Consider the following 288,358-nt stretch of genomic DNA (forward strand, 5'->3'; position numbering starts at 1 on the left):
GTGTTTCTTTTTTCAAAAACAAGACCAAACAAAAAAACTTATAAGATTTATAAGACTTCAAAAGGTTAACAAAATGCTGACTTTCCAAGGATGTACAGTAGGAAATTATTGCTTAGGGTCCAGTACCTAAAATAATGCTTCTGAGTTGGATGCAGTGGTCATGCACTTGTAATCTCAGCTACTTGGGAGGCTGAGGCAAGTTCGAGGCCAACCTGGGCCACTTACTGAGACCCTGACTGACTCCTCTCTCTCTCTCAAAACAAAACAACTTTGTCCTGAAAGCTCAACACATTTACATCTTATAGAATATATATCTACGTATTTTTTCATGTAAACTCTACTCTCCTAGACCTAGGTTAGTTAATGGAAACATTTGCTAAGCTTTTATTTTGTTGTAAATGTAAGCATTTCCAAGTATAAAGCTGTATGAACATTAAAAACCAGTTGCAGTCTAAATTGGACACAAAGATTGGGTACAGAAAAATGGGGGGGCATGGTGGCATACACTTGTAATCCCAGCATTCTGGGACACTGAGGCAGGAGGACTGCAAACTCAAACCCAGCCTGGGCAATTTAGCAAGACTCTGTCTCAAAATAAAAAAAGATTAGGGCCGGAGATTTACCTCAGTGGTTTCGCCGCCTGCTGCGCAAGCACAAGGACCCGAGTTTGATCCCTGGTACCAAAAAAACCAACAAAATAAAAAAAGATTAAAAAGAAATGGGCAGGGGATGTAACTCAAAGCAAAGACCCTGAGTTCAATTCCCAGCACCTCAAAATAAGAAGAAAGGCAAAGAATGAGCAAGTACTGGTCATGCTTAGAATCTAATGCAATACACTTTGGTACCCAGAGTTCGTAAGGAACAACTGCAAAGCCAGGGGCGAGTGGAGAGACTACAGCACCTCAGAAACCACACCCTGGGAAATAAACTTGGTTGCCATTTCCACCAAGAATGCCAAGGAATATGGACTCAAGGAATGAAAATGTTTACCCTTGTTCTCCTACAAACAAAAAACTTTGTTGCCCAGGATGAAAAAGTCACCAGTAGTTGTTTTAATAACTCATGTATATGTAAAATGTTTTATTAATTAATGATGTTGGTGCCAGGGATGGAACCCAGGGCCTTGTGCATGCTAAACACGTGCTCTACGATGAAGCTGCACCCCAGCCAATATGTTTCATTGAAATGCAATGAATATAAACTGTCTAGATGCCCATCTAAATATCTAATTTCAATGTCCTCTCCTGGCCTGCACACATGGCTTACCAGTTACTTTATACTTTTTAGGCTATAACTAAAGCAAGATTCTCAAAAGAAATAGTTTTCTAACAGAAATGACTGATAGCATTGTGGAAAGAGACATTATTCAGGGCATTATCTATTTCATTCTTCAGTCAAGGTAACTCATCTACTTTTTTAGACTTAAACTTCTAAAGAAAACTGCTATGATCTGGAGAGATTGGCCATAAAACTATTTGTATTGAAAACTTAGCCAGTGTGTCTTTAGTGAACTTCATTCATTAGCATTCTCAGTGGGAAGGTTTCCATATCTCCGTGTTCATTTTATACTTTAATTTGGTTAGTAGGTCTTTGTTTAACTGTCCTATTGAAAGGAGAACAAAGGCGGTTTGGGTGACACAGTGGAGTACTGCACTATATTTTATCTCTGAAAAAAGCCCGACAAAGTCAGAATACTCTGATACTCTCTGATTTTCTTTAGGACGTTTGGAACCACAAATCAGCTGGAGGATACAGGTCCTCGCTATAGTTAACAGCAGACATCTTCAGAAGAGAAACATCTTGTTGGCCATACAAATTATGCTTTGCCAACTACCCCTGACCCCAAAGGCTGATTATCGTACCAGAAGAGCAGCTCAGTTTCCTGCGAGTGTCTCTTTCTTAAATACCACTCCTCCAGTGAAATCACAGGCCAGGATAAGTTCTTTTTCTGACTACTTCTCTTTATAAAGCATTGATGCTATTCAAATGATAGTGCCGGGTAAATGAAAACAGGACAGGATTTTATTTACACTGGAAAACTTCTCTCCAAAGGGAAATACTTTTCATTCCTTTGCATCTAATTCTCAGTTACAGAAGCTCCTCACATTCCTGCTGCTGGTGATTTCTTTCCCCCTCAAAAGTCAAGCCTCATTTTTCCTTACAGTTTGGGCTCCCTACAGCTTTCTCCCAATATCAGGTTTTGCTTTTCCTGTTTTGTTTGACTTCATTTAAGGCAAGTAAGTTAATTTCCATCTCTTTGTAACATCTGCAGTATTTATATGTTGCTCCTTTTCTATTACTTTCTGGAGAATGACTATGACCAACTTTCTAACTTCGTTTTGCAACATAGATATTTTATTTTCTAATCCACATTTCTTTTTGTAGTTTCTTGAACTTGTTTGGTTGGTGTCACAGCCAGCCAGCCAGTAGAGGCAGAGACCACCAGTTCATTTTACACAGGCCACTGAGCAGTCGTAAGATGGTGACAACTTTGGGTCTCTGGTGACCTGGACTAGATTCGACTCACTGACCTAGAGGTGAAGGCTCTGTATTCCATTACTAATCCCTTGAGCCATCCAGCCCCCTGAAAATGATTCTTTGGTTTTATTATTGCAAAGACCATTTATAAAATCATGAACTGGATTTAGGAAAGCAACCATGAAATAGCAAGGGACAACAAACTGATTGAAATTCCTTAAATGTAGTATGGGCTGAAGTCTCTCGGTGGGATTGGGGGAAAAGTTATATATAGGCACCTCCATTCTTATTTCAGGAGCATGACCTGCTCACTTAAACGTGGCAACTTTAGATCCACTGACCATGCCTCGAGGAACTAAATCCTAAAGAAAGAAAATGGAAAAGCAAACTATGAAATAGCCAATAATCTTTATTTCATACTTCCCCCACCCCTCATCCCTCTCCAAAAAGCACTAATGGGTATATCTGTGATTGTGAAAATACTGCATAAAGTATTTGAATGATCTCAAGTTAATAAAACAAAAGAACACATATCTCAACATACTTTTTGTTTGTGCAGGGATAGAAAAGTTCTGGCCTCTAGAACAAGGAGGGCAATGATATCCTGCACTTTTAAAAAGGTCTATTCCATTTCTACCCATTTGCAATTTAACATTCATGGCAGAAAACCACATTTCTGTAACCACATAGTAAGTTTTAAAATATGGCTGATTCACACACCAATATCAATTGACTTGGCAGTAAAAAAAATCACATTTTCTATTAATATATTTGTATTAGATTCAAAGCCCATATTCTAGCATTCCAGATCTCCATTACATGGGCCCAAACTGGGATTATTTCAAAATCAAGTAAAAGTCTATATTTATTCCCAAGTCGCTAAAATATGCTAATAAAGTTAAATTTGATGTTTTTACATTAAAAATAAAATATTTTGTTTACTTTCAGATACCTGTAACATATAATAAATATCGGGCAGTATAGCAATATAATAAAGTTTTGTGATACCCTGAAATTTGATGTTTTCTTAAAAAAACTCAATATATTTCATTTCAGCCTTAAAGTACAATATCAATGAACAAATCCGTAGAAATAAAATAATATAACACCAAATGCTACAGTTATGGTTTTATGTTGTTGTTTTTTCTTTTGTGGAAACCATATGTCCTTTTAATAAAAGTAAATAAATTTACAGAAACAAAATAGATAACAAAGGAAACAATTCCAAATCATAAGATCTAGATTTAAATTGCCTTGTTTTCCTTCCAACTGCTAGGGTCCTTTTCCCCACCAAGTCCTGGCACTGTGCAGGTTCACTCAGCTCAAGGTAAACCAATCTGCACTGTGGCTCTTTTTCTCTAGTCTTCTTTGCTTATGTACAGCCGTAATTACAGACATGGCTGAAATCACAGTGGATTTCAGAGAAAGCCAGAATTAAACACGATAAAAATTTTAAAAATAACTACTTCATAAATATTTATTATTTACATTAGGGGAAATTTTTTAGTATGAAGTTTTTATACAAGTTGATGAAATGTACAAGCAGTGAGAAGAGACTCCAGCAGTTTAAAGAAGGGCAAAATTAGAATGTAACAAAGGTATGAAATACATTAAACAAAAATAATTTGCACAGAAGCAAACAGGACATGATAGAAACCTTTTTCTTAAAAAATATAAGGTATTTCACAAAAGCCTGAACATTTTACATGTTAGTACTAAAAACAGGGCGAGGGTGGAGGGGAAGCTTCATATATTCTCATCACAAAAATATTTACCAATACTCCTCCAACTGGAGTTTTCTTTTATGTTATTATGATTATCTTACTATAGAGGGAAAGGAGTTGAAAACTGTATACAGACTAATGATATCATCCTTAAATTACAATCAAGGCAGTTTACATTATCTTCTCACCTAACACCTTAATGAAAAGGCCCTGCAGAGAATAAAGGGAATCAAAAGGGAAGATGTATGGTCTTTATTACTAATACTTGTCACTGGTAATAGAAAATTGGAGGTGAGCAGCCCTTAGGCCACACCCCTGCTGGAGTTCTTCACTCACACGGCCTTGGAACCACAGGCCAGCGTGTTCCAGAAGGGACAATCCAGAGTTCCAGAGCAGGCGGCTGTGCTGTCCTCCGTCTTCCCGGGCTCCTCATCCTGGGGCCTGGGAGGCAGGGCCCACTGGCTCCTGCCCCGGAGGAAGGAAGGGAGGGAGGCACAGGAAAGGAAGAGCTGACATGCGGCCCACCCTCAGGAGATGTCAGTGCGCTCGGTGCTTCCTCTTCTTGTGCTTTTTATCTTTCTTCTTGTTGGCACACTTCGGGCAGAACCACTGCATCTCTTCTGGTGGTGCAGCCATTATCCCAACGCAGGGCCTGCACATCAAATACAGAGAGGAGTTTTCTTTATGTTTATTCTTTCCCATACCCCATGCTATACTGGGGGTTTAATCTAGGGCCTTCACACTCAGCTACATCCCCAGATCTTTTTACTTTTAAATTTTGGGCCATGGTTTTGCTAAATTGCTAAATTGCCCAGGCTGGGCTTGAACTTGAAATCCTTCTGCCTTAAACTCCGAGTCCTGGGATTATAGGTGTGAGCCACCATGCCTGGCCTATTTTCTTCCTTCCTATATTTTTAAGACATTCTTAAAGTCACGTATATTTATGCCTATCTTTCCCTTTCTATATTTTCAAATCATTTAAAAGTCTGATCTATTTACCATAAGTCAAATGGCTCTAGGGCCAGGGATTTAGCTCAGTGGTGCTGCATTTGCCTTGCAAGTGCAAGGTCCTGAGTTCGACGCCCGGTACTAGAAAAAAAAAAAGTCAAGTGGCTCTAATTGATTTATCACTGTTTATTATTAGGCATGTGGATTATTAGAGAGATTAATTTCTCCTTCTTATTTGCCAGAAATATTGTAATTCTGAACAATGGCTTTGTTTTTTCTCCTGTAGATATCATACCATAACTGAACAGCTAGCTATCTTCTTACAATGGGTATTTTAAAAACAAAGTAAGAGGGGCCAGGGATTTAGCTCAGTGGTTCCGGCACCTGCCTCGCAAGCGCAAGGTCTTGAGTTTGATCCCAGGTACCAAAAAAAAGTAATAAGGGGCTGGGGATTTAGCTCAGTGGCGCCACACCTGCCTTGCAAGCGCAAGGTCCTGAGTTCAATCCCCAGTACTGGAAAAAAACCAACAAAAAACCCCCCAAACAAACCAAAAATAAAGTAAGAAGGCTGCATATATTTTGGTTGAGCTTTTTCAGTTGAGGAACTGCAGAAGAAGTTTAAAACAGATGAAGGTGGGCATGGTGGTGCATGCATGTAATCTCGGCAGTAGGGAGGTCGAAGCAGGAGGATCATGAGTTCCAGGCCAGCCTGGGTTCCAAAGCAAGACCTTGTCTTAAAAACAAAAAATAAAACCACCAAACCAACCAACCAACCCCAAACCCCTGCAGACAATCTCTTTGTCTCTGCAGTTTGTGTTAAGATTACAAGGGGTCACCTCGTAATGACACTGTCAAGCTCTGAAGCTCTTACAGAACATCAGTGGAGAAGGAAAGGACAATCCCTGTGTCTCCTCTTATTTATAAGCTAAACAAAACAGTCATAATTTAGGCTGAATACCAATAGTACAAAGACTTGGTTTTTTCAACCGATCTCAATTTACAGGCCTGTGTTCTTGGGAGTAGCTGGACTGGTCCAAAAGCACTAATCTGCAGGACACCCCTCCCCACCCAGCACTTCGCTGTCCCAAGTAGGCAGCAGCCACCCGCTGCGGATGGCAGTGCTCTGGGACACTCACCAGTGATACCAGTCGTCACAATCATCACAGCCGATCATCGGACTTCCGTCGTCAGGTTTGTTACACCCAGGACAGATCCAGATCTGATTGCCCCACTCATCTCGGATCTTACGTTTTCACAGGGGAATGGGCAAAACCAAAGATGGAATGGGGAAAAAGCAGCACAAAGTAGACAGGTAAGAATTATTGCTCCATACTATACGTCACAGACTAACAAATTAAGCTTAAAAAATAGGACAGTAACACTTTAATGCTACGATCATGGTCATCACTGAGTTAGACTTACATGAAAAGGAAAACAGCTACTAAGTACCCCACGATAAAACATTTCTAGTGAATATTCTAAACTCTCATTTTTAAGTCATAAAAAACCCAAGCATTTAATAATCCTCTCTGAACAAAATGATCTAAAAATTCTTAATGATCAAGGGCTTCATGGCAGTAATAATTGATATTTTTGAAAGCTGTGGAGCTCAATGAACTATGGTTTCCTAAACCACATTCACAGGCAAGGGATTAATATATACAGCCAAATGTGCATGTGTCCCCTTATTACTTATTAGCCAAACCCTTTTCTTGAACCAGCTGATAAGATCAAGGGTATAAAAGAGTTGTTACTAAGTAACTTTCCATTCCCTTTATGACATTTTTAGAAAAGTACAATCAACTAAAGGGCAAACGAAATAAGGGGCTCGGGAGACCAGAGAGCTACATATTTAAACATTATTTTGCTACAAGTACTGTATGTCCCCAGTTTACTTTATTAATTTAGCAGTTCTAAGTAGGAAGCATCCCTAATTTACCATTTCTTCAAGCTTTGCATTATCAAAACCAATCTGGAAGAAACAATTCTATGATGTGAGCTCTGGAAAACAGTACTAAGTAAAAACTAAATTTTAGCCTTCATAGTAAGAATTTCATTTCACTTATTTTGCAAGGTGTGGATTCTTCTCATATACTTTTAAATATAATATTGACTAGATATGCAAAAAAAGAAATGGGTTTCTTTGTGTGTGAGGAGGGTATTGGGGGCACAGCTCTTTCACTCCACTGACAGGCTTACTTTAAGGCCTACTACTTTTGGAAACTCTACAAAGGCAAACTACACTGAAGAAGATTTCCTAGAGGAATCTTAAGCAGGAGCATCTCTGTGCCCTCTGGTTTCAGGGCAGTTGTGTCACAAGGAGAACCAGCAGTCACAGGAGCTGGCTGTCCAGCAGCCACGGCAAGGTCAGCACCCTGGGCCTGAAGCTCTCACACATGGCCAGAGCTGCTGCTGGTTGGCCTTTCTGGAAATCAGCAGTGTGCGACTGCACTACATGAAACATGTGCCACAGCGTCTGTGACAACACCGAGTACTTCACAGTTTACCAAGTTCTTTCAAACGTACTCTTTCATTTAGGCATCGTAAAACAAGCTTTGGACAGGTTAAGAATGGGGAACCTGGAGCTCCAACATCACATAGGTAGTGACAAAATCAGCCTTTTTTGCCTAATCACACTCTGTCCTCTATCCAAAGTGTCCCTTTAGGAATTAGAAAGTTTTCAACTCCACTGTCTATTACAATTGGACCTGTGGAGTTAGCACAAAAATCTACTGCAGAGTCAATGTTTTTGAGCTAGACGACAGCGCATGATAGCGGCTCCGTACAGATAAACAAATGGAAGCTGAGAGAATGAGGTAGAAAAGCTTTCCAGATCAACTTACCTCAGTGAGGGTGCTGTTCCTTGATTAAACACATAGCAATTGGCCCTTAAATCACCAATGTGATGATCACAGCTTTTTTATAAGTCACAGCTTTTATTTTGTCTCTGTCAATTTAATATTTTCCTTTAATTTTTCATATCTATATCCTCTGAGTACATATAAGATTTTCTTTTATACTTAGTGGTATTATCACAGTCTCATAATATTTAATGTTCACATAAATTTCCTTCTAAACTCCTTTAAGCAACATGATACACAGTTTAGAATAACAAACACCATGAGTCCCAGCCTGCTATGTTCCAGTCATTGTCTACTTCCAAAGGCCAACTTCATCACTAGCCAAGGGCATCATCGTAGGCAGAGCTGGAGCCACAGTGATGTCAACGCCTCCATGCACTCAAAACATTTTGTTAGCCAGGTGTGGTGGGGCACCCCTTTAATCCAAGCCCTTGGGAGGCTGAGGCAGGAGGATCGCCAAGAGTTTGAAGCCAGCCTGGGCTCCACAGTGAGTTCAAGGGCAGCCTGGAATACATACTGAGACCCTGCCTCAAAAAACAAAACAAAAAAATCTGTTGTCTGTTCATGTGTCGTTCTTTAGTGCTCACAGAACATAGCTTTAGAAGCACTTCATGACTAGATTGAATTCAAGATTTGAACAGATCTGATATTATTTGTTTTTTGGTACTGGAGATCGAACTCGGGACCTTGCGCTTATGAAGCAGGTGCCAGAACCACTGAGCTAAATCCCCGGCCCTAGATCTGATATTATTAAGTATGGGGGAAACACCTAAATCCAGTCCCTGGACAGTGTGGACTCATTTATCATGGTGGGTTTTACAATCGAAAGTCACACTTGGATATTCAGGAAACTCTGTGGCCTAAAAGTTCATTTCCATTTAACATGCAAGTCCTGGTACAGTCTGAATCTTGGCCAGTAAAATATTATAAATAGTGCTGTAATTCAATGACACCAGCTCACTCTTAAAATCTGTGTATATTACGTAAATTATACTTTGAAAGGAATAAATTACTTAAGAAATTCAATATAGGATTTAAGTATTACTATTTGTATAGTCACCTATATTTCTGTATGTAGGTACATGGTCATATTCCAAAATAATATAAAGTAATGAAACATAATGTTTTGACATATTTATGGAGAATGAATATGTGAATACTGTAATATAATATTTTTAAGCCAAGTCTCCAAATGCAATGAAAATACTTTTCCAATCACAACGACTTGCACCTAAGTTTCAATAATGATATACAGGATCTTCTTTGTAATTGACAATACTTCTCCAACTGGCTCCTGAGCAACGTTCCAGTAGCAACTGTGCAAACACAGAGCACCTACCACATAAGTGCTGACGGTCTCGGTCACTACGCTCCGCACAGGCGCCTTGGAGCTCCCTGCTGCCGTGAGGGCAGGGGCCAGGGATGGCAGCAGAGTCGGGCACGCTGCTGCGGCCTGTGGCAGGAGTGGCAGCGGCAGTGGGGTGGGGTTCACATGCACAGAGACCGCGGCTGGGGTAGGAGGTGGTGTCTTGGGTCTATTCAGAGAAGGCGCTGGCTTAGCCTCCGGGGCTGACACCACTTTGCTGATGACACTGTCAATAGGAGAGAGAAAAATAAAAGTCAAAATAGCATAACTGAGCCAAATCACATGTTTGAAAAAAGATATCACAAAAGAGCAAAATGTTTTCGTTTTCTAGCACTTTGGGAAGCTGAGGCAGGAAGATTGCATGTTCAAGCACAGCTTGGGCAACTTAGTGAGATCTTGTCTCAAAATTAAAAATGGGCTGGGGATATAACTAAGCAAGAAGGCCTTGGATTCAATCCCCAGACACTGAAAAAAATAACCCAAAAAACTGTACCAGGGTTGGGGATGTAGCTCAGTGGCAGAACATCTGCCTAGCTAGCATGTGCCAGGGCCAGAGTTTCACACCTAGTACGGAGAGAGAGGAGACACACACACACACACACACACAGAATACTTCACTACTTTCTCTTTACTATTCCACACTTTCTAAGTCTTCCTTTTCTGATAAAGTGGAAATAAAAAGAGCTGTATCAGAGCGTTGTAGTGAGAACCTCAAAAAAAACCACTTTAAAAAGTATGTACAGATGTAAAGGGTTAAGGCAGGCATTATATCCATGGCTACTGCTTGTGACAACACCTGGTGTCAATTGTTGCCAGCCTGTATAATACCACTTTTTCAATGTCCTAGTATGGAAACCACTGTCACCAAAAAGTATTGACTTGCCAGGTGTGGTGGCACATGTCTACAATTTCAGCACTCAGGAGGCCGAGGCAGGAGGATCATTACAAATTCAAGGCCAGCCTGGACTATATAACATAGCGAGACCCTGGCAAAAAAACTCCACAATAAACAAAAACAAAGCATTGATTCTGAATTCTCACTGAAATCTATAAAACATTAAATTATTTCAAGAGACCACCATTAAAGTAAATTAACTCAATTATGGGAGCTGTGGATGGAGCTCAGTGGTACAGTACATACTTAGCATGCATAAGGCCTTAGGTTTGATCTACTTGCTGTCTACTTTCTTTCTGTAAGTGTGATTACTTAACTTCAATATAGCCAAAGACTAAGGGGACTTAAAAGAGTCTGTAGGATACACTTGATGAATGCTTAACATAATTAATGGTGTTTCCTGAGCATTTACTATGGGTACTGGAAACACTTGAAAGCAAATTATGGACCAGACACTGTGCGAAGTGCTTACTTGCCTTATCTCATAACAACCAAATAAGATAAGTGGTTATTTTATTTATTTTTCAATTTTATTTTATCTGTGCTTGCTTCCACAGCACATATACTAAATTTTATTTTATCTGAGGTAGGGTCTTGCTAAGTTGTCCAGACTAGCATTCAACTTGTAATCCTCTTGCTCAGCCTCCTGAGGATTACAGCCTAGGATTACAGGAACAACTGGGTGAAGTAAGATGTTATTATTTTCCTTTTGCAGATGGTAAACTAAGGCACAAAGAGAACTCTGCATAAATTCATAGAAATGACTATGTAATGCATCCAGGACTTAAAGCACAATTTGATTTTAGAAGCCACAACCTTAAAACTACTCTGTCTCTCAAAGCTTTCTATCTAGGTTCATCTACAAGGTTTATCTACAAGGTGGGAGATCAAAATCACTCCTGTGCCTCCAGAGAGTGAGAATTTTCTATTTTTATTTTAGGCTAAAAATTAAAAACACACTATTTCTGAAGGGTGTTTCCCACAATGATTTAACAGATGGGTATCAGCATCAAAACTGAATGAGAAAGCAGGAACCCAGACCGTAAGAATGGATGATTTTGTCCTGAGGGCATTTATACATAAGGGAAATCTGATCTTTGGTTTTAATGAAGAAGACAGATATGAACACCCAAGGCCTGTCCAAAGTACAGAGTCCAGTAGAACTTCTTCCCTATGTTAAGGGTTTGCAAAGGAGAAAAGATGTGAACAGCAGCCAGAGGAGAAAAGAACAATTACTTTCATAGAAACACATGCCAGCCAACTTCTCAACCAGCCTTGATGAAATCTAGAAGACAGTGGGACAGCATCTTTATGTGCTAAAGAAAAATAAACTTTGTCTTTGTCTTAGTTACTTTTCTTGTTGCTGAGACAAAATACCCAACACCAAAAGTTAAAGGAGGAAAGGTTTATTTTGCTCAGTTTGTAGAGGCAGGATGGCAAGACAGAGGGATATCGCAGAGGAGAAACAGTTCATGGCAGTTAGAAGAAAGAAGGCACCAAGCAAGCGAGCTACAAGCAACAAGCCACAACCACAGCTCTTTATGTTTCATATTTTACCCAGGCTACAGGTGGGCAGCACTCACACCCTCAATCCCAGCACCATGTCTTTGATCCCAGCAAACACAAACCCTAGATCTAGCCACCTCTGAAAAGCCCCACCTATGACTGCATTAAGCTCTGGAGGGACATCTAGATACAAGCTGTAACAGTCTTTAAAACAGCTTTCAGAAATAAGGGTGAAGGAGACATTTTCAGGGAAATAAAAGCCAAGACTGTGCTATTGGCAGGCCCTTATGAAAAGAAATGGTAAACAATTCTCAAAGTTTTGGTGTTAGTTCCTTTTTACATAAAAATTACTATGAACCTTTTAAAACATGCACTGTGTTTGTCAAAATTAACCAATTAAAATTTAAACTGAGAAATTAAAAATATTTAATAATTCATTTAAAAGCAGTATGGCTCAGAGTAGAGCTCAGTGGTAAAGCACTGGTCCAGCATGTGTGAGGCCTGGGTTTAATTCCCAACATTATCAAAAAACAAAAAAAGATTTGGGTGTGGTGTTGCATACCTGTAATCCTATTACTCTGGGAGGCTGAGGCAGGAGGATGGCAAATTTAAGTTCAGCCCGGACAGCTTAATAAGTTAGTGAGACCATGCCTCAAAATAAAAAATAGGAAAGGGATGTAGTTCAGTGAGAAGACCCTGAGTTCAATCCCCAGCACCCCCAAAAAAGGTGGCTACCATGTGCAATCATATAAATGAGTTTTTCATATGCTGTCACACTCAAATCTATACACCTGCCTAGCACTTTGAATACACGATTTGCCCATGCATGATTTTATAACATGCATTGGGCATCTGAAAATATTGGTTCATTGAGTTATATACACAATTTGTTAGACAATATGGTAAAAAACAAAAAATCACAGTAGGCTGGTATTACTATACATCTTATCAAAAACAACTTCATTACCCAGGGGGCATAACACACTTTTTATCATAAAGGTGCATAAAAGTACATGGGTGTGTCAAACTTAAATTTATTCTTTAGAATATCTCTGCTGAGGAATTCTTAATTTGAATTTTATGAGTTTTATAATATTAATGAGTGCTTAACAGGAAAAAAATCACAAAAATAAAGTATTGCATTTTTAATATTTATCAAAATTTTCAACATTGACTGGTCTTTGGTGTACGAAGTCCAAATAAGAACATCAGAAATAAAAACCTATGTGAACTACAATGAAAATACCAACAGAACTCTACAACAAAAATCATCTTTGGTTCAACTGAAGCAAAGGCAGTGTTCACACATGAAAATTGCATATTCCACATAGTTATCGCTTACACTGATAACAGTGTTTTGTTTTTCTGTCCTTTCTTGTAGGCCACAGTTGATATCTTTGTGGTTTTCCTGTTATCATAGTAGGTCTTTAGGATGCTGTGCCTGCCTGTTCACCTGTCAGGTCAACGGTGTATTACACAGTTTTTTTGCATAGTTCACCTGGCAGAAACATTTTTTTTCCCCTACTGTAAATGATCTCTCATGAGTTCCAGTCCCAAACCTCCAAGAAAATTTCTCCATGGTATTTTGCACTTGTTATTTTCTTTGTAAACTATCAAACTTTTTATATCACACATGTTTAGGATCAGGTAAAACACAAATATTGACCAACAGTTTGTGTTTTGAGTGACATCATAGTTGCTGCATAACTCATCAACATCTACTCCATCTTTGGTTTTGTTGTAGAAAGTTTCCATCTTAGGCTTGTTTTGTTGAGATTTCCCTATCAATATTTCTATCATGGTGCAATGTGACATCAGCAGTACCATTTTGTTTTTCTTTACCATACACGAGGGCAGTGTAAATCTTTCTGAAATCCAAAGACTGTACTATACAATTCTGTTTAGAAATTGCAATATTTCATTTGGAATTTCTGCTTTGTTACTGTGTACAGTTCCTATGCTGGTCAACTTGTGCTCTGTCAGCAAATATAACATTGATTGGAAACTGGTAAACCAACTGTCAAATGTCACATTTTGAATAGCTTGGGGGATGGGAGCAACAAATCTGTTCACAGCATCATTCAATTTATTACTATACGAATAAGGACTTGGCGGCTGAGTTCTAGGATAAATTTCTAAGTTGAAAGCAATAGTCTTTGTCTCTATAAGGCCCTTAATTTTTATGCCATATTTTTAAAGTAATGTATTCCCTGAAGTTACACTGGCCATGAAATGGTGCAAGATGTTCACCAATAGTCGTGTATTCAGGTGGTGTGTAAACTGCTTGGCCATTACTCACAAATCTGTAAAACAGTGACTGGATAGCAGCCAGATTATCAGTTCTTTTTCTTTCTTGGGGGTGGTTTTGTCATTAAACCTCGGGCAATTTTGAAGGAAACCAAATCTCTTCAGTGTCCCCGATATTCTACAAACCTCCAGCCCACACCCATCACTTTTCCATAAGTCATTTACATTCTTGCGATTACCATGAGAAAGCCCTGCTAAGTACAGCAGACCTATGAATGCTTTCAGTTCAGCTAGTGAGGTGTCATAATAAATACATTTCTGAGTATAGCTATTGGTGCATACAGAACGTTTTACTTGTATTTCGGCCTTTGTGTATTTCACAACATCTTGTAGCATTTCATCTCTTACAATTTCCAATACTGAATGGTAGTGCTGGCATTCTGTCCAATAAGTTTCAACCCTGCCAAGGTCCTCACTATATTTTCGGACCTAGTTCTAACACTGGGTCATTCTATTTGGTTGCATGATCATTTTGCAACACTTCAACTAGTCAAATATGCACTCACATTGCTGTTTTCTTCGTCATCTGAATCAAGAAGTTCTGCATTCCCTGTGTCCGTGTCACTCAATTCTTGCTCCATTTCACTGATATGAATAATTTGTGTACATATTTGTTAATCCTGCTACATGAGTAATTTTGTGAAAGAATGGAAAGCTCTTTTTAATCACTGTATCCCCACCATCTAACATGGTAATTATTTAGTAGGCACCTGATAAATCTGAACTTAAATCAAACACAGAAACAAAATCTTGCCCTGAAAGTAGTGACAGCCTGAATAAAACAACACATTTACTTTATTTTTCTAGCTAGTCAAAATCACAGCAAAAAAATAAAAATAAGGTTTATGGTGTGAGAAAGCGTGGGAAATACAGAATATGAATGAAAGGAAGCGAAGGAGTTAAACATTTAGTGTAGGCTAGGATACCAGGAGGCAACCCAGGCATTTTCAGTTGTAAGCTTAATGGAGTTAATTTGGGATGAGGGAGAGAGCAACAAAAGGAGGACAAAAAGGAGGAAACAGCACTATGACCTATATGACTATAGTCAGAAATAAGCCTGAAAATTTAAATTAAGAAGACGCATTTAAAGGAAAACAATAGGACTGATGAATGAGGGACTCAGAAAGCTACTTACAAAGAATTTATCATTGTGTTTCAGTTTTACTATTTGTTAGCTATCTTGGTGGAAAGTGTTTCTTGGAGGGAAAGACTGAAACTATTATCTAAAATAATAACAGATATATTCATGGGTTCTAATACACAATGATCATCTGAAAATGAAAATTAGCTCAATTGCGAGTTGTAAAATGGTATAATTTAGTTTGTCTTTTTTTGTTGTTTTGAGACAAGGTCTGGATATGTTTCAAGCTAGCCTCAAACTTGCTCTATAGCCTAGGCGGTCCTTGAACTCTCAATACTCCTGCCTCAGATTCCCCAGTGCCAGGATTACAGGTGTGTGCTACCACGCCAAGCAAAGATGGTATAATTTGGGGTATATCACAAACCATAAATCCTATAGTGCTTTAAGATTGGTAAAGCAAGACAAAATAATGTACCCCAGATTTTCTAAGCATTTTCCCAAAGCAAAAACCACAAAGGGAAACAGTGATTTGATTGCACAACGATTTTGTACGGCACAAATATCATAAGCAAAGTTAAAAGACAAAAGACAAAATGAAGAAAATTATTTGCAATGTGCAAAGACATATAAAGTATTCACTTAAAAGAAAACTAACACTCTTATTTAAACATGATCAAAGAACAGAAGCAAGTAAAACAGTAACAGGTGGGAAAAAATATTGTCTTTACAGTAATCAAAGATACCAACATATCGATAAAGCCCCCCCCCCTTTGGGTACCTGGTATCAAACTCAGGAGCTTTCGAGGCAGGGGACTCCCCCCCACCCCTTTGGTACTGGGGATTGAATCCAGGGCCTTGGCACTGAGCCACACTCCCTCTTTTCATTTTGAAATAGCATCTTGTTAAGTTGCCCAGGCTGAGCTGGAACTTGTGATCCTCCTACCTCAGCCCCTAGAGTGTTGGGATTACAAGCATGTCCCACCACAGCCAGCTAAAAAGATGCCTTTTTAAAAGTAAAGATGAAAAAGACCAACATCAATTGTCAAGATGGGGAATGGGAGGGGTGGTTGGTACAGTTTTCTGAATGTCTATCAAACCTTTAAAAATGTACCAACTCTTGACCAGCAACTCTATTTCTAGAGATTTGCCCTGAGGAAACAGATAACTATGCAAGGGTATGGGGTGAAAAGCATTATTTGCAACTCAGTTTACTATTGTAAAAAAAATTTTTTTTAATAGGACTGTAATTTAAAATACCCCAGGGCTGGGGATTTAGCTCAGTGGTGCTGCACCTGCCTTGCAAGTGCAAGGTCCTGAGTTCGATCCTCAGTACTGAGAAAAAAAGAAAGAAAGAAAAATATCCCCAAACAGAGGATTGGTCAAATAAATGATGACCAAAATACCACGTTCTGGGGCCGGGGATTTGGCACAGTGGTTTCGCCGCCTGCTGCGCAAGCACAAGGACCCGAGTTCAATCCCCGGTACCGAAAAAAAAAAAAAAAATACCATGTTCTTCTTAGAAGTGGTGACACACACACACGCACGCACACACACACACACTCTCTCCCCTATATGTACTTATTTTTTATTTTTAATTTTTTGGTATCGGAGATCGAACTCGGGTCCTTGCGCTTGCGCAGCAGGCGGTGAAATCACTGAGCTAAATCCCCAGCCCAATATACTTATTTTTAAAAAGTTGTATTTGGTGACCTTTAAAAAAAAAGCTGTAGGTAATATGCATAAGAGAACCCAACTTTTATAAGAAATAAGAAAGCAGACAGGAATGTGTGTACTTTGAAAGAAATTCAAAGGAATATATACCAAAATATCTAGAAATTGCCTCTGTATATAGTACAATTACAGATGACTTTCAAATTTTTGCTTATCTATAATTAACATATATAACCTGTATAATGAAAACAAGGAAAAAAGTAAAAAATACTTGTCACAATGTACACATTTAAAATGTCATTGGGAATTTTAAAATGATGCTTTGAGTTGTACACATAATTTGTTTACCTTTATTATATATAAATCGTACTTTATTAGAAAAAAGTGGTATCTTGAGTAAAGCCTTTTAGACAAATTACCATAGTCTATTCCTAAATTGATGGACTAAAGCCCCAGCTAAATCAAAGAGCTATACAATCTAGTGTATCTAAACTGCCAACATAACCATTAACAGAGATCAACAACAAAAAAGCCGAGGGAGGAGAAAAGAATCTCATGTAACTATGTTCAAACCTCATAAAAAAATAGTAAAAATAATACATAGTTACATAAACATAGTTAAAATAATAGATTTGAATAGCCTTTAGATATTGCAAGGTAATTTATTTATACACACATATATGTACATACATATGTATATATACACAGTATAGTTCTCACTCAAGTTGGTTGTATGTATGTATCTAGTAGCACTAGGAATTGAACCCAGGGGTTCACACATGCTAGGCAAGTGCTATACCACTGGGCTACATACATCCCCAGCATGAACCCCCCCACACCCTTTTTTGAGAAAGGGTCTTGCTGAGTTGCCCAGGCTAACCTTGAACTTGCAATATTCCTGGCTCAGCCTCCTGAATAGCTGGGATTAAACAAGCACACCACCATGACCAGCCTCAATTTTTTTTTTTTTTTTTAGAAATAAAAGGAAAAATGATTGAAGTGGGCACTTTGTAGATGAGGAAAACTATCCTAATTTTTTGTTTTCAAAGGATTAGGTTGGTATTATAGAGGCACTAAAATGATCCATTTTTCCAAATCTTTGGAAGTTCCACAGAATAACTAGAGTTTGAGTAATTTTGATTTTAGCTTTTAAGTGACTTGTGGTAACTGAATACATGGTTTTAAAAGCAATCATTTAATTTAATTTTAGCATTAAAGAAAAATATATAACAGTATGACATAATACCGTTTCTCATCCCAAGTGGGATAAACTATCAACACTTAATCTAATTTGATCATTGTAAAAGTAATTTTGGATTCCAAGAGGTTATCTCATTGCTACTCTTTTTGGTTCTACACCTGCAGACAGTGCTTTGCTTCCCGAAGTACTCTCCCAAAGTACCACTTTTCCCCTCCTACTTGATTGCATAGTCCCTTCTTCTCCAGAGCTGTAAGCTGAATGCAGCATCTGGGGAGAAAGCAATACTGCCTACAGCTGTGTCCCATGATGGCTCCGTGCTGCTAACATTACAGCTTTGGGAAGATTTGGTCACAGTGCCCTAACTGCTGTGAACACTGGTGTTATTCATACAAATGTGCAGGAAGAGGGACTTTCAGTAGGATTTCTTTACCTGTTTCCCCACCACAAAACAGTGAAGTAAACAGAATGGGTCATGAGCAGTTTGGCCTGTAATGCAAACTCACAGCCTGACAAGTCAATAAAGAGCCAGCCCTGCCTGCACAGCCCCAGAGCCTCTAAGGTTAGCAGCAAACGCAGTTTGGATATGTTCTGCACAGGGGTTTTAATGCTTCTCATTACTCAGCTATTGTGTGCAAACACTACGAAACCAGTAATCTAAATTATCAAGTCCAAATAACTGGCTACTAAACTGCATGTAAAGTTCAAAAGTTCCCCACAATGGCTTACTTATTTACCTGTAAGAGTGAATGGCCATTTTTAAGTGGTCACAAAATGATACCATAGGTAAAAACTACTGCAATCATTTCCATGAATTTTACACAATCTTTTGGAAAGGCAAATTCTTCAATGGAGAAAAATTGCTCTGATGAAAAAATATGTTCCTTACACAATTCATTTTTCTTTTTCAGATCTAAATTTCTAATCAATGTCAGAAACACCACACACCTTTAAAAACTGATTCCTTTATTTTAAACTAACCCCTCCTCACAAGACATTAAAAAAGTAACATTAATATATATATTAATATATATTAATATATATATATTTGGGTCAGTAATATTTGGGCCAGTCTTCATATTTTTACTTTGTCAGTGTTGCTGAAAGTCCCTGAAATAGCTGGGTATGGGGGCCACATGCTTGTAATCCCAGCTATTCAGGAAGCTGAAGCAGGAGGATGGCAAGTTTGAGGCTAGCCTGAGCAATTTAAAAAGACTCTGCCTAAAATAAGTTTCTGGGTTAATCTCAGTAACACCACCACAACCACCACCAGAAAAAAAAAAGCCCTTCAAGACTGGGCCATAAAACACCCTGCAGTTTCTACCTTGCTCTCTCTTGGAGCACTCACTGGGACAATGCACTGCCAGGTCCAGAGCCAGCTGACTCCACTTACGCAGGAGCCCCAGGGCCTCTCCTCACAACCCCAGGTGTGAGCTTGGTGCAGATTCATCAGCCTCGGCCTCCCGGAGGCCTTAGGATGATGGCAGTCCTGGTCTTCGGCTTGATGAGAACCAAGCCTCAAACTCTTGAAGAAACTATGAATAAATTACCAAGTTTGGGATCATTTGTTGGGTGGAAATAAAAAACTCATACATCAAATATTCAATTTCTCTCCCATAGGTATATGAATAAATATTCAGAATTTGGGAGAAATTATATTTTAGAGAATCAGCACTTAAGGTGCCAACTGTATCACAGTCATTTCCATATTTTACATTGATCAAATACCCAAAGACAATTATGAGAATCAGTTTTATGTTGATTCTTCAAATCAATCATTATACCTTATTCTTCTTGATCCTCACAGCACAAATTTTAACATTCATATGATTATAAAACAACTATAAATGGATTTAATTCCTCAAGCTCATGGCTTGCCTCTTGAATATTTACATCATCTCATAAAACGGGTATTATATCTTGTCATAGCCCAAGTACATATCAAGTAGCAAACATTTTATCTTTTAATGCAGCCATGACCTAATTGCATGAAGTAATTAGAGAAAACATAGCCATTATAGAATCCACAAAAATGAAACAAATTGCATGAAGAAATTAGAGAAAAACATAGCCATTACAGAATCTACATTTCCAAGGGAGAGCCCCAAATGATTATAGTTCTATTGTCAAATGTTCAAAATCTGTAAAATACCTTAAGAAGGGTATTTTTACTTAGATACTTAGATAAGCAATGAATAATGCACATTTCCTCATATTCGCAAGAAGATATACTAGAATGATAATAATAATAACAGAAACCAAAATGTTAACCTACAGGGTAAGGAATAGAAAGGGCAAAAGGAAAGGGCTGGAAGCAAGACCTCTCTGAATACACCTGGTCATACAGCTTTAACTTCAGTCAGGTAAATGATCTACATATTCAGAAAATTAAATTTAAAAATTTCCCTTTGAAGTGAAAATAAACAGAAATGAATGAACCTTGATGTATATCATGTTGGAAAAAAATCATTTCAGGTGACTTTAGAAGGACACCATTTTGTTCACACATCATAGCAGAATTTAAGAGCAAACACTGAAAAAAAATCTTTAACCTCATCTAACGGTCTTTTATTAGCAGTAGCTACTAAAATAGTAATACTAAAGTATTACTACTTTCAGACTACTTTATACAGTCCCCGTAAAATAAAGCAAATAACTAATTATGATGCCATTATTACTCAAGATTTCTAATATAAAAAATACAGAAATAAATTCAAAGAAGTAACAGTAATGTTAGGCCTGAATTGGATATAAACTTATAAGTATAAACTTGTAAACTGGTTTCACATATTCCTATTTGCTAGTTCTGTCCTTTGTAAAGGTCTAGAAGTAATGAATGATATCCCAGCAGCAATGGGCACCTCTAGTGGTAGATTATGATTCCTAAAAAACATTCCCCACTAAAAGGAATCAATGTTTCTTGCAGGAATAGCTAAATCCAAGACTGTGCAAATACACAAGTATATAGAGAAAATGTTCTAAAAGATAAACTTAGAATCTTCTGTAGTAGAAGTAAAAAAGTTATCAAATACAATGGGGTTGTGGCAAAATCTGCAGGTAACATGGAGTTACGGTTGGTCAAGATGGGACAATTTGAACATGAAAAAGAATAATGCAGAAAGGAAGAGAATGAGAGGGAGACTAGAGAAGAGGAGAAGGAAGAGAGACCAACTCCTTACTAATAGCTTAATAATATCACTCGATACAGTTATCTATGGTATCAACCCCATCAATTCCTCTCTCTCAAGAATGGCAAGAAAAATGAAAGAATTAAGCATTATCTTGTCTCTCCTGAATGATGTATATTTTAGGGCAAGCAAAATGGGGAGATAAACAGGAAACTCTGAATATAGACCAGATAAAAGCAAGCAAATGTTCATATATTTTATGTGTAATAGCATTATGATTATATAAGAAAACAGCCATGTTTTAGAGGTGAAAGGCTATTCAGCCTAGATTTGCTTGGAAATGCTAGATGACAAGAAAAGAACAAAATAGATCAAGCAGGTATAACAAAATTTTGGTAACTATTAAATCTATCAAGGTGATGAATATATGAAAGGAAACTGTTTTGTTTTACATTTGAAAATAATTTTTTAAATGTATAAAGTTTTAAAGAACTGTCAATATGCATTCTGTCCAAAATGATTTAGGATTATAAAATATATTAAAGTTAAGGTACATATTTACCACTATTATCAATAGAATACTATGGAAATTTCATTTCCCTTTTCCAAATTTTACTCACCCTGCAGGGCTCTACTAAAATTCTACTTTAAGGCTTGCCAGAATGTAAGCTTTATGTACAGCAAACATGTATAAATGAATGAATGAATGAATAAATAAATAAATAAATAAATAAATAAAGCAAGAAAGCAAGCAAGTAGGCAGGCAGGCAAGCTTTCTAACCCTACTTGGAAGTAATCACCTTGAACTTCTATATAATTTAGAGGCACCTCTTTTACTCTTCAACATGTACAGCCTTCCACTATGATGTTTAAAAATTATGTTTCTGAAAATGGACATGTGTTTCAAATTTTCCATTTTCATATCTATCTCTTTGGATACATTTTATGCTATGTATATAATTAAAATTAATATTTTAAATTGCAGATCTTTTTAAAAATGTGGACCATGAGGTTGCTGTCTAGGGCACTTTCAAGGGTCTTTTCAAAAACCAAATTCTCTGGAGTCATAACTTCTAAAACACATTGTGGTTTCAGAATTGCTTTTGCTTTTCTACAACCAATAAATGGGTGTTAGTAAGAAAAAGTAAAGCCAAATGAAACTGAACATTCAATGTGGATGTAAAGTTATTTTCAATAGTGCCAGAGTCTACAGTCTGTGGAAGAGGATACTTTTATATAAAAACATGTTAAAGTTGCAAGTTAACCATAAGATATACCTTTCTATTTTTTAAAGAATCAAATAATATACCAAGTTATTTGAAAACATTAAAAGCAATAAGATAATATTCAGTGAACTTGAAAAACGAAAAAGACTGTGAATACGATTTGTATCTCACTAGAGTGCTATAAAAAATTCAGTCATTACTGAAGTCATGCTTGGAAAATCCAACATTAACACTTCAAAATATATTAAAAATTTAAAACAGCTGCTGTTGGGCTTGGGATTTAGCTCAGTAGTTCTACTGCCTGCCTCGCAAGCGCAAGGTCTCAAGTTCAATCCCCGGTACCAAAAAAACCCAACCAAACAAACAAAAAAACCCAAAACCAGCTGCTGTTTTCACCAAAGATTCTACATGAATTCTTACCTTCCTTTGTAAATACCATGGAACAAAATATATTACACATACAATACAAAATATATACATATTTAAGATAAACACATATATATTCATCTGTGTGGCTAAAATAAGTAGAAAATGTATATAGGTGTTATATTCCTGTGACCCTTTCAGTGTCAGTGTCAGTAGACTGTTTAATATTATACATTGGATAAGAAAAAGTGATCTTCCAAAATGAAAGTGAAGAGGATTTCAATAATTGGTTTGGAAAAAGACATGTGCAATGGTTAAACTGTAACATATGAGACAAAAGTATATAATTTCATACCACAAAGAAAGAAATTTGTTACAAGAAACATTAATAAAATATTTAATGAAAAATAATTTTGTTTCTTTGGGATGGAAGGAACTTTTATGAACAGGAATATTCATTAAAAAAGTGAGCTGGGCATGGTAGTGTACCCCTGTAATCCCAGCACACAGGAGTCTGAGGCAGGGGGGTCACCACGAGTTCCAGGCCAGCCTTGGGAACATAATAAGTTCAAAGTCAGCTTGAAATATATATAGTGAGATCTTGTGTCAAAAAAAAGTATCCATAAAACTTTGAAGATACATATACCTGTATAAAAAATTTTCTGAGTCAAGACAAGACTTTAAATTATTCCACTGACTTAAGATTCATACTAAAAGTCATTCTAAAAGAGACAGGATAAGAAGAGAAGCGAATAGATGACCATAGCTCTTAAATCACATAAGGACCAAAATAAAGGATTTATTCAACAAGTCAACTGCAAATCAAAGAATTTAGTTGTGAGTTTTAGAGAGCTGCTTGAGATTTTGGTCCTCTCATCTCCTTTTTTCCTAGCTTCCTCTGATTTCCAGGATGAACTGGAAGGGCAAGATGGGTTTGCAGCTTAGTCACAGGGACAGTGAAGACAGAGCGGAAGCCAGTTGCACTTTTCCCTTTGTGAGGATCTGTGTGGAAGTGCTCAGCACTTTCTGACTGTACCAGTGCCAGGGTCCCGCAGTGTCACACAATCCTGAACCCATTGGTAATCTCTGCATTGTTTCAAGTTAGATGTTTACTACAGGGTCCACCAATAAGCTGAATAGCCAGATGCTGGGCAATCTAAAAAAGTTATCTTTCTTCTTATAGCTTCTTTCTAGTTATATAACAACAATACTTTAAAGCACATGTACTAATGGACAGCTGTATGCATGCATAAAGTAAAAAAGTTCGTAGTAGAAAGGCCAAAAAAAAAGCAGCAGAGGCAATTCAAGATTTACCTGGTCTACTCTGAAAATGGCCTGAATTTATAAGCTGAAAGTGAAATTCCTTGTATTTCTTATTAGCCAAATGACAAAACAATGAAAGCAAACAAACAAAAAAAGTAGTAAGACATTCTCCCATACATGCCTGGCATGGTTTGATTAGAAAAACAACCCCCAAAAAACCCAGAACGTGGCCATTTACCATTACAACTGTGACTTAATCATTTTGTTCATCTTAGCTCAAAGCAAACGAGTCTAATAGCATTCATTACTCTCAGTATATATACAGATTAATCAGTATTTCCTAACTAGCTCACAACGCACATTACAGCTATGTTCAGAAACAGGTTAAAGTTCAAAATTAGTCAGAAGTACTCAACAGTTTTCTAAAATCACAAAGAAAGTAATTATTTGTAATATTAAATTTTACATGAGCAATGCACTCAATGAAAAATTCATCTGAGATGGAGACATTGTCAAGCACTGATAGATTTCAATAAGCATCCAGGAATAGCCTGAGTAAGAATGTGAAGTACAATATTTTAAAACCAAAGGCTTCCCGCAAAGGAAGGTTTCTATAAAATGCGCACAAAGGTCTATGAGGAGAATGGATCTAGCTTTTCATATAAAATTATTAGTTAGTTGCCCAAAGTCTTGCTGAATTTTATCTTTTTTTTTTGATACCAGGGATCAAACTTGGGTCCTTGCGCTTGCACGGCAGGCAGCGGAACCACTGAGCTAAATCCCTGGCCCCTTGCTGAATTTTACAACCATCAGATTTCATGAATTCTTCTTATATGTAGGGTCATTTCATTTATTAATGGAGGGAATTTTAATTGCTACAATCTTTGGATGATATTTGGCACAATCTTTAAAATTTTAAATGTCCACATTCTTTGATTTAGCAACATTTGAACAAAGATATCTTTATCTGGTATTGCAAAATCTGGAACAACTCAAATGATCAAAAACAAGGGAATGACAGGACATCTAAATTATCATACAACAGTAAAATTTAATACCATGTCATAGGCAGAGGAAAATACCCATGGTTTATTATTATGGGGATAGGGTAGGGAACAAAACACAAGCTGCAGAATAGTATATGTAAGATATTCCTAAAAAAATTTTTTTTTTTTGGTACCGGGGATCAAACTTGGGTCCTTGCGCTTGCGAGGCAGGCGACGGAACCACTGGGCTAAATCCCCAGCCCATATTCCTAAAATTAAAAAATATATATACAAAGAATAGTTAGCAGTGGTTATCTGAGAAAGGATGGGGCTTGGGGAAAACATTTCCTTTCTAAGTTACACATTTCTAAACAATTATCATTATTTTTTAAAGATAAAACATTGTACATTATTTTTTTAAACAGAACAAAAAGACATACAAATCCAAATACTTCCATATTTAGTAGCACTTGTTAAAAATGTTTTCTTAAAAGTTCCTTTCCTTATTATACCTGAATTTATCTAAAATACACAAAAGAATACAGGTAACACCTTAATGAGAAGCATTTATCTTTAAAGTAAATGTTCACAGCATTAAAAAGAGGAAAATATATAGCTAACATTTATTGAAGGTCTGTTACGTCCTAACCAGGAGTTTAACTGTTTTGTTTCCTAGATACTCTTACATAATTCTCATATATGAAAATCCTAGCTGTAGGTGGTATGGTGGTACACAGTTGCAGTTACTTCAGGAGCCTGAGGCAGGAAGATCACAAGTTTCAAGCTAGTCTGGGCAATATACCAAGACCTTGTCTCTTATTTAAAAACAAAACAAACAAGAAAACCTAGCTCCATACATCCTGCCCCCCATGCTAACAGTATCTTTGTCTGTGGTGAGTTATGGAAGCCTGTGAATAAGGCTATGGGGCATCTTTTCCTTCTTGGTACTACTGACCACTTGTGTCTAAAAAAAGAAAAGTTATCCCAGTTTGAAGATGTGAAATCAAAATTATAAGATGTTGAGATTTCAAGTGAAGATCAAAGGACAGGAGGGCCGGGGATTTAGCTCAGTGGTGCTGCCACCTGCCTCGAAAGAGCAAGGTCCTGAGTTCAACCCCTGGTACCAAAAAAAAAAGGACCGGGTCCTTCTCTTTCCACTGTTTAGTTCAGTCTGGGAAACTAGGGAGGCATTCATATCTTATTTTTCAGGCTGTCTAGTCTGGTATGACAACAGAAATAAAATCTCCCAATTATGCTAGATAGTCTTTGGCTTCTTTCAAGTTACCCTAAGGCCTGTAATGGCTTGAAAGTGGAGGCTCTGGTCTCATCATCAACATATAAGACATATAAGAAAAACCAGCTTGGGGAACATAATAGTGTTTTGGAAATTTGGAAATGATATGTTTGAAGCTACTGGTCCACCCAAGCAAAACTTTCCAGAAGGTAAGTGGGCAGACTCGTATGAATCATGGGGGAACAATTTCAGCTGGAAATAAAGATTTGGGAATCATCATGCATAATTGAGACCTAAAGGATGAATAAGTACATTTAGGAAGAAAAAACACAGTGCCTAGGAGTAAGGAAAAAAAAACACGCAAAGAAAAATAAAAAGGCATAGTAGGAAAAATGTCTCAGATGAGTGTAGAATCAGTAATAAAAAAGTTTCAAAAAGGGCTCAAGGGAAACAGGGTCCAAAACAGCAGAAAGGATTAATATAAGGGCTACAGCATGTTCTCTGGATTTGGGAATTGGAAAACATTTAATGATTTTAGTGAAAAAATGCAAAAAAGTTTCTGGGGGAAAATACCAAAATACAGTCAGTTTAGGAGTGAACAGCTGGAAGGTACATCTAATGAGTAAGTTTTGAGAAGCCAGAATGGGAAGAAGAAGTTATACAGCCTCTTTCTCATGTAGAGGGAAGGCCTAGTGAATAAAAGTGAGAAAGTTTAGCATTGGAGAGTATAAGGCTGAAGGAAAAATGTGCAAAAGGGGAAGAGAGGAGCTAACAGAGGCAGGAAAAATGTGCAGAAGGGGAAGAGAAGAGCCAACAGAGGCAAGCAGGGAGTGAAGGAGTGTACCTTAAGGCCTTAGGAAGAGGGGCCACAATGCCACAGTCTCTTGGAGCCTGCAGGATGAGCTGGGCAGACACCAGTAATCTTGGAGCCCAAATCGCAAATCCAACCAGTCAGGAGGTAATGTAGCTAGTCAATTCCACATGCTCAGACTACAACCAAAATCCTAAGAAAATGGTCTCCAAAATTCTAAATCACACAAGTCCCACAGTGAAATGCTACAAAGGTGGATGTGTGAAAAGAGAAAAACAATTGCTACTCCATGCATCTAAACCCTTTATGTAAGTATATGAATCTACTACAGGCCTAAAAAGTGACAGGAAATAAGAGACTGGGAAGATTTAAAATTTTTTATGTTGTTGTAATACTAAGAGTGTTTAAGTGTTTTCATCAGTAGGTACATATTCTTTTTAAATGCTACAAATTTGAGTAGTTTGATCTTTAGGGGAAATTATAATCAGATAGTATCCAAAAGGTTATCATGATACAGCTAAATTATCTCTGCCTGTCACAGGTTAAAGAACATTTAAATTCTGGAAGTTCACATCAGCTTTTTCTAGATAACAAATCTTAAGTATCCTCCGATATTCATTCAATTAGTGATCTTGGGCCTTGATAACACCACAGAGAGAAACTTTCCAACTATCATTCAAATCATATCTAAAAAGGTGGTCATAAATATTTTAAAACCCAAGTGAACTAATAAGACCTAGACCCATTAAGGATAAGATCTTTTACAACAAATTAAATAAAACAATTTATTGAAGTCTGGACTCAAGATAAGCTAGATTTATTAGCTGACCTTTTATTCATTTAAAGAACAAAATTAGCTCTAATTGCATTAGAATGGAATCCAGTAAATTTTCCTAAGTCTCCTAATGTGGCATCCATGTAAGAACTGCTGTAATTGTTTACAAGTAAGATGGAAATGCTTTGATTATAATCTTTCCACTTGTTTTACTGTGAGGTAAAAGCATTTCCCAAAACCTTAAGCTAGTTTTTCTGACAGTATATTAATTTTTCTCTTACACATATTGCATCTTTGGTGTTAATGAACAAACTACAACATGGCAGGGGAAAAATTAAATTTGGACTTGATTATAATTCTAGGTCAGTAAAAATAAGAGTAATATAAGCAAGTTAAGAACTACTCTCAAAAAACTGGAAAATGGCTGAAGATCTGAATATGAAAAATTTTCATTATTTGTCTCCTCTTGAAGGTGGCTCAGAACTATCCTGAGACATATGGATACGGGAACATTGAATTTATATGTATAATAATACAGCAAAACTAAAAAGTCCAACAAAGATGATGCTCTGAAATGTTTCTCAACTTTTATCTCCAAAGGCTCATGTTTTAAACCAACAAAATTCTTTGCTCTGCTCCTTGGGTTTCATTTATAAAAATACAAAATCTGACAGCCTTTCTCTAACTAAAATAAAATAAATCTATTATTTCTGTGCCCTCTCCCCCTGTATTCTGACTAGAGTCCTCCTTCCCCTGAGGCCCACCAAGTCTCTGTCTGACAGGACTTCTGCCAGAGGAGCTGTCAGGCTGAAGTTCCTGATGACGAGGCTTCACCAAGGACTGGAGAGACCTGGGCCACCTCTTCCATCACAAAGAGGCAGGATACAGAAAAGGAAAGTGAGCAGAGTCCTAACAACACTTTAGGAACCCTGCACAATGCCTACTTAAAGTCAAACCCCCAGCTCCATCCCCATTTCCCTTCTCTAAGCTAGCTTGACTTGGGTTTCTTTACGTATAGCAAGATTTTTTGGGTTTTTTTGTTGTTTTTTTGGTACCAGGTATCGAACCCGGGTCCTTGAGCTTGCACAGCAGGTGGCGAAACCACTGAGCTAAATCCCCAGCCCCAACATATAGCAAGATTTTGGACTAACCGATACCCAAAAGAAAACAAGAGCACTGCAACCAGAGGGAACTCAGCCTCTTAAAGAGGATCTTCACTGAGCTGTGCTCTTATACTTGCCCTTGGGTTATGAGTTGGTTTGAAAAAGTCAATAAAAAAATGCCCCAGTGTCAAGTGTAAAATTAGCTACAGAGGACACTGTCTTGAGATCTGGTTCCACATGGAAATTAAGTTTTAAATTTAGAGACTTGAAAAACTTTACCTCTCCCAAGATATAGGGAGGCACTTTCTTAAAAACTGTTACATGGGCCCAGGGGTATAGCTCAATGATAGAGCATGTGCTTAGCATGCGCAAAGCCCTTGTTTAATCTCTAGCACGTGCCTGCGCACACACATGAAAAGCAAAAACCCTAGTGCTAGGAAGCTATAATCATATTTGACATAGAATCATTTGTCTCTTTTTCCTCTCCTTGATCTTAGTTTCCTATTTCTACTTCCTGCTTTGCTACGCATTCTCATTTAGTTATCTTAAATTCATTTAGACTGGAAAAAACATTTCAAATATAGAAAGGAAAGCAGAAAGTGGGAGAAAAACTATTTGCTATTATTCCTTTAAAGAATTTATTACTGAAATACCATTACACATTTTTTTTCACTTCATTAAATGCTTTTTGGCTAAATCTAGCTACATTTTAAAATATATTTTCTATTTTCTTTGAAAATATTTTAAATGACTAGTTTTGCAAGTGCTCATGATTATTTTCTTTTCTGTCAAAAAGTTTAGATCTCACAAAGACAAAAATATCCATATATATTTTGTTTTAAAAGATTAAACCTTTTAGGGGGTCAGGGATATAGCTGCATCTGCCTGGCAGGCATAAGGTCCTGAGTTCAATCCCTGGTACCGAAAAAAAATTCTGAAGATTAAACCTTTTATATTTTTCAAGGTTAATACAAAAAGTGTTACAGATGTGTAAATACCGAATAGTTTCTCTGGTGTGAGAAACTGAAAGTGTAAATAAGGACTAAATGTATAATAGGTCATGTGAAATAGGAAGAAAAGGGGCAAAGGGGAAGGAAGTGGGAGGGCTAAGGGAAAGGATAGAAGGAAATGGGATTAATATGAGAAAATGGAAAAATAGGAACAAAATCTTTGTAAATAGGGAGGGCTGGAGGGGTTGAAGGGAGGGCTGGGCAAAGGTGAAAAACAAGAACCAAGAGAGACTATGTAAAGGTGCAAATTTTCAATGATGAATGTCATTATATTGTATACCTAAAATGTACCAATGATTAGAATGAATAATCGATAATGTAAAATAGGAAGAAAAGGTCCAAAGGGGTAGGGGTAGTGGGAGGCACAGGGGAAAGGAAAGAAGGGAAAGGAAAAAATGATGAGAAATGGAAAAAATGGAAATAAAGTCTTTGTAAATAGGGAAGGGTGGAGGGCGTGAAGGGAGGGCTAGGAATGGGGAAAAAACAAGAACCAAGATGCATTATATAAAGGTACAATTCCCAATGAGAAATGTAATTGTGTTGTATACCTACAATGTACCAATAAAAGAATTTAATACAAAAAAAAAACAACAAAAAGTGTTAGCTCCTATTTTCACAATGTATAGAAATAATTTAGAAATTCCAATTATTACATATCCCCCACCAGATATAAGCTAAACTTTGTGAACTACAGCGAAAAAAAAAAAAAAAAAAAGAATGACACAAAAGGGGTATACAAAATTTTAGCACCTCTGTTGTATTTGTTTGGTTGTGGGTTTTTCTTTTCTTTTCTTTTTTTTTTTGGAGACAGGGTCTCACTATATTGTTCAGGTTGGCCTTGAACTCACTATGTAGTCCAGGCTGGCCTCAAACTTGTGGCAAACCTCCTGCCTCAGTCTCCCGAGTGCTGGGATTACAGATGTGCGACATCATGCTCAGCAGCACCTCTGCTATGAAAGAACTGGAGAATAAGAAAATTTCCTGGGTTTAAGAAAGCAATCTAGTTGCCACTGGAAATCAAAACATTAGCAAAAAGAAAACTATAACCACCACCAATAAGGTCATCTTTGAAAAAAATCACAACATAATTTGAGTGGTTCGAAAGCAGAGTTAAATTTGAACTCTCAGTCAAAGGAAATTTAGTTATCATTGATAGCAATATTGCCCTCTGAAAGGCATATATGGTTTCTGTATCATCTGATCAAATGACATCTGATCAATCACTGTTAGATATTGATTAGAAAATACAATCAAGCATTTTGGGTTGTCAGGAGGGGTTTAGTTCGCCCTCCCTTCTCCGGTGAGCTCATGGAATTCAGCCAGGAATGTCCTGAGAGCAGAGGAGGGCAGTTTAGTTTCCCTACCACAGTGTTCTGGCCACCAACAGCGAGTCAGCAGGCAGCAGTGCTTCTCTGCCCCAGGGACAGAAAAAGCAGCAACCCCTGTCTAGGACCTGTGTGAGAAAGGTGTGCAAGGAGACCTCTTAAAAATGTGAGCAGAAGAAAGCTTCTTTCCATACCCATCATTCAACACTAAAGCTTTATACAAATTTACATTGTTTTTCTAATACTTTACCAATATGTAAAATCAAATCTTTTTTTTTTGGGTACCAGGGATCGAACTTGGGTCCTTGTGCTTGTGAGGCAGGCAGCGCAACCACTGAGCTAAATCCCTGGCAAAATCAAATATTTTTACATAACACTCCTTTAATAGAACTTTGAGCTTTATAAATATAGTCACACATTTAAAAGTTAGAAAAGCCGCAGGTCCTATTCTGTCAATCTTTCTTGACCAATCGCTCAACAGTCCCTGTCCCTAAGAAATTCCATCACATATTTTCTTCACAGAAATGAGTAAAAGAATGAATAAGTTAGCCAATAATCCCAACACTTACTCAAAATAAACTAACTCAGCAGATAATAAGGTGGGGATGTCAAAACACCTGACAACTGTGCTGCCACTTGCCCCGCCCGGCACAGCAGACATTCTATTTACTACATGGTGCCACAAGGCCCCAGTGGGACCCAGAATCCTGATCAGCAGGATTCCAGGGATCCTGGGTGAACTGAAACCCTTTTGCTTTCCTGGCATCAAGGCCAGACTTGATTGTTGAGCTAGAGTCAGATCTCCCAGCAGTGAACCTGAAAGTGCTAGGTCCCTCCCTATTCATACTTCATGGGTATAGAGACTGTAATTTCAGGGTTAGGATTTTTTTTTTCTCTTGAGACAGTGTTTTGCTATGTAGTTCAGGTTGGTCTTGAACTCACTATATAGCCCAGTCTGGCCTTGAACTCACAGCGATCCTCCTGCGTCAGCTTCTGGAGTGTCGGGATTACAGGCATGGTTAGGATTTTAATTTCATACTCAATTAGACCACAGCGAACTCTGGATATCCATTATGGGAAGACATATTAAAGGAATTTGAGGTCTTTGGAAAGTTACTTAACTCCAGTCAGGAAGAGGTACTGGCCTCACCATATGCTCCCTTCAGAACAGTTTCCAAGAATGTGAAATCAAGGAAAAAAGGTTACCTCCATCTTACTTCAAGTAAAAAATACACAACAGAGGAAACAATCTAACCTCAAAGTACTTTTCTGGATCAAGGGCAGAAGATATAACTTCTTTATTTAAGAAATTAAATATTATCTTACAGATCTTCCAACAAGAGGGTATAATTTAAACCTTGTAAAGAGTTTTTTTCCCCATAATTTCAAGACTCTATATTCTCTGCCTGTCTTTCAGCAATAAATATTCCTCCTTACCCCTAGACACTTCAACCCCCTTCATTTTTGAATCCTAGTCTGCCTATCAATTTCAGTTTAAAAGAGGATTAGTTCACCCCCAAGTGTGTACAAATTAAGTAACTAAAGGCATATTTACATGGATCTTTTACCTCTTTTCCATTATTGTAGCCATGTATCCTTATGCTACAATCATAAAAGATTATAAAAATTTAAATGCCATATAATTTTCATGGATCATTGTTATGTTCCCGAATGGCAGCAGCCTAGGGAAGCTGTTCCTTGGGATTTGGTTCATAGGTATTTGACCCCTACAGCCAAGAGAAAAGGAAGCCTGGCTACTGTTGCACGTGGTGGCAGACCTTGGCATCATCCATGTGGTACTGGTTTTAGGTGCATGTAGAATGCAAGAATTGTGGGGCCAGGAAGGTTTCCACCCATATTTCTGAAGAAGGCCTGGGAGGTCAGACAGTGTATCCCTGAGAGGGCATTGTCTGAAGCTGTGTGAAGCCGAAGGTGCAATGGAGACCCCAGAAGTTTGGAGAAGCCAGGACTATGGATCGTCTGAGGAAAATTGTGAGGCAGGAGCAGAGCTGGCCCAAGAAAGAAGCCTAGGGAACTACAACCACTGGAAATGCCATAGGGGCAGTCACTAAGCCCTTTGAAGTGCATGTCTTTTTTTTTTTGGTACCAGGGATAGAACTTGGGTCCTTGTGCTTGTGAGGCAGGCTTTGGAAGAACTGAGCTAAATCTCCGGCCCTGAAGTTCATGTCTTGCCACAGATTGTCATGGATGCTGGACATGGAACTATAGGTCTTTAATGTCTGTCCTGCTGGATTTTGGACTTGCTTTGATCCCATTCCTTTGTATTCCCCTATTTGCACCTTTTGGAGTGGGAGTGTCTATCCTGTGTCATTAAATGTTGAAAGTATTTAACTTTCTTTTCATTTGTACAGGGGCTTGCAGCTAAGAGTAAGCCTTAAATCTCAGAGGATACTTTGGACTTAAGACTTTTCAGCAATGCTGTAACTGTTAGGACTTTGGCAACTCTTGGAGATGGACTAAATTCCTTTTTCATAAAGGGATGTGCATGAGCCTTTGAGGGGTCAGGGGCAGAATGTTATGGCTTGTGACTAAACGTTCCCCAAAACCTCATGCAGTCATAGGTGGGGCTTTTTCAGAGGTGGCTGGATCTAGAGTGTGTGATTGATACATAGTGCAATGCTGGGATTAAAGGTGCTAGGATTAAGGATGGGTGATTACTACATCAGTCCACTGATTGGTTTGGCACCACCCTAACCTTGGTAACCTGGATATAATATAAGGGACAGAAAGGGGCTTGTCTTGTCCCTTGTTTGTTTTGCTACCTTCTGTCCACCATGAACTGTTTTTCTTCTGCAATGCCCCTCTGACACACCACCCTGCCTTGGAGCCAACCAATTATACACTGAAACCTCTATAAACTGTGAGCCAAATAAACCTTTCCCCCTTTAACTTTGGGTGTTGGGGATTTTGTCTCAGCAATGAGAGAGAAGTAACTAAGAAAGCCATGAAGTATTCCTCTTTTAATTTTTTCAGCTACTTAAAATTGTAAAAACCATTCTTAGTTTGTGGGCCATACAAAAGACAAGCAGTAGGCTAAATTTGACCTAAAGCCTGTAGTTTATTGACCCTTGACACTATGAAAAGTACTTTACCGAATAAGTTCTATTTTACATAAAATTCTATTATTATTTGCCTTGGACTTCTCTTTCTCTCTCTTACTTTAATTAAAAAATATAATGTATTTCAATTAATCTCTTTGTTCCATTGGAAGGATTTTCTTGCATCTGCCTTGGTCAAACGATTAATCCTTTATATAATATGGGGGTTATTTACCTAAATATCTGAAAGTTTACATGTTATATAATATTGTCCTTTCAAAGACAATTTGTCTAGAATCTCTGCTTATTATAATTTCCTCAAATTGGATATGTTTTTCCAAAGTAATAAGATCTATTTCTCACATCTTCCAATATCTTAGGTGTATGAATGATTTATTGAAAGGAAAAAATAGAATAAACAGTCAAAAGAATTAGCCAAAAATGCCGAAGGGCAGAGAGATGAATGTAATTATCAATGCCTTTTTATGAACTTTTTATCTATAAAGGGAGTAAGGAAGCCAAGCTTCAGTGTGGAAGTTGAGATTAAATCCTGGTTAGTCACTGAGAAAATAGGAATTAAATATGAATGGGTAGGAGAAAAAAACCTTTTAAAAAATGAATAGTAAGAATGTCTCCAGAGCCAGATGATACACAGAATTCCCACTGGGGTGGTATGAAGAGTTACTTGGTGGTCTCCCCTATCCCCTACCAGCTGAGAGATGAGGACACTACTCAAACGTCTCTAGGTAAGACTGAGTATACTGTGTACACTAGATACTGTACCTGAAGATACCTGATATAAAAAGAGATGAGTCCATGGTGTTTTTGCTAACATTTTTGAAGCTTGTCATCAGTACTACTATCAATGGTGTAGGTCTCTCTACTGGTGCAGTAAACTAATTATGTGGAAACTGTACAGAGAATATAGGTAAAAAATATGATGGACTATCTGGATTTTCTTCTTTACATCTTAAGAGAAGTGTACACCACTGTTAAAGGCACATCTGTGTCTCTTTCTACCACTTGTCATAATCATTCTGGGCTTTTACATGCCACTACCACTGGGCTTGACAGGGCAGTGGCGTAAGATACACACAAACTTTAAGATGAAATGATCCACTGAGAAAACAGAGCACATTTTTTTTTCTTTTTTGGTTCCAAGGATCAAACTCAGGACCTTGTGCTTGCAAGGCAGGCACAGTGCCACTAAGCTAAATCCCCAGCCCTCGAAATACATTTTTGATCCTCACCTACTTACACAAACTTACAGGTCCTACTCTCATTTTTATGACTAAAATTGAATGGAAATGCAAGCTTATTTTTAATATATTTGCTTACAATGCAAACTACTCCATTTTCAGACTTACTGGGAAAATAGTTGTAAGCTTGTACTTTTAGCTTGTGAATTCCATGTAGATGAAATACAGTACAGCGTTTAGAAAAATTGTTTTCAACATGATTTACAAAATCAATACTTCATACCTTATTAAGATCATGTTAAGAGTACTACAGACCTTAAAACTTCATCAAAAGGTGAATAAAGGATAAACTCCTTTAAAGTATATGAGTCTGTGAAAATTAAGGCAAACAAATGTGAGATTTATGGTTCTAGTTTTAAAACAAACAAAGAAAAGTGGACAACTACAACTTCATTTGTTTCACCAACCCTCTGGCAGTATCTTTGTTTTATAGGTACAGAATAAAACTATGTTCCATCAGTATCTTTGTTCTGTATCAGTGATAGATAATGTGTGCTTAGAAAGGTATAACATCACATCTATGTGGTTTGATGGTTAATCTTGGTTGTCAACTTGACTGAACTGAGAAACACCTAATAAATTAGTAAAACACATTTCTGCGTGTGTCTGTGAGGGTGTTTAAAGAGATGATTGGCATGGAGGACAGTAAACTGAGGAGAGAGAGTCACCTTGAAAGTGGACAGCTCCTCCCAAGAGGCTAGAGGCCTGGATAAAACAAAAGTGGAGGGAAGAGGAAGCCCACCAGCCTGGGCTGTTTCTCTCTTTACTTCCTGGCTCCCGTGAGGTGAGCAGCTTTCCTCTACCACACCCTACAGCCATAACATCTCTCTGCCTCACCTCAGGCCTAAAAGCAATGGAGCCACCCGGCCACAGACTGAAACTTCTGAAACCATGAGCCAAAATAAACCTTTCCTCCTTTAAGTTGTTTTCCTGTTATTTTTCACAGCAAAAGAAAGTTGACTACTATACTAGGTGAAATATGGCAGTTAGTCTATCCAATAAACAGTTTCTTATTTACTAAGACCTTAAAACACTATGCAGAAACAATGTTATGTGCTTGCCTTTATAAAAGATAAAAACAACAAGAAAACAATGGTCCTATATGTTGAAGCAAAAAGTATTTGGTGGAAGAAACCAATAAAAACTTGAAAAGCTCTCAAAACAAAGCTTTACCTTACATGTTCATACTGGAAAGAACTGTAAATCTATTAGGAGAGGATAGAAAAGGTTAAGTTTCACTTGTTTCACGCTGATTTAAAACATTTGTACTTACATCTTGTCTTGGCCAGCACCAACTCGCAGAGTCAATCTGGGGATAACTGGACTTGGGGCTGGAACAACTGGTTCCACTTTTATCTGTGGAAGTTAGTACATTACAAGTCAATATTATTTTTTCCCCTCTATAAAAGTGCCTGCTAGTGAGTCTATTTCCCAACCCCTACAAACTTAATAAACAAATTTAAGTCACAAATATGCCTAAAATGCTAGACATAAAGACAATCTGGCCTATTCTGTATTTTGTTTTGTTCTCAATAACTGAAGGCTATCTTGCAGCATGAGAAAGTCTATGAACTTTAATCATAATATGTAAATAGGGCAGTTATTTCTGTTTTATTACTTTGGGTTAATTTCTTGAGTTCTATTATACTGTTTTAAACAAAAATTGATATTTAGAGCATTTGGTGGAATATTTACATAATTGCCAGATTCAGCATAAATAGAAAACCTACAGTGATATTTTCCTTTTAAGATGAAATGCACATGTTTATGAGACTTGACAAACATTAAACTCGTTATTAAGTTTACTTTATCACATGTGAAAGCTGAAATGCCAACTGTAACTACAGCATTACACTATTCCATTTTTGGCTAGCAGTAAAAAGATCTGAAATGCTGTAAAATAAAAAAACTGTATTTTTTCTTAGAAAGGATTTATAGTGATTCCTGAAAAAGATGAAAAATTCAAATATTTGAGCTATTAGTTAGAAAGAAAACATAGAATTAAGTATCACATTAAAGGGTCTCCACAATTTTTTTGTTTGAAGGTTTTATGGTATAATAAATATTTTGAATAAGCTAAACAAAAACTCTGTGGCTCCAAATTATTATTTACATCAAAAGAAATTTTTTTTTTGTACAGGGGATCGAACTCGGGTCCTTGAGCTTGCGAGGCAGGCGGTGGAACCACTGAGCTAAATCCCCAGCCCTACATCAATTTTCAATGGGGACTTGACTGGCATTTTCAGTGGGATAATTCTTTGTTGTATGGGACTATGTCAGGCACTGACAGATGTTCAACGTCTATGGTCTTGGAATACTTTGTGCCAGCAGTTTACTGCCAGTCAATGACAACTAGCTGCCAACCACTGATTATGTATTTTAAGAATTAAATCATAATAGAAGGGTATTGATTCTAATACTACTCAGTACATTAAGTCACATTAGTGATTTGAACATGGGTCAATCTACAACTTTCTCTTACATATTTACCTGTCTCCTCCAAGAGTTTTGTTTAATCCACCATCATATCAAGATCTGCTTTGATCATTCTCTTGCACAGTGCCTGGCATGCAGGAGGTGCTCAGTAAACATCCCTGAATCAACACTATCTCAAATGTCCTCTCATCTCTCATGTCTCTTGGTTATTCCATTGTTCATCCATGACCAACCTGAAACTATCCTCCAGAGCACTAACTGATACCAGAGAAAAATTTATGTCTTCCACTATCAGTTTATTTGGATTTCCAGTTCACTCATTTTTTTTTTTTTGGTACTGGGGATCGAACTCGGGACCTTGTGCTTGGGAGGCAGGTGCCAGAACCACTGAGCTAAATCCCCGGCCCTCCAGTTCACTCAGATATGGGGTGACACCACGTCTGCTTTGTTTATTGCTATTGGCCAGAGTTTATTAAGTGCTTAAGACATATTTAAAGCATGAATATGAAGCAATGAATCTAAAACTTTAACAAGACCACTGCCTTTTTGCTCAGCAAACTCCACAGGAAAAAGTATCAAGGCCACTAGGCAAGAGAACTCCTTCAGCTTCCTACACAGACTTTTCTGCACCCCTCCATTATAACTAGAGCCCATTTCTTCTGGTTTTTAAAGAATATTATTCATTAGCTTAATTATCTACAGTATCCTCAACCTACCTGGGCAATTAATTATTTTTATCTACCCTTTGAATGTGTTCAACTCTATTTTTTAAAAAAACTACCTTCCCCTCAACCTCTGGCTAGCAGTCCCTCACATTTTTGTCTTCATTATTTCTTTATTTACTTCATTGTCTCTGTTTCTTTGCTCCTTATTCATTCCTCAACCCGCTCCAATCTAGTTTCTTCCCCCTCCAATCTAGTTTCTAGTTTCTCACATTTTTCAGTCTTCATTAATTCTTTATTCACTTCATTGTCTGTTTCTTTGCTCCTTATTCATTCCTCAACCCACTCCAATCTAATTTCTTCCCCAATCCTGACTTGTAGGCACTAATTACTTCCTGATGACCCAGTATGTTTTCCATTATAGGTCTCCTATGCTTCTTCCTTTTCTTTACAAAGTCCCCGACTTTTGCCTGATCTTATTTGGTCCTCTCATCATTCTAGCTTCTTTTGGGATCTCATCCATTTCCATGGTTTCAACTGGGGATTTTAAATATGTTATTTCTTTAAAATTTCCCTTTCTTGACTAGCACTGATTGAACATAGGACCAAAATGTAAGGCTGTCTATTGAACATTTTCAAGTAGATATCCTGTAGGTATTTCATCTCATAACATCCTTTTTTTTTTTTTGGAGTTCTATAGATTGAACTGTGGGCCTCCTGCATTCCAGCCAAGCACATTACAGCCCAAATCTTAATTTATTAACGTCCCTACAAAAACCTGTCCATTCAATACTCTCACTTTTGGATGAGGTCTCTCTCATTTGCTCAGTCCCACAATATAGTACAGTAGATTTTCCTCCAGGCCCCAGAGGGTCAAAAGTCACTAGGTGGGGTAGAGCAAGACCCATGTGTAACTATCTAGGTTTTTTTGTTGTGTTCACTTTCTCCTTTTGGGAGGGAGGGATGACACAACATTCCATATTTAAACAAATCTGAGAACCAAGGGTCCAGTCTCTTTATTTTGTAAACTGTTGAGACTTCTATATTTTTGTCACCTTTTATGTTATCTGTAGGAGAACAAACAAATATAACCAAAATTAATAAATATTTATAACCCACTCACAATCTGCCAGGCATTATACTTGGTTATTTTCCAGGTGTTTTCATTTAGATCTTTTAACAAACATGTGAGGGAGATATTATGGGTTTCATTTTACAGGTAAACTGATCATATATGGAGTAACCATTTTTCTTTTTTTCATTTTGTTTTCCTATTTCACTTGAAGGTTATGCAAACAACAAAACTGGGATTGAATATGGTCTTTTTGACTTAGAGAATCAAAAATTATATAAATTTATATAAGTTAAAAAATAAATTTATATAAATTACATAAATTTCTTATATTTGTTCAATTTAAAAATTTTAGGTTTCATAATGAAGTATTATGAATATTCCTTTTAAAATTAATTTTAAACTGATAAATAAAAACATAAAAATTGTACAAACATGGGGTTATATGTGCTATTTCAATACATGCATCCACTGGATAGTATTTACATCAAGTTAAACATATCTCTATTCAAATATTTATATTTTTTATTTTTATTTTTTGCAGTATGGGGGAATCGAACACAGGGCCTCATGCATGGTAGGAAAGCACTGTAACACTAAGCTATACCCCAGCACCATTTATCATTTCTTTATAGTGAAATCTTTCAAAATTCTTTTGTTTAGCTTTTTGAAACACACATTATCATATTCTATAGCCACCCTATTGTGCAGTAGACCAGAACTTCTTGCTCAGTAATACTTATTCCTTTAACTGATAATACTAATGTTTAAACACTTAACATTTTGTAAAGCTTTTTTATTTAAATAAAGCTGTTTCCCCTGTGTTTAAAAATTCTGCATTACTATTAATTTGCTTTGCAGTGTGTGTTTGGCCCATTTCTTTACCGCACTACAGAGTAACTGTAACTTACACTTGTATACTATTTCATCAAATATGTCCCACAGCCCATGTACATTATCCAACTTGATCTTTGCAACTCTATAAGGTAGATGTGGAAGGTATTATTATTCCCAAATAATGATGGGCTCAGGAAGATTAAGTGGTCTGTCCAGAGTTACAAAGTTAATAAATAAATGGCCTAAATCTAGGCCTCCTAACACCAAATTCATTTCCTTTTCCACCATATGGCTTCTTGATTCTCTGACATGGAACTGTTTACTTTCTTTGCAAAGGTCTCTTATGATAAATGACATATTCTTTGACATGGTTAGGGTTAGTTGTATTTTCTTCTCTATAGAAGGTTAATTTATGTGGAAATTGAGATAAATTTTGGGCATTCAACTAAACTAGTGGGGTATTTGATACTGTCTTAAATGACTTGGCAAGGCAAATGAATCAAGTCATGCCTATTTATGACCTATTACTTAAAAAGTGAAATGATATGAGATAAGCAAACAAAAATGTTGATATACTTTATTCACTAAAGATGGTATAAATGTGCCCTGCAAACAACAGGTATTCACTCAACTGGATGAATTAATGAATAATTCTGCTACCTCAGCTCAAAATTTTATCTGTAATTACAGTGATCATGTCATCCAAATAGAGATACCTCTGTGAAGAAAGAAGGAGCTATTAATTATGCCATAATACAGATGTAAACTAAGATTGCTTCAGGCAAAGTAGGACAAATGGTAACCCTACCTACAAACTACTTAAGCACTTTGATTTTATTCTTGAGGAAATTAAATTTAACTTGAAAAAATTCAAAGATTGGGCCGGGGATTTAGCTCAGTGGTATTGAGCCTGCCTTGCAAGCCCAAGGTCCTGAGTTCAATCCCTGGTACCAAAAAAAAAAAAAAGGAAAAAGAAAAGAAAAAAAAGATTAATTAGGATGCTAATACTATAGATATAGAACATATAATTTCTGAATAAAAATTTCTTCCCAGATTTTAATGTTAACTTTATCTGACTACTCGTAGAAATAGACAGAGAAACTTTCTACAAATACAGTATAAAATAATTTCTTGGCGGGGGATTTAGCTCAGTGGTTACGCTGCCTACCTCACAAGTGCAAGGACCCAAGTCCAAAAAAAATATTTCTTATGTTATTTCCCAGGAAACAACAAACTAAATGACAGTTACCTTGATTACTTAAATAATATGACATATGTCACCTTTTAATGGCATGAAGCCAAAATCTAGGGACAACCTGAGTTTGTAAGGGTTAAAATAAAAGAACAGCACTTTGGAGTAATGCTGAGAATTGGGGCGAGCAGAAGAGCATTTACAGTGGATTACTAAGCTTCCCAATTCACCAAAGAGGTAAAGTCCAGCAATATAAGACTCCTTTGTAGCTAACTAAAAATACATTGTCAGTGGATTTGTCCAGTTTTATGTATAAGCAATACTTCTTTCACCTGAACTAATACTAGTAGTCATATAAGCCCCTTATTGCCATGTGCTGCATTTTTTTTGCTAATCTTCAAGGATTTAGCTTCTTTGCCACATACCTCAGGGCACCAACTGATAAAGCTCTAACTCTCCATTTTTCCAGGACACCAACAGTGCGGCCTTGCAAAAAATGAAAATCGCTCAAGAGATTTAAAGGGGAAATTTATTTTTAAAATCCTGACTTGAAGCAAAGAGGTGGATTTTTAAAAAGCTTATCTATAAAGAATCAGTTTAAATTTAAATTCTATCTTGGAACTCTTTCATGCATTCCAGCTTTAAAGTTTATCTTTTGACAGGGACTTTCTACAAAGGTAATGGGCAGCTTTGTCAATATAATCTGTGCAAGGATTTAAAAAAAAATTTTTTTTAATGTTAAAGTCTTTTCATTAAAAAAAACACCATATATATGTATTAGCTTGGGTAGTAGCAAGTTCAGCAAGCGCTAGTTCAGACTTCCATCTATGGTGATATGTCAGAAAAATAACCCATAGATACTACTGATGAAAAGTCCATTTTAATCACCTAACATTTTGGATGCTAAGCTATGACTGGTAAACTTTTTTGCTGTCTTTCTTCGCAATTAAGGTCCTCACATTAATTCCTTTTAGAAACCATCTCACAAAACACTGATAAGCTGTTTAAAATATTAACAAGCCAGAATGTGCCTGGTTGTGGTTAATGATAACAAGTGGTGTCCAGCATGGACACTTAAATACACGGCTGTTGGCCAGTGCTTGCCATGCATTCATGTGAACCCAAGCTTTCAATTCACAGTATTTGAAGAAAAATTAAGTTACTTGTTTCCTCTTAGAAGAGACAGGAGAAACAGGAAAGGAGTATTTCTCCCTTTTACTGTGTTATTTTACTGAGAACACTTCATTTCAATAGTTATGACAGCTGATGAGAAAAGACTAGAGATGAGACTATATTCCTTTAAATAAAAGGGAAGAAAGAGGAGCAACTTTTATTAATGGGACAAACCAGTGAAGGTATTTATCATTCTCTAAACTGTTTAAATTCAATACAAGATTATTTAGGAGTAAATCTTAAAGGATTTGGGGATAGATTAAAGAAACACTAAAATTTTTAACTCTTCTAATTACTAATGTCATTAAGGCTTTGAGGACATTCCTTTTGTATTCTTTAAAACATGGCTGGTAACAGGGACACGCTAAGGTTTCTTCAAAGACTAAAATTTGAGCAAGTTGTGCTGTCACCTTAGTCCCGAATGCTCTCTTCTTACCCATCTCAGTAGCACGCTGTGCTTAGACATGCGGAACAGAAGGTGGCTGGCCTGGGAGGGCTTCCTGGGGTGGGAAAGAACCAGGCTTCACGTGGACAGACCTGGCCAAGTCACAGCTCTTCCACTCACTGCTGCCGGAAGCCACTCAACCTTTGGGTGCAGTGTTTTCAGTTGTAAAACAGGAACAGCAATACCAAGTCCCCAGAGCTGCTTGGAGGGGTTCTGGCCAGGCCTGACACTTGAATGCATTCAGTAAGTGATAATGGCTAAAATAATTTATCATCCAGGTGAGTTAATTCAACAGCCCATGTTGGCTCAAGTGAAAGAATTCATCAGTCAGTAGTATACACTTTTGGGAATCCTTTATAAAGTATATGGGCTTTCCATTATAAACACCTTTAATTATTCATGAGTAGATTATCAACATCATTAGGTATTTGTAAAAATTTTTGAATTGTCAGTCACCTACTCATCTTAGATGACACAAACTAGTCTCAATTAGTGTTTTCTACGAGAAGGCCTTTTATGCCAACATATTCTCAGAGAAGATATGAAACAGGGGCGGGGGATTTAGCTCAGTGGTTCTGCCACCTGCCTCACAAGTGCAAGGTCCCAAGTTCGATCCCTGGTACCCCCAAAAAAGAAGATATGAAACAATAAAAAGGTAAACTATATAATGATACTGGTATTGAACAAGAGGCAAAGTTGGAGGGAAGAAAGCAAAGGTCTGAGAAGTTAAGAGACTTTCATGAATAGTTCTCAAGTGGTAGGGCTGGAATTTCCACCTGTCACTGTGAATGCCAAAGCATATACCTACTGTGGGCTACTGCTGGGCCTATTTATCTACAGATGCTAATGGCATGATTTGGAGGTAAAACTCTACTGTGGCATGCAGATCATATTCAAATAAGAAATACATTCAAATATAAAAACACAAATCCTGATAAGCACAGTGGCACATGCTTATAATCTCAGCTTCTTGGGAGGCTGAGGCAGGAGGATAACAAATTTGAGGCCAGCTTGGGAACTTAGCCAGATCCTATCTTAAAATTTTAAAACAAACAAACAAACAAACAAAAAGGGGTGGGGGATGTAGCTCAGAGGTAGTAGAATGCTTGCCTAGCAAGTTTGAGCCCCTGGGTTTGCTCTTCAGCACCACAAAAACAAATTGCATTCGTCTGTTTGACACATGGGTTGTGGCTTATTTTCTATTTAAGATTATAGACACAAAGAGCCAGGGATTTAGTCAGTGGTTCCACTGCCTGCCTCACAAGCACAAGGACCCAAGTTCAATCCCCGGTACCCCCCCAAAAAAAAAAAAGATTATAGACACAGATGGGGGTATAGCTCCATGGCAGAATGCTTGCTCAGCATGTGATGGGGCCCTGATTTGATCCCTAACACCACAAAAAATATCAAACAAGACAAACAACAGATTATAGGTACAAAGGTCCAATTCCAATAACATAAATAACAAGATGTTTTCTTATTTTTTTCATAATGATCCTTCATGCAAAATGTACTTAAAATACAAAGAGTAATTTTTAATTAAAATAATCTGTACATTCATCTGAACTCAAAGATCCATGGTTTGAAATAAATGATTATAGAATATATACACTGACATGCACAGAAACAAAATTTTAAGGAAAATTTTAAACTGCTCTGAAATGTACCATTAGATTGATCACTGCTAAAGCTACTATGGTACATAGTAGCATAACTGCTCTTAACATAGTTTTCTTTAAAAGCTAGTTTGGTGCCATTTTAAGTGACAGATCAGACTCCTAACCCTGATAAATGTGTATTACTCATCACAAAGGGGAACTTAAAGGATGCATACATTATTTCACTTAGCCCTTTTTTTGTCTGTTTTTTAAGACAGGGTCTCGGGTTGGCCTCAAACTCACAATATTCCTATCTCAGCCTCCCAAGTGCTGGGACTACAAATGTGAGCCACCATGGCTGGCTTCACTTACCCCCCGCCCCCTGCCCCATGCTGGGATTACAGGCATGTGCCACCCAGCACACCTGGCTCCCATTTTTAACTTAATGTAGGAAAGCACAGTGGCTGGAAACATTAATTACAGCATCTTGCTGGCCTGGACTGAAATTCTGGCTCCTGTTCAATTACTTACTATGTATGTTATCTTGGTCAAGTGTTTTCCTCTAAGCCTCAACTGTTCATCTTAAAGTGATAGTCATTAATTATAGTGCCCACCTCAGAGGGTCTCAGGAAGGACTAGTTCTCAACACATAGCAATTACTACAGTAATTAGTATAGCAATTACTATAGCAATGTTAACTACAGTATTACTACTTTGCTATCATTATCTCTAAAGATGAAATATCTAAGGGTTAAAGAAGCTAAAACATAGTTTTGGGATCTTATCCCAGGTGTGCTGCACTCCAAAGCCCAAAGCTCCCTTCACTCACCAGGCAAACACTTGTTTAATTAGTGGAATCTTCACTTATCCCTAGTACTGAGGGACCAGTGTGTAGGGCAAAATAAACATGGGAAGATATTTAAATTTAACTTTGTTGTGGATATCTAAAAAAACTCAGAGGCCATAGATTAAGCATACCTACGTATACTCCAATTTGGGCATACTTTCAATAACTCATTTTGCTTGATATCTGGGGGAGCCTAGTGGGGCTGCAAACAGAAATCTAATGTGCACGCTAATATCCACTTCCTGTCAATGGCACTGCCATGAGCTGTACTACCCTTTATTATTTCTTCTCCATATAAAGAACAAAACTTTTAAAAATACTAAGAAAACAGAAACTTCTTAAAAGGGTGTAACAACAGCTGCTTCACCTGTACTGCCAGACTGGCTACTATGGTCCAAAGAAGTGGCAAACTCTCACTTTCTACAACTTTATAGGTTGATTCAAAATGGAATAATAACCCCACCATCATCACCACCATCAATGGTACCTCCCAAGACGGTGTCTGCTTATGTGCCAGCTGTGGCCGTGTGCACATTTGGTATGTTATCTCACCCGATCCTCCTATAAGCAACATGCCCAGTTTCACAAAAGTTAGGATTTGAATTCATGTCTAATTCGACAGGCAGAATTATTATGTTAAATTCTGATAAGGTATCTGACAACACGGGTAGACTTTTGTCATTTCTCTGATCCATAACCCATCAAAACTGATGCTGGGTCTTGTATCCTCTGTAAGGTGAAATCCGTGCTACTAGTAACCAAAGCTTTGCTTCCCATAGAGACGGACTGAGACACTTTTCCTTCTCAAAGTCACAGACTGCTATTAAATCGTAATCTGATGAGCTTTACTACTGTCTTTCCAAAGGTAAGATGGTGATGAAAGCAACAGTACCATGTTTGATTTACTGAGCGCTCAGCTGCCAAGTTACTAGGTACATGATGGATAAATAACTAATTGTCAGACAACATCTCTAACAATAAACATTTCAAAATGTGAAGTATCTGTGGTATAAGTGACTTGGCCTTTGCTAGGTGTGACCATGATCTTGAGCAAGTCATTCTCAGGGTCAATTTCTCAATTCAAAAATACTGATGCCAGTACCTGCTGGATCTATGTCATAGGTATTTTTTTTTTTTTTTTGGTACGGGGATTGAACTTGGGACCTTGCGCTTGTGAGGCAGGTGTTGGAACCACTGAGCTAAATCCCTGGCCCTGTCATAGGTATGTTAGAAGAAAATAAAATGTGTGAGAGTGCTTTAAAACCCGAGGAGTTGTATATAAAAATAACATAATATGATAATGAAAATTATTTTAAAAAATGGAAATAAAAGTTGGGTTTCTGTGTTTTGTTAGCTTGCTCATGTTCAGTTATTTGACATCAAAGTTTCCATTCTACCTCTGTATTTCAGAAAAGCCAAGGAAGAAAAAGACAGAATACAGTTAGGCAGAAAAATGTGAGAGGTACCATCACTGTTGTCACCCAAACTAATTTTTCGAGGTAAGTCTGAAGGTAAAAATATTGCAAAACTACTGGTAATAAATCTGCTGTAGGTCCACTGGATCATATTAAGTACGGAAAAAAATTACTGGATATTATCTTTGTTGTGAAGCTTTAACAAAGAGGACTGCTTCTAGAGGCTAGGGAAAGAAATCGCTGAGGGGCACTATCACTTTTTTAGAAAGTTTAAAGGAAAATCTTAAATCAACCAACCAACTGCTACAATAATCTCAAGTCAGAAAGGAAGAGCAAAGTTACAGCAGCAGAGGCCATATACTATGCCCACAGGATCTAAGTCTTGGTTCCTACAAAAACCACAGGATTTGACCAATTTCTCTGGGAGGACTCAATGAAAGTGTGATTTCTATTGACATGGTAAAACATCTCTACTATGTGGAATTAATTCTGCTCACTAAACAGACTGCTAGGTCAGCCAAGATGCTTGGGCTAGATACTCCAAAATAAGATTTAATCTTCTTAAAGCAAAACATGGAAAGAAGAAGGCATGAACGGCACGTAGCCCCATAACCCTAGATAAATGACAGAACAGCTCTCCAGAAAGAAAGTTGATTCAATAGTCCTTCCCTGGACCTTGCTATTCTCTTAAAGGAGGAATATAGTTTCACAAGCTCAGAAAAATGGGTACTTTTTCTGGTATCTAATAGTAAGTAAAACATAGTATGTAGTAGACTTGATAATTAACAAAAACATCTTTCACAGGTTAACATTACAGATTTAAAGAACTTCCAGAGATTAATATAGTTAATGGTTTGCAGTACGTGATTAGATTCCTCTTAAACTATGCATTTTTAGTATCTTTTTGTGCATGTGGGCTTGATTACAAGTTTATGGGATTTAGAATTAAGATGAAACTTTGTAACCTCATTACAAGCATATTTCCACAGGTGATTTACATCCAGAATACAGATATAATTGCTGGCATTGTTTCCCTGTATTTTTCACTAGGACTTTTTTGTTCAGCTAGTGTCGAAAATAATAAACTGCTTACTTTTTCATGCTTGTGTTTCTCCTTTTCTTTTTCTCTCTTCTCTCTCTCCTTCTTCTCCTTCTCTCTTTCCTTCTCTTTCTTCTCCTTTTCCTTTTCTTTCTTTTTCTTCTTCTCCTTTTTGTCTTTTTTCCTTTCTTTCTCCTTAGGTTTCTCTTTTTCCTCAAACAGTTTTTCTGGGAGCATGGGTGACAAGGCAGGCAGCAGGGAGGGGACCCTCACTGCCGCAGCAGGACTGAACAGGGGCAGAGCCATTTCCTTTGGGGGCAATACCAGTGGTGTTGATGGCGCCTTCACCTTATCTTCTCGACTTTTTTCTTTAACCCTTTCTTTTTCTCTCTTATCTTTATCTTTTTTACCTTTTTCTCTATCTTTCTTCTTATCTTTATGCTTCTCCTTCTCTTTCCTCACAACTCCATCTTTCAATCTCACTTTTGGATCAACATCTTCAAATTCTTTTATTTTAAACTTATAGGGATCCGAATCTTCATCTTTAAGAAATTCTTTCCATGGGTACTTTGTTTCCTTGCCAGCTTCCTTTTCTTTCTCTTTCACTTTATCCTTCTCTCTTTTTTCTTTACTTTTGTCTTTTTCCCTCTCCTTATCTCTCTGCCTTTCTTTCTTTTTCAATTTAGTCTTTAGCTCTTTTTTCAACTTTTTCCTTACCTCCACAGAGGAAGGCAGCTTGGTTTTCTCCTCATATACTTTGTGGAGAGGCTCAGGAGTGGGAGGAGAAACTGATGGCGAAGAGATGTAAGGAAAGTTGGCAGGCATATTGGAAGGTGTTGCCAGTTTTGCCTTCCGTACGACCTCATCAATTGAGGCATCCATTGTCCATGAGTTATCAGAACTTGAAGTTCCACCTGAAAGAGGGAGAGGAGTGGACCCTGATTTCGTGAAATTGTTTGAGGAAGTGGAAGCTTTTGGAGTGGTACACTCTGAACCTGAAATTCTCTTAGGGCTGGTAAAAATGTCTCCTTCCGACTCTGACCCAGAAGAAAACTCAAAAGGATCTGGCTCCCGTTCAGCACAGGCTCGTGCAATTACAGCATCAATAGAGTCGTCAATTGTTTTATCTGTTACAACAGCCTTTTTCGGCTGAGTTTCATTATTCAGTTTCCCAGCATCAGGGGGAGTCTGTGTTTGTTTCACTGGGATGGTCTCTTTACTAATTTTTTCACTTACTGTAGCTGAAGGAGTTCTATTTGGTGTTTCAGGTCTCATAGGTAGTTGGGGAATATGAGTCATAATCTTGGGGCTCTTGGGACTTTTGGGGCTCTTGGAACGTCCAGGTGATTTCTTTTCTTTGGATACAGTTTTTGGTGACCGAATAGGACTTCCAACTATTGCTGGTGATGGGGTAGTAGTTTTAGGTGATTTAGTTTTCTGTCCCGGAGAACTAGTTTTGGTCTTTGTTTTAGGTGTAAATGCCTTTGTTTCTAATGGTTTTGCAGTTGGAATTTGTGATTTTGCTACTGGAGCCAACATTGGCGGCTCGGGTGATGGAGGTGCTAGGTCAGTGCTGTCCTGCACATGGACTGGAGAAAGCATTGGTGGAATCTTCTGTGTATTTATTGAGCTGAGTGGTTCTCGAGCTTCCAATAATACTACATCAAGGGTGTCTCCTTTAGTGCTTAAAAGCCGTGGTCGTTTCATGGCAGGCATCTCTTCAGCTTCGGGACTGTCCAATGGTCTCTTACCCAGAAAATTCTCATCATTAATAATTTCCTCTTCCTCAAATTCATCATCTTCTTCCAGGGGAACCTGCATGGCTTCTGCTGATGTGCCCCCATCAGTGGGCACCTGCTCCTCTTCTTCCTCTGGTAAAGAGAGAAAAAAGGATTATTAGAATGTAACAAAACCTTAGATATAAAAATAATTTCTAGAAAGGAAATTACTGAATATGCAGACAGTAAAGCAGTTAAGTTTTCAAGGATCTTCCCAACCTGTGTGCCATCATGCTTTAAGACTGGAAATCACTGACAGCACATGTACAAAAGGACTGGAGTCAAGTGGTCTGGTCCTAACCTCAGGGTCTGGACTTTGTGAAGCATCTCCAATTGTCTTCTCCTCTTTAATTAATTCTTTCCCTAACTTGAGAAAATACTGTTTCCATGTTACTCTTGTGTTCTCTCTGTCTCTCCCCTTCTCTGCCTCCCTCTCCCTCCCTCCCTCCCTGTCTTCTAAAAATCAAGCGATGAGTTACTATGTGACTACTATCCTCAAAAATGACAGAAAGGTATACTCTTTAAGGGCTTTTCTAAAATTTTAGTCCTCTGGACAATTCATATCCTACTTACATGTCTTATCTTGCTTGATGTCAACTGCTGGAGAAGCAGTACTGTACAATGCAACACATTTGGTTTCAATGTTTGAAAAACCACATGTAACTATGTTTCAGCTAGAATTTGGGTACTATAGAGCAATAGGCCTTAGGCAATCTCTCAATCTCTTTGAGTTTTTTCCTGACATTCAAAAGGGACTGTTACTTGCCCTGCTTACTTGACTGAGTTGCTATAAGATATTATTTACTTTTATATAAATTAATCACATAATGCAAAACAAGAAAGGCTGAGGAATAATTCATGACCTAAAAGAGCTCACAGTTTATTAGGGGAAAAGAATGTACGTGTGTAGAATATAGAGAGTGACTAGGGCCAGAGACAGATAAAGTGCTACAGGAGTTCAAAAGAGAAGCACGTTACTGCAATGTCAAGCATATGGGAAGGACTTTAGCAATCATGCAGTGTTTGGAATATATGGAGCTGGGAGTAGTGAAGCTCTGGATAAAGCACTGGAAGTGGGTCATAGGAAGTATGTAAGCATCATGGATAATTGTCTGGAAAGTGAGGTGTAAGATGGGGCATAGTAGTAAGAAACTTTAGTAAAATTGTGTCCGATCCTATGACTGAATTCCAGAAGAAGGAAATGACCTCTATGCCACTGGTAGTTTGGGCCTAGTGAAGCTTTTAGGCAATGGAGGAAAAAAAAGGGTACATGTTAGAAAGATCACATGGGCAGGAACAGATCCTAAAGGAAAGGGACAGGTGAAGAGGTACTGAGATGATTTAGGTAAGAGGTAGTAAGAATCTAAACTTGAACAGTGGTAACAAATAGAAAGCAATAGAGGTAAATGACGTTCTGAAAATTGAACACAAAGAACTTGATAAACAATCAGGTTTGAGTGAAGGAAACATTCAAATACAAGTTAACGCTCTGAGGTCTAGATAGTGATAAAGGCAGTCGTTAATAGAGACAGAAACAGAAATGGAGGACAATGCCTAGACCCAGACAAAGTTTGATGAACTTTTAGTTATTGTTGTCAAGTAGGCAGCTAGAAACATAATACTGAAGTTCAGAAAACAGGACAGGGTGTGTGAGAGAAAAATCTTTGTTGAGATCATTGAAATCACAAGAATGGGTGTATACACAAGAATAAGAGATAGGTTCAGACAGTTGAGGAATACCTATATGTAAAGATAGGAGGATGAAGAACTAGAGAAAAATATGGAGGATCAGGTGTCCAAGAGATCAAAGGAGTAAGAGCTTTTAAAAGGAAGCCTAGTGAACAAAGTCAATGCTTTCTAGGTCCACGAGAATGGAGGCCAAGAGCAAAAGTGACACTATAAAAGCATTAAGAGGTGACTGACAGTGAACGGACACAGAGATGCATGTTAAAGGATTCTGTAAGCTAGCACAATGCAAGTTCAATACATGATTATTACTGCCATTACTTGATAATGACACTATCCTCACCCAGCACCCAAGGCAGAAAGGTGAGCATCACTCCAGACTACTTCTTTTCCCACTTCCCCTCCGACTTTGAATTGTACACGTTTTCTTTAATGTGCTTTCCTCCTTACTACTGTCTTCTTATTTCCAGGATAATCCTCAGCACCTCTAATCTGTACAGCTGCAAGAATCTTCTAACTAGTTTCTGCTCCCAGGCGTCTTCCTCAGAACCCTTTCACCTTGTGTGATCTAAATAAAAAAGCAGAATATGGGCCAGGGATTTAGCTCAGCGGTTTCACTGCCTGCAGTGCAAGTGCAAGGACCCGAGTTCAATCCCTGGTACCAAAAAAAAAAAAAAAGCAGAATGTGTGACTTCCTATCTTAAAACTCTTCATTGTCCCATCAGAAGTGATTTGCAAAGGGTATCACCTTGGAGCCTGAGGGTTTTATGGATCTCCTTCTGAGGTTACTGCACAGTAGGGACATGGTCTCTTGTTTTCTACTAAGTGGAAGAGTTACCTTTTAGGTTATTTACCTCTAAAGTTATGTTTAATATGCTGAGCTTCCACTAAAGCTTTGTTGTGAGGCTAAAATATGTTTGAAAATCACTGTTGTAAACTACAGAAGTCCAACTTCCCTGGCATGACTGATAAAGGCACCCCATGATCCAGTTGGGTAAGTAACCTCATCATTCACAGCGTGTCCCCAATGCACCACTCACTCCAGCCAGATATACACAGGGCTGTCAGGGAACTCCCTCTGCCTGGATTGTCTCTGCCCCCTGACACCTGGTGACTATTTCTGCTAAGACTCTCACCAAATGTTGTTATTCTTTTAACACTTTTTTTAAACAACTAGAAATGGCCACTCACACCTATGTACTCTATATGCAATAAACAAAGCCTAGAACGGTGATGGTGAACCCTTTAGAGACGACTGCCAAACTGCAACCTGAAACCCACTCATTTATCGCAAAGTGTCAACACTGCAATTAAACCTGAATACAGAGTTTTAGTTTAGAAAAAACAACTCTTGCTGGGAGTGGTGGTGCAGGCCTGTAATCCCAGCACTTGGAGGCTGAGGCAGGAGGATCACTGTGAGTTTGAGGCCAGGCTGGGCTCCATAATGAGTTCAAGGCCAGCCTGAACTACATAGTGAGACCCTGTCTCAAAAAACCAAAACAAAAGAAAGAAGAAAACAACAACAACAACAACTCTATATTAATATCTTTTGTCTTAAAAAGAAAACAGTAACAGAGGTGCCATAGGGTCACCACTACAGGCTTAGAGTATTTACTGTTTACCCCTTCCCTTTCCTATCCTAGACACACCATGTTCAGATCATTTGACTTCTTCCCTCCTCACTCTTAGAATGACAGGATGGACTTAAATGTGCTCCATTGTTAACAGGTAAACATACAAAAATCAGAAAGAAGAGAGCTTTAGGGTATTCACCAAGTGACTGAAAGTTTTCTAACACTTATTAGTATCATATTTTTAAATTTGAAAGGGACTTTTCTTATAAAGAGGATCATAAATCCCAAATGATGCCAAAGCAGAAAAGGTTTTGGCCCAAAGAATGTAATAGGCCTTTAGAAAATGTCAACATGTGTTTTGTTTCCTAAATCTGGAGGGTAATTTGGATGTGGATTAGTTCTGAGAGTCAGTCCCTTTGAGAGTGCTTTAGTAAGGCTGTGGGAGAGCAGAGGGAAACTGCTCTAACATGGGCAGTTCCTGGAGAGAGGAGACCCTGGATTAGTAAGATAGTTCTAGTTCCTCCAGACCTCCAGACTAGAGGAACCTCTAGTTCCTCCAGGAGTAAGGCCTGTTATAAAATAAATCAGAACAATTTGAAAATTAATATTTTCCACATTGTATTGTGTAAAACTGAGTTATTTTACTACTGTGCAGATTGGAACTGGTAAGATGGCCACTAGCCAGGTAACTCAACTAAATATGTAAAAATAAATAAATATTTTAAAAGTCTATCATTTGCATTTTCTATTTTAGTTTATTACATTTGTAGGTGGTTTGCTTGTTTTTGAGCTCAACATAAATGACATTGTACTATAATATTTTGTGGCTTCTTTGACCCAACATTATGTTTTCTGAGATTCATCCAAGTTGATGCATTTTTCACTATTGTCGAAATGTCCAACACTTATTAATCCATTCTCTGAGAAGGGAAGTTTCCCAGTTGAGTGAATATATTTTATTTTAGAAATATTACCAATTTAAAACAAATAAATACAGCTGATCTAGTTTATGTCTGCTTAAATGGAAACTCAGTGGATGGTTATGCATGAGTTTCTGGCTTTTTATTGTGTGGATGATTTTAATTCTATGTTCTAAGATTTTGCAATAAGATAAATACATGATAGGTATTGGATAGCTTGCCCTTTACTTTGGATAAAGGTTAACTTCAGATTGATAACAGTGGGTTACAATAAAGTATTCTTTGCAAGAGTGTGTATAAGGAGCACCATTTACTAATAATCTATAAAATATCCTGTGTTTTAATATTTTCCCATAGTCTTCTGTGGGAACAGTTTTATTATAAAATTGCACAATTTTCAACAGAAGCTAAGTATTACCCAATATTTGATATAATTTCTATTGTTTCTGTGTTTTGAAATCAGAACGGAACCTTTTGTATATATGTGATAAACAAGTACTGGAGAAAATATCAGTCCAAGGAAAACTGATTTTTAGTTCTGAGATATTTAAGCCAGTTCTTCAACTTCTTAAAGTTTTGTCTCTTGACCCAGCAAATGTGGATATTCACATCATTCATGGTAAGAACATAGTGAAAATTAATCATAGAAATTCTGAAATTTCAAAATAGTAGTAATGGTCAATAATAGAGCTATCTCATAAAGTTAACCTTACAATCTTTTTTTGAGAAGATTAAAAAACAAACAAAAATCTCTTCTCCCTATAACACTGTAAAACCATATAACAAAAGCACAAGTTCAGTAAGTTAGCACCTACTGGTCAAAACAGATACTACCTCAGCCATGTGCTCTAGTAACTCTAACCCTATTCTGCAATGAAGGTGGTCAAAAGTTGTTGAGGAGACTTTACTTTTTTTTTTTTTGCAGTATAGAATTGAACCCAGGGCCTTTCTACTAAGCCACATTCCCAGACCCTTTTTAAACTTTTTTAAAACCCGAGACATAAAAAATTTAAAAAGGGTCTGGGGATGTCTCGGGTCTTGCCAATCATTAAATTCCTCATGCTGGCCTTGAACTTGCCATCTTCCTGCCTCAGCGTCCCTGAGTGTTTGGATTCCAACCACGAGCCACCAATTCCAGCCAGATTTTTTAAAGATACTGGATATTTTAGTAGGAGGAAACCAGATCTGGATAAGTAGCAATACTAGTGTTAAAGGTGGAGCCAGGAATTATAAAATCAGTGTCTTCTTTTCTGCTTGTGTTAAAATGTGGCTAAAGTTAAGTGATATTGACCTTTGTTTTTCCTTTCTGTGATAATTTATTCAAAATTATGATATTCATTATGATTACTAGTACTGTCATTCATCAAAGAATACCAAGGGAGAAAAAAAGACATTTAACAGCTGTCACAGTAAGAGATTTTTCTTTCTGCCAAACATCTCTGCATATAGGGTGTTAGGTTTGGACCTCAGGTGTCTGCCAAAGGACCATGAGTTAAGGACCTGGTCCCCAGCTTGGTGCTATGGGGAACGGGTGGAAATTGTAAGCAGTAAGCCTAGTGGTAGGTTTTCAAGTCACTGGGGTTGAAGTGGATTGTGGAGCTCTAGTCTCTTCTACTTTTCTTCCTCAGAGGTGAGCTGTTTTGGTCTACCATGTGCTCCCACCATGATGTGCTGCTTTGCCACAGCCCAAGGTAACAGGGCCAATCAACCATTAACAGAAACCTCTGAAACTAGGAGCCAAATAGCCTTCTCCTCTTTATTTTATTTTATTTTTTGGTACTGGGGATCAAACTTGGGACCTTGTGCTTGCGAGGCAGGCTCTGGAACCACTGAGCTAAATCCCCAGCCTGCCTTCTCTTTAGAAGATGCTTTTCTCATGGATTTGTTAAAGTGATGAAAAGGTGCCTACAAACATGGCATGCTTTTCACTAGTCAAAAAACGAAAAAATGTGAAATAATGAGTGACTCAGTACAAAGTCATTACCACAATTAAAAATACAATTTAAAATAGATATTTATTTGGTAGCAGGGTATCTTATGTTTTTTAAGGTACTCATTTAAACAGTCAATGCTTCTAAATAAAAAATTGATTGTAAAATTAATTTCTAAATTTAAAATAATTTTCAAATTTGTAGAAAAGTTGTAAGAATACTATAAAGAACTCATAAATAACTGTCACCCAGATCCATCTATTATTTACATTTGTCTTACAATTACATAATCATATATTAATTATACACACTTATGTAATTTTACTGCAATTTTCTGGGAACTGTTTGAGAATAAGTTATAGATATAGTCTGCTATCCTAAATATGTCAGTGTGTGTGACTGGAGAACAACAGTCAAATTCTCTTTAAATCACAAAAAATAAACAAAATATATTCATATTAATGTCTATCTTAAGAAATTTCATAAATGCTGATGAGGACAAGATACCATAAAGTCCATCCCAATTTTCCTTCATTAATGACACAAATAATCCACACTCCCTACTTCCCTGAGGAATAATGAGAAAAACATGCTTCTTAACCAAACTTCTCAAACAAAAACAAAACAAAGCAATGAGGTCTGAACATACCACAAGGATTTGGGGGAGGTTAATTCTAAACTACTATAAATATTGACTCAGAGCAAAAGATCTTTTTAACTAGAATGGTAAAGGCCTTTAAAGAAACACTATAATCTAAAAAGCTTATAGACATTAGGAAAAAAGGAAATTATTTGCACATGGCATGAAAGCTTTCTATTTCATTAACTACACACATACATGCTGCTTCGCAATTCAGTGGCATGTTCTCCAACTAAGGATAAGATACACTTCCATTAAAAAATTTTAAATAAAGACAATAAAATGCTATCTCCATATATTTCACTCAAATCAAGTGTACTTAAAGCTAGATTTATAAGGATTTTTTAAAAAGTACACACAGGCAGAAACGAATTCCTATAATGACACAAACTTTATCATCTTCCCATCGGTCTATGCATTTGTTTTTTTTTTTTATAACAGATGCCTCTATTCTGAAAAAGTTATGCAAAGATGCATATTTTCCTCAAAAAACACCTATACATTTGTCTTGATATTAGATTATATTTACTGTAATCAGTTCCTTGAAGTGACTCAATGCTACTGGTTCACATTCACTCACTCATTCACCCACTGTGAATAGACTCTAGGGATACAAAGGCAAACAAGATACAAATTCCTGCCAACCATATTTTGTGGCCATTGGTTCAAGTAGGAGGGTAGGGATCTGCACAAAATACACGTATGCTCTCCTCAAGGAATATGAGAAATGGAAATGCTGAGCAGAAAGGGAGCTGGAGTGAAGTTACTCCCAGGATCTGCTCCAGTCTTAATCTACTTAGCACTGCCATCTCCTGAGGCCTAAGATTTCTCATCTACAAAATCTAAGTATTGACATCTCCTTCTGATTTTTACATGTAATAGACCATATATGTGGAATGATCTAATGGGCAGGACAGAATTATTTTTGCCCCTAAATGTCCCACTGAAAAACATGCAAGTGCTTGAAATTCTGACCCACATAATCTGTGTCTTTTGATAATGGCAGTATCTTTAAGATGTTATTTCAAAATATATTTAAGACAGTGAAGCTAATGAAGCTATTTCACGTTTGGGGAGAAGGCTGAGCAAAATGAAATGTAAGTGAAATAATTTCATGGAATGTTGAGAGTTAAAAGTAGGTTTGGTGTACAGGACGTTGGCAGGAAGGTCAGGGTCAGGTGTGGGTGGGATATGCTGTGGGAAGCAGAGGAAGCCAGGCAAGGCTTGCATCAGGTAGATAGACAGTGGGTGCCTGGTTAGCAAGGGAGAAGGAGTGAAATAAAAGACAACTGTCATTCACTTCAACATTTTATCTTTTAGTTCTAAATGAAGCTAAAAAATTTAATTCCATCAACAATGCCTTATGAAATATTTTTTAAAGCATCCTGTCTGTAATAGAAATCAGACTCAACCACATGGCACATGTGTAAGTGGGTATATATTAATAAACTTACTTACTTAAAAAATTAAAATTCCTAGCAAAGATAAGACAATTAGGTAATGACAACTCATATAGTACAATCAATGAATAACACAATAAATTAATAGTAAAGTGAAGATGATATGTTAAAATACCTATACACACACTGATCTGTAAAAAAGCACTGTCTCACTAACATTCTGCACAATAAAAAACTAAAGTGCTATATAAGCAAGCCAACCTGAAATGACACCTAGTATTATAAATGGTCTAATCTATATGTTAATACTGTTGTATCACATAACTGCAGCAAGACTAAGATAACAATATGACTTTGGGGTTTCTATGGCTACATCCTGGGCTAACGTGCTGGAAAGGGCTGGCTGCTGACACCACACAAGCATTCTGAGTGCTTCGTTTTGGTTATTTATGATATGATTTATGATAACGACAACATCTCCTATTTTCTCTCCTCCTCAGATACAATAAATTGCTATCGTTAATCACCCTTCTCAGTTCAACTATGATTACAATAGTATAATAGAGCTTAGCTATGGTAATACTGTGGATTTTTTTTTTCAAGAATAAATACAAGTAAAAAAAAAAAAAAAAGAATAAATACAAGTAGATCTCTCTGACAATGCCAATATCTCGAATATTTTAATCATCTTTCTTTAAGTCCTTCAGAACAAATTCTGTTACAACTGTAAGCCCTTGGTACAAATCAAATTTATAATCAAGCAACACACATTCACAAATCACTACTATCATGATTTCTTAAACTTACTACAATACTAACACCGTGCATAGAACACACTTTCTTGTCCAAGGCAAACAATAGTGGCTGTTTTTTCCTGTATTGATAAACTAACTTTGTTATTTCCTTTGCCCCATAGTAAGAAAAATCGGCTATTCATCTATTAGAAGGAAAAATAATAGAGAAAGAACAAAAGCCTTGTAATCATACAGGCATACATGATGAGCCTCTGCCAACTACTAGCTATATAGTTGCTTAATCATTTTGAATTTCAATTTCTTTTTATGCCAATTTGGGTTAACAGAAAGTACTATCTCTTTGGTTTGGGAATAACACTAAGACAAAGTATGTAAAGAACTCAGCAAAATGTTTAAGACATGAGTTAGATTGTAAAAAAGAAATTACTTTTCTCTCCACATCTATATCCTTTCAATGGGCTAGTACAGCTCTGATCAAGAGGTAGAGCCTCCTTGAATGTGGGTAGCTTGCTTTGCGAGGGGTCTGAAATCGGCATGTGATATAAGCAGAGGTTTGAAAGCACTTGCACACTGCCTCTTACCTTCTTCCTGATCTGGGAAACTTGCAACCACAGATCTAGGAATGAGTCCAAGTCAGCCTGCTGGAGGATAAGAAGTGTGCAGGCCAGAGTCTGTTCAAAGCATCAGGCATGTAAGCGGGGCCACCTACCACCAGCTGGTGGCAGATACGTGAGTGAGCCCAACCATGTCCAGCAGAAGAAACGCATAGCTAAGCCACCCAAAATGTCAACTCGCAGAACTGTGAGCTAACAAATAACTGCTGTTTTAAATCACTAAATTTGTAAGTGGCTTGCTATATAGCAATAGGTTACATATTCACATATATATGCACAACTAGTTTTTGTTATTTGTAGTAGTTATATATAAAGTGGCTGCGAACATGGAGTTGTGAATATTGAACTTAGGGGAAATACAGGATTAGGTTCCCGTGAGCCTCTGGTCACAACATTTTTATCAAATGATCAACAAATAAGCTTGTTTTATGTATTATTATATTTAAAGATACCTTATTTAATATCTGTTGTTGATTCATTAATTTGGAACTACCAGCTAACAGTAATACAACTCATGCCTGAAGGAAGCTTATGTTACATACATGTTTTCTTTGTTAAGTACATCACAGTCTCTTGTGCTTCAGAACAGTAGACGGCATTGGTGCCATTTTAAAGGTAAAACCATGTGCAAAACTGTAAAAAGTATACAGCCCTGCACAGACCATGAAAACGACCCTTGTTTACCATAAGTGGGATGGAACAAAGGCAGAGAGCATTGCCTTGCTCAGCTTCATGTCTGGGAACATGAACGCTAAGTGGCTCCATTTTTTGGCATTCTTCACAGGTACTCAAATGACTGTGGGAGTGTCCGAGCATCCAGGGGTGACAAGTACCCATCAGTGAGCAGGCAAGTTCACAAAAACAGAATTTGCACATAAAGAAGATCAAATGTATATAGTTTTGTGGATATAAACTCATTGAGTACTTTTATGAACTATAAATTTAAAATAAAAGATTTAAAATAAAAATTTTACTTGAAAGTAATTCCAGTTCTCGAAAATATTTCATGAAAAGTATAAATATGCTTCATGAATTAAAACACTGTGACTATATCTGGTGAGACATTTTTCCCATATCCAAACTGAGACATGTTTTAGTTTAAAGAACAAGCCTTGTGCACAGCATTCTGCTCAAACCATATGCCCTTTCCTTGAGTTTCTGGAACACGCCACGGTCTCTCCCTCCCTAGGGTCTCTATGCTCACACACCCTGGTCTCCTTCCACAGAACACACCTCCCTCAAGTGTGCTTGTGCCCACCTCCCTCATTCTATACAGGTCAAGCTTAACATTCTTTTCAAAGAAGCAGTCTCTGGTCATTCATTCTCTATCCCAAAAATAAAGACTCACAATTTGTAACTTGCATCATTAATGCCCTAATCTCTTTCCTTTACCAAACCTCGCTGAGACAGAACTAGGTTTACCTGTAGCTGTGAACTATTACAGGTTGGTGATAATTAAAGATAGTCCTGATTTATGATGGTTTGACTTGTTTTTCAATCTTACGATAGTGTGAAAGTGATGTAGCAATAGGACTTTGAATTTTAAAGTTTCATCTTTCCCAGGCTAGTGATATGCAGTAAGATACTCTCTAGAAAACTCTGGGGTAAGTAAATGAAAGATTTCTGTTTTGATGAATTTAACTAGTGGAGCATATGGGCAACAAATAAATACAAAGGATAATTCATGGTGATTTAGTGCTAGGAAGACAAAAACGGATAACTTGTGTGCAGAGGGAAAGGGCTACTTGAGATAGTTACTAAGACCTGACATGAGGCCTGGTCTGTGAAAAAGATAGTAGCCATGTGATAATGCTTAGAACAAGCATCTCAGGGAGAAGGGACCAAGGACAAAGGCTGTGCTAGAGAATCATCTCTGCTGTTGGGTGGAGACAGGAGCAGCTGCAGTGGGCCATGTATACAGGGCAGAAAAGCCTACAGGTGACCTGAGGCCTGGCCTCTGCCTGGGGCACTGTGAGAGAGTCTGAGGCTAGCGTCAGCAGGGAAGTCTGACTGGAAGAGAGAAGACCCAGGAACTCAGAGAAAGGTTTGGAGAGGTCCTCAGATACACACCCTGCAGATAAACAAGACAAACAAAAGAATAGGAAAATAACAGCTCTTTATTTTACAAATGGAAAAAGGTCAGTAATACGAAGCTTAAGATGACTGGGTCAGACTTAAAACAACCATACCAATAGGAAATCAATGATTACATGAAAAGACATACTCACAAAAACTCACTAAGCAAGCATGATGAGCATTACTATCCAACTCTCACAATATGAGGCAAACAGACTTTACAAAAACTTAAACACAGTCCTCTAATGCTGCAGATGCCTCAGGCCAATGCACTTAAGAATGCACATTGAGATAGGCTGTTCATCTTTGGGACTAAGCCTAATTCTATTTTGTATATTTCCACAAAAATAAAATAAAATTACATCTACATTTATGATGTTTGATGCTATATTTTTATATTGCACATACTTGTAGTAGGTATAGAGTAATACCTAGGCTCTTAACCAAACTTTTATTCTAATTTAAGACTGTCCCAGTGCTCTAAATGACCTTGACAAAATTCTGGAGAAAAAAAAAAATCTCAAGACCTGGGGCTCTAAAGCTATTTTAGAATTAACTCTGAATAATTGTCCCACAATATGAGTTTCTTGATTAATTGCTTAAGATAAGGTCTCCTTTTCCTTGTGGCCTCCAGTGGCTCCCTCTAGTTCCCATAATCACTTTTGTCTTATTCTTCAAACCCTGGAAGGCTAAGAGAAAAATCAGAGATATACCAATTCCATTACTTGAGGATTAGCTAAGAGATAACCCTTTGTATTCCATTACTGACCATTATTTGAGTAATTATTCAATAACTAGAGTACATTTGAAAGATGCACTAATTGTTTTCTGAGGTTCACTCTGGCTTTATATCAAAAAAAAGTTATAACTGTTATATCCTTTAACACTGCAAATCTACATTTGGGTTACATAAGAAAACACAGTAACTTTTACCATATTTTGTTTTTCTTTGATTTTTTTTTCCTAAGGAAAAGTAAAAGCTAAAAAAAATAGTCTGCTAAAGATCTTACAAACTATGGGGCCAGGGATTTAGCTCAGTGGTTCCGCCGCCTCCTGCGCAAGCACAAGGACCTGAGTTCGATCCCTGGTACCAAAAAAAAGATCTTACTAACTAGAAAATTAGGGCTCTATTTTTGACCAGATTGTGTCTTCTAAGAGTCAAATTTCTGCATAATTTAGATAGAAAACTGGCAGGGGTGGCTGCTCCATCTAATTTCAGTAAAATTAGTATTCAGCCACCTAAATTTTTGGCAGTATTCCAGCATGTTTATCCAAGACAATAAGTAGCGAGGAAATAAAAGAAAATTGACAATCATGCCTAAACAAGTTAGATTCTCTGTCTACCTCTACTCCCACTTCCTGCCACCCCCCCCACACTTGTGTACAAACATTTTAAGAAATGAATTTCAAGAGTACACTTCATAAATGAATTTATGGTTTTGCTTTCTTCCTCTTATGCATATCAACTGCAGATAGAACAAGAAAAATCCCTTCCTTTTCAATGTATATAGAACCCTATGATAATAGGGTGTCTGAAATTTGGTTTAATAAGGAGTAATGATTTTTTAAAAAACTCATTTATCCTCCAAATAAAGCAAAGCAGTTAAATCAATTATTGACTATCCGTGCTAGCAAATGGAAACTTCTAAATTTACTCATAATTGCTTCAGAATATCCTCTTTGAAAAGCTGAAAATACACATAACAAATATTTTCTTATTTTGGCTAGAACTATCTTTAGTTGGCACCAAATGAAAACCCAATAGGCACAGACCATGTATTTAATGTTTACCGATCAACTATTACTTGTATATCTTAAGTTCAGAGAAAACCAAAAAGGATTTATTCTTCAAGCTCATATTAGCTTTGTATCTAGCAGTGTCCAGATTTGGTAGTTTTCAGACACTCCTGAGAGCTAGGATGGAAAAAGCAAGGACTGTAAATCATAGTATAAGATTTGGAAGCCAGGAAAAGAGAGGCAAAAGAGAGCAAAAAGAGAGGCTTCTATTCAGTAACGTTTGCTATATACATCCATGTGCTGGGTGCTAGGTGCTAAGAACTCACATATGAAAAGACCTTCAAAATGTTTATCCAAAAGAAATTTACAAACCAGAAATAAATGTACCATTTAAAATGTGACTGTTTGCAATAATGAGTAAGCAGAATAGAAAGGTATCTTAGAAATAAATTTCAAAAGCAGCTCCACCCAATAGAAATATGAACTTCACAATGTAATTTTAGATTATCCAGTAGCCACATTGAAATATTAAAAAGAAACAGGTGAAACTTATTTCAATAATATATTTAACTCAATACACCAACAATATTATTTCAACACATAATCAATATAAAAATAATTACTGAGATATTTTACTTTCTTTTCATACTAAGCTTTTGAAATCTGAGGTGTGTTTATACTTACAGTACATGCCAAATTCAGATGCTAAGTTTTGGAAATACTTGATTTATATGTAGGTTTCATAAAATTTATAGTTGAGATAAGTAATTCACATACCCAAGATATTGCAAATATACTTTAAAGTTTTTCTGCAATGAGTAAATTGTTAGTTTTAAAATTTACATTTAAAATATAAGTAAAAAGAAATAATATGAAAATCTCAGTGGCTCAGATGAGCACTTTTCAAGCACACCATATGCATTGTGGTTCCTGGCTGTCATGCTGGATGCGCAGGTCTGGAGCTCTATTAGGACAACTTAGGCTAGAGCCTTGAAGAAGATCTAGAAGTGTGGATCAAGAGGTACTGGAGAAGCAAAATGGAGAAGCAGACTGAATATGCGGTTGACTAGATGCAACTGAGAGAGAACCAGAGCAGCAACAGCAGCAGAATTAGGTGCAGAAAAAGCATATAAAGGGGAGAAGGCCAAGAAATAATGATCACGTATTAACTGTCTATAATCTACTGAGCACTTGGAACAAAATGCTAGGGCCATGGTGATTCAGAAATGTGGTGCTCTAGAACCAGAATCTATGATTCTCTAAATAGCAGTGTCTTAGGCTTCAAGCAGGAGTCAGTTTTAAATCCTCTCTGCTCGTGTGCTCACTTCTCAGATGAGCTAACTGTGATGTATTATCCTTTCTGGTTTATAGAAAGCAGTGGGTAAGTATGTTCCTTGGGAGTCAGATGGCGTGACTTCATTCAAATCATGCCTTCACCACATAACAGCTGTGTGAACTTGGGGCGCTCTCTAAACCTTACCTATAAAAATGGGTGCTATGGTTTAGATGTAGAATGTCCCTCCAAGTCTCCTATGTTCTGAGGTGAGCCTTTTAAAGATGATTGGATCATGAGTGGATTGTTCCACCTGAGTTCACGGCTAAATGTGCTGTGAGGGGTGGGGACTGGCGGGAAGAGGTGTGAGCCTTTGGACGGTGTCTCCTTCCTGGCTCCACCCTTCTCTCTTTGCTTCCTGGCTGCCACCAGTGGAACAAATTTCCTCTTCCAACATGACATTTCCACCTTGGAGCCCACTGCAATTGCAAAGGCGGCAAAGAGTGCTCAGTAGTCTCACGGGGCCTCAAGGAATGACAAGATCTGGCTCATTTGAACTGAGTAGGATCATAATAGCTGTTGGGTTCAGAAGTGGCTTTTGGGGAGCAAATAAAAAAACACGAAGAGCCAGGTGTGGTGGCGCATGCCTTTAATTCCAGTACCCATAAAGCTGAGGCAGGATTATTCCCCAGCTACACAGTGAGTTCAAGGGCAACCTGAAATACATAGTGAGAGCCTGTCTCAAAAAAAAAAAAAAGAGAAAGACAGAGGCTGAGAGGTCAATAGCTGATGAAAGAGAGTGACCATGCCTGAACCTCACAGTACAAGTGGTCAAGTGATAGGTGGTCAAATTCTCATTAAGAGGCTATGATCCAAACAGGCAACCCAAGGTTGATTCTATCATTCTTTTTTGTTTGTTTTTTATTTTTGTTTTGAGGCAGGGTCTCATTATGTAGTTCAGGCTGGCCTTGAACTCATTATGTAATCCAGGCTGGCCTCGAACTCCTGGCAAGCCTCCTGCTTCAGTCTCCTGAATGTTGAGATTACAGGTGTGTGCCACCATGCCCGGCGACCCAAGGCTGATTCTGTCTGCAAATGTGATTTCTTTTTTCCTTTGCCTATATGATGTTCTTAAACATTTTGAATTAGCTACCAAAATTTAAGAATACAGATTCTATTAAAAAACTAAAAAAATCTAAATCTGTATTAAAACATTAGATCTACCACCCTATGCCTACATTCCCACGAGGTTCTGATGAACTTGAGCAGAGTAAGGCTGTTCACATGCACTTCACTCTCACCTTATCCCTGAACTCTTCCTGGGACATGTGTTTGTAATCCCTACAGGAAAAGTGGGAAATGGGCCCACCCAGGGTACTCCCCTAGTCAGCAAAGACCTGGTTGGATTCACCAATTTTCTTTGGGAAACCCCAGCAACTTTACTGTTAGGAAAGCAAAAAAGCTTAAGGTTTTACAGGGACATCAGCAAGAATGTGTTATATACTGTTGCTACATGAGGCAATATCATACAAATCTGTAAAATATCTTGGCCAAAAAAAAAAATTTTTTCAGCTGGGAAAAATCCCCCTGGAACTACAAGAGATAAGTCCTATAAATATGCCCATGAAATGTAATTAAAGCAGATGGGTTAAAATTATTTGATAAAATATTTACCTTAAGTATCTTTTCAGAGAAGTAATATTTTTATACTCATTCTATATGGGAAGCCCACTAAAAACCACAAAGAGAATTTACACATTGTCACAGAGGACTGCTAGATTGGCTCTCATAGAGATATTTCTTCTAAATCACAGTTATAAGTTACAAGAACATAACTAACATTATAAAACTTAATAAAAACGTCAACCTGTCAGCTCTTGAAATATAACGGAAGTAGAACCATGTGATATTCCATTTGTGAAGCAAGAAACTGACCTCAGAACAAATATTCCTGACTCCTTGAAGTTGTATTAAATTTGACACTTTGGGGGAAAATGACAAGTAATTGAAATGGACCTATTAAAATGTTCCAAAGTAATATTTTACTTAATTTAAGAAAGTAGGAATATAGTGCCAGGTTCAACACTTGGCTGTCTTTCCCCTCCACTGCTTACACATGTGTTCAATATTTCCATAATGTCCATGACTGTAAAAACCCAACTACTTCATTCAACCATTTGCCTTCCCGCAACACTGTGAGCCAGCTCAAGTAAATACTTCCTTGTGTCTAGTGACTGCTTCAGAACTTGCTGTTTTCCAGACCTAATAGAAACAAATCAGTAGGAAAGATATTTTGCAGTACTTTGAACATCAGTGCAGTGAGAAGGATATCAAGGACAGCTAGAATACAATGAGACAATGGTGGCATCAAATCAGCTGAAAGGGACTCTTCAGCCTTTGTCAAGTTGCTCCAAAGAGCAACTTAACCTGACACTCAATTCACTGATTCTTTAATGCTTTACTATCTGACTCGGCCCAGCATTCACCTGAAATGTTTTTCCCCGTGGTTCCTTATAATGTCCCCATTACTAATTATAAACAGCCACCCGCCAGCTTGCCCTCTGTTTAGCAATGACTGATCACCTTTTCTCTTTCTTGAAATTCTCTCCTATTATTTCATTCAAAGTTCAATTCAACAAATACTTATTGTATGTTTACTCAATGCCAAACAGTAAAGAAAGTAAGAGACAGAGAGAAAAGAAAGAAATTTCACTGGTCACTGAGTTCTGTCCAGCAGGTAAAACTTGAGTGGATCTGCAAGATCAGTACTCCTCAAGAACAGCTCTCTGATATGACTCCTACTCTGCCTAATGAAGTAAGTAAGGATTTCTCACTGCCAGTATGGTATCTATAGCTCTCCGTACTTTTCTTTCCCAGCCTTACCCTCATTCTAGCAGCACTGGACCATTTACTTCAACAGCTCATGAGCTGTATATTTCTGATTCTAGTTATATTATTTCTTGACTGGAATGCTTTTCTATCCATGCCTCCTTATCGAACTCTGATTTATTTTATAATAGGTATCCCAAATAATAGTCCCTTCATGAAATTCTGAACTCAATCAGTTTTGAACTCCCCAGTTCCCAAATCCCCACAGCAGTTCCTAACTTTATGAGAATACTTGGGCTATATTTCATACATAGTTATTTGACTTATTCATGATTAGTAAACTGCAAGCTTGTCAAAAGCATGGACTGAGTCTTAAAATCATTTTTGTTTTCTGAACCTTTCAATTAACACCTATAAATATTCATGGAACAGTGACTATATGCATGACATCATGCTAAAAATATAGTGGGTGCTCAAATATCTTTTAGACTTAACTGAATTTTGGCCAAATCAGCTGTAAAGTTTCCTGATAAGGGATGAATGAGAAGCAGATGTTTCCAGACATCTACAGTGTCTGTATTCTATGCTATGACCTGAGAGTCTACCTGAATGCAGAGTTTAGGGCTGAAATGATGTCATTCAAGATTCTGATGGTATGTGCCATTGTCTCCTTTCACTATTGTTCTTTCCTTCTGACTCCATTATGAACTGCAATCCTTTGTGTGTGACCCTGAAGCACGTATAATTTTCTCTTAATCTCTGATGTCCTCTAATTTCACAATAATGTGCCCTGGTGTGCATCTGTATTAATTATAAGAAATTTTTAGCCTCTTTTAATATGGAGATGTATACCCTTCAGTACTGGCAAATTTTCTTGTATTACTTCTTTGGTAATTTCATTTCCTTTGGTTTCATTGTACTCTTTTCCTGGAAATCCTTTTAAGTGGGCATAGGACCTGATGAATTAACTCTGTATCATTCACCTCCACTTTTCTATTGTCTTTCTTCTTCTAACTTCAGATTAGCTTACCTTACCTGAAAATTCCTTTACAAAACTTTTTTCTTTGGTTATTATACCTTTAATTTTCAACAACTTGTTCTTGTTCTTTGACTGCTTCTTCCTTTCACAATTTTTGTCCTTATCTCTCTGAAGGCGTGTGTGTGTGTGTGTGTGTGTGTGTGTGTGTGTGTGTGTTGTTTTCTTCTATTCTTTATATTTCTCTATCTGAAGTTTTGGCTTTTGCTTTTACGATTGGACACTTTTCATTTCTGGTATTTACTGGCTATTCAAGAGGAAGTCACTGGAAGCTCTTTGTGGGATGATTCAGTCTTTGCTGACTAATGGACTTCACTGTAAGATAATCTAGCTCTCAAATGTTATCATCAAATAGTATTTTCCTTGAGACAGCTCAGTTTCCAGAGAAGAATCATCCAATTTCCTGCACAGTGGGAGCATGATGGAGAAGGGGAAGGCAAAATTCCACCTCTCAGTATGCAGACTTTCACCTCAACTCCATTTTTTGTACTGAGCCCGGATTGGGCTTCAGTTCTTGAATTCTGCCAATAAGCAAACACAAGCATACTTCTGCACTGCCTTCTGGGGTTCCTGATGCCTTCAACTCAGTAAGCTTAGTACTCTCCTATTCAGCTAGCAGATTTCAGCATCTTTTACTCTGCGCTAAGGCTGTCACTGCTTTCTATCTCTTCTTTTACTGTCTAGTTCTTATGGCTTTATACGTCTTTTTTGTACTATGGATTGAACACAGGGTGTGCGTGCGCCCCTCCCCCCTCTCTATATAGTATTTATCTATCTATCTATCTATCTATCTATCTATCTATCTATCTATATTTATTTAGGACAGGGTCTTTCTCACTTGCTAAACTGCCCAGGCTGGGCTCAAACTTGCAAGCCTACTGACTCAGCCTCCCAGAATGCTATATTACAGGGGTGCGCCACCACATGCAGCTATACATTTTAAATTACTTTCTTCTATTATAGTGGCATTTAGGAAGGTGCACAAATAAGTGTATGGGGTCAGCCCACTATGTTTAACCAGAAATCTCAGCTCCTTCAGGATTTAACTCCACCGTTCCTGAGGGTTGGTTACTCATCAACCAACCGGCAGCCTCTTTCACCACTTAGCATTTGGCAGTTTTGTTCCTTCTCTTGAAGTTAGCTTTCACTTTAATGTTGCTGCTTCTAAATCTTTATCTTCACTTCTTTCCTCCTCTTAGGCTCATGTTCTTTGATTTCCTATGAAGCAACCTGATTTGAATATTTCCTCATCATTTCCCCATCAAAGGAAGGTCACACTCAGTTTTCTTGTCTGGCTTGCATGCGCCCTCAGTCATTTAGAGGTTTGTTTTCATTCTTTCCCATTCACCATCCATATCCAGCCACTAGCAACTGTCATTAGTTTTCCTTTTAAGAAAATCTCCTGTAAATATAATTTTCTCTTTTATTTCCATTTGCTACCTTATGCTAAGCTCTCATAATCAAATTACCCTTTAACTATAACAGTCTGATAACTGTCTTGTGTGCAATGGACCCCACATCCTGTTAACACTCTCCTTAATCACAACATCCCTCTTCCTCCATAGCCACACAAAACTCCCCAGTGCTCTCCAATGCTTGTAGTTAGTGATTTGTAAACCCCAGGAATCTACAGTAAGAGTTTCACAGATGATTTAACTTTCTTAGGAAACTTGTTTATTGTTTTAAACCATAGGTCTCTTAATCTTGTTTTGTTGAGAAAATGTTTTACCACTAAAAACATTTATATTTAATATCTAAACACCTTGTCCTGGAAGTTAAAGCACTGAACAAATTCACTACCACCTACCAAATGATCTCTAACTTACTCTACTTTTCAAACAGGTGAGTCTACTACCGGCACTGTGGCCCCAGTCAGACTAATTAGGGTTAAATGTGGATTATGTCCTTCTAAGCTATACAACCTTGAGTGAGCTACCTGGTCTTGTCATACGTAAGCTGGCCCATCTATAAAGCAGATAAAAAAACCCCACCTTTTTCTTAGCTAAGAGCAAGTTAATGCATAGAAAAGTGGAAAGCAGCACCCAGCTAAAACCATGGTGTCTGACCCACGCTATTCTTTCCTGTGCCAAGATAGAGCTCAATCAAAAGAATGAGAAGACAAGCCACAGACTGGGGAAAAAATTGCAAAAGACATATATGATAAAGAAGTGCTCCTCAAAATAGACATAGAACTTTAAAAACTCAACAATAAGAAAATAATCCAATTTTTAAAATGAGGAAAAGACTTAAACAGACACCTCACCAAAGAAGATACTATATACAGACAGAAAATAAGCATTTGAAAAGATCCTCTGCATCATATGCCATTAGAAAACTGCAAACCAAAACAATGGACTACATCACATGTGTCAGAGTACTAACACTAAAAGAAGGAGGATGTAGAGGAACGTTTCATCTGTTGCTGGTGAGAATGTGAAATGGCACAGACACTTTAGAAAACAGTTTAGCAGTTCCTAAGAAAACTGAACATACTCTCAGCACAGATTCCAGTAATTATATTTCCTGGAATTTACCCAATTGAGGTGAAAACTTATGCCCATGCAAAGACCTGTTTATAGATTTATACCTGTTATATGGATATTTATAGCAGTTCTACTTATGATTGCCACATCTCAGGATCAACATGTCCTTCAACAGTGAAGGGATAAATTGTGGTACATTCAGGAAGTAGAATATTATTCAGCATTGAAAATAAGTGAGCTAGGGCTGGGGTGTTTCAGTGGTAGAGTACTTGCATCGTCTAATTTAAATAAATTAATACATAAGTGACCTTTCAAGACATAAGAGTATGGAGGAACCATAAACACCTATTGGTAAGTGAAACAAGCCAATGTGAAAACTGTCATACTGTATGATTCTAATTATGTGACATTCTGGAAAAGGTACAACTATGAAAACTTTTTTTCTTTTTTAATTTAGTGGTTGCCAGGGGCTGGAGGGAGGTGGGGATGATAAGGAAGTGCAAAGATTTTTAGGGCAATGAAATTAACTGTGTATGCTCGATCCTGTAAGGGTAGACACATGCCATTAAGTGTTTGATAAACTCATGGATCTTTTGCAATAGCAAAGTGGTCTGTTATGGCTTCTGTCTAGATGTCCCCCCAAAGCCTCATGAGGTCATAGGTGGCTTTTTCAGAGGTGGCTGAATATAGAGTGTGGGATGCTGGGATTAAGGGCATGTGATTACTAAATCAGTACACTGATTGGTTTGGGCAGAAAAACACTGTTAAGGTCCCTTGTTGCTTTTGTTACCGTGTGGGAGCCATGAACTGTTTCTCTTCTGTGACGCTCCTCTGCCATGTGCCACTGTACCTTGGAGTCAGCCAATTATGGACTGAAACCACTATGAACTGTGAGCTAAATAAACCTTTCCCCTTTAACTTTGGTTGGGTATTTTGTCTCAGGAATGAGAGAAAAATAACTAACACATGGTCCAAGGGGAAAAGAATGAAAGGTGAGGAGAAGGGGAAGGGGAAATAAGTAGAATAAAGATATGCCACGTACAGGAACCTAATAACCTCAATTAAAGTAAACATTATATGCCATAACATGAGCCAAGATTAATAATATCAACAAGAATAAAAAATTGGATAGGCGAATTGGAAGAGGAGGGAGTGAGGGGGAGGGAAAGGAATTGAAAAAAAAAAAGAAAGAAACAAGCTGTGGTATGTACATGTAACCACTCCCCAAGATGACTGTAAGCTGCATGAACTGCAAACATGTATTAATAAAATAAAGAGAAAAATATATATATACAGCACTAAGAGTGCACCCTAATGTAAAGCATGGACTTTGGATGACAATGATGTGTCATTGTAGAGTCCCTGATTGTTTTACTCATGTCAGTTTTTGCTGTGAATCTAAAACTGCTCTAAAAAATGCAGCTCAAGTCTTTTCTGTGAAGCTTTACCCAATATGCCAATCCACAGTAATCTCTACTTTTTTTCTTTTCTAAAAGAACTTACTGACATTTCCTCCTTAATCATATAATGCTTTAAACTGTTACCAAAATTCTGACTTCTCTCCCCAACTAGAAACTCCCAGAGATGACATTTTATCACTTTTGATAGATGCCACAATGCCTATTAAATTATGGAAGGATGGTAGGAAGGCGGGAAGGGAGGGTAGGAAAGACTAGAGGGAGGGAGGAAGGGAAGAAATTTTTAATTAAACCAGACTTTTTTTTTTTAGTTTTTTGAGAGTGGGTCTCACTTTGTAAGTACAGGCTGGCCTTGAACTCACTATGTAGCCCATGCTGCCCTTGAACTCATGGCGATCCTCCTGCCTCAGCCTTCTGAGTGCTAGGATTACAGGCATTAGCCACCATGCCCAGACTTGTTTACTTGAGGAAAATACTGTTACTTTGTAGTGTTTCATTTCCAAAGTCTTCAAAGAAGCAGGTATGTAATTAACACTACGTTTCTGAATCCAATTTACTCTATTGGTCTTTGTCTGGATGTGTTTATTATTCCAACAGAATCATATCATTCCTTTTTGATACACAACTAGACATTACCATCTCTCTTCTAGATGATTCCCATAGCTCTTACTGGGTCTTGCTGCTTCTATGCTTGTGACCTTTACAGGTCAACATCATGTTTGTCCTCCAGAGCAGAGCTTCCTAAGGCTTTCCACCTCACAATACTATCTCCTGCCATTGTCACAGTCTACCATTTCTACCCCCCCCCTTTTTTTGAAGACAAGATCGATGTAGTTCAGGTTGACCCTGAATTCACTATGTATCCCACATGGGCCTTGAACTTGCTGTGATCCTCCTGCCTCAGCCTCCCAAGAGCTGGGATTATAGTCTCTTTTTAAATCTTACTCTCCTTTCATTGGTTCAGGTCCAGACACACTTGCCTCCTCCTTGTTGCATAAGTCAAGGAAATGCATTCTAGCCTCAAGACCATTGGTTTTGTCCTTCCCCTACTGTATGGCCCCTCCTTTAGCTCCTTTTAAGTCCCTATTAATTCTCACTTATCAGAGATACCCTCCCTGAACATCTAACTTAAGATGGTAACCCCTATCGTTCTCTGGCCTTGTATCTATGTTTAGGTTTATATATCTTTTCGGTCACCTGTCACCTGGCATTAATATTTACTGTCTTCTCCTCAGAACATAGGGTTTTGTTTTTTTTTTTTTGGTACCAGGGATCAAACTCTGGTCCTTGCGCTTAGGCAGCAGGCAGCGAAACCACTGAGCTAAATCCCCAGCCCCAGAACATAGGGTTTGTAACAGTAGAGACTTTGGTTCTGTTTTGTTCACTGATGTACTTCCAACTTCTAGAACAGTGCCTGCCTCACAGTAGACACTCAGTGACATGAACAAATAGGCTAGTTAGTAAACTGCTAGTACTTGTGTTTTACAGCAATGATTACTTCTCAAAAAATATATAGAGTGAATGACGATTGCATTTCCTTGAATCAAAAAATGTCATCTATTACAAGACACATTTACTTTATGTACTATTAAGGAACAACAACCCTGTTAATCAAATTAAGACAATGAATTTCTATTAGGAGTTTCATTTTAGAGCAAGCTGTTCTAGACTTACTGAGATTTTAATATATCACTCAACCTTACCTTAAAAAGTCAGGGCCGGGGATTTAGCTCAGTGGTTTTGCCGCCTGCTGCGCAAGCGCAAGGACCCAAGTTCGATCCCCGGTACCAAAAAAAAAAAAAGTGAAGTACACTGGATAAGGCAGATCTAGAACTTCTTTTCTTTCAGTATCTGATACCTTTGAATGATTTTTCAACCCTTAGTTATTGGAATACATGTTTTACCACATAGTATCCACCTCCATACTATCAAGAATGTTAGAAAGACAGCGTTTTGTGCTCAATGGGTATCTCTGGGATTTTCTCAAGCCACTGACACTCATTCTGCAAGTTTTGGTGCATGTGTGCAGGCGATGACAACTGTGTCATGACAGCTGCCAGGCAGTAACCACAAGATCCATCTGGATTTCAAAAATGTGAAGATAGGAAAAATCATGCATGTAAGAGCCCATAAACCACCCCTCCTCATATACACTGCTCAAAGAACTGGCTTAAGATGTTTTCCATAATTTTATAGTTTGGGCTGAATATTCATTTTACGCATGATTTCCCTCCTCCCTTTAAGAATTATAGCAGGAAGAATAACCTCGAGAGACCTATAAAAGATAGCATTGATGTGCACACGCACATGTGTGTAAACGCTGAGATTTTTACTATTACTTTATCACTGTGAGTAGTGTCCTACTTTTCTTTCTATTTGGATTTAAGATGGAGGGAAAAAGGAAGGGCACAAGATGGAGGAGAAAAAGGGAACCTGACGCAAAAATTCCCTTGGAGATATTATCATTACTGGAAAAGTCACTTTTAGTCACAGGCTGCTCTCCAGTGGCCCAAGTGAGGTTTCATCAAAGGTTGCATCAGAGCTTGCAGCGCAGCCCTTGGCTCTCCACAGGGTATTTCCACTCCTTAGGCAGGTGCCATAAAGCTGCTGCGCTGGGGAGATGTATACATGAGCCTGGTGAGACAGACTCTTTCCATTGTGTGCTTTGAGATGGAATTTATTTCATGTAACCACTTGCACTGCCAGTGAACTGACATTTTATAAAACAAAATGTCATAGTGTTTGTGCTTTCAGAGTAAGGAAGAGTGTTTCAATAACATAAAATATGCATGAAATGAAGGTAATCTTGAAGAAAATTCATACAATAAATTATTTTAGAGTAACCAGTTACTTTTAGTTTGTTTTGTACTAACTCCCTCACCTTTTAAGGCAGTAAGGCTATCAAATTCAAACTATAAGGCTTTAAGCAGAATCAGGTTTCTTTCTAGCCTTGTTCATTTAATGTTAAGTGGAACACAAATCAACATCAGGTAAACATTTGTATTTTGGGTGTAGAATGAGGTTAACACAATGGTCTTTAGATTTGGGATTACTCTATGCTAGAGAACATAGAAATGTTTTCATTTTATTGGTGATTCTGGATTCATACTTAAAACACATAAACCCAGACTCATAATTCATCTTTCCCCTCCCTCCTTCTCCATTTGCCCTCTCTCTGTCTCTCAACTTTTGGATGTCGATGCAGAAAACTCTTATGTTTGTGCTATTTGAAGGAATTCTGACTAGTGCAGGTGCCAGTCTCTCTGGTGGACCCGATCCAAGTGTGGTCTGTGCATTCAATATTCAGTGAAGGGCCAGGGATTGAGCTCAGTGGTTCCGGTGCCCGCCTTGCAAGCGTAAGGTCCAGAGTTCAAACCCCGGTACCAAAAAAAAAAAAATTCAGTGAGGTTTGTTTGTATATTTTCTAAAAGGGGGAAAGAAAATTATCAGCCTGGGTGAAAACTGAGCAGTTTTGGTGTGGCTCTGTGGCAGAGCACTTGCCTAGTGCTAGGCCTGGAGTTCAGTGGGGGAGGGGAGGCACAGACAGATAAGGAAAACAAGTAAAAACTAGGTAAATAATGCAGTTAACTGCAAGTTGGTTTCATTTTACTTCTTTAAAAAAAAAATCTAGTATTCACTTAGTATTAAATATGTTCCTAATTAAATTTCTAAGACTATTTTTTTCCAAATAATAATTAAAATATAAATCCATAGGGGATCTATCTTTCCATTGTTACATCTCCATACAGAGTAGTATAATAATTTTCTTGAACTACAATAATTTATATAGAAAGTATATTCTGTAGCACCTTGCACTTCTCAAAGACCTTTTTATTATTTCATCTACCATACTGATTTATAAATATCCACTATGGTTTTTTTTTTTGTCTTATCCTTGAGGCTAAAGACAATGCAACAGTGCTACAGTACTTTGAGAAGGTAGGAACTATTATAATCATTTCTGCAGAGCCAATACCTAATATACAGTAACTACCCATAAACATTTGGGGAACAAATAAGATAAGCACTCAATGTTTATACTTGTTGCCTGACTGCCTAGAACTAATTTACATAATCAAATTACAGAACATGCAATGCTATCATAATGTAAGATTTGGCAACATGGGCCTTTTATCTAAGATATTCATTTTGAAATAATCAAGAAATAATTGTCATCTTTTTAGAGTTTTCATAAAAACCTGTGTTCCATTTATTTATAAAGTCTTACTGTGTAAGAAATGTAGAATAACTGATGGCCTGTTCTTGTGGTCTACCGAATTCAAACTGTAGGCTTAAATTTCCTGTGAGCCAAGCCCACAGTTAATAAAAAGTTTAAAGATCCATGGAAAATCTACCCTAGAATGAAAAAGTAAGAGATCTCCATCTGAAATGACCTTCAAGATCAACAGGAATATAAATATTGTGTAGTGGTTAGGAACAGAGCTCCTTGGGGCTCAAAGTTTGCCACTGATCAGCAGCAGCACAGGGAAAAGTGACTTGAGTTCTCCATGCTTCGTTCATCATCAGGAAAATGAGGACAGTAACAAAACTGACTCTGAGTTACAGCAAGAAGTGAATTCAATGAGACAACACATGCTACATATTAAACACTCAATACATTCCAACTGTTATGTAGGTTATTAGGTGGATGAATCAAGTATAACATCTAAATAAAACCAAAACCAAAAACCAGAAAAACTAGGCAATGCTACTATTACTACTATTATAAGATGCTGTTACTAGCAACAAATGGCAATAAACAGACTTAACTGGTTCAGTCAGTTCAAATTAAGTTTTTGTTTTATTTGTAGTGTATACCACCAATTAGTATAGATACAATTCTGTAACGAGAAAGTTGGCGGCTGCATAAAATAAGCTGACTATCACAGAATCCCCTTAATATTATACAGTTAAACTGTGGCACATTGTCTCTTTAAGATGCTGCTGAAATTTTACAGAATGTAGCTAAAATAATAATGATGGCAGTTAAAAAAAAGTTAGGGATTTACAAATTTCCTTTTTCCCTTCAAATATATTAATACAGTATTTACATGCTACAAAAATACAAATCCTTATATGTTCTTATGCTAATTTTGTAGAATTAACAGGGGAAAAATGGATATAGTATCAAACAGTTCTATAATACTGCTGCCTATAAAAATTAGTTATTGAAAATTATTTTCTCAGATGAATTGTTTCTTATCTGATCTTTTCAAGTGTGGTGCTTTAAAAAAGTGACTATATTCAGGTACTTTTTGCTTTTTTCCCTTTGTGTTCTAGTATAAAATAAATCTAACTACAAAACTATGATATAGAATTAAGTGCGGAAACTTGTACTGCAGACTATTTAGTACACTACTCAGGACTTTAGAAATACACTGAACATACGCTTATACCTTTTGTTCAGGTGATTGTGTTACGTGAGCAGAAAAATCAATTTGTACTCGCTAATCTAGGAACAGAGCTGGAAAAGTGTGACCTAGCATTTAACGTTATCCATTAATAACTTATTCATGGGTGATCAAGAATCATATATATAATTCAAGTAAGTACAGTCAGCTCTGTGGGTTCCATATCTGTGGGCTCAACATGTAATAAATAGAAAATATTTGGGAAAAAATTACAACTGTACTAAGTATGTACAGACTTTTCCCACCTGTCATCATCCTTAGGCAAGACAGTACAACAATATTTATATGGCATTTACACTATATGAGTATCATGTCATCTAGAGATAATTTAACCTATATGGGAGGATGTATGCAGGTTATATACAAATAATACACCATTTCCTATAAGGGACTTGAGCACCTGGGAATTTTGGTATTTATGAAGGAGGAAAAATCCTGGAACCCATACCGGATGTGTGTGTGTGTTTTGTGTGTGTAATTACTTTTTTTTTTTTTTTCCTGGGGATCGAACTCAGGACCTTGTGCTTGCAAGGCAGGTGCGGTGCAGCTGAGCTAAATCCCTAGCCCTAATCACTCTTTTTAAACTGTTATTGTTTATAAAACCATATATAAAATCATATATATATATATATATATGTACATACATACATATCCTTTTTCCCCCTTTTTATCTGCCTACCTCATACCTAAACATTATCTCGCCTATGTAATTTCTGTTCTTACACTTGATCTTAGCCAAAAGGCAGAGGAGTGATATATTTTCTATTCTTTCAGGATTCTCTTTGACTGGATCTTTACTATTTATACAAACATGATTTCTTACTTGGGCTTGTTCTGAACTCATTGGTTCCTCCTCCTGTCACATGTGGGCTTTTATTTATTTTTTTTGGTGCACTACGGATCAAACAAACTCAAAGTGTTGTGCATATTAAACAAATACTTTAGTGAGTTAAATCCAGTCATGTCTGGATCTTTTTTTGCATCTTACTACTTTGGAATCACTGTAAATTTAGACTAAAATCTAACTCCTTAATGAATACAAACAACTTTTTTATTTATTGGTAACACACTGACTGAATGGCATAAGTTTGTTTTTAAAAAGTAGGAAATAAAGACAAGCAATGTGAACTTAAAAAAAATACATTAGTCCTAACATCCAGAGGTATTACTTCCTTGTGGTTATTCATTCACACAATTATTCCTTCACTGCAAAAATGGAATTGAATTGGTAAAAGTAGGGCCGAGGATTGAGCTCAGTGGTTTCACTGCCTGATGTGCAAGCGCAAGGACCTGAGTTCGATCCCCGGTACCAAAAAAAAAGAAAAAAAGAAAAAAAAAGAAAAAAAGAATTGGTGAAAGTAATATAGATTTTGGAAGTCTTATCAAAAACAGAAAAAAAATTTACTTCTCACAATACTCACCAAGGGATTGTGATTCCACAATATTTAAAAACCAGGTATTGAGGATCTGAGATCTTAGTGGAAAGAAACAAGACATTCAGGGAATGGGGATACAGGAGAAACACAGGCAGAGTTGAGAAATAATCTTTTATGTTTTCATGTGTAGGTTTCTGATCTAACAATTCTTCAAAATTTAAAGACAACTAGCAAGGGCTATTCAAGTGACTTCCAATTATCAACATGTTGGAAGGTGTTCAGAAGATGTGGAAAAAGGAAATACAGCTGGAGAATGGAGAGGAGACTGACAATGACAGAAGTTTCATGGGCACCACAGATACACACAGGCAAGACAATTTGTCCTCATTCCCCTCCCCTTTTTACACAAACTGTTCAAAATGATTGGAAATTAACTTTAACCCCAATGGATTAGAAAGGTGAATACTAAACATTCTCCGAGCTTTCAAACCGAATGCACCCCCTTCTCAGTATTTAGGTATGACCAGAGGCCATCACATCCCCACCACTTAGTAAGCCACAGTTCCGCACTATAAACACTTTTTTTTCCTGTGTTGATCCCTGTCCTCATCTATATAATAATTTCAATGGTAGGCCATTTTATCTTTGTATCCTCAACATGTAGAATATCACCACTGACAACATCTATGCATATCTTAAACCCAACAGAAAAATACCCTAATTTTTGATGTTAACATTAAAATCCTGCAATAAGCTAACATGATAAAATCAATTTATCCATAATTAAAAAGTGGTAAATTTTTAAAAATACTTCTTACTATTCTTGAACATGTCAAAATTGAAATTTTAATTTTAGATACATTGAACTCAAATGCAGATTATAAAAAGGAATAATAGTGAAGTAACTGTACTAGTGAATAAATTTAAGACTTAACATATTTAATTTTGCAACTGACCAGAATAAGTATTCAAATTTTAAAAGACTTATCAAATAGATGTAATGCTGAACCTATTTAATAAACAGAAAATAACTCATGTATAATAAGCAATGACAGCTCACACATAAAACACTAAATCATAAAGCCTTCTAACAGTTTGGTGTTTTAATTGCTAAAATACAAGCATTCTGCAGTTCTGTTTATAATATACCTAGAAAACTTTTTCCTCATTAGGATGGTGAAAGAGGGATTTTCATCCAACTAAATCACCAAAATTCTGAATTAACAAGCTTAACTTTTACTCACTCATGTGTGGCAAGTTACTGAACATTCACAAAATGTACAACATTACAGTAGCCAATCCACTTTTTCCTTGACTTAATAAAAAGGTCTGATAGATTTAAAGATAAGCCAATGAACAAATGATGGCATTAGTAAAGACAGAGAAATATCATGAAATTATTTGGACCTCTCAAAGAATACTTACAAATTAATTCACCTTTCTCAAATCAGTAAAATCTGTAATTAATTTGACTGGTTTATTTAAAATATTATTTTCAGGGGACAACCAATATCTTGCTAAATAAAAAGGGTGCCTATATTTGCTGTTTCTTTCTGTGTATGTGGTGTGTTTTTGGGACAAGGTCTTACTATGTAGTTCAGACTGGTCTTCAACTCACTATGTAGCCCAGGCTAGCCTCAAACTCATGGTGATCCTCCTGCCTCAGCCTCCCAAGTTCTGGGATTACAGGCCTGTGTCACCACACTCAGCTAGTGTTTCTTTGTATTATTTCAGATTAGTGATTTTCAGTATTTATAAACAACAAAATTCTTTTTATTTTATTTTTATTTATTTATTTTTTTGGTACTGGGGATCAAACTCGGGACCTTGCGCTTTCGAGGTAGGTGCTGGAACCACTGAGCTAAATCCTCGGCCCACAACAAAATTCTTTTTAAAGCAAAGTTTCATACATAACTTAAGCTTAACAGCTTACTTTGCAATTTCAGGATATTCTTTAGTTAAACAAATCAAGGTACTAAAATAGTAAGAAACTTAGTTTTCAAAGATAACTGCTTATATTCATTATCATAAATATCTAGTCAGACAAGAAGCATTCCATATTTATAAAAGAACCTAAAACCTCCAAACACCAATGTCATCAAGACAAAACAAATTCACATGCATTTACTGGTTACTTCATGGCTAAGCCAAGCCGCAAACTCAATGTTCAGCTCATGGGTAAGTCTCCTGCTCAGCTGGTACCTGAGGGGTGCACGTACCCGTGCTGCAAACGCAGACTTCCTTGTTTGAGTTTCATGAGGGTAAAAGTATAAGGAACATAATTCTTTAAAAATCAGTAAAGAATCACAATTCTAGTCACTGACACATTTAGGAAGTTTAAAAATAGAGCTTTATGACAAAGTTGGCAAGAAACATGCTAGGCTGACAGTGTTAGTTATTAACTTGGTGGCCTCCTTAGGTTAAAGGGGTTAAAAAGTTTGGTACCCTACACATTTGAACAAGCAAATTTAAAACAAGTACTTAAATAGTTTGACTGTTATGCTTCCAGGGTATTCTCACTTTTAAAAGCATAAAATAGTAGGAAAATAAAGTATCAGGAAACAAACAGCACAATTACCCAAAAAAAATCTTTAGCAACAAATGACAGTTTAGCTTTTAAATGGGATATAAATGTATTGGTTAAGTCTTTCAGGAAGATACCTTGGAGGGGAACATCTGGGTCAAATACAACCTCTAGTTTTAGTTTTTTCTGAGGAATCTCCACACTTATTTTCACAGTGCTTGTAACATCATACCACAGTGATACATGCATACCCATGTTTATAGCAGCACAACTTCTAACAGTTAAATCTTGGAAACAGCCCATATGTCCATCAAAAAATGAATGGATAAAGAAAATGTGATATTTATATACAATAGAGTACTACTCTGCTATAAAAAAAAGATAAACTTGAATCATATGTAGGTAAATGGATGCACCTTGAGACCATAATCTCAAGTGAAATAAATCAGACACAAAAATTTAAATATCACATTGTTTTCTTGTGTGACAAACCAAAGAGTAAATAAGGAGCATAATGGAGGATAGATATTGGGAAGCAGGAAGAACACATTCAATTAGGAAGGGGAAAAAGGGAGGGGGAGGGGGAAAGGAAAGAAGGAAAAAACGGAAACAAAACTTGTGTAAATGGGGAGGGGAAGAAGGGTTGAAGTGAGGGGGAATGGGAAAAAAAGAATTAAGATATATTATGTACTGGTACAAATTCCCTACAATGAACGTGATCAATACACATAACAAGTATGTACCAATTAAAAAAATAAAGCTAGAAAAAGAAAAAAAAAGAATAAAGACAACCTACAAAAAATTTGTGTGCTATGACAAAGTAAAACTAACATGTTAACTAGACAAGAAGGGATTTCCTCTTTTAAAGTAGGTCTTCCTGCACAAAAGAAAAAAGAGAAAAAATGTTTTAATGGGGTGAAGTTAGAGTGTTTTTATTTCTACTTTTTAATTTTTCTGTAATATGTATATTTTAAAAATATTTTTAAACATTAGATTTTCAAAGAATGTTTGCTCACTTACAGAGTTCCTACTGTTTTTTTTTTTTTTTTTTTGGTACCAGGGATCGAACTCAGGTCCTTGTGCTTGCTCAGCAGGCAGCGAAACCACTGAGCTAAATCCCCGGCCCTATTTATAGAGTTACTACTGAAATAGTGAACTCAACTTTTATCAGAAGAAATGAGTTTAGTTGAGAAGGGATAAAGAAAAAAATGGTAGACATATTCATTAAAGATGTTTAAATGACCTATACACTTGACTTCTCTGTTTGTTACTGTCTGATAGGCAGATCATTGGACTCCACAAGCAAAGCTCACAGGGAATTTCAAACTCCTAAATGAAAAAGAAGCACAGATATTCACTAAGTCACACCAACTACATTATAGAACAAAAAATCCATACTACTCAGACATTCTCTTAAAATCAAAACATGCCAAGAGAAGATTGGTGCTTCTGTACCAATATACTTTCCTGTCAGTTTAGCACAAAATAACCAAATTTGGCATGCTCTATCAAAAAATAGCTTTAGCTTTCTATTTCTTCTCACACTTTCCCAACTATCCCAGCACCAAGTATAGAACACTAAATAGCAAACACCGTCTCAAATGATATCCAAAATTATTCATATTGATATAAAAGACATTGAATATTTCTTTTTAATGGCATTGTTTTTATAAAATGATAGTCTAAACACTATCAACTTCATAGTTCAAGTGGCCAATTTCTTTGGTTTCTATCAAATACTCTAAAATTCAAGTGTGAGCCATCCATGGTGCCACACATCTGTAGTCCCAGTACTCTGAGAGGCTGAGGCAGAAGGATCACCAAGTTTGAGCCCAGCCTGGACAAGTAAGCAACCTATTGAGACCTGTCTCAAAATAAAAAATTTAAAAAGGGCTGGGGATGTAGCTTAGTATAAAGGCTCCGGGTTCAATCCTTGGTACTGGGGGAAAAAAAATCAAATATGAAATGTTCTTTATACCTTGAAATGCTCCATTATTTTCAAAATGAAAATAAGCAATTTCATTATTACTTCATATCAAATGTTAACCTTACACAAATTTCTTATTCAAGATACCTAGCCTTGAGTTTTGTATAAGAAGTTAATCGGGTATGCAAAAATTCAATTCTTTCCCCCATTTATTCCAATACAATGGATGATCAGCTATATCAATATTTGTGTAGCGAGTCAAAATTACTGGGGAATGGAGTCAATATTTTGTTTGTATTTCAAGTATACTTTGTGTTTATCATCATGCATCAACTATTCTATTTAATTCTGAATGAGCACCAAAGCAACTAGGAGTGGTGGGGAGGGGCTATATAGCAAACATAATAATACTAACTTTAAAAATAAAATGAAGCCAGAAAAATTGATTAAGCTCATTCTGAAACATTTTACATGGAACAATGTGGCAATACTGTGAGACTAAAAATTTAGTATTAGTTTTCATGCAAGCAATATTACAGAATACAGATATCATACAAAGCTTCATTCCCATCCCAAAATACATAAGAGTATTTGCACGACAGAAACACACAATCTACAACACAATAAACACACACGAATGCTACTTATATTAAGATGTGACACAAAGCAATTTAAAATAATATCTGATACTTCTTCCTAGCATGAGTCAATTTTTGTTTATACACTATGAATCAAGGATAAAGAATGTCATTGTTCATCTTGAATTGAAATTTCTGTCATAATCATATTAGTATGTAAATACAGTTGCTCATATTTTGATAACTTTTATTTATCCATATGTTACATAAAAATTTAATAAAGACAGCTTGAGAAAACTGGAAGGTAGTATATATACAAGTGATTCATATACATTAAGAACAACTAATGTTACAAAAAAAAAAGAACAACTAATGTTATTAAGTGGGTTAAATGTATAAGCTGGGAGATGCAAACCAATAGGTACTCCAATTATGCATTTTAAGCTGCTTTTGTTATCTCTAAAGTGATACAGTTGAGAGAAAATGAAATCCAAGTGGTTTCTGAATGTTTCAAGGAGCAGTATAATTACTGTGTAACTTTTTCTATGTGGATGTGACACTGGCATTTGATAGTCAAAACACCAATAACTAATAAAGTATGATCAAGGAATTGCTAGCCATCCGCCTTATAAACCTATTATTTAACGGAGAGCAGAGTACATCATTGTTTTGAATCAACAATCAAATTTCAATCACCAGGCAGAAGTTTCCGTATCTTTCACTTTTATTCTGATTGTACTTAACATAAGAACATTTGCCCAACATTATTAATCAGTATGTTATGCTTTGCCTATGTCTTGGGGATATAAAAGGATATTGAAGCATCTGTTTGATACGTGGACTATGACTTGATTATCATCTATGTTTTACAGAAGAGAAAGAACTTTGGAGAAATCAAAGGATAGGAGTATGATGGTACAAATTTCATAATGGAAAAATCTCACAAGTGAAATTGGTCCTCCCTGATCCCAGAAAGAGCAATGAAGATATCTATCATATCAGGACCCCAATATAAAACTAGTGCAGAATGTTTTAAAAGTTAACAATAGTCCAGGGTTGGGCTGGGGATTTAGCTAAATGGTTCCACTGCCTGCCTCACAAGTGCAAGGACCCGAGTTCGATCCCCAGTACCGAAAAAAAAAAACCACCACCAACAACAAAAGTCCAGTGATAGTTTCTCTAATGAGTAGAAAAAAATCCAAGTAGGAAGAAGTACTTACTCATTTATAAGCTTAAGAAATCTGACAACATTCATAGGGCACAAGGCAAATTATTTGCTTTAAAAATTTCTTTGAGTTTGAACACAGAATGAACAGGCCACTATTTTTGAGGAGATAAAGTAAAATAAATACAAACATGATGTATTCCAACACAAGGTGGCTAAAATTTGACTGAGATTTCTTGGGGAGAGAGTTGTACCTTATAATTTTCAATACCTATTAATGAGTATGTTATTCTTAAATGTTTCTTGAGAAGATAAGCATGATTTTTACTTAGCTCAAGTAGTTCAGCTTTTGATCATGGGACAAAATTAGAAAAGAAAAATCACATTTGAAACAACATAGTTGCATTAAAAATACAGTCTTCTAAACTTTTTCTGAAGTATTTCAACTAATGATATCAGTTATAGAGCTAAAAGTTCAAGATTTTAAATATACAAATACTTATTTAAAAGGGCTGTAAAACCTTTACCTAAAGCATTCTCTGTAGTAAGTTTACAATCTTTGATGATGAAACAGTAAAAATTTAATTTCCCACAGATAAATTTAGATTCACACAGATGTATCTGTAGAAGTGCAACAAAAGTATCATGAAACAATACTTTTACTATAAAAATACAATCTATTTAATTTTTTAAAAATGCTGACTGTAGCCCACTCACTTGATTTAACAACCTCTTAATGGGCCCTGACCTGAAGTTTGAAAAACACTGCTCAGAACATCTCAAAAAGTTTAAAATGCGGGGAGGGGGTCACAGGGAGTTAAGAGAGTAACATAGCTTACCTTTGAACAAATATATTTTGAATAAGTAATAGATGACTAAAAAGGAAGAATTTTTAAATGCACTATAGCAACAATCTCAGCCCTGTAGTTTGAATGCTATATATTATATACTGAGCAACTAGCACTGAAAGGACAGAAAAACTACCAAATAAAACAAAGCTTACCTTCTACTTCAAAGTAAAGTTAATTATGCCTTCTACTAATTAGATTTCCAAGAGACATAGTAGCCATTATTAACAAAACCAAGGAAGAATTAAGAAGTATGTGATGTCTACGACAGCTTCTGACCTAGAAAGAGTGCCTGACAATTATCCAGGGATTCCAACTTTCCTGGAAGAGAACACCACTAATATCCTCCAGATTGGCAGCCAACCCCTAAGCATCTCAAAAAATTGTTTACATTACAGCTGGGTTCAAATGGAAGGTCAGGGAGCTTTCAGATTTGGGAAATGACCAACAGCTTTCCAGCTACAGTATAAATAACTTTAAAAAAATGTATTAACTTTCTAAATTGTCAAAAAATCTTACTTGATTTCAATGCTACCGAGTTTCCTTGAAATACTTGGTAAGAAGAAGGTTGTATTTCAACAATGTTTTAACTGCAAATAAAAAGGCTTTTCAGGTTTTGCCATATTGGGAATGAAAACAATTATCTGTGATTTTTATCTCCATTCTGACTTTAAAAATAAGGTGTTTATATTACACAAATTCAGACTTGTCCTTTAGAAATTGTTTCTGTGAATAACATAGGATAGACGAGATTATTCTCTATTTTATTATATGTTACACAAAAATGACTAGGATAAGATGGAAAGAAATACATCCTATCATTTATATATCAGAATGAAATGCACAGCATGAAAAACTCAGCATTATAAACAAAGATTGTAATCACAGAAATTTGCCCATAGCATTCATCTAACCCAACAAATGAACCAAACATTCATATACAAATGTTTTTAAATTTTAAAATTTTCTTGACATTAATATCAACAACTGAATAAACCATTACAAAATATGAGTGGGGACTGGAAATGTATAAATATTATTCTGTGTACATACAAGGAAAAGACATCATTAAGAATATACTATAACCTATTCCTTTTTTGGGTTCTGTGTAGTTATTGTTCCTATATCTTAAATACTTGCAAGACTAGAATTATCTCCATTTTATAGGTGAAAACACCAAGGCTTGGGAAGGCCATGTGATTTCTGACATTGTACAAGTATCACACAACAGCACGACAGCATATTCTGCAGGACTTAAGCATGGATTCTTAGTATGCCCACTCCTCCACTGGGCTCAGCTCTCTTTACTTGACTATCAGAAATTGCTTTAGAGGCCAAGCTCTGGAAAGGGCCTATATAAAACAGATTATCATTTCCCCCTATGAGCAAAGCAAGGCTAATATATCTTATGTCCCCTATTATTTTAGCCTCCAAGGACACCGTTTTATCACCACTTGCATTCTGATCCCACGTGGTCTTCCAGCCTGGTCTGACTCAAGCTCCCAATTTTCCCAGACTCTGTGCCTGCTAAAATTCCCAGTCTATCATTAGCAAAATCCACATGCCCAAAGTCTTCTCTAAGTGCTCCCTTCAGCTTCCTGTTAAAATGATGAGGGCACTGCTTCTTCCACTGTAACCTCTGGGCTGGTAGTGATTCTTACTTCCTTATGTCACACACCCAACTGTTAGGAGGCGAGGTAAGCTCCTTTCGCCTCATTTTGCTTTTCAATTACACCACTTTCCTTCCTTTCCTCCACATTTCCTTCAAAGCAGAAGCGATCAATCAAGCAACACTACCTGCTACTCTTCTTCTAGCAGCCATCTTTGGGGCTGTGGAGTCACTCTTCCTATCTGAGGATTTTAATGCCTGCTTTACTGTTCTCTCCTCCACTATTCAAGGGACCCTAGGCAACAGAACGTAGATGCAGTCTATGAATATACCATAGTGTAACTCGACTTCAGAGGACAGTGCCCAGATCTGAATTCTCAGTTCACCCTTCCCTGACTGGCACACTGTTCCACCTCTTTGTGCTTCTGCCTGGACATCCATACCAAGGACAATTGTAGTTTGAGCCCTCTACACACTCAGCACCTATAGTTCCCTTGTGCTTAATCTTCTGCTCTCAGCTAGAATCCACAGGTCAACCCTAATCACCCCTTCACCTGGCCCTTTCGACACCTTTGTTCCTCTTTCCCATTATCACATGCACCTGCTAAATCTCAGCCGTGGTTAAATGAAGTCTAGGCCTGTACCCAGCCAGCTAAATTTGGCTGAAGGAGACACTTGAGGGTCTTACTGCAGCCTCTGCAAACACAGAAGGGTGGATTTCAAATAGGGCCAAGCACTGCACAGTCATCCTCCATTTCTCTACATAATTCTTTCTCCCAACCTTCATGAAGAATATTTCATATTTTTTCCTCTCTCTTCAAGCCTTCAACAACTCCCTTCTCTCATTTTCGGTCATTAACTGTTTCTTTGGTCACTCATTTTACCTGTAGAAGCAACTAGAACTGCTATTTCTTTTCAAATTGGTGAACTGATTCAAGCCCTGTGCTCTTCTACTTATTCCCATCTTAGCCATTAACTGCCTCCTCCCAACCAGATCTTTCCCATCAGCATATAAGCATGCTGTAATATCTGAAATCCTAAAAATAAAATAAAACAAATAAACAATAAATCTCCTGGGTCCAGACACATTCCCATTTGTCTGTTCTTTGTTATGTCTAAACACGTGGACACTGTCTACATGTACTTCATTTCTACTTCCCAATATTCCCTTCCATCTTCAGTCTCCTCCAATGTGACTTTCACGCCGCCCCCCCCAACTCTCTAAAACTGTGAGCATCTGGTCATCAATGTTCTTTATCTTGCTCAATGGCCCACTTTCATCCTTTATTTTACATAACTTTTCAAAGGTATTTCCTTGATAGCTTCCCAATCTTCCCTTCTCAAACCCCATGTCCATCCCAGTAGCAAGTCCACTTAACTGCCACGCCAGAGCTGTGCCACCACCTGATGACCACCTCCAATCCCAACCCCTATCTCTGTCTTCCACATAACAGCCAAGTGAGCTTGTTTTTAAAACATAAATTAGATCACATCACTCCCCTGACCAAAACTCCAGTTAGATTAGTAAAATATCCAAACTCCTTTCCATACTCTGTCCCACAAGGCCCTCTAGGATCTGGTCCCTGCCTCCCGCTAAGCCCAGCTACCTCCCCATAGTTGTCTATGACATTCTCTCTAGCCTCTATTCTGCCAGAGACCACCCCGTCATTCCTAGAAATGCACAGCTGGCTTCTGTGAGAAGGCAGCTGCACTTGCTGCACCCCCTGCCTGGACCTCAGGAACCTCAGAGATCCACAAGGCTTTCCCTTCCCAGAGCTGCCCGAAGGCCACACTGACACTGTTCCGAAGCAGCCCCTTTCCCAGATCGAAATCCTCACACTCTTTCCCCACCTTGTTTTATTTTCTTCACAGCACTTATTACTACCTGAATTTTTATCCTTTGTTTAATTATTTTTATATTCTTTGTCTCCCCAAGTAAAACGTAAGCATCACTGGACAAAGAATATTGTTTGGTTCACTAAAGTATCTGCCATGTCAAAAAATATGCTTATATTGGTGAGCACACAGGAAGTGCTCAAGAAATACGGGTTGACTGAATGAACCCTGTGAGCAGAGGGGAGGATTCGAACCCAGGTCCCCATGATTCCTAAGTCTATGCTTCACAACACACTGTCAGTATTTCTGAAGAAAATGTGGTACATGCATATGAGTCTAGTTAAATTTCTTTTTGTCAATTATCTTCAAAAATATTTATTATACATTAAGGTAATGAATATGCCTCAGTAAATAAAACAGAAAATCACTATTGTTGAAAAAAGAAAATTATGTACACTTCCGTGCTGTTTAAGGCAAAAACATATGAAAGCCCAAATTTATAAACACAAAAATAAAACTGATATTTAATGACTTCTTTAAATATCAAAATGCACTTGATTTGATGTGCAAATTAAATATATCTACTTTAATTTAAAAACCCCATCTATTATGAGAAAAATGCCTTTGAAAAGTTTAGCTATCTTGAAAGTTCCATTAAATAGAAAATTATGCGTTAGATATGGTGATTTTTATAAATAAAGTACACTAAAATTGGGGCATATGTAGGCATATTAAAAACTGACATGTTTTTAAAATTCAGTTCTTATAAACTGAGTTCCTCTATTTATTACACTTCACAGCTAAGGTACTATATATCATGATGAATTAAATGTGGGTGATAGGTACATTATGTTAATTACACTATTCTACTTCTGTATATAGTAGTTTCTATGTATGCATGCAACTATAAAATGTGGTAAACAAAGGAATACATCCATTTATAACTTGAAGAAGATTAAGACATAGACATAACAGAGTAACCAATTAACAAAGGGAAATGTCCAGTGACTGAAAAGGTTTCTGCTCTGAAGAGAGCCTTCCTAAGTAGGGGAGCCTCTAGGCCAAGTCCTGTGGGTAAGGTGGAGGAATTATGCTGAAACAATGTACCGTCCGTTCACTCATTTTGACATAATGGATGCAGAAGACTGTTAGACTCTTAACAAGGCTTGGCTTTAAAAGCTCTGTGGTATTAATAAACTTAGGCTGACACAGTTCCTTAGCAGCCTAAAAAGACCTCGCTCTACACTCCAAGAGAAACTCGCTCTCCTAAAGAAGAGCAAAGGAAAGAGAAATAGGGTTTTTTCACAAAGATGTTGGTGCAGTAGGAAAACCAGCTTGTGCTAAGCACAAAGGGTGAGAGGTACCTGTTGTAAAACACATCTATTTATTTAATGAAAAGCTCAAAGGGTCAATGATTTAGTAATAAAGTTTTTATTCTACCTTAAACACAAGAACCAACTATTAAATTACTATGTAGAATGTTTCATATTTGAATTCTCAAGTACAAAAGCATAGGCAGCACCTAATGTTCCTCCCCTCAAAAAACAGCTAAGCAATAGCTGAACACACAGTGATGCACCCCTGAATCTCAGCTAATAAGGAGGCTGAGGCAGGAGGATCATCAAGTTTGACTCAACTGTCTGGGTAATTGAGAAACTTAATGAGAACTTGACTCAAAAAATGAAAAAGAGCTGAGGATATAGTTGAGTGTGAAGGCGTGGGTCCAATCCAGAGCATGAAAATAAAAGCATAGACGTTTACAATAAATTTAACAATTGACAACAAAAGTCCAAATTAGGAAACATTAAGATGCAGACATTATATGAAATTTCATTACATGAAACCAAATTCTTTCTTATTCTTTTTTTTTTTCCAGTACCGGGGATCGGACTGAGGACCTTGCGCTTGCCAGGCAGATGCAGCACCACTGAGCTACATCCCCGGCTCTCATTTATTCTCTTGATATGTATTAACTGAAAGCTCACCACGTGCTACACACTCAGTGTACCAAACTCTTGAGTATCAAACAGCCAACCAGAGTGACCCCTGTCCTCCTGCAGTTTATACAGCCTGGCATAAGAAACACAGTAAATAAACTGGCATTCAATTCTTACCCACAGCTTAAGATAAATGCTAGAAACCAACCAACCAGTGAAGTGATCAAAATTAATGGGATGGGAAAACACATGCTTTGAAGCCTCCTTCCCTGCCAAGAAGGTACTGTAAGGAAAGATCTGAAGGAAGAATGACTTTTTCCCTTTCTTATCTCTGGTATATTTTAACAGAAATCTTAGACATTATATGATTTTTACCCATAAATACTTCCATATGTACGAGTATCTCTAACAGGAAAGACATTTTATGCATGTGATAACCACAATGCCATTATCACATCTAGTAAAATTAGTAACAATTTAGAACCCACTGAGTTTTTTTTTTCCCCAGTATTGGGGATTGAACTCAGGACCTTGTGCTTACAAAGCAGGCATGGTGCTACTGAGCTAAATCCCCGGCCAATTAAGAAAACCAACTCTATATACAAAGTTCCTCAAACATTGCCCCCCGAAAGCAGACATTTTAGTCAAATTCCCACAGTCAATATCTAAAGTAGAACCATACATTGCCGCCGTGCTTAGTGGCACACTCCTGTAATCCCAGCACTTGGGAGGCTGAGGCCGGAGGATTGTCTTGAGTTTGAGGCCAGCCTGAGCTACATACTGAGTTCAAAACCAGCCTGAACTGCATAGTGAGACCCTGTCTTAGATAGATAGAAAGACAGATAAATAGACAGATAGATAAATAAATAGACAGATAGATAGATACAGACAGATAGACAGATAGAACCATACATTGCTATTGGTAGTTATGTAACAGAAATCTTACTTCAGCAATGTACAGTTCCCTTTCCTCTTTTCATTCCATGCCATTTATTTGCTGAAGAAATTGTATATCACATTCTGGATTTAGTTGCTTCCCTCCTCGTGGTAGTACTTGACCATTATATCGTTTGTATTTCCTGTAAGCATGTAGCTGACCCGAAGCTTTATTTACACTCAGGTTAAAGTTATTTGGCAAGAACACTTTATAGATGATGAAGTGTACTTTGTAAAATGTCACACCAGTGGTACAAATGTCTGGCTGTGCCACTTTTAGTGAGATCAAGATTCATTAATGGACTGAAAAAGAGAGGATGGAAGAGTGTCCCTGGTGCAGGGGACAACTGTGCATATTCTGAGACAAGGACTATTCCGGAGATAAAGGGTTACCAATGAAGCTGAAGCACACAGGTTTATACAGATAAGTTTGTAAACTGGGTGGAAAGTTCCTCATCTAAAAATTTAAAAATTCATCTTAAAACACAGTGCCAAACTAAGTAGGATGGCAACCTTTTAGACACATGATCAAGCTTCTGATTCCTGTATTTCTATTATTTGTGAGATAAAGGAGTAGAAAAGGGATATAAAATATTACCTGGAGAGAGATATGAAATACAGTAAGTCCCCGGCTTAATGAACATACAAGTTTCAAACTTTCACCACTGTACTGTATAAGATCCACAAGTGTACTCTGGGAATGGAACTTGATTGTAAGTCAGGGACTTACTGTAGCTGCTGTGTGACACTGAGTTCCTTTTCATGTCCAACCTGCACGTAAAAGAAACCTGTTACTTCTTTCCTCATTTCCATTTGTCATGGCCTGAACTGAACCCTCCCTCCAAGTTCCAGCCCTAACCCCCAGTGTGACTATCTGTAGAGATATGGCCTTTACAGGACTGATCAAGGCGGCAGGAGGAAGGAAGTGTGGACTGGTATCCATTAAGGAAGAGGAAAAGACACCAGGGGCATGTGTACAGAGACAGAGTTGTGTAAGGATACTGAGTGTTATGGCTTGTGCATAGATGTCCCCCCAATCAGAAACTGAATCTGGAATGTGTGATGCTGGGATTAGGACGTGTGATTACTAAACCATGACAGGAGTGATTGGTTTGGCACTGCCCTAATCCCGGTAGTCTGGATGGGATAAAAGGGGAAGAAAGACACTGTTAAGGTTCCCTTGTTACTTTTGCTGTCTTCTGCTGCCATGAACCCGTGCCCCTGTCACCCTGCCTTGGGGCCAGCCAATTATGGACTGAACCTCTACAAACTGTGAGCCAAATAAACCTTTCCCCCTTTAACTTTGGATGTTGGGTATTTTGTCTCAGGAACGACAGAAAAGTAACTAACACACCAGGAAAAATGTGGCCATCTGCAAGCCAATGATACCTCAGGGAAAGCCAAAGCTGCTGACACCTTGATGTTGACCTTCTAGCTTCTGGCAGTTATGAGAAACAAATTTCTGCTGTTAAGCAGCCACTTGGTGACATTTTGTTTTAAAAGCCCAAGCAAACTAATATACCATCTAAAACTTAATACGTGAAAGTACTTGTAGAGGGGATTCTGGAATCCAAGTCAGAAAGAAAAAGAAAAAAAGCACCGAGGATGCAGTACACTCCCCAAATAGGGCTTCTGTAGCTACAGAGGACCTGGACCAACAGATTAAGCTGTTGTCAACTAAGCACTGGACTGGATCTAGATTTTGGGGAAACTATGAAATGCATTTCTATTAACTACTGTCTGCTAAAGTTTCTGAATAGTATACCTGCAAATTCTCAAAAATTTTTACTTTTAGATTTACCACCTAGTTTCAGAAATGAAAACTACAGTTTTTCATACCTGGAGAGGTTAGACCATCCACTTATGTGGATGAAACCAAGATTTACCAAAGTTACTGAGACTATAAAACCTGTCCCAGGACAAAAGCATCTTAAATTATTGTTAGTTCCACTATACCATATTGTTTTTCTATTTATTTATTTATTTGGGTTTTTTGAGACAGGGTCTCACTGTGTAGTTCAGGCTGTCCTCGAACTCACTATGTAGCCCGGGCTGGCCTTTGAACTTGTGGCAATTCTTCTGCCTCAGCCTCTGGAGTGCTGGGATTGCAGGCATGCATCACCACACCCAGCCATCATGTTATCTTCAACTCATAAAAACTAGCATTTTAAGAAATTTCTTTCTGAATGGCTGCTATCATGAAATCAACCAATAACAAATGCTGGCGGGGCTGTGTGGAAAAAGGAACCCTGCTCTACTGCTGGTGGGAGTGTAGACTGGTGCAACCACTGTGGAAATCAGTATGGAGATACCTCAAAGAACTAAGACTGGAAGTCCCATTTGACTCTGCTATTCCACTGCTGGGGATCTTCCCCAAAGAATTAAAAGAATCATACCACAGTGATATATGTGCGCCCATGTTCACAGCAGCACAATTTGTAATGGCTAAAACTTGGAAGCAGCTCTCCATCAACTGGAGACTGGATAAAGAAAATGTGGGGTTTTTTTTATAAAATGGAGTGGTACTCAGCCATAAAAAATGAGAAATTAGAGACATTTATAGCTAAGTGGATGCACATTGAGGCAATGCTCAAGTGAAATAAATACGACACACGTATAAATACGAAATAGTTTCTCTAGTGTGAGAAACTGAAAGTGTAAATAAGGACTAAAAGGTATAATAGATAATGTGAAATAGGAAGAAAAGGGGCAAAGGGAAAGGGGAAGTGGGAGGGGTAGGGGATAGAAAAGAAGGGAATGGAAGTAATATGAGAAAATGAAAAAATGGAAACAAAGTCTTTGTAAATAGGGAGGGATGGAGGGCTTGAAGGGAGAGCAGGGGAAGAGGGAAAAAGAAGAACCAAGAGAGACTGTGTAAAGGTGCAAATTTCCAGTGATGAATGTCATTACATTGTATACCTAAAATGTACCAATAAAATAAAATTTTAAAAAAAGAATTTCTAATTATATACTTAATTTAATTACCACAGACTGATTTCATTATCTTATTGTATCTATAACTCTATTTTTCTATTTCAATTCCTCAAGAAACATGTTTCCTGAATGACAAAATAATCAGTATAATACCTTTCTTATTTTAAATAAGGAATCTCTTCAGACATATGAACATAAAAAAAATAAATTATGTATAATCATTATGATTTCAGAATTCTGGACGATATGATTACTTGGGTTTTGAGGGAGTGTTTGTGACAGGGTGTAGTTCAGGTTGGCCTTGAACTCACTATGTAGCCCAGGATGGCCTAAAACTCACAGCAATCCTTGTCTCAGCCTCCCAAGCACTGGGAAGACAAGCGTGTGCCACCACACCTATCTTCTGGATGATAAAATTTTAAACATGAATATGACCCCTTGTGATAGTCTATGCATTTTTAAAATGTAAGGGTCCCAAATCCATATGCCCTAAGGACTAGAAAAATGTAGTAAAGAAATAAAGTACGCTGGAAATGATAGAGAAAGGAGGCCAGGGCACTGTGGCAAACTTGAGGGCGAGTCTCAGTTCCAGGCAATTCTGGTTGTAACAGGAACAAAAACTTAATGTTCTCAAGTCTTTCAGTTTTAAAGAAAAACCCAGAAATTGGTTATTATCTGTGTAAAATTTATTCAATTTTAAAATGCTGGCAATAAAATAAAAACTTTATTTTTAAGGCACCTACAAGGATGCATTGTGCCCCACACTCTACCTCATTTGCAGACTCTGGTAAATGTCCCGCTGCAACCAGCCACTACAATCTACAAAACCAAGGGAAGACTGTATTTTCTAAATATTCTCATAAAACTACTAGATCTGTACCATCACGCTAAGTACAACATCACCTGCTAAAATGCATTATATATTTTATTAACCTTGAATCTACTACCCTGCCACACAGCAGAGGACTTGTGATCTGTGAAATTCATGAGCAAATGTTTGTTTTTCATATATTTTGGTAACTTATTATCTCTTAAATATCTAAATTTTTTTTAAACAATTACTATGCCAGACTAGCATAGATTTCATTTACCATCTAAATATTATCAAATTACCAGTTTATAGTATATATGTTTAGAAATAGTGAATATAGGGAAGGGATTTTAATAATCATTAACACAGGGTAGCAAGAGTAAAGACTTTTTTTTTTTTTTTTTTTTTTTGGGGTACTGGGGAATCGAATTTGGGTCCTTGCGCTTGCACAGCAGGCGGCGAAACCACTCAGCTAAATCCCCGGCCCCTAAGAGTAAAGATTTTAATGACATATAGACGTGGGTTCAAATCCTGGCTCTGCCAATTCCTAGTTGATTTTTTTTGAGAAAGGGTCTCATCGTGTAGTTCAGGCTGGTCTTGAACTCACTATGTAGCCTAGGCTGGCCGAGATCCTCCTGGCTCAGCCTCCCAAGTGCTGGAATTATAAGGATGTGTCTCATGCTCAGCTCCTAGTTGATTCTTATTCTGAAAATGAAGATATCTTTACCTACTTTGCAGGTGGTAATTCTCCACATTTCTAAGAGAATCAAATGGGACCTAGGAAAGTATCTGACATATACTAGACTATTAAACAATGTCAGTTTCTTTTTCTCCTGGATTTAGTGCTATTAAGCACAAATAATCTCTGAAATTCATTATCCTTTCTACATAAGTGATTTATTCTCCCATGTTTTCATTTTCTGTACCTTGTACAACTCTTTTGAAATGTTAAGTGATGCAGCAGTTCATCTATTGATACCAGTACAGCGGAAGCCAGGGAAATTTCTGGTCAAATTCAGGCCTCTTCTTTGGTAAAAATGCTGTCATGTGGGAAGAGAGTGGTGGAGGCCACCCCTGATAGTGGTGAACAGAATCCTATCCATCGGAATTTTCTCAAGTTAGCCCCTTTCTTTCTGCCTAGCATATGCGCAGGCCAGCAGTTCTCAAATGTCCATAGGTATAAAAACAACTAGGAGATGGGCACAATGGTGCCTGTCAGAACTGGGAGGGCTGAGGTGAGTCCAAGAGTTCAAGATCAACCTGGACAACACAGCAGAACTCTATCCAAACAAAGCAGAGCAAAGCAAAGCAAAACCAAAGCACACTACAGATCCTGGGCCCCAGATATTGTCATTCAACAGATCTAGAATGGGGCCCATCAACTTGCATTTAGCTGCAGCTGATGCTGTGGGTCAGCAGGCCATGCTTAGCCAGGCTCCCAAAGTATCCCAGACAAGGGGCTCCAGGGAAAAGAAACAGTCATAGGGATGGTTGGTATGTAAAATGTTTTCTGCAATTCTTTGGCTTTCAAATTAAATCTCCTGAAATATAAAACAGTTAACCAGTAGCATGAGAGTTCTGGACTGTGGTTCTCCCCAGCCCCAAGGCCCCACTCTGCCCCTAGCAGCACCAGGTCACCAGGGAACATCAGAAATGTAAATTTAGAGGGCTCCATCTGAGACCTACTGACTCAGAATTGCTGGGGTTGGGCCCAGAAATCCTTGCTTTAATAAGCCTCCTAAATGATTCTGATGTAAGCTTAATTTTGAGAACCACTGCTCTAGGAGAGATTCAACTACCCATAACCACTTCAAACAGGGCAGATCCAACTTAATCTCTCTTACATATCAGGTTTCCATGTAATGTTTGTTGAAGAAAAGGGTTCTGTGGCTTGAAAAATGTTTGATATCAGCTTCTGTCTCATTATGTGTTTTGTGGCTCTGGCAGCATGAACTAAGGGTGTCTGATATAAAAACGTCCTGTTTCTTTTCTTCAGAAGCCTCTGTGACTCAGATTTAGAAGGAGAAAAGGGGGATATAAGGATGGGGATGAAGACGATGATGATGTATAATGACAGATGATGGTTACAGGTGTTAGGTACTCGAATAAGATCTTTGCATTTATTAACATTTAATCTTCATAGCTACCCTATGAAATAGCTGATAAGACTTTCAGATAAAGTGTCCAAAAACGGAAAGATTTCAACGAATAATTTGAATTTTTCGTCTCTTTTTACAACTGAAAAATAGAATGTGGACTCCTGAATGGGAAAAGGCAGCTGGGCCAAGCTCCCACTCCACACAGAAAAAGGACTCTCCAGTTCGAAGATCCCCACCCCTGGTCCACCAAATGGTTACATTTGCCTAACAACAACTGTTCCTGGAAGACACCTGGGTTTCTGATGGGTGCTTTGGGGGAGGGGGACGACAGGTATCTATGTATGGACAAGAAGGGATGGCAATGGAGAAGAAAGGGAAGAGTGGGATTAAATGCAAGTTAGAAAAGTAGAATAAAGACTTCGATAAGGAATTACCTATAGCTGTGGTCACAGGTCAACTTCTACAGGTTGCTTTGTAAATGAGTACTAGTTCTAAGTATCTCTCAAATGGATCCCTTTATTTCTATTCCTGACACCACTGCTGTAGTTTTGGTCCTCACCAACTTCTGCTGATTATTACCTCTCCACTGCTTCAGACTGAACTTTCTGAAATACCAATCTAATTATTTTGCCTACTTTTAAATAACTTTTCATAGTTCCACATTTTTGTAATAGTGGCTTTCAAACTAAGACACACAACCCTCTTTCTAAAGAAAAGTGCTATATTAAAGTGCCCGAGGCGATGGATAAAGTACTGTGTAGCTCTGCTACAAATCACCTATTTAAGTTTGGGTAAGCCATTTCTGTCTGGGTTCAACTAAAAAGAATTTCCCAAACTTCTGGCATTTTTGTATTATCTTTGTAATTTTTGCAATATCAGAGTAACATTTGAATTATTCCTTTTCTCTTAAATTGGCTTAGTTTTATTTACATATCCTTTCCCCTCTTATTCTAAGCAATATACTGTACACAGGATCCTGGTATTAATTTCATTTTTGTAATATACATTGAAATAGAAAAAAATACATCTAAATGTTCATTTTTTACCTAAAATGGCCTCATTTGCCAGCAAGGATATGTGTATTGAACTTTGGGAAATAATGGAATCCAATGACCTCATCAAGCATTCAATTGTAAGATCTGAGTCCAGACTCAAAGACAAAGCTCCTGAAGGTTGATTCTACAAGGGTTCTGAAGCGCTGGGGCACAAGACACCAAGCAGAGACGTGGATCGATATGCCGAGGCTTTAACTCTTGAGGAATTCAATGTGCACTAATGTTATTCCCTGGGTTTGAATTCTACAAAAATTGTTAAGCATTGTTCAAACTACTCAGGCCTACAGGAAGCTAAGCTTCGTGGCCCAAGGAAAACTGTTCATCCAGTGACATTAACTTAATGTCAGTCCAAAATGAATGGCAGAATGTAAAGAATCATGAAAAGGCTTCAGATGCAAAGCTCTTGGATAAAAACATGCTATTGGCAGCTGGGTGTGACAATGCCTGCCTGTAATTCTAGCACTTTGGGAGGCAGAGACAGGACTGCAAGTTCAAGCCCAGCCTGGGCAACTTATGGACTTAGCAAGACCCCACCTCAAAAATAAAAATAAGGGGGGGGTGCAGGTTGAGACTATGGCTCATGGTAAAGGCCCTGGGTTCAATCCCCAAAATAAATAAATAATAAAAATAAACATGCTATTGTGTTAGGGGTGTCAAGAGGCTACAAGATAAATAAATAAAAATTTCCTTTTTATTGCATAAAGCAAGGTAACAGCAACTTAGCAGAAACCTCTACGGTTTCATAAAATAGTCACCTTTCTAAATCTTTCTATATTTTTTTGGTTTTTCTCCTCTGAAAAGAGAAGACAGCTTTAGAATAACAATCTTAATCAGCAACCTGCCTCTCCAATCAAATACAGGGTTTTTCTTTGAATAAGAATGTAGCTGTAGTTACTACATGTTTCTGACAGCTTTTGTCACTAAGCAATGGATCCTGAATAACCTAGTCCTGCTTCACCTAAATCTGGCCATTATCAGGTATCTTGCTTGTTTTATCTCTTGGTTAGGAACATGTGCCAGTAACTGAGAATAATGTTCTTAGCCAATATTAAAATTAAAGATAAGCTACTATGAAACTAAAATTTCAGGAGGAAAAAAAATTAAAGGAACATTGGAGATAGAAATTAGACAAGAGCTGAAATGCTATGGATATATTCTAAAGTACTCAAACAAAAGAAAAACCTTTTCAAGTACCATCCTGGGGGCATTTTTAATTCCCCCTGACACAATTCACTAAAGTACATTCTATTAAATTTTCTTTTGCCTGATAGCAGTTGCCAAAAAATTTCCTGCCTAAAATTGGTGCGTTTACCACATATTTTTAAAAGTACAGAGTATATAAAGCAGAATCTTTGCCTAATTTTAAGTTTTTAAAGGAATCTTATTCCCTTGTACTACTCTTGCCCCTTGACTTGTAAATTTCACCAAAAATAAACTATTAAAAGCTATGTCTACTATCTGAACTCTGGTTAACCAAACTCAACAAGTGAATGAGTTTGGATAGCAAGGATTAACTTATATTTTCATCGTGCATAAAAATAAATGGATTCTATCTAAAAGAAAGAAAACACTGAATAACTTATTTGAATTAAAATTAGGAAAAAACGCTAATGTTAAAATCACTGTCTCCCCCTAGACAGTGTAGGCAAGGCAGCGAGAAAAAAGGCAGCGAACTGCAGTGTGTTCCACCCACAGGGGGCGCAGCGGGTGTGCCTAGCTTCTGCCAATGAGGACCGTCCAGTGTCGTGAGACCTTCGTATTTTTCAGGTAAACCCAGAAAAAACCTAGGTTTTAAATGCTGACAGCTATTTAAAATCAATCTTAAATACCACAGAGATTAACACTGTGTGCAGACTCCACAGGTCCAGCCCACAACTGCCTAGGGGCAACCTCTGCTTGGCCTTGTTCTCCTTATTCCAATTCTGCTGTCAAGATTATCCACATGTAGGGTTCATCGGTCTAGTCCTTTACGTATTCTTTCCTTTGTTCTTTTTACAGATTTACTTACTCCCTTTCTGATTTACTTAATTATTCAACAAGTATGCAATAAATAATATGCATCCGGTTTTACTAGGTACAGAAAATATAATTAGGACAAGACAGGCAGGGTTTTTCCTCAAGGCATTTACAATGTAATGGGGAAACAAATTTTATTTTATTTTGAGATAGGGTCTCATCACATAGTTCAGGCTGTTCTTGAACTCACTGTGTAGCCCGGGCTGGTCTCAAACTTTCCATGATCCTCCTGCCTCACTCAGCCTTCTCAGTGCTGGGATTACGAGCATGCACACCATGCCCAGTGGGGAGACAGATTTTTAAAGCAACAGCACATCAAGGATTATTTTGTTATTTATATTGGGGCAATAAAACATTACGTAAACCACAGACCAGTCTTCCCTGTTTCGGGAGGGCTCATCACAGAAGCATCACCATGTCCCCTGTAAAGACCTCTACCACGTCATCCAGGTAGGCTCCATTTCAGATTCTTCCCACCACTTCTGAAGAACATGTTCAAATGTCATGGCTAAGAAATAAACAGGCCTTCATTGTCCACTGAATTTGAAATAAACTTAGCCTGAAATTTAAGGCCTTTCTACTGGTTCCCTCATTGTGGCCCTGTTTCCAGGTAGACAGGTCTAACTCAAACATACCATTAAACTTCTGATATCCTGAACTAGATTTGATCTCTATTTTCTGAATCCCTACAAAATCTTAGAAGATTTTGTAATGCTCTTTGTAGTTTATCTCACATTATAGATATCTGAGTACTTGATTTCAATTTTTATACATTATGTAGTGCCAAGCATCATCTAAGCAATTTCAAAGTTTGCTTTATAGATAAACATTATTTCCTAAGATAAAAACATACTAAATTGTAGGCTGTGATATAGTTAAATACCCATGTCCTTTTAGACATCATAAACTTAGGGAAGAGAGAGAGAAGGAAGTCAGATAACAGGAACCAAAATATAGCTAGGAGAACAAAGTCCTAGTATTCTACAACATAGTAGGGAGACTACAGTTTGCAACAACTTATTAAAGAGCTAGAAGAGTTCGAGATAATATATAAAATTTTAAAACTCAAACTTTTTGCTAAAAACCATTTTCCCACTAAAAAGAGTAAGGCTGTTTCTCAGGCTGAGACAAGACAAGGAAGTATACAGCGAGCCTGGAGCCTCTAGTTCCAGAAAGGTTAAAAAGTAAAAAAGGCCAAAAAAAATGGATGGGGCATTTGTCAAAGGACACCAGATGGAGCTGTCATTTGTCAAATTTGGGACAATTTGAATAGCAATACATAATGATAGAAGTGGATTATTACCTGAGTAAAAACAGAATTCTAAACTCAGTCTAATAACTAAAAAAAGGGCACAGAAGTGGGAGAAAGGCAACCTTTTATTTCATAGAATAATTTCAATGTAGAAGTAAATCAAATCATCAGAAAATCCACATTTTACAATCACTATTACATATAACTACTTAAACAAAAAAATCAATGAATATTAAATGAATGTTGAAGAATAAAATATTATCAAAATATCACTATCCTTCATTAATTATTAAAGGAAAAGGCTACCTTTACAAGGAAAACTATCTGGTATACAGCACATAAAGTGATCATCACCCCCCAAAACTGGTAAACTGACGTTATATACCCGACATACTGCACCGAAATGCAAATGAACATCACCTACAAAACAACCTTGTAAGTTTTTCACCTGATTTTTTAATGAAGAGGAAACAAGCACACATCTATATTCACTTGTACTCATCAATGTCACTGTAAGAAGAAATTTTAAAATGGAGACTAGAGAGGTAGGACAATATAAATGCAGAATATGACCTTTGACTAGATACTGAAAGGAGGGATAAAAAGAAAGCTGCAAATAGCATTACTGGGAAAGTGGGGAGTGCTGGACATTAATTTCTCAGTGATGTTAAATTCACTAATCTGTGGTTATGTAGAACTGTCCTTGCTCTTAGGAAATACATGTTGAAGTGTGCAGGGGTGAAAGGTCACAGGGTCAGCAACAGTGCTCAAGTGGTTCAGAAAACACAGTTTGAGTGGATGTATGTGTATGCATACAGGTGTGTATGTCCAAAAAGAGAGAAGCCAATGGGGAAAATTTTGGAACAAAGATACAGTATTCCTCCTTTAACGACTATTCGGATTTACTACTGAAAGTCCTTACTGAGGACTTACTGAGGTGTCTTTATTTGTTTGTACAGTTCTGTACATCTTGTTTATATGGCCTCAATGTCTTTATTTTGGTACAGTATGCCTTGTTTATGTAACACTGTAATTTTTACTTATTGTACTTTACAGTACAGTACTGTAGTTTTATGTTGTTACATATTACAGTACCACATATAAGAGTTATGTGAATAAAACCAAAGTCATCAAGCTGGAGTTTCCTTTGACAATTTCTTTGTTCTGAATATTGTTATGTACATACTGTATATAACTCTCAATTTAGCGACCAATTCAGTTAACGACCTAGTTGCAAGAACCAAACTCAGTCATTGAACGAGGAATGTCTGTATATCTTCCTGTTAAAATATCAGAAAGACATACATACACCCATCTCCTGAAAAATAAAATTTAAATGTGACTGTCATAGGCCGTAGTCAATCAAGTATAAAAGTTTTTAAATCCCATTACTTTTTTGAAGTGTTTTAATATGAAATACTAATTTAAAGAATTTTTCCAATTCCCAACAGATCTGAGGTAAACTCTCTTAACACTAAATACACAAAACAAGTGTTGCTCAAGGCATACCTCTCAGTAAGTCTAAAATATAATGAGCCACTGAATTCAAAAATCATGGGAAAAAGCTGATGACCAAAAACTGACCATCTAAACAGCCACACACACAATGTTTTCTACTCTAGCCCAATTTCAAAGGAAAGTAGTTTTCAATGGTTGGGTGGTCAAAAACAACATTAAATAGCAAGCACTAGAAAGTTAATTGAATGTTTGCCAGAAAGAGTGGAATCATTTTCATACTGGATAATTAATTTCTTTGTTTTTATAAGAATTTTAACGAGTGACCAACATGCACCCTGTGGGTAATTAACTTCATTCAAGAAAGACTTCTGACTTTTGCGGCATGGACTATGCTGAGGTTTGGAAACACTCCAACAATATATTTATTTGTTTTAAATATTTTCTTCCTATAGTATTTTTTTACCTGAAAAATATACAATATAATGTTATAGTATTTAAACTCAATTACAAATAGCTTTAATAATATCAATGACAGCACAAACCTAGAGAAATTTCCATAAAAGTACATGTACATAATATTTTTCTAAATTAATGATAATCAAATGCAATGGACCTAACTTTAACTATGTAACCTAAAAGTTAGTTTTTAGATCATTGCCCTACATTTAAATAAAAATCTAAATATCTGAAAAGCTGCCATAAGCATGCTGAAAGAAATCAGAAATATCTGCAAACACAACTACTTCAGGAAGCATCACTTTGAAAAATAACTTATGTACACGTACCAACTCCCTATGATGAATGTAATCATTATGTATGCAAACATGTACTAAAAGTTAAAAAATAAAATAAGTAATTTAAAAAGCATGACATCCTAAATGTGAAATGTTTTGTAATGAAGCTATTAAGATTTTTTAAAAAATGATCTGCTGGGCCGGGGATTTAGCTCAGTGACGCTGTGCCTGCCTAGCAAGCACAGGGTCCTGAGTTTGATCCCCGGAATGAGTATGTGTGTGTGTGTGTGTGTGTGTGTGTGTGTGTGTGTGTGTGTGTGTGTGTGTGTGTGTGTGTGTGTGTGTGTGTAATCTGCTAATTTAGGATAAAATTCATATGTTTCCAATTTTTTTTCTCAATATGAATCCTAAAAGGGCAAAGAGTCTCAAAAAACAGAATTAAGTTAATTAAATTAAATACTACATTGTAGGTTCTTTATGTACCCTGTCCCCAAATTGGGGCAATTACTACTTAAATGTCTTACAAGTGAATATATTTTTTAAATGTATTTTTATTAGTGCCTACTAATTTTACAAAATACTGGCTTTCTAGATAGTATTTTCATACATGCATATGTTTTGATCATATCTTTTCATTATCCTCCTTATAATTTCTCCTCCTTTCTCCACATTCCTGTCCTCTTATCCAGTAACAGGGCCCCTTCTACTTTCATGTCATCTATTTTAGATTCCACGCATTAGGGAAAACATCTCTGACTTTCTGAGTCTGGCTTATTTTCCTTAATATGATGATCTTAATTCCATCCATTTTCCTGTAAGTGACGTAATTTCCTTCTTCTTTACAGCTGAATAATACAACACTGCATATATGCACCACATGCTCTTTGTCCATTTTATCTCTTGATGGGCACACCCAGGCTGGTTCCACATGTTGGCTACTATGAATTGTGCCACAATAAATACAAGTATGCAGGTATTCCTATAACATATCAACTTTAATGTTTTCAGGTATATAGCAAGGAGTGGTAAAAGAGAGTCATATGATAGCTCTATTTTTAGTTTTTTGAGGAATTCCCATAGTGACTATACATTAACACTAGCAGCATAGAAGGGTTCCTTTTCCCCCAAATTCTTACCAGCACTTATTTTTAAAAATCTTTTTCTTTTCTTTTTTTTCCCTCGGGGTACTGGGGATTGAACCCAGGGCCTTTTCATGTATATCCACAGCCCTTTTTAAAAGTTGCCCAGACTGGACTCAAACTTGTAGTCTTCCTGCTTCAGCCTCCCAGAGTGGTAGGACTACAGGAATGTTTCACCATGCCTAGCTCTTTTTTTTTTTTCTTTTTTCTGTATTCTCCATGACAGCCATTCTGACTGAGATGAGATGGAATCTCAATGTGGTTGCATTTTTCTAATGACTAAAGACACTGAACATTTTCTTATTGGTCATTTGTACTTCTTTTAAGAAGTATTCAATTTATCTGCACATTTTTTAATTGGGCTAGTTGATTTTTTTAGTTTTTTAAAAAATATATTCTAGATATTAATCCTCTGTCAGAAACTTCTTAGTTTCATGTAGTGCCCATTTGTTATTGTTGTTTTGTTTTTTTGATTTGAGGCAGGGTCTCACTATGTAGTTCAGGCTGGCCTTGAACAGGCTGGCCTCAAATTCACAGCAATCCTCCTGCCTTAGCCTCTCAAGTGGTGGGATTATAGACAGAAAATAGGCATCCAGAAAATGAACTCCAATTTAAAACAGATAGAAAACCACTGTTCCACTTTCAAGGGTTCAATATCCAGTCGTCAACCAACAATCAGTTATATCACTTGCATACCACACTACACTTCTCCACTTTAGAGATATATCAGAAGCCAGACAGCATTGAGACATAACAGAGGTGACTGTTAGGTGGTTGGTCTCTGCTTTCTATATAATACTTTTCCACCTTATGTAGTTAACTTTTAAAAATTTGTTCTTCCACCGAATTGTGTTCCTGGGGGTTAATTATCCCTGCTGACAGTAATTATGCTATTGAAGACTGCGTATCAATTAGGAGGACGAAAACTTTAAAAAATGTGCTGCAGTCCAAAGGCAAATACAGATAAGTATAATTTTGGATTACATAATATTACTATTAGCATGGCTAACTGCCAATTTTGAGTTTACTATAGCAAAACACAAAAGTGGAAAGGAAAAAGGATAATTTTAGTACTGATAAAACGTCATTCCTTTGATGAAATGTGTTAGGAGATTATAACTGGGATATTCTGAGTTTTGTATCTACTCTGCTGGCAAAATATTAGGGTGAAGACAGAAGAGGGAGAAATAGATACTGACTGCCTTTTTCTACTTTCCTAAAATAGTTCTTTTGAAAAGGATTACTAAATAGATATGAATTACACAGAAATATTATAAAAAGTGGTATTTCACTTATGAGGATCAATTTATATATTTTTATATAAATCCCTAACAGGGATTGAGAGTATCTGATAAAATGTTGATATGGGGCAAACAGGTAAGCAGCTGAAAGTGGGAGAGCAGGGGAGAAAGATAACCTTGGTGAACACACATCAGATAGGATAGGACAATGCGAGAAGCAAAGGGATCAATGAGAAGGAAGTGGCAAGTCAACGCAGAGGAGGACCAGAATAGATCTGGCCACAGAGTCAAAACAAGCAACCAAAACAATCAATGATATGAAGGAAAGCAAGCAGCTAAGGCAACAAAAGCCAGAGCCATACAGTACAAGATAGAAAGGAAAATACTTGAGAATATGATGAAAATTTGGTATAATTAAAGGAAATCTTGGCTTAGAAGGACTGACAGGTTACAACACAGGAAATACTTGGAGAAATGTATAAACTATACAGTTCCTCCCTACTTCTTACCTTTACAGCTACCTATAAACTGTTAGCATTTTGTAAGAAACAAGTGTTGCAAAAACCAATCTCAATTTTATGTCAGGATTGGTAATTAAAGATAATATATACTTTTATTTTAACAGCCTGACAATATATTTTAGCAGGTTAAGATTTCAGTATTTTAAAACATTAAAAGACTACAAAATACCATTTGCTGCTTTAAAAAATCATTTTGTATTGTAAGAGATGAAAAACTAGAGCAATGAATCAGGGCTTCATTTGTTTTTTCATCTTTTTATTATAGTTTTCAAAATTTCTCTAATCAAGTAGAACAAAGAAAGGTAAATTATAGTATTTTCACATAAATTTTTATTTGAAAAATGGAATATACATTATATGAAGTTGAAAGCTTCTCAGGAACATACCCATGCTGAGTACATTCTCCAGTCCTTGGCATGTAGTATACATCGCTTAATGATATTTTTAGTTATTTCTTAACTGAACCCTCACGAAATAGATAAAAGTACATAGAAAATCCAAAACTCTTCCAGAGCAAAGGTGCAAAGGAGGTATTCATGATATACATCTGAATTTTGAAATTATTATAAAGTTGTATGCACAGCAACTGCTCAATAAATATTGAGAGAAGTGATTAAACATCTGGGTTTTGGAATTAAATTTTTTAAAGAGGAAAATATCCCATTTTTTAATATAAAAATATTTGCTGATAAGTTAACTATTAGCAAGTCATTCACTGCTGCAATTTATATACATATTGTAATACCATATAACACTATCATACTTGAGTTAACAAGCAAAGTACATATCCCATTTATATTGGCAATGTTCCACAAACAACAAAGCTAAGTCCAGTAGATACAACATTTTCAAAATGCATGTAAACTATTTAGAAGAATTCTTTCTGCTGACAATCCCAGGGGAGAAAAGGGAAAATGATGTTTTACCCTAAGAGCTCAAATCTCTCTTGGGAGGTAATTCAATTGAAATTTTACATTCAGTCTAGCCAAGCAGTGATAAACAGATGCTTAAATTAGCTGTCTTATGCCATAATCAAATATCTGAAGAAAAAAATTCCTAACAAAAATATAGAGAAGGTGAAGAGAGAAAAGAGAAAAAACAAAACATAAATAGGCTATTATTCTTAGGAAAAAATGTTTTTATAACTTTGACTTCTTCTGGAAGCAGTATACCATAGAAAACAACCATGCTTCTCAATACATTTATAGTGGCTAGTTTGTACCATGGTGCAAGCTGGCGGAACACTAATAATCACTTAAAATATTTTTATACTAAGCTCTTCAAAACTGACATGATAAACAGGAGTTTGTCTTAAAAGGTGGCATGGACAAAATTTAACTCGCATCTTTATCTTTTACTATAAGCATCTTAAAATTTTTTCTGAAAGTAACTGCACGTGTAAATAAAAACTAAATCGATACAAGATGAAAGGGTTAAAACTGACTTACAAAACCATTTCCTTATGGTAAAACTATACAGTCAGCTTTTAAAATTTACCCAGCAATCAAACAATGGAAGATGGCTTTACTTAAAAGAAACGAAAACGAAACCTGTAATCTCCATTGACTTTACTCACTGGATAGGCTCGTGCTCACCTCCCCCCAATAAATCAGCTGACCAAGCAGTTGGCAAAGGGCAGAGGTGCACTTCAATAGTTCCATAAACACTGGCAACCACTAGTTGAGCTACATTCTTACCAAAAATCATTCCTTGCTGTTCTCAAACTAGTGTTTGTCCATTGTATTTGTTACTGTAGTAATGTTACTTAAAAATTAACCAAGCAATATGAATATAAAAGAGACTTGTTTCTAATGAAACTAAATTGAATGCTTCAGAAAGACCTGACATAGACTAACCCGCAGGGAAAACAATGCTTTTATGATGTAGATATGAACAAGAATTTAAAAAATAGAGAACTAGAAGATAAAATTTAGAAGGATTCTGTACAGATTACTTTGTAAGTTTTTAAAGTCTGACTTCACTTTAAAGAAACAGAAACTGAAGATCATATTTGATGTACTAGAAGTGTGTTCTATGAAAGAAAGGAAACATTAAATTCCAATCAAAGAAGAACCAACATTTGAAGAGTCTTGCCCACACTTAAAAAGATAGGTTGAATGTACATTTACGTGTTTTAAAATGCTTAAGGTTTCCATATACAAATCTTTTAAACAATTATCTACTTAAACTTTTCTATGATTAACTGACCAACTAATAGGAAAAGAGGCTTTTAATCTATTATGTTTGAACCTAGAATGTTAGAGCAAATGCAAGTTGTTCACTAACTCATGGGTGATGCAATTCACTATGATTAAGTATTATGAAAGAAATATGAACAGGATGCTAGCAGCACCCAAGTAGGCTTGGGTAGCAAAGAGAGATTTAGAACAATCTGAAATGCATCAAGTCTTAAATGGGATATATAAATTTAGCCAGCAGATAAAAAGAGGTTCTTCCAGGCCAAAAAAAAAAAAAAAAAAAAGGCAGGTGAAAGTCCGGTGAATTTAGGCTGGCTGCCATCATTTAGGCTATTGAGGAAGAGAAACGGTATGTAAAGTGAAGCTGGGTAGAGGCTAGATCACAAAAGGACTCATATGCCAAGGTCATGAATTTGATTTTTATCAGGAAGGCAAAATAATTTGAGGGATTTTAAGTACAAAAGTGATCAAATAGATTTCTAGTTCAAAAACACTGTTCTGGCTACAGTATGGAAGATAGAGCAGAGGAAGGAAGAAGATAAATTTGGAAGAGTGACTGTAAAATCAGCGATCCAAATTAGAACAGGGACCATGGGATTGGAAAAGAATATGAAGTTAAAATTTAAAAGGTAGAGTTGGTAGGAATTAGAGATGATGCGAAGAGTGTAAAGAGCCTATAGAAAGACCCCCAGGTTTCACCATGTGAAAAGACATACAATAAGGCTATTTAACAAGATATCATACAGGCAAGAATCAGATCAATGGAGGAAATAATTCTGTCTTGGATATAAAGAGTACGGGGTGGAATTTGTCCAGTAAGCTACTGAATATATGAATCAGGACCTCACAAGAAGTCAAACCTTGAGGAAGAAGAGATAGGAGGTACACATTAGCCATGCACAAGAACAGTTAAAACATGTTCTTTGGAGCCAGACTGAGTGTAAATTCACTCAGTCAGGTACTGTCTCCATGACTGTAGGCAAATTACGGAAGCCTTCTCTGCTAACTCATCTGTAGCAAAGAGATAAGAATAGTACTTACCTCATAGGGCAAGGCCATTGTGAAGATTAAATAAGTAGATATGAAGTATGGAGAACAGTGTTTGGCATGTGTGCCATTATATATTAGTCGTTGTTACTAAAGACTTTTGGGTGGATGAGATCATCGCCCAATGTGGACAGTAGGAGGACAGCCAAAGATGAAATCCTAGAAACACTAAGATTCAAGAAGTAGAAAAAGCAGAGCAGAAGAGCGAAGAGTACTGTCATAGAAGCTGAGAAAGTGTACAGTTTCAGAGAAAGGAAAAGTCAGTATGTTGAAAACCACAAAGATATGAAGTAAATAAACTTCTGAAAATGTGGATTAGAACTGAGAATAAAGAAGTACTGGAGATTCTAATAAAAGCAGTTACCATAGAATGGTCTCCAAGCTTTTAGAACTGTATACCCTGGGAATGAAAATATAAATACGTACCTCAACTATCCTCTCTTTCATCTTTACAGATCATACAGCAGTACTGTCATCATGGGCACAATATATACCCGAGGCACAATATATACCCGAGGGAGTTTTCACACATCGACAGTAGAAGGGAGAAAACTCTAATTCAAATATAGTTTATTAGGAACTTCTAATCTTGGGGGACAGTTTCTTATTAGATGAGATTGGTTGGTCTTTTTAAAAGCATGATGTGAATAAAAACAAACTTGGACCAGGAGTGGATACGTAAAGTTCTACCGTGATCAACTGTGCTTATATATTTTAAGTAGTACAGGACATTCAATCAAAGGGTTTTAAGCTTGCATTTGTTAAAGATACTTTCCCTCTGGTGAGGGCACCTACATAATCCATGCATGTACTTGAGTGGGCATGTATAAACTGTCACACACTGCAACAGACTTAAGGCAAACAAATGACCATGCTCATCCTCTTAATGTTGCATGCAGATCTCTCAGTCTTCTTTAAGAGACCTTACATATGTTATGTCAACATGACTATTATTTACTGAATAAGGGGTTAGCAATGTTTAAATGTACTAAATGTAAATAAATTAAACATACCAAAATATACTGAATTTTAAGATTTAAAAAATACAAGTGAAGCCAGGTGTGATGGGGCATGCCTATAATCCCAACACTTGGGAGGCTGAGGCAGGAGGCTCAGCATGAGTTCAAGGCCAGCCTGAACTACATAGCGAGATCCCCTCTCAAAAAACCAACAACAATAACAACAAAAATACAGGTAGATAAAAATAAATAGAAGTTAAATATTTTCTCCTGTGTCCCGATAAGTCATCTTGTGTGTTCCATTTTGAAAAGGGTAATGATGGTTAAAAAGTTAAACAGTGAAGAAGAAAAAGAAACAAAAACACATTTGAACAGTATTTCAGGAAGTTTGGTTGTAAAAGAAGGGTGTAGATTTTGGCCTAGGGGAAGACAGAGTTAAAGAAAAAGTTTAAACATTTTTCTTAGGACCTAAGCATGATTGCAGGTGAGAGAGAAGAGCCAATGGAGAGAAAGAATTGGGAATGAAAGGGGATGGGTTACAGAGCAATAGACCCTAGACCTGGCAGATGGTCACATTCATTGTGATGGCCAGGGTGGCAGGGTATTTTAAAATATGGATTCAAAGGCCTGGAAAGCTCCATTATAAAAAAAAAGTTCCTTGAATTATTCTAATAGTACTAGTCCGTGGAATGGAGGGGAACCACTGGGCTAGAGCTCTGACAAAGGGTTCTAAAAGTAACAAGTTTACAGAGCTTCATTTTTAAAACCCTATAATTTACTTTGCTGTTCTTTTTTAAGTGGCCAATGAAAGCTATAAAGAATTTTAATCACCTGAAAGGTACAATCAGGTATCTTCTGTAATCCTTAACTTTTCCTTTATCATCTCCAATTTTAGCTTGGATTGAAAAGCCTTTTCCTGGGGTTTGTTCTCAGACTTCAGATGATTCAGCATCAAAACACTCCTGGGGCTCTTATCTGTTTCAGTCCCAGGCAGTCAATTCATCTTGCCTAAACAGTTTACAGTTATCACCAGGAAAGTCTTACGTTGAATTTTCATCTACTCTGCTCTCTGATCTCCTGCTTCCTTTTCCTATAAGCAGCAGAAGTGGGGAGAGAAAAAGGAAAATAGAGAAAAGGAGAAGAACTACAGAGTCTCTTTACTGTGAAGAATAAAGCCTTTCTTGACTCTCAGAATGTAACACCAGCAAAAATTTTATAAGCAAAATTTCAAGTTAAGGTCACAGCTAAACCATTTTACATAAAATATCAAGTCCCTATGTCACCTAACTTTCCTTAACAATCCCTTGAGTTAATAAATTGCTTTACATTCAGTTTCTTAATCATTTCTTAAGCTTGTGTTCAATAAAAAGAGCGTATTTCAAAAAAAAATTTAAAATACTCTTAAAGTACTTAAATTAATTTCAATACAAGATTAATTTATAGTATCTTGTATGAATTCATGGGTATAAGTTATGCTTCCTGGATAAGACTGACAGAAGTACCTGAAAATCAGATATCATGTTGAAGTGTTCAAGTTAAAATAAGTATTAGTACTAAGGTGGCAAACGAAGTGACCCTTCACTGGGTATCTGCTATGTGCCATGATATATATATGTTATCTCATTTAACTTTTACAGCAACCCTAGGAGTTATTACTACTCTCATTTTACTGATAAAGAAGGAGGGTTAAGAGAATTATATATCCATGAAGTGTTCAGTCCAAAGAGCCTCCATTTAAAGGTAGCAGTGAAGACATTCACCAACAGGAGAAAACACATGGATGTTTGCCCTTGAAAGGAAGAAAGGCTGACTTTATGGGGAAGAATAAAGACTGTGGGAAGTAAAAAGATCAAAGGCAAATATACTTGAATTAGAAACACTTATAATAAAATACAGAAGCAAAGGAGAAAATGAATATATAGGAGACAAGAAAGGTAAAACCCAAACTATTATGACTGGTTGCCCACAAGGATGGAGACAAGAAGAAAGAATTGCGAGTGTTGGGACTCAGTGTAGATAAAGTGATGGAGGTACCTTTCTCTTTTATTGTACAAGTCCCATTTTTTGGCATCATAAAACTAAACGTGAAGGGAAAAGCCCAAAAAGGAATAGAAATAGATATAAATGATTCACTATTTTTAATGTAACCATATTTCAAATGAATATCAATACTGGGGGTGGAGGAAAAGGAACTAACTCAAGTAACTTTTTGTGTATTGTGTTAAAACCTATAGAACATAAGATCTGCTATTTAAACTGTTTTTAAGTATCCAATTCAGTGGCACCAATTAAATTCACAATGTTATGCAACCATCAGTATCATCTACTTCAACACTTTTCATGAACTCAAACTGAAACTCTGTATGTAACTCACTAAGCAATAACTTCCCACAAACCCTCCCCGTAGCCCTTCCAAGTAATTTTTGAACACAAAATTTTGACTATACAGTAGTTCTCTCTTATCTAGTTTCACCTCATGGTTTCAGTTATCTGGTCAACTATGGTCCAAAAACATTAAATGGAAAATTTCAGAAATAAACTATTCGTAAGATTTAAGCTGCACACTATTCTGAGTATGGTGATGAAATCCCACTCTATCTTACCCAGGACATAAACACCCCTTGGTTCGGCACAGCCACGCTGCATACACTACTTGCTGGTTAGTCTCTGATGCAACTGCTACTTGTGCTCATCGGTCACTTGGTACCCTATTGGTTACCAGATCCACAGCAGTGGCAACACACTGCTGATGTTCAAACAACCCTTGCTATACTTATAATTGCTTGGTAGTACAAGAGTAGCAATGCTAGAAATTAGAGCATATCAAAGAGAAGCCATATAACGCGTCCTTTAAGTGAAAAGGTGAAAGGTCTTGATTTAAGAAGAAAAAAAAAATCACACGCTGAGGTTGCTAAAATCTATGATAAGAACGAATCTCCTATCTATGAAATTGTGAAGAAGGAAAAGGAAATTCATGCTTGGTTTTTTTTGGCAGGGGAGACAGGGTCTTACTGCGTAGTTCAGGCTGGCCTCAAACTCACTATGCAGCTGAGGCTGGCTCTGAACTCGCAGTGATCCTTGACTACCTTGCTCGCTCGCAAGTTCATGAATGGCAAAGAAAGAGCAAAGAACAACTAAAGAACTAAAGAGACAGGCAACATGAGACTCCTAATTGTACACTGGACCAGACAAAATTTTCTCCTCTTTTGCAACAGAGGATATTACTGGAACAACTGATGTAATCTAAACGTGGCCTGTAGATATGATAGTAGTATTACAGCAATGTTAATTTCCTGATTTTGATAAATGTACTGTTATATATGAGAAACCCTTCATTTATGGAAAATACACACTGAAATATTTAAGAGAAAGAGCGTCAAACTTCCAAGATACTTTCAAACAGTTCAGAAACAAGTAACATATACAGGAATAAAATGATAAAGCAAAAAACAAAACAAAACAAAAAAAAGAATGATAAAGCAAAGAGGTAAGGTGTTAAACATCTGGGGAATCTAGATAAATATCTGGAATTCTCTGTGCTATTTTTGCAACTTTTCTGTGTCTACAATTATAAAAAATGACACAAAATCCTGTGGTATACTAATCTACCCATTCCTTAATATTTTCTGCAAGGCTGACCCTCAGAAAGTGACCACTGGAGGAAGGACGGCTATCAGTTGTGATTTCCCTATTCACGGCCTTCTGATACGAGCACTCCACCTTTAGACAATGTGATTGTTAGAGAATTTATGTTGAATCCAAACTTATCCTAGTATATTTTTCATCCATCAAACCTCTGTGCCTTTTCCCACGGTTAAAATGTTTCCTTAAGACCTTTCAAGAGCTTTTACCATTCTTAAGATTTAATTGTAATATATTTTTTCTATGGGGGCCAGACTTCACCTTCTCATTTCTTGCTTCTGAAGATTTCTTTTCTCATCCCTGTAACAATATTATTTCCTCTACTATAAAATGAAGTAGATAGAGCAGATGACCTCTAAAATCCTATCAAAAGACTGTGAGCTGCTTGGAAGCAAGGACTGAGCAGTGTATGTGTGGCTCACACTAACATGTCCGAAAGGAGGTGTGCTGGATTGACCAAACTTCTAAACCTACATGCTTTGATAATCCCCAGTAAGCAGATCTCTGTACTCCACCACAGATTAAAACATCTTCCAGGATCTGTGTAAGAAATCTCCTTTATATTTCTAATTGTTTCCCCATAATCTGATAAAATATATAGTGTATCACTGCAGGAAATAGCTGTGTTTGTGAAGACTTATGGATAAATCAAATTTGCTTGGCTTACAGTTTTGAACCCATTGCAGTTGCCTAATCAATACCTGTTTATGAACTCAATCTACTACTTCCTTACACTATTCAGTCCAGGACACACCTGTGAATTTATAGGAACAGTCAGTATAGAAACTGACCATCATCTAATATAAACAGTTTCTAGTGATATATCTGCTTAAGAATCCCAAAATGCAGCCCCTCCCCTTTAAATGAGTCAACTAGGTTATAGGGAAAGCAGGCAACTCATCCAAAGTTAAGCAGTGAATTATATGTAAAGTTGGAATAGGGCTAGGAATGCAGCTCTGTATTAGAGCATGTGCTCAAGCAAACGTGAGGCTCTGGGTCTGATCCCCAACTCAACTAAATAAAAATACTAATACTAATAATATTGGAGTGGATCCAATATTAAGCCAACCTTAAGGCTCCTCTGACAAAGCTTTTTCTACTTCACCAACTTCATACTAAAATGCTTCCTTTAAGACAATTTTTTCTACATTTAAATGTGCAAGTATTACTCTATCTCATTTTGAGAGGCTCTCTAGAAATTCAAGGTATCTTGCTCTCTTGTCTGTAAACTATGCAAATATCTATTTGATATAAAATTTATCAAGTTCATACTTTACTGCTAAGTTTTGGTCCTAAACTTGCTGTTTTATGTGTTTGAGAGATAAACATCTTTTATCTTTTTCCTAATTTAATTAGATCATCTGATTTTATAATACATGGTCCTTTTAAAGAGAATTCTGAAATTTTGATACACTGCTGACTTAAGAGGTATTAATTAAAGGCAGCTCTTGAGGGTAAGGGATTTAAGATACTGAAATATAACTCAAGACTCTTGTAACAAATAGTGGGAAAATAGCACATTAACAAAGCTAACTTTTGAAGCGATTTTTTTTTTGTTATGTGAATAATTTCTCCCTAATTAATCTCTCTGTTCCTTTTGTCACTGATGTGCTGGATTTGTGGAAAACTAGATATGCTAATGTAATAGGGTATATAGTTTAAATGTTTCATATTCTACAGTACAGGTCCTCATGACAAGAGTTGGCCAAATTACAAAATAAATGGCTTGGTGATGAATAGTGAGGACTTGATCCTGATAACCTTGGTCAGAAAAGAAACTACCATATTCAGAAAATGCAGCGAGATGAGGGCCATGAGGGCCATGAAGGCATGGAAAGACATGGCTGTCCCATGTAGAGTAGCTTATTCCAGAAATATGAATGCATTTAAAAGAAACTGCTCTTAAAGGAAGCAATGATGGCAAAATGGTACCCATCATACACTGAGAGAATGCAAACAGCATCAGAAAGTTCTGATACTGCTTCTATTACCAACTGCTGTTGCCTTCTCTTAAATCCTTCTGAGCACTGTTTTAGACCACCAGAGTTTGGTCAGGGTCCACCAATTTCCCCTGGACTCCCACCCAATCTATTAAATTTCATGACAGATTACCATATAATTAAAAAGTACTTTTTGTTTTGAGGTACATAAAAAAGTGTTAAATGAAGACATCATTTTAAATTTTATTTTTCCCAGAAGACTATGGATGAATTTTTGCCTTTATTTTATTTACTGAGTTTTATTTCCCATGAAAGTCTAAGGAAAGAAAACACAAACCTGAACTTTTTTTTTTTTTTTGGTAACAGAGATCAAACTGACTTGTGCTTGCCAGCCAGGCACTGTGCCGCTGAGCCACAGCCTAAAGACCTGAACTTTAAAAACAACTGTTAAAACCCTAAATATATATTTTCTTTATATGTATTATCTTTAATGAGACAAGTTGGTAAGAGTAAGATTAAGAAACAAGGCCAAGGGCTGGGGATTTAGCTCAGTGGTGCCGCTGCCTGCCTCACAAGCGCAAGGTCCTGAGTTCGATCCCAGGTACAAAAAAAAAAGGAAACAAGGCCAAGATCAAAACAATATTTAAAAAGTCACACATGAACCCAGAAAAGTAAATACCTGTGGTCTATCTGATGAACAAAGTGAGTTACTCAGTAAATAAAGAAAAGCTACTGTACTCTAAAAACATTTTTCATTATTTCTAGTGCTGTTCGAATTATCTTACTAAAAGAACCTGTAGTTACATCTTGTATTTTAGGAGTCCATTTTAGGATTTACTAATATAACAGATTTCTAAATGTTTTCTAAAATAATACTATTTTCCAAAATAAAAGTCAGTTGTTGTTGAGCATTTTAGTCTTATGACAAAGATGAGGGTGGGTATTATTATTTCATTTCACATATAATGAAAGTTCTGATTCAAAACCTTACAAGATAAAATACAGAATCAAGTACAGTACAGTATGTATGAGTATGTTACCAGATGAAATCCAAAGTTGCATTTCACTAATAGCATCTAATTTAAAAAATCTTTTATATACAAGTTTGTAATTAGTAACCTACTATACAGTGTATTATCACTGATAAACATAATTTTATAATAAGATACAGTCTCTTGAAAGGGCCAAAAAGAGAAAATAAAAGATAAAAATGCCTTATTACTCTATTTGAAAAAACTACTTTAGGGCTGGGGATTCAGCTCAGTGGCACTGTGCGCCTGCCTCGCAAGCCCAAGGTCCTGAGTTTGATCCCCAGTACCAAAAAGAAAAAAACCACACTACTACTTTAAAAACACTAAACATGGACATACTAGATATTTCATAAAATTACAAATTTTTGAACTTTTCATATCAAAAGAATTTCTGTATAGTATTAGAAATAGCCTAAAAGTCTGATAACAGCAAGTCAGCTGAATTAATTATAGTGTATCAAGAGGAAGATTTCCTGTATGTTAAAGGCTTCACACATGCATGGCCCTCCCAAGACTATATACCTGATACTAAAACTTTAGTACAATACACACAAAGTACTGTATATTCATCCTACATGTGCAGCTTGAGGACTTTTCAAAGGTGGAACACACTCAGATCAGGATGAAGCTTATCACCAGCTCCTTCCCAGGGCCCCCATCCTCTCAAAGCAGCCATGGCTCAGTCTTCCACCAGCAGAAGTGCTGCTCAGGCCTGGATTCTTTTGCTCCACTCAGTAATGACTTTTCCACACTGTGTGCAGTTGACGATTCTTACTGCTACATAACATTTCACAATATATTTCTGCATTTTACTGATGATAGGCCTTTGAATGTTTTGATATTTGCATTTTATATTACTTTCTTTTAAAAGAGTCCCCAAATTGTACAAACTTTAGGCTTTACAAAATCAGGGTGTACTATATAAATACCTGTATTCTTTCTGAAACTACATTTTAGAATAATTTATACCATGAGGTCAGATGCACAGTATTTGTGACATACCACTACGTATACCAGTGCCACACAGTATGTGCTAATGTGTACTGAGTAAATCCAAGTTGGAAGATCCAAGTCTACGCAAAGGACACCATGACACGTATGATGACAAACATTAGCTTCAAAGTATTTTGGATTTAAATTGCCACTATAATACAGGAACTGCAACTCCAGCAAATCCCTTCTCAAAATAACATAAATGGTATAAAAGGGACATTTGAAAGAGACAGAGGCGTTTGTCATACATTTCATTTTAAAAATGAAGCAAGAAACAAGAAATCTTATTCTATCTCAGTTTTGGTCACTAGCTTTAAAGACCTTGGTCACGTCACTTCATCACTGTAAGTCTCAGCTGCCTTGGAGTTGTAATCTCAGAAGTCACCTCTGCTTTAACCTTCTTAGATTCATTCTTACTAGATAATAATAATAATAAAGGGAATTTATATTGTTTATTTTATTTTAAAATTCTGATAGTACATTATATGCCATACCTTCATTATATTTTCATATTGCGAAGATTTAAGAATGAAATAAACAAGTACCCTTTACATTTTTCTTTGTTTCTTAAAGAACTGAGTCACAAATTCCAATTTATTTTCTTTTCTTTTGGTACTGGGGATCGAACTTGGGACCTTGCACTTGCCAGGCAGGAGGCAGAACCACTGAGCTAGATCCCCAGCCCCCCAATTTCTTTTCTTAACAATTGATAATTCTAGACTAAGGAATGTGTCTGCTTCTTTTACATTAAGTTTTCAAAATACTGGGAATTTAATTAATGTGAAGTATATTAATATAAATTCAATTAACATGAAATATATTCAAATATGAACAGAAAATAAAACCTCTTAGACATCCACACCCCTACTCCTACCACCTCAAACCTTAACAATGATTTCCAAAGCTGGGCATGGTGGCTCATGCCTGTAATCCCAGCACTCCGGAGGCTGAGGCAGGAGGATCACTGTGAATTCAAGGTGAGCCTGGCCTACAGAATGAGTTCAAAGCCAATCTGGACTACACAGTGAGACCCTGTCTCAAAAACAAAACAAAATAAAACAAACAATGATTTCCACAGTTGAAAATTCAAATATCTTTAAAAATACATATATAGTCCGCCAAAAAAAAAATGTACATATCAGTAAAAGAACAACTTGTATAAATATTTTAACACTAAATTTATTGAGACATCATGAGATTAATAAAGTTACCTTTGGCCTCTTTTTTACAAGATGTGCTCAATGTGGTGGCTATTAACTTCCAGACATTTATTAGTAAGGTGAAATGCTGAAGTATGTATACATTTTTGGGGGGCGAACTCTGTATATAAAACTAGTATTAATTACTTCTAAAGACTGAGAGATTGGAAATATTCTCATTTATTCTATAAGATTCTCAACCAAATTTGTGGTTACAAGAAAAGAGTAATAGATAGTTAAAAAGCACTGTAAAGGTATGTTTTAAATCCAAGAAAGGACAGTTACAGAGTAAGAAATAAATGTCAGTTGTGGACTCTCTATTAAAAAAAAAAGTAGTGAGCAGACAGAAAAGTGAGCAATTTGGGTAAAAGAAGCTCAAAGAGAGATTTGAAAATCAGGCTGACAGTTTTATTTAGATTTTCTAAAGATAAAGGGAGCAAATCAAAGTAAAAGTGATAGGTTTAGCATTGTCCTATTTCCAGTACAAGAAAAAAGTCTGGAAGAATCAAGCACTTCCCAAAGTTTAAGCCATCCATCTGGGGAATGAAAAAGTTTTTCTAGGTGGAAGAAAATTTAAAAACACAGATGAGGGTTTCAATAGAAATAATGATTTCTAAAAATTATTAATTTTATATATTATATATTTTACATTATATTAATAAAATTTATTAATTTTTAATTATTAATTTCTAAAAATAATTAAACCAAAGAACTATCTCAACTTTTTGGATATCTATTTTTTTAAAAAAGCTGATTAAATATACAAAGAGTGAGGTAACAATTTACATATGTGAATCTGTAAGGCTGTCAGTCTTTTCTTTTGCCTATGTGGACAACTCATTTCTAATAAAAGCACTTCAGTAGCTACTGTTGCAATAAATAAGTTGTTCTTTTATATTTAATTCCTAAAGACGAACAGAAAAAAGTTGTAGAAAATATGTATTTTAAAATACTAGCACATGGCCTATTTTATTCAAAATAAAATACCTCTATATACAAGTTCCTAGTTAAATTTAGAAAAATCTAGGTCCCAGCCTGAAATATGGGGATCCATAAACATGAAGCTAAAGTATTGTTTTCAAGAAACAATGAATCTTTTTAAAATAAAAGGACCACTTTATATTATTTTAGAAAATTAACTCCAAACAATGGTCTCATCTTTCTCTCAGATTTTTTGATTTAATGACTATTCAGGAACAAAGGAAAGAAAAATATAAAAACTACACAAACTAATTTATCACGTGAAAATTTTTCTTTTGGTCATTAAGCATCTCCCTTTATTATGCAGAAAAGACAAATCAAAAGTAAAAAAAACAAACTTCTTTTTTTCAAATATAAATTTAAAACATTAATAGTTATATGAAATTGCTACGGCTGGTTTGGAGTTTATTTTCTGTCAGTAAAATTAATCCTTTGGGGAAAAAACTGAATTTAAAAAATTTGCTTCTTGTATTGCCCTCTTCATTAAAGTAGAATTAAAATGTTCTCCGTGAAAACTTGCCATTTTTTGCTATGTACTTTTCTGTTAGTAGATAAAGATTTCTCTTTTTCTTTTCTTTTTTGAGTAATTAGACACCACAGGTTTTGGGGAGTAAATTCACTAAACTAAATATATTTTAAAAGGACCATTGTTCTATTTTTAAAGCTCCAATTTTCTTAATATTGCATTAGACCTGCCACACAAAGATAACTTTTGAAAAGAGACAGTCAACTTTTCTTTCACGCTACTTTCCCTCTGGAGGCCAGCAGCACCCTTCATGCCTGCCCGCTCTAGAACAGCAGCCGCTTCTCTGCGAGGTTTCCACACAGTCCCTCTCGCCTTTGCTTTTCCTTCTCACAGCACAACCTACCTAATCTAACAATGAAATAAACCCACTTAGTGTTGAGTACAATTGTCACATCTCAGCCTGAAAAAGAAATGGCTAAGTAGATGGAAATGTAGACCCATATGACAAAGATTAATCAATGTAACACTCAAAGACCACCATTTATAGGAAGTTTCAAAGAAAACAGTTTCCGGAAATGATTCCAGATGCTGACATTGCCTTTAATTTAGAGGGTTAAATAAGCAATGTATGAAGTATCAAGAAAAGAGAGAAAAACAAGGAGGGATGATTATGATAGCAAGAATCTACTACTTACTACCATGCAAATAATGACTGTAATACCTGAAATCACCATGAAGACTGGTTTCAGTTTCCTTAACTCAACTAAGATAAGAAAACTTCATTTAAAACAAGGCAAACCTACCAATTGATGTCTCCAAACGAGCGTCAAGGAAAAGCTCACTTTTGGACAATTAAGAAACATACACACACACAGAGAGCAAAATTCCAAAGCACAAGCCTATGAACTTTCTTTTTAATACAGAAAATGGTAAATGTAAATTGTACACAATTCCTTTATTTTATGTATTTTGAACATTTAGGTGGTATTTTTGGGTATGGAATCTGTAACAAAACTTTTCTGTGTAAACTGCACCAAGAAAGAAAAATAAACTCGACGCACCTTTCTTTTAATGTTGTGGTCATGTTACTGACAAAAAATTAACTTAAAAAGAAAGAGACAAAAGATCTTTTCAGAGTCCATGTTTAAAAACATATCCATGAATATAAGCCATAAAAGTATTAGTCTGAGAAAGTCAATGAAAATGTTTATAATATCATATGTATGTATATATATTTTCAGAATTTCTAAAATAATGACATACTTGCTATATCTTGGTGTATGTTTTTCTCTCCCATTCCCCAACTAAGAAAGGAGAAATCTCACTTATGCAGCAAAGCTGATATGTAAGATATGTAATGTCCAAGTGACTAACAAGTGAATTCAAGTTACATTTGTAATTTATAAATGCTTTCTAACATTCTTTTGTATTTCTTTTCTTTAAAAAAAAAATACTAGACTCTGAGACTTCATCGGTAGAGGCATAAATGTAGAACAATTAGTGATTTTCTAAAAATGTTGCTTTAATCGGTTCCTGTTTTTTTACTCTTCTTTAAAATAACTGCAAAATTAATTGCTCTCCTGAGCGCCAATCAAATAGAAAAAAAAAAACCCACTAAGTGATATATTTTACATGACAAGCTCACAGCTTTAAAAATTCATTAAGAGCTTGGCAATTATATTTTCAGTGCATTTTACTATTACCTATCAATTCTAATGCACTTGACTTATCTGTATAGATAAAACTTATCTTGACCTTGCTGAATACAAATCAGCCTGGACTAAAACCTGCGGGACTCTCTGGGGAAAACAGCACTAATTACCAAGAAGATGCGGGGACCTGTAAGTGCTCCACAAAGATGCTTCAACCAAATGAAAATCCGTTTTATTCTCACTTTGGCAATAAGAAATTACAAAACAACAGTTTCACATATAAATAAGCATTGTTACTTTCTCTAATCCACCTACCATATTTTAATCAAGAAAGCAGTGCAGACCTTGTACTAACAATTTGCCTGGTTCTTCAAAACACCTGGCCCCATCTGTTTGCAATGTATCCCAAAGCACAAAGGAGTATTGGGCTCATTTGATGCAGGAGAACAAACTAGAATGTCTTCCTCTGGGGACAGCTACGACATCAGAGAAACTAAAAAAATTCTAAAATTACACCTACAGTGACTAATGCATAAAAGATACTTCTTAATGTTTTTCTTAAGTTACATGATAATGTCTGTAAACAATGTTACTTTCTCTCAAATTTTACCCCTGCAATTTTTGTTATCAAAGTAAATAGCTAAGAAAAAGATAAATTACCAGTTCTCCTTTCCCAAGTCTATTATACAAAATCAGCCAATACAAACCCTTTTCATTTTTTAAATAAAAGCCTATTTTGAGAGACAGAATCATCCATTTCAGCAGTCAACTGGACTCTTACCAACTGACTGTTGAAATACTTTAAACTGTTATTTATCAGTATGTCATGAGTTTTTAAAAGTTCTTTAAAAAAAATCCTAATTTCTTGATTTTACATGACCACCAATTAAAAGGTTAAAAAATAACTCATTAAGATTTTTAATTCTCAAATAATTTTTACAAATATTAGAGCACAGGATAAAATTACTTTCAAATACATTAAAATTACTATTTATAATTTTTCAGTTCCAAAAATCACACAGCAAATGATTTGTACTTTGGTTTTGAAATAAGGTTTATGTTTGTTTTTTAAACTATTCATGGAGACTTTGAGATTTATGGATGAATTATAACTTCATAAATTACACTTCTGACAACTTAAAATTCAGGCCTGGATTCTCTCTAACTTCACTGCCCCAAACATTTCCCAAGGCAGATAGGCAATGAATGCACATTCAATGTCATCTTATGTAACATTTATGTTCTTTTAAGAGAGGTATAACTTTAATTGTGGTTTAATATTCAGTATTTTAGTACTTTGATATCTAAATACTGTATGATTTTAAGGAAGCATGAAAAAGAAATTACATAGAAAATTTGCTAAGTAGATCAGTGGTTTTCTCAAGCAGTACACTAATGTGAATACATTTTTTTTAAATGCTGCAAGAATTAGTTGTCCTCTATTATTATTCAGGGCACCTGAACACAAGATATTATTACTATGGCACATTAACTCTGCTATTTCTCAAGATAGAACCAAGAATTTTAAACGTTCCGTATCGAATAATTTGCTCAGAGCACCTAAATGAAACATACTATAATTTTATACATATCCATCTACAGTATTGCTTAGTGCTGATAAACACCAATACAACTTTCTATGTTTTAATAGGTGACAATTTTGGCATTGGCTATAGATGAGCACAGACCAAAAAAACAACAAAAAAAGAGCCATCCCCAAACTCTGCCACAAAGAATAAGGCTCAATTGCTAATTATACAGGGAACTGATTTTAATTACACAGAGAACACTGCTTTTAAAAACACTCTCCTAACTGCAAAGGCAGAGAAGTTAGTGGCTCAACACTTCTATCACGTTACAACAGTGCCCTCTACTGGTACATATAGAACTTTACAGATTAAAAAAAGAAAAGCCAGGAATTATGGAAAATTTGCTGCTTTTCGTTAATGTAAATAGTGAAATTAAACTTTTGTCACTTTAAACCTAAATAAATATTTAACTTGACATGTGAAAAGCTGCCTGATTTAATTTATAATTTTGAAATAACTGAATTTAGGAAACATGGTTTCCAACTATATATGACCTGGCTAAAAGGCAAACTATGTTTAAGTTATGAACAAATATTAGAAATATTGTACTAGTTTAATATTTCTCAATCTAAAATTCAGATATGCAGTAAAATATCATTAAATATGTAATTTTTAATTTCTTGGCCTGTCATACATATGTCAGTGTCAAATAACAACAGCTATCTAAAATCAATTTAGACTCAGAAAAATTTTATTTCTGTACTTAATTCTTTTAACTAGCAAGTATTTCTCTTTTTGTACTTCAGACCTCTTTTATTGGCTTTGAGAAATTACAGGAAACTCTTATCTGCTGTTGAGTTTATTGTTTCCATTTTCTGCAGTTTATACAGGAGTGCAAGCTCATGTTTTCAGGGGGCCACTGTTACCAAAAGCCAAACGAAGACAAAAGGGAGTTAGAGCCTCAGGTGGGTCTCTGAAGAGGCCTCTTTTCTCTCCTTCCCTACCCTGGAGGAAATTTTTTTTTTTTTTGAGACAAACTCTCACAAATATTTCTTTAAATGAGTAAATATTTCTATTAAAAAATCCTGGGTTCAGTAACAATTAGTAATGTATGGTTAGCAAACAGATATCAATAACAAATTAACCATAATTACTGATACAGTATACAGTAGTTCCTTTGACATAAAAACTATCACATATTAAAGTCTGATAAGAATCACAAGACTTCAAGTGACATTAAATGTAGTATTTGAATTTTACATTGTGAGAAATTTTCAGAAGTAAATAAAGAACAAGCATATTAAACTATGTACCTCAACACATTACTACTCTACTATTTGCTATGTGTAGACTGCAGAAAATTTTGTTTCTTTTCCTTACATATCGACAGCTTTTTTTCCATTACAGAAGCAAACAACCCAAGTCACAGAAATTTTAATTTTTAAAAGCAGTACAAGAACTTTATAACTGGATAGAAAACAATTTATTAACATATAATTGAGCCTCAAGAAAGGTAATGCCTCGAATCCATCCTTTCAGCATCTTAAATAAGGCAGGTTGGGGGGGACAAGTAGAGGAAGCGATCAAGAATACAATAGCCACTGCAGGAAGTGGTCTGAGAAGAGCATGGAGGTTGTTGCAACACTCAAGGCAGGGACTTAGGGCGAGAGAGGTAAGCAGAAATTAGGGACCAGTCGGGGTTAGGGTTAAAACTTTAATGTGAGAAGAGTCTGTTGATGGTTTAGCAAGTTACTGTCTTGACTCTTCTTCAAAAAATGACCTCCAATTTTCACTAACAGTTAATTTCCAATTTCATAAGGGAACTCAATAGAAAAATGACATTTACACTTGAGATTTTATTTCATAATGAGCCACCTGAAAGTATCTCCTGGGGGGCAATACTCATGTAAAGAAATTATATTCCAAATGAGCAGTGGAAGGAAATACAAAACAAAACAAATTCTGAAGGTAGCAGAGAATTACAATAGAAATAAAAATGGGGACAATATGAAGTTGCTTTATTTTAAAGGATATATTTTCCATAAAAGCCAGAACTGGATTCTGAAATATAGTAGCTCTGAAGCACAATGACTGATTAGAATTTCAGATGTAAAGGATGAGGAATGATGGAGTATGAAAAGGAAAGATCAGAGCTTTACTATCTGCTATTTGCAAGAATGAGTTCAAAGCTACACCTTTATCCAGCTAGTAATGGGAGAGACAAGTTCTTCCAGCAAGGTTATTTTTTAGAGTGCTAATACCTAATTACTATTTATATCATATTCCAGACCATCTTTTGTTTTGCTCTATTATCTAAAATTTTTTTTAAAGTATGCTCATCTGAAATCCCTAAACTTAAACATGTAAAAAGAAATTTTAAAAATTTAAATTTCTGAAAATTATCTCTTCTCCAGGCTAACCAAAATTCAAGTCAGACCTGATAGAATGGGCAAAAAATGAATTTTTAAGGCAATTTACCATAGAAAAATGTAAATAGCTTATAAACATAAACATATTCATTGGTAATCAATGGCATGTAGGACACAACTAATCAGTCTGCAAAGATCAAAATGAATAACCCTACCAATAGGTGCAGTGTGGGGCAAGAGGCGGCTGTGTGCTGCTACCAGAGAGCACACTGGCACGGCCTGTCTGGGGGGTGATGGGGAGGATGTATCAAAAGACTGGAAAATGTGGCAGCCCTATAATCAAGTCTCCAATTCTACTTCTAGGAGCCTTTCTTAAGGAAATTATTAGGAAGTTCAAATAAGATATGTGTGAGTAAAATGTTAATGAAAGCACTGTTAAAATAGTAAAAAATTCTCAATAATCAAAATCTCAAACCAGAGAACTGGACAAATGAACAGCACACCTACATAATGCACTATTACATGGCCATTAGCAGAGATTAGTGGACAAGGTGGGGAGACCCAAATCAGATTGCAGAATGTATGGTGTGATCTCATTTTGGAAAAAAAAACCCTGTGTGTGTGTGACACAATATACCCACACACACATGGAGATGTCAGGGAGGTTACACCTCATTATGCAGCAGGATTATAAGTGATGTATTTCTTTTATCATATTGATATTTTTAAATTTTTATCTGCATACATAATATAAAGTTTTTATTTTTAAAATAGCAGTAAGATATGAGCATATTAATGTGAATCTTCAAATTAACAACAGTAAGAACATGAAAGGGGAATTGTTCTATGATGTAGTTATTCTTTTACATTCTGAACTCTTAACCACAGTCAGTCATCTGAATCCCAATCCTGGAAGACCTTTTTTAGAAGGCAATCTAGAGCTACAATTAAAAGCATGAATTCTGGAATCAGACCTTCTCAAGTTTAAATCCCACCTCTATTTCCTAGCTGTGTGACACAAGTAAAACTTAAAGTTCTCTGTATATGTCTTTTTATCTAAAAAATGGGGTTACTAATACTTGCCTTTGGGATTGTGAATGCAGTAGATAACAATATAATTAAAATAATTATATTAAAGATATATTGTTGATACTGTTCACTCTTTCTAGGTGCCAAAAGACACAGCACTAAGAATTTCACATAGATTCTTTCAGCTTCATTCTTTCACCCAGTGGTGAGTACTACTTATGATCTATATTTCATATAGGAGGAGATGAGACCTGGAATGTTTAAGTAGCTCCTCTAGTAAAAACATAACTACTAGGAGATTACTCCAGAACTGGAACCCAACACTGTGTGCCTTCGAGGCTTAAAGTTTCAAACACTATGATACACAGCCTCCACTCTTGAATGGTCATTATGGTTATGTCAGTGTAACAAGAACACTTGCTGCTATTACTATTATTGGATGATGATTTTCTATTATTCTCAATTCAGAACATTTCACTGGTGAAAAAATAAAAATTGAAGTCTTCATTTTGGCTAATATGCCAATCTTACTTCAAATTAAAACCTGTGCAAGACTATCGTCCTTACCTGTAAACTTCTAACAGCCCTCCTATCTCCTCTATAGTTAAAAACCATATGAAATGAATGTGTATCTTCCTCAACTTTTACAAATAACCCAGCAAACCAAAGATCCAGTCATGGTAAAACAAGCAATTTGGCTAATTCAGAGCTAGAGTGTGATTTCAAATTAAGTGCAGAAATATTTATTTTTTGAGCTCTAATTTAAATGATTTCCTAAACCTCATCATTACCATTATGAATTTAGAAAAAATAAATGAACAAGTACTAATTTCTTCTTTTAAAATACAACTTAATATTAAAATGTATGCATGCATACTTGAAATCATGTCTTTAAAAGCTTTTTTTTCCAGCTTGGAATTTAAACTGTATCTAGAATATAGATAAATACAGATATATAGATATACCATAATTTGTTTGCTTGATTGTTTTGGTGGTACTGGGGATTGAACCCAGGATCTCACACATACAAAGCACATGTGATACCACTGAGCTAGATCCCCAGCTCTAAAACTTAATTAATCTTTTAAACTTAGAGTCATTAATTAAAGTAAATTACATTTTAGAGTGTACCATAAAAATAAATAAAGCTCTTTTTAGTCTTCCAACTATGCATCAATCAGATGCTCCTAACACTGCAGAGGGTTCTTGAAACTTGCTTCCAAACTGGACTTCCTCAGTTCTCCTTCTCATCTGGCAACTTCAGCTTTTTCTATTGCTCAATTTTCTTTCTAACCTAAAACTCTTCAATGGTGTCCCCTTGCACGTAAAACAAAATCCTCACTCCTCTCCCTGATTACCAGATAAGAACTGACCCCTGCTTCATCTTATACCACTCTCCTTTGCAGCAGACTCTAGACACACTGGCCTTATTGCTGTTTCTTGAGCACATCAAGTTTAATCTTACTTCAGAGCTTTTGCACCAGCTCTTCTTTTGTCCAGCACACTCTCCTTTGTTGATCTTCATGACTGGCTCTTTGTCACACTGGGCTATCAGCTTAAGTGCTCCCTTCTCGAAGAGCCTTGCCCTGAAATTCCACAGGCAATCACCATCACAGGCCCTGTTTTCATTCTCTAAATATAGAACACTTAGCAACTTTTCCTATTTTCTCATTTAGTGACTCTAAGCCCACACTAGAATACAAGTGCCTAAAAGTGAAAGACTGCCTGTTTTTAATATATCACAATCCAAACAAACAGCTATTAGTATTTTCGTGTATCCGTCACTAAAATGTTCTTCACTACCTTCAGGGAAAAGATGAATGGGATATATTAAGAAAAACAAAAAAGCAAAGGCAGACCACTGCACACTGTATGATAGAGTCTGGGTAAGAAATGAAGGGGGAGGGATAAATACAGCTACTTTTATCTACATATACAAACACTGACAAGACGCAAGAGACACACACGAGAACGTCTACAGGGAACAGGAGGGAATGAAATGGAATGGGAGTTTGGCAAGAGAAACTTTCTCAATGCTGTTTGGATTTTTGATCTAAGTGGAAGTTCTGCCCACTTACACGTAGTTTTACTAATTCACTTGTCTGTTTCACTGTTGCTTGTGAAATCTAAAAGAGGAAGCCAACTGCAACTTTCAATGTGCCTGCATCCAAGTTGTCAGAAGTAATGTGCGCAGGCCTGTCCCTCTCACCAGCCTCCACGGAAACCTCAACGTGGCTCGGTCACCGCATCTTCCTATTCTGCTTGCTTTCTTTCTGGACCATGAGCTCACCTTCTCCGTTCTTCTTAAACTTATCATTCCCAGATAATTCTGTTCTCAGTTCATCACTGGGAACCACTCTTCAGTCAGAAGAACTGACTGGGAATTTCCTAAACATATCTTTAAATCCATGGATCTATCTGAATCTCTACAGAAATGCTTCCCTAACAATAGACAATGGTCTTATCTAATAAGACCATCTCTCCACACACAATATGGTCAATTAATTGTCAACAAAGGAGCAAAGGCAATTCATTAAGAATGGATTGCTTTTCAAGAAATGGTACAGGAGATAATTTGACATCTGCATGCAAACAAAACAGAAGCCTCAACTTTTTCTGACACTATACACAAAAAAAATGAACTCAAAATAGGTCAAAGACCTAAGTGTAAAAGCTAACACTATAAAACTTTTAGAAAAAAACAAGAGAAAAATCTTTAGGGCCTTGAACAAGGCAAAAAAGTTTAGAACACAAAAAAAGTACAAATTATAAAAAAAAAAGATAAAACCGAATTTCCTGCTCCCTGAAAGGTACTGTTAATAAAATAAGAAGACAAACCACAAGCTGAGAAAAAATATTTTCAAAACACAGGGCTAAGGATGTAACTCAGTGGTAGAGCCTAGCACTTACAAGACCCTGAGTTTGATCCCTAGTATTCCAAAAGCTTCGGGGGAGAGGGGATAAAATATTTACAAAACATATATATATGACAAAGGACTGACGATCAGAATAAACAGAATTCTCACAGCGCAATAATAAGTCACATGAGCTGGACATTCTACTCCTGTGCATTTATTTACCCAAGAGAAATGAAAACACAAATACAAAAACCTATACATAAATGTGTCCAACAGCTCCACTCTTAACTGTCAAAAACTTTTAAAGAAGTGCCCATCAACTGGTCAATAGGTAAGTAAATTTTGATATATTAAAAATAAGGAATACAATTCAACAATAAAATGTGATAACTACTAATACAAACAAAGTAGATGTCCATTAACAGGTTCACGGTAAGCAAAGTGCCGTTTATACACATAATAAAATACTATTTACTATTCAGCAATAAAGAATAGATTATGGTTATCTGAAGCAACTTGAATGATTCTCAAAATAATTATGCCAAGTGAAAAAAAAGCTGGACCAGAAAATAGTACATACTATTATTTCATTATTTGTAATTCCAAAAATGTAAGGTAACTTATAGTGACAGAAAATAGGTCATTGAATGGCTAGGGATAAACCTGGAAAAGTCTGGGAAGGCTGGGCCTGGTGGTACATGCCAGTAATTCCAGCACTCAGGAGGCTAAGGCAGGAGGATCACCATGAGTTCGAGGCCAGCCTGGGCTACATAGTGAGTTAAGGCTGGCCTGAACTACATAGTAAGACTCTGTCTCAAAAAATGAAGAAAAAAAAGAAAGAAAAATCTGGGAAGGAGGGAAGAAAACACAATAAAACTCACTGGGTAACAGATATTTAATTATTTTGACAATGAGAATAGTTTCAGAAGTATATACATATGACAAAACTTAAATTGTGTAGGGCCGGGGATTTGGCTCAGTGGTGCCCGCGCCTGCCTCGCAAGCGCAAGGTCCAGAGTTCAATACCCAGTACCAAAAAAAAAAACAAAACCCCAACTTAAATTGTATACTTTACAGTTTACTGTACATCAGATATGTCAATTAAAATGAAACAAAAGGAAGTGTCCCCCTCAAACACACACGCACACCCCAAATCAAAATCTAAAGAGACTTCAGTTGCTACTCAACAGAACAGAAGACACACTTGGGGAGTTTAAGTTTAGTCAAATTACTTCCCAATGAAACAAAAAATATCAATACTCATGAGACAAAAAAAATCCATCAGAAATTTATAGCCATAAAAACAGAGAAATGTAATAAAATATACAGTCTCTACAAACTACCATTAACAATGTCAAAATTCTAATCAGAAATTGTTAGATGTATGAAGACACTGCAAAATCTGAGCCACACACCAAGGGAAAGGCAATCAATTCAAACCAACACTAAGAAGCTCACAAAAACTACTACTATGTTCAAAACATAAAAGAAAATATGCTCATTGGCAATCTCAGGAGAAAAAAATTATAAAAATCAAACAATAATTCTAGACCTGAAAATACTAAAATACTGTATTTGAAATTGAACATTAACATCATGGGCATCAGGAAAGTCAGTGAACTTGAAGACAGATCATATCTGAGGAACAGAAAAAATAAAGAAAAAAAGAGTTCCAATGACCTAGAGAACATACCAAAAGGCTTAATATGTTTAATCGGGGGTCTCAGAAATAGATGATAGAACGAGACCAAAATATTTCAAGAAATAGCTGAAATATTTCCAATTTGGCAAAAGACATAAATACACATTTTTTTTTTTTGTACCGGGGATTGAACTTGGGACCTTGCGCTTGTGAGGCAGGTGCCGGAACCACTGGGCTAAACCCCTGGCCCTATACACTATTTTTTAAAGCTCACTAATCCCCAATCACGATAAAAATTAAGAAAGCCACATCTACATACATCACAATCAAATTGTGGAAAACCAGATACAAATAAAAAGGCTTGAAAGCAACAAGGGGGAAAAAAAACCACATTAGATCCCTAGAAAAGTAATATAAATGACATCTGACTTATTATCAGAAACTATGTCAGAACACAAAAAATTACAAATTAAAGATAAAATTGTTCTGTTTTCACCATTCTGACAGTGAAAGGTTATCTGTAAAGTGCTAAAAAACAAAAGACCCATCAATACAGACATTTATATCCATAAAAGCAAAAATTTTTTAAAGCAAGGCTCATTTGAGAAGTGGCTGATTTCAGACCTAAGCCAAGAAACGTATTAGATGAGCCTGTACCATCTTCACGTAGACAGCAAGAAACCTATCAGTAGTAAGTAAAATCAAAACAAAAGGAATAAAGAACAAACACAAAAAGGTTTCTGCTAGCTAAAGGTTGGGCAGTTGGGTTCTAACAAGGATAAGAATGAAATGGCTTAAAACCTATGAAATATGTTTAAACCAATGAGTGGATAATGATATAAAATTTAATCAGTACCTATGGAAGTAACAAGGAATCATTTTGTTAATTTGAAGACTGAGTATACAGAAAAAAAAAATCAAGCATTTATCCTTCATTTTTTTGGCATACCAACCATACCATGGAGTAACCAAATGTATATGAGGGGAAGGGTCTTTTTATAAAATAATTACAATGTATAAATCAAATGTGGCCAAGTGTGGGGGGAGCATGTTTGTAATCCTAGCTACTCAGGAGGCTGCTGCAGGAAGATCAATGCCAGCCAGGACAACTTAGCAAGACCCATCTAAAAATAAAATTAAAAAGGCTAGGGATATAGCTCAGCAGTCAAGTGCTTGCCTAGCATGTGTGAGGCTCTGGGTTCAATCCCTAGTACCATCAAAAAACAAAGAAAAGCCAGGGATTTAGCTCAGCGGTTCCTCCACCTGCCTCGAAAGCACAAGGTCCCAAGTTTGTTCCCCAGTATCAAAAATAAACAATCAAACAAACAAACAAGGCTTCAGGATTTAGCTAAGTGGCACCAAGTCTGCCTCGCAAGCACAAGGTCCTGAGTTCAATCCTCGGTACCAAAAAAAAAACCAAAAAAAAAAAACCCGCAAACAAACAACAAAAAAGTATCAGTTACTTTTGGAAGAAGGAAGAGGCTGTGATTGGGATGGGGCAAAATAACCTAACAGGTAATTTCAATTTCTGTTCTAAAGTTCTAAATTTGTTGGTGCTGATGGTACTCAAACATTCTCAGCTCAGAGTCCCCTTAGCGTCTCAGCAATTTGGGGGACCCACCAGGGGCACGAGTAGTGTCTAACAGCTCTAATTGTTAAGTAGTTATGTTCAAACACCTTACTAGTTTTGTAATGACAATTTAATAGCTGTTTAAAATCATATGCATGTATTTTTAAAAACTTAATTTTTCATTCCTGGATTCACAATTACTATTTGGGTCTGTGAACAACTTCTCTAAGCTTGTGTTCAGATTGGACACAGTCACCCTCATTTCCTGTTCTGTAGCAGTTCTTAAACAGTTCTTACTTTTTATCACAGCACCACTAAAATTTTAGTTCTGCAAAGATATGACATCATCAAGAGATTTAGCGTGATTTAATGTTAAAACCATAAACTACCTTGTGCTAGAATTATGTAAGTGTCTGACAGATGTAAAAGTATATGTATTTTCTACTGACAATTTAAAATTTCCTTTGCCGCCGGGGATTTAGCTCAGTGGTTCCGCTGCCTGCCTTGAAAGCGCAAGGTCCCAAGTTTGATCCCCGGTACCAAAAAAAAAAATTCTTCCGGCTCCCCTGTGAGTGCACTGTGTCAGTTCAGAGAGTTTCAACACAGTCTGTGCATGGCATGAGTAGTCCACTATGGACTTGCTCTTATGTTATCAATAAGTTAGGTGAATACACATTTTAAACGTAACAAATTTATTTTTTAAGAAGTACTATTTTATTGCATCACAGATCATACAGCCTCATATATCCCCACAAAACATAATTTTCAAACAACTGTCTTAATAACTCATATTTTGAAACAAAATTTCAAACAGCAAATTTCAACCTTTATACAGTAACTGCCATTAGTCGCAATATTTAATATGATGGCCTGGAAGACACAAAACAAGGATGCTAATGAGACAGTGTGCATAATAATCATTATGAAACAATGGAAGAGCCATTTGTTCAACAAACATTAAATGAGTACCTACTAGGCATTGTATTTTAAGTGCTAGGAATAAAATGGACAAAATGCCTTCTTTTGGATTACATTCTAATAGAGAAAGAAAACAAACTGAGTGAAATCAAGTGCAGCCCTGACATACCATAGGGGTAGATTATAACACAAATGGCAAATGAATCCCTATATCCTTGCCTCATTCTCAAATGGAGGACTGTCTAAAGTTCTTTTCCTTGTCACGAGCAAAGATGTGGGGGTACAGATGGAAGAAGGGAGATCAGCTCAGTAAACAGTGGGCAATCCCATCTCAGAAATGGCCTGAGGAACTGGGGATGGTGGGATCTTGGTCTGAAGTGAACTGAACTAAAAGCCCATATCAGATGACCTGGGAAGTCAGCATGGCCCTCCTGGAATCCCGAATGGATAGAGAAGGATTTAAAGATTGCATGTATATGTGTACAATTTTCAACGTATTCCAGAAGAGTATCAACATGAAGATAAAGTATGAATAGAAATCTGAAGAAGGCAAAGGATCAAGCTATGAAGCCTTTGGTGTCATCTTCACAGTCTCTAGTCATTTAACTTAAACAGAAGAGAAAGAATACAATTTTTAGAATCCTCTGTATCCTGAATTATCATTCCTGTTTTTTCACTACAAGACTAAGAAAAAATAAAAATCTGGGCAGTTGAATTAAGCCTGCTTTATAGCTTTGATCTCCCATGTAAGAAATGCCCAATCTTAGACAATTACGTAACTTCCCTGGGCCTCAGCCTTTTCATCTCAAATGGGGATAATAACCTGAGAGAGGTTGTGAGCATCAAACAGACGCACTTGAAGCAATAAGCACAGAACATAACACTGGGTGGATGTTCATTCCTCAACTTCAATACTAAAAGTTCTGCTCACAAAGCCAATAGCAAATGCCACATGATAAAGGTGACTATTGTATCTGAAATATGGTGATATCAAATCTTTGAAATCATATACTGTCTGAAGGCACTGTAGGTCAAAATTTTATTACAACAAACTACAGGAGATCATTTTTTCCTTTTTTTCCTTATACTGGCTTTCTGGTATATACCATATTGTCTGGAAAAAGTGGGCTACAAGGGCTTGGTTATAGTTGGTCAAATAGCATTTTCAATGAAAGATATAAAGAAGAAAAAGGGTGGAATTGTTTCTTTATAGTATCAATAAGAACAACTTATTTTAATTATGTTGGGGGCAGAGGAATGGACTGCTTATTTCTCAGTCCTTTCCTATCTGAGGGTTCTCAGTTTTCTAATTTACCCCACTTTCAAGAGAAATGGATTCAGATAAGTAGCAGAGCCAAAAGCGTAACTCTGTGAGCATTTCTCGTTTTTCTCTTCTAAAAGTAAAATGGTATTATAGATGATCAAAAACAAAACACACAGACACACCAAAAACAAAAAATCTAAACGATAGTGATGCTGCTGTTGCTGACATTAGAATAACAAATAGCTATTGATATATCCTGGGCACTAGCTCATGTTGCAGGTACTGTTCTGTGTTATAGATATTAAACCCACAGCAACCCTAAAGTAAGCTCTTATTAACAACAGTTGTGCTGAAAAGTCAAAACAAACAAAAAGACCAAATTTGGTTAATAAACTAAGACAGGAATACTTCGGGATCAAGTTAGATTTTTCTGCATCCCACTTTAGTGGAATAAGAAAGCTTAGAGTAGTCTAACTGATCAGTAAGGATCAGAACAGGTGAAAAATAGTTAAGTGTATCCAAGAACAAACAACCTCTGCCAATGATAACTGCAGTCTACATAACATAAATGAGTATGTCATCTAGGAGGTTCCAAAGCAACAAATGTCACAAAAAAATTAAACCTAATATAAAATAGAGCAACAGAACCAGAATGGAATTCCAAATCATATAAAACTACCAGAAACCACTTGTAATATAAGTCATTTCTTTGATGATTTATAAATCAGTAGCTTCAGAATAAAGATGAGGATTTTATTATTCTACTATCAAAATTCCTTAGGAAAAGCCGTGTCTTTTAATAGCCAGTCCAAACACTATTTTGAAAGAGTAGTTCTTTTACTACAGGACATTTAAGGAAACTAAAATGATTTCATACCCCTGTTTATAATGAAATAGCTCAAGTTAATACCCTAGTGAAGTCATTCAACCCTATTTGTAATCTGTCAACCCCACAAATCCTTAAATTCCACTCTTCCCTATTCCTACTTCCTCGAAATAATTCAACTGACAGATCAGATTTCTAAGAAATCCCTGAGGTTAGTAGGGGGAAAAAAAATTCAGAAATGTTGAAAAGACCCCTGGGGTGTGTTATAGCTGAAAATCAGTTTTCTCCCACTGAATGTAGAAAGCTAATAGTAGTTTCATAACTTCTCTAATTTTCTCTTACCTTTTTCTTTCTTGAACTTAACAAAAACATCACTTAAGATGCTGAGGCAAATAATCACGTAAAAAAGTTAAGAGAAAGCTAAGAGTTTTTCTTAGATATTTATATCCGTGTGAAGGAAAAAAATCACTATTTCCCTCAAATCAAAACACAATTACCCTTTCATGAAATAACTCACTAATAGGATGAAGAATTCAAGCAACATAAAATCAAAATGTCTTTTAAAACTTTAGAACTTTATAACAAGTCTGAGTAGAGTCCTGTGACAGTCCACCCAATAATACACTATCCAGTGTCCACTTTAATGTTCCAAAGACTTGCCGGCACCAACTCTCTTACTCTCTGGAGTACCCATTGCTATTCTGTAGGCATCCTGCCAATTTCTCCTCCAATTCCAGAGAACTTTCTGCTGGACATATCATCTAGAGGAGCAGCTCTAACTTGGTAATGGGATAAATCAATGTACCTGTGACAGGAAAGACAAGGTTTCAAAAAGAAGTGTTTATGGCTTGCTACAATCCTGCATTTTATTTCAGTTAATCTTTGTTTTTTCTTTCCTCTTCCTTCACAATCACTAATTTTAGGTGCCTGTATGACCACTCAGTTTATATCACCTTTGAAATAAAGTGCTTACCCACATAAAAAAAATTTTTTTTGGCAGTACAGCACTGGGGATTGAACTCTGGGCCTTTGCACTGAATGACCTTCCCCATTTCCAACCCTACTTTTGACTCTGAGAAAAGGTCTTGCTAAGTCACTAAATTGCCCAGCCTGGGATCAAACTTACGAGCTTCCTGCTACAGCCTCTCAGAGTGCTAGGATTGCAAGTGTGAGCCACCACGTACGGCCTTCAAAGTTTTTTGAATAAAAAAAGAAAAAGGATCTGGTTCCAAAAAGAAGTAAATTCAAAAGAAACTTCAGAATATTAACTAGAGAATTTACTACTTCTTTTTTTTTTTTTTACTACTTCTTAATGTATGTTTTGGTATAGAACTATAACATTGTTATGATGTGTTTTAAATACAGTACAGAGCATTACCTATCATCCCCCTAGCAAATGAAAATTTCAAGAGAGCTCTTTGGTTTTGTGGTCTTTATGAACATATGGCCCTCAAAAAACTAATCTGAAACTAGGAGATCATTACTTATTTTGCAGAAGTATTTATCACTCTACAAAGGACTGAGGAAAAGTTTCCCTTAAGTAGAGGGTATTCTGTCTTGATTTTAAATTCTATTTCTAAAAATTTGTAAAGCATCAACTTTTTCAGATATATATCTATTATTACAAAAAGTGAGATCTATCAATGGTGTGGTGGAATAGATATAGGAGATTAAAGTTACAGCATAAAAGCTTACAATTTAATTATATCAAAAGCAAAGCTATTTCAGACTCACAATTCATTATGTTATCCTTGAGTTACTGACACCCACTGCATCTGAATGATACAAACAACAGTTCCAGCTGCAGTTCTCTTCCATACTACAACCAGTAGCATCCCACTGTGGGCTGGAAACTGGACAAGGTGAGAGTATTTACACCACAGGAATCAATAAATGCTACAAAATAGTGTGACTTACTGTTGTGTTATCAAGATGTAGAAAGTTAAAAAAAAATGTAGAAAGTTGCAGAAAAAATGTTGAAAATGCAGATTAAATTTAAAAGTGTGTTTTATCTGCAGCCATTCCATTATCAGCACAAAAAACTGAGGAAATATTCTAGCAATTCAAAGACTAGCACCCAACTCAGAAAAACTATCATTAACAAATGAGGGCAGTTTTGACATGAAATTTTACTTTGTCTTCCTCATTAACATAAAGGAAACATCAACCAGCATTCCCACTGGAACTACACTCATTTGCCACTTGTGATGTGGCTAACAGATATGAGAGTTCAGTAAATATTAACAAAAGCATTCTTTTTTTTTTTTTGGTACCCAGGATTGAACTCAGGACCTTGCGCTTGCAAGGCAGGCATGGTGCCACCGAGCTAAATCCCCAGCCCAACAAAAGCATTCTTTAATAATGTTTAAATTTTTGTACCTTACTGTGTCTGGCATAACTGGGCACTCAAGAACTGTTTAGGGACAAACGGTTCCTTCTAATTATCTTTTGGAAGCAGCGTAGGGGCTGCTATTGCTAGAAATCAATGACAAACTTAAAATCTAAACTATAAAGTAACTTAAAATATAAACTATAAACTATGAAAGTCTCCAAATATGCAATGGATGACCATTTCTTTGCAGTATTAATTACTCCTGATCAGTCACTGATACATTTTCCCTAAAAACCTGATCATTCTTGCTTCTTACTCAATTTTCAAATCTCTCATCTAGAAGGAAGAGTCACTTCGGTAATGAAATCAGTCACTGGGTCCATTTGCTAGATGACAGTTCAAGTGGACCGAGTGGTGTGCTGGTAAATGTTTAACTACTCTGGGGGGTGGGGTGGGGAGAGGTGCTTGGCGGGGTGTGTGCATATTTAAGGATTATTTATATAAAGGATATATAGAACATAACAGTACTACAAAAGTTACATATAGCCTACTAATTGGTTCTCATACTATGTTTTTTTTGTTATGTGCCAAAGTTATACATCAGTAGCAACTGAGGAATGGATGCGTTTCTGAGAGGAATCTCAGTTTAGAGGACAGCAATTTTCTAAAGAGCCAGATAGCAAATATTTTAAGCTTGTGGGATTATATAGTCACTGTTACATCTACTCACTTCTGTCAGTGCAGCATCAAAGCATAAATAAGCATAGCTGTGTTCCAATAAAATTTTATTCACAGGGGCCAGGGATTTAGCTCAGTGGTTCCACTGCTTGCCTTGTAAGCGCAAGGTCCCAAGTTCGATCCCAGTACCAAAACAATAACAAAAAAAATTTTATTCACAGAATTGGGCTGCTGTCCAAAGTTTACTGACCTCTGGTTTAATCTAAAGCAAAACAAGGAAGATGTCTACCAGGAGTTTACTTGTCATTGATGTAAGCAGCTTCTTTAACCATGTAACTGTTTTAGAATATTGGAAGACCATTTCTTTATTTCTGATACTACTGACAATGGAGCAGCTATAGACACTATACATTTTGAAATTTTTAATGAACATTGTTCAACATTTTTCACCATCACTTGCTTAAATCTAGATGATTAACAAAACAGTACATCAAACCGTGATCTGTGGCCTTTGCTGACTTCAGGGACGAAAATACTCCCACAATGTCAATTTCATGCTATCTGAATGGGGAGTGGAGAAATATTCAGTAACATGTAGTTATGTAGTATTTTCACCATACAACATGATAAACTTAAATCTCAAGAATAAAATTTCTAGGAAGTGATGAGTTTTCAGTACCTTTTTTTTTTTTATCTGCCTACCTCAAAAAAAAAAAAAAAAAAAAAAACAGGGCCAGGGATTTAGCTCAGTGGTTTCACCGCATGCTACGCAAGTGCAAAGAGCCAAGTTCGATCCCCGGTACCAAAAAAACCAAAAAAGCAAAACAAAACACCTCACTATTACAATGCTATAAGCACACTTCACACTATGAAAAACCACACAGAACAGAGCAGTTTCTGCAATAAATATCTAAATGCAAATGAGAAAGAAACAGAAAGGAGAGCAAGAGAGATATCAACTAGTCACAATATGTGCAGATATTTGGATTCATGTTTCAAACAATATATAATAACCCAACAAATATTTAGATTTGAGAAAAGAATTTTGAAAAGGACTACTTTACAATATTCAAGAATTTTAAAGGTATGATAACACTATAATCATGCCAAAAATAGCTCTTATTATATAGCAATATATATCTGAAAAAATACAATGAAATAAGACAATGTAAGAGATCTTCTTCAAGATAATATAAAAGGAGGGGAAGTGAATGAAATAAGACTGCTGTGAGTAGATGTTGCTGGATCTAGGTGAAGGACACATGCAAGGTAATTGTCTTAGTCTGTTTACTTTTGTATACTGGAATTTTTTTCTACAATAAAAAATGTTTAACATGCTTCAGTCCATGTCACTGAAAATAAAAGTCAAACTCGCACACGGGCCTCCCGTACTGCTGGCTGGAGTCTGTTCTGGACCTCTACCCCTCTGCCCCACCCTGCCCGCCTCCAGTCTTCCTGACCCTGATGTGAACAACATGTCAGCCACCTGTCCCAGGCCCTGCCCTGGATTTCTCTCTGCTTGTGCTCTTACCTGAGATGTCCTACTCTTGTCTCCCTCTTATCACTTTTAAGTCTGATCAAATGTCCTTTTCACAATACTCCTGTGACCACCATAATTTTTTTCACCATATTTTAAATTATAACTTTCTCCCCAACATCCTAGCATTTTAATTTCCCTTTATAATGATTTTTTTTCCCTCAAGAGTACTTATCCCCTTCCAAAAATACTATGTAATTTTCTTATTTGTTGTGTTTATTACTTCCTGTCTGTTCCACCCACTAAAATGTAAAAACACAGGAACAGGGATATTTGCCTATTTAGTTCACGTGGGTTTTTTTCTGTGTTCACAATAGTGCTTGGCACACACAACCAGAGGATAGTAAAATTGTGAAGGAATTGAATAGTACTGTTTTTTGTTACTATAACAAAATATCTGAGGCAGGCTAACTTTAAAAAGAAAAGAAGTTTAAAAAAAAGTTTATTTATATCATAATTCTGGATGTTCAAAGTCTAAGATGCGGCAGGAAAGGTGGTATTGGTGAGGAGGTGGGGGCCTTGGTCCAGCCTTCGTGAAGGCACTTAAGGGCAGTTGGTGTCACAGTGATGGGAGGAAGAAATGACATCTTGAAACAAGAAGTCAGAGAGCAGTTCAGAGGTCAGGCTCACGCAAAACAACTCACTCTCACAAAAGCTCTATGAGCACTAGTTGAATCCATTCTAGCCCCTTAGTGCCCCAGTTACCTAAGGACCCCCCCCAGTAGACTCCATCTCTCAAAGTCCCATCAACTCCCACATCACTATACTGGGAACCAAGCTTCGAATACATGCATCTTTGAGAGGCACATTCGAATGATGCCCAAACCACACAATACTATAACAGGAAGATGCACAAACTACCATAGGAACACACTGAAAAATAAATCTAAAACCCTAAACCTTTATTTCTGAAATACTAGACTATGCATGGCAGTGCAGTATTTTCAACGGTATTAGTGTTTAAATTTACATGTGGTATAGATTCTGCCTCCTGTATATGGCTTCTCCAAAGTGACAGCATCAGTTGTGCTATCAATCCCAGCATAAAATGGATGCAGCACTTTCTCATTCATGAGCGATCAATGAAAGAACAGTAACTGTCAAGTTGCCTTCTTAATTAAAACACAGTAAAGATTTAATCTACAGGTACATCAGAGAACAGAAAATAACAATGAGTTTCACTGTTGTTGGTTAAGCAATTTACCTGGACCAGAGAGAAAAGTATTTATCAGAAGACAGGGATTCAGACTGAAAGCAAAGCAACTAGTTCTAATAAATAACACCCCTCTTTTACATCAAATTACCTCATAAACCCTCAATAATTGCTAAGTTTTAGTATATACTGTTATGGCTCGTGTTTAGATGTCCCCCCAAAGCCTCATGCAGTCATAGGTGGGGCTTTTTCAGAGGTGGCTGAATCTAGAGTGTGACGCTGGGATTCACTTATGGTGCAATGCTAGGATCAAGGGCACCAGGATTAAGGCTGTGAGTGCTACCGCCCTAAGTAGCCTGGGTAAGATATAAGGGATAGAAAGAGCTGTAGTTGTCCCCCCTGTTGCTTTGCTACCTTCTGCCCATCATGAACTGTTTCTCCTCTGCAATGCCACCCTCCCCTGGAGCCAGCAGATTATGGACTGAAACTTCTACGAACTGTGAGATAAATAAACCTTTCCTCCTTTAACTTTAAGTATTGGGCATTTTTTTCTCAGCAACAAGAAAAGTAACTAAGACATATACAAATTGGGAAAATGTATGACAAAAAGCCATGAACTAAGCCATACTAAATGGACTTGTATTTTATGAACCACAACAACTGTTATATATACTTAATACAATTATGTATGTGATTAGCCTATAGACAATGCTTATGTATCATGAATTTACATCCCCCACGCAATGACCCTAAGTCTTCACAGCAATCTAAGACACATCAATGGGATTAAATGAGTGGCTCAATGTACCCCAAATCTTCATTTTGTTTTTTATTTTTTTGTTTTGCTTTTGCAGTGCTGGGCATGGGGCCCAGGGTCTTGTACATGTATAAGAGGAATATCACAGCAACAGATTCTAAGTAGAAAAATAGCTCAGTAATTATTTTTTTTTTAAATAGTTCTTTAGAGTCAGACTGTCTAGATTCAAATCCTGGATCTCCCAGTCACTAACATGTGACTTAAAGTTACTCAGCTGAGAAAGGTGGCACTTGCCTGTAATCTCATGTACTCCAGAGGCTACGGTGGGAGGATGGCTAGAGCCAGGAGTTTGAGACCAGTCTGAGAAACATAGCAAGATACTGTCTCTAATGAATCAATCAAATTAAAAAGTTATCTCTATACCTCATTTTGCTCATGCATGAAATAAAGACCACAATAGTACTTACTTTCTATGGCCTTTATAAAGATTAAATGAGTTAGTTCATGTAAAGCTGATGAGTGTATGACACTCAAGTAAGAGTACACAACTGTTGGTTTTAATAAGCTTCATCAAATCCAAAATTTAGCCTTTTTGGCCCTGAAGGTATATATGATCTAACCTCACGTTTTATTTCCTTTTGTTAGCAAAATATAGAAAGGCAAAGTTAAAAAAAGAAAATCTCAAAAGAACCCTACTGTGAAACATGTAACACTTGTTAACTACAAACTTGTGTTTACTAATAGGCTACACTGCCATAGTAGGCTAAATACCAGTTTCACAGGCTTGGCAATTCTGCAGTAATTACAAGAGGAGTTATGATATGTACCAGATACACATGTAAAGGTTTAGAATTTTATCCCATTCTTTTTATTTTCCCACAGCATTTTTCTTAATACCACAGAGACAGTTCTAGCTATCCTTTCCCTCCCCAACAAAGCCAGCTTTAATAAAACCGAACGCACTAACAGCTACATTTGAAGTTGAACTTGAAGAAATCCTTTAGATGCACAAGTCAGTCCATCCCTGTTTCATATTTAATTTGCAATAGGATATCTGGCAGCTGTCAAGGGAGTCGGGAAGGTCTGTTAGCTGATGACTGGATGCCTGCTGAGATGGGCTCCACACACAGGTACTACTCAATTGCAGACAAAATCTCCTGACCTACCTCTCACTCTCCTTTAAAGTTACTGTGAACACACTACATGAAAGGAAATGAAAACTGAGTTTTTCTCCTTTACTGTGGCCCTGGGACTTCCTGAGTTTTTCATTCCGTTGTTGATTGGTCCAGAAATACTATTTCCTTGTAACTATTCCCAATTGTGTCTGCCAGCCATAATTAGGGTTATACACTAAAGAGAGATGTTAAAACATAATAATGCCATTAGATCTGACAAGTATTTTTTACTTTAACCCTCAATATAACAGGAAAAACTATCATTTAATAAATGGGTCCAATAGAATCTTTATATTTTAAGCCATTTTGTGCACAATTTATGAAGTATAAAGGATAGTAAAAACAACTTTATTGAAAATTTAATTATAAATCTGAACACACGAAACCCTTTATATAATGTAATACTTGGGGCATAACAGCATAAAATATTCTAAAAGTACCATCCTACATCCTTTCTAAACAGGACGATTTAGGTTCTTGTCGCAAATTATTGGATGATAAAAGCCCTTCCTGTTGAGAGACTAGAGAGACTATATTTTTTTGTTTGTTCTTAGAAATATATCAGTTCTTGAATTACAAAGAAACCATACAGGATATTGTCATTGACAACCCAGTGTCTGCAATTTCATTTATATTATTATCATCATCATCATCATCATCATCATCAAAGGCCAGAAATGTCATCTATTTACTTTTACTTTGATTTGTCTAGTAATTGTGAAACTCCAATTTTTCTCTTTTCCATTAAAGAAAATAAAAAATTCTAAGTTTTCAACTGTGATCAACTGAAAGCTAAAAGTAGACCAAAAAGCTCGTATTTCCAGTCCATGTTAATGTACTTTTTTTTTATTGGTACCAGGGATCGAACTCAAGACCTTGCACTTGCGAGGCAGGCACAGCACCACTGAGCTAAATCCCCAGCCAGTTAGTGTACTTTTTGAATATAATATTGTAGGTCTCACAGTAAGAAAAATTAAAGATGACTATTTTTGGACTGGATTAACCTCCTCTTGGCAGTTTAGTTTTTCCATTTTCTTATTATTTTAGATTCTTTAACACATTTGGAACAGACGAGTAATAATTCTTATGATGATAAAATAGCAAAATACTTTAAGATACAAAAAAATATGGTTCTCCAAATCCCATGTCTTAGACTTACAAAGGGCCCAATGGACATATGTTAATAACAAGACAAAACAAACTTTATTCAATTGAGGGGGAGCAGGTTCGAGACAGTGTCTTGCTTTGTAGTTCAGGTTGGCCTCCAACTCCCGATGATCCTGCTCTCAGCCTTCTGAGTGCTGGGATTAAAGGCCTGGGTCACCACACCCAGATGCTCAAATTTTTTTAAAGAGTAAATTTCTCTTTGTTCTTCTGATAGTCTCAAAGGAAGAATAAAAGTCATGAAATGCTAATCCTTTCAAAGAGTCAAAACTCCTCAAAAACAAAACTTAAAAAAATCGGAACCAATGGACCCTAATAATGTACCAAGGGTTAAAAACATTATCCCAAATTATGCTAAATATTAGTACAAAAGCCAAGCATGGAGCTGGGTGTGGGGGGGCACAACTATAATCCCAGCACTCAGGAGGCTGAGGTAGGAGGATTGGCGCCAGTTTGAGGCCAGCCTGGGCTACATAGTGAGTTCAGGGACAGCCTGAACTACAAAGGGAGATCCTGCCTCAAACCTCCTCCACAAAAAAAAGCCAAGCATGGTGGCACATACCTATAATCCCAGCATTCATGAAACTGAGACAGGAAGATTACTGAAAGTTCCAGGCCAGCCTGTGATACACAATGAGTTCAAGGCCTGCCTGAAGTATACAGCGAGACCTTGTCTCAGAACAAAATATTAGTATAAAAAGAACTGAAAATTTAAAATACAAATAGAACATCTATTAAATTTGAAACATCTAGGTGTGGTGGCGCACATCTGTAATCCCAGCACTCAGGAGACTGAGGCAGGAGAATATGAGTTCAAGACCAGCTTGGACTACGCAGAGGGACCCTGTCTCAAAAAAATGCCCATCAACTGGAGAATGGATAAAGAAAATGTGGTTTTTTTATAAAATGGAGTACTACTCAGCCATCAAAAATGAGAAATTAGAGACATTTATAGCTAAGTGGATGCACATTGAGGCAATGCTCTTAAGTGAAATAAATAGGACACAGATGTGTAAATACCGAATAGTTTTTCTGGTGTGAGAAACTGAAAGTGTAAATAAGGACGAAATGTATAATAGGTCATGTGAAATAGGAAGAAAAGGGGCAAAGGGGAAGGAAGTGGGAGGGCTAAGGGAAAGGATAGAAGGGAATGGGATTAATATGAGAAAATGGCAAAATAGGAACAAAATTTTTGTAAATAGGGAGGGCTGGAGGGGTTGAAGGGAGGGCTGGGCAAGGGTGAAAAACAAGAACCAAGAGAGACTATGTAAAGGTGCAAATTTCCAATGATGAATGTCATTATATTGTATACCTAAAATGTACCAATGATTAGAATGAATAATCGATAATGTAAAATAGGAAGAAAAGGTCCAAAGGGATAGGGGTAGTGGGAGGCACAGGGGAAAGGAAAGAAGGGAAAGGAAAAAATGCTGAGAAATGAAAAAAATGGAAATAAAGTCTTTGTAAATAGGGAAGGGTGGAGGACGTGAAGGGAGGGCTAGGAATGGGGAAAAAATAAGAACTAAGATGCATGATATAAAGGTACAATTCCCAATGAGAAATGTAATTGTGTTGTATACCTACAATATACCAATAAAAGAATTTAATACAAAAAAAACCCAACCAAATGGGATTTAGCTCAGTGGCACTGTGCCTGCCTCAAAAGCACAAGGTCCTGAGTTTGATCCCTGGGGCCGAAAATAAATAAATAAATAAATTTGAAACACTATTTTAAAGTGGAAGGATAGAATAAAATGGGTATTCTATATTACCAATAGTAATGTAAATTAATACTTTTTTTTTTGGTACAGGAATTGAACTTGGGTCCTTGCACTTGGGCAGCAGGCGGCTAAACCACTGAGCTAAATCCCCGGCCCTAAATTATTACATTTTAAAAGAATTCTGTCAGTTTTTAAAAAAAATTTTACTTTTAAATTTAGTATTCAAACTTTTCAATCAATCATAAAAAAGTCACAATATTGGGCCTGGGATTTAGCTCAGTTGTTCCGCCGCCTATCTCACAAGCACAAGGACCCGAGTTCAATCCCCAGTGCCAAAAAAGTAAAAAAAAAAAAAAGAAGAAGTCACAATATTGAGTACACTATAAATAAAAGTAATTATTGCAGGGCCAGGAATTTAGCTCAGTGGTGTCACCGCCTGCCTTGCAAGCGCAAGGACCCGAGTTTGATCCCCAGTACAAAAAAAAAAAAAAAAGTAATTATTGCAGTGGTATTTAAATAAGTTAAAAATTGGAGGTCTCATTATTCAACACTTAAGCTATTTGAAATACAGTCATTTGAAATGATGGTTATAAAGACCACAGCAAATATAGAATGAAGTTCTCCCTTTAACTCAGATAAAACCCCTCAAATTTCACTTTAAATCTGAACAGCTAGAAAGCATTGTGGTACATATATGAAATCCCTGCTACTCAGGAGGATGAGGCAACCAAATTCAAGATGGAGGCAGCTTGGACAATTAGCCAAGACCTTATGACAAAATAAAAAATAAAAGGGCTGTGGGCTGGGGATTTAGCTCAGTGGTTCCGCTGCCTGCCCCGAAAGCCCAAGGACCTGAGTTCGATCCCTGGTACCAAAAAAAAAAAAATTAATGAATGGATAGCATATAGTAGGTGAATTAATCAACTGAAAAACACAGCATATAAAATTATGCTATAAATAAACAATGCTAAAATAGGCACTGCACACATACACATTATACACACAAACACTACACACACAAACACACACAAAAGACTTGGAAGATTACATCAACATAGAATCAGTGGTTATATTCTAGTGAAAGATTTTGGTAGTTCCCACATTTCAAGTAAAAAATTAAAACAAACGACCCACCCCCTCCAAAATGTTTAAGCTAAGGTAGTAAAAAATTATACTTGGAAATTCAATTCCAGTGGGACTGGTATAATCACACATTCATTATAGCACTGTAAACTGATACAATTCTTTTGAAAAGCAATGTGTAATATGTGTCAAAAACCATAAATGTGTTTATACCTTTGACCTAAAAACTCCTGGGAATTTATCATAAGGAAATAATATAAAAGAAAAATATGCACAAGCATATTTGATGTGACATTATCGTATTTTAAAATAATAAAAACATCGAACAGTGAGAGAATATCTAAATAATTATGGTACATTTTTAATAGGAAATACAAGAAAACACCATAACAAGCAATACTGAGTATTTTAAAAAGAATATAGACAATGTGAATAAAGAGGAAAACTCTAAGTTGTATTAATTAGTTCAATTAGTTAAATACTCTTCATAGTGGAAAATGAGATGCACACACTACAAATAAGAAAAACTAGTGTGTTAGAATGAGAGAAATGTGTTACTTTCTAAAGTATCTCCCAGTGGGATTTTAATGATAATATTTGAATATAAAAACATGGAGGAAAAGTAGATAATAATGGATAACAATTTCAAATTTTGGAAAAAAAATCTATAGTTTCAAAAAGTAAAACATAAAGCCTTTGTCAAAAAGAATTCTGTTCTACACATAAAAGTTTCCTCAAGGCAAAATATTAAGTGCAGTATATTCATATGACACTGTTTCACAAAAGGTAAATTATGACAAAATTATTACTCTTTCTAAAATAAGCCATGTATGATTTAAATTGTGTAATTCTTCCCAAGGTTTTGAAAACATCCTTTAGCATTTAATTGGATATTCATTAACTTGAACAGAAAGGAAAAGAGTGCCACCTACTGAATTGTATCGCCTTTTCACATAAAAAGGAAAGAAATCAATTTTATTATTTATACTACAGAATTTTAAGTTTTTTCTAAAAAAGGTAAAGTAGATATAATAAAATATTACTAGCAATGTCAGAGTGTATTTAAAGATTACATTTTTTACTATATAATACTTGATAAAAATAGACCATAAATTGTAACCAAATCTGACCACATAACAGAAATGGTCAATTAGCTCATGTTAATTGTATACACGGCACTATAACAAGCACCAAATACCACCAATTAATCAATGCTGCAACATAACTTATCACAGTGCTTGTAGTGAAGAAGGAGAGAAGAGAGATGGCAGAGGCAGGGACAGAGGGTAAGAAAAACATGAATATTTTTCCTGTGGTAAAATTAGATGCATGACTACATTTAAATATCATTTAAAATAAAAAATCTTAAATATGTCTAAGAGTTGAAAAAGATTAAAACTTATGAAAGCAGATGAGGAAAATTAAAGTCATCATTAAAAAATAATGGAAGGCAAATACAGAAATTGGAAAGGTAATTGTAAAGATCAGGCCAAAACAACTTACACAGTCATTCGTATTTTCACTTTGCTTCTGGGAAAGCCAACTCCCTTTCCAGCCTGAGCTGTGCTCTGTCTGGTCTGTGTCAGTGGAGACAGCTTCCAGGGAAAGGCAGTTCAGAACCTCATTCAACCAGACTGTGGGAAGGCCGACGAAAGCAAAATCCTACTATGTGCAATAGCACTTTACACAGCAAGGTGGAACTCCCAGATTATAAAAACCTAGAGCAGACACTATTACAGATTTGCATGTTTATGGTACTGTGGTTTTTCATCAAACATAGTGAGACAATCACTACACTTGGTACTGAGATCTTCAGGAACAAACTGTGTGCGTCTGTCCTCAGAAGACCGTATCTAGGGCCAGGGATTTAGCTCAGTGGTTCCACCACCTGGCTTGCAAGAGCAAGGACCTGAGTTTGATCCCCCGTACCAAAACAAAACAAAACAAAAAAACCAAAAGACCGTATCTAAGACCTATAATAATAAATACCTTTTTTTTTTTTTTGCATTTTTTGAGACAGGGTCTTGCTATGTAATTCAGGCTGGCTTTGAACTCACTATGTAGCCCAGGCTGGCTTCGAACTCAGGGCAAGCCTCTTGTCTCAGCCTTCTGAGTGCTAGGATTTTGTGTGCCACCATGTCCGACAATAATAGATAACAAACATATTATTATCATTCAATTATAATAATCCCATGGAGGTATTTATTCCTATTTAACAAACCAGTGCTTCATAGAAGACATATATAGAGATATATTTGGGAGAAATTTTTTAAAATGGTTCTTTTTTTTCTTTTTTTTGGGTACTGAGGATCGAACTGTCATTTTTCAGTGAAATGCGAAGCTATCAATTTCTGATAGTCAAAATCATATGACAAAAGTGGATACTAGAAACTATTGTATAAATGTTGATAGGTACATAACTTTAAACCCTAATACAAAAAACCAAAGGTTCATGTTTAATCTTTTGCAACAGAACTGATTTTAGTTTTATTCCAGCAATTTCTGTTCTAAAAACTTTAAGAATATTAATTCACTATCTTACTATGAACACTGACTCATCTTTAAATCTTTTCACTGACTACAAGTTGGGGCACAGCAAGCGAGGTGCTCAACCAGAGACCAGACTGCCACCCAGAGTTGGAAGTCAAGTGTCTGCTGCGCTTGATCCTCCGGGGTCCAAGGGTCTTGTCCCATTATATGACTCTGAACGCTACCTGATTCCTAGTTTTAAAAAATAAATGGAAGGTTATGTTCAAGCATTTCCTAAGGGATAAGAGGATCACTATGAATTTTAACTCCAAATCTGGCCAGTCTGTTTAATGCCTGGATATTTATTTATTTAGGTACTAGGGATCGAACTCAGGACCTTGTGCTTGTGAGGCCAGTGTGGCACCACTGAGCTAAATCCCCAGCCCTGGATATTTAGATATAGGATCACCCACACGGTCTCCCAGTATCACACTGTCTACAACTTCTCTATCACCAAATCCTGTCCATTCACATCTCCCTAATCTGCTCCTTCCTATGATCTCTCCCCCAGATGACTACAGCGAGCTATCAAGCCTCTCTTGCAATGCTATCTCCTCAGTGGAGCTCTTGTTACCATCACCATTTCCTAATCTAATCTTTTTGCCCATACTTAAAAAAAAATCCACTGATTCCTCAAGCCTCATAACACACTAAGTTAGAAACCTTGATTCTGACAGTTTTGGTGCCCACTCTTTTTCCTTAAACATCCCAAATTAAAACTCAACATATAAACATCAATCTAATCTTTTTTCCTCAAGCAGACCACGCGCTCAGAAAGCTCACATGAAGAGAAGATCCAGATAAAAGTGATAGAGGAAAACGAGCAGAGAAAATCTCCCCTAATGAGCTACCACATTTTTGATCATTACACAAAAACAACAGAAGAGGGACCTCTGTTAAATTAAGGAAAACTACCTTGAACCTCCTTCTAAATGTTCAGAAAAACTCCACAATTTAACAGGGGTTCAACTTAGTTTTTGACTTTATGATGATGAGACAGTAAGAGAAACAGGTAAAAATGCACTTCTAATTTGAATTTTGCACTTTCCCATTTTGATAGGTGGTGTAATATTCTTGTTTGTTTGTTTTTTTTTTTTTTTGGTGTAATATTCTTGAATGCTGGGCAGGGTTCAGCTCCTAGTCAGCCACATGATCTCAGCTGCAGGGTCCTATGTTGCAAAGCCAGGTGTTTAGTAGGTTAGGTGTATTAAATGTGTTTTTGACTTGTGATATTTTCAACTTACAATGGGTTTATTGTGACACAACCCGAGTGTTAACTTGAGGAGCCTTTGTAGTCAGACACACAATTTCTATAAGAAAAAGGGGATTAAAAACCAGAACAACATCCCTATAGACAATATAAGTAAAAGATAAACACACATTCAAAACACAGAGGAACTCTGACATCTTCTGCTGTGGTCTGAATATACTGTTTGTCCCCCAGGGGTTCATGTGCTCTGTCCCTAGTGCGGTGATATAGGGAGATGGCAAACCTTTAAGAGGAAGAAGGCCTAAGGCAGAAGAGGTAGGGCATACCTAAAATCCTGGCACTCAGGAAGCTGAGGCAGGAAGTTCACCATGAGTTCAAGGCCAGCCTGGGCTACACGGTGAGTGTGAGAACAGCCTGAGAACCTGTCTCAAAAAAAAAAAAAAAAAAAAAGAACAGGCAGTGCCTAGAAAAAGGTCATTAGATCATCTGAGGCACTGCTCTCAGAAGGAATGAATGTACCTCTCAAGAGACGCTGGTCAGTTCTCATAAGTGGACTGTATCAAAGAACAAGTCTGGCCCAGACCACTCTCTGGCTTCCCAGACTGTGAGTAGAATAAATGTGTTTTCTTTATAAAGTACCTGGCTTCTGGCACTTTGTTACAGCAATGAAAAATGGACTAATCTATGTTTTACTTTAAAATTATCCAAAAGACATAAAAGAATATAAATCAAAATTAGAAAAACTCAGAAACAAGGTCACAGAAATCAATGAAGTACTATAAGATCTGATGAAATATCTATGATATAATTATAGAAAATGGGAGTAATAGAATAGTAAGGCTTAGTAACAGAACAGTAAGGGTTAGATCTTCAGCATCACAACAAAAGTAACATTAAATAATTAAAATTAAGATTGAAAAATAAAAAACAAACACTACTTCCCAGGAAACTAGTTTCTTGGGGGAAAATGATCAATTCAGGTGTAGGAAATGAATATACAAGATAAGCCCAGAGTATTTTGATATCCCAGGGAGTGAGGAGATTGTCAAAAGGACTCAAGGCAGACCGAAAAAGCTGCCACTGGTCAAAGATGGGACAACTGGAGCTGCAATAAGAGTAAAAGAATTGTAGCCAGGCCTGTAATCCCAGCACTCTGGGAGGCTGAGACAGGAGGATTACAAGGGTAAGCTCAGCTGGGGCAACTTAGTGACTTAGAGAGACCCTGTCTCAAAAGGAAAAAAACAAAAGACTAGGGAGGTAGCTTACTATGAAGTGTCTATGTTCACTCCCCAGTACTGGAAAAAAAAATTATAATAAATGAAATCTGTCAAATATGTTTAAGTTTATGAGTTCATAAAGATGTATTTTTTAAACCAACATATTATCTTAAAAGCTGGATATATAAAATAAAATAATCAAGTATCTTGCTATTCCTATAAAAATCATACCACTAACTTACTACATAGTGGATGAGGATGAAGATTTTTCTTATAAAATTATTCCAGCTAAAGAATAAAAAAAGACACAACATTGCTATTTTGCACCCTTAATGAATGGCTAATACCATAAAAATAATATAAAAAAAAGGGAAAACCAGACATTATCAGCCTATCAAATAAAGAAGACAATACTAATTATGCCTCACAAAAGGCATGAAATCTGAGTGTGGCCAAGCCTTGGATTCTCACTGCCAATTTGCAAAAGAGCACACTGAACAGCTGCATAGTACACAGAGCACAGGATCAACAAAATCCAACTGTAGTAAATTCTAAGACAAAGAAGGAATGTAGTTGGGGTGGGGAGAAATCTGCAAATTAAAAGAGACTTGTGGTGCATGTCTGTAAATTTCAGCACTTGGGAGGCTGAGGCAGGAAAATTGCCCACCATGAGTTCAAGGCCAGCCTGGGCTGCATAGTGAGAACTTGTCTCTAAATAAATAAATGAAATGAAAATTAAAAGAGACAAAAACATGAAAAAAGAGGAGTGTGAAAAACAGTAAATTAATGGGTCTAGCGATATACATTTGATAAAAGTCTAAAGCAAAGAATTAATTTCTATAACATCAAGATAGTGGTTCTTCGCTTAAGGGTGAGGAAGGAGATATGACTGAGGTTGGGGCATTCTGTGACAGGTGATAAAGTTCTCTTTCTTGACCTGGGAGGTACTTAAATAGGCATTAAATATTCTTTTCCTTTTGTTTCATTTCTTTTTTCCTGTATTAGAGACTGAACCCAGGACCTTTGCACTGGCCTTTTAAAATCTTGAGACAGGGTCCTGATAACGTGCCAAATTGCCCACGCTGTTGTGATCCTCCTGCTTCAGCCTCCCAGAGTATTAGGATTACAGCATGCTCTAGCATGTTCAGCTTTAAATGTCCTTTTGGATCACCCATTTAGATAGTAACTGGTGACCTCAGTGAAAGCTGTTTCAAGAAAAGGTCTGTTGCTTATAACAAAATGCCCAAAGACAAGAAAAAAACCAGACTGTAATAACAATCTTACCAAGGAAACTGAGGTGAATAGAATTTTGAGTCAAACGAGTCCAACAATATCATCTGAAGAGATCTAGGATTCACAACTGTTAATAAATAAAGTTATTGGGGGCGAGGGATTTAGCTCAATGGTTCCAGCGCCTGCCTCACAAGTGCAAGGATCTGAGTTCGATCCCCGTACCAAATAAATAAAGTTACTCTTAAACCAGGCCTGGAGGTGCACACCTATAATCCCAGGACTCAGGAGGCTGAGATGGGAGGATCACCACAAATTCAAGGGCAGCCTGCGCTACAAAGTGACCTCAAGGCCAACCTGAACTACCCTGTCTCAAAAAACCAAAATAAAAAACAACAACAAAAACCAAAAGGTTATTCCTTATGGGGTTTTTTTGGGGGGGTACCGGGGATCGAACTCAGGGCCTTGCACTTGCAAAGCAGGCGCCGGAACCACTGAGCTAAATCCCCAGCCCCCAAAAGGTTATTCCTGGGAAATGAGAGCACAGAAACGTGAGGAGAATCTTTCTTGTACGCTTTAGCTATCTGGGGCACTTTGTGTGCAGCAGTGCTGAGGGCAACCTCAGGGCATCTCATGCTAGGCAAGTGCTCTACCGCACTGACCTGTGCCTCCACTGCCCAGGGCTTTTATTTTTAAATAAGCTTGTATTACTTTTTTTTCAAACATGCAAATATTTACTTTTAAAAAGGCTTCATAACAAAAAGAGAAATAAAACAAATACACCAGGTATGCTGGCACACAGCCCTAATCTCAGCACTTGGGAGATTAAGGCAGAAGGATTGCTGTGAGTTCAAGAACAGCTTAATCTACATAGGGAGACTGTCTCAAAAACAACAACAGGCCGGAGATTTAGCTCAGTGGTTCCGGCCCCTGCCTCCCAGGCGCAAGGTCCTAAGTTCATCCCCAGTACCAAAAAACAAAACAAAAGAAATAAAACAAATACATACCTATGCAAAAGAGTTACAAATGGTTTGTGTTATATCCCACCCTCACAGAGGGACCTATAACTCCCTGTTTCTTAATGCAGGCAACTTTTTTCCAAAGAGCAGAGTATAGAAGGAAGGGCAAAAAGACTAATTGTACAACCAGGGTTGGTGGCACACAACTGTGACCCCAGCACTTGGGAGGCTGAGGCAGGAGGATTACTGTGAGTTTGAAGCCAGCTTATGCTACAAAGTGAGTTCAGAGCCAACCTCAACTACATAATGAGACCCTGGCTCACTGCCCCCTCCAAAGAGAAATTGTACAGTGGAGAAACCTGACAAGTACTACCTCAGCCAAGTGACCCAGGCTACCTTCAACAGAGAAACCGGGAATGAGGATTTAGCTCAGTGGCAGAGTGCTTGTCTAGGAAGTCCAAGGCCCTGGGTTCGATCTTCAGCACCAAAAAAATTAAAAACCAAAAAAAAGAGATCATGTTGACTGCATATGTCCTTTACATATAATGTGATAAAACAGCACTTTATCTCTGTAGTCTTCCCCCCCAAAAACCTCATATTCCCAGTCTAATCATGAAAAATAATCAAAAAAATTCTAAAAGAGGGGCACCCTATCACATACTTGACCAATAATCTTCAAAACTGTCAAGGTCTTCAAAAACAAGAAAAGTCTGAAAAACTATAGCAGCCAAGAGGAGAGTCTAAGGAGACATGACAACTAAAGGTAATGGGGTCCTGGATGTGACCCTGGGGCAGAAAAAGGACTTTCACAAGAGCTGAAGACAGCTGAGCCAGGCGCGGTAACGCATACCTGTGAGGTGGCGCATACCTCCTTCAGGAGGCTGAAGCAGAAGGACTGTTGTAAGTTTAAGGCCAGCCTGAAATACACAGTAAGACCCAGTCTCAAAAAAACAAAAAAAGAAAGACAGGAGAAAAAAAACAACAACTTACATACACAGGAAAAAACTAAGGTAGCTGAACAAAATATGGACTTTCATTAACAAGAATGTATCAATATTGGTTCACTAATATAACAAATGTACTACATTTGTGTAAGATGTTAATAAAGGAATGTGGCTACAGAATATAAAAGAACTGTTGGTACTACTGTCTTTTTTTTTTTTTTATAAATCTAAAACCGAAATAGTCCATTTAACCTGTTTAAAACTAGAAACCCTAAAGGCAGCAATATCATGTATTTTTTCTTCTTCTTTTTTGGGGGCAATAATGGTGACTGAACCCAGGACTGTTGCATTGAGCTACATCCTTACCCCTTTTTATTTTTTATTTTGAGACAGGGTTTCACTAAGTTACCAAGTTGTCCAGGCTGGGCTCAAACTTGGGATCCTCCTGCTTCAGCCTCTAAGAGCGCTGGTCTAACAGGCACAGACTACCATGCCAGGTGATATCTGATATTTTGGTTACAATTTCTTGGCAGTATTTAAGTATGATAACCATAACTTTAAGAGAATTTGACTGTAAAATATTTTCATGCTATAAAAATAAAACAAGAAGAACCAAATGGTACAAATACATTATTAATAGTTAGGTTTAGTTTTCTTTTTTTTGAGACAGGGTAGCTCTGGCTGGCCTTGAACTCACTATGTAGCATAAGCTGGACTCAAATTCACAGCAATCCTCTTGCCTCAGCCTCCCAAGTGCGGGGATTACAGGCATGCACCACTGCACCTGGCATAGGTTCAGTTTTTGATAGTCTGTTTGCTAGGGCTTAATACATTATAGAAAAATAAATAACTTTCTAAATAAATAAATCCAGGTTTTGCACAGACCAATAATTAAGTGTGTACATGAAGCATGGAGTGAGATTAAGCGAGGGGCCAGGGCTACAGCTCAGTGGTAGGGAGCACACTTAGTGTGCAAGAGCCACTAGGCTCAATACCCAGCACCAAAAAAAACCAAACAAACAAAAAATCAGTCCAGTGTTGTTCATCTGAGTACTTATTTTTGGCACACTGGGAACTGACCTCAGCAGGCTAAGCAAACACTACCACTGAGCTAACACCTCTAGTCACTTGAGTCTTAAGTTTTTTAAAAATATAGGGAAAAAACCCCCTCAAATTATTAAACAATTTAACTATTAAACTGGAGGGGTTATCATAGGAGGTAGAAAATAAGCAAACCACAAAACAGATTTAGAAAGGTCCAAAAGGCACAGAGAATACAGACTAAGACATGCCACCAGATATTACACAGAAGTCTCAGTAGTTAAACTTGAGCTAATTCACTGACAAAACTCATGGATTCTTATCATTTTAAAAATCACTTAATCAATTATTTTAACATTAGTATCTTTAATTTCTTCCTCTAAATTGCCCCAAATTTCCTCCCAGTATGTGATTTCAGTTCATGTTTTCTTAGCATAATTACAAATTTTGTGTACTAATCAGTGGTCTTTCAGCTAAACATTTCGGAGCTATACATATTAGTTCTCAAAGTACAAGAAGACGTAATAGATTGATGATAACACAGTAGTACTTTCACAAAGATATCTAGGATGTTTAATAAATCATATTTAAGGACAAGAACAGAAAGAAGGAAATCTCAGGTTCACCTGACATCCACTCCCTCTCTGTAAGAGAAAAAAAGAGTTCTTTTCAGTCCATCTACTACCAGGCCTCTGCCCAAGAAGTCGTCCTTTGATACTGTTGGTATTTAAATGCATTTGTTACATTTTAAAAGTAAATACATTTCTGATTAAAGAAGCTATAACAGCTGCGGATTTAGCTCAGTGGTGGGGCCACCTGCCTCACAAGCACAAGGTCCTGAGTTCGATCCCTGCTACCAGAAAAAAAAAAAAACTGTAACAAAAGCAGCTTCTAAGATCAGAAACACTGATACAAGGGGTGACCGAAATTTATGGTGAATGTTTAAATTTTTCAAAATTATTACAGTTAAAGATGTATTGCTATTTATCCCTCTCAAAATACTCCCCCTTGCTTTGAACTGTTCCCTTTACAAGGATGTAGTAACCTTTTTTGTCTCTCATAATTAGTCTTGGTTTGAAATCCATTTCATCTGCAAACCGAATAGCTACTCTGGCTTTTTTTCAGGTTCCTGTTGCATGGAGTATCGTTTTCCACCCACTCCCCCTTGCTTTGAACACATCCCATCATTCTTGCCACTTTCTGAAGCATTGCTGGAAGTCTTCTTTCATGAGTGTTTTTATAAAGTGTGATGAAAAACACAGGGAATGCTGCTGCTAAATGCCATCCAATGGAAAGGCAGGCTCATAAAAACATGCTGTGTCCTCATTCACCTTATTCACTGAATGTGGTACGGTATGACTTCCCCAAAGTTAAAATGGCCATGAAAAGTAAATGTTTAAAATCAATTTAGGACCTCGAGGCAACCATGACAGCATAAAGACACAAAAAGAGGACTTCCAGAACTGCTTCAGAAAGTGGCAAGGATGATGAGATGTGTGTAGAAGTGAGGGAGAGTATTGTGAGGGAGATTAATGGTAGTGTGTCTTTTACTATAATAAAATTTTTAAAATTTTAAATATGCACTGTACTTTTCAATCACACCTTATATAAGACAATGATGGGGTTTCAAAAGAACTTTACAGAGGAGAATATAAACAGTAAGATTTCCTGAAAAATAAAAGCTATAAATACAAATAAATTCAAAGCAAGGGAGGCTAAGCAGTTACTGAAGGAAGCTGGAGATGACAGAGGTGAACCTGTATATTTCTAAGTCCCGCTGTTAATAGTATCCTTAGGCCTGGACTGAAGGAGCAACAAGGAACTTCTATAAGTTAGACTACACAAACTATGTATAGCTCAGTTCAAGAATATTTGCTGAAGATAAACTTTGTTCAAAGCACCGTCCTTCCTAGGCCCTATTGATACCGATTCCTGGTTTTAGTCAGCATTAATCTCCAAAACCTTGAAATGCAGAAGTGCTAAGCTATGGAGCAGAGCCCTTTCCCAAGGAACTCAAACCAGAAAACGATGATAATTTTCCAAAAGGTTATAGCAAACACTTTCCATATAGCCATGGCTATTACCAAGTGTGGACACAATGCGTCTTTTCAGTACACTGACAGCATCTGATGCTCTCCCCATCTACAACAAAGCTCTACAACTTAGGTCCAGTTTGCCCAGTTTTTCAGATGAGACAACAAGAAGACAGAGATTATAAAACAACTTACTCCAACTTTAAACAGATTGCATGAATCAAACAGGTAACACTTCAAATCACTAGTAAAGTGAGTAAGAGATTGTAAGAAATGTACTGCAAAAAACTGCAACACTTAGACATAGCTGGTAGGAAGGTAAAATGGTGTAGCTGCTGTGGAAAACAGGATGGGAGTCTTCAAAAATAAGGCAGGGTGTAGCTCAGGAGCAGAGCATGTGCTTAGCACACATGAGGCCCTGGGTTCAATACCCAGCAGCAAAACAAACAAATCAGAGAATTAATGTATGTTCCACTTCTCAGTATAAACCCCTAAGAATTGAAAGCTGGGACTTGCACAGATTATTTGTGTATCATTGTTCAAAGTAGCATTATTCACAAGAGTTAAAAGGTAGAAACAACAAGTGTCCTTTAACAAGGTAAAAAATAAACAAATGTGGAATATACATATGTCACATTATTCCACCTTAAAAAGGAATCAGTCCTGATCCATGCTGCAACCTAGATGAGCCTTAGAAGATACTATGCAAGGTGAAATAAACCAGTTACAATTAGAAAAACCATGTCAGCCATGGTGGCGCAGGCCTGTAATGCCAGCCACTCAGGACTGCCGGCCACTGCCGAGGCAGGAGGATTGCTATGTGCTCAAGGCCTCGGCCAGCCTGAATGACATAGCAGGATCCTGTCTCAAAAAACAAAAACAACAACAAAAAACCAGACAAATTCTGTACAATGTCACTTATAAGAGGTACCTACAGTAGACATTTCAGGGACAGAAAATGAATGGCAGCTGGCAGGGCCTGGGAGAAGTGGAAAATGGTGATTTATGTTTAACGGGGACAGAGTTTCAATTTAGGAAGATAAAAAAGTTTTGGAGATGGATGGTTCTGAAGGTTGTACAATAACATGAACATAGTTAATGCCATAAAACTGTAACCTAAAAATGATTAAAATAGATAATTTTCTCTTATGTACATTTTGCAATAAAAAAATCATACATAAGGTTTACTCCTGGCTTATAAATATCATCCTGAAGTACACCAGTGGCTTTAGACTTTTAAAAAAATCAAAAGAAATGAATGAATTACACTTTTTCATTTTATAAAGAAGTATTTTTTGTCATTATTTAGAGACTTACAAGTTAAGTATGTTTAGAATCTTGGTGAACTTAATGATCAACATGTAAAATCATGCAGAAAGAACTGAACTATGCAATAGGACTGACCACTGTGCTTAACTAATATTTTATACTCAAAAATTCCAAATGACCAAACAATAAACAATGCTATTCATCATTTCAAATGAAGTCTGCATACTACCAGAGGAGGTTCACAACCACTCACTCCTCACTCTGGCTACACAGCAACGGTGTTCAACTCACGTTAATGGTAACAAATGGGGAGGAAAAGAACTACCCCAACTTTCTTTTTATTTCAAAGATTTTGTGTTTGTTTGTTCGCTGTTTTGAGACAGAGTCTCACTATGTAGCTCAGGCTGGGCTTTAACTCACTATGTAGCCCAGGTTGGCCTTGAATTCCAAGTGATCCTCCTGCCTCAGCCTCCTGAGTGCTGGGATTACAGGCATATGCCACCACAGTGGGTTTCAGTGGTTTTCTAATTTAGTTGCTCCCCCATCTGCATCTATTGAAAGGGCTCTTTCTGTGGTCATATTCTGTTCTCCCCTATTTAAAATAACATAACCTTGATCATACCATGGCTCTGCCTGGTAATGCTAGTTACAAGTCTGTTGATTTCAGGGTTAGAAAAATTTGTATATAACATTAAAATATTTGGATTGTATTTCTAGAATTCATGTTGGCATATCAAGGAAAGCTAAAAAGATTAAAAATCCATTAAAATAGTCATTAATATATGAGGAACAATCAATGACAAACCTTCTTGAGAAGACACAATGGGTGGCAAGTAATCCGGAATGTATTCTTTTCTTTCCTCTGCATCTTTACTTCCGGGTTGCGGAAACTGGAGTACATTGTTCTTGCTAACAGGAAATGAAGGGATTTGATGTGGAAAAGTGACAGGTTCAATATTGTGAATATAGTCTTCTAATTCATGAAGACTGACTCCCATAAGCTGGAAAGCTTCACTAACGTCATCCAATATTGGGTCTGTTCGGCCATCTGAAAGGCAAGAGCAAACTGTTACTTAGAGAAAAAAAATGTTTAATATTTCTAAAACACTTTAAAGGTTGCTAAATAAATGTTAATATGAGCATTTAAAAAACATTAGGCAAATATGCAGCTCTGAGTCAAATACATTATATATTTAAAACCTAGTTACTAGAGAGACTTCAACAGTCTTTAAGCAAAATTTCACATTAAATATTAGAAAGCTGATTACTGAAGACAATTTTATTATTTTTTTATTTTTTGCTTAAATTCTTTTATTGGTACATTTTAGGTATACAATACGTTTACATTTATCATTGGGTGCTTGAACCTGTACATGATATATCTTGGTTCTTATTTTTTCCCCATTATCTGTGCGCCCTTCCCTATTTACAAAGACTTTGTTTCCATTTTTTCCTTTTCTCATAATTTTTCCTTTCCCTTCTTTCCTTTCCCCTTCCCCTCCCACTTTCCCTACCTCTTTGGATCTTTTCTTCCTATTTCAAATTATCAATAGTTCATTTTAATCGTTTTAATCCTTATTTACACTTTCAGTTTCTCACACTAGAGAAACTACTCGGTACTTACACGTGTGTCCTATTTATTTCACTTAAGAGTATGGCCTCAATATGCATCCATTTAGCTATAAATGCCTCTAGTTTCTCATTCTTTATGGCTGAGTAGCACTCCATTTGAAAAAAAAAAACAAAAACACCACATCTTCTTTATTCAGTTTCCAGTTGATGGGCACTTGGGCTGTTTCCAAACTTTAGCTATTATGAACTGTGCCGCTATAAACATGGGTGTACATATATCGCTGTGGTATGATTCTTTTATTTTTGGGGGAAGATACACAGTAGGAGAATAGCTGGGTCAAATGGGACCTCTAGTCCTAGTTCTTTGAGGTATCTCCATACGGATTTCCACAATGGTTGCACCAGTCTGCACTCCCACCAATAATGGAGAAGGGTTCCTTTCTCCCCACACCCCCGCCAGCATTTCTTATTGGTTGATTTCTTGATAGCAGCCATTCTTTCTGGAGTGAGGTGGAATCTCAGTGTTGTTTTCACCTGCATCTCTCGAATGATCAGTGATGCTGAACATTTTTTCATGTTTATTTGCTGCTTTTACTGCTTTGTCTGAGAAGTGTCTGTTCATTTCAGATGCCCATTTTTGAATTGGGTCTTTGAATTTGGGGCGGTCTGATTTTTTTTTTTAGTTCTTTATATATTCTAGATAGTAGTCTTTTGTCTGAGGTACAACTGCTAAAAATTTTTTTCCACATTGTAGATTGTCTCTTAGCTGTTCGTGGTTTCTCTTGCAGTGCAGAAGCTTTTTAATAAGATGAGATCCCAGTTGTTGATTCTTTGTGCTAGTTCCTGTGCTACTGAGGTTTTGTTCATAAAGTCTTTTCCTATGCCAATGTCTGAAGACAATTTTAAATACGACTTAACAACTGACCAAAACACTACTCATACTACCAATCAGCTAGTACAGAAACACTATCAGCCAGGTTGTGCCATTTGTAATTCCAGCACTTGGTAAACTGAGGTAGGAGTTCAAGGCCGGCCTGAACCACACAGCAAGACCCTGTCTCAAAACAAACAGTATCAAAAGTAATTTATGAATGGTCAAAGCATTTAAACAAACCAGACGTGATGGCCTGTAATGCCAGCACTCTGAGACACTGAGGCAGGCGGATCACAAGTCTGGGCCCAGCCTGGGCCACTTATGGACTTAGATTCTGTCTTAAAATAAAAAATAAAAAAGAAGGGGCCGGAGATTTAGCTCAGTGGTTTCGCCGCCTGCTGCGCAAGTGCAGGGACCTGGGTTCGATCCCTGGTACCAAAAAAAAAGAGATGTAGCTCAGTGTGAAGGGCTTGGGTTCATTCCCCAATACCACTAACAAAATAAAATCCACAGTAGTGGCTGACAAAGTATATGCCCAATAAATATTACTATTATTACTTTCCTCATCAAATAGCTAGTATGCTGTGTTGAGTAAGTAAATGTCCGTTACATTTTCTCTGTGATTCACCGATGCATCTCTGAACCTTTCACAGTGCCTGACCCATGATGGGTGCTCAAATAAACACCTGTTAATAATTATACCACTGAATCAATGTTTTAAATCCAAGAATATTTACAAGGAAGAACTTAGATCCTAAAGGCAATTTCTATACAAAATTTCAAGTCTTATTGGAAGACATTACATAAAATAGACAAACGAAAAGATAAAGAGTTAACTATAATGAGGTTTTCTTCACAAAAGCCAGGTGTGGTGGCACACACCTGTAATCCCAACACTTGGGAGGCTGAGGCAGGTGGATCACCATGAGTTCAAGGCCAGCCTGGACTACATAGTTCAAAACCAGCCTGAACTACATTTCGAGACCCTGTCTCAAAAAGTAAAACAAAACAAACAAAAACAAATGCAATTTTTTCTTATGACTATCCTTGGCAGAACTTGAGGCTCCTACATGTTTATAAATTTCTATAAGACCCAGGCATGGTGGTACACATCTGTAATCCTAGCATTTGACAGGCTGAGGTAGGAGGATCACTAGGAGTTCAAAGCCAGCCTGGGCTACAACATGTGTCCAAGGCCAGCTTGAACTACAAAGTAAGACCCTGTCTATAAAACCTTCCAGTTTCCAACTTCCAAACAGCTTAAAGGAATTTTTCTTTCAGTGAAATCTTCTATGATCACTTTAAACTCAGTATGTCTGAAATTAAACTACACTGTAAAATGAACAAGAATCCAAATTTGGCATGAAGTAGGTGTGTGTGTGTGTGCTCAGTCTGGAAGGATGCAGAGTCAAGGGTTTGTAGGTCAAACGAATGGAAGCTACAGTACAAGAAAACAACGTGGTTGAAGCAAGAGACTTTGCTCCTAACTTCAAACACTTCTGCACTCCTGGAACTTTCTACAATATGAGTTACTTTTTGATGCATAAAAAAGAAAAACTAAAGAGATCATTTCTGCAATCCCAGCACTATGGGAGGCTGAGGCAGGATGATCACAAGTTTGAGCCCATCCTAGGCAACTCAGTGACTTAGCAAGACTTTGTCTCTTTTTTTCTCTTGGTACTAGGGATCGAACTCTGGACCACGCGTTTGCAAGGCAGATGGCGTAACCACTGAGCTAAATCCCTGGCCCAAGACTTTGTCTCAAAAAACAGAAAATAAAAAAGGGGCTAGGAATGTAGCTCAGCGCAAAGGTACTGGGCTTAACTGCCAGTACTGCAATAAAATAAACACTATTAATTCTCCTTACTAAACACAGATATGCATTTCAACTCTTCTATTCTTACATTATTATCACTCTCTCAGTATAAAAAACAGAACCACCTTAAATTCCCCATGTGCTCTCCAGTCTCAATCCAACACCTTCTGGTGCTGCCCACCCTCCCTTTTTCTTGCCATAGTTCTGATTTTTCTTACTCTGCATTCTGTGATCACCACTTCTCTACACATATCCATAGAGGATACATTTCCAAACCTTCAAAATGCCTGAAACCTCAGGTGGGGCTGAACTCTACATATACTGTTTTTTCCCTATACATATATATTTATGATATAGTTTAATTTGTAAAATAGGCACAGAGATTAAGAACAATAAATTTTAAAACAGAACAATTATACTCTAATAAAAGTTATTTAAAACGTATGAATTGTTTATTTCTAGTAATTCCATTTAATCTTTTCAGACCACTTTGACTACAGGTAGCTGAAACCTTAGTAAGCAAAACTGGATAGTAGGGAATCATGTAGTTTCATGTCTTGCTGCCTACCAGAATCTCTCTTAGATTTCACTCCAATACCATTTCCCTAAAATACTACTTTCTTCATAGTATTCTCCTACTTAAGAATATGCAATGTGTTGTTTTATTTAAGACAGGGTCTTGCTATATAGCCCAGGCTGGCCTCAAAGTCAGGATCCTCCTGGCTCAGCCTCCCAAGTGGTGGGATTTCAGGTGTGTACCACCACATCTGGCAGGAGTATGCAACATTTTCTACCACGTTTTACTTCTTTCATAAAGCTTTTAATTCCTTCCATAACTTGATTTCACTCAAATATTTTCCTTGCCTCACAGGTGGAGCTGGTCACCTTAATGGGTACTTTCACTTTTACTTGGACATCTTATTTTATGCTGTTCTCTAACCTAGAATTCTCTTGAGCTTTACACAACCATATTTCATAGCTCAACTCAAACCTCACCTTTTCTGTGAAGTAACCCTAGCCTGGAATCCACAGTCCACAAACAAATGTCCTCTATCACGCTCTTTTTCTGAGCTACATAGTGAGACCCTGTCTAAAAATTAATAAAATAAAATAAAAAATTAGAGGGTAAAATATAAGATTACACAGTTGTGATCTGAGGTTACAGAATTCAATTTTAAAATAAAGACAACATAGAAAAAAAAAAGAATCTTAAAATGTTTGTGTACTTAATAGTATACTTAAATTAGCATTTAAAAAAATTCTCCAAATCACCATAAGGATTATAAACCTGAGGCCGCGGATTTAGCTCAGTGGTGGTTCGACCGTCTGCCTCACAGCGCAAGGTCCCAAGTTTGATCCCCGGTACCAAAAAAAAAAAAAAAAGTGACAATTACATTCTCACTAAAATCAAGAAGACTAGAGAAATTGACTAATGAGGAATAAGGCCCATGTTAACACATCCTGCCAACTTGATCTACTGGTGGTGCATGCACGACCGACCCGTCCTCCCTTTGTACTGTACCACCTGATGGGACAGTCGTGCATGTACCACTGGTGTTCATGGCCACCTGGCATCAAGACATGAATTATGGCCCCATTGGGAACATGTTAAAGAACTACAACAATCCTCTGGTGACTTTAGAATACCAAGTTACTTGAAGTGCCAACACACATTCTGCTTCTAGGCAAAAGGTATGAAAGGTAACTATGTATTCAGGGGATGTTTTGGCCTCTGTCAAACAACATTTGTCCTTATTTAGGCAAGTTGATAGAAAAAATATAATCAAGGGTACCTATAATTTACATTACATTCAAGGAAAGGCAGCCTGAAGGAAAACAAGTAAAAGCCAGGAAAGTATTCAGGTGGTGGGCTACTTTCAGGATAATGATGAATGAATGCCACTTTACAGTTCCCAATTTAGAAGTACTGGTGAAATCAAGCATTAAAAAAAAAAAAAAAAAAGGCTGGCACATGCCTATAATCCAAGCACTGGAGGCTGAGGCAGGAGATCACCCCAAGTTGGAGGCTAGCATTTTAAGAACCCAAAAAGTAAAGTCAAGCTGAGTGTAGTGATACATGTTTGTAATCCCAGCTACTCTGGAGGCTGAGGCAGGAAGCTCAAGGCCACCATGGGTAGCTTAGCAAGTATCTGTCTCAAAATAAAATAAATAAATAAATAGGACTGGGCATGTAGTCCAGTGGTAAAGCATCCCTGGGTTCAATACTCGGTACCACGAAAAAAAAAAAAAAAAAAAGGAAAGTCAAAAAATAGCTGGATTATCAGTTCATTCATTCATTCAACACATATTTCCTGGGTGCCTATTATATTTTGGCCTCATACTAGATCACAGAACACATATATAATCAATTTGTCTCCTGGGGAGGGGAAGAGACATACAGATAATCACAAAACAAGTTGATTAATAAGGGAAATATGCACAGGATTATAAAAGCAGATAATATGAGTTTCCTAAAGCAAGACACAGAGAATCTTCAAGTAAAAATGGTACTACTGGTGGACTAGGGAGGACACTGGGAAACAGCATGCATTTAGGACTGAATAGCTTTAAATGTTTTGGAAAAGGCAGGTAACTCAGCATGGCTGCAGATTAATATGGCAGGGTGGCAGAAAGATAAGAAAAATTAGCTCATGACAGAAACTATGCTGCTAAAGTTGAGATTTTTAGCCTGTAACCAGTGAGTGGAATTGAAATATTTCTAAATAGAATAACAGCATCAGACTTGGGCTATGTGCAGTATCTGATTTGTGTTATGGACAGCACTTTGGCAGCACTACTGAAATGGAATTTAGAACCTAAGAAATACAAGGCATCTAAGGGTCTCCACTTCTTAAACCTAGGAACCACTTTAACAAAACATTCTATGGAACACTTCACCGAGTTTGCCAATTTATCAATTTAAAAACCACAATCTGAAATTTAATTGAGTGGTACCCCCTCAACACATACATATACGTATGTGTCACACATCAACAAAATGATGCGGGGCTTTTGTTAAAATAATCCAAATTATTAAATAGCGCCAGCTATAAATACTTCCAGACACTCACTCAAAACCCGTAAAAACTGAAGCCCAGATTACCCGCGGAACCTTGAAAATTACCTAGGATCCCCCTACCAGACTGTGATAGCCACTGACATAAAAACTATAAAGGAGGAAGACAACGGGAAACTGAGATGTAAGTGAAAGTTAACCTAATTAGTGAAACTGACCAAGTCTGCCTTTGGAAACAGTACGTAGAGATGCTGTCTGTGAAATGAACAGATACAGAAAGAAAAAGCAGGGTCCCTAACGGAGACAGCTGTCAAAGAGTCGGGGCAGTGAGAAGCTGCTGGAGAATGGACAGCCTGGTAAGAAACGGCCGGTAGACGGAGCGCCTGTGACAACTAGTTATAGTAGTTTGCGGGCAAGGGAGGAAAAGGACCAGGGTAAAAGGGTGTTGGGCATTCTGGGGGTGATTCCATCCGCAGCAAATACGAGACAAGGAGAAAGACCGAGGCACATCGCAGAGCGAGGAGAGGAGAAAGTGTGGAGCCGGGAGCGGAGCCCGGGCGCCCGGCTGGTGGCGGGAAGTTAGCGAATGCAGGGGAGGCACCGAGAATGACTGGAGTTTGCAAGAGCAGTGGAAGCCCAGGGGCGCTGGAGCCGAGAGGGTGGCAGATGTCGGGGCGGGGTGCAGACGGCAAAACCCTGGGACGCCGAGGGAGGGACGGGGAGACCGAGATGTCACGCGTGACTCGCCGGGGCAGCCCTCCCGCGCCCAGCCCGGTACTCACAGAGTTCAGAGTACCGATGGCAGCCCCGGCCCAGCTGCTGCAGATAGCGCTGCAGCACGTCCGTGAGGAGATGGCAGGCGCTGAGCTGCACCGAGTCCCAGCCCAGCGCCTGGCAGATCTGCGCCACCGAGACCCTCAACAACGACCTGGAGTAACTCTCGCACATCCCGCTGCGTGGACGCCACCGCACCCCTTGCTGCCACTTCTCTCCAGCCCCGCCGCCTGACCTTAGCAGAGCCCCCAATTCATTCTCTGGGGCCCTCGCGGCGGGGAAATCGTCCCCCGAACAACCCGGCGACCACCTCAAAGCCCGAGCAGCAAGGAGCGCGCCAGCCTGAGAGCCGCCATTTTGGGCTCGCTCCGCCTCCCGCTGGACGGCCGCCGGGGCGAGGCAGCACGAGTCGAATGCCGGTAGCGCCGATGAGAAAGCTCCGCCCCGTGAGAGCAGAGCGATGGTTTCGGTATCGACTCTCGGGCCTGGAAGTTGGCCGGAAACGTGTGCGGAATTCAGGTGGAGGTTGCGCCCGGGGCCAGCAGGTACTGGGGGTTAAGAGAAGGAAGAGGGAAGAAAGTCAGAGGGAGCTGGAATACAGCAGTGAAATGTTAATATTACTGGAGATTTAACTGTTACGGTGGTCCCCCAAACGAGGGTCTGGTCCGGTCCGGTCTCGCCTCTGCTATAGGTAAATAAATAGATAAATGGAACCTGGTGTAGAAGTGGTCGCCTGTAATCCCAGCAGTTGGGAGGCTGAGGCAGGAGGATCCGCGCAAGTGTGAGGCTAGCCTGGGCTACATAATGAGTTCAAGGCCAGCCTGGATTACATAGCAAAAAGTTGTCTCAAAAAAAAAAAAAAAAAAGACCCACCCCCCCACCCACCCCCGCCAAACAACAGGTGGGCTGTCCCCGGTTTTGCCGGTTCAAGATTTGTGCGTTGCCAGCCACTGTGACCTATCCAGGGCATGGGGAACTCACTTTCTCACAGAAGCCAAAGCAGTTCCTGAAATCCTTGAAGCAGGCTGTGTCCCTGGCAATGGTTGCCTACGGCAGAGCCTTCTGCGGCTCCAGCCAAGAATCACTGAATCTTTCCAAGGTGTTGGAAATTGAGATGTTGTGATAAGTAATTTGTTTTTTAAATATTGGGAACAAAATTGTGTTCTTTTGTTGAGTCGAGCTGTGTTGCCCAGGCTGACCTGGAACTCCCGGGCTCCAGTGATTCTCTCACTTCAGCTTTTGGTGACACTAGGACTACTAGGTACATGCCACCACACCCTGCCCTCTAGGAACACAATTGAAGTTTAATTTACAAGCCACACTATTCCCACAGTTAAGCTACATTTAACCTGTGAGTAGCCAGGTTATAATGGCTGATCTATTCAGTTTCGTAAATACGCCCTTCTGAGCTGGAGTGGTGTCACATACATACCTATAATTCTAGCATTTGGGAGGCTGAGGCAGGATGATTGCAAGTTTGAGGCCAGCCTGGAGTACATAATGAGACACTCAAAAAACAAAACAAAACAAAATGAAGAAACACTCAAACAGAGCACCTGTACTCCAGATATTGCTCCCCCCCCCCCCCCATACACACTGTATGAGTAAGGGCAGCCAGGCCTTCTAATCGTCAGGGCCAACTGCTCCTACCAAGATAGTGACTTCCTTCTCTGCTGCTGTGTCTTGGTTGTAGTATCCAGGTAGCAACTGTAGCTAACATTTCAGCAGGATCCCTGCTTTGTCTCCTTGTGAAAGTGTTATTCCTTTTGGAAATCAGATGCAGTAAACCTGGAGACCCAGAATTGCAAGAACAAGAACAATTTCCCAAATGGGTCACTGGTAGTGGTGGTGCCTAGAGAAACTCCTGCCTCCACCCCATGTCGTCTGCCTGTTGAGAACCCACCCACAACTGTAGAAAAGCCATGGACTTAAAGTGTGCATGGCATAAAAAATGAGAAATTAGAGACGTTTATAAGGCCAGGGATTTAGCTCAGTTGTTCTGCTGCCTGCCTCGAAAGCACAAGGACCCTGGTACAAAAAAAAAAAAAAAAAAAAAAAATATATATATATATATATATATATATATAGCAATAGAGACATTTATAGCTAAATGGATGTACCTTGAGCTGGTACTCTTAAGTGAAATAAATACACGTGTAAATACTGAATAGTTTCTCTGGTGTGAGAAACTGAAAGTGTAAATAAGGACTAAAAGGTATAATAGATAATGTGAAATAGGAAGAAAAGGGGCAAAGGGGAAGGAAGTGGGAGGGATAGGGGAAAGGAAAGAAGGGAATGGAATTAATATGAGAAAAGGAAAAAATGGAAACAAAGTCTTTGTAAATAGGAAGGGGTGGAGGGGTTGAAGGGAGGGCAGGGGAATGGGTAAAGAATAAGAACCAAGAGAGATTATGTAATGGTGCATATTTCCAATGATGAATGTCATTATATTGTATACTTAAAATGTACCAATAAAATTCATTTTTTTAAAAAAAGTGTGCATGGCATCCTAGAGGGCTGTGCCAGGGTATTGCCTATGAGCTGGTGCTTCAGCTATGGGTGCAAAAGGCAGTTCCAGCTGGTGTGCTGTCATCAGTGGATTTTATGGCCTGTGACTCATTTCTATAACTCAGCAGGCTGGCCCACTCCTATTTTTCTCTCATTATAATGGCATTTACCTGGTTTCCAATAAGAGTTAAGACTGCCACCTTGTCTCTATGATTTTAGGGTCCTATGACCCTCGTATATCTAGAATGTCTGATACATGGATACATCATGCCCACTGGTATCCACTCTTCTCTTCTGGTTCATCACTGGTGAAAGTCCAACTAGTTGCACATCAGGAGGAGATATGTTGTTCCGCCTTATAGGCAGCCAGGTAGGTGATCCCGCTTCAAAGTCCTATTTTAGTATTTGCTCTCTCAGATGCCTTCAGTACAAACCTCCAACTTGGATACCCCAGGAGACATTCTCTAGCCTGGAGAGTAGCACTGTTGGTATCAATACATGGGGGAGGGGAGGGAAGGGCAGGAAGTAGAATTGGAGGAGAGAGAGGAAGAAAAGGGATGAGAAGGAAGAGAGGGAAGGAGGAAAATAGAAGGGAAGGAAGCAGCATTGGCATAGGAAGACATTGTGTTGCAGCCCACACTCAAGGGAAGCCTTAGCCCATACCATATTTTTAAATCCAAGATGACCCTTCACAGTTGTCCAGAGTCAGGCAAAAGGCCCACTTTGATAAGGCATTGAATGTGGGCTGTATCACATCAGGGAAGTCAGACAGTCTGTTAGTGGTGACAGAGTTTGACCGCTTGTAACAATAGGATCTGCTAGATCTCTCCATTGTAAAGTCACCTTTTCTTACTTTGAAATTACTAAGTAATCTGCAAAGTGATACTTTGAGACTCTGAAAAGCTTGCCTCTCCACAACCTTTCACCCTAAGGATTTTAGTATTTGTGATCTCTTTTTTTGCATGATTACATCGGTGGTTATAAAGTGAACATTTCTTTTACATTTATTAGCAGGCATTCTTCCGCAAAGAGGAGTTTCCCCACCTTTTCGAGTATCGCTGTGTGTTCAGAGACTCGATTTTTCATACAATGTGCTATAATCTATTACCATCCTGATTTTTTGATGCTTAAACTGTCCTGTACATGGGCAGTGGGAGCCTTTTCAAGGTGGCTGCTGTATTCTTGTACTATGCTATTCTCATACTGTTACTCACAGAGTTTCCTCTTTTCGGGGCACTTGGTTTTTCTAGGCCCACCTTGTGCTTTCCCTGCCCTGGACTTGGCAGTAGCCCCCTCTCTCAGGAGTGTGGTTTGTTTTAATGAGGAGTAGTATTTAGAACGCTGATGTGAGTGCCAGCTGGCCTTTATTACTACGGGGCCATCATTGCTTCAGAGGCCCTGAAGGGGAAAGAACTAGAAAATGTGTGTATTTTAAAGTCCTGCGTACATGCTGATGCCTCTGATTAAAAAAAAGAAACCCTGCATGTTCCTTTCCTCCTGCCCTCTTAGATTTTATTTCCCATCTCTCAAAAGGAGAACCCTGGCTTCAGTAACATCAAAGCTTTGCTCTATCTGATAATGTCTTTTCCTGCTCCTGAAGTGTTTGTTCTCTTTTCCATGACTCATCCTGGTGGTTTTAATCACTAGCTATATAAAGATGATGTCTTTTTAGTATATCTGTTGCCGAAGTGAACAGTAAAGATGATGCCTTAACATACACCTTGTCTCATGTTTTCCTGCATTTTCTACCAATGCAGCTCTCTGCTTGCAGTGACTGATGTGTGTCACGTATGCAACTCAGTGTCTGATGGATGCATGAAACCAACTACCCCTCCTCTTTGCTGTAGATTTCATGGGGCAGGGGCCATTCAGTTCATTCACTGATATGTCCAGTAGCATAGCATAGCATAGCATCTAGCAGGTAGTCAGGGGCCAATAAATGCCGCTTGGAAGAATTCATCTTGTATTAGTGTATGAAATGATCAGAGCACAACTCTGTATTTACCCAAACACTGAATACTATATTTTCAAAGGGTGAGTTTTATGGTGTATAAATTATATCTCAATAAGCTGCTGTTTTCAAATAGGTTTAGAAGCGGGCAGGCTGGAGGCAAGGAGACAAGAACCTCTTATGTGAGAGCCATGGCAGTGGAAATGGAAAGCAGCTGTGTTGCTACAGGGCTACGGAACCCAGCTGTCTGCAGAGAACGTGGTGGGTCACGAGATCTGAGGCTGGACTTTCTTCTGGAGACCAGAGACTTAGGGTCCTAAATCCTTATCATTCTGTCTTGGTGGGTGAGAAAAAGAGCTTAGAATAACATGACAAAGCCAAGTGTTGGGGGAGACAGTGGTGCTGGGAGGGGGTGTATAGCTGGGGACCCATGCACCCAACTTCATGAAGGTGTCACTTTGATTCACTTGGTGTTAGCAGGAGCTCAGGGACTGCACAACTGTCAAGCCTAGCTTAGTTTCCAGTAATAATAATAATAATGGGGGCCGAGGATTTAGCTCAGTGGTTTCGTCGCATGCTGTGCAAGCACAAGGACCAGAGTTCAATCCCCAGTACCAAAAAAAAAAAAGGGGGGCTGGGGATTTAGTTTAGTGGTTTTGCTGCCTGCTGCGCAAGCACAAGGACCTGAGTTTGATCCTCAGTACCTAAAAAAAAAAAAATAATAATAATAATAATAATAATAATGGTTTCTGAAAACTGCAAATATTCTATTTTAAAACAGAAACAGCAGGCTGAAACAGGTCAAATTATAGAAAGTAAGAGATATAGTAATGAAAACTCAGTCTTAGCATGTTAAATTTAACAGATTTAGCAATTTAGGCATAACTTAGATGTTTTCAGAAAAAAGAATAGTGGTTTAAGTTGTGTAATAAGCCTTTTTTTTTCAATGCTGGGTACTGAACCCAGGACCTCGTGCGTGCTAGGCAAGTGCTCTAAACTGAGCTACATCCCTGAAATAAACATTATTATATTGTATTATAATGTAATAAACATTGTTAGTAGAAAACATTCATCATTGATTGCACAGTGTTATGACACTTAGCACAAAGAGAAGAGAGATAACTGGGGGGAGGGTGGATATTAAACTTACTCTTTTTTTTTTTTTCTTTTGGTACTGGGGATTGAACTTGGGACCTTGCCCTTACAAGGCAGGTGGTGGCACCACTGAGCTAAATCCCCGGCTCTCTATATTTTTTATTTTAATTTTTATTAGTACATGTCTGCAGTACATGATTACATTCCTCGTGGGGAATTTGTACATGCACATTACATATCTGAATTCTTTTTACGGCCCTTTCTCTTCCCTCTCTCTCCCCTCCCTACCTCTCTTGGTCACTTTCTGAATTTACTCCTTAAGACTCCTACGTGTCTTCCAGATTTATGTTGATTTCCCCTCTCTGTTAGAAGTTCTCAGAATGTATTGTTGAGCACTGACTTTAGACTTGGCTTCTTCTGCTTATGTGGCCTGATGTGCTGTTCCCTCCTTTGCTCCACTAGTGTAATTGCAGCTGTCGGCCACTGGTCCTTGAAGTCCTGGCTTAGCATCACTTCCTCCAGGCTGGCCTGACTTGAGTCCACTGGTCTCCCTGAAATGGGGCTGAATGTCCCTCCAGTGCTTATCAATGACAGCACATCACAGTCATTAGTATTTGCCTGTCAGAATGTAAGCTCTTTTAGGGACACAATTTAATTATTATCACTGTATGTACAGAGTATGAGTACAGATACATAAAAGAATGGCAGTAAGTACTGCATTGCACTGATGACCACATTTACGTAGGTTACACATCTAACTAACCACATACACGTACTCACTCCATGTCAGATTCTGAGTATTTTGTAAACATTAACTCACTTCATCCTTCTAACAACCCAACGAGGTAAGTATTTTTTTAATCTCTGTTTTACAGATAAAACAGAAAGATTTAAGTAACCTAGTCACAGGTGGTTAGGGGCGAGCTAGCATTCTAACCCAGACAGCATGCTTCAGTCTGTGTAAACAAATTAAATTCTCATATGTGTACTTGGAAAAGCCAATTAAACCCTTGTTCAGTTTTATTTAAGACCCTTTGGTGGATCTGCTAAGAAAGTAGTACTCCCCAAAAACTTCAGAATTTCCAATAGAAGTGCCATTTCCCCCCACTGGGTATTGCTTTCCTTTACACAGCTTATTAGCTAGTATTTAAAAATAAAAAAGGGCTTGGGGTGCAGCTTGGTGATAGAGCACTTGCCTGAGATGCATGAGGCCTTGGCTTTGAGCCCCAATACCACAAATGAATAAATTTTACAATAATAAAATTTAAAAATTGATAGTGCATTCTTATCCAACCATAGCCACAATAAGTTCCCTGCTTATAAATTACTACAGTATAATCACAGCACTTGGGAGGCTGAGGCAGGAGGATCACTGTGAGTTCCAGGCCAGCCTGGGCTACCTAGTGAATTCAAGGTCAGCCTGAACTACACAGTGAGACACTGTATCAAAGACCATTTCTACAATAGTTGGTGTCACTAATAATGCAAAGAACTTATATTTCAATGAGAAACACTCAATTTAAAAAAGGGCAGCCAGCCCATAAACCTAGTGCTCGGGAGGCTGAGACAGGAGGATCCCAAATTTTGGTCCTACCTGGGCAATTTAGCGAGACCTTGTCTCAAAAAATTAAAAAATGGGGCTAGGGATTTAGCTCAGTGGTGGCACACCTGCCTCTCAAGTACAAGGTCCTGAGTTTGATCCCTGGTACCAAGAAAACCTAAAAACAAACAAAAAATTTAAAAATAGCTGGGGATGTAGCTTAGTGCAAAGGCCCTGGGTTCAACCCCAGTTCCGGGGGGGGGGCAATAAATGTCTTTTCACCTACCAGATTGTTAAAGATTAAAGATAAGAAGGCCAGGGATTTAGCTCAGTGGTAACACACCTGCCTCACAAGCACAAGGTCCTGAGTTCGGTCCCCCGTACCACCAAAAAAATAAAATAATAAGATAAGAGTTTTAGAGTAGGTAGAATCAATCTTTCACTTAAGATTCAAATTTAGAGTCTTATTAAGAGCAATTTGGCAGTTTCTCTTAAACTTTTTTTTTCTCTTAAACTTTTAAATGTACAGTTTGAGTCATCAATTCCACCTCTAATAATTTAATCCTACAGAAATACAAGTGTACAAATACTTGCCCAAGGATGCTGCTCATTCAGCACTTTTAAAGTACTGAACAATTGGAAACCCTTCTGTGCACCACTAGGCAGCTCTTTATCAATATGGAATGTCAAGCCTAAAGTTCTATGCACAATATAATGCCTTTCATGTAAAAAACCTTCCCCTGGATTTCCATTGATAGGTAATAAATTAAATGCACACATATCCAATTTCATGCATCCCATATTCTTCTAAACCTTCAGCAAGGGGATTTGTTTCTTCTCAAAAGATAAATTCACGAGAGAGAAGAGAACTGAAGAGGAGACAACAGGAAAACAGCAATAATTTTCAAGTGGGATACTTTCACCTGTGTGGCAGCTTTGAGTGACAGCCTCTCTCTGATCTCGGCACCCACTCGTAGGCTTGTTCCTTGGAGAGAAGCAAGACCTTCTGCATTTAGGCCATCAGGCCCTTTAAATGTTGATGGTGCCATGCTGGCAGGAAAAGAGGATGCTGTGATTCTTAGCCCCTTCCCCACATGACTTGATTCCCACCTGCTGGCTTTCAAGCCTTCACTCTTCAGGAAGGAGGTTGAATCTGAGGAGATAAGGAAAGACCCAAAGATGCTGGGAACAGAGGTGACCAGTAAGTGACCTAATCAGGCCAGCCCTCAGTGAAACTCCTGGCCAGAACTGTACTGGTTAGTCAAGAGCTTCTAACCATTATTCAACATGGGCACAAAACCAGGGGTCCCAGGCATCTGGGGAAGCTTGGGACAAGAGTTGGCAGGCAAACCAGGACAGAGATGCTAAGAAGTTTATTTACATTTTTCTAAAGGGTTGTATAAAACAAGAAAGAAAACCAAAGAATATACAGCAGAGACCCTATGGGGCCCAGAAGGCCTAAAAATACCACCTGGCCCTTCACAGAAAAAGCTTGCCCCCCTCCACCCCAGTGCAGAGGAGGTGAGCTGTGTGGGCACCAGCAGCACATACACACCCCATTTGAAATGAGAAGATGTGTAAACAAGTCTCAATACCAGACTTCCAGATCACCTAAAGCAACCCCAAAGGGAAACGAGATGGAACAATCTGATACTCAACCACCTGGACTTCCTGAACTGCCAACAAAAGAGGATCTGGAAAAGATGAAATCAGAAATAATTTCTCAGATAACAGCAGAGATTGTGTCCATAGTGCAAGACATGATTAATAAATCTAGAGAGGACACAGATAAAAAAAAATAGAGCTGAGGAACATGATGGAATCCCAGCATAGGAAACAAATGGAATCCACAAAACAGATGCAAACAGATGTCCAGGAGATTAAAAACTCCATTGAAAGCTTATGCAGCAATAAGCCAATGTCAGGACAGAATTTCAGATATAGAATATAAGATTGCAATTAGTGACCAGGAAAAGAAAAATTGCTTTAAAATTGTAAAGGACCACAAAAAATCAATCCAGCAGCTGCTAGACGATGGAAAGAAGACTAACATAAGACTGATTGGAGTGAATGAAGAAACAGGAGAGAGTGCAGATGACATTAAAAAACTGTTCACAGAAGTGATAGCAGAAAACTTCCCAAGTAGGGGAAAAGAACTTGACATATAGATAAGTGAGGCATATAGGACTCTTAACTAGCCTTGATCAAAACAAATCTACACATAGGCATATAATTGTTAATATTCCAGAAAACCAACAGAAGAACAAAATTCTACAAGCAGTTAGAGCAAAGAAACAAATCACATACAAAGGAAAGCCCATCAGAATCACAGCAGACTTCTCAATGCAAACCCTCAAGGCAAGAAGAGCTTGGAGCGACATATTTCAAGCCCTAAAGGAGAACAGCTTCCAACCCAGATTGATGTACCCTGCAAAAATATCTTTCAAGGGCCGGGGATTTAGCTAGTGGTTCTGCCACCTGCCTTGCAAGCGGAAGGACCCAAGTTCCATCCCCAGTACCAAAAAAAAAAAAATATATATATATATATATCTATATATCTATATACATAGATATATATATATATACATAGATATATAGATATATAGATATACATAGATATATATAGATAGATAGATCTTTCAAAATTGATGGAGAAATAAGATACTTTCATGACAAAGAGCACCTTAGGAACTTCATGAATACCAAGCCAGCACTCCAAAAATTTTAGACAATATTCTAGGGAAAGACAATGAGGATCACAACCCCAGGAAACCCAGCAGAATGAATTCATTGGGTGCAACAAGAAATTAAATGCGAATGGGGAGAATCCAACAAAAAGAAAAAGACATGACAATGATGTTAATATGTATCAGTTATAACCATCAATGTTAATGGTCTCAATTCACCAATCAAAAGAAATAGACTGGCAGAATGGGTCAAGAAGCAAGATCCAACAATATGCTGCATACAAGAAACACACTTAATTAAAAAAGAAACTCATAGACTGAAAGTTAAGGGATGGAAAACAATACTCCATGCTACAGGAACCGAAAAAAAGCAGAAGTAGCTATCCTCTTTGCAGATCAAATGGATTTCAAACCAAAATTTGAAACACTTCTGGTCCCAAGAATTTCAGATAAGGGATAGTCAACTTGTATATACAAATCTATTGTGAACATGTGTTTTCATTCCTGTCAAGTAAAAATTTAAGAACAGGACTGTTGGTTCTTAACAGTAATACAAGAAATTTCTGTATTGTTTTCCAAAAATGGTTTTATCATTTTACATTCACATTAGCAGTATTAGAAAGTTCTAACTGGTTCACACCTAAGCTGACATCTGTTCTTTTAAAACTTTTCATCTCCCTAATGAGTGTATAATACAATCTTGTTATTGTACTGTTTAGTATTTTTCTAATTCTAGTGTTGCACACCTTTCCTTATGATGTACTGGCTATTTATCATCTTCTTGTGTCTACTTTTTAATTGGGCTGTCTATTAATGAACTGTAAGAGTTCTTTATATATTGTGGTCATAGGTTATATGTATTATAAATATGGCCTGTTCAAGGACCTTTTCATTTTCTTAACAATGTCATTTAAAGGTCTAAATTTTGATGGGATCTCATTTAGCAATTTTTTATACATCATGTTTTTTGTATCCTAGGAAATTCTTGACTGCCCTAAATTCATGAACATTTTCCCTTATAATTTCTTCTTGAAGTTTAATAGTTTTAGTCTTTCATATTTAGGTTCATAGATGCTTTCAAGTTATTTTGTTTTTAAAAGGGTAGAATTAATATTTTATTGTCATTTATAATCAGATGGCAGTTGGGTATATACTTTCCATACTTCATATTTTTCGTAAATAAAAAAAATTAAAAGTTTTACACAGTGGATAGCTGGTTATGTTCTTCAGAAAACACAATTAGACTAATTCAGTAATGGTGGCTTCAAGCTTTTCCTTATTAGCGCCAGAAAACTCACCCACCTTTTCACCCTTTTTAAAAAACTGGAAGGTTGGCATGCATTTGACTTAACACTCTGCAGCAGTGTCCTGACGGTCATCCACATCTACTGCAAGGAACAATACGTTGGAATATTTTTCAGACAGGGAATGAAAGAAAGGCTTGATCATTTTGCAAGGCCCACACCACGTGGCTGAGAAATCAACTACTACAAGTTTATCTCCTGCAGCAGCCAAGGCTTGCTGAAAAGCCTCTTTGCTATCGATCTGCTGCACCATTTTGGCTGCTGGGGGTCTGACGAGCTAAGGAAGCAAGCGATGGAAGTGGATTGAAGGCGCGGGACCTAGCTCGGAGCGAGCACGCAGCCCACCTTCCCTTTATAGCGAAAGAGCGGGTCCTTTCAAGTTTTTTTTATGCATGGAAATAAAAGGTTGAGGTTAATATTTTACATATGGATACTAGGGGTTCTAGTACCATTTGCTGAAAGCACTATCTTTTCCTGTGCTCTTGAATTGAGTTTATGTTCTATAAAATGTTAATGTTAAATAATCTTTCAAAACTCAAATTTTATGTGTGGTTCTATTTCTAGATTCTCTGTTATATTCCAATGATCTGTATGTCTTTCCTTACACCAACACTGCCTTGATTACTGTAGCTTTAGAGGAAGTCTTAAAATTAGGTACTAAATGTCTTCCAATACTGTTTTTTTTTGCTTTTTACTTTTCTAGGTCCTTAGTACTCCTACATAACTTTTAAATTTCAATATCCAATTCTTCATTTATAGCAAGTATACATAGACCTGAATTTTTATATATACCTTGTGTTTTCTAATCCTGCTAAGTTCAAATACAAGTTCTAGGGTCTCCTGGAGATTTCTTCGTATTTTCTCTGTAGATGACTATTTCATCTACATACTAAGATTTTATTTCTACCTTGCCAATCCTATGCTAATTGTGTTTTTATTGCCAGAATATTTTGGTTTGGGCCTATGTTTCAAAGTTTAATGGACAGATGAAGAGTAGGCATATCTGCCCTTGTTCCCCTCCTTAGGGAGAAAGAATTGTTATCTTTTCCATTCATATAAGGTGTTTTTGCTGGAAGTATGGAGCACATGGCTTATCTGTTGAGAAGTCCTGTTCTACTTCTAGTCTCCTGAGAGCTTTTAGCATGAACAGCTGTAGAATTTAGTCCAATACTTTTTCTGCAACTACTAACAGGATCATATCCTTTCCTTTGTTAAAATGATGACTTATGAGGGTGGATCTTCTAATGCTGAACCAACACTGCCATCTCTATAATAAAACCACTTTCTACATCCTGCCAGATCTGACTTCTAATTGTTTTGTTAAACAAATTTTTATCTATGTTCATACTTTTTTCTATTATCTTTATCCAGTTTTCGTATTAGCACAATGTTGATTTCCTAAAACAAGGGGAGAAGTGTTCCTTTTTTCTGCTTTAAATGTTTGATATAATTTATCAGTTAAAATGTATATGACCCTGTTGTCATATAGGTAGGTTTTCAAGATAGGAATATACTTTCTTTAATAGGTGCTATTCAAATTTTATATTTCCTCCAGAGTCAGTTTCATTAATTTGTCTTCCAAGGTACTTCTTAGAAGTTGTCAAATTTATTTCAAAAAAGATTTTTGTAATATGCTTTCTATATCCTTTTAAATTCTGTAAAATCTGTGGTAATGTCTTCTAAATCTTGATATTGTAATTTTAAAAATGTATAATTGATATTGTAAAATAGGAAGAAAAGGTCTAAAGGAGAGGGGAAGTGGGAGGGGTAGGGGAAAGGAAAAAAGGGAAAAGAAAAAATATGAGAAAAGGAAAAAAAATGGAAACAAAGTCTTTGCAAATAGGGAAGGGTGGAGGGGGTGAAGGGAGGGCAGGTGAAGGCGAAAAAATATGAGCCAAGATACATCATGTAAAGGTACAAGATCCCAATGATGAATGTAACTATTTTATTTTATTTTTTTGGTGCCAGGGATCGAACTTGAGACCTTGCGCTTGCGAGACAGGCACCAGAACCACTGAGCTAAATCCCTGGCCCCTGTAACTGTATTTTATACCTAAAATGTACCAATAAACTTAATGGAAAAAAATTTTCAAAAAGAAAAATGCTTGCCAACCCACTAGGACATGAAAACTACACACCTTGGAAGGATAACATCAAATAAAATAAGTAAAATCAGTATCCTAAGGAACTATTTAAAAAGAATTCCCAGGGAACAAAAGGGAATAGAAGAATTACAACGTAAAGTTGGGGAAAATCCCTTAAAGTAGAAGAAAAAGATGGAAAATCCAAATAAAAGAACAATTTGTAGCTAGTCCAGAGGTTCAACAAACAGAAGTTCTAGGAAGTGGAGTGCAGAAAGGAGAAAATCAACACATCTGAAATAATTGATGAACATGTCCCTGGAAGCTGAGAGCAGTATGCATACCTATAATTCCAGCCCTCCAGAAGGCTGAGGCAGGAGGACTGCAAATTTAAGCCCAGTGTGAAGGCCTTGGTTTCAATCCACTACTGCAAGGAAAAAAAGTACTCCCTGGACTATAGATTTTTATTCATTTGACTGTTTCCACAGCTAAAAGCTTAAGTGTTCGATTTAGTATAAAAAGGATCCACACCAATGTCATCACTTTCAGCTGAGGACAGAGACCTAAAAGCTTTCAGAAGGGATTGATGATGTAACTCAGTGACAGTGAGCATGCTTAGCATACTCAAAGCCCTGGGTTTGATCCAAAGCACCACCAACAAAAAGTTTTCAGATAAGAAAAACAACAAAGTTCAGACACCAGGTATGTGGTGGCGTACTACTGTAAGCCCAGCTACTTGGGAGGCTGAGGCAGGAGGACTGCTTGTGAGTTCAAGGCCATCCTGGGCTACATACTGAGTTAAAGGCCAGCCTGAACTACATAGGGAGACCCTGTCTCCAAAAAAAAAAAGTCTTAGGGTCTTCAAGGTCTTAAAAGCTCTCCCTGCCATCATGGAGGATATGTGTACCACTAAATGGAGGGAAAATGTGGGACAGGAAATGAGACACCACCCAGAAAGGCAAGGGGAATTCTCTGGGTGGCAGTGAAGGCCCAGGATGCTGTGCACTAAGGGACCACTTGTAGAAACCACAGCATTCAGCCTCTAGGCAAACTGAGGTGTTAACCTGGGACCTCATGTCCTCTCCTGAACTTGGACAGACTGCCTGCCATACATCAACCTGACAGATTATCATGTTGGTTGGGTTCAAATTCCCGTTTTTCCTCCTTGCTTGCTGTCTAGGAAACTCAGTTCAACCTCAAACATGTGTTGTTACCTGGAAATGGCAGGTGGGCCATTTGAAGCAAAATACAAAGTAAATGGACAGAGCACCGCTTCCTGCCAATATTCCTAAGGGTACCTGATTACTTGGTTCACTCATACTACCTGTATTAGTCATTTTTCCAGTTGCCAGATACAATGCCCAACACCTACAACTTAGAGGTTTAGTTTGGCTCATGGTTTCAGGGGTTTTTGTCCAGTCAGGCTCCAAGAACATCATGGCAGAAGATGAGCAGAGAGCAGCAATCCCAGAAGGCATGGGACCAGATGGAGACCCCGAGGTAACACCTCCATGACCTACCCAGACACACCCAGAAGTGCACTACCAGTTCTGGGGCAGGTCAACCCTGTCATACTACCTCTCTTCCTGGAGCCTCAGTTGTGTTTGGCTCCTCAGTCTGTGCCTAACCCATTCAGAAGTGGCTCCTGTGAACTCTCAGGGGAGCTACAGGATAACCAGGTTGTCATGTTTCTTCTTGCACCCTTCACAGTAGAAGCAGCACTGCCTGCCCGCCTTATGGGTTTGTGCTTGCTACTCAACTATTACATTGATCTGTTTAACCCATTGGTAAGGGTAGAGTTGTTGGAAAAATGAAGAATCTTTTCTAAATATAACCACTCATTCAGTGGCTTTAATCTTTTTGGTTTTTTTGACAGGGTCTGGCTTCGTAGTTTAGGCCAGTTTGGCCTGGAACTCACAGCAATCCTCCTGCCTCAGCCTCTTGAGTGCTTGGATTATAAGTGTGAGCCACCATTCCCTGAAATTTAGTGGCTTTAAAAGTTAAGAGTGATATATATCAACTGTTGAGAATGGATTTCTATATTTTGTAATTTTTGGAAGTCATATTACATTTATAATTAAAAATATTAAGCATCTTATTTTATACTTGATCTTAGCCAAAAGGCCGAGCAGCAATTTTTTTTTGTACCAGGGATCGAACTCAGGATGTTGCGCTTACGAGGCAGGCATGGTGCCACTAAGCTAAATCCCCAGCCCCAAAGCACCTTATTTTAAACAAATAGGAAAAAAAGCTGCCATTTTGGCATAATCAACTTGGTTTATGGAATCAGTTCAAGCATCCATTCTTAATGGTTATCTAAAGGGAACTATAATCCTTAAATGTTTTATGTGTGAAAAAGGCATTTAAAAAATTCATTTAAATTAAGTATATCCCTGGAATTCTGTATTTTATATTTAAGAAATGGCAAATGTTGTGCCAGGGATGTAGCTCAGCAGTGCCATGCCTGCCTTGCAAGTGCAAGGTCCTGAGTTCGATCCCTGGTACTGGAAAATTAAAAATAAAAAAAAAGAAATGGCAAATGTGTATAGTGGCACTTTTACTTCATTTTGTGTGCAACAGAATGAAAGCCCAGAGGCTAGGTTTTTTAAGGTTGGTAGAGAACTATAAAATCAGGAAAGCTCCTTGAATTATCTTCCACTTAAAATTTTAATAATAGCATGTTAATATTTTAAAATGTTTTAACATCGTCTCATTTGGAAAACTACAACTACTGTCCTTATATAATAAAAGAACAAACAGTGATTTTCTTGTTGTAAGTTGTTTATTGTAAGGTAATTTATAAAGATCTTGCTGTCTTCAGTAATTCAAACAGTGGACCACTCTTCTGACAAAGACAGCAGTAAGCTAAAAATAATCAGCTTGATGAATTTTCCTGTTTTACCTGAAAAACAAAGTACAGAACAAGTAAAAATCAAACCGTATTTTTTTGGGGAAGGAGAAATTAATATTAAGAGGTAACAATTTAAATGGGGCACAAAGAACTAAATTTACATAGTAAAATAAAATGTTCCAGTAGTTCTTGTATTTTGACCTGTGGAACCTTTCATGGGTTCATGAGAATAATGTTATTTATCTGCTTATTCTCATTGTAGTCACACAGTACACAATTATTCTACAGAGGATATATGACATCACAAGAAAATGAGTCCATAAATAGAAGAGAATCTAGATGTCTTCTGTTAAATTAGACATTAAGGAGTTCTGAGACCATTCAGTTTAAGAACCATCTTTACTAACCTACATTTAATATCTCAATGCTAATTCTCTATCCTTAAAACTTAATTCCTATATCTACACTTTCTACAGTCAATATTATTTAATAAATGTAAAAAAACCACTAGTATTGCCCATGTGCACCCACAGATTGGCTGCTGTAAATTGGCCCACTAATCGAAAATCTCTTAGAGAAGTTTTATTATTGCTAAATGAACTTCAATTATATTTGGCTACATTTCCTTTCTGAAAGGGAATGGAAGAGTGAATAAACTTTACCTCTTGTCTGAGGATGGAACTTGATTTTCATTAATCCCTGGTTATTATATTAGAAGAAAAAGACAAACACAAAACAAGCAGGTCAAGAGGCATCCCATGCTAGTTAATCACAGTCATTTCTTTAGATGCTTCCTTGAGTATATCATATAAATACTTACCAAAACATTCCTTTAAAAACAACTCAATGAAATAAAAAGCTAATAGATTCCAGTCTGGTTAGAAGCAATAAAAATATGTTCATGCACATAGGTAAGACTGAAAATATAATTTAAATGACTACTTTTTCTATAAGGAGCATATATTAAAAAATTTTAAACTGGTAGCGTATACTTATTACCACAAATATTATGATTAGTCATGCTTTTAATTTTATTACTAAATAGCCATATGTATCTGCATTAAATATTAAAGTTTTAAACCATAAAAACAAACATGTTAGAAAGCACACAAGTCCACTCGCATAAATAATCCAACCTTGGAATATACAACTAACTTTTCAAATAAGGAGGTAGACTATTTTCTAGAGAGTGAAAATTTAATAAGTAATTTTTAGTTGTTTGAACTCATTTTTCTAAATTCTTAGTTTTATGTCCCTATACCCTTCTACTCATTTTCCTTGATTTTGCCACTTTTAGTAAGGTTTCCACATTTCCTAATCACGAAAGAGGAACCTGGTCCTGAATTTTACAGAAGTTGTATCGTACAGTTCAAACCTAACATTCCTTTTGCAAAAGCCAAAAAGAACCTGGACTTCTCTGGATTCCACGCAGCCCCTAGGCCTTCAGAATGCAGTTCCTCCCCTGGGCCTTCTCAAACTTAGCCTCCAAGAAGAAGTCAGCCTAGCAGCAGCACAGGACTTACAGTGAGGAGAATAACGAGTAACTATTTAATCCTTGTATTAGTTCCCATTTATAAGTGACAGAGCTGAATCACAGGGTGTCAACCAAGTTTATCATGCTGGACATTGCGAGACTGTCCTATGATGCCAACAGAACACTTGCGCCCAGGCCAAGAGATGGGACTGTTACCAAGAAAACCAGGCTTAGGAAGCAAAGTAAGAGAAGGAAGAAGAATGGTTAGGATTGCAGAGCTGATAAAGTCAAGTAGCAACTTACATTGTTATCTTCATTGGCTCAATTACTTTTAGAACACGATCCTACCCTGGCCTCAAGCACATGGATAGATCAAAAGGCCATTCCTGACATAAAGTCAGAAGTGTGAAGATAAGAGGTGGCACAGGATAGAAAGGTACTGCACTCACACCATCAAGGAGTGTCTTCTAAGAGAGAAAGTTCCCCTCGCCCAGTTAGGAAGAACAGATAAGAGGCTCTCAGATGAAGAATCAAACCAACAGGAGGAACAGAATGGCATAAACTGGCTGTGGTGGCACACAGTGGTAATCCCAAAGTGCTGAGGCAGGAGGATTATACTTTGAGTCCACCCTGTGCAATGTAGTGACTTAGCAGGATCATGTTTCAAAAAATAAAAAAAGGACTGGAGATGCAGCCCAGTTTGAAGCCCTGGGCCACCTCTTGGAGATGAGAGAGGCGCGTGATATATTTGAAGAGAATGATATATTTGAAATAGATGAAGGTGGGTGAGGTTCAAGCAAGCAAGAAATGTTAAGGGATTAGCCTGGAAAGAGTACTGATGGCCAGAAAATATATGATCACATATATCAAGCTTATTTTCCTCATAATATACTCTCAAAGATCAGCAATCTTTTTTTCATGTGAAGGGCCAGATAGTAAATATTTCGGGCCCATGGGTCACACACTCTGTGCACCCTTCCCTACTTTAATAGCCTTTTAAAATGTCGCCATGTGCCAGTTTGCTAACCTCTGCCTTCTGCTGTAATTTCTTATTTAGTATCTTCTCTGTTAAGTCTTAGCTCCCTAAAGGCAAAGACTGTCAGCATTATAGTGTCAGTATTTAGTACATGGCCTTGCACTTAAGAGGCACTCAAAATTGAAAAAAAAAATCTTTTTGCTAGGTGTGGTGGCACATGGCTGTAGTCCCAGCTACTGGGGAGGCTGAGGCAGGAGGACTGCTTGGATCCAGGAGTTTAAAACCAGCCTGGACAATGTGGCAAGAACCTGTCTCAAAACAAAATAAAAAACTCTTCAAAACAACTCTTATTTTCTAGAAGTTGATGACCAATTAATAGGAGGTAAGATAGAATGAATCAAAGATAACTCACTATACATTTTATCTTTCATCACAATTACCCTGTTTTCTCAGTCTATTAAAATATAAATGCCTTGAAAGACAGAACCAAATCCTAAACATTATGCCTAACATTGCACTTTGCACATAGATCTTCAACTAAATAACTTTCTGAATAAAATTTTCATGATGCCACCCTTTGTTTCACAATATGTCTTGACAATCACAACATTTTCTTGAGGAAAGCAGTGTGTTTGCTATCTTATGGTTCTGATGTAGAAAAAATAATTTTAAAAATTCCTGGACCATTAAAACCAAATGCGAAACTAGTCCTGAAATTCAGACAGCTTGGCCTGAAACACTTTAAATGCCAAAGACAGAGCTTACAAATGGTACTGAATTATTCACATCTTTACTCCTAACACTTTAGGAAAGTGAGAGCTAACAGTATACTGATCTCTAAACAGAAGAAACTAAGCCTGAATGTTTCAGCTGAAACAATCAGAGTAAACCAGAGAGCCTAAAGAGTCAAAAGTCAGCAATGAATCCTTTTCACTTTAACAGACAAACAAAAGAAAACATTCACATGCAAAGGTTAAGCGGGCAGACGAGACAGAGGTGAAAACGCCCCAAGAGTGACAATCTACAGTTACTTACAGAGCTGCCGCACCAGAGATGATCTCAATCAACTCTTTGGTGATGACAGCTTGTCGAGTGCGGTTGAATGTCAAAGTCAACTTATCAATCATCTCAGCTGCAAACAAAACAAAAAGACTGAATGACAAAATCCCAAAGTAGAAAGGGGAGGAAGGACTAGGAATTTAGCTCAGTGCGAAGGCCCTGGGTCCAGTCAATTCCCCAGTACTACAAAAAAAAGAAAAGAAAAAGAGACTGTTTCTTTTGGATTCCCAATTTTATGAAGACATTATACATCTTCCACTAGATTACTTCTCACATTACTTACAAGTCTACTTACTACCTGTGAAGTAAGATGTACTTCCCTCCAAGGCAAAAAACATTTTGTTAGCATGTTTGAAGCTACTCTGGGCAAGAGACTCTTGTCAGCAGAAATGCACTGTGAGGTTCACTAATTCTCCCCAGTGCTGTCCATGCGCTGTGCAGCCCAGCGCAGCGCTAGCCCTGTGTGTGTCCATGCCTGTCCCCTGACGTGCTTACAAGCGTTCTTGCTGGCGTTGTCCATTGCTGTCATCCTGGCACTCTGCTCGCTGGTGGTGGATTCCTTCAGGGAGTAGTAGATGATGTTGGCCAGATTGTACTCTTGGTAATTTTGCAACACATCAGCGTCAATATCATCATAGATGCTCATGCTTTCTGTTAAGACAAGTGATGATTTGAAGTTAAATGGACTAAACACTGATTTCATCAAAAACAACTTACTGCTGGGCTGGGGATTTAGCTCAGTGGTGCTGCCGTCTGCCTCGTAAATTCAAGTTCCTGAGTTCAATCCCCAGTACCAAAAAAAACCCAAACCAACTTACTACTGTAAAAATCCTTATAGTTATATAGCAGAAGTCATTTTAACATAAGTCAAATAAATCTGTTTAATAGCATCTTATTCAGCAAACTAATGTGACATCAAAACATCTGATCTTAGGGCCTGGGATTTAGCTCAGTGGCACCGTGCCTGCCTCTCAAGCACAAGGTCCTCAGTTCCCAGTACCAAAAATAAAAACCCAAATATCTCATCATTTGGAGTATTATTTAATACTTAAATATTAAGAAGCTGACATTTAAAACAGCTACTCAATTTCATGGTTATGATATCCTCTGGATAGAAACTAGCAGCATCTGGCACAAATCCAGCAAGCACTCAATAAAATGCTTTAAAAAAAATTGTCAGGTAATAGAGGCATTGTAATTTCAAGGATGTTAAAATGTAAAATATATACAAAAAACAGATCAAATATGGTATATACAACTGGAAAAAACACTTGGAAAAAAATAAGTTCCAGAATATTATTTTTAGGAAGCTTCACTGAGCAAAGATGACTTTATTCAAACAAAATAAGACTTGAGTGGATCAATGTAAATCCATTGTGAACACTATTCAAATCTCTACTCCAGAGCTTCTGACTGCACTGTACTTAGAGTTCCCACACAGACTGTAAAGCCAGTTTCTAGAGAGGCACTTCAACCCTGGAAGAAAGGGAGCATGCCTAAGGATAGCTCTCAGGAAATACTGTCTGTTCAGTTCCTGAAGAAACTGAAGAGCAGTTGTCAAACAACTGGAATAAGGCATGGAAGTCACTAATACACAGTGCTCCTTAAAAAAGCCCCAAAAGGTAATGGGGCATCCTGACAAACAGTATTTTCCTTAGAGTACAAAATTTCTCCTTTCCAAATCCCAAAATACTTGTCATATACTTACCAGCACTTGCAATAGTATTAAGAGAAAAGATGGGTTTTTCTTCTGTCTTATAGGAGATAACAGACCTAGAAATGACAAAAGCAAATATAAATCTCAAAACAGATATTTAAAACACAAACATAAAAGCACTTTGAATTCTGTTCTTGCCTGAATCGATTAAAGATGATAGAGCCTTCATCAAACTCATATCCAGAATTTAATAATTCAAGAGCAACGATGGATGCATCTCCAAAAGTAGGGGGCTTTCTTCCCACGTCCTTGAATGTCACCAGAAATTGGTCAGAATGAGTCCTAGAGATCACATAAATTGTTTAACGGAATACTTATGTTGAAAGAATATAGGGAGTAAGGGAAAAAAATCCTAATAGATCAAGTTTTGTTGTTTTTTGAGACAGGGTCTCACTATTTAGTTCAGGCTGTCTTTGAACTCATGGAGATCTTCCTGCCTCAGCCTCCCAAGTACTAGGATTACAGGCATGCATCTCTACACCTGATTAGATCAAGTTTTTTGGGGGATGTGGGTGGTGATGGTCGCTTGAGTTAAGCTGTTCCACACATTATCATTATTCCTTTCCTTCAGCAAAGAACCAAGGACTAAAACTTTCACTTTTCTTATTTTATATTCTCTTTATTTCTCTCCTTTTAATACTAATGAACTATTGTTCCTTTCTAACATTTACAGGCCATAACAGCTCCTCAGATTCCTTGTTTGGCTTAAGGCCTATATCCTTGGTTATTTTCATTGTATTCAATTATGTTGTGGATGAAAAGAAAAGGAAACCAAAAAGGTTTAAAAAAGTGGGGGAAATTATATATATTTCAATATATCCTGAAAAATATGAAAACAAAACCTGTGAATAAAAAAAAAGTATTTGCTTAATATCAAAGACACCTCCATTTACTCATGCCTGCACCTTCTGAACATGAACATCTATTTAACTCACCTAGAAAGTATGCCCCTGATTTTATCACCAATTCCAACGAGCATGACCTCCTTTCCAGCTGCTGTGAGTGTCACCACCTCACTTTTCATCTGTTTAGCGACTGAGGAATGAATCGCACCACAAAGCCCTCGATCTGAGGACACACCGATGAGGAGGTGTTTCTTCTTGTCTTCAGGTACCTTAATATCAGCTTTTTCATACAGAGCTTAAGAACAAAAAAAGGCAACAGTTTTTAAAATATGCAACTCATTAAATACAGCAATAATCCTTAATTTACAAAACAGCAAGCTATTTTCAAAATGTCCATTTAAGTCTAGGTGGCACTTGACTAATATAATCAAATGTCAGTATACTTACTGCTTACAACCAGGCAAAAACCCAAAAAGGTTTACATATCTATAACAAAGTTTCCAAAGGGTCAATCAATGGCCAATTAAAAAAAAAATGTTGACTAAAAAAAAATTCTAGTCAGGTGTGGTAGCACACACCTATAATCCCAGAACTGGGCAGGCTAAGGCCTGAACTACATAGTGAGACTTCCTCAAAAAACCAAAAGCACCAAATAAAGCCAAATAAAAAGAAAAAAATTCCTAGTACAATTAAAAACTTATAATAAAGAGGTAGAATTATGAAGGTACCTACTTATCTAGATATCAAGATACTGGACATCTATAGAATGCAAACTTCTAGTATACAACTAAAACAGAAGGAAACAGTATTTACTGAGCTGCTCTTATAAACTGCATATCAATTTATTTTATTTTATTTATTTTTGTTGTTGTTGTTTTGTTTTTTGGTACCAGGGATCAAACTTGGGACCTTGTGCTTACGAGGCAGGCGGCGGCACCACTGCGCTAAATCCCCGGCTCTCAATTTCTTATTTTTAAAAAACTGGCTGGGCGTGGTGGTGCACGCTTGCAATCCCAGAACTTTGGGTGGCTGAGGCTTTGAAGTTTGGCACAGCCTGGGTAATCTGGTAACTTAGCAAGTCCCTGTCTCCAAAAACCCAAAAAGGGCCAGTATGTACTGCAAAAACAAAAAACAATGGTGATACAGAATAACTGCCAGTTAATTTTTGGCATTACTTTACCATCTTTGTTGGTCTCATCTTCCAAGACGCTGAGCCTAAGGGCAGAGTAAATGGGATTAAAGATACATGATCTTACTAGGTGAAATGGCTCTGAGAGGAAACGAGAGGAAGCTGAAAGTGGCAGAAGAAGCTCATACCACAGTGCATACCTGCCCTGGGACAGGGAGGAGAGGAAGAATGGCAGGACAGCAGCTTCCTGGACCACTGTCCATTTGAGAATTTCAGTAAGGCGGCTGGGGAGCCCCCGAGTCTCCCAAGAACAGCCTGCCTTAGCACTGGCCTGTGCTTAGTCGCTGGCTGGGAGCAACCCTTGGTTAGCAAGGTCTGGGCAAATGCGTGACGGGTTTCAGCAGCTGGCCACAGCCGGGGAGCTGGGGCTCCCTGTAGCAGCAAGGTCCATTATCATGGCTGCCTGGTTCACCCACTTCAAGAAAAAGGCAGGCAAAGGGCAGTGAATCTCAGATTTTAATTCCTTACTACCCCCATCCCCCAAAAGCAGAGAGGAATAAATATTCAACTGCAAAGTTCAGGAACTGCTAACTTCTGTAAGTCTCTTTTTAAATTTTATTTATTTACTTTTTGGTACCGGGGATCGAACTCGGGACCTTGTGCTTACAAGGCAGGCGGGTGCTGGAACCACTGAGCTAAATCCCCGGTCCGTCTCTTTTTTATTACTACTGTACTACAAATACTCTAAGAAGATATCAAAGTTAGTTTCTCCTTTTTTAGATGAATAATTTTATGTTATAGTCTTTTGAGGGGAATGAATTTATTCTATTTATTAGTATTAGCAAGAAAGTAAGTTTTTTTTTGAGACTGGTTCTTATTTTCCCAGGTTTGCCTTGAACTGGTGAAATTCCTGCCTCAGCCTTCCAAATAGCTGGGACTATAGGTGTGTGCTACCACAGCCACCTAAGGAAGTAACTTTTAAAGAATACTTTTCTTTCCCCAAGTTAACATATCCATAAGGAAATTCAATTTTTTTTTCTTTTGGCACTGGGGATTGAACCTAGGGCCTTTACACAGAGCTATATCTCCAGCTCTTTTTTATTCTTTGAGACAAGGTCTCGCTGAATTGCCCACACTGGGCTCGAACTCTTGATTCTCTTGCCTCAGTCTCCCAGAGTGCTGAGATCACAGGCATGCACCACCAGACCTGGCTAGGAAATTCAACAGTTAACGGACTACATTAGGGGGTTGGGGGGTAGCTCAGTGGTATATGACTTACTTCATCTGTGTGAAAACCTGGGTTCAATCCCCAGCACCGCAAAAATAAATCAGAATTATATGGAGATACAATTATTGAGTGCTCACCACACATTTTACATGTTAGGTGTTCAAGGATACAAATATGAGTAAGATACAGTCCCATATACACTGAAGATCAGTGTCCTACTCTAAGCTAAACTTGTGTGTGTTGACTGAGGAAGCAACTCATGGCAGCCAATAGGTGGGCTCTAGTAAGGATGGCTAAATCCTAAAATACCAATTTTGTACCAGTTAGCTGATACTAAATATGGCATTTTTAATGTATGAAGCTATTTCATCTGAGGCCTAGTGCTCGATCACTTTCTCACATAAAATCTCTTTAGCTAGTGGTATAAACACATGTTTAAAAAGATGTGGGAGTACAAGGAAAATTATTACAAAAGGCAACTCTAGATATGCTGTTTGTAATACACAGATATACACAGACGTGGGCCAGGGATTTAGTTTACTGGCACCGCACCTGCCTTGCAAGCACAAGGTCCTGATTCCTGGTACTAGGGGAAAAAAAAGGCATACATAGACATTATCTTTAATTTGGAAATAAGCAAATTTTGCCTTCTAAGTTGATGTTTAAACACTCTGTTTGTGGGTTCTGTTGGTAAGAGGATCTTCTTTCAGCCTCAGTCACTTGTGTGTTTAAGGAGCACCCACTCTTCTAAGTGCTGAAGATGCAGGAATGAAGCTTCTGTGGGAGAGTATTAAAAAGGCTGGATGGAATATGGCAGGCAGTGATGTGTGAAAAAGCACAGTCCCAACACACCGAGTGAGACAGAGAGATGCCACCACGATATGGTGATCGGAGGTCTCCAGAGGAGACAGTTAAGCAGAAACCCGAATGAAGTGAGGGAGGAGCATTCTGAGCAGAGGAAACCAACAGCAGCATCGTGGGTGCAAGGCTGCGCGACAGGAATGAAAGTGTGTAAAGAGTGGAAGGCTGTGACAGGGGACCATTTTACTCTAACTAGAAAGAGATTTGGGGGTGGGAAGCATGAACCGATTCACATCGTAATCATTCTGACTGCAGGATGGAGCAGACTGTAGGGGGCAAGTGCAGAAGCCAAAATAGCAACGTGCAGGCTACAACAGACTGAGCAGTAGGGACTTGCTTCTTATGCAAAGTATTCCTTTGGGAAGATACCAGCCCCAAACTTAAAATTTGGAGACTTGAGCTGATAATGTAAGGCTAAAGAGTAGATAAATGGGGATTCACTATATGATTTTACTTTCACATTTGCCTATTTTTTTCATAATATTAAAAGCCTTAATTCAGTATGAGGGAGGGTGATAAGCCAAGAGTTTATAGACACTATAACCAGAGGTTAAGATGAGAACTTTCCAGCTTTCTGCAATTTTGCTTATTTCCAAAAATACCTAAAACAAAGTATAAATTCTTTCCAAAATTACCCCATCAAGGGTTGGGGATTTAGCTCAGGCACAAGGTCCTGAGTTCAATCCCTGGTACCAAGAAAAAAAAAAGAAACTATCATATTAGTTTTCTCCATTAGGAAGATCAATCATGAATGGATTATGTAAAATTAGAAAGGAAAAATGGTTCATGCCTTTGAAAGGTAAGAGTACTGATTATCTTAAAAATGAAGGCTTGAAACTGTTTTTCCTGCTTCTACATCACTCATATCAACATGCAAGTCACATCTGTGACCAATCAACTCTCCACTGCAGAGTGCCTCCTCTCACCACCCATCACCAACCTGTGATGTCCTCAAAAAGCCCGCCCCAAGACAACAGCATGAAATCAAGCATTTGCGTCTAATGCACTGTTTCTAAGTGTTTTTGTTTTGTTTTTCTGAGATGAGGTCTCACTATAGTTCAGGCTTGCCTTGCACTCACTATGTAGTCCAGCATAGCTTCAAATTCACAGCGATCCTCCATCCTCAGCCTCCTGAGTGCTGGAATTATAGGCATATGCACCACATCCAGCACCAAGTGTTTTTAATGGTATATTTAATAATGTAAGGAAAAACTTCAGAATGTTTATAGTTAATATAGTCGCACACAATGGTTAACAGGTTTTGATGACAACACATGAAGGTTCAAACAGACTTCTTGTCCATTTATCTAAGACCATGGACAAGTTACTTAATTTCAGTTACAAGGGCCCTAACAGTTCCTACCCTCACAGGATTGCTCAGAACAAGTACTCTGAGTTGGCCTGGCACCACAGTAAGCACTACATAAAAGTCATGAGTATTCTTCTTTACTGTAAACAGTTCTAGGTAACTTGTGAATGACCATCTTCTTTTACCCAAAGATCCTACTCCATATATCCGAGCCGGTTTCAGCTCCCTCTCAGCTCGGGCATATTTTGCTGCTGCTACCATTTTCATAGACTTGGTAATTTTCTGGATGTTTTTGATTGACTTTAGTCGCCTGGTAACTGAAAAATTGAAGAAGTTTGTTAAGAAAGGAGTTATAGTAGCATTTGACTGGTAAATTTCATCGAAAGAGTTTTCAAAGTGCAAAATGGACTAGTTCGCATTAGGCCATCAATAAACAGCATAATGCTAAACCAGTCATAATGTTTAAACTAGTATAAAAAGGGGAAGTCCAGCTGTTATTTAGACAGGACAAGCAAATGGTAACATAAGACAATAATAGTACATCATATACTTTTTTTCATTATGTATTTAAAACATTAAATGACATTAAAAGTCGCCTTAACCTTATATTCAACATTATTTTTATGTATACATAAATAGTATAGTTTTGTTCTTTTTTATTTTCCCCTTCGGTACCGGGGATTGAACTCGGGACCTTGAGCTTGTAAGGCAGGCAGCAGAACCACTGAGCTAAATCCCCGGCCCTTGTTCTTGTTTTTTGAGACAGGGTCTCACTATGTAGCTCAGGCTGGCCTCAAACTCATGATCCTCCTGCCTCAGCCTCCCCAGTGCTGGGATTACAGGCGTTTGCCACCATGCCCAGCTTATAAATAGGATAGTTTTGGGGCCAGGGATTTAGCTCAGTGGGTTTGTCACCTGCTGCGCAAGCGCAAGGACCCGAGTTTGATCCCCGGTACCAAAAAATAAATAAATAAATAAATAAAAAGATAAATAGGATAGATTTTCTAGTTATATCATTGTCATCCTACAGACCTTAGAGTAAGAACAAAACTTTCTCATGTATCACCTCATACTTGTAAACAAGTCCAACGTCCCTCACATATAATGTAAATTCACTTTGTCAATTTTGACCAATATACAGTGGTATATAAAAAGTCTTTTATTTGTCAAAATTTTGTTTTTCTTGATTCAAGTACCAAGACAAATAACATACTTACTATCTTTCAAAGTTGCCATATTTCGGACTTGGATCCTGAGAATAAAGGTTTTAAAAATATTTCAGTTTTTCTGAAAAATAGCTTTACTAGATAAGAAAAAAAATTCAGAATTACTTAAATGCCTCATAAAAATAATCTATCAAATATAAGGCTCTGAATGTATATAGACATATTTATATATGTAAATTCCCAATACTGATAAAGAGGCCCTGTGAGTAAGTATCAAGGCCTCACCTTGACTCTAACACAAGCCTTTTGGGGAAGTCATGATGGTATCACAAGTGCTCTATTTCTACATCTATATCTTGGCTTAATTTCTAGGGCAAAAAAGTCCTTCCCCTTGTTACGCTTTCTATTATACTTAAAGTCAAGGTCAGAACTGTCTAAAAGCAACCCTGACTTCCTCAGCAACCTTCAACAATAACAGAGTCAGTGACAGCCTAGCTTACCACAAGTAAGGGATTACACTAACACAGATTTTTAACTTTTTCAATTCATTTCAATAAACATTCACTAAGCAACTTCTATGTTGTAGGCACTGGTGAATAAGGCATTGTCTCTGACCATAAGAGACAGGTTATCATCTCACTGGCAAGATTTGTGAAAACTCAGACTTATGTAAAATGTAATCAAAGATTTGTCTATTAAAACTAAGTGCTAATGCACAAGAATAAAAATGATCAGACTTAAATGTTAGTGAAAGATGAGAGGACTCCTGCTCTCAACATCATAAAATCTTCAGGGCTCTGAATCCATACACAGTACTTGTGCTGGCAGGCAGAGCGTCATGGGAGATGTGAAGAATCAGTAAATCTAACATAGGAGGCCCTGAGGAGGGCCTTCTCAGAACTGGATGTAGTTTTGAAAGATAATATCATGTTCAAGGAATTGTAAAAAATGGTAGACAGGGAAGACAGACACAGGTTGTGCTTAAATATTATTTTAAATATTGAATATATTTAAATACTAAAAAGTAAATCAGAGTAATACTATTTTGTAGGTCATAGGCTTTGAAAAGAATGTTTATTAAAAAAAAAAGAATGTTTATAAGCCCACAATTCAGCTTAAGTTTTCAGATGGCAGTGACAAGATGAAATGAGGTTACAATGATGAATTTTCACAGCATGGAGACATGAGCATCCACACACAAGACAGCAAGAACCTGGGCCAGGCTGTGGGCAAAGCTACAGGAGACCAGACCTGAGAGCAAATTCTTAGTGGAAAGGAAAACAGCAAGACCGAGCCAAGCTTTCTAATTCAATGACTCGAGTGGATGGTGCTGCCATAACCTATATAGAAAAACTAGGTGGGAAGAAACTCCCTGGAGATAATGAATTTTGAATAAAATAAAGTTAAAAGACTAGAGGGTAGGTGGAAATGTAGAGGGAAACAAGAGGTTCTGAGAGTTCAGATACACATTTGAGAACTATCAGTAACATGGTTGTTGGTGCTAAAAGCCCAAACCAAAACAAACTACTCAACAGCAGCAAGTAGAATTAGAAGCAGAAGAAACAGAACATGTTAATTCTCTGAAGCAAGATAAAGAAACTGTAAGAAATGGAAACTAGAGACTCCCATCTCTCATAAACATAGATGCAATAATACTCACCAATGTATTAAAAGGAATTATAGCCATGCCATAACCAAGTGGTACTTATTTCAGGTATGGAAAGTTCATTTAGTGTTCAAAAATTAAATAATATGATCCATTACATGAATAGGTTAAAGATAATCAATAGATACAGAAAAAGCACCTCACATAATCTAACACTCATTCATGATAAAGTCTCTCAGTAAATTAGGAATAGAGCTTCCTTAGCGTGACAAAAGAAATCTACACAAATCTATGATTTAACAGTGAGAAACTAGAAGCTTTCCTCCTAAGGTAGGGAAGGAAGCAAGATTTTTCTCATACCACCCTTATGCAGTACCATCGTGTAAGTCCTAGCTAATGCAGTAAATCAAGAAAAGGAAAAGGCAAATAGATTGCCTTTTTATATACAGGTGCCTCTTGGTATCCAGTGTTTGGTTCTAGGACCCCTTGTAGATGTCAGAATCCTTGATGTTCAAGTCGCTTATATAAAACGGCATATTGGCCTTTGCACTGGTGCATACCTATAATCACAGCTACGCAGGAAGCTGAGGCAGGAACAAGGTCAAAGCCACCCTCAGTAGCTTACATCCTGCCATATACTTTTGTGTTCTTTTTTCCCCATATACTTTAAATTACCTCTAGATTACTTATAATAATGTAAACAGTTATTATACTGTGTTAAGGAATAATAACAGAAAAAAAAGCATCTAGGTATGTTCAATACAGATGCTTTTGGGGGGGGCGCTTTTTGAGACATTCTCATTATGTAGTTGTTTAGAATGGCCTTGAACTCACTATGTAGCCTAGGCTGGACTTGAACTCGTGGTGATCCTCCTCCCTCAGCCTCCTGAGTGCTGGGATTACAGGGGTACACCACCATAGCAGGCTCACAATACAGATGCTTTTTAAAAAATATTCTTTATCTGTAATTGGTTGGATTTGCAGATACAGAACCTGCAAATAAGAAGGGCCCCATAGTATAAGGTACGAACAATTAACTGTTTGAATTTAAGAAAACTTAAAAAATTGTACACTTGAAAATCATTTAAATAATACATTTTATATTTATTTTACAATTTAAAAAGCACTTATAAGGTGACTCAAATACAAGATCTACACAAGGAAAAGTACAAAATACTGGTAAAAGAACTCAAAGATCTAATAGAGGGGTTCCATATTCATGGATAGAAGTTTCAATGTTGCAAAGATGAATTCTCTCCAACTTGATATATAGATTTGTTCTGGTTTGTATTTAGATGTCCCCCAAAGCCTCATGCAGATGAGGTGGGACCTTCTTTTTCAGAAGTAGTTGAATCTGGAATGTGTGATGCTGGGGTTAAGGGGGTGTGATTACTAAACCACTGCACATGAGTGATTAGTTTGGCACTGCCCTAAATCCAGTAGTCTGAGTAAGATAAAAGGGACAGAAAGATGTTGTTAAACTCTCCTTGTGGATGCCATACTGATTCTGCTCTGCCATGCTTGCTTGTCATTCCTGCCGTGGAGCCAGCAATTATGGACTGCAACCTCTATGAACTGTAAGCCAAATAAACCCCTTCCCCATTTAACTTTCAGTGCCGGGTATTTTGTCTCAGCAACGAGAGAAAAGTTACTAATATAAGATTCAATACGGTATTTGCACAACTGAGCTAAAAACTTACAACCACATAAAACCTGCACCCAAGTCTTTACTGCACCATTATTCAGCATGGCCCAAAACTGGAAATCACCAAAGTAACCAAGGTGCTTTTCAATATGTGAATGAAAAGAAAACCTGAGGCTCCCTGGTACATCCATACAACAGAGTATTACTTAGCGATAAGAATAAATGCACAGGGCCAGGGATTTAGCTCAGTGGTTCCGCCGTCTGCCTCGCAAGCACAAGGTCCCAAGTTCGATCCCCAATAGGAAAAAAAAAAAAAAGAATAAATGTACTATCAAGTCATAAAAAGACAAGAGAAATCTTAATGCATACTACTACATGAAAAGAGGCAGTCTGAAAAAAAGCTACATATTATTTTATTCTAACTATATGCATGCCAGAAAAGATAAGACTATAGCAACAGCAGACAGCAGCGGCTGACAGGGATGTAGAGGAAGGGGAGAATTTTTAGGGCAGTGAAATGGTAGGATGGAGAATATATGTTCTTATGCCTTTGTCAAGACCCACAGAACTGTATAACAAAAAGAGTGAACCTTAATGAAACTACTAACTCTATTTAGTAATAGTGTATCCCTACTGATTGGCTCATTAACTATATCACTATAAAGCAAGATGTTATTACTGAGAAACTGTTCGGAGTGGTAGATGGGAATATGAACTCTCTCTCTTAAATGCTCAACTTGAAGTCTATTGAGTCCAGTTTTTAAAATGTAGGTTCTGTAGCCAGGTGTGCCTGTAAACCCAGCATTTGGGAGGCTGAGGCAGGATTTCAAGTTCAAGGTCAGCTCAGTCTACTGATCAATTCAAGGCCAGACTCGACTACAACAAAAAAACTACAAGCAAAAAATGCAGGTTATGAAGTAACATATGTTGGATGATATCATTTTTGTGATATGTTTGTGTATAAAATATGTCTGGAAGTTCATAACTAAAACAGTTGTTTTTAAAAAAACCTCTTGGCTTAGTTTAATACTGCTATTATTAAGTCACAGAGAAAGAAAATTAAGGAAGTAGACTATATGCAAAATATTAGCTTTGGTTGTAAGAATCAATGTACTAAAGGAAAAAAAAAGCTGAACAATTGAGAAAACTGCTACTTCAGAGTACAAAGTACAGGACATGACTCTTCTACTAACAATCTTTTCTCATAATGGCATCTGAAACGTAGCATCATTTTCAGCTGGCTTTTCCTGACATAATGACTTTTCCAATCCAAATACAAGTGTCTTGCTAAACAATATCAAATGGAACAAATCTGAATTGTATATAGCAATTTGGATGAATGTAATGTTTTGGTTTCCATAAATATTCCAAGTGAGAGATTATCAGGTAGAAGCATCATCTATGATTCTTTTTTTATTTTTTGAGACAAGGTTTCACTATGTAGTCCAAGCTAGCCTTGAACTCGTATGTGTTGTCCGTACAGGTGTGTGCCACCATGCCTGGCTTCATCTGTTATTCTTTATGCTGTGCACATGATGTCATTTCATGTTTAGAAGAGCTCTCTTATTTAGCTTCCACTTAGCTCTAAAAATGACCGTTACTCCTTTATTTTTTATGTATAATTTGACCAAGCAGGCCAGGTGTGGTGGTGCATGCCTGTAATACCAGCACTTGGGAGGCTGAGGCACGAGGATCACCATGAGTTTGAGCCCAGCCTGGGCTACATAGTTTAAGGCTTGCTTGAACTACATAGCGAGACCTTGTTTCAAAAACAAACAAACAAACAAACCAATGAACAAAAAATTAAATAGCCATGAGCTGCCTGACTGCTCCTTAGGGATAGCTCAATCCACTCAACTAGGCACTGAAAAGATTTTGCATTGAGAGGATAAAGTTCTGAGTTATTGCATCATGTCCTGGGAAACCCTTAGGAGGTTTTCTGAGCAGCTTGAAATGTATCTGATATAGTGGAGCGAGAATCACATGAACTGTAGATGACCTGTGTCTACTATCATCCTATAGCAGTTACCAGACATGAGAAAGAGCAGAGGGAGTCATGAGTGATTCATTGTTCAAAGAAACTGCAGTTTGACTTTTGAGGAATATATAATGCTATAATATAGCATAAAAATTAATGAAGAAACAGTATCAGCAAATTCTTATGAAGTACAACTTATTCTGATACTGAAGCTCAGTGCAAAAGTCCATCACCTGCCTCTACACCAAAAAGTGACTGCCTCACACTTCTCCACCCCTTCCCATGACCCTCCTGGCAGACAAAATGCCCTTACATATTTTATGTAGAAACTATATTTATAACCTTGTTTTCATTTTTTCAACTGATATACTGGATCCACACCTGCATTTCTCCCAGTGTCCTAGGTTCTCTGCAATTATTCACGTAATCCTTACATTAACTCAACAAATTGTGTATTATTATTATTATTATGTCCATTTAAGAGGTGAGGTACCAGCAGCACAGACACTAAGTAACTTGCCCAAGGTCTCACAGCCAGGCAAGTGGTAGCTTAAGATTCTAAAAATACTAAATGATAACAGTAATGCAGTTAGATGAGAAGGATAGAAAAACAGCTGATTTTTACTGAGCAGCAGTGCATGCCAGGGACTGTTCCAAGCTCTGTTTGTTCAGATTTCAGCACTCTGCATGGTGCCCACTGGTGCAGGCCAGGCACTCAGCAACTGTCTGCTGAATGGTTAACAAATGGGACAACCTATACAACTGAGAATAACTACTGCGACTTAATTCCCATGAATATTCTTTCTCAATATTGCGTGACTGAGGTACTGGGGACTGAACCCAGGACCTTCCACTAAGCTACATCCCCAGCCCTTTTCTTTTTTTAGTACTGGGAATTGAACTCAAGGCCTCGAGCTTGCCAGGCAGGCTCTGTGCCACTGAGCTACATTTCCCGGCCCCACCAGCCCTTTTACAAGGTGTGCTTTCTCAATAGTAGGAAAAAAAAATCTTATTTCCAATTCTAATCCACCCCAAATTTTATGTAGATAATTCACATTATATTTAATTTCCTTATTACCCTGAAAATTAAAAAATATATTCTTCTTGAAATATATTGCTGTAAATTCTTTGTGTAATGAAAGACCTATCTCAATTAATGCTTTATAGCCCTTTGTGCAAATTAGGATACAAAACCTAGCATAGTGCTTTAGCTGCTTAGAAATCTTCTATATTGTAAAACCAGGGAATTTTGAGGACACAGCCTATACCTAATAATCCCCTTAGCATTGTGTCTATAAAGTTCTTTCAGATTCCCTAGCTTCATAACATTTCATCCTGTTGTACAGCACCACCCACAAACCAATTTTACCTGTCTCTTCCTAGGCTTCTAATATGCATTTCTGCCCCAGAGAATTAATGTTTGAAATCGTCAAAACTTACAGCACCCTTTAAATGTCATTTAAGGCGTATGTATCTCTTTTTCCTGGGGATCTTGGGACAATTTCATGACCTTGCCGGGTTAACTGCTTCAGCATATTTTGAAGATAGGGCTGGACGTCTTTCCCTTTCTCACCAACAGGTCTTTAAAGTCCCTTCTGCACCCACGACCATCAGCTTATCAGACACTTAATTTTGTTCACCTCCATTTCTCCAGTATTCAGCAAACCACCTGCTACACTGTGTGTACACTGAAACGATGAGATCTTAAAGGATCACTCTGCCCCGCACTGGAATGCTTCAAAAGGCATCAAGGACACACAGTACAAATTGGCGTCCCCCTTGGCTTTTTCTGCATATCCATCACCTTGCCGGCCTGCTAAAGACTTCCCTGGCCTTGGTGCCGAGTACGCAGCAGAAGCTGAGGAGGTATTTATCAGAAGGATGAATTCAAGATTGCCCCAACATTAACCTGGACTGAGGGTTCAGTTTCGAGGTCCCAGGGGACCCTCCCAGCCTCAGCGGACGTAGCATGACCTTCCTTGCTCCTCTGACCCCGGCTCCGTCCCTTGCGCGCGCCCTTCCCGCTCTGGGGCCGCTTCCTGCAGCCCAAGCAACCGGGGTACTGCTCTGCCCTGCGACCCTGGGTCCGTCCAACACGCCCCCAGCCCTTCCATCAGCCCATATGACTGAGCGTTTCCATCCCTCGCAATCTTCCCAACCCTCCCGCAAGCTGCCATACCATTGAGGCTGCAAGGCCCAGGCCGACACCCCAACGACGTTCGCCCGAGAGAACATGGCAGCAGCTTTGCTTGAAGGTCGGGCAGACAAACCTCGTTGCGCACGCGCCCCTCCCAACTTCACTCGCGCCTTCGATCTCGTTTCCTAGAGCCTGAAGAAGGGAAGTCTCGCGAGAGTTGGTGTCCGGCCTTTCCAGGCCCTACCTTTTTCGGGCTGTCAGCTTTGTCCCGCCTACCGCCGCAGTCCACTTCCGTTTCCGGTCGGTGGGGTTCCCTTCTCCCGAAAGCAGTCACCTCAGTAGTTGAGATGGGGAAGTCAGATTTTCTTACCCCCAAGGCCATCGCTAATAGGATTAAATCCAAAGGGCTTCAGAAGCTGCGCTGGTATTGCCAGATGTGTCAGAAGCAATGCCGGGACGAGGTAAGTGGGCTTAGGATGGCCCCATGTCTCGCGGAGGGCCCTACTGGAAATCCAGGTTCAACTCCGGACGCTGATGAGCGCGCGCGTCTCGGGTTCCCGGTCGTGAGATTTCTGGGATTTCTGACGGAGTCAACTATTCGACCCATCACAGCTGTCTTTTCCTGCCATCTGCAGTCCTAGTGGGGCCCCTGTGGTCTGTTACACCTTTTTCTTCGTCGTTCTTCCTCCAAAAGAAATGAATCAAGAGGTCTTGCAGCTTTCGTAGAGGCTCAATTAGCGAGTGTAGTGCAGGATGCCCGGGAATTAACAACAACCATCATCTCTGACTTTTGAGAGAAACAGGATGATTAGGAGTCACACCTCTTCGGAATCGGGTGAAAAAGGAAAACAAGACTCAACTAAAAAGTGTTTATTAGGCACTTACAATTCAGGGTCCAGAATAACACTGTGTTTAAAATGATGGACTGACCTGGAGTCAGACCGTCCCAATAATGAAGTCAGGCGGCGCCACTTTATAGCGATATGATCTTGGGCTAGTTGTGTTCTCTTTACTTATCTGTAAATCGGGAATAGTATTTGTACCTACTTTTAAAATTGTTATTGAGTTTTAAATAAGTGAATTATCTATAAAGTGCCTCAGAGTCAGGTAGATCTTGAAAGGTTTTATATATTGTACTGTGGAGTTTGTACTTTGTCTCATTAATGAGGTGGGTGGTGGAGCCCCATTGAGGAGAACTGAGAGCAGGCCACTTCATGGGGCATTTTTCTCTGGGGATTGGATTGAGCAAGAGTGGAAGAACACTGAGGCAATAGGACAAATCTAATCCAGTGCTTCTTTCTTTCATTTCTCTTTGTATTTAAGTCAAGGTGCTGTTCTCATACAGAAAAGTAGACACTGGTACAATGACTGTACATACATCCATTCCCCTGTATCTCAGTCTGCCTGGCCTAGTGTAACAATACAACAGAAACTTATTTTTCACAGTTTTGGAGGTTGGAAAGCCCTAGTTCGGGAGGCTGGCATGGTTGCATTCTAGTGAGAGTCCTCTCCCTATTTCTGTAGACCTCAGTTCCTCTGGAAATAAAAAAAGAAAAGCATCCTTAGGCTCTTGCAAGGGCCCTAAGCTCTTCATGGGGTTGTACCCTCAGGGCTTTATCTAAACTTAATTACTTCCCAAAGGCCCAGCTTCCTAATGCCATCCCATTGCAGTTAGAGTTTCAGTATATGAATTTTGGGATTCCATGATGTCCTGACATGTCATTTTTTGCCATATGTCTTAGTTACTTTTCTCTCCTTGCTGAGACAAAATACCCAACACCCAAAGTTAAAGGGGAAAGGTTTATTTAGCTCACAGTTTGTAAAGGTTTCAGTCTATAATCAGCTGGCTCCAAGGCAGGGTGGCACTTGGCAGAGGGGCAACAGTTCATGGTGGCTGGAAGACTGCAAAAGCAAAAAGAAACCTTAACAGCATCTTTCTGCCCCTTTATTCAGATTACTTAGGGTGGATAGCACTCATACCTTTAATCCTAGGGCCCTCTGTGCCTAGCATTGCACCATGAATCAATCACACACTCTAGATTGAGCCACCTCTGAAAAAGCCCCACCTAAGACGGCATGAGGCTTTGGAGGGAAATCTAAACACAAGTCATATTTCCTTTATTTCAGAAACATTTTAAATATCAAGATATTTCACCTCTAAATACTTAAATATGTACATAAAATCTCAGTACTTTTGATATAACTACAATATAGGTTAATATATCATCAATATAACAAAATTAATAAAATTCCTCTATATAATCCGATACAATGAAGGCGAACCTTTTAGAGCTTTCACTGATACAAATAACCCACTGTAACACACATGGCATAGGTTTGCCACCACTGATCTGATACATACTCATTCACAGTTCCTTAGTTGTCCCCCAGTTGTTTTTTAAAGCAGTATTTTTCTTTGGTACTGGGGATCAAACTCAGGACCCTGCGCTTGTGAAGCAGGTGGCAGAACCACTGAGCTAAAATCCCCAGCTTAAAGAAGTTTTTAAAAACCAAGATCCAGTCAAAAGTCCTGAATTGGATTTAGTTGCTGGGACTTTTTGTTCTTTTTTTGAAATATAAAATATCTTTATTTAAAGTTTCTGGAAAAACGAATTATTTGTAAATGGCATACAAGCTAATAAAAAACAAATTCCAAATTGCTAGACATGCAGACTGAGTACAAGGAATGAATTTGTAATGGGCTCTGAGCATTTTGCCCGACTGTCAGATTTCTTCCCACATGAAAACTATCACTTGATACTTACATGTCCTAATAACCTAATATCTATGTCCTTTAAATGCCTTTTATATCTTATTGTACTGCATTCATTCACAAAATTTCCATGTCAATAGATGCTCCTTTTGTGCCAAGTTTTGGGAAACTAGGTTCAATGCAATTAAATACTCTGAAGAGCTTATATTTCTAACAACTCTGTGGTTTTTCTTCCCCTAAACTGGCCTAATCTGTTTAAATATTTTTTTACTTTTATACAGGGACACCAAGTCTCAAGGGATGACATTACTCAGATAGCCACAGTTATATATGTGAATATGTGAGGCTCCTTGTTTCGAGCTACTACTCATTGGTAGAGGAACTGAGCTCCCACCTAACCATTTCTTCATCTCTGACGTGGGAGAACAGTACCTACCTCAAAGATGTAAGAGTTAAGTGAAAGAGGTCCACGAAGCACTGCCAAATTGCCCTGTCGCCACCAGAGCTGTCCTCCTGCTTTAACTCTTGTGGCTGTGTATGTACACATTTTGCACTCATGTTCAAATCTTTCGTTAAAGTGCTTTGGACAGTACCACAAGAGATGTTCAGATCTTGAGAAATTTTCCTATTTGTCAGGCATTTATTTATTTGATCAAATCATTTTGCTTACTCTTTTAGCATTCTCTTGGGTTTTTGATGTTGAAGGACGTCCCAATCTCTTTCTGTCGTTAACAGATTCACAGCCCTTACAAAATTGCTCAAACCACTTTCTTGGTTACTGCAGATCACCGTTAACTAATTTGAACATTTCATGTGTTTCTTTTGCACTTTTTTTTAGTTTGAAACAAAATTTCACATTAATGTGTTTGTGATCCATCATTTATGGCACTTTTTAAAAACACACCTTCTCTGCACCATAGCTCAGACTGACTGAACAAGTTGAAACTTGTTGCACACTGTCCCTAAGGTTCCATGTACTCTTCTCCTGTTGAATGTCCATGCCTTTCTGTTGAGTGGCCAAATGTGTTCATTGTTTTATAACACCACATACGTTTAAGAATAGCTTACCTTGTTAGAGGCACTTTCCTGTTGTAACTATAGAGTGACAACTGCTGTCAGCTGAAACACCAGCATGAGTGCACCCCAGCTTCAGTAGCTTGTAGCTGAGATTTTCAGCCTGCACTCAGAACTCAGGCTGTGACCTCCGCATATGTTGGAGACAAACTCCCAGGGCCCAGGGTTGGTTACAAGGTCTACCTGGAACCTGCTAAAAAGTACTGGTGATAAAAAATAAAAAATAAAAAATAAAAAATAAATTTAAAAAAAGTACTGGTTGTGGGGTGGGGGAAGAGGGTGGGTGGGTGGTGTTAGCTCAGTGGTTCTGCCGCCTGCCTTGTAAGCGCAAGGACCCGAGTTCGATCCCCGGAACCAAAAAAAAAAAAAAAGTACTGGTGGATCCTCCTGTTTGTCCCAGAACAAAACAAAAAAATCCCAAACAGGAGCCTGTGCATAATACTCTATGAAGTAGCTGCTCAGTAAGTATTGGTTAAATGAGTCCAAAAAATAAAATGACCTTTCTGTTACTGTGCTTAGTAATGTTTGTTATTAACATCTGTTTGTTTGGGGTTTTTTTGGTACCGGGGATTGAACTCGGGTCCTTGCACTTGCACAGCAGGCGGTGAAACCACTGAGCTAAATCCCCAGCCCAACATCTGGTTTTATGCAGCATTATTTTTCAATCTCTCTGATCTCAGAGATTGTTGATTACCAGATTTCCAAAACTCAACTTCATAAAAAGTATAAATAAAAAAACTATAGGGTGGTTGTTGCTAGTGACTAGATTTTTATGATTTATCATTAAAGAGCAGATTTTTTAGGGCTTAATTAAATACTTCTATTCAATGTCCAGTTTGATGATATAAATCATAATTTAACTACTACTTTTTTATTTTTTGTAGAATGGCTTTAAGTGTCATTGTATGTCAGAATCTCATCAGAGACAACTATTGCTGGCTTCAGAAAATCCTCAGCAGTTTATGGATTATTTTTCTGAGTAAGTAACTCAAAGACATCTTTATCTCATAAACTTGATTCAGTTAGACATTTAATGGGTGTTTGATATTTCACATATTGAATGTCTGTTATTCTTTACATGTTAAAATGATAGCTGTTTTCTCTGTGCTCAATTTTATCTTTTAGAAATTTATCTTAGTGTGAAATTGTTACAAATGTGTCCTCTCATCTAATTGTCTTTTCTTCCTTCCCATTTCAAATGTTCAAAACTATAAAACTACCTTTCATAGAGGAAAAACAGCACAGGCTGTTCTGTCAGCTCTGACTTCAAATCCTGCTGTACTCAGGAGCTGTGGAGGATCCCTCTGGATGGGTTTTCTGTGTTTAGTCTCCTTATGTGTGAGATGGCACTAAAAATATACCCCTTCCATGTATTGTTCATCTTTCGAGGGTTTTTTGGAAAATCAAGTTAACACTGTTAAAATTCCTAGAAGAGTACCCAATACTCAATTAAGATTAGCTGTTAATTATTGTCATTACTATTAATGTGCTTCTTTGAATCTTTTTGTTTCCAAACTTCTAGACGTCTTGGTCTGAGAACCCTTTCCACTTATTGATGATTGAAGACCTCAAAGAATTTTTTTTTTTATGTGCGTTGTACGTATCAACACTTAGAAATTAAAACTGAGAAATGTAATATTTTTTATGTACTAACTCAGGTTCAAATAAATGTTTGTGATGAAAAAATATTTTCTGAATAAAAAAGCATATAACATTTTGCAAATCTCTTTAGCAATGTTTCACTTAATAAAAGGCAGTTGCATTCTAACATCTACATTTAGTCTGTCATGAAATGGTGTCTGGATTGAAGCACATAAAGAAAATCCAGCATTTACTTAGATGCATTGTTAGAAGGGGGAAGTATTTTAATAATCTTTTCAAATATTCTCAGATATTCTTCTTTGATAACTACATCAAAACACAATGTGTGTCAGCTTCTCAAAGATTAGTTGCAATGTAGAATCTGAAACCAGATCTGTGAACTTTTGTACTGTTTCCTTAAAATCTATGAGTCTGTCTTTTGAGCAGACCTTGTCCTCAGATATGACATTGTAATGTATTAGTCATTAAAAAAATACAGGTTCACTGAGTTGCCCAGATCTTCCAAATGGTGACACATTTCACCTTACAGTGTCATCAAATCATATTCATTAATGTCAACATTGATGTCATCAGAACATCTGTAGGTATTGGGAAGTATGGCAACATTATATTGACAGATACTGGTTTACCAAAATTCTCCTTGTTGCTTGAGAGCTTAAATTTTATCATTGGCAGCAAACACTGTCAGTTCTTTTCCTTCATGTGTAGGCTCTCTTTGTTTATTTTTCAGAAAATATATTCCAAATGGCCAATTTGGAACAATGATAGTTTATAAGTCAGTTATCTTTTCAAGTAAAAACTAGTGTCCCGTGATAAATATTTCAGCTCACCGCTCAGTCAAGGTACTTTTCTCACGACAACTAATGTACAGCAACAGCAGCCACGATGGTTCATTCGTATTTCTCATTTCAGCACAGAAAATTAGACATGTTCTTAAGAGCTGAGATTTAATAATTTATTTAAAATGGAATTTTACTGCTTCACCAAGGACATTCTAGATGAAATTAACTATAGCTTTTCTTCTGAGTGCATGATGTTGAAGGATCCATCATCTGTTGGTGCAGTTTGGCCTTAGCCCACTTCCTTGGCTTCTATGCTGAGCTGCTAGCATGTTTGCCCTCCACTGCTTGTCAGTCATCAGTGCAAGTAGCACAGTGACAAAGGAAAAATTGCTTATCCATGACCCACCTAGAACTGCATTGAAGACCAACAGGCTACATGTGCTGCACTTCTGACAAGGCTGTCTCTACTCACTGCCTTTCTTCCCACTTCCATTCACTTTGTCTGCTGACTTCTTCCCCTTTAGTCTCCGGAAGAGTCACTTGTGCCTTTTTCCATCTTCATCTTTCTTGATCTTTCTGCAGTGGATAAAGCTTGTAACTCTTCACTGGAACACTTCTGTTTCATCTTCTTTCATGGTTTTCCTGCTTGTACTTCCTTTGTACTTTCTCTCTTCACTAACTCCTGTTTTAGCCTTAGATCCTCAAATGTAGAAAGGTTCTTCAGGGTGCCCCTTTGACTTCTTTTCATCCCATGCCACAGTCTCCATGACTCACAGTAGTCTTTTAACTGTTACCTTTATGCTTAGATGGCTCCTAAATTCTGATGTTCATCCCTGACATCTTTCTTAAACTAAAGATATTTTTTTCCTTGACCACTCTAATCTGTATTTCTGAAGACTGTTTCAGAGCCAGCATTTCTAAAATTGAACTCAGTATCTCCATCTCCCCTGGCCTATTTCTTACCCTGTGTTGTCTAATAACTATTTACCCAGACTCCTGAACTGTAGACGTTGAGTCCTCTTGGAATCGCTTCTTGTGGATTCTCCTTCATACTGTCTTTGAAGCATTTGTGCTTCCCGTTCTCACAGCCCTAGTAAGTACTTCTCACCATCTCTCACTGAATTTTTCAGTGACTTCCTCACAGCGTCCTAACGTACACTGTTGGCCCCTCCTCTGTGTGTTTTATAGCAGTAGTTCACAAATCACTGTGAGCATCAGAACCAGTCAGTTGCAGTGCTCAACAGTGACAACTTCTGACTCCGCAAACCTGTCCACTTTGAGTGACAGTGATACAGTTGGTTTGGGGACCACAAGTGGAGAATTGTTGTTCTCTCCACTGTGATTATCTTTTTAAATTACAGATCTTAAAAAATTAATTTCCCAACTAAATTATTTAGTCCTTTTCTATTACCTTCATAAAATGCAACCTATTTAGCATGACATTCAAGGTGCTGTAAAAAATTATTACCTTCCAGTCACTTTCTGTCCCTTAAGTCTATTCCACCCCTACTCTCAACCTCATTTTTCATTGCCCTAACCTTTTGTCAAAGTAGCTTAAATGTCATTTCTCAAATGTGTTTTGCTTCCAGGGTCCTTTGCTAGCTGGGAATAGCCTTCCTTCCTTTCTGTGTATAAAAATCTTATTTATATTTCACCATCCATATTAAATTATCTCTTGGCATTGCCTCTGCTCTTTTAGTAAGATATTGTTACATTGCTTTTTTAGTTTAACTTGTTATTATTGGTTCTGCTAGGTTATAATCTGCTTGTTTACATATGTTTATCTGGCAGTTAATACAGTGTACTTATTTCAGAGGGGCATATTAAGTGGCATTTTCACATGGAATAAGGACAGTTTTGTATCACAGGTAGAATGGACCTATTATATCATGCTCAGTAGCACTGACAGACTTTGTGAAAAACTCTCTGTAAAGTGAGGTGGTAACTTGTTTTTTTTGGTACTGGGGATTGAACTCAGGACCTTGTGCTTGCCAGGCAGGCGCAGTGCCGCTGAGCTAAATCCCTGGCCTTGAGGTGGTAACTTTATTGTGGCTGCTTTACCCCAGGACAAAATATTCAACTTCAAAATGACTTTTACCATTAATCCTTGAAAACTGTCATCTTTTGGATTTTTTCCTTGTTCACATTTTGCAGGTTCCTAATAATCAGTTAAATTTTTCATATATCATTTGGACATTAAAAGTGTATGACTGCACCGGGGATTTAGCTCAGTGGTTCCACCGCCTGCCTTGCAAGGTGAAAGGTCCTGAGTTCGATCCCTGGTACAAAAAAAAAAAGCATATGACTGCTTAAATTTCAGGAAGATGATGCTATATATTTATAGAAAGTACCTTAATGCTTTCCTTTCTTTCTTCACTAGGGAATTCCGCAATGACTTTCTAGAACTTCTCAGGAGACGCTTTGGTAAACATCTTAACTACTGTGTAAATAATAACTTCACAATAGTATAGTCTTCTTAGGATCAACAGTGTTGTATTTCTTCTTAGGCACCAAGCGAGTCCATAACAACATTGTCTACAATGAGTACATCAGCCACCGAGAGCACATCCATATGAATGCTACTCAGTGGGAAACACTGACTGACTTTACGAAGTGGCTGGGCAGAGAAGGTAAGAAGAGATTATTCCAATAGTTGTTATTGACAGGAGAAAAAAAACCTCTCAATTCTAAATTCATACAAAAAAGAATGCATAGGGCAATATAAAAACTGAAGGAGAAGTTGGGAATGGTGGTGCACACCTGTAATCGCAACATGCTGAGAGGCTGAGGCAGGAGGATTACAAGTTTGAGTCCAGCCTGGGCAACTTAGCAATTTAGCAAGACCCTGTCTCAAAATTAAAATAGGCCTGAGATATAAGCTCTGTGTGAATCCCCTAGGTTCAGTACCCAGTACTTTAAGAAAAACTGGAGGAGAACATACTGTCCTAGGGTTGATTTTGCTTATTATAGTTGATCATGAATATTTGGAATAATTCTTTTGACAATTCAAAGATTTATCACTAGAGCATCTTTTAGGTGGAGAGTTATTAGCAATCTCATCCATTCTTCCCTCCCATATATTTTTTTTTTGGTACGAGGGGTCAAACTCAGGACCTTGTACTTGCCAGGCAGCCACAGCACCACTGAACTATATCCCCAGCCCCTTCCCTCCCATATTTATTTAACTTTACCAAAGTTTTCTTACCCCATCTTAAGGTGATTTTTAAAAATATTTTCTTTTTCCATTTCCAGTCCTCATACGATGAGAAGTTAGGAAGAGAAAGGAGTTTTAAGCCAGTGTACTTTTTATTCGATGTGTTACTTTGTTCCATTTCAAGTTAACAGAGAGCATCATGCTGTCATTGGATATTAGATGCATAGGTGTGGGAGAAAATTACTATGTAAGATAATGCTTTTTCATGTAGTTCCCTTGTTTAAATATGTTGCCTCAGTGCAGCTATGTAAAAATTATGATAGTTTTTTCTGTTTAAAGAGATAAAATGCTACTTGTATCTGAGTTTCATTACATGTAAATATGAAAATTTCATGTGCTTCATGAGTTGGTATTTGATGAAATGAGAAAATATGCAAAGATGGAACATGTTTATATTTACATTTTGCTTTGATTGTATACAAATTTATATTGTCTGTTGTTTTCTTAAGGCTTGTGCAAAGTGGATGAGACACCAAAAGGCTGGTATATTCAGTACATAGACAGGGACCCCGAAACTATTCGCCGGCAACTGGAACTAGAGAAGAAGAAGAAGCAGGACCTTGATGATGAAGAAAAAACTGCCAAATTTATTGAAGAACAAGTGCGAAGAGGTCTGGAAGGGAAGGAGCAGGTGGGCAGCAATATTATTCAGAAGGGCAGTATCAAAATGTCTAAGGAAGTAAAATTGCTTGTGTTTTAAAACATTGAATTGAGATTTAAGTGTACCTTAGGGAGAGAGGGTGGTGTGATGTAAAAGCATATGCTTTGGAGTTGAGGCAAACTTTACTTCAATTCTTGACTTACTGACTTCATTCTCTTGCATATTTATATAAGCTTTCTGAACCTCAGTCTCCTTAGCTCTAAAACAGACAGTACTTAGGGAAGACATAAAAGTAGATCATTTCGGCTGATCGTAATTACCGAAATGCTAGAGATAAACAGGTGTGGGTGAACATTATTTCATTCCAGAGAAGGCAAAGAATGTTTTAAGGTAGATGAACCCCTGAGCCAAGGTTTTTGAAGAAAAAATGGATGAGAGTCAGGTAAATGGGCAAAGGAGGGTGTGGTAAAGGGGTTTAGTGTTAGAATAATGAGACCAAGACATTTATTTCTGTAGATATTTTTGGTGCCTCTTGTGTACCAGGACTCTTCTAGGTGCTGGGGACACACAGTGAACCAAAGATGTAAAAATCCTGCCCTCATGGGGCTTGCATTGTAACAGTTGTGAGCAGGAAAATACAGCCTGATGTATAAGTGAAATTATTAGTTATTTGGTGTTTGAAAGCTTTATTGAGCTCTAACAAAGTTGCAATAAAGTGTAAGACATTCATTAATCTTACATGTATAGTTTATTGAACTTATGCGTATATGTAGGGGGGAAGAGAGAAAGAGCAAGCAAGCAGGTGAGTGAGGGAGAGCCTGTATAGTCACACTAGATAGGCACAGAGCATTTTTAGTATCCCAGAAGCTTCCCTCATTCCTGTTCCCACTCAACACTCCATTACCTCGAAGTAAGAACTTTCTGATGTGCCACTTTTGATTATTGGTTAGTTTAGACCATTCTTAAACCTCGTATAAATCTAATCATACTATATGTTCTCTTTTGTGTCTCAACTTTCAAAACTCAAACATAATGTTGTGCATTTCATCCATTTCTTTCTTATGTTTCATTCTTTTTTAAAATTTTGTAAACAGATGTATAAAAGCATAAAAATTGTGTATATTATTGGGTATCATGTAATGTTTTAATACATGTATACAGTTGTATAATCAGGGTAAATGTATTTATCTCCTCAAACATCTCATTCTTTATTTTTAAATTGGTGTATGATAACCCATTTTACGATTCCAATGTAATTAATCCATTTTTCTGCTGAGGAATATTTGGCTAGATTTCAGTTTTTCACCAGTATGAAGACTGTTGCTCTGGTCATTATTGCACAAGTCTTGTTGAAGCCATTTAATGTAGAATGGTGCAGGAAGTAGGAGGCAGTAAGACTTAAGATACCAGTTTATCAGTCACCTTTTATATCATGTTAATTGAGCTTCTTATAAGTGAAAGTGTTCATTATGGTATACTTCCATCAGTACACATGTATTCACATAATCCTTAGGAGTTTTCAACACTAAACTAAAACAAGAATCGTTTAAAAACTGCTGAATTATAAAATTTAAACAACTCCTTAAGGTGAAAGCTCTTTATTCTTGAAATTCCCCCCACCTTTTTAAAATTTAAATTTCTGTTTTCAGTTAATCAGAGAAAATTTAATTTCATATTGTGGAAATTAATAGTCATATCTTCTTGTATAGAAGAAAGTGGGGAAAATAGTTTACTTTTTGGAATAACATTGTTTGGTAGCATTTTACTTACTATTGCTAAAACTTTCAAGTTATTTTGTACTACAGCTACAAATAGTATCTTTATAGAAAGGCAGGCATCCTCATTCAACATTTAAGTATATCAGTTATAAGTAAGATTATTTTCATTTCTCTTGCCATGTGAAAGTTTACTATAGACATGACCTAAGAAAAGAATATTTTAGTTAGACCTCAAGAATATCTTTTTTTTAATTAGTAGAAACAATTAATATTTATAGATCACATACTATGGAAAACACTGTTAAGTGTTTTCTACATCCTTTATTTAATCCTTCATAATGGTCACCTTTGGGGCCGGGGATTTAGCTCAGTGGTTCTGCTGCCTGCTTCATAATCACAAGGTCCTGAGTTTGATCCCTGGTACAAAAAAAAAAAAAAATTGCTATGCATAGTGGCCACCTTTCCACTTGCTAGGACAAAATACCTGACACCTGCAACATAAAGAAAGGCTTATTTGGGCGCCCAGTTTCAGAATGTTACAGTCCATGGTTGGCTGGCTCTAAGACTGAACCATCATGGCAGAGGAAAGCTGCTCAGGTCGTGGCATCTGGGAAGCAGAGAGCAGGGGAAGACCACCAGAGAGGACTAAGCCAGTGACCAGATATAGTCCCCAAGTTCACACCCCCCTGACCCACTTCTCCAAATAGGCCCCACCTCCTAACAGCCTATTCAGCTATGAACTCATTGATGGCTTAGCCCATTGATGGGGTTAGCACCCTCAATATATGAGTATTTGCAAGACTCTTCATATTTAAACTATAACACCTCCATGTGTTAGCACCTTGTGCCTCCTTCTTAATAGGGGTAATAGCATTTAAAGTCTACTCAAATGGGAAAATCTTTTCATCTCAAAATCTGTAACTAAGTCTGATTTTTAGAAAGCCTTTTTTCCAAATACGGTAGCATTTATGGATTCCAAGGGTGAGGATTTGATATCTATGAGAGTCTACTTAGCCTGCTGTATTCTTATGTCAAGCCTTGGTATTATTGTTAGTAAAATATTCGTTTTATTTGTCCAAGCTCTGTGAATTCTCTCATTTATATTACTGTGTAAATAGTATCACAGGTAATAGAATTGAAAGACTCATCTAAATTTTTTTCCCTGAGATGATGGTGTGTATTTATAGGGTTGGAGATCTATTCTTCTGCCGACTTACCTCTCATATATGTAAAACTTAGAATGAACAAAATGATGTAGATATTAAAATGGGCATTTTAGGTGATGTGGAGGCATAAAAGTGCTCTCACAATCTAGTCACCACCCAGGAGTTTCTTCAAGTTGTTATCCCATTTGAAAGATTGAATAACTGAGACTTAAGGAAGATGATGAAACTGAGAGAGATTATAAAGCTAATAAGTTAGAGAGGTAGGTTTAATATGCAATTTTGTTTTAGTTTAGTCTTAGGCTCTCAGTCATTATACTAGATTATCCTACATCCAGAAGTTTTGCTTTTTAAAGTAGTTCTGTAGTTAATGATTCCTAAAGTTCATTGCCTTACCTTTTTGTTGTAGTTTTACTGTTTACATTGTAATCAAAACAAAAAGTGTAGGCAAGCCTCTGCAGTTTGGTATTAAAAAACTATTTTTTTTTTTTTGCTTTAGAATAATTGTTAATTGGGGAATATCTGCTGTGTATATAATTTCTTAGTTCTAGGATCATAGTCACCTTAGAGTTTGCCTCATAACAAGGTAGCAAGTCATAATGTAAGCTATTGAATGTGGATACGGTAGTAAATGCCCTGTAAACCAAATTGCTCTTGCTCTTTCTCTCTTTCAGGAGGCCCCTGTCTTTACAGAATTAAGCAGAGAAAATGATGAAGAGAAAGGTAGTTTAAATTTTCCTTCCGTTTTTTGGAAGCTTAGATGCTTTTGTATTGGCTTTGCTGAAAGCTAGCAGCATGTCTAGGAACAAGACATTTACTCTGTCAGTTACAGTGTTCTTATCTTTAAAATGAAAAAATAATATTATGAATTAGAGGAATGCTTTCAGACATAAGTAACAAAATGGACTGAAATTAGCCTAAATGGTGAGAAATTATCTTGCCATAATAAGAATCCCAGAAGTGCAGTGATTACACATGTCCTGCAGAACAGGGTAGCTGCTGGCAGCCCTCACATCCAGACTCAGCATTTCCCAAAGGATGGCAGAAAACATCTCTTCTGCAGCCCATAAGGGCAAGGAGGCTTTTCCTGAAGCACACTTCTCTTCCCAGTGGAATTCTTTTCAAATGTCATTGGCCAAAACTGCATCACATGTCTACCTTAAAAGCAGTCACAGGGATTATACTGATTGCTTTAGTCAACCAGAATTTACCCCAGAGCTGAAGATAGTGTTCTGTCACTTGAACCACTGGCCAGAGGTGTGGACCCCTAAGCAAAGCAAGAGTACTGGTACCAAGGGAAAGCGGGGGTGGAGCAGCCAGGCAGCCAGTGTTGTCTGGTAGCCAGCATAATGTGTAAGGCCCTTCCCAGCTCACAGGCATCAGGCAGGGAACTTTTATAGGAATCTGTGGCCTCTGGAGAGGAGCATTTTAGCCTCGTTTATTAGAAATATATGTGAATTCCTATGTGAATACCTAAGGAATATTATCTGAGAAGTTTTATTATAATCCCTCCAAAAGAAATATATATATATATATATATATATATATATATATATATATATATTCAGTAACCATTTTTTCTTCTAGTTACATTTAATCTGAATAAAGGTGCATGTAGTTCAGCAGGAGCAGCATCTTCCAAATCAAGGTGAGCTATAGTAACAGTTACCTTAAAAATTATGAAACTTTGTGAAATATATGTATAATATTATATATATATAATATTATATATATAATATAATATATATGTAATATATATAATATAAAAAAAATATATATAATATTACATATATATATATATATATATATTTTTTTTTTGGTACTGGGGATCGAACTTGGGTCTTTCTGCTTGCGAGGCAGGCAGCGGAACCACTGAGCTAAGTCCCCGGCCCAACTTTTTGTGGAATATTGGTTACTGTGGTTTAAAATATTGTGACTCATTTCTTTCTGGTTATAGTTTTATTTTCAGTTTGTGTTTGTTGTTTGATTAGGACTTTATTTTTTCTTTTATGAAATGATTCTGTTTTGAGGAATGACTCATTTTATTTTTTTGAAATGGGAATCTCACCCATCTGTGCCCTAGCTGGCCTGGAACTCCTGGGCTCAAGCAATCGTCATGCCTCAGTCTTCTGAGTAGGTGGGACTACAGGCAGATGTCACTGTATTCAACTTGAAAAGGCATATTATGATGAAATGCCTCATATCAATAAATGTACAGTTCTCTGTGAATTGTCCTCTAATTAATGGTTCTTTCTGCATTACAATAATAGTATTTATTTAGGTATCACAGCCTACTTCCCACAATTTAAATGTTAATTACCTGTACAATTGTGATTTCCTGAGAACAGAGAGTAGGTTATCAACCTATCTCATTACACAGTGCAGTATGAATTCCTGTAGAATAATGGTGTTTATTTGGGAATAGAATAACATTGCAGTAGGAATATGCATACCATAGTAAATTATAAGAGTATTCTAGGAGGTAAAGGCAAGGGGACATTATTAAAGGCAAAAATAAAGAAGATTACATAAAATATTTTAAAGCAATACTCCTCAATCACATAGATTAATAACAAGGATGGCACCCTTCACTCAAGGTTGCACAGTTGCTAGGCAGGTATCTGTGCAGAAGCATTTTTTTGTATAAGGTTGCAGTAGCCATTGTAGAAAGTTGTGATTTGGGCAGAATTTTTATGATAATTATCATCAGACAGTCATGCATAAGGACATTTCTAGCCTTCATAACCTCTTAGCTTTATTTTTTAGGGTTGATACAAATGACTCCATTTTTATTCTGATAACTTTCACACTTTCCATTCTTTTCTTTGTTATTTCTCTGCATAGATGAGTATGTATTAAGATTGGTTCTACTGGGCTCCAAAATTGATCACTCTTTTATTAGTTTTATGTGGCTACTAATATGTAACAAATTACCACAAACAAAGGTGGCTTAAAATAACAGAAATGTGTCTCTCTAGAGGGCAGAATTCTGAAATCAGAATCACTGGGTTTGGCGTATTGTGCTCCTTCCAGATCCTCTAGGGGAGAATCTGTTCTTTGTCTCTTTCAGTTTCAGTGGCTACTGGCATTCCTCAGCTTGTGATTTCACTCTTCTGGTCTTCAACACCAATATCTTCAAACTTCTTTTCTCTATCTTTACATCACCTTCTTTATTAGTCAGCTTTCTGTTGCTGGGACAAAATACCCATTATAAACAACTTAAAAGAAAATCGTTTATTTCAACTAATGGTTTCAGAGGTTTCAGTCCATGGTCAGCTGGCTCCAAGACTGATTCTGCTTTTTCTTTATAAATTTGACTGCTCTAGGAATCTCATAATTAGTTGTGTTGTTTTTTTTTTTATGGTACCAGGGATCAATCTCAGGACCTTGTGCTTGCCAGGCAGGTATGGCACCACTGAGCCACATCCCCAGCCCACCTCATATAATTAGAACCATGCAATATTTGTCTTTTTGCATTTGGCTTATTTCACTTAGCATAATATCTTCAGAGTTTACCCACGTTATAGCTTGTGGCAGAATTTCATTCCTTTTTAAGGCTGGTATCCAGTTGTATGGATATTCCACATCTTGTCATCCACTGATGGACATTTGAATTGTCTCTGTCTTTTGGCTATTGTAAATACTACTACTATAAACCCTGGTGTATACAGACCTGTTCTGAGTTGCCGTTCTCAAGGTTTTTTTGCATATATACACACAAATGAAACTGTTAGATGAAATAGTCATTCTATGTATAGTCTTTTGAGGAACTGCTATATCATTTTCCTATAGCACCTGCAGAATTTTATATTCCTGCCAGCCAATTCCCAAGCATTCCAATTTCTCCACATCCTCACCAATACTTTTTATTTTATGTTTTTTTTATAACAGTATGAAGTGGTATTTTGTTGTAGTTTTGATTTGCATTTCTTTTGTGAACAAGTGAGGAGAAGGTGTAATCACTAAAATGAAAAAGAATCACTCCTAACTTCCTTTTTGCCAGATTTACTAGTGGCTAGTGTATAGATATACTGTTACTGATGATTGAGTTCCTGGCTTAAGGTACATTTAAACCTAAAGAGAATTTGAGTAAAAAGTTGAGAAGTTTCTCTGTGTGTGGACATAATCAGTTCAAAACCAAAGCACATCATGTACAATTGCGCTTGGGAATCAGAACTTAAAAATATGTTCTCTAGATTGAAGTTGTGAGACAAATCCTGTAAATGAAGTTTAAAACTGACAGTTTGGTAGAGACAACAATTTCTATAAAGACAAAGAGGAGAGTCTTGAACTATAATGTATTATATAGAAAAGATATAGGAATTTTAGTTGACTTTAAAGTGAATGTGAGTCATTAAAGTATCCTGGCTTCTAATAAATTTAATGCTACCTTTAAATTCACTAAAAATAAAAGTCCAAATAAAAGAAAGTAATAATTATATTGTGTTCTCTACCAACCACACTTTTTAAATTTGTCGTCTCCATGGTAGCTTGGTATAAATATGACACATTAACTAAATTGATAAATTTACTTTGTGAGCAAATATTAATTAAGTACCTATTTTATGCAAGGTACATGACAATTACTGATACTTTATAGGATCAAAGAGGGTGTGTGGTTCTTCCTCTATCATAAGAGAGGAGTCATAGATACAAGGGATTGTAATACGAGGTGGAGAGTGTGATTCATGCCACGAAGTGCTAGGACAGGACAAGGAGAAGACCCAGGAACCTTCATGAGTAATAGATTGTAAAGAATTTTAACAAATGGAGACTTTAAAAATGATTATAGGTATAAAAACATGTGCAAGTTTTCAGAGGCGTGAAGCACATGGCATGGTCCAGTCAATAGCAAATTGCTCAGAATGACCAGAACAGTGTTCTGGTGACCACTGTATGTTGGCACCAAAGAATTTTGTATTTACCCTATCAACAGGAGACAGGAACAATCAAAAACTTTTGATAGGTTGAAGTCTTTGCTTTTAAAAAACAACTGATAGTAAAGTGTTAAACTTCTACCAATTATTTAAAAACATCTCATTCAATCTGCATTCAAGCTATGTGTTGGGTTATATTTTTATTCCTGTGTATACATGAGGATCTGAAGCTTTAAAAAGTAAATTTCTAAGGGTCCTAACGCAAGGAGCCTCAAAACCTGCTGTTTCCCAAAATGAAGCTTTTTCTACCACCATTCAACTATGCTAATTATAGCAATATTAACCAAAGGATGAAGAGAAAAGAAAATGGAATAAATGATAGGACAGGGTAAAGGTTCTTTTGTGCCAACTGCCCTGAGAGATACAGACAGATCTTTCTTCCTCCTCCTCCTCCTCTTCCTCTTCCTCTTCCTCTTCTTCCTGATCTACCCAAAATGAGCCATGTAACATTTATTGTGTATTGTTAATTTTGCCCATTATAAAACCTGCGCCTGTGTGTAGTTCTTACAAACATGCACGGTTCTTCTTCTGTTCATCAGTTCTTTGGGGCCAAGTGCACTGAAGGTGCTCGGGAGTACAGCATCAGTGAAACGGAAAGAATCTTCCCAGAGCTCAGTTCAGACTAAAGAAAAGAAGAAAAAGAAATCTGCACTTGATGAAATCATGGAGGTATGGTTTATGAGCTACTCCTTATAGACACCTGGCAATTAGAGGAATGATACAATTCAAACCTAAGGAAATTGGCATAGTTTTATCATTTATTAGATTAATATAAAGTTATAAAAATGTTTGTACATGAAGTTAGGGAAAAGAAACCTGGTTGCTGTTTGATCTGGACAGAGCCGCCCCCTCAGTATGTTTATTTCCCAGTCCTAAGTGCTGTCTTTGAAACTCCCTATGCAATTAGATCAGTAGTGTTCAGCTAGAAGGACTTAGTGTAACTGAAATGGGATCTTCTGTGGATGCCCTACTTCCTCCAGCTCATACTCTTCTATTGCCTCTGATTTCCACGTATCATGCCCAAGCTAGCAAGAGAAAGCTGGGATGTTTTTAATTTGATTTAACCTGGTGGCTAAGTTTATGTAATGAAATATTAAAAATATGAGGGCTGGGGATTTAGCACAGTGGGTCCATCGCCTGCCTCACAAGTGCAAGGTCCTGAGTTTGATCTCCGGTACCAAAAAAGAAAATATGTGATTATCTGGAGTTAGGGCCAAAGTTTGGCTTTAAATCTACCCCAGACTGTAAGGAAACTGCACAAAGTTCCTAATGTGTTCTAAATATTCTTTCTGTCTTTCAACTCATAGCTTTCAAGCTTACCTTATCAATGAATTTATAAAATAAGTAGAAGAAAAGAGAAAAGTCAAGGAAAGAGAAAGAATGGATATAAGAAGCTAATTTTTTCCCCTTTAGTATTTTTTCCTACAGTCTCTCCATCTCTTCATTTGTGAAGGAATTGCCTTCTCTCTTACTAGTCCTCATACTGTGCAGGGCAGCCTAAAAGCTTAAAAAAAAAAAAAAAGATGGGGGACCGGGGATTTAGCTCAGTGGTTTCGCCGTTGGCTGCGCAAGCGCAAGGACCCAAGTTCAATCCCTGGTACCAAAAAAAAAAATGTATATATATATACACACACATACATATATATATATATATATATATATATACACACACATATATATATACATACATATACACATACATATATATATACACACATATATATACACATACATATATATATACACACACACACATATATATACATACATATATATATGTATGTATATATATGATGGATACACTATTGCCAGGTGTGGTGGCACACACCTGTAATCCCAGCACTCGGAAGGCAGGAGGATCTGGCCACGAGTTTGAGGCCAGCCTGGGCTACATAGTGAGTTCAGGGCCAGCCTGAACTATAAAGCAAGACACTGTCTCAAAAAACTAAAAAAGAAAAAATAAAAGATGGATACACTATGAAATGATGTAATTCCATCATGCATTGACTATCAAATTGCTGTTGTGTAGTGGGAAATGTACAGAGTCCTTGGTCTGTATAATAGCAATAAAAATAGTCTTGTTCATAATGTGGAAGCCATTCTGAAAAGAAGTAAACGAAAAATAAAACTGTGTAAGACCTAAGTGCTAAGGAGGAATATAGGTGAGGAATTGGGAGAAAAGGCAGAAAAGATCACGAGTCAAGTAGCTGGAACGTACTAAGCTCATGATGGTAGCATTTAAAGTAAGAGAGAAGTAGGGGCAACACTACAGGGGTCTCACATGCCTTAGGGAATTTTAAAATATTTTTTAATTCAAAGAAAACAGAAAGCCAGATCTGTCTACTGTATATACAATACATGCTAAATTTAAAATATTCTTTGTTAGTATTGGGAAGTTGAAGAATTTAAATGAGCTTTGGAATGAACTAAAGAATAATGTCATTGGATCCCATTGAAAGTTGGTTGTGGGGTTAAGTTTAAGCAGTGGAGAAAGTTATGATATACAGTATAGCCCTAAGAGCCAGACAGCACTTTATAGTGTTGGTCACTGTTTAATTTACATCTCTTCCTTTTCATTCATGAGCTTTATTGTCATTGTCAAACTGGGAACCTCCTTTTTGTTGTCAAACTACCTCCCTGACATGCTCTTCTCAGTTGGTCCACGTATTGTTACCACATGAAAAAGTCACCTGTTTCCAGGTCGTGACACCCACATAGGAGGATAGGAGGGCACAGGGAGGGCATGTATTAGTCCCGGGAGATGGCCTTGCAGTATTGACTGAATAGAGTTTTTGTTTTGTTTTGTTTTGTTTTCTGGGTCAGTTAATTTGTTTTATGACATACATTTTAATATTCAAGGTTTCTTTTCCAGTCAGAAACTAATTACACATAATGTTTATTTGTGTTTATCAGAGCTTGCAAATTATGTCATTAGTCTTTGGTGGAATATGGGTTTTTGTTTTTATTTTTTTGGCACTGGGGATCGAACTCAGGACCTTGTGCTTGCGAGGCAGGCAATGGAACCACTGTGCTAAATCCCCGACCCTGGAATATGAGTTTTATGGTGTTATTTTGTAAAACAGAAGGCCATTTTGAAATAAATTAAGGATTTTAAAGAGATAATCTTTTGAATGTCTCATGTGTTTTACAGATTGAAGAGGAAAAGAAAAGAACTTCTCGAACGGACTATTGGCTACAGCCTGTGAGTATTCAATTGGAAATTCTTAAGCAATATGTTCACATTTAGTGAATGACTTAAATGATTTAACTAGCATTTAGTCTAACTAGCTTAATGTCTCAAATACATGTAAGTTATAGGTTAGTTATAACTTACAATGACTTTCTTCTCTATTGGACCTTTAGCTATTGAATGCAGTGTGTTGGAGGGTTACTTCATGTTTATGGTCTGGTAATGTAGCTTGAGTTTAGTGCTAAATTTGTTGATGGACATCTTGAATTTGAGCCTGAAATTGCAGGCGATTTTTGCTATAAGGCAAAAGAATGCATTTTTAGAAATGAGATTAAAAAGTAGAATTGTAAACACTAAAGTATTGGTTTTTAATTTATGGCTTATTAAAATACCTGTTTAGGGATGTTATAGAAAAAAATCAGGTCTTAATTTACAAACTCCAGGAAGGTCTATGTTTAACTGCATATTGATTATTGCTTATTTTAAAATTTAAGGTAATTTTTAAACATTTACTATAATTTCTTAAGTTATTATTTACCAGTGCTCTACTTTGGACTGAGATGTGAAGTTTTCCTACAACTTTGAGCCCTTTAGTTTTTCTTCAAGCACTGATTTGATCAACGATAGGGAAGTGAAAAGTAAAATATTATTTAGATAATTTCTGATTTGGGAAATTAGGTTAAAAATCTTGAAAAGCCATGAAGTTATAATGCAATTCTTCATAGTCCTTCTCCCTCTAGTGTGAAAATACTTGTTTCTATGTGTTGATTTATCTTTTTCATGATGGGAAGCACTGTGATCAAGTGAAGGATCATGAAATAAGTTATCTAATGTGAAAATACTTGGTGTGTTAAATGCAAAATAAACATTTCATATGAATTATTTTAATTCTCATAACAGCTCTCTAAGATCATTACAGTTATTACTCCCACTTTACATATAGAAACTGAGGTATAAAATACTTTTTCCAAGGTCGTCTATTAAGTGAGGAGTCAGGGCTTCTCTGGCAATCTTAATTCCACAGGTTTGCTCTCCTTGACCGTGTAGTTCTGCCCACTGATGGCTTGATCTTGAGTAAAAGTTTAGGTCATTGGAAACTCAGGAATATCTCATGGGAGAGAAAAATCTAATTTTCTAACTTAAAAGATTGGTAATGAAAGAACCAATAGGGAAGAAACAATCTATGAATTATTTAGATTTGTTTTCCCTGTTAGAGCAGCTGGCATTTGAACATTAATAGTTTCATTTATTGTTTATAAAAACAAACAGTATAGAGAATTTTGCTTAAAGCAGTAGTTTAACCAGAGAATAATTCAAAACTTCTTAAGAGTTTTTTTTTTTGTAAATACATGTATTCCATACTACTGCATCCAGTCTCCTGGGGTGAAGTACAGCTTTTTAGCCACCTCCCAAGTGATCCTGCCGTGGCTAAGAACTGTTGGTTTAAAAGAAAGAGAAAACCAATAAAGATAGGGGAAAAAGGCACAGCACTTCAAGTTTTAGCCCACAGATTTTCTTTGTGTTGGCAATATTTGCAATTAAATTTTATTTTCTATTGGATAATTTTCTTCTACTGCAAGTGCATATTTTTCATTGTTCCTCATATGGAGTGTTACGGTAAAAGTCTTACTTACTCTGCCAACATTGCACTAATGACTCAGTGTATCTCCTGCTTTGGAATGGATACCAAGTTTATTAAAATAACCAGCAGTTCACAGAGACAGACTTGGAGGGCTTTATTTCTTAAACTCAGAAAAAAATAGTTTGAACAGATCTATTGTAAGGGTCAGTAAGAACAGTGATGTGGCGAATTATCTTCAGATAACTAGAGTATTATCCCATAAGAGTCTTTGAGAAATTTAACCTAGAAATATTATGGTTGAATCAGAGATGTTTGGGTATTAATTGGCCTCAGTTAGAAAGTCTTAGCAGAGTAGAGCCATAAGAGTAAGACCGTTGATGTTTTCTGTTAAACATGTATTTCTACTATTAAATAGCCTTCCCCTGAAGTGAATATAGGCAATTTAATTGCATTATTAGCTTTTAGATAATCCAAATCACAGAAACAACAATCAAACAGCAAATTTAGATTTCATTAATATGACATAAGCCCAAATTTCTCTCTTATTCGTGATGAGATTCTCAGAAGAACAGTAGTTTTAGCTAAAGCTGATCTGGAGGGATCCATTTATATGAAAAATTCAGAGAAACCTAATAAGAAAAGAACATTGTGAAAAGTATCATGCATAAGCTCAAAGCCTCTTTACAATCCTCAGTAAAACTTGTAATCAGTTTTTATTAGCAGCAAACACCAGAAATGTGATGTCCTTGGCACTTGTCACTGTCTTGAATGAACAAAGAGAAACAAGCTATCTATGGCAGACAGGAACTAAAGGGGTGGAGATTCACAGATAAAAGTCCTAGATCTTAACTGAGCATGGCAGCACATGCCTGTAATCCCAGGACTCTGGGAAGCTGAGGCAGAAGGATTGCAAATTTTACCCCAGCATGGGCAATTTAGTGACTTAGTAAGACTCTCTCAAAATTAAAACTAAGAAGGGCTGAGGATGTAGCTCAGGGTGAAGGCCCTAGGCTCGGTCCCTGGTAACACACAAAAAAAGTCCTAAATTTAATTTCATTGTAGAAATCAGCGATTTTATGTCCCTTCACCCCCTTGATAACCATGTGAAGCAAAAAAGAGAGAGAGAGAGAGATTACTAACAAAAGGTTACACCATCGGGAAAGATTAGAGCTCCCTACTTGCTTATTTAGTAGACCAGTTATATTTTACTATGATTTTTGGCGAATGTAGTTTAAAAAGAAGAAGTAAAATATAAAAGATAAATTTATATCATTTCATTCATTTTTAAATATTTATTTTTGTTGCTGTTATTTTCTAGGAAATCATTGTGAAAATTATAACCAAAAAACTTGGAGAGAAATACCATAAGAAAAAGGGTATCGTTAAGGTGAGGACATGAAGTTATGTACTGAATTTCTGAAAAAAGCTGGTGAGTAACCAAGTGAAGCTATTTTGAAATTCCTTGCAAATTAAATCCTTGTAGCCCAAGTTTTGTGTCTAGGGTTCTGATTATTCTATAAAATGAAATCTGAATACATACTTGTTAGAGAAATGCTTCTCGTCCAACTGTACTTAACCTTGGTCTGTTTTCTTGCTGGCCAAATAGTGTATATGAAATCCCCTAGGTACCACTTAAAAAACTCAGCATGCATGTGTTGCTAATTCATTAGTAAAAACCTGTTCTGTTTAATGATGGGCAATATTCCCCTACCACTTGAACAAGGACTTTCTTGTGTAATGTTGTGGGAACTATCTTGGCTGCTCCTGATTTTGAAATTGCAGCCCCTTCTCTTTTTTGATTTTCCTAAATACAGTTTCATTCTAAAACCCAGCCTTGTGCATATAGAAACTGCCCTTTTGCTCTGGGCAAAATTGCCCCTCCTAGGTTTCTTAAATTTAAATTTCTTAAATTCTTATTCTAAGATGACCGTTTTCATTTTTTTTCCAGCTGAAAACTTTAAGCTTTGAATTCTTTATTGAGAACTGTAAGAGTTAACTCTTATCATCTAATTAGAATTTCATTTGCTTTTAATTTTGTCCTTTTAACTTCACATTCACATATTTCTTCTATTATAAAAGTATTCATTTTACACAACAGGAAGTAATTGACAAATACACAGCTGTTGTAAAGATGATTGATTCTGGAGACAAGCTGAAACTTGACCAGACTCATTTAGAGACAGTAATTCCAGCACCAGGTAAATCTGTTTGCAGACCACTTAATACATGTGCCATCAAAATGAGAGATTTAATTCTTAAAACCGTAGCTTTTGGATATAACTTGATGGTTGTAGACATGGTTCCCTTTCAGAAATATTAACTGCTGAGGTAACAAATCCCCATATGACTTCAGGGAGCATAAGAGTCATCTGATCAAGAGATTTTGTGCTATAAATGTATTTTCCCTTTCCAGAATATATCCCCCACCCCTGAGGCCAAACACAGATATATATGGATAAAATCAGTCATATTAGACTTATTAGTATATTTGGTTAGCTACTTGAGATAGTCAGAAGTCTGTTCTACTTACTTTTTCCTGTTTTTTCATATTAAGTGTAAAGCGTACTTCGGTTAGACAGTTTGCCTCTGACTCAATCTTCTTGGGGATATATATCATTCTGGTACATTGATGTCAGTCTTGGAAACTTCCACTTACATATTCTTTTTTATTTTTGGTACTAGGGATTTAACCTAGGGCCTTCACACTGTGTTATAGCCCCTGCCCCTTTTTTTTAAATTTTTGAGACAGAATCTTGCTAAGTTGCCCAGACTGGGCTGGAACTTATAATCCTCCTGCCCCAGCCTTCCAGCCTCCTTGCAGGTGTATGCTACCACTCCCAGCTCCACTTATATTCTTTATTCTTTTTTCTTCTAAAATAAAACTCTTCTTATAAGTTAGAAAAAATGTATTGTCAGCTTTATTGACATATATACCAAGTGATGGTGAACTTTTTTGAGCTTTCAGTGATACAGACAGCCCTATACACAGTAAATTACACTTACATCAAAAATGCACTGATCAGTTTTCAGATATGAATAATCCATTGAAACGATCAGTATAATCAAGATAAATAATATCCACCTTTATTTACCTTTCTGATCTCTCTCTACCACCCTCTACTCCTGCTACCTTGCCTTCCCAGGCAACCGAAGATTTGCTTTCTGTCACTCTAGATTAGTTCATATTTTTCTAGAATTTTATATAAGTCAAATCATATTATGTGTCTTGTTTTTTCTTTTTTTCTTTTGGTCTGGCTTCTTTCACTTCACACAGTGATTTTAGATTCACCCATGTTGTTGTGTGTATCTGTTATTGTTTGTGTTAATTTTATTGCTGAATAATATGTCACTGGATAGGTATACCACAGTTTATCCAGTGACCTGTTGATAGACATTTGGGTTATTCATAGTTTTTGATAGATATGGATAAAACCACTATGAGCATTCCTCTACAAGTCTTTATGTGGATATATACTGTAATTTGTTTTCTCTTGGGAAAACACTTCAAATAGTTCAGTCATATCGCTTAAATATTTATAAAACTGCCAAGCTATCTTAAGAATTTTGAAAAGAGACAAAATAAGTGCTAAAGTAAGCTAAATTTTTCCTGAATGCTTCTGGGCTCTGAACATTTTCTCCAAGTGCCTTGAACTCTTTGCAATCTAAAAACCTATTCCTTTAACAAATAAATGAGAAATGAGTCATATAATGTTAAAGTGTTTACAAAGTACACTCTAGGATACTACCCATTTCTTACGTGAAGAACTTCTAAGAGAACAGTTTCAGTTTTCATATGTTCATTCAGTGTAAGGCATTTTGGTTTAATAGAGTAGAAAAAAAGTACACATTTCTTTGCATTAAATTTTATATTCTTTTCTACTATAGGAAAAAGAATTCTAGTTTTAAATGGAGGTTACAGAGGAAATGAAGGTACCCTAGAATCCATCAATGAAAAGACTTTTTCAGCTACTATAGTCATTGAAACTGTAAGTTTGCTCAGCAAAGACAAAAATCTCAAAATGTCTTAAAATATTTCTCTAGTTCTTTTTAATTTGACTGCTGTTTATTTTAGAGTATGGGTTATTTGTTTGCCTTCTGTCCCATTTAGATGATTTTTTGTTGTTGTGGTCTTTGCTGTTGTTTTGAGACAGGCTCTTGCTCTGTAGTTCAGGTTGGCCTTGAACTTACCTCACGGTGTAGCTCAAGTAGGCCTTAAAGTCATGGTGATCCTCCTGCCTCAGCCTCACAAATGCTCAGATTACAGGTGTGCACTGCTACCCCTGGCTTTCTATCCCATTTAGAAGAAATCTGCAACCTAATTTTCCTCTGACAATTCTGCCATTGATGAAGGATTTTGTTTTCTCATTACAAAAGGAATCTGTACTCATTGTATAAAACTTGAAAATTACTATTGAATATAAATAATTCTAAAAATCACCTGTGATCCTCCAACCCAGGGAATACCCCTGTTAATATTTGGTCTGTTTCTGTCCTGTCTTTGTTTCTTCTTGTATTGCTCGAGTATCACATTTATTTATTTATTTATTTTAGCACCAGGGATCGAACTCGGGTCCTTGTGCTTGTCTGTACTGTCTTTGTATTTTTTTTTTTTTTGGTACCGGGGATCAAACTCAGGACCTTGCTTTTTTGAGGCAGGTGGTGGAATCACTGAGCTAAATCCTCAGCCCAAGTCGTTTTATTTTTATCAAAAGCCAATTTCTTACTTCTGTCACTAATAAACTCACAGCTTCATGTTGTTTTTCTGATGCTTTAGTTGCTCACAGGGTGATACTGAGATAGAACCTATGAGCAAAACCACACGAAAACCTTTCTAGCTGGTTGCCAAGGAACATGTACTTGTGGAAGAGGAAATCTTATTTTCCAATTTTTTTTTTTGGTTTTGAAACAGGGTCTCACTATGTAATTTAGGCTGGCTTCGAGCTCACAGTGATCCTCCTGCCTCAGCCTCCCAAGTGCTAGGATTACAGGCATGTGGCACCATGCCAGGCTGTTTTCCAACTTTTGGTTCTTTATCTCTTTTTTTTTTCCCTTGACCCCATTTTAAAAAAATGTTTGTTTATATGTGCATGTGTTTCTCTTTGTTTGTTTGTTTTGAGTCCCTAAAACTTTTCTAGTGGTTTTTCCCACTATTTTTATCATTTCTGACAGTAGATTTAAAAAAAATTTTTAGATACTTTCTTTTTTTTGAAATAACAAAACATTTATTGGTGCATTTTAGGCATACATAATGGTAACACTCATAGGGAATTTGCACCTGCACATGGTACATCCCGCCCCTTTTTTCCCATGTCCTCCCTTCCCCTCAAGCCCCTGCCCTCCCTTCCCCTCAAGCCCCTGCACCTGCCAATGTACAAAAGCTTCGTTTCCATTTTTTCCTATTTTCACTTTTTTTCTTGTCCCTTCCTTCCTTTCTCCCTCCCTCCTCCCTTGTTCCTCTTCCCATTTCCCAGTATCTTTTATATATTTCAGTCCTTATTTCCACTTTTGATTTCTCACACCAGAGAAACCGTGTAGTGTTTAAACATGTGTGTCCGATTTATTTCACTTTGGAGTATGGTCTCAAGGTCCATCCGTTTAGCTATAAATGTCTGAAGCTCATCCTTCTTTATGGCAGAGTACTGACAGCAGATTTTTAATAGCTAATAAATTATTCCTAAACAGCCTCAGCTTTGTATCTTTTTATTTAATGAAGCCCAGTGTATGGCTCCCTTCTCCAGATCTGTAGTTATCAGAAACATGTAATTGACTATAGAGCTTTAAACACAATAATGAAAAATTCAACCTAGGTTGTGCTTTATCTAGGAACTCATTTCCTTTAAATAATAATCATTATTTTAAAAGATTGACACTAAAAAGCACTTTCAAAAGAAGCCAAGATTCTCAGTTAAAAATATTAAAAATCTCAGCACAGGTTTAGAGATTGTGTTGTACTTTGGTAAGGAGAAGATCATCTTCCTAATTGTAACCAAAAGACTTAATAATGACAGTTGAAAATTATTGACCCCTTCCTCATTCCAAGTACTGTTCTAAGCATTAAATATGTATTAATTTGTTTATATTTTCCAACACTTCAAGAATACAGGCACTACTGTCACCCCCACTGGGGACACAGAAATGTGCAGGCGATTGCTGGAGGTGGAAGTTGAACCTGGGCAGTTTGGGCCAAGAGCCTATACTCTGAGGCTCTGTGTGCTCAGGTTGTCTCTGCTTTGGAAGTTTTTCCTTTTCCTTTTTTTGGATATGAAGGGAAGGAGAAAGTTGGACCCATTTTCTGTAATATAGACCAGCCCTATTATCTAGATAAGCAAGTTTGAATATCTCTATTGCTTATAAAAATATTAGCCATAAAATTATCCCCCCCATAGATAAAGGAACAAACATGGTAGAAATATTAAAAGTCAAAAATAGGTACTCTTCTTTTTGTCTTTTTCGGTGGTACTGGAATTGAACCCAGGGCTTTTGCACTGAGCTACATCCCCAGCCCTTTTTATTTTTATTTTCTGACATGATCTCGTTAAGTTACTAAATTGTCCATGCTCAGCTTGAGCTTGTGATCCTCTTGCCTCAAAAGTGAATTTTTAAAAATCAGAATATAGCCCTTTTCTAAATGGTAACTTGTGTATGCAGGGTCCTTTCAATCAATGGCTCTGTCATATTCAACAAGTGACATCCATAGTTGCAGGTCAGGGAGGCCACAGAGGAGCACAGCAGATCACACGGGAAGCCTAGCGTGTGTTCACTCCTGGGCTGGGCGGGAGCTTCCTCTCTAGGCACACCTACTCACTAGGGGAGTAAGGAAATGTAGCAGCGAGATGTCCCGCAGCCAGCTGGTCGCTATCGCAGTATCTACTGATACCACTTTTCAAATAGCATAGAAGAAAATAGCTTTTTAAAAAATTGGAATGCCATAGATTATTTTTTAAATCTATAGGTGTATAGAAACATTCGAGACCTTAATAATATTTTAAGGATATGGAAAAGATAAATTTGTATCCATAAATGTGATGTCATTTTTTAAATCTTTTAAAATTCATATGTTTTTAATCTTTTCTTAAATTATTTTAATTTTAGGGCCCTTTAAAAGGACGCAGAGTTGAAGGAATTCAATATGAAGACATTTCTAAACTTGCCTGAGTTGGAAAATTTATTAACAACGCATTAAAATCCTAAAGCATCAAATTGATGTTTGCCAAAGTATTATGAGACTCTACTGTGTTAGGGTATTTCTTTGTATAAAACAAATGAACTTATTTAAATATTATTGTATAGTTGTTTAGCTAAGTTTATAAAAAATTCTAATTATGTCTCCTAAAGTATCAAAACTGTATAATTTTAACCTTGTTTTTTTCTTTTCTTTGTAATATTTCTTTGATGACTTTTTTATCTTCATTAAAAATATTGTAATGTGTTTTGTATAAGACAATTTAGAATCCTATAATTGGAGGAAATCCTTCATGTACTCTAAATTTATATTTTCAGTAGTAGAATAGTAATTGAATGGTAATATGTAAGTATAATTAAAATTTTAAAAGCCAAGCTATAATAGCACCTTTATTGTGACATAATTCACATATCATACATAGAATTCACCCATTTAGAGTGTACAGTTCATTGGTTTCTGGTATATTTACAGAGATATGTAACCATCTTTACTGTCTAATTTTGGGGGATATTTTTTATCACCCCCAAAAGAAAGCCTGTACACAGTCTACATTAGTCTTTACCCCATGCCCATCCCTGCCAATGATTAATATTCTTTCTGTCTTTTTAGATTTACTCTTTTTAGATTTGAACATTTTAAATAAATGGAGTAATATGTGGGGTTTTTTTTTTACAGTGAGCTTCTGTCTTACACTTAGCATAATGTTCACATAATGTTACATCCATGTTGTAGCATGTAAGAATATTTCATTTCTTTTTATTGCCAAATATTCCATTATGTGGGTACACCACATTTTGCTCATCCACTCATCAGTTAGTTGGGCTTTTTGGCTGTTATGAACACTGCTATGACATTTGTTTATGAGACTTTCTGTGGACATATACTTCGAATTCCTAGTGGTAGAATTGCAAAGTCACATTATAACTTATATCACATTTAGTATTTTGAGGAGCTGCCAAACTGTTTTACATACTACCTGTATCATATTAGCTGTGTTTGAACTATACATTTTTAAATAAGGAACATATTTTGGGATGTAAAAGATTGGAAACCTACCTCATACTTGTGTATACCTCCTGCTCCACACACACGCACATACACACAAGAAATTTACAATTTGCATAACTGAAATTAAGTACAGCAGGATCTAAATGTGACAGGGCTTGTTTTCTATGCCTGTGATTTATCTGTTAGCACCATCCTCAGGCACTCTTAAAAGAGCAAGATGACTCACAAAATCTCCAGGTTTATTATCTTAACCTTTCAGCAGCACCAGTAAAAAGAGAGTGTCTCCTGTAGTGATTCAAATGGAAGGCCTAGAGTTGAGTCTGATTGGACCATTCCTAGACAAATCACTCCAAAGGAAAGGTTAGGATATGCTCCCTGACCAAACGGGGATTGTGTTTCACTCCTGGGCCATCTGGCTTGGATTGAGTGGAGGAAGGCTAATAACTTCTGTCATCCTTCCAAGACAACTTTACAGTGTGGTACCATGAAAAGCAGCTAGGCCTTATAGTGGGCAGACTTCACATTGAATGTTGAATGTTGTGTTCACTAGATATATAACCTTAAAGGGCTAATGTTCACTTGTCAAAATTAATGTGTCCTATACGGTCAATGTGAGAACTGCGAAAAATACATAAAATACGTAAGTATCAGACATAAAGTGTGGCATGTACAATGGACCCTTGACTTGCGAACTCAGTTGGTTCATGGGGGCTGACTGTAACTCAAGTTGGTTGTAAGTCAAGATTTTTTCCCATAAGAAATAATGGAAATACCTATAATGCATTCTGAACCTCCCAAAGCACCCCTTAAGTAACTTTTTCGTAATAAAAAAGAGTTGTACAATGTGTGTAATTTACCAGAAACACCAATAATTTTTCTAATATATTCACCAAATAGTTATTTTATGTGCTTAGTTTACCAGAAACAACAATTTCATCCTGTACTCACTATTCAAGTTGACATCTTTGGCTTGCAGGAAGGGAGGATGAAATGGAAGGCGGTTATTGTTTGGAAGGAGAGTCCTCTTTCAGGAATCTGGCTCTCTGGTGTCCTTTCCTTGAGTCTGTAGCCCACTAGGACCTGCTTCTGGCTTACTAGGTCTCAGGTCATAATTCAAGACTTTGGTCATAAGTTAAAACTAAAGTTCCAGTCATAACTCAAGTTGTTTGTATATGAAGCTGGTCATAACTCCAGGGTCCACTGTAATAGGTGTTCAGTTAACATCAATGGGTGGTAGTGTTACTAAATGGAGCCAAATACAAAGCCTGTGTGAATACAAATCTGGCGTGAAGAATTTCAGTAAGGAGCTCTGCTTGATAATGGGATAAATAAAATGTGACATATTACATACATCTGCCCAAAGTTTGGAATATAGTCAGTGGTTTCCTTCATAGAAAAATGATTCATTTCCTGCTTCTCACATGTAATTCTTTTCCCCAGCATCTACTTGAAATTATCTTGGAATGAAATAAAATAGTGTACATCAGGTTAAATTTAATAAAATCTGAAGCACAAAAACGTGGTCCTAGACTATAGAACATTTTTTCCCCTAAGTTCTTAGAGGCCAGTAGAGGTGTTGAGCAGAATGAGTGCAGACAGCTAAAATCAGATCCTAACGACTTATTCATGAAACATCATAAACTATCCCTTTTCTGTTATAAAAACTAGACTATAGAGTAGTTTCTGTGGACTTTGGCAGATGTATAGCATCTGTCCAACATTATAGCATTGAACACAGAGCAGTACTTTGCCCTGAAGTCCCATGCTCTGCCTATTTTTCCCACCCCACCCCCAATCCTCGATCTTTTTACTGTCTCTATAGTTTTGTCTTTTCCAGAACATCGTATGGTTAGCATCATACAGTGTGGACCCCCTTTAGATTAATTTCTTTGATTCAATAATGTGCATTTAAAATTCCCCATGTCTTTTCATGGGTCAATAGCTCATTTCTTTTTAATGCTGAACAGTATTCCATTGAGTATTTCATACTTTATCCATTTATTTGGCTCTGAAGGACACTGGTTGCTTCCAAATTTTTGCTAATTAAGAATGAAGCTTGTGGGCCGGGGATTTAGCTCAGTGGTTTCGCCGCCTGCTGCGCAAGCGCAAGGACCCGATTTCGATCCCCGGTACCAAAACAAAAAACAAACAAAAAAAGAATGAAGGTTCTATAAACATCCTGTGTACGCTTTTGTGCGGATACAAATTTCAACTCATGTGATTATATATCAAGGGTCATCATTGCTAAATTACATAAGAGTTATATTTCCTTTTGTAAGAGACCACCAAACTGTCTTCAAAAGTGGTTGTACTATTTTGCTTTTCCACCAAGGACAAATGGAGAGTTCTTGCTTCCCATCCTTGCCAGCATGTGGTGTTAGTGTTCTGGATTTTGACTATTCTGTTACATGTGTAGTGGTATCTCATTGTTTTAATTTGTGGTTTCCTAACTACATTGGCACTGAGCATTTTTTCGTATGCTGCTCACTTGCCATCTGTCTTTGGTGAAGCATCTTGTCAGTTCTTTTGCCCATTTTAAATTGAGTCAGTCATTTTCCTGCTGAGTTTTGAAAGGTTTTTATAACAGTCTTTTATCAGATACATCTTTCATAAATTTCTTTCTCCAGTATGGCTTGTCCTCACATTTTAAAAAAGCTATTCTTTTTATCAACCTGCTAAAGTTCTTATCAAATTATTAGCATTGCTACTCTAGAAGACCAGATTCCTTGAGTTTTCATTACTGGAATGCCAGTAAATCCCATTGCCTTATTTGCTGATTTTCCCTTTTGTCTTCTGGCATCTACTTCCAAGCACCTATTGGTATTTTTGACATAATAGTTCATATTCATTCAGTAAACACTTAAGTGAGCACCTCCAGTAGGTAAGCCATTGCACTAGACAGGAGATACAAGAGTGAAGAGCAGGTATAGACCGATGGTGCATATTGTATAGGGAATTGAGAGTGTTTGGTGACCGGCAAATAGAAGCACAGAATTAGAATACAAGTCAGCCTTGATTGTAAATTAGTCATTAGGTTGACTGAATAACCCTAGAAATATTATTTGTATCATTGAGTCATTATACCATTAAAGGGAATTGTCTTTTTCCTGCCTTACTAGATATTTCAGAAAAAGTCATGAAATAGAAATGTTAAGAGTGAAAAGTAGCAGAAAAAAATTCATTCTAAGTTCTTATAGCATAGAAGCACTGTGTTTCTAGATAGCCATGTAACTTTTACTTTGGCTTTATTGGATCTTTGGGTCAGTTTTTATCTCCTGTTTGGGGAAAAGATGCCACTTGAGGGCTATTAAGAGATCCTTTAGAACATGAGTGACGTGCATTAAAATAACACCTCTGGATTGGAAGTCCCATTTGACCCAGGTATTCCCCTGCTGGGTATCTTCCCAAAAGAATTAAAAGAAGCTTACCACAGTGATACATGTGCACCCATGTTCATAGCAGCACAATTTGTAATAGCTAAAACTTGGAAGCAGCCCAATTGCCCATCAACTGGAGACTGGACAAAGAAAATGTGTAGGGCCAGGAATTTTGCTCAGTGGTTCTGCTGCCTGCCTTGCAAGCGCAAGGTCCCAAGTTCGATCCCCAGTACAAAAAAAAAGTGTGTTTTAATAAAATGGAGTACTACTCAGCCATAAAGAATGAGAAACTAGAAACATAGCTAAATGGATGCACATTGAGCCAATACTCTTAAGTGAAATAAATAGGACACAGGTGTAAATACCAAATATTTTCTCTGGTGTGAGAAACTGAAAGTGTAAATAAGGACTAAAAGGTATAAAGGGAGTGGAATTAATATGAGAAAATGAAAAAATGGAAACAAAGTCTTTGTAAATAGGGAGGGATGGAGGGGTTCAAGGGAAGGCAGGGTAATGGGGAAAAAAATAAGAACCAAGAGAGATTATGTAAAGGTACAAATTTCCAATGATGAATGTCATTATATTGTATATCTAAAATGGGCCAGGGATTTAGCTCCGTGGTTTCCCCGCCTGCTGTACAAGAGTAAGGACCCGAGTTCGAGTGCCGGTACCAAAAAAAAAAAAAAAAGGAAAATGTATACCTAAAACGTACCAATAAAATAATAAAAAAAATAACACCTCAACCAGTTCTTACTGAAATAATTCCTGATCCTTAGTTAATTTGTACAACATTGAACAAGATGCTTCTTAATACAAGATGTACTTAATAATATTCAGTTATATCTTTAGATGGACAGGTTTTTTTTTGTTTTTTTGTTTTTTGTACTGGGGATTGAACTCGGGTCCTTGCACTTGCGCAGCAGGCAGCGAAACCACTGAGCTAAATCCCCGGCCCTAGATGGACAGTTTTTAACCCCCAAAACATATCTAATTTTCAGTAATTTACAAGCATAGTAACTCAAAAGTAATTTAAAAACAAACTTGTGACCAAGGTATAATCTGAAGCAAGTCTGTTTTTTCTCAAACAAAAGGCTTACACTTTCCTGACAGTAAAACATGTATGTCTAATTGGTTTAATCATGACTGAGTGGTTGATGCTTGAGGAAAGCTTTGAACATAGGCTATATAAGCCTGAAAGATGGTTAATATGTCTCACAAATAGTAGCACAATAATAGTCCAGCCGAGATTTAAATTAAATACTAGTAGTCTATGAATTCCCAGTAATCAAAACAAATGGTCGTGTGTCTAAGGAAATCAGGATACATTAAAACAAGAAAACTCTAGTGAAGTCTTCATTTTGAAATTGAAAAAGATTTGGCATTACTGATTTTAGTTTCTATTTAATTGAGATTCATTATTGAATTATCAAGACATGAGTCTACTATAGCACTTTGTTTTCACGACTTGGAGATTTTATTTATTTTATATTTTGGTGCTCTGGATTAAACTTAGGACCTCGTGCAGGCTAAGTACACACTCTACCACTGAGCTACACCCCTAGCCAAACCTGGAGAGTTTAAAATGTCCTAATGAAGAAATATATAGTTAATTTTAAAAACAGCTTTATTAAGTTATGTTTAAAATTAAATACTAGTATTGTGTACAAAACTATTGATCCAGCATCAATTGTTTGTCAAGTGCTCCAAAGAATAAATAAGCATACTTAGGTCATTCTCAAGATAGTTTTTCTTCATTGCTGAGAGGCCTATTGTTTCAGAACCTAATCAGGAGGTAACCAGGGGAAGTTGTTCTTTTCCAAATATTTCTGTTCATTTGGTTTCTTTGTTTGAAATCTAAGACTGATTATTCATTTAAAATTCAAAATTAATTATATAGACAAAGCATATTTCTACTGTCAACAGAGATCCACATGAACAATTATAAGATCACTTTTCCAGAAAATGACTTTCAAGATGCCAACTATTTATAAAAGTTTGATAATTTGAATTACGTATATAGATGTGATTTTAAATCTAATTTCTTTTTATAGAACTCTGTTACTCAATATCCTGCATAGATGTTCATTATTATTTTTATAGCCACTGCACAACACATAAAATACTAGGAATCCAACTATACTTAAATATCTAATGGTAGCTATTTTAAAGTCAAGGTTTTTACCAAGTAATAGAAATTAATTATAAGGACCCACTTTTGAAGTTTGTATTAAATATTAGCATTTTTAGATTAGTATTTTTGAAATAGGAAATAGAAAAGATATATTGGATTTTGAAAAATGTGTCATGGTTGGCTATTTTTATAGAAGAATATAATGAAAAAGTTGTGCCACATACCTCTTTAGCACTGCAGTTATTTTTAGATTATAGAAATAATCACCTTTCTTTAATATTTTATAATTAATCTAAAGAAACTCACTTGGTTGTTTAAATATGAGTTGGATATGTCCAAAGGAGTTTTGCCTACCTTCTAGAAGGAAAAATGAATTCTACCGAATTTTGGAAAGGAAGTTTCACAAAAATGTACACATAAATAAATGTTTAAATTATTTTTAAGGGCAATTTCACCACTGTGGCCTTTGAAAATGTACTTGTTTTAGGAATTGAATTTTTTAAGGAAAATTGTGAACAAATGAAAGAATTATTATAGATCAAACTTGCACATTACCACCCACCATCTATACTAATACAGACACAACAGTTAGTATTTTACTTCAAATTTATAGTTTATTTTGCCTTATAAGCTCCATTAGCTTTTTGTTAGGACTAATTTTTTTGGGGGGGGGGTACCAGAGATTGAACTTGGGACCTTTCACTTGCAAGGCAGATGGTGGAACCACTGAGCTAAACCCCTGCCCCATACTTTTTTTTTTTTTTGAAGTGAAGTCTAATACAAGGTTTAGAATGTAAATGGTATTTGTTATGGCTTGGATCTAAAAGTCCCTCAAAAGGCTGACATATTCAGAGGTAGACTTTTGGAAGATGATTGGATCACAAGGCCTCTAACTTCATCAGTGGATTAGTTGAAATTAATTATGGATTCATAATTTGATGGCATTATTGGGAGATAATGGAAACTTAAATGATGAGGCCTAACTGGAGGGAGTGGGTCATGGGGGCATGATCTTGAGGATTATTTCTTGTCCCCAGTCCCTCCTCTCTGGCTCTTTATCTTTGTATCCTGGCTGTTATGAAGTGAGCAGCTTTCCTCTGTCACACCCCTATACCATGATGTTTCTGCCTCACCACAGACCTAAAAGCAGTGGGACCAGCTAACCATGGACTGAAACCTCTGAAACTTCTGTAACCACGAGCCAAAATAGGCCTTTCTTCCTTTAAGTTGTTGTTCTCAGGTATGGTATGTTGTCACAGTGAGGGAAGCTAACATAATAACTTTTAGAAACCATATAAATACAAACAAAAGTTCTACATGGAATGCTAAGGAAGACTCTGAGTTCACACTATGTTATGTGATTCACAGCTGGAGGGGTTTCTAGAGAATTTGGCACTATGATTCTCTTTTGTCATTTAGTGATGGGAGTGCTGTACAATTAGCCATCTGAGGTAGCATCCTGAGTCATTTTAAATGTGTAGAGAATTTGAGGAGCAACAGAAACTCCAGGGAGGTCTTCAAATAATCTCAGAGAAGCAAGACTGTTACGTAATTGTCATTTTATAAGCAGACACTTCCCCAATTGTGTTATATCTTATATGGAGAATGTGTGAACAGAAAGGGGTTGTTCTGATGATTAATTTTATGTCAGTATGACTGGGCCATACGTGCCCAGATAGTTCATCAAACATTATTATAAATGTTTCTCAGAGGGCATTTTTGTGAGATTAACATTTAAATTGGTAAACGAGTAAAACAGATTCTCCTCCTTAATGTGAGGCCTTATCCAAAGTTGAAGACTTGAATAGAACAAAACAGATGATTCTCTCCCAAGTAAAAGAGAGTCCTCAGCAGCCTGCCCTCAGACTTCATTGGCAATATTGCTTTTACCTACCTGATGGCCTTTCAACTGAAACATCAGCGCTTTTGGGTCTTTAGTACTATTGGCTCACTCTGCAGATTTTGGACTTACTAGCCTCCATAATTATGTGAGCCAATCCTTTTAATAAATCTATTGGTTTTATTTCCCTGGACAACTGTGACTAATCAGGCCTCATGAATTAAAAAGGTCCTCAAGGCCCAACACTATGGAGGGAATCTTAGCCAAGTGTATTGGGCCATCTCAGGTACCTTAGCAAAGTTATCTCTGAAGAGAATGACAGGATAACAGCATAAATCTTGACAGAGCAACTAAGATCAGTAACCTCCTCTATTTACTTTCATGTTCAGCCTTCTCCTAACTGAACTTTCCTGTGTAACTAAATAAAAAATACACTCAATCTGCAAGGTTAGGACCCAATTCAACAATAGTGAAACCATTATGGTAAATGCCATGGGTAGGCCTCTGCCTGCACGCCACCTTGAGTTTCCAAAGCTGCTGTCCCTTGAAGCACCTTGATTAACACACTATAGCCTCTGAAAAATGCAATAAAATCCTAAAGCTTCTTTGCAAAAACATTTATTTTCTTCAGATGTGTTAACAGACTTGGTCAATTACCATTGGTTGGGTTTTAAAAAATTATTCATACTGAGGAAGGGCTACAAAAGTGACAGAGGAAAAAAGTGTGTATTTATACAGAGAATTTCCAAAATTATAAACCTTTAAGGTCATTTGAGGAAGCTGTAGAGCTGAGGCACGAAGTAATCCTTGTAATATCCGTCGATGAAACCTTTTCCACTGTTGTGCACAAACCAACAGGGAACATCTGTTCCAAGCACAATGTCCATTCTGTAGTCTTTCTGTAAGCCTCTGCAAGGAAAATGGTGTGTGTGGTCAGGGAACAGACCAAGCATGGCTGTCCTGGGACAGCTGGTTTTCGTACCCCTTCTTATTACCATCTCTGCCCAGGCCCCACCCACCTTACGCAAGTTGTACATACTGTCAGAGTCTAGGGATTGGTGTTGAAATGTCAGAGTCTGGGGTTAGTGTTAGAAGGTCAGAAAATAAGAATTATGTCTTTAGATATAATTCATATAACCCCCACAGAGTTTAAACCTCATGGACCCTTCCAGCAAGGTAAAAAGCAGGAAATTAACAGAGGTGGGAAGAAGGCAGGAATCAAACTCCAAAGTGTTGTAGGCCAATCTCATCCTTCACCCTGAGACACCTCTTACCCTCACTTTATGGATGAGTGTTTTATTTAAGGGTGACTCAAGCTGTTTCTGAGAAAATTCATGTCCTCCACTTGCAGGGCAAAGAAGCAAATGATTTGCAAAAGTACATGCACATTGCCATTAATAAGCCATAAAAATATGTAACTGCTGAGCCCACAAGTCAGCTCTGCTTCAGCTATGCATCATGAGGTGCTTGTAGTGGATTACAGTGAGGCCCAGCATGTACATTTTGTCATATAATAGAAGGTCTTTCATGAAGCTTCACATAATCATTACTAATGCGTGCTCATTGTTTCCTCATCATGCTCCCTGATGCCCATTGGTAATTCACTATTCTCTTATCTTGTAAACCGACACTAGCTGAGTGCTACATTCACTAAGAACCCACTGTTTTAGTTCACAAATCTATTTTTTGTAGTGGCACTTATCATAATTTTATGGTTTACTATTGAAATATAATTTCATTAAGCATATGAAAGCCAATGACATTTGGAATCAGAAAGCTTTTTCTAGGGCCGGGGATTTAGCTCAGTGGCGCCACACCTGCCTTGTAAGAGCAAGGTCCTGAGTTTGATCCCCAGTACTGCAAAAAAAAAAAAAAGCTGTTTCTAAGAAAGTAATGTTGTCTTCTTCATAAAAATTCTTAAAAGACAAAAATTGCTTTAAAAGGATATCAAGGGCCGCGGATTTAGCTCAGTGGTTCAGCCACCTGCCTTGCAAGCTCAAGGACCCGAGTTTGATCCCCAGAACCAAAAAAAAATTAAAAATAAAAAAATACAAGGATATCAAATTATGCATGGGTGAGACAACTAAAAAACTATAAAGATGTATAAGTGGTTTGCACTCAAAATGTTATACAAGTGTATAAGTTCTCACTTCTGGATGAAGCATATGGATATGATTTGTGCAAGAAAAGCTACACAAAAATGCATTCAGTAAATCTATACTCAAAAAGAAGGCTTTACATAAAAACATACTTATAAAACCACACCACTTTCATGGTTCATGGGTATTTTTAAGATTTCTTCCTTTGGACAACTGTTATGGTTTAGATACAGAAATCTCATATGTTCAGAGCTGGGGTTTTGGGAAGGTGATTAGACCATGTAGGCACTTTAGTAGGTGAGGACTGGTGGGAAGAGGCTTGTCACCAGGGGTGAGCCTTTGGAGAGTCGGTCTCAATCCCACCTCCCCCCTTCTCTTTGCTTCCTGGGTGCCATGAGGTGAGCAACTCCACCATGGCCTTTCTGCCTTGGAGCCAGCCAACCATGGACTGGAACCCCCAAACCATGGGCCAAATTTAACCTTTCCTTCCTTAAGTTGTGCATGTCAAATATTTTGTCCTAGTGACAATAAAATAACCAATACAGCAACTTTTTGTTTCCAACTTGTGACCATAGGGCTTCTGATGCATGAAGATGAGAATAATAAATAGATCAATTAGTCTTGGAATTTCATGGCACAGACTTACATATACAGACATTATTGACATTTAAGGTGGGCTATCTGAAATGTCCTCATGCAAATGTTATATATGCATCTATCTTTAGTGCATTGTTGTGTTTGACAGAGGAAGAGCTTAAAATGCCTTTTTTCACGCTTGTATTTCAGTGAATGAGTCCAGGCCTACAGGAACCCTTTTTGTTACTGTCTTATGCATCCCAGACCTACCTGGTGACAGTCAGTTTCTGTCCTTTCACTTCCATGCTTGCCTCTGGCTTCTTGGGGTCCTTTCCTGGTCTCTCATTGGAGATGTATATCTTTGGCTCATGCATGAACTGGCCTAGTGAAGCAAAGCACAGACATTTATATGTGACTCAAAGTTAAATAAAAAGACAGGCCCATCACTGGGTTCAAGTGATATGTTGACTCTCCCTCCAGAATTTCCAGGGTAAAAAGATTCTTGGAAAGGTAAAAGAGCAGCAATGGGAAGGAGGAGTCCTTCCTGAAAGCTGATCTCTCACAGTCTTTTTATACATAAAGTCCATCCACTGGACCATCAGTAAGCTGACTGCTCATCTGACGGCAGTGGGGTGAGATCAGCACTGGTAAGCACAGTTCAAATCATAGGAATAGGTTTGTGTGTGATGTCAAATGCTTGCATTTCAACCCTTCTTAAAATGCTAAGAACTGTTGGCTGGATGCTCTGCCTGGAGCACAGACTTCCTAAACCAGTCCATCCCCCTGTAGGTAAAAGAAAATCTTCAGCATTAAACTTAAAATGGCTCTGCCCCTTCTTTTAGCTCCTCCAGTTTGTGATTCTGAGACCCTGTTCCTGAACACCATTATCTAGAAGGTCAAGTGGTCCTGGCCATTGTATTCCAGAGTCACCACACTGCCACGTTGGTCCTGTACTCCACAGTCACATCTGCCACCTCCCCTAATTCTAACTGCCACCATCCAAGTCACTAAAGATCTTGAGTGGCCCCATAGGTGCAAGGCAGCTGAGAGACACCTCACCTATTAGTCCATGAGCCTTAGGTGAGAACTTGTTTGTAGGGGGAATGTAGATCCCCAGAAAGTCTACGTTGACTGGATGCTTCTTCCAAACACGATGCAGCAGAATGGAAAAGGACATTTCTTTATCCAGGGTGAGAGTCACAGTTTTTTCTTTATTCACGGAGACAACCACCCTAGTGTGAAAGACAACTGGGAACTAAGGATTCCAGAACAGATATTTTAGCAAGTTATCCTTCTCACCCTTACTCAGAATGCTTCATTCCTCCCAGTACAATTCTACTACTTTTCTAAGAGTTTGACAATGTTCTTGCTATGGAGTGTTGTTTTAACTCCTGGCTCTAAAATTCTGTCATCTGGCATGTTGTAGATTAACAGTTAGTTAACAGATACTAATTGGAAACATACTCTGCTTAAGATATAAAATCATCGTATTTAGAGCACACTTTCTGATGTAGAGCCTGCTGCAGATTTCAGTAGTGCTTACTTACTGTGTGTCATGCATGAGCCTAGGCACTAAGACACAGTGGTGATCAAACACATGGTTCATGTGCCACAAATAGTGTACTGAGTAAGAATGATTTTCCTGAACATCAATTTCCCTCCTTTTAATTTTTTTTGATGACACTGGGGATTGAACCCAGCGCCTTATCACTAAGCTACATCCCCAGCCTTCTTTTATTTTGAGACAGAGTCTTGCTAAGTCACTAAATCACCCAGGCTGGGCTCGAACTTCCAATCTTCCAATCTCAGCCTCCAGAGTGCTGGGATTACAGGTGTCTGCCACCACACCAGACTTGCTCGACTTTCTCAACTTCCTTATATTTAAAATGATTACTTTAAGTTCTATGTTGATGTTGTTGGTGACTGGATTTATTTGTGCAGCCTGTGTGAAAGATAGGCCCCAACTCAGACTTGCCTCGAGTTCATGACGCGAGCCGTATCAGACCAGGACAAGATGGATGTATGAGAACCATGGCTTATGGTGATGTTCTCAGTGCTAACTTCTATTTTCATGTCTTCACTTTGGAAATAAAATCCCAGTTTTCCAAAATAGGTGCTTAGTTTTCCATCTTGGGGCTTCTTGGCACCAATAAGCTGACCATTGACTAAAATTCCTATAGAAGAAAAAATATTTTCTCTCTTTTGTACTCTAGCCATTTTCTTTTCTGCATGTGTGGCACCATAATTTGGGTTTATAAAACTTGGCAATTTGAGAAAATCATCTTGTTTCAGAATTTACATATTTTTCTTTATAAATCTTGTTTTACAACTGATATATTTTATTACAGTGATTATGTTAAAATAAGATCAGCTAGTTTGGACTTAGATCATATATTTTGAACTATAAAACAATATACTGATGATTTAATTTCTTATAAATGATCAGAATTTGAAAAATACAGAATTCCTCTTAAGGTGAAAAAGAAATAAATCCAGGTAGTGACCTAATTGTCTAATTCAAATATAATTTCCCTTTATTTTACCTGATTCTGGATCAGAAACCAGGTTGAGGATTTTTCCAGGTTCTGAGTCAATATTGAAACAAATATTCTTCTGGCTTTTTGGTAGGTAAATGATGAAATGTGGGTCATTTTCAACTAGAAAAGATACAAGAAAAGTGAAATAAAATCATGCAAAGGAAGATTTTGATCAGTATTTTATTGCTGAACACCTTCATTTAACGAGAACAAGTATTTCTTGTGCCTAGATACATACTCAGTAACTATGTTAGAGATACAGGCCCCAGTGATTGGTAACTGTTTTAGGGATAGAGGTCGCTGTGATTCATACTTGTGCACCACTGCCCCTGTGTCATGGAACATCCATTAGGGCTTTATGTAATTTATAAATGTAGTGGATATTTATTTTGTAGCTATCCCATATGTCTAGGCTAGATACTAGACATAAAATGAATAAGAAAGACACAGGAATAAGAAATACATGTAAGAAACAAACCCATTATATGTATTATTTTATGTTGCCATATATAGTAAAGAACACATATCATTGTTGATGTAGAGACTAATGTTAATCAAACCCAAGAACAGAGAAGATTCAAGCTACTCTTAGGCAAGGGCTTCTTTGTTTCTGATATGATTATGCTGAGGATCCATTCTAGTCCTCCCTCCTCCCCATTTAATTCTTCAACAAATACTTGAAGAGGGGAACCAAATATGTGCAAAACACTATGTTAGACAATGTTTGGTACAGCTATAAAAATATCAAGGTCTATACCTTCAGGCAAGCAATAATTTAGTGAAGGTAGCAGATGAAACGACCAATCTAAGACAGAGTGAAGGAAATGGTATAGTAATGCCCCAAGCACAGCACTGTGAGAATGAAGGTAAAAGGTGATTTTTAACCTGAGCAAAGCTGTCTTCAACTAAGTTTTAAAAGTAGGAGGGGAGAAGGGAAGACAAAAGATGAAGGAGAGAAGGATTTTATTCTGAGTGGGTAAAATGAGATAGGTATGGAGGTAGAACTCTGATTTGTTTAGAAAGTGACTCAGTGTGGGCCGAGGATAGGTCCTTAGAGAATGCAGAAAAAAAGATGAGATGAAAAATGTAGATCTCAGAGTCCGTGAAACACTAAAACATGAACCTTAATTCTATTGGGTAGGTAGTTATTATAGGTTTAGAGGATAATAAGACATGATTTCACTCTCAGTTTAGGAAAATGACTAGTGGCAGAGTAACTAGAGTATTGCAAAGTAGATAGAGGAAGATCATTTAGAGAATAAAGCTGTAACCCTTTCAGGAAATGCTGCATTCGAGCACCAGCCTAAAGAGTGGAACTGGCAAGGAAAACCTAAGCGACATTTCTGTAGGATTGCTCAGGGGAGAGGAGCAGTTAGCATTGCTGGGTGTCTGGCCTCAATGACTGACAGGGCTAAAGAAAGGGTGAATTGAAGACAACTACAGAGTTGTGTTTGCTATAAAAAGATTGGAAGAGTAGGCTGCCACATATGGAGACGTCCCTGTTTCTAGATCTTTCTGCAGAGCCCCTTGCAGACACTAGCCCAACTCATTCTCATTGCATCCTTGAGGAGAGGACAGATCACATCATAGAGCCAGTAAGATACGGCCCCAAGGCGTCTGACAACAAATGCTACCTCCCAACTGTTCTGATCTGTTGCCTAGAACTCACACATTTTCAAGTGTGCATTTTTTTTTTTATTTTTGGTACTGGGGATTGAACTCAGGACCTTATGCTTGCAAGGCAGGCACAGCGCCACTGAGTTAAATCCCCTCAAGTGTGCATTTTGAAATGTGGAAACTGGGATAAACTAATTCAGGGCACAAATTATATCTTATTCTGTGTGTGTGTGTGTGTGTGTGTGTGTGTGTGTGTGTGTGTGTATGGTACTGGAGATGGAACCCAGGGCCTTCACATTGAGCTACATCCCCAGCCCTTTTTTATTTTCTATTTTGAGACAGCCACTTGCTGAGTTGCTAAATTGCCCAGCCTGGATTCAAACTTGTGATCCTCCTGTCTCAGCCTCCCAGAGTGCTTTCATCCCTCAGACCAACAGGCTCATGCTGTGAGTCAACGTTTGGTTAACTGACTTTTGCTGGAGCCATGCCCTAGAGAGTATTATTAAAGCATGGAACAAGGGCTCATAACTCATATTATAACTTCCTTTATACAAATACAGATTTTGAGATGTTTTGCTTGAAGAAAATGGCTTTTATGAAAGATAATGATCAGTTTTGCCATTTTATTTAACTCCACCAGTAAAACCTTCTGATGAGCAATGGTGAAGCAGAACTGCCATATTGGGCTGATATAATTCTAGGCAACAGAAATGAAGCCCAGGTTTAAGTGAGTTGGGTTTGAGACTCGGCTTTCCCATCTGCTCATGCTTGTCCCTCTTATGAATAAACTCCCTGTTTGCAAAACTTAACCATTTCAGTAATTGGCACACTGTGTCATGGGCCTGGTTTTCTACTTGCTGCCACTTCCTCAGCGGTGTCCTGTCTCACATGTTGAGAGGGAGAGGACAGAGAGGCTGACCACTGCATGAGGAAGCTACAGCTGCCAAAACTCTCAAGAAATACATTTTCCTGGCCTTCAGATAATTGCACCTGCTATGTACGGCTCCCACTGCAATAGTCTATAGAAAGTTGTGGGGTTTTTTTAAGACTCAGCAAAGCCAGGTGTGGCGGCACACATCTAATTCCAGCACTTGGGAGGCTGAGGCAGGAGGATCTCTGTGAGTTAAAGACTGGTCTGGGCTACATAGTGAGTTCAAGGCCAGCCTGAACTTCATAGCAAGACCCTGTCTAAACAAAACAAAACAAAACAAAACAAAACAAAACAAAAACCTAAAAACCAAAAAACAATAAACCAAACTAAAAAAAAGACTGAGCAAAACTAGACTTTTTATACTCTATTTAAAACAAACAAATCCCACAGAATAACATGCATTATGGAGGAAACAACATTAATGTATTTTAGGTCTCTAAATTTAGAGATCCTAACCTCTAATAATAGCACGTATTTATTGAGTGACAGTTATGTGCTCATTATTATTTTAGATACGTTTCACATTTAATCAATAGCCTAGCTACCGAAAAGTATATGTAGAAGTATCATTATTCCTCTTTTCAATTGGAAGGAAGCAAAGTGCAAGTACGTTATGTAACCTGATCGAGTTTGCGCAGAGGGCGTGAACGCTGTCGAGAAGGGAGAAGATCCTTTTGCTGACGATGCCTATCGGCCACCCTATGGGAGGAGCACCTCTTCCGTTCCGGGGGGTGACCTTATGCAGTTGGAATGGGTGCCCTGGACTAACTTGTCCCCCTCCAGATTCCTAGGTGAAGCCTAAGCCTCCGTGCAATACTGTTTGGAAATGGGCCTTGCGGAGGGCGGCAGAGGGCGGCAGAGGCCCTGGTGCCGGGACTCCCAGGAGGAGGCCCCAGAGAGCTTTCTCTCCTTCCAGGAGTGCACACAGAGAAGAGATCAGGGACCACCCAGAAAGAGGCCTCAGAGTGAAGCTCGATTGCTGGCACCTGGAGCTTGTCCTTCTACCACCAGAACGGAGGTACATGAGTCATTTAGGCCTGCCAGGCTAAGGTACGGAGCTTCTCTCAGTGGAAGCCCTCTATGCCTGTACCAGACACCTTGCCCTCCATTCTTCCGGCTGAGGAGCAGAAGCAGTAGGAGGCGCTCTTACCTCTTATCACATGGGAAGGTGGCGTGGCCTCCATTGGTGGCCCAGCTACCAGAGACAGCGCGGTCGGCGTCGGGGAGGGGCTGGCCCAAGATGGGATGGAACCTGGGGCAACTTTGCTGCCGTAGTAGAGGGCACCTGTGTGACAAAACCTGCCTCCGTCAGTTCCTAGGTTCATTTTTCCATAGAAGTTGCTCAAGGCATCAAGAACCTGTTTTGTGCATACCTACAGGTTCTTGGTAAAATTTTCACCCCCTCCCTTTTTGCAGCCCTGGAGGGTGAACCCAGGGCTTCACACATGCTAGGCAAGTGCTCTACCACTGAGCTAAACCCCAGGCCCCCTTGCTTTTATCCCAGAGTTCTCTCTCCTACATTATCCTCACACTGTGAGGGCTTGTGTTCAACTAGAAGAGAGAATATTATGTGATTTTCAATAATTAAAATAGAATTATTATTATTATTTATGAGACTGGAGATTGAACTCAAGGCCTTCACACTGAGCTCACCCACGGCCTTCTTCAATTAAAAAAAATTTTTTTGGACACAGATTCTCACTAAATCGCCAAGTTGAACCAGTTGGGCTCAAATTTGCCATCTTCCTGCCTCAAACTCCCAGAGTGCTGGCGTTGAAGATGTGCCCCCACCACATCCAGCTTTGTTCATGTATTTTAAAAAAAAATGAATGATAGTCTCAAGTGAAGTATTCTATTTCATTAGTTACAATTTAGACAGTGACTTGATTTTATTTTACAAGATCAATATTCACCACACTCCAGAAATATATCAGTGGCAACTGTTTAAACTAGATGAAAAAAAATCTGAACGTTGATGTTAAAAGTGAGTGTGGGGGTTCATACGTTTTAAAAATTCCTTTGGAAGGTGTGAGCAAAAATGTTTGAAGACCACAGCAATAAACCACCCTGCAAGTAAGTTGAAGGGGTGAGCTTGGGCCCAGAGGGACGCAGTCTGGGTGCAAGGGGTGGGTAGGGGAGGCCTGAGCAGAGGTGCAGGGCGAGGGAGCCGCGCTGTCTGCTGTCCGCAGACCAACATGCTGACCTGAACAGCAGGAGATGTCCTGTGGAGGGGAGTCGGCCAGCATGCGCTCGTCCCCAGCGGCGTTCTCAATGACCATCGCGCTGAGTGGGGTCACGATATGATGTTCCAGGGACATCTGCAGGATTGTTTTTGTAATTTTCCTCTTCGTGGCAGCAGTAGGGGCCAGGCTTCTGCGGTGGCGAAGTGGAGGCGTTACAGAACTGCAATTGAGGGGGTGCTCGGTCACATCCCCACCCACTTCCCATGTCTAGCCAGGCTCCGGGAAGGTGGTGGAAGGGGGTGAAGAACCAACTGGCTTCCTGAAACTTACTCTTTTATCTAGCTGTGCAGTCCCAAGGGAATTTTTAAAAAAGACAGTGTTTTAAAAGAGCAGTTTTAGGTTAACAGATGTTGAGCAGAAGGCACGGAGACTTTTCCCACGTCCCCTCCACACCCCCAGTATCCTCCCCTACAGTTGATGTCCGGCTCAGGGTCACACCTGATGACCTAAGTCAATGGTTTAGGGTAGGGTGTACCCCAGGCATTGTTCTTTCTACAGTTCGGACAAATGCATGGTTTATACCCACCATTGTAAGATCACACGGGGTAATTTTCCCTACCCTAAAAATGGTCTGTGCTCCACATATTCAATACCCCTTCCCTGAGTTCCTTGTGACCACTGATCTCTTTACAGGGATTTAAAAAAAATCAATATTTAACTTCTGCAGCAGTTTTGCTCCATGACTTTAAGTATATCCAGTGTGCTTCTGTCCAAAGGACCAGGATATTTCTTGCTTACTTCAAATCACAGCTTATAACCTTGTGGGTTTTTCTTTTTTTAATAATCTTATTGACGTCAGATATTTTCTAAGTCCTATTATACCATAGCTTTTTATTTTCCTGGCCTACTTTGATAACCTTGTTCCATCTTTCTAAAATCTGATCAAACGGGTGGAGTGAGGCTTGGGAATGGTCATTTTTATCAAACACCCCCATGTAATTCTGATACAGGTTACTCTCGTGATCCAGTGTCTGTGTTCGGCAGTTGAGAGGCAGCTCAACTGAAAAGCCAGAGGTGATATAGATGAGCATTAGGCGTCCCTTACATAAGGGACATCATAATCACATGATCATAACATTTCTCTTTGGACAATAACCTGTTTTCAAGAGTAAATGCAAAAGAATTACTGGTCTACACAGCAACATGGATGAATCTCACAGACATGATATTGAGAGAAAGATGCCAGAAACATATTGCACAGTTATGTGAAATTTAGCAACAGACAAAACCAATGAATGGTGACAAATGTCAGGATGATTTCCAGTGAAGGTTGAGGAAGAGGAGCAAGGAATGACTCAGCAGCTCTACATCTGGATCCAGGTGGTGATTGGTTATGTGAGTGATATATATTCCTCATTTAACAACAGAGTTACATTCCTGAAACTAGGTCATTAAGTGAATTGGTTACTAAATGAGGAATTGTATATAGCACATACATTATAGTATTCAGAACAAAGAGATGGTTAAAGAAAACTTCAACTTGATTACTTTGCTTTTATTTGTATAACTCTTACATGCAACACTGTACTGTACTGTACAGTACAATCAGCAAACATTACAGAATTATATAAATAAGGTTTACTGTACAAAAAAGGCATTGAGGATCTATAAACAAGATGTACAGAACTGTACAAAAAAAAGATGGATCATAAGTCTGAGCAGTGGGTTGTAAGTCTGACAGTGAGCCTTGATTTTAAGTCTGACAGTTACTAAATACGTATGTCTTTAACAAATCATATATATATATGTAATTTTTTTTTTGAGACAAGTTCTCATGATGTAGTTCAAACTGGCTTTGTACTAACTATGTATCCCAGGCTGGCCTCGAACTCATGGCAATCCTCTGGCCTTAACCTCTCAAGTGCTGAAGATATAGGCATGTACCACCAAGCATAGTTCATTAAAATTAACACACTTCACACACTTTAAGAATGTTATACCTTAATTAAAAAAAAAAGAGTTAATTTAGCTTTAGTTGAAGTTGTGGGAACCAACAGAAGTAAATAATTGAAGTATTATATTAACTTTCCTTTTCTTTCTCTCCTCCCCGCCCCCGCCCCCCTTCTCTCCACTACTAGGTATTGAACACAGAGCCTTTGCACTGAGGTACATACCCAGCCCTTTTGTACTTTTTATTTTGAGACGGTCTCATGTTGCCAAGTTGCCCAGACTGGGTTTGAATTTGTCACCCTCTGGCATCAGACTCCCAAAGTGCTGGGATTGTAGGTCTCCACCTATAATCCCATTTGGGGCTAATTGGCTTCCTTTCTTGGTTTCAAACTCATTCTGTGCATGACCTCAAATATTCTAGGTGAACATTTTACTTTTGCAAATCCCTGTGGTACTCTTCTGGCCTTACCGCTCAGCCAGCAGTTGGTTGACTGTTAGATAGGCCCACAGTTTCCTGGTGAAATCAGGGTCCGCATGCTTGTCTTTTGATAGAAAATCCTCCAAGTCATCCATCTGGGCCAAGGTTTCCAGGACCAAATCTGTGCTAGCCTAGACAGGAAAGGTTCAGTTGCAGGATGCTGATGGAGCAGAGCTGTTTAATCAATTCACGTTTTAGTATCTACTGTAAGTGAATTAGGGCACTACGTACCTTTGGAGAATATAAAAGAAATGGGAGTTTTTATTACTGTTTCAGTTATATTATCTGCTAGAGGTCTGTTTTAAAGAGTAAAAAAGGGAGGAATGGTAGGAAACAGACTTCTTGGAAATGGGGAAGAGAAGAGAGGGTAAATAAAGGGAGGAAAAGGTACTGAAAACAATCAAAATACTGTATATACATGCATATACATACATATATATGTCAATTTTCCAAATGCAATTAGTATGTATTGCTAACATATACCAATTAAATAAAAATATACTGATAAAAGAGGAAGTGGAAGAAAAAAGTGCATCCTCCAGAGGCGGGCTTGGGCTGAGTGAAAAAGAGGATTTGCAGAATAGCTGGGAAGATGGCAGAGGGTCTCATGCCTTCTCTTTCACCTGCTGCTCCCATTCTACACACGCCATTCTGGGGATGCGGGCCATTCTGGGGATGCGGACCATTCTCTTGTAAACATGCAGGATCCACTGTATTTCAGAGGACCAGTTAGTAGTACTTCAGTTCATGAATGCTTTTGTTTGCAGATAATGTGGTCCGCAAACAGAAGCATTTGGCAAAATTTTGATTTTGTTTGCTAACTCTGCATCGGGTGATGAACACGACCATGGCCACTTTCTCCAGATCATGGAGGGAATTAAGTTCATGAACCAAGGCACCACTGTACTTTTAGGATAAAGCAGTAAGCAGAAGTACCGAAGTTGCAGTGATAATGCCTCCTAATTGCTGTAGTTTAGCTGGGTCAAATTTTCCTGCCACCACAATCTCTGAGCCTCCAAAATAGTTGTGGAAACTGTTTTGAGTGACATCTGTTACTGAGGTGTGCGGATAGCTGAACTGAACATTCCGGAGCAGGGGAGTAGATACTTGGTTGTAGAATTTCTACAGTTCAAAAAGAGAAGGAAAGAAAAAAAACACAGAGAAATAATTATTTTCATATCACGTGGTAGATCTAAAGCATTTTCCTCTCAGTTTTTTCACATGCTTACCAGATACCTCTTAAGTTATACTTATGAATCTAGGGGACAGGAAAGAATACTTATAATTATTTAGTTAAGAAAAACTGAGACACAGAAATGGTTACAACTTGTTAAAACACCACCCTTGACTTAAGAGCCAAACATTATTTCCCATTTCTGTTATGATCAGCCTTAAAAATATTATGGATACTCATAATAATAAAAATCAGTTGGGTTAATATTCCCCAAATTAGAAACTTATCCCTTTCCTATCTCCAGTTTTAAATATGATGCCTGGCATTGGCATCATTTTTTGGTTCATTTAATTAAAATTAGCAAGTACTTTGTATCTTTATTTATTTATTTTTTATTTAAGGAACATTTTTTTTATTTAAAGGAAAACAGGTGCCCATGATAACAGGAAGAGCAATTGGTCGAGGAGGTAGAGGGAGCCAGCAGAAGCTGGATAGTGTCTCAGAAGACCCTGCTGTTTAGGGGTAAGAATGCGTGTGCCCCAGGCCTTGCTCTTCCCATCTCACCCTTAGTGCAGCAATACAGGGGGTGAAGGGAAATGTGTGGGAAAGGAATAAAACACTTCTCAGATTCTTACAACTGGCTATAGCTGAAATGATGGCATTTTGAATTAAACTCATCTTTCAGGCACCAGATATGGATAGTTCTAGTAAGGTGGGAAAGAAATAGAACCTGTTACCTTGAGCTGGGAAGAAGTATCCTGGTTTCCGTAAATTCTTTGAGCAATTCCACGGTTATCATTGGAGAGTCTCTTCAGAAAATCATAGTCAACATCAAATCCTATCCCCAAACTGAACAAGGAGATATTGTCTTGCATATTCTGCTTCACATTTTTCTGAATTTTTGATAATTTTAATTCACCTGAAGTTGGTGATGACAGAAGGGAAAGAAATGAGGAACAAATGTTAAGAAGTTTTTGGAAAGTCCAGAGAGAATCATTTAGCAAAAATTATTCAAATTAAAAATTTACTTGCCCTTTGACCCAGTAACTCAACTCTAGGAATTTTTCTTACAAAGCACTCATACATGTGGAAATGAAGTATGGGTAATGGTTCCTAGCAACATACTGGAAACAACTTAAATGTACCCCAATAAGAGAGATTGGTTAATTTAAACAATGAAAAAGTATGCAGTTACTAAGAAGAACCCAGTAACTCTTTACATGTTTATATTGAATAATTTCACTTTTTTCTATTTTTTTAAAAAAGATCTCATGTTATTCAGGCTGTTCTCCATCAAAAAACACTTTTTTTCCTAAATGGTTCCTTGTTATGTTGCCCAGGCTAGCCTTGAACTTGTGATCCTACTTTCTCAGCCTCTTGAATAGCTGGAATTGTAAGTGAAAGATACATTTTTTTAATGGCAAAAAAAATCAAAAGAATGGGTGTATAAGGAGGTATTTGCATATATATACACATATGAATGTACGTACATGTACATACATATGTATATGTACCAGTGTGTATGTAGAGTAATACAGGTAAGCATAAACTACAAGGTGTGATGGATAAATGTTTAAATGAAAAGGTGAATGTTTAAATTAAAAAACATTATTACAGTAAAAGACACATTGCCATTCATCCCACTCAAAATATTTCCCCTCACTTCAAACACAATTATCTCATCATTTTTGCCACTTTCTGAAGCTATTCTGGAAGTCCTGTTTGGACTTTTAGGAAAAGTCCTTTGGACTTGTTGGAGTTGTGATAAATGCTGCTGCTGAGTGCTGTCCAATAGAAAGGCAGGCTCATAAAAAACATTACATGTGCCTTATTCACTGGACACCATGTGACTTCTGGCTCTTTCCCAAAGTCCAAAATGATCATGAAAGGTAAATGCTTTGAATCAATTCAAGACATTGAGGCAGCCATGACAGCATAACTAAAGATGCTCATGAAAGAGGACTTCTAGAACTGCTTCAGAAAGTGGCGAGAATGATAGAGTAACTGTGTTTAAAGAAAGGGAGAGTATTTTGAGAGCAATTAATAGCAATGTGCCTTTCGTTGTAATAAGAGACATATTTGTTTTGGATCACATCTCGTACGTCCATGTATCAAGAGGTTTACTGAGTAATACAAGTGTGCATGAACTCTCCCTGGAAACTGGCTACGGGTGACTGGCACAGACAGGAACTGTAAGGTTAAGGGACAGGAGTAAAGGATACTTCATTTTTAAAAACCACATTTCCTTTTCTTCCTCATGATTTTATCCAGAAGCGAACTTTAATTTATCTTATCTGAAAGAGAAAAGCATTGGATCTGCAACAAATATATTGAAAACTGCTCATGTTGGTCTCACTATTAATAAAAGGGTTGCTCTTGTCTTTCTGAAACTCCTGTAATCATTATTATCCCTGCACTAGTTCTTCTGCTTGGGCAGGTCAGGCCCAGGTTAGACACATTCACATGACAAACTCGTGCGATCTCATCTAATATCCATTATTATTTATATTTGTCACTGTAAAGACATCAATACAACAAATAAAAATAAATGTAGATAATAGAACTTAGGAGATGTTAGAAGCTAGAAGCTGTTTTAGTGAATAAGAAAAATGATTAACTTAAAGGCTGTGTCAGAGAGCAGTGATTTCTCCGGTTGAAACAGGGAGAAAAGTGGACCAGAGAGAACATGTTACTGTGGCCTTTGCAGGTGCTATTGAGAGAGCTGGGGTAGGTACTCATCCTTCACAGCTCCCATATCTCCTTATCTAAAGTTGAGGAAATAAATGCATTTTGCTAGTAGGCATCAGCAAATCCTAACAACAAACTATTATAAATCAAACTCAACTTTCTCCCCATTGTGCAGAGGAAAGCGAGGCATTCAAAGCACTACTGAAGATGTCTGGGCACTAACTTAGATTATGTTATGGTTTACATCTAAAATGTCCCCCAAAAGTCTCATATGGATCTTTTAGAAGGTGATTGGATCATGAGGACTCTAACTTCATTAATTCATTGTTAAGATCATAATTTTTTCACTAATCTTCAGTCATTTTCAAATTTCATTCATTTTCTCATTAATGTACTCTTTCTGGACCATGGATCACCCATAGGATCCATAGGATCATAATTTGATGTCATTATTGGGAGGTGACAGAGACTTAGGAGATGGGACCTAGTGGAAGAGAGTAGATGATGGGGACGTGGCCTTGGGACTGTATCTGTTTTCTGGTCTCTTCATCTCTGGCTCTTTCCTTTTCTCTCTGCCTCCTGGCTGCTGTGCAGTGAGTAGTTCTTGTCCACCACAGTCTTCCCATGCCATTTCTGCCTTGGAGCCAGCCTATCATGGACCGAAACCTCTGAAACCACAAGTCAAAATAAAACTTTCCTCTCTTAAGTTGTATATGTTAGGTATTTTTTCTGAGCAACAGAAAGCTGACTAAATAGGGGATAAGTCCTCTCAGGCCAAAATATTTTTGGCTTAAATATTTTAGAAACTCAGGCAAATGTCATCAGAGTGCTCATTTTAAGCAAATCACATTTCTAAGAAACAATAGTAAAAATATTTGTCATGGGAAAATTGAAGTGATACTTGCCTACTGTTGGATCTCCATCAGAAACCAAAATGATCAGAGAGACTGAGTTGGGGTCCAACAGTCCTAAGTTATTGGCTTCATTCAAAATGAAGATGGCCCGCAGGAGTGCTTCATTGATATTTGTGCCTGTGAAAGTGATACAATGTGTCATTGCAAATGCTTTCTTTTCACACACACACTCACATCTTGGATTCAAGTTGGTCTGTCTGGTGATTATTGATGCATAATTTACTCAATATTAAAGTCATTTGATTGCTTTCCAAGTAAATTTTGCTCTGCCTGGTCAAGATCCACCAGTGAAGTAAATTATTTAAATTATCCCCTTGGAAATAAAGAAGCCCTTCAAAGCACCTATTTGTCATTTTGTGAAACACCCACTTTAAGATATCTAAATCAGCTTAGCTGACTTACTCTGAAGACAGTTACATTTCATGCTATGCAAGTGAAAATAAAAAGGCAGATATGTCACTTACTTCTCCATAAAAAATGGGAATGGTTAAAAACTTGTATAGATGGGATTACACATTTTAGTTTGACCACAAACAGTATTCATCATCTACCAAGAAATGTGTTATTTAGGGTAGACCATTACAGACTGATCAAAGATCACTGTGGCGGGGAACAATGATTGTTTTTTTGGGTTTTTTTTTTTTGTACCAGGGATCGAACTCAGGACCTTGCGCTTGTGAGGCAAGCGGCGGAATCACTGAGCTAAATCCCTGGCCCAGGAACAGTGATTCTTAAGTGAGCCAACATTTGGGCTACAAGGATTTAGGCCAAACCCACTCACCTCCACTGGGCTGGATTTTCTCTATGTATTTCTTGGCATCTGCAATCTGTGTTTTAGTAGCAGAAACTAAGTCATTTCTCCAGGTTCGAACATTGTGGTTGAAGTCAACCACAGAGAATTGGTCTTCTGCTCTTAGGTCATCCAATATGGTCTTCATTGCTTCTACAGTCTATTACAAATGAGATTTTGAAAGGTCTCATCACACAAACTCTGAGCCTAGAAGAAACTAAGAGATCAAGCATTGATCCTACTTATCCTCCCATTATTGACTCAAGCTAAACTTCTTCCAAAAAGACCTCAACAACCCACCTTGGTTAATGCAGACCTATCCCTGGTATATTCTGAACACATATTGTTCACTTTTTTAACTTAAATTTTTACTCTTTTTAAAAAAATGCACAACCAGTTTGACTAGTCCTATTTTAAGGAGCGCAAACTTCAGCTGTGTTGAATACTTGAAAATCAAATATTTGAAAAATTTCAACTACTTTTTCATGTCTCCTTTCTTCTTCTTCTTTTTATTTTTTGTATCGAGGATCAAACTTGGGACCTTGCGCTTGTGAGGCAGGTGGCAGAACCACTGGGCTAAATTCCCCAGCCTGTCTTCTTTCTTCTTGAACGATTCACTTCCTTTTCTCTCTCTCAGCTGATGATCTCAATTCTTGTTTCCTCCCAAACTGAAGCAATCAGAAGAAAATTTCCATAAACTCCCACAACTGTAAAACTTCAGCTAGCAGCATTTGTACCCACACACATTTTCCTCCTGTAATGTAGTACAGAGCAACCAGCAGTAGTTCTACTTAATGCAAATTCATTTAATACAAAGTTTCATTCTTTCCCATCTATTGAAAATCATGACTCTAGCAATTGTCCTTTGCTTCTTAATCCATCTCCTCTGTTGATGCATTTCCATAAGCATAAAAAAGCTGCACTTTCTCATTCTTTTATTTTTTTATTTTATTTTTTCTCATTCTTTTAAAAACCTCATTTGTACTCACTTTCTCAGCTTCTCTTTCAATATATCCTTGGAATGAATTGCCTAAGCACGCGGGCTTCCAATCTTTTCTATTAAACCCACTGCATTTCAGATGCTCATCCTCATCATTCCACTGAAACTGTCCCTGGGAAGGTCATCAAAGACCTTGATGTTGCTAAATCCAGTGGACTATCCCAGTTCCTCTTCAGACTCATGCTGTCACCAGCATTTGGAACAGCTGCACACTCCCTCCTTAGTACAACTTCCTCATTTTGTCTTCAAGATTTTTTCTCCCCCTCTCATTAGTTGCTTTTTGTTAATTGCCATTGTTGGAACCCCTCTTCTCTTCCAGATCTTGATGCTGCACGCTCTGTTGTTCAGCATCTTCTCTATCGATGCCTTAGTATACCCATCTCGTCTCAGGGCTGGCAATACCTTCTACACACTGGCGACTTCCAGTTGTTTGTCTCCATGTCTCACTTTTGAACACCAGCATTGTACAGACAATATCCTCCTTGACAGGTCCATCTGGATGTTTAATAGCATCTCAGTCTTAACATGCTTCAAAGAAATCCCGTATGCCCCATAAAGTTTGATTCTGTCTGTCTTTTCCAGTCACTGAGGGCAAACTGCATCCTTCCTTCTAATTGCTGAGCTAAAACCTAGGACTATCTTTCCACCCTCTTTCTCCTCCTACCTCAAAGCCCTCCAGAAAACAGTATTTGCTTTACTTTCAAAACAGATTTCAGAATTGAATCACTTCTTACCACATCCATAATTGCCACCCTGGTCTAAGATACTATGCTTAAGTGCTTGGACTATTACAATGGTCATTTTCTGGCCTCTCTACCCCTACCCTTGGGCCTGTAACAGTCTGTTCTCAACAGAGCAACCAAAGATACCCTTTGGCACACATCAGATCATGACAGTCCTTTATTCAAACCCTCTGCTCAGTGGCAGCTGTCTATCCCTAAGTACTGTAAAGGCCAAAGCTCTGACTGTGACCTGCAGATTTTGTGTGACCTGCCCCACCCTTTACTTCTCAGTACACACCTCCCACCTCTGTCCCTGGGCCTGCTCTCTGTTCTCTGCCCTTCCGTGGAACATTTCTGGCTTAGCACTATCGCAGCCGCTGTTCCTGCCACCTACATTGGTCTTCCCCCAGATGCTAGGATGGCTCTTTTTTGCCTTCCATGGGTTTCTTCAAAAAATTATCAATGAAGCTATCTATTTAGTTTGCAAATCTGTTTTTTTCAGTACTGGGAAATGAACTCAAGGCCCTCATACTGAGCTATATCCCTGGTCTTTTACATTTTTTGTTTTAAATTTTGAGACAGGGTCTCACTAAGCTGCTAAGTTGTCCATCCTGGGCTCAAACTTGTAATCCTTCTGCCTCAGCCTCCCAGAGTGCTGAGATTACAGGCATGTATCACCATGCCCAGATGGCTTACAAAATTAAGATTGCATCTGCCTGTAATTGGTTCCTAATATACTCCTCTTTTTAATAATAATCCACCATTAGACATCCTTTAAAACTTAATTATGTGTATTGTTTATTCTCTGCTCCTTTCCTCCTCTGGAATGTAAATTCTATAAGGTCCATGAGGGCAGGGGTGAGGTTTTACATTTTTAAATATTTTCACTAACATGTAATACTTTGATATTTCAAAACCTGCATACAGCCTTCACTAATCCAATCAAGGTAGTTAGATTTCAATCTCTATCATTTCCTTGTGTTTGGAGCCTTCAAGCTCCTCTTCTAGTTTGTTATAACATATGTACCAGGTTATTGCAAAGTCCTGTCACCCCACTCTGGTGGGGAACTTCATAGCTGATTCCTCTGGCTAAGGGAGGGGGGAGTATTGTTGCTTGTTGCTGTTTATTTTTATACTTTTGGTCTATTTTATTCACTGATGAGCTAAGAACCCGACACATAATAACTGCTTCACACATACTTGTTGAATAGAAGAAGGAAGGAAGCAGTGAATAAACCACTGTTTCAGAGTGTTGGTTCTTTCCTAGGCAGTTACTTCCCCAGGGAACCCCAGACCAGGTGTGAAGTCATTTTTGATGGTCATGGCTGGAGGAGAGGTTGTGCTACTGAAATCTCGTGGGCAGGCCAGGGATCATGTTCATCATTCGATAGTGCATAGTACAACAGTTCCACAACAAAGAAGATCCCATCCAAAATATCAATAGCTCACTCCTGAGAAACCCTATATCGGGTACCAATACTGATGGGCATGGCCTTTGAGAAACATGGACTTCTCTTGGGGTCCTTACAGATCCGAGAATGGTAGTAAACATCTGAGTATCAAAAAAAGTTGTTGAGGGCAGAAATAGTTATTTGATTATTCAAACTGACTGAATATATGGATCAGTGGGAATTTTTCCTATTTATTCTGTTTTGTTTTTATTTCATTGAGATGTGGTCTTGCTATGTAGCTCAGGCTGGCCTTGAACTCTCGATCCTCCTGCCTCAGTCTCTCGTGTGTTGGGATTACAGGTGTGTGCCACCATGCTGGCTATTTTTCTGATTTATTCTTTAGACTTGCTTCTGTGCTACTGTTCACTGAATAAACCTACACTCAACTCTGAACTGGAAGACATGGGACAAGAGAGCCAAAACTTCAAGGAATTGTGATATAATTTAAAAGACATGCATATGGTTATTTAAAAGTTACTTGTGAGTAATGAGATGATAGTAAAGTAAAATATTATGCAGGAGAACCAAAAGACTAAGACACAGAAAAGTGATCAGAGTGAGAAGAGGTTATACAGAGATGAGACTTCAAAGAGGTGAGCTGAGAAATGATTTTTCAGGGAAATATTGGACACAGAATAGAAAAGGGATGAAGAGAGAGAAGAGGAACCAGGAAACAGGGACACGAGAAGGAAGGAAAATTTACAGGGAAGGGATAATAGGGGCATATATCCAGAGAGCAAAAGATAATGTCACAGCTTTGGAAGAGTTTGCACCCTCAAGCAGTAAAAACAGTTGCTGAGTTTTATCTCAAAGGGCAACAGCGATGGACTATTGCATTGTTAAAGAGGATCAAAGAAGAAGGAAGGTCCCACCGACCACTTCCCAAAAGGTAGTACTTACTTGTTTCATCTTAATTCCCCACATGGAGCCACTAACGTCAATGACAAAAAGGATATTTTTGGGAATGGGGTCCAGGTTCTCAGGAGCAAAGAAGTGGACAAAATATCCATTGAATACCTGAAAATAGAATATATATGTGAGTTGGATCATTGACCAATGTCTAGAAGGTAGGGAATGGGGACCTGGGGAAAACGAGAGCAGAAGTGGGTGATGGACAAAGGAGGCAGGACACCCTTAGATGAGAAGAGAGGTGGAAGCTAGAGGCAGGTCAGTCTCTCCTGCTGCTCTCTTCTGCTGCTGGTCCTTGTTCCTCTGCTGTGAGGTTCTAAGCCTTGTTGGCAAAGTTTCCATTGTACTCCATGCCATTCTGCTTCATGTAGACTTTATCTCAAGCCTCCGTTTCTACCCTTGTAAATAACTGTAAAGCAGGCTGAGTCACTGCTCTTATGGGACTCACAGCCAGTTGAGGACACAGACAAGCCAAAGTATTTGAAGCATAGGGTGTCAAATGCCATGATTAGGAAGGTACAGGGCTCTCAGAGACTCCAATGGAGCAGCATCTAACTCAGATGAGGGTGTCTTCCCCAGAGACATAGCATCTACATTGTGACCTAAGGATGTGCCTGGAGTTAGCCTGCCATTGTGGGAGTTGGGCTGGGTTGGGTTGTAGGAGTGGGGAGGAGAATTCCAGACAGTGATGAAAGAATATGGCACACTTGGGGCTTTCTAAGTGGTTCAGCAAGATGGGGCCATAGAACTCAAGAATCCAAGACATTCAGTAGAAATTGAGCAAGACAGTTCACAAAGGACCCTTTGGTGATACTTTAGGGAATTTGGATTTTTCTCAAAGTTAGTGGAGGGCCATCCAGCTAGATTCCCACTCATCCTCTTTGTCTTCCAATGACTGGCAGCCTAATTTTCTTTCCTTGGCCCTTTGGTTCATTCTATCCTGGACACTACAGTTCTCAGATGCAGGGTATGTGGCTGTAGCCTCTGATATACTTCTTTACATGCTGTTCCTGAAGAGCCTCACAGGTTTTTTGGATACACTGTAGGAGTTCCCACCTTAGCACAAGGGAGATGGAGACATATCTTAGACGTGGCAACGGCAGAAAGGAAAATCTGAGCAGAATCTCACAATAAACATCGACCCTGATTTCACCACTAGCTCTTCTCTTCCTCTGGACTTTGGTTGTGCCTTCTTCCTCACCCCATCATCTCTGTGTTTTTCCTTGATCATCTAATTGCAAAGGGGCTTAGAAAGTTATCCAGAAAGTCCAGTTTGTAATTTCTATAGTTCTTCATAGGAGGTCTGGAAATGTCCTTCTGGAACAGGAGCACAAGACCTGCTAAGGTTTGAACTTTGGTAGTGTCCCCCAAAGACCCATGTGTTAAACCTTGTTCCTTGGGGTACTATTGGGAAGTGCTGTGGATCTTCAGGAGGTGGGGCGTTGTGGGAGGTCCTTAGGTCATTGAGAGTGCACTCGAGGGAAATAGTGAGCCTCTAGCCTCTCCCTTTTCCTCTCCTTTGCTTCCTGCCCATAAGGTGATCAGTTTGTTCTCATTTGTGCTTCCTGCTTTTGTGATCTAGCCTTTTAGCCAGAGGTCTAAAAGCAACAGGCTCAACTGGTCATGAACCTCTAAAACAAGGAGCCCAAATAAACCTTATTTCTTTATAAGTTATCTCAGATATTTTGTTATAGTGAAGGAAAGCTGACTAACACCAGACTGAATGAACCTTCATTTAGTTTTTATGACACAAAAGATAATGCTTAGTGGCATAGTAAAGAAATAGGATTTTAGTCCCTGCTCTGTAGCTTTGACACTTGCCTTGGCAGCTATAAACAACCATAGAGCAGGGAGTTCTTTCAACAAGGAGTTTCCTTGGATTTGGCTTGGCAGTTCTACCAGAGACCATCGACACTTGCCTCAAGCTCACCAGCCTTCTCTTCTCTGTGCACATCATACATCACCACCAGCTCTCCATCCACTGCAGTCTCAGAACAGTTGGGACATTTTCTTTGCTGTGCTACTGTGGGCCTGAAGGAGACATGTGCCTGAAAGGAGCAGGAACGTCAGAATCTGTCCTCAGCTTGAAGTCCCTGCTAGTGGAGGGCTTGGTGGCTGCACTTGCTTATGCACAGAGGTGAAGGGCGCTGCCCAGTGGCCTCTGTGGCTCGCACCAGCATCACTAAGCCTGTTACTGGTGGAAAGAACAGACCCAGGGCACTGAAGGGGACTGACTGTCACACTTTAGGCCTTTAAAAAAGTGATTCAAAGAATCTCTCCCATGCCTCAAGGAAGGGATAGCCACCAGCTCTGGAGAAATTTTGTGAAGGGTCCTCAGAGAAGTTTGACTTACAGTGTCTTATCATTGACCATTAAGGCAGAAAGAATTCAACTGAATAATTCTTGCTATGATTCATGGAAATGCACTATATATTATGTGAAAGTTGTCATCAGCTACTGTCAAGTAGATGACTAGGGAAAAGTGAGGTTTCAAAAGTGGGAGTCATTGGCCCAAATGGAATGAAACAATGGGGAACACTGTTTTATATCTTTGGTAAATGATCCTAGACTCTTCCTAAGGATCACTGGTCCTTGATAGTGCCCTCAGACCAACACCAGACCATGTCTTTATTCTCCAGAGCATAGGAGCTTGTGGCTGCTTGGATGGCTGGAAACATGCAGTGATTATGGTACCTTCTGGGGTCCTTTAGATATCACAGGAACACCATCAAAATGGCCTTCAAATGTGTCAGGAACATGAAGAAATCTCATTCCCTGAGGTTCAACTATCCACACATCCACCTAGAGATGGGAAAGAAAATTACAGAGTTAAAAGTCTGTTTAAAGGGCTAGGATAGGATGTAGCTCAGTGGTGCTATGCCTGCCTGGAAAGCACAAGGTCCTGAGTTCAATTCCCCATACAAAAAAAAAAGTTTGTTTAGGCAAGAAATAAAATGAGTAATAAATCATCCAAGGCTTTTTTCATCCCCAAATCTTCCATGATCACTTCTTAAGTTCCCTGGGATGTGACGGAAACTTGATCTCTTCCTAGAAACTCAGTATAGTCCATTTCTTTATTTCACCAGGATTCAATTCCCATTTATTATAGTTTGGATATGGGTTCAAATGTGACCCCCAAAGTTTCATGGAATTGTGGTCCCACGTGTGGCAGTGTTGATGTGGTGGGACCTTTAGAGGTGGGGTCTGAGGCAAAGTAATCAGGTCATGGGGCACCACCCTGGGAGGGATTGATGCTGGTCTGCAGGACCCAGTTGGTTCACAAGAGAGTGCATTGTTATGAGGCGAGGCCATTGTGTGTGATTTCCCCCTTCTGCATACAGCTGGTTCTCTTTCTGTTTCTCTACCATGCTGTGAAAGGGGATCCTTCTCAGGGTGCTGGTGCCATGCTGTTCAGACCCTCCATCCTCCAGAACCACAGGGCAAGTAAATCTCTTTGCCTATAAATATCCAGTCTCAGGTATTATAGTAATACAAAATGGATCTTCTTCATTCTAGTCTATTACTTTTGTTTTGTTGTTATTGTTTATTTGGTGGTGCTGGGTGTCAAACCCAGGGCCTCACACATACTAGGCAAATGCTCTGCCACTGAGCTACATTCCCAGATCCAATTTATATTTTTAAGACCATCTATGTTGCTAGGGAAAGAAGGAAAGCCATTGTTAAATTATACTGCATTTTCTCTGTAGATCTGTCAAAATAGATATTTTTCCTATATCATGGGCCTTTTTTATTCCTTCTCTGTCTTTTTTCTTTAAACAAAGCTCAACAAAGAGAAATCCTTTTTAGTGATACTTGATGAAACCATAGTCACAACTGCTATTTCTTTTTTGTTTGTTTGTTTGCTTGTTTGTTTGAAACAGAGTCTCAGTATGTAGTTCAGGCTGGTCTTAAACTCACTATGTAGCTCGGGCTGGCCTCGAACTTGTGGTGATCCTCCTGCCTCAGCCTCCCAAGTGCTGGGATTACAGGGATATGCCACCATGCCTGGCACAACTGTTATTTCTTGAATGCTTCTTATATTTTAAGTACTGTGCTAAGTACTTATTAATTCATTTCACTCTGACTAATGTATTATGTGTTATTTCTTATTTTACAGATGAAGAAGCAGAGAATCAGAATGACCCAGCTAGTAAATGGCAGAGGCAGGATTCAAACCCAGGGCCTAAGCTCTTAGTATATCAGACACCGTTTTTTTTTTACTTTTAACAGCCCCAGGCCCATATTTTTGATTAACATTGACACACTTCTCTTTAGGGCTCATGCTATAATATTGTTTTTTTTTCATGCCATTCCCCTCCATGCTTTGCATACATTCATTTAAATGGGAGATCATGACACAGTGCTTGGTACTCACATTAGTACACAAACTGGTTTTCTTACTGCCTCTTCCTCACTTAGGACCATTTGCAACCCTGATGACCAACTTCCCTTTGAAAAGTACCTGCTTTGGAATCATGCCTGTTTTTTCTATCTCAAAAAAAATTTTTTGGGCTGGGGATTTAGCTCAGTGGTTTTGCTGCCTGCTGTGCAAGTGCAAGGACCCGAGTTCGATCCCCAGTACCAAAAAAAAATTTTTGTGTGTGTGTTAAAAACTATGCTTTCCTAAAGTCATGGGAACTTGTCTGAGCAGATTCGACATTTTATTTCTCGGTTTTTACAAATCCCAGTATAGGATGTGAATGTAACCAATCTTATAGATTTCTGTTATCTCCAAAAGATCAACTGGCCCTCCATGTTGTCATGAGCTGCCTGCAGGATCAGGGGAACCAAAAGCCTTGGGAGAGTCTGACCCAGATATCACAATAGATAATGGAGAGGCTCTTGGAAAAGCCCAGGGAAGTTTCAGAGAACTGGGGCCTCTGCTTTATTCTTCCACAACAGTCTACCTATAAATGGAGTGGGGTCCTCAGGACAAGATTCATTGTCTCTATGAGAAGATGAAAATGGAAGGAATTTCTCCTAGCTCTTAGCAGTCTTGAGTTTCCTTTGATACAGACACAGCCCTAAAATACCATAGGACCCACTGGGACACTGACCATTTGGGATGTGTGTCTGAGGCCCTGAGGCCAGGACCAGCCTTTGATGGCCTTGACTTGCTCAACATATTTTTGGTCTTTCTCCAAGGAAGACAATTGTTGGAACAAAAGCATTCCCCAAATTTGATAATGTCAAGGAAGTTCCAAAAAGAATTGTTATTCTCCTTGATTTCTTTTTTTGGGGGTACCAGGGATCAAACTCAGGACCTTGTGCTTACAAGGCAGGCACAGTGCCACTGAGCTAAATCCCCAGCTGCTATTCTCCTTGGTTTCTGTGAGTGAAAAGTATTTTCAATTCAGTGCCTCTTTTGATGGTGATTAGAAACCTCCTGTGAAATAAAGAAAAGAAGAAGGTCTATAATCTTATGTTTTATCTTTAATTAATTAATTTATTTATTTTTGTTTTGTTTTATTTTTTTGTACCGGGGATCAAACTTGGGACCTTGTGCTTGCAAGGCAGGCACTGGAACCACTGAGCTAAATCCCCGGCTATCTTGAATTTATTACTGAATTTTGAGCAAATGTCTTTGGAAATGAGTAAATGCCATGGAAAGTTAAAGCTGGAAAATAACTTAAAGATCTTCTAGTTGAAACTTCATGTTTCATAGATGAGAAAATTGAGTCCAGAGAGGTCTAAAGTAAATTACTGTCCAGATCTCAGCAAGTACTTGGCTCAGTAACTACCAGTTCTAAACAAAACTCAAGAAACTTGCCTCTGTATCTAACTAACTCTTTCTCATTGTAGCTAACTATGTTTTACTACTTAAAAAGGAGGACTTCCTAAGAGCATAGAAGATTTAAGGGTGAATAAAAATATCAGAAATGTACTGGTCATTTGTGCTACCTGATATGTGCAATAGGAGTCCTTATCTGCATTGACTTATACCTTAGAATGTAGTGTTTTTTTTGTTTTTTTTCTTTTTTGGTACCAGAGATCGAACTCAGGACCTTGTGTTTGTGAGGCAGGGGGTGGAACCACTGAGCTAAATCCCCAGCTCTTAGAATGCAGTTTTATAGTGCAGTCAGGCCCAGGCTAAAACCTTACATCTTAGCTTTGTGGCCTTAGGCAAGTTATTTAACTGAATCTCACTTTCTAAATGTGTAAGCTAAAGGTAATGATATCTACTTTGTGGTGAGGATTCAATGACATAATCGGTATAAATACTTCCCCTAGATATCATAGAAGGTATATATTTTTATATCTTTTACTTAGCTTTTTATTACCATTATTTATTACAAACAAACTCAACAGTAGCCTTATTACAGGGTAGGTGCTAATCTCTTGAAGCTGCTCCCTCAATACTATTCACCATGGGATTCATAGTACTGAGTGAGAGAATATGGCAGCCATCATCATTACTGGAAAATTAAGCAGGAGCACATATTTAGTGGCCTAGGACACCTGAGCAGTTGTGGGGTCCCAGAAGAAGCAAGGAACAGAATCTCCCCTTGAGCCTCCTGAGGGAGAATAGCTCTGCTGACACCTTGATTTCAGGCTTCCGTCCTTCAGGATTGTAAGATAATAAGACAGTTTGTGGTTGTTTGTTGCAATACCCCCAGAAAACTCATACAGCTACTAAGGAGCTGAGCTGGTGTTGAAATCAGAAAGAAGTGGTATGGTTGACTTCGAACCCAAATGTTCTCAGTGCACCATCTTATTTTGCAGGCTTGGGTACATTGAGCTCCATAGGGGTGACAAACAGAAAATATGAATCAGGGATAGGAACTAAAAGGGACTGGCATCGCTGCACACCCTGCACACCCATGCTCACCTCCAAGTGTTTCGCCAGCCGTCCCGGCAGCAGGTGAAGCCTGTGCTCATATGACCCCAGCTTCCTCCACTTCACTTCCTGGTAGTGAAGCTCGAACTGCACCTTTGCTCCAGGACGGATGTTTACCTCGGTTTTGAAGTTCTCCATGTCAAGGGCTCTGCTCCTAAATGTGGGATCCCCCAGTGTAAGTCATCACACATGGACACTACAAGACCAAGTGTCTAGGGAGAGGGCATCTGGCCTTTATGCTGGGTGATCAGACCTGCTGAGTTTTTCATAAAATAGGTACAATAGACGTAAATACCTAGAAGTGCAATTTCTAAATAAATTTAATCCTACTAAGAATTTCCATGTTGTCTCCTCCCTTATCTGTTGATTCCAGAGCTTCTTGCCTATTTCAGTGTCATCTACCAAGAGCTGCCATTGACTGGTCCCTAGTCTGTGCCAGCAGCAAGACATATATCATGTCTGCTATAGCAGTCCTGCAGGACAGAAATCACTACCTTCATTTTCCAAAAAGAGGCTAAGAGAAGACAAGTAACCCCACACGAGTCAAATCCAAGTCTAGATGCCTCTGAAGACAGCACTTACTTCCTACACTACATTTTGAGACTTGAGGGATTCTTAATATTTTTGGAGGTCTTTAGGGAGAAGAATTCTATTATTCCCTCAAGTTGGATATGTATTTCCAGTGTAAGGCCTTATTTTGTCACTGTATATGGGGTGTGAACATTGATCTTGAGGAATGCATGGTTTTACCAAGAAAACAGCAGGATTATCCAGTGAAGGCAATTACGGTGTTATGATTAACAATGAAAGATTTTAAAAAATGAAGTAGGTAAACAAGTGCATAATCAGCCTATTTGGGATAAGGGAAGTACTGTACTGTAGGCAGTCAGCTTGGAATACTGGGTAGTTGAAGAAAAAGCAGAATGTGGCCTGGTGCTAAGTTTTGAGGAGAGGGCCATGCTTACCTGAGAAGCAGGTTGGGAAGTAAGCTATGTTCTTTGCTAAATTGTCAATGCCCAGAAGAGTTTGTGTTATAGAGAAGTGTTTGTGGGATGGTTAAATGAATAGATGGACTTTTCCAAATGATGGGTAAATATGGCAAAGTGATTCCTGCAACTAAAATAACTGGTTAACATGCAGAAAGGCTGAAAGTGTCCCCTCTGGACTTTCTTCTTTCCTTTCTCCACCTAGCTGAATCCCATGGATTTACTTGGGCTCAGCTGAAACATCTGCTCCTCTGGGGATTTTCCAGACCCTGCTACAGAATTTCACACTTGGTATGGATAGTGTTGTGTACTCACTCTCCATTAGCACTTGCCCACTATCCATATAACGGTCACCATTTTCTTGCCTGTCTCCTCCCCAAGTCTGAGAGTATTATTGTGTGCATGTTGTTTCTAATAGAACTGGGTACAGAGTTAAGATTTGATGCACTTTTGCTGAATGAATGAAAAGCAGTAGTAAAATGAAAAGAACTTCAATTAGAGCTAAGTTTGAGGATGTAGAAGAAAAAACATGGCAGAATTGGGCAGAAACAACCTGTACAGTGTAAGGAGTGGTTAGCCAAAGATTTCTTTGAAGTTTCTTGCTTTAAACCCTGCTTTTTGACGTGGTTTGGGCATTTTCAGTATCTTATGGAAGATTATAAAGAAAAAAACCCCGGCTGGACTCTAAGCTTAGTAATTGATGCCTTCAAAGGCTCTCTCCCGTAAAAATAAGGGAGAAGAAATCATTAGAACAAATCCCAATCATTTTCTTCTGTATACTTCATAAGTTTTGCCGCAAGGTTACTAATGAAGTATTTCTGTAGTTCTTCTCTGCATTTTTAGAAAAAAAAATCAATATTTATTTACAGAACATCCATCTACCTGTAAGCAAAGTAATATAAGCACAACCCATGTGAAATCTCCCAGACTCACTGGTAGAAGAAAGGCCTTTAGGGAAACAGAAATTATGATGCCTAATCTGTAATCTGACTGTGAGAGCTGGCCATTGGTTTAGATTCAGTGACTTTCTGGAGGCGGGTTTGCTCTGGGGGAATGGGACAGGAGAGGAAGACAAATGCAGATGAGATGACAAGCCTTGCTTGTCTGTCCCTTACCTCAGCAGTCCCGCCGTCTTGCCTTTTGCTCTTGCCTGTGAGTAGAGAGCTCGGCCCACAGTTTTCTCCTTAATGGTACTAGTAAATGTCGTGCCATCTACAGTCCTAGAGAAAGACAGGACACAGGCAGATGATCAGAATAGTACTCTTAGCAATAAACAATAAGCAATCAATGCAGCATGGTTGATTTATTGAATGGGGGCAATTTTGCATCTGTAAGAAACAAGAAGAGAGATAGTCGAATAATTTGTAGATGGGATTCCCTTTATCTGACAGTGTGGTTTGAGAAGGGCTAGGTTGACTCCCGTCCTAAAATCTTATCCTTATGTACTGTTGTGTGTTTAAACTTTCACTTATGAAAATTTTATTAGATGAAGTGTTGTTCTCTTGGGTGTCTCTTTTTAATGGTATGTAATTAGGAGAGGTGACTGATAAATCATTGATTCTCTAACCTATATTTGTTTCATTAGATCGTTCTTCTGTGAGTTAAAATTAGGGATAAGTTGAGTATGGTAGCACATGCCTATCATTCCAGAGAGACCAAGGAAGGAGGATCATATGTTTGAGCCCAGCCTGGATAATTTAGCGACTTAGCAAAACTGTCTCAAAATAAAAAAATAAAAAGAGGGCTAGGGATGTAGTTCAACTTGAAGACCCTGTATTTGATCTCCAGGAACTAAAAACAAAAACAACAACCCCCCCCCCCCCATAGGCATAGCCTGAGGGTATGCAGTAGACTAAATATTTGTGTCTTACTAAATTCATAGGTTGAATCTTACCTCCTAATATGATGGTGTTACAAGTGGCCTTTAGGAGGTAATTAGATCAAGGAAGCAGAGCCCTCACAAATAGAATTAGTACCCTTATAAAAGAGAACCCCTGGGGCCAGGAATTTAGCTCAATGGCGCCCTGCTTGCTTCGAAAGTGCAAGGTCCTGAGTTTGATCCCCCGTGCCACAAAAAAAAAAAAAAGAGAGCGAACCCCTAAAGTTCTCTTGATCCTTTCCACCGTGAGAGAACAGCAAAAAAGACAGCCATGTCTTTTTTCTAAATTAGAAAGTGAGCCCTCATCAGATACTGAATCTGCCAGCACCTTGATTTTGACAGTCAAGCCTCCCAAACTATGGGAAATGAATTTTTGTTGCCCACCTATCTATGGTACTTTCTTATGACAGCACCAGCTGGCTAAAACAAAGCAGCATCTTCTCCAGAAAGGGTAGGAAAAAAATACAGACAGATGCAGGGAGGTGCAGATGAATCCCTTCAGGAAGTTTGTGTTTGTCTCTGTATCATCTTCCTTGGGGAACTCTGTCTTCTCTTTGCATCACTGTCTCTACTCATCTTGCTTTTTGCTGGCAGTACCTAATCCTTACCAAGCAATGGCTTGTTAGAGTAGCAGAGTCACACAGTTTTGGAGCCACATGGGACCTCACAGTGCTGAGATGGGCAATATTGCTTCAAGGAGGCACTTAGGAATGTAAGAAAAAATTTTGCTTGCTCCGGTGCCTGGAAAGTGCTGTTTGCATTTGTGGGAGGACACCAAGGATGCCAGACAACCCATGGTGGAAGGGGCAGCTCCCTTGAACAAGTTTCCTTCCCAAATGACAGTAGCACATGCATTGAGGCACATTTCTAGGTTTGCCCCTTTAGATGAGGGACATCAGACCCAGAGAGCCAAACGGCCAAGGTCACACAGCAGTCAAAACACAACAGGGCAGAACCCAAGTGAGAACCAGAGGACCCAGCTTCAGGCCTGCATTCTTCCATCAAATCACAGTAAGACTCAAAGACCAGCAATTCTTTAAGACCAAGGAAAATATCTGGGGCCTTGATAAAAAAGGCAGAAGACATGTTTTGGCTGGTATGGAGGAGATTTTGGCAGCTTATTTTAAATTGTAACAATACAGCAACTATCTTCTGGGGTCTTAAATATTCAGCCCTGATCATAAGGAGACCAAAATAAATATGTGTTTCACAGTTCTGTATTTTGTCACCTCAAATCTTCTAGGGGAATAAAAAAAAAGAAGGAAGGAAAACAGAAACAATACCTACAATAAATTCTGATTATGTGATTTAAAAATAAGAATTCAAATGACTAGCTTAAAGTGTTTTATAGACCCGATGTCATATGATACTGCTACAGAAAACTTTTCCCTTTCCATTTGCTTTTTTAGAAAAGAACAACTAAAAAAGTTGTAAATCTTTAAGTCAATTAAAAGGATATCACTTTGCATAATGCTTTTTTCTATCCATTTAAAAAAAACCATGGATCTGCAGATTTTAGCAGGCAAAGTGCTTGCTAACAAACCTTTGATTTTATTCATTCACAATTATCATTGATTACACTGGCTTAAGAAAGACAAAATCAAATTAGAAGTAGTCCAAGCTAATGTTTGAATAAACAATAAACTATTTGCAGAGTATTGTCATCTTTTCTAGGGAACCAAAAAGGGACGTTGGTCCATGGCAGTACTCAGGATGGGCACCTGGGTGCACAGTGCATAGAAAACCATCTGATCACCTGGAGGAACAGGGAATGTTTAGTGCTGGTCATGCTCCCTCCAAGTGGATAACTGGCCCTAAATATTTGAAAGATATTGGATTAGTTTAAAATTGTTTTATTACGGAAAATTTTAAATATATTTAAAAATTGAGAAAACAGTATGAGACCTTCAAGAAACCATCATTATCAATACTCTGCCAATCTTAATTTGTCTCTATTCCCATGCTTTCTGTCTCAGTTCTTGTGAAGCCAATCTCAGACAACATATCATTTCATCCATGAGTACTTCAATATATGTTTTGCAGAGAATTTTTAGAAATTCTATGGGAGGAACACTAGAATCATTGGGTAAAAAACGCAAAATATTTAAATTAAGCATAATAGAAATAACTATAATATATAATAATCTAACTCTATAATATATAATAATTTAACTCTGTTAGAAATAATTCTAACAGAGTTGTCAACCATGAGTTGATTGCCTGGAGAAGTAGTGAGTTTATCATTAAAGAAATAGTCAAGTCAAACTCAGACAATCCACTTGTTAAGTGATATAATAGAGGAATTCAGCCCTGGATAAGTGATTGGATTCAATCAGTAATTCTCAAATATCTGGCAGATGGCACTGACTTACTGCACTCACTCCTATATGGTTTCCTATAAAGCAGGGCAAATTTATATATTTTTCTTCCCCAAATAAAGGATATTAAAATGTAAGGAAGTGAGAGGTTGTTACCACATAGATTAAGTTTGCTTTAATTTATTAGCAATAAAAAACCCTTTACAAATTCTGATACTTGGAACAGAAACAAAGAATGGGGGCACATTCCACAGTGATTCTTGATATCCAGCAGCTCCACAGCTCTGGAAGTGAGAACCACTGGACTAGCTGACCAGTAAGGACCATTCTCATGAGGGTTTTTGAATCTCTCAATAGAGCAGTAAGTATCCATTTTCTGGCTCTGCAGAGGAACTACTCACATAGAGAAGTTGGAGATGAAGGCTCCTTTGGGAATCTGGACATCAAATACAACATCTTGAGGCTGTGGGGAGTTGTTCACCAGTTTGCTCTGGATGATAGTATTGGCCATACGAGAAGTAATTGTGGACTGGACTTTATAGCTATAAAGAGTTACTTGATCAACATTCTCCTGAAATTGGCAAGAAGGCATAACTACTCATAGGAAAATCATGTAAAACATCACTAGACACATGATATTCACAGCATTCATTATATTTTGCTTGTTATGAGCAATTCTAGGGCATTGGTGAATATATAACTCAGGTATTGTTGAGCAGTCTCCTAACTTCTTGAAGCAACCTACAAGAAGTTGGCTTTCGTTTTAAAATAATTTGGTTTGAGATACTTTGAGAGAATTCTTTTAAAAATCCAAGTAGAAAATGATTGTGGAAAGAAAGACTGGATTGAGAATATCCAGGAAATAATTTCGAATTGAAGGCCTCAGATGGGAAAGGCTATGTCTTCAGAGTGGAGTTCTGGCCGGGCTACTGTGGGGTGAAGGGCACATGCAGCTCCCCAAATGTTTAGTCTCATCCTTCTTTAGTCTCATCTATTACTATTCCATCATTTATTTTATTAAATTAAAATGAGCTATGATAATATTGATGCATGTGGGACAGAATATTTGAGAGGGCATTGTGGTGCAATTATGGTACCCACTCTGGACCTCCTTTCCCACACTTCTCCATCAATTTAGGGCAGCCCCAGTGTAAAAAAAAAATCACAGCAGGTCCACATGCTCAAAGGCAAGGTATGAAAAATGTACACCTTAGGATATGCCTGAGATCTATAAGCTTCTTCAGATCTATGGCAATTATGTGGCCTACTAGATTTTTCTTTTTTCTCTAAGAGGACTTGCTTTTTTCAATACTAGCTCTCATCCTCCAAACTTTATTGTGTGAGATTAACTCTTGCAACTAGTTAATAACCAAGCACATCTCAAGATAAGATAAAATCAAGCCTTATTGACTTCCCCTTCCCCTTAAGTGTGAGCCTCCAGTGGTTATTGTCAGTTCAGAGCAGGAAGTGCAACATAAGTCACTTCCTTTGGCTGTTCCTTAGCCCCAGAAGGTCCACTTTGAACATTCAGGGGACTGGGCCATCTCATGTCTGAGGGTGCTTTTCCATAGCCACTATTTTGTTCTCCACAGCTGTCAGGTGCTATATTCTAAATCAAAACTGTTAAGTTGGAATAAATACATACATTTGGATGGAACATATACAGTTGGTGAAACTACATTAAATAAAAACGTTTTAATCTCTTGGTGACATCTGTCCTGTCTGCTCAAACTGTACTGCTGAATTTTAGAAATGCTTCCAAAAAGAATTGGGCAAGGAGGGTATTTCAAAAGGCAGGCAAATAGACTCAGTGATGATGACAAAAGGGACACCTCAATTGATTTCTAAATAATAGTTAACAGGAAAATCGTTGAGACATCAGTTTGTAACAAAATCAAAGCAGACTTACCATCCTTTCACCAGATTCTTCTTCAGAAAGGCTTCTCTGTGAAAGGAAGTTAGACAATCATTCTTCAACTGCATGCTACTTATTACCTTAAGGGCAAAAACTGTACTCTCAGTCAAAAAAATTTATTTTCCTTCAATATTGAACTGCAGTTCATTCATTGGAGCTGAGACATAAATATGGAATATTCTTGAAATCTATTTTTCCATTGGTGAGTTTTTCTGAACAAATATCTCAACCATTCTTGGTTGCATGGACATCATTCTAAGATGACAGTGCTAAAACAAATATTTTTCAATGAAAGTGTCCAACCAAGCTCATATGGGGTACCATATATCCCCTTTACTCTGTTTGTCTGATTTGTTTTTTACTCAGTTGAATGGTGATTTGGATGTTCCATTCTGCCATGGGGCTCTGGACATGCTGTCCCCATTGTCTGAAATGCCAAGTCTCCTCTGATCCCACCCTTCAAATCTCAGCTCTGGTAGAATTTCCTCAGTGAAAACTCTACCCTCACTCTTCTGTCCTCCTGATTGGCCAGTTTCCTTTACTTTGTGTTCTCATTGCAGCTTTTCCTTTGCTGAGAGCATCTTACTGGGCTTTATAAATATCCATTCTACTTGAGGGATGAATTACTTAGGGTCTATCTCCTTCTTTTGGACTAAGCTGCATAACAGCAGGGATTTTGATGTGTTTTCCCCATGGTTAACCTTGGTGCCAAGCACAGTGACTGGCACCTGAAAAATTCTATGCTCTTACCACCATGCTAGGAGATTATCCATATGAATAACTGTCTTGTAGAAGGGATGGAGGAAATCACCTTGTCTTTGAAAGGTGAGTGGCTTAAGAGTGATGAGTGAACATTTGATGTTTGAGGGATTATACTAATCTTCTCTATTGTTCCAATTTTAGTGTATGTGCTGCTGAAGCGAGCACTGTCTGAGAGATTATAAAACAAGTCAAGTGTTGGATGTAATGTCAGCTTGTTTGATTTGGAGTGAACTGAGATTTTAGCAGATTCTCTGAAACACATTGTTTTCTTTCAGTGCAAAGCTCAGTAATCACGTTTACTCTCTTGTGCCTAGATGAGTCTTGCTTATTGGGTTTTAATATTATTGACCTGCAAAAACTTGGACTCTAGAAAGTCAAATATTATACCCATTCAAAGCATGTCATTGGTGAGGTTAGTGTTGCTTCCATGAATACTTCCTTTCTTAGCACATGGGTTCTGTGTTGGAGAGTCCGAACCCTTCCTGGCACTGCAGAGAACTCACCCCTCTGAATTAGGGGATCCTGATTATGCTGCCTCTGTGACCTCTAGGATGCAGCCCATGGTGGCCACATCTCCTTCACAAAGGGCCCTCTGAGCTGCTTCCCAGGACAGAGTGGCCAGAGGAAGGGAAATATGTGGCTGCAATGGAAAGGGTCTGTCACCACTAGATTAAGAGATGCGGTCCCAGAAGGAAGTTCCTTCTTATAATTCAATCATTGCATTGTCTTAAATTTGGAAGACACACACTGGGCACTAACTACATGGCCACTGTGGTTGGAGGCTGCCTGACACCCATATGGGAGTGTCACTTTCTTCCCCTTGACAATGCTTCACCTGGGTATAAAACCACTGGACTCTGCTACAAAGTGAGCTCTTGAGAAAATCTATCAACAGGCATCTTCATACCTCTCTTACTTCTTCAATGATGACCTCATGCAATATTTTCCCTTCAGGAGCAAAGCTTACTGTACCTGATACCTCCGGTTGTCTGTCACAAATTGAAATTTGGCTGGGGCCAATTCCACAAGATCACCATATTCTGTAAACTTAAAAAGAATTTAGGGTATTTATTTCTATTTTTAAAAATCTAGAGTGAAAGAGGCAGCTGGTAGTGTTCATTGTATTATTTTACATTCTTTCCTCTGCCTCTATACAATCTCTTTTTTTTACACAATGGTTTCTGCAATATATTTATGTTTGCTAGTTAGGTCTCAGAGGAGAGTAAATGGAAATTGACATCTGATTTTTTTGGATGCAGGAATTATATTTCTGAGTTTGCATGGAGATGATGGACAGGTATGAAGGGGTCAAAATGATCCAGTAATTAGGTAAGTGCCTGGGGAAGTATCTGGGTGAACCTGGTGGGTGGGGTGGAAGGTGCATTAAAAGTGCTGGACAGGGCTGGGGATTCAGCTCAGTGGTTCTGCTGCCTGCCTCGCAAGCGCAAGGTCCGGAGTTCGATCCTTGGTTAAAAAAAAAAAAAAAAAAAGTGCTGGACAGGGAAGATGTGAGCCATTCATCTCCCTACTTTAAAAATGTATGTAGGAGACAAACATCAGTTAGAAATGACTGAAAAAGCACAAATACATTTGGATGTCTTGGCTTCAATTTGAGATTCCAACACACTAGTGCTTTTCAAAGTATTAGAAAATATGATGGTGTCTAAATAGAGTGATTTTTTCCCCTTGCAAACATGCTATTACATTCTTAGCAATTGAAATAATTTAAATTTATTTTTGATTGATACATAAAATCATAAAATTATACATATTTATGTAGTACCATATAATGCTTTGATACATGTATATGGTATGTTAATGTTTGAATAAGGATAAATATATCTATATCCTCAAACATCACTTTTTTCCTTTTTATTTTATGAAAAAATAAAACATTTTCAAAACCAAATAATAAGAGAATAACAATACTTATTACACTATGTATTATAATCTTTAAAGTAGTTCTTGGTATCTTTGTAGATAATCCATCCATCAAGCATTACAGACTCCCGCATTTGCTAGGATAGTCCTATAACATTTTTTTTTGTTTTTCTAGCATAAAAGTAGCTCTTGTCTGACTTTCAGAATGACTCTGTCCAAGAACTTCCATATATTGAGATGGAGAAGGGTTCAGAATGGAGACGGGGCTCCATGGGAATTATTCCTTCACTTTGCCAGCCCACTTGCCATCTCCCCCTATAATACGAATATTTAAAATGTCTTTATTACAAAAATCATTGGTCAGTTAGGCATGAAACACAATGGTGCCATGATAATAACTTCTATTAAGAGCCATTGTGACATTTCTTAACAGTAATAGCCAATAATTAGTAAGCACTTACTGGTCCATGCACTGTGCTAGGTAGTTTACATGTATCATTTAATTCTCATAAAAATCCTGTGGATTAAGTCTGTTTTTACTCTAATTTTTAAGGAGTCAATATGCTCCATAAATGCTACACTGTGATGTCTGATCATTCAACTTGACTTACAAACATACAAAACCTGTTAATGTGTTAAGAAGCAAACACATATTCCAGTAATTATAAGAGTAAACACTTGCACTCTGATGAATATTCTCACAAGTGTCCATTCTACATGGAACAAGGTCATTGAATAGCAATTACAGGACAATCAGCTCTTTACTGACTGCATGTTTAGGACAACATCAAGAGTCCTCTGGAATTACTTACTTCAGGAAGTCCATTTGTGGGGATTTCGAAGGCTGGTGCTTCCAAAAGAAAGAACCAGATGAGCAAGCACATGAGTTGTTTCATTTTTCTGGACAGCTCTGCCAACATCTCCAGAGCAGATGGTCTGGGGAGAACACAGCTCCTTCTACTGAATTAAGTTCAAAGGAAACCCAGAAGAGAACGGTTCCCTTTAAAAAAGAAGAAAAAGAAGAAAGCTCTCTAACTGTGTTCAAAATGTGGACAAATATTTGTTCTGGAGCTCAAACTTGAGCTGTGGGGGTGGAAGGGTCACCCAGAGGTTATTCAAACAGCAAAGCCAGAAGCAGTTTCTAGGCTGCGGGGACAAGTCAGGGTCAGAATCTGGGTCAGATGGCCATGCTTTTTTTTTTTTCTTCTTTTACTAATTTCTATTGACCTAAAAATAATTGTCATCTTCTTTAAAGGACTAAGTGTGGAACCATACCAAGCAATAGAGGCAGAGAGGAAAGCTAAAGTGAAAAATTTCTGGAAACAAAATTCTTTCATTTAAACGAAAGCAGGAGATAGCTAGACATAGGTGTGCATGTCTGATCTGCTGGCTTCTAGGAGGACTGTGGCAGAGAGCTTAAAAGTTTCTTTTTGTTTTTCCTTTTTTTTTTTTGGTACCAGGGATCGAACTTGGGACCTTGTGCTTGTGAGGCAGGCGGCAGCACCACTGAGCTAAATCCCTGGCCCAAGCTTGAAAGTTTGAAGCCAGCCTGGCCAATTTAGTGAGATCTTGTCTCAAAATAAAATTTAAAAAGGGCTCAGTGGTAGAGCACTTGCCTAGCATGTGTAAGGCCCTGGGTTCAATCTCTAGCATTGCAAAAGCAAGCAAACAAATAAATGACATTTTAAAAATAAAGTAGGAGAAGTTTAGGAAAAGTAAGGGACAAAAGACATTGGTTTTCTTAGCTAAAAATTCATAGTTAATGTTTTCCGCCTCTCTCTTCGATGACTGAGTACCTCCTACATTTAAAGAACCAGGCAAGGCAATGCCATAGACGAAGGTTCACTCTTCAGGGAGAATGCCTCTCGGATGGATTTGATTAAGGCCGTGGGGTTCATCCTGCTGTTCCCTGATTCCAATTTGCCCAGTGGCACAGTGAGTTAGTTCCATCATTCTGGTGAGTCATTGGCAAAAAATATGAACTATGAACTACAAAATTGGTACTATATTATTTCTATGTGAGGAACAAATTCCCAGGAAATCATGTAGAAAGAATAATTATGGAAAAGTTCACATCTACAGAAGATGGACAAAAACACGTTGACAAATAAAGGGGAAATGCCTAAGCAAATAGTTCAGTTAGTTAATGAACTGGTTCATATACCATAAACATTGATAGGGACTTTACTGTGTCTACGAGGTAACAAATACATATCTGTAAAGCACAGGGAGTGCCTACCTTCCGGTAACTCAGTGCAGCAGTGGAGAAGGAGGGACAATGTCTAGGACAGGGGGTAAGTGGGAGAATCGAGGGCAGTGCAAAGATGGTACACAGAAAGTGGGATCCACTTAGTTGGCAAAGCATGAGCACATTCTGCAGAGAAGATGGGCTTCATCTGTGGATCTGGAGAGATGGGGGGATTTCTCCAGGCTGATGGTGGGAGGCTGCCTTCAGGGAGTGAGATGAGGATGCAGGGCTGGCCAGGCACACAGGGACGTAGAAGTGCATCAGTATGGCAGGGGGTGGAGGGGAGCTGGAGGGCTACAGGGCACCAAATACACCAGGCTATGGAGCCTGCACTCTGCACACCATCAAGTGGGGACTCAGTGGAGGGTTGCTAGAAGGGAGAAGCATAGTGGACAACACTCAGGTTTTATAAAGATCACTGCAAGTGCAGCTTGGATGATGGAAGAGGCGAGACTGGAAGCCAAGAATCCATTTAAGGGACTGACAGTTTTGTTGAGTCAGTGTGAGACCAGTGGCAGTGAGGATGGCTTGAAAAGAGGGTTCATAAGAAATTCCTATAAGATATCAGATATTAATATAAAATACAAGTGTATGTTTTTGACATATAGACGTGTGTGTGCAAATTATTCTTAAGTAGTGATAAACAGCATGCAGATTAATGAAGACATTTATAGCTGCAAGAAAAATGTGTAGATTGGCAAATAGTCAAGAAATCATAGTGATTGTCTTGCTGGCAGGCTTCTGAGTAATTTATGCTTTCTTATTCAGGGTAGTTGTTAAGACCATTGTGTTGAGTAGTCTGTCTTCCTAGGTTCATAATCCTGCTTCTCTCATTTACTAGCTGTGAGGTCTTAGGTGGTCTCATTAATCTCTGTGAGCTTTATTTGTTAAATGACAATGATCTTTCATTGCATTCCTCCTAAATTCATACATTAAAGTCGTAGCTCCTAGTGCTGCTATATATGAAGTAAAGAAGTAGTTAGATGAGGTCGTATCGTGGAGTTCCGATCCAATAGGATTAGTGTCCCTATGAGACACAGGAGTGTGCTCCCTCTCCCTCTCCCTTCTCCCCCTCTGTCTTCTTCTCCTCTCCTTTTCTCATATTCATTCTCCCTCTGCTATGTGAGGATAGAGTGCCAAGACAGCAGCAGTCTACAAGCCAAGAAAACAAACCACACTGGAGACCAAACTGGTTCCCCCTCTGACCTGGGACTTCCAGTGTTCAGAACTGTGAGAAGTAAATTTCTGTTTAAGCTGCTCAGTTTGTGATATTTCATTATAGGAACCTGAGTTAAGATGCTTACCTACTCTCACAGGGTTTTTGTGAGCATTAAGTATGACAATGTGTGTGAGTTACTTGACACTTAAATGCTCGATAAACATTTTTACAAATTAACTCTTTTGTTTTTTTTTCAGGCAAGGACTCACTGTGTAGTCCATGCTGGCCTTGAACTTACCGTGTAGCCTAGTTTATCCTCAAACTCATGGCAATCCTCCTGCCTTAGCCTCCTGAGTGCTGGGATTACAGATGTACACCACCACACCCAGACAAATTAACATTATAATTAACGAAGAATGTAGATTTCTATATGAAAACATTTAGGGCATATAAAATGGAGCTTAATACTTACTTAATACTCATTAGCTATTTTTATCTATAAGGTTACTTCTATTTTCAGATTTGTTTTTGAGATAGGGTCTTGCTATGTAGTTCAGGCTGGCTTACTATGTACCCCAAGGTGGCCTCAAACTCATGATGCTCCTCCTGCCTCAGCCTCCTGAGTGCTGGCATTACAGGTAAGCACCACCAAGCCTGGCCAATTTTCAGATTTATGGCATAAGTCTTTATTTAGACCTTACCAGCACATTTTTCTGCACATTGTAGATGGTGAATAAGTGTCTGCTCACAGATTTAGTAAGTTTTTCCTCACAGATTACTTTTCTTTATTTCTTTTTGTTTCTGCTCAACAGTTCAATTTCTTTTGTAGATTTTATATCCCTTTGATTTTACACATTATCATCAAGCTCTCCCTGTAAGATTTGTACATGAGTCTAGTGCAGTGAAGACATTTTATATATTAACTGATCTTGGTAGACTTTTATTTTCTTTGTAACAAACAAGAAACAGCCTCCTGGACAAGGTGCTGAGGTGGGCAGCTCAAGTTCAGGGCAGAATTGTGACACAGGGGAAGTTGTCTCACATCTAAGGTCAAGTACTCCCTGCCAACTTCTGGTGTCTTCTGGCTCTCTGGTCCAGGTAAAGCTTAACTCACAGGGCATATGACTGAGGCTTGTCTGTTCTGCCTGGGTTTTGTCGTCAGCCTCTGCAATGGCACAGGAGTGAATGTGCTGGGAAAATATAAGTTCTAGAATATGGGAAAGAGAAAGTGGATCATCCTTCCCTTGTCTGTGATGAGCTAGGTGAGCTCCTGCCCAAGTCAGGTGGGTGCCTTGGCCAAGCTGTCATGGAAAGATCCTGCCATAGCTTTGCATTTTCTACCTGATCAGATGGCGCTTTGGGACAGTTACGAGCCAATGGCATGTTTTTCAAAAACTGTGGTCTTCAACATTCTGGCCTCTTCCATCAGTCGTCTCATCTTCAATCTGATATTCGAAATCAATTAAGAAGCCATATCAAGGGCAGCTTGGGTTATACCTCCTTTTCGTGCTGATAGCCTGTCTCCAAACCCCAAGGTCTCAGAAAAACACTCTGTTTGTTCTCTCTTGATGTTCATAAGCATAGTGGCCCCATTCAGGTAGGTCTTGTGTTCAGGTCACTGAGTCCTGAACCTGTGACCCTGGCAATCCCCTCTCACTGCCCAGGCAACTGAAACGTGGTGAGTTGAAAGTGTCCACTGTCTTAAATGTTCCTGATTTACAAAATTGAAAATACTACTGTGATAGCCACAAGAATATTCACTTCCATGGATGTGAAAACCAGTAGGATACCTATAAGGAAAATAAATTCATAATATGTCATATGCTTGGACAAACTAATAACTTGACCACTGAGAATTCTGGGAAATATCAATAAAGTTGCAAATCATCACTGCGAATGTATCACTGTGATTCAGTTAACAGTGTGGCCATAGCAATCACAGATTTTTTTTTCTTTTTTTCTTTTTTTTTTTTTGTTAAATTCTTTTACTGGTACATTTTAGGTATACAACACAATTACATTTCTCACTGGAAATTCTACCTTTACATAATGCATCTTGGTTCTTATTTTTTCCCCATTTCTAGCCCTCCCTTCACCCCCTCCACCCTTCCCTATTTACAAAGACTTTGTTTCCATTTTTTCCATTTCTCAGCATTTTTCCTTCCTTTCTTTCCTTTCTCCTGCCCCTCCCACTACCGCTACTGCTTTGGACCTTTTCTTCCTATTTTACATTATCGATTATTCATTCTAATCATTGGTACATTTTAGGTGTACAATATAATGACATTCATCATTGGAAATTTGCACCTTTACAATAGTCTCTCTTGGTTCTTATTTTTCACCCTTGCCCAGCCCTCCCTTCAACCCCTCCATTCCTCCCTATTTACAAAGATTTTGTTCCTATTTTTCCATTTTCTCATATTAATCCCATTCCCTTCAATTCTTTCCCCTATCCCTCCCACTTCTTTCCCCTTTGCCCCTTTTCTTCCTGTTTCACATTACCTATTATACATTTAGTCCTTATTTACACTTTCAGTTTCTCACACCAGAGAAACTATTCAGTATTTATACATGTGTGTCCTATTTATTTCACTTAAGAGTATCGCCTCAATGTGCATCCACTTAGCTATAAATGTCTCTAATTTCTCATTTTTGATGGCTGAGTAGTACTCCATTTTATAAAAAAACCACATTTTCTTTATCCGGTCTCCAGTTGATGGGCATTTGGGCTGTTTCCAAGTTTTAGCTATTACAAACTGTGCTGCTATGAACATGGGCACACATATGTCACTGTGGTATGATTCTTTTAATTCTTTGGGGAAGATCCCCAGCAGTGGAATAGCAGGGTCAAATGGGATTTCCAGTCCTAGTTCTTTGAGGTATCTCCATACTGATTCCTACAGTGGTTGCACCAGTCTACACTCCCACCAGCAGTGGAGCAGGGTTCCTCTTTCCCCACAACCCCACCAGCATTTGTTATTGATTGATTTCATGATAGAAGCTATTCTTTCTGGAGTGAGGTGGAATCTCAGCGTTGTTTT

At 37.7% G+C, this 288,358-nt stretch overlaps 4 protein-coding genes, 1 long non-coding RNA gene and 1 pseudogene across 16 annotated transcripts; 2 read left to right on the plus strand and 4 right to left on the minus strand.

The window, feature by feature from the left end:
* Positions 1 to 2,873: 2,873 nt before the first annotated feature.
* On the minus strand, positions 2,874 to 170,238 carry Taf3 (TATA-box binding protein associated factor 3). Its single transcript, XM_004854542.3, has 7 exons — positions 170,059 to 170,238; positions 162,804 to 163,046; positions 48,351 to 50,167; positions 36,854 to 36,936; positions 9,351 to 9,603; positions 6,287 to 6,393; positions 2,874 to 4,854 (listed from the first exon to the last, which is right to left on the minus strand). The coding sequence occupies exons 1-7, from the start codon at positions 170,222 to 170,224 to the stop codon at positions 4,740 to 4,742; spliced, it is 2,784 nt and encodes a 927-aa protein (XP_004854599.1). The 5' UTR covers positions 170,225 to 170,238; the 3' UTR covers positions 2,874 to 4,739.
* Positions 170,239 to 170,463: 225 nt separating this feature from the next.
* LOC147826332 (uncharacterized) lies at positions 170,464 to 185,979 on the plus strand. 3 transcript variants are annotated; one of them, XR_015439483.1, is made up of 3 exons: positions 170,464 to 170,595; positions 172,778 to 172,928; positions 174,646 to 180,888. It is a non-coding gene; the product is annotated as an uncharacterized LOC147826332 (long non-coding RNA). The 3 variants fall into 3 exon arrangements; XR_015439485.1 differs by lacking the exons at positions 170,464 to 170,595; positions 172,778 to 172,928 and adding exons at positions 170,605 to 170,741; positions 183,104 to 185,979 and having other exon boundaries at positions 174,646 to 174,770; XR_015439484.1 differs by lacking the exon at positions 174,646 to 180,888 and having other exon boundaries at positions 172,778 to 174,637.
* On the minus strand, positions 180,923 to 181,494 carry LOC101697751 (thioredoxin pseudogene; annotated as a pseudogene).
* Atp5f1c (ATP synthase F1 subunit gamma) lies at positions 185,980 to 205,438 on the minus strand. 7 transcript variants are annotated; one of them, NM_001310268.1, is made up of 10 exons: positions 205,240 to 205,319; positions 197,883 to 197,917; positions 196,851 to 196,982; positions 192,229 to 192,433; positions 191,432 to 191,575; positions 191,285 to 191,349; positions 190,072 to 190,227; positions 189,553 to 189,649; positions 186,730 to 186,766; positions 185,980 to 186,118 (listed from the first exon to the last, which is right to left on the minus strand). In NM_001310268.1, the coding sequence occupies exons 1-9, from the start codon at positions 205,293 to 205,295 to the stop codon at positions 186,760 to 186,762; spliced, it is 897 nt and encodes a 298-aa protein (NP_001297197.1). In that variant the 5' UTR covers positions 205,296 to 205,319; the 3' UTR covers positions 185,980 to 186,118; positions 186,730 to 186,759. The 7 variants fall into 7 exon arrangements, with proteins under 7 accessions (NP_001297197.1, XP_087037193.1, XP_004854598.1 ...); XM_087181067.1 differs by lacking the exon at positions 205,240 to 205,319 and adding an exon at positions 200,272 to 200,431; XM_004854541.4 differs by lacking the exon at positions 196,851 to 196,982 and having other exon boundaries at positions 205,240 to 205,438.
* A 29-nt stretch (positions 205,439 to 205,467) lies between these two features.
* Positions 205,468 to 235,617, plus strand: Kin (Kin17 DNA and RNA binding protein). Its single transcript, XM_087181968.1, has 13 exons — positions 205,468 to 205,658; positions 209,869 to 209,963; positions 213,749 to 213,792; positions 213,876 to 213,998; positions 215,032 to 215,213; positions 218,739 to 218,787; positions 219,652 to 219,712; positions 223,541 to 223,670; positions 226,153 to 226,203; positions 229,092 to 229,160; positions 229,872 to 229,971; positions 231,659 to 231,759; positions 234,866 to 235,617. The coding sequence occupies exons 1-13, from the start codon at positions 205,545 to 205,547 to the stop codon at positions 234,926 to 234,928; spliced, it is 1,182 nt and encodes a 393-aa protein (XP_087038094.1). The 5' UTR covers positions 205,468 to 205,544; the 3' UTR covers positions 234,929 to 235,617.
* Positions 235,618 to 243,914: 8,297 nt separating this feature from the next.
* Positions 243,915 to 282,942, minus strand: Itih2 (inter-alpha-trypsin inhibitor heavy chain 2). 4 transcript variants are annotated; one of them, XM_004854534.2, is made up of 21 exons: positions 282,723 to 282,941; positions 281,002 to 281,076; positions 279,262 to 279,297; positions 277,754 to 277,923; positions 274,271 to 274,375; positions 272,161 to 272,323; positions 268,026 to 268,133; positions 267,251 to 267,379; positions 265,323 to 265,439; positions 261,241 to 261,409; positions 260,451 to 260,576; positions 257,595 to 257,776; positions 256,620 to 256,805; positions 255,675 to 255,814; positions 253,276 to 253,475; positions 252,223 to 252,357; positions 248,531 to 248,644; positions 247,963 to 248,161; positions 247,047 to 247,219; positions 246,258 to 246,369; positions 243,915 to 244,221 (listed from the first exon to the last, which is right to left on the minus strand). In XM_004854534.2, the coding sequence occupies exons 1-21, from the start codon at positions 282,828 to 282,830 to the stop codon at positions 244,080 to 244,082; spliced, it is 2,889 nt and encodes a 962-aa protein (XP_004854591.1). In that variant the 5' UTR covers positions 282,831 to 282,941; the 3' UTR covers positions 243,915 to 244,079. The 4 variants fall into 4 exon arrangements, with proteins under 4 accessions (XP_004854591.1, XP_004854592.1, XP_004854593.1 ...); XM_004854535.3 differs by having other exon boundaries at positions 253,276 to 253,445; positions 282,723 to 282,940; XM_004854536.3 differs by lacking the exon at positions 281,002 to 281,076 and having other exon boundaries at positions 282,723 to 282,942.
* Between the last annotated feature and the right edge of the window lie 5,416 nt (positions 282,943 to 288,358).

Source organism: Heterocephalus glaber, unplaced genomic scaffold (genome assembly GCF_053883595.1).
Source record: "Heterocephalus glaber isolate CG9 unplaced genomic scaffold, H.glaber_assembly_v1.0 deba00001472, whole genome shotgun sequence".
NCBI lineage: Eukaryota > Metazoa > Chordata > Mammalia > Rodentia > Bathyergidae > Heterocephalus > Heterocephalus glaber.

Bases quoted from the DNA above. Each gene is read 5' to 3' on its own strand.
- Taf3 (XM_004854542.3), bottom strand. From the start codon at position 170,224: ATGTGCGAGAGTTACTCCAGGTCGTTGTTGAGGGTCTCGGTGGCGCAG. The intron at 36,937-48,350 runs GTAAGCAGTTTA...TAACTTCCACAG, and splicing joins AGAAACACAAGCATGAAAAA to ATAAAAGTGGAACCAGTTGT. The intron at 9,604-36,853 runs GTAAGTACAAAT...TCCTATTGACAG, and splicing joins GGTGCTGGCCAAGACAAGAT to TGTCATCAGCAAAGTGGTGT.
- Atp5f1c (NM_001310268.1), bottom strand. From the start codon at position 205,295: ATGTTCTCTCGGGCGAACGTCGTTGGGGTGTCGGCCTGGGCCTTGCAG. The intron at 197,918-205,239 runs GTATGGCAGCTT...CTTTATTCTCAG, and splicing joins TGGGCCTTGCAGCCTCAATG to GATCCAAGTCCGAAATATGG. The intron at 191,350-191,431 runs GCAAGAACAGAA...TGTCATTTCTAG, and splicing joins ATCATCTTTAATCGATTCAG to GTCTGTTATCTCCTATAAGA.
- Kin (XM_087181968.1), top strand. From the start codon at position 205,545: ATGGGGAAGTCAGATTTTCTTACCCCCAAGGCCATCGCTAATAGGATT. The intron at 215,214-218,738 runs GTGGGCAGCAAT...TCTCTCTTTCAG, and splicing joins GTCTGGAAGGGAAGGAGCAG to GAGGCCCCTGTCTTTACAGA. The intron at 231,760-234,865 runs GTAAGTTTGCTC...TTTTAATTTTAG, and splicing joins CTACTATAGTCATTGAAACT to GGCCCTTTAAAAGGACGCAG.
- Itih2 (XM_004854534.2), bottom strand. From the start codon at position 282,830: ATGTTGGCAGAGCTGTCCAGAAAAATGAAACAACTCATGTGCTTGCTC. The intron at 281,077-282,722 runs GTAAGTAATTCC...ATTCTTTTTAAG, and splicing joins CCACAAATGGACTTCCTGAA to TTTACAGAATATGGTGATCT. The intron at 248,162-248,530 runs GTAAAATAAAGG...TTTCTTCTATAG, and splicing joins GGTTTCTGATCCAGAATCAG to GAATTTTAGTCAATGGTCAG.